General features: G+C 44.9%; 8 protein-coding genes and 1 pseudogene across 14 annotated transcripts; 5 read left to right on the top strand and 4 right to left on the bottom strand.

The window, feature by feature from the left end:
- On the top strand, positions 6,900–8,419 carry TAS2R41 (taste 2 receptor member 41). The gene has a single exon (XM_003134588.4). The coding sequence runs from the start codon at positions 6,900–6,902 to the stop codon at positions 7,821–7,823; it is 924 nt and encodes a 307-aa protein (XP_003134636.1). The 3' UTR covers positions 7,824–8,419.
- LOC110257587 (small integral membrane protein 15-like) lies at positions 28,553–30,126 on the bottom strand. Its single transcript, XM_021079023.1, has one exon. It carries the CDS (start codon positions 29,332–29,334, stop codon positions 29,149–29,151), a length of 186 nt encoding a protein of 61 aa, XP_020934682.1. The 5' UTR covers positions 29,335–30,126; the 3' UTR covers positions 28,553–29,148.
- LOC110257586 (olfactory receptor 10AC1-like) lies at positions 30,128–31,452 on the bottom strand. The gene has a single exon (XM_021079022.1). The coding sequence runs from the start codon at positions 31,153–31,155 to the stop codon at positions 30,178–30,180; it is 978 nt and encodes a 325-aa protein (XP_020934681.1). The 5' UTR covers positions 31,156–31,452; the 3' UTR covers positions 30,128–30,177.
- Positions 69,554–155,649, bottom strand: LOC110257570 (TRPM8 channel-associated factor 2-like). Its single transcript, XM_021078927.1, has 8 exons — positions 155,453–155,649; positions 85,354–85,987; positions 77,858–78,849; positions 77,491–77,588; positions 76,073–76,286; positions 75,518–75,757; positions 72,758–73,095; positions 69,554–70,146 (listed from the first exon to the last, which is right to left on the bottom strand). The coding sequence occupies exons 2-8, from the start codon at positions 85,974–85,976 to the stop codon at positions 69,889–69,891; spliced, it is 2,763 nt and encodes a 920-aa protein (XP_020934586.1). The 5' UTR covers positions 85,977–85,987; positions 155,453–155,649; the 3' UTR covers positions 69,554–69,888.
- LOC110257613 (leukocyte immunoglobulin-like receptor subfamily A member 6) lies at positions 97,031–100,069 on the top strand. The gene is made up of 3 exons (XM_021079184.1): positions 97,031–97,247; positions 97,432–97,716; positions 98,153–100,069. The coding sequence occupies exons 1-3, from the start codon at positions 97,031–97,033 to the stop codon at positions 98,866–98,868; spliced, it is 1,218 nt and encodes a 405-aa protein (XP_020934843.1). The 3' UTR covers positions 98,869–100,069.
- Positions 139,471–143,338, top strand: LOC110257612 (annotated as a pseudogene).
- Positions 166,924–221,331, bottom strand: LOC100519808 (TRPM8 channel-associated factor 1). 7 transcript variants are annotated; one of them, XM_021078924.1, is made up of 10 exons: positions 221,148–221,305; positions 200,484–200,568; positions 192,500–193,133; positions 179,043–180,037; positions 178,657–178,754; positions 177,319–177,532; positions 176,824–177,063; positions 174,425–174,762; positions 172,229–172,479; positions 166,924–169,365 (listed from the first exon to the last, which is right to left on the bottom strand). In XM_021078924.1, the coding sequence occupies exons 3-10, from the start codon at positions 193,117–193,119 to the stop codon at positions 169,356–169,358; spliced, it is 2,766 nt and encodes a 921-aa protein (XP_020934583.1). In that variant the 5' UTR covers positions 193,120–193,133; positions 200,484–200,568; positions 221,148–221,305; the 3' UTR covers positions 166,924–169,355. The 7 variants fall into 7 exon arrangements, with proteins under 7 accessions (XP_020934583.1, XP_020934585.1, XP_003134613.1 ...); XM_021078926.1 differs by lacking the exon at positions 200,484–200,568 and having other exon boundaries at positions 172,203–172,479; positions 221,148–221,331; XM_003134565.4 differs by lacking the exon at positions 200,484–200,568 and having other exon boundaries at positions 221,148–221,316.
- On the top strand, positions 250,975–252,041 carry LOC100519633 (olfactory receptor-like protein OLF3). Its single transcript, XM_003134564.2, has one exon. It carries the CDS (start codon positions 250,984–250,986, stop codon positions 251,935–251,937), a length of 954 nt encoding a protein of 317 aa, XP_003134612.1. The 5' UTR covers positions 250,975–250,983; the 3' UTR covers positions 251,938–252,041.
- LOC100523829 (olfactory receptor-like protein OLF3) lies at positions 270,423–272,296 on the top strand. The gene has a single exon (XM_003134587.2). It carries the CDS (start codon positions 271,204–271,206, stop codon positions 272,158–272,160), a length of 957 nt encoding a protein of 318 aa, XP_003134635.1. The 5' UTR covers positions 270,423–271,203; the 3' UTR covers positions 272,161–272,296.

Genomic DNA, 288,358 nt, shown 5'->3' with positions numbered 1-288,358 from the left:
TCTCTCATCCCCACATCAAGCAAATTCTGCTGCATCTGCCTTCAAAATACACCATCGTCTCATCGGGGCCAACCACCTTCAGCGCTTCCCCCTTGAGGACAAGCCCCGTCTGCTTGTAAGTGGTTTAACGCAGGAGCCTTTGCCCTCTTTCAACTCCACGCTTTATGTCAAAGCCCAGAGGATCTGATTGAAAACATGAATTAAATGATCCTACTCCCCTGTTTAAACCCCTCTAATGGTTTCAGTTACTTTAGGATCGTATCCAAATTTCCTCTCCTCACTAACATGACTTTCTTGACTTGTCCTTTAAATAGCACGATGTCAACCGCTGCAGTTTCTACCAGACGCAAGGATGTCATGATCTGAGATTTCAAACTGGGTTGCCAGTCGCGATATGCAGGTGTTCCAAGGAAAAGGACATAAACCCTTCATAACTCTTGGAATCCTTTGATAAAATAAAAGGGTTGAGACAGTAGAAGAGACAGGATTTTGTGAGGTACAAATATTTTAGAAAAAGCTGTGCTATGAATCCCATTCCGTGTTCTCCCAAGGAGGACCAGAGATGCCATCACCTCACCTCTGGGGGTGGCTGAGAGCTTCCATGGGGCCAATCACAAAGCTTGCCAGGCTGTTTCTTCTGTTGGGGGGCATAGTGTTGCTGAAACTCTGAAACTCAGCCTCTGTCTGCTATTGCCAAATAGAAACCCAGAGACAGAGTTTTGGGTGCAGGAGAAAAAGACAGCTTTATTGCTTTGCCAGGCAAAGGGGGCCACAGCAGGCTAATGCCTTAAAGACTGTGCCCCCCTGGGAAGGGGTTGAGGGGGTGGTTTTATAATTTGGGAGTGGAAAACAGGGCCACAGATAAGGGTCAGGGTAGAGGCAAGCTTGCATTTTTTTCAAAGCTGGTGTTTAGGGACCCCCCCCAGGACTGGTTCTGGGGGTCCTCCTTCTTCCTGGAATGAAGAATGCTTCTTCAAGTAGTTCTTCCATTTGTTGGGGGGTTTAGTTCTGCAGAAAGGCTCCACGATATTGTTCTGTGTGTTCCTTGAGGAGGAACCAGGACCTGCCCCAAGGCTGCACTGTGGTCTCCGGAAGGCTCCTCCCACCTCTCTGCATCCCCGCCCTTCCCTGATTAGCAAGTGCCCTTTGGAACTCAGGGAAGGTCCTGGAAGCTGAGGCTTATTCCCTAAAGACAAGAAATGGAGGGCACAGAAAGGCTTGTGCCCAGGAGCCCTACGGGGACCTGCTAGGTTGCAGCAGTGAACGAGGGTCTTGCTTCTGCCTCGGGATTAAGAGAATGAGAGACTGACGGACTGGCTGATTTGGGGGGCAGAGTCCAGAGACTGTGGCTTAAGACTGGGGGACAGGCTGTGGGCTACAAGGGAGAGAACACGTGTGTGAGGGTGTCTTGAGATCTAATAGGGCTGCCTGGTGGAGTGTGGCAACGCCAGCAGCAGCAGCAGTGATATGGTGGCGAATGCCAATGGGCTGAGGAAAGATTCCTGAGGGATCCTTCAAAAGAGAGATGCTTTTGCGCCATTGCGGGCCACTTCCAAGTAAGACCCACTTGTTCCTTTTCTAGTCTCCCTCTGGATCAGCTAGTTTCAGAGGGGTTGAAGCTGCAGTTATCTACTTGTCATATATGGAGCTGAAACATCCAGTACCTGGCTTGAGGCCGTTTTGTGACTTGAAGTGATCTTGGGACAACCTGTTTGATAACAGCGAAAATTAAAGGCATCTGACCTGCTGGAATTCTTTTTCTTTGGCAGGAAAAGTTTCCCTTGCTGGGTAAAGTTGGAAGAAATGGTGGAAGAGAATGAAGGAAATGATGGTTTGCAGGATTGTGAGTATAGCCCGTTACGCATGCTGGAGGCTCTACTTGGCCTCTCGAGCCACTTCACTTCCTAAGAAAGACTTGTCCGGCCTAAAGGAGCAACTTTTCTTTCTCCACTCACTCTTTTTTTTTTTTTTTTTTTTTTTTTTTGTCTTTTTCTAGGCCCGCACCTGTGGCATATGGAGGTTCCCAGGCTGGGGGTCTAATCAGAGCTGTAGCCACCAGCCTCCGCCAGAGCCACAGCAACTAGGGATCTGAGCCGCATCCGCGACCTACACCACAGCTCACAGCAATGCCGGATCCTTAACCCACTGAGCAAGGCCAGGGATGGAACCCGCAACGTCATGGTTCCTAGTCAGATTCGTTAACCACTGCGCCACCACGATGGGAACGCCTCTCCACCCACTCTTCGGCAATCTTACTCTTCTGTTTTCTTCAAAGTATAGGAGAAAATGTCCTGATAAAAAAGTAGAAAGGAGAGACCCCGGCCGTGACGACTGAGCAAAGTCCAGCTAACTGCCCCAACCGCCCCTCCCTGACACATCTGCTTCTGCAAAGTTGCTTCCATGATTACAACCCTGCCTGTTCTCATGCCGGTCCGACCAGCCAGGCACGGGCCCGGAGGATCCAGCCCATAACAGCTTCGTGAAACCCCTCTTTGGGGCTCAGACTCAGGAGAGCGACCTCCTTGGAGCCTGCCGGGGTAATAAACCTGAGTTCTCCACCTCTCCGACGGCTTGCGGATCCTTTGCAGCCACGGAGCTGCTGGAGCTGATGCACGACAGCCACAGGGCTGTCGCTAGAGCTGATACACGCGGCCTCGCCTCGGGGCCGCTGGGCAGCTGCCACAGCAAAAGCACTGATTAGAGTGTGAAAATATTTTGTTCAAGTGTCTGCATATTGTTGGTTATTCCTATTGAAGTGTAAGTTTAAAAGCAGGAATCCTCCTTCTTTGCTCCCTGCTCTATCCCTACTGAGCAGAATAGGTACCTTGTGTATATTAGAGCTCAGTACATATTTGTTGAGCGAATGAATGAATGAATGAGTAAAACCTGTATAAGGAACCTATATCTAAGAGTGAGAAAAATGCATATTTGCTCAACTTTAATGGGATTTTTCTTTTTACTGTGGATTTTAATTTTAGTAGAATTATACATTCAATGGTCACATTGTATGACTCATTTTCTTTGTTGACTCTTTCATGACAAAGTCATATTATAAAAGGATATACAATCATTTCAAAAAAGTTTTAAACACATGTGGAGGAAGGACAAATTTGAAGTATTAAACCAAAAACGTTTAACTATGAATCAACTTGAAAATATTTTTATTCAAGAATAAATATAGTTTTACTTTTTTTTTTTGCTTTCTACACCTACGGCATATGGAAGTTCCTAGGCTAGGGGTTGAATTGGAGCTACAGCTGCTGGCCTACACTATAGCCAAAGCAACTTGGGATACTAGCTGCATCTGTGACCTGCACCACAGCTTGTGGCATTGCCAGATCCTTAGCCCATTGAGCAAGTCCGGGGATTGAACCCGCATCCTCATAGATACTAGTCATGTTTGTAACCTGCTGAGCCACAGTGGGAACTCCCTATTTTTACTATTCAACATGGTGTCTGAGGTATCTCTCTCTCTCTCTTTTTTTCTTTTCAGGGCCACACCTGCTGAATATGGAAGTTCCCAGGCTAGGGGTTGAATAGGAGCAGCAGCTGAAGCTGCTGGCCTACACCACAGCTACAGCAACACCAGATCTGAGCTGCATCTGTGGCCTACACCACAGCTTGGGGCAATGCACTTAACCCATTGAGTAAGGTCAGGGATTGAATCTGCATCCTCATGGATACGAGTTGTGTTTGTAACCTGCTGAGCCACAATGGGAATTTTGGTATTGATAGGGATGGAGTAGATAGAGGTATTTTAGAAGTCCCAGTAAAGGGCCGCAGATAAGGAGGGAAACTTAGGGGACATTGGGAGAGTATGGTAAGTAAATCAATTGCTCAAAAAAGCCATCAGAGCAAGGCAGGTTTGCGTCATTAGTGGAGCCTTAAGAATTGCGTGAGGTCGTTGGGTGGGGGATGGGGTGAGGGCTGCGTTCAGATGCAGACCAAGGGCAAGAAAGTCTGAGGACCGCCCTTCTGCGGATTTGAATACACCCCTTACCTGATGCTAAGGAGGAGCTACTACTCCCAGAAAGGAAGGGGCGGGCTTTTCCAACCCCCCCCCCCCCGGAGGATAAAACTGTAGCCCACCGGATCCTCTGGGCAGAGCTTCCGAGCCTGCCTGCTGGCATCTCTCCCTAGCGTCCTATCCTAGTAAATCTATTCCTCGCCTATCACTGGATTCCTTCTGCGCGGAGACACGAAGAACCCGAACTTCAGTGAGCCCAGACACAGGGTGAGTGATTCTCATTTAAAACCTTGGTTTCAAGGCCCAATCTGGGTTTGGGCCGGGTTCGAGTCCTGGCACGTGGGTTCAAGTCCCAGTGTGTGTTCTGGTTAGGTTCAGGCCGTTAATACCGTCAGTTTCAGGATGTCTTTTTGATGTTGCTGGTGGAGGCTGATGTGCTGAGTGAGCTAAGGTAGTGTGGCAGACAGACTCCAAGGTGGCCCCCCGTGACCTCACCCCTGGTAAGTGCACCTTTGTGGAACCCCCTCCCTTTGAGCGTCCATGGCAACTTGTTTCTACCCAAGAGAACACAGTAAAGGAGCATCACTCCCGTGATTACGTTTTGACGGTTAACCACCATCTTGCTGGTCAACTTTCCCTAAGGACTCTTTGCTGGTTTGAGCTGCCAGGTTAAAACGGTCCCCTTGGAAGACCCAGGATGGCCCCTAGCACTGAGAGCGGCTTCCAACCAACACGCAGCAAGAAGCAGATAGCCTCAGGTCCACTCCCACAAAGAAATGAATTTTCTCATTGGAAACGTAAACTCCATTTCAACCACTATCAATCAATAGCTCAGGTCCATGAGGTATTTAAGAGGATATTTGGTAGAAAGGGGACCGAAGTGTTTGATCTTGAAGGATATGCCTTCTGAGAGGGGAGGAGGGGTGTGTAGCAGGAAAATTCAGCTGGAGACAGATTCCTCTGGTATCATCCCTTTGCCTGGGTCTTGGCCAGGTAAGGGTCTCCCTACACTTACTGCCTGTATACTTAATGTCTTGAGAAGGATCTGATGGGGAGAGATAGGTTTATAGGGGCTAAAGGTGGAATGAAAAGGATGGAACTGTGGACAGAAATAGTCAATGAACGGTCTATCACAGGCATTGAAAACAGTTTTGTTTGAGCAAAACTGAGGCCTAGAGCCCAGGAGACACAGATTCAAGAAGTGCTTAAATGGGGTTCCGCGGGACTGAAAAACGGGGGCGGCTTATATCTCGGCGACCCGCACACATTTATATAAGTTGTTTGTCAAGAAGTAGGATTGGAGCTGGCAGGTTAGTGTGTGCTTGTTAAGCCAAAATGGGTTGGGGTCTGTAATGGCTGCATAGTTACAAGGGGCGACCTTGAGACCATCAATGGTCACTGGCAGTGGTCAGCAGATGGTGTTTGGAACACACCTGTTGATGCATGTCCTTTGAGTGTGGCGTAGTTCCGAGTAGTCAAGTTCTCAGCAAGGCCGGACCTGTTTGAAACCCCGTCCGCAGTGGCCACTCACCTCCATTTTGGATGCCTGAACCACAGCTTTGCATCTTGTCCACACAAAGAATACACATCCAACACGACAGGGGGACATTCCTTCAAGCTTTCAGAAGAGGAAGATTAGCACGTACACCGTGAGGCAGCACCACCTGGCAAGGGAACCTCGTCTTTGAAGGAGTAGGAGCACTGGCATCGAGGGGAGGGCGCATTTACCCCTATTTGTCTTTTTTTTTTTTTTTTTTTTTCTTTTTAGGGCCACACCCATGGCATATGGAAGTTCCCAGGCTAGGGGTTGAATCAGAGCTGCAGCTGCTGCCCTACACAACTCAACAGCAATGCCAGATCCTTAACCCACTGAGCGAGCCCAAAGATCGAACCCACATCCTTGTGTCCTCGTGGATACTAGTCTGATGCGTTACTGCTGAGCCACGATGGGAACTCCCTTTTTTTTTAAATTTTTTTTTATTTTTTTATTTTATTTTTTTTGGTGGTACAGATCTGTGTTTATTGAATAACCTGCATCCAGGACATAGTGAATGATTCTGCATCAAGGAAGCTTGGGTTATGGGATGGAAATCCTGTGAAATTGGATTGTTAGGATCATTATACAACTACAGATGTGATGAATTCATTTGAGTGATCAAAAAAAAAAAAAAAAAGGAAGCCATAGGGTATCCCCCTTTCCAGTGGGAAAAAACCACCTCTCCCAGCCCTAAACAATAAAAAAAAAGGCACAGTATAAACTGTGAAGCATAAACACGTGACACAGAGGCTGGTGGGCGGGGCCATAATTACAGTGGGGGCGGGGTGGGGGAGGAGCGTGGGCTACATCCAAACCAACGGGGGAACTCCCATTTTTTTTAATATGTTTTAAAAATTGTAGAGCTGACTTACAATGTTGTGCCAATCTCTGCTATACAGCAAAGTGATCCAGTCGTACACATAGATACATTCCTCTTTTTTTTTTTTTTTTTTAATGGTAGATGTACCATGCATATCAGACCCTAGGACAAGCTGTTCTATTGAGCACAGATTTCAAGTGGAATCACCTATAAACCAGAATGCGTTCCCCACACCTCAATATGTGCACATTCCTTTCATCAGAGCAGAGACCCTAAACAACCGTCTATGTTGACACTAACCAGGGCAGCGTGCAGGCAAAACCAGAGGAAGCAAATCAGGGGCAGTCAGTAGCCCTCACAGTAACTGAGCCCGGGCTGGATTTGCATGCTCCCCGAGCTGAGCTCACCTTCCCCTGCAGCCTGAGCATCCTCCTTCGAAGGGAGCCCTGGCTCGGATGCAGAGCCCGAGCATTCTTCTCACATCCCCCTGGAGAGACTGAAAGAGGGACTGTGGGTGGGGATAGGCAGGAGGCCAGGGACCGAGGCCTGGGGTGGTGACCGGAGGAGGGGCCAGAATGCACCTAGCCTTCACAGTCCTCTTCGTGCTGCTCTTTGTCCTGCTGTGCGTCCTGGGATTCCTGGCCAATGGTTTCATTGTGCTGGCGCTCAGCCGGGAATGGGCGCGCCACGGGCGGCTGCTCCCCTCGGACCTGATCCTCATCAGCCTGGGTGCCTCCCGCTTCTGCCTGCAGTGGGTTGGCATGGGGAACAACTTCTACTACTTCTTCCACTTGGTCGAGTACTGCAGGGGGCCCGCCCGGCAGTACTTTGGGCTCCCCTGGGACTTCCTGAACTCGGTCACCTTCTGGTTTGGCTCCTGGCTCAGCGTCCTCTTCTGCGTGAAGATCGCTAACTTCTCCCACCCCGCTTTCCTTTGGCTGAAGTGGAGGTTCCCAGGGTCCGTGCCCTGGCTTCTGCTGGGCTCTCTGCTCATCTCCTTCATCGTGGCCCTGCTGTTCTTTTGGGGGAACCACGCTTTGTACAAAGGATACTTGATTAGAAGGTATTCTGGGAACATGACCTGCAAGCAGTGGAGCAGGAGGCTGGAAACGCACTATTTCCTGCCCCTGAAACTGATCACCCTCTCAATTCCTTGCTCTGTTTTTCTGGTCTCCATTGCTCTGTTGATTAATTCTCTGAGGAGACACTCGTGGAGGATGCAGCGCAGTGCCCACACCCCACAGGACCCCAGCGCCCAGGCACACATCAGAGCCCTGAAGTCACTCATCTCCTTCCTGGTGCTTTATGCTCTGTCCTTCGTGTCCCTGGTCATCGATGCTGCGGGGATCTTCTCCGAGAGCGACTGGTACTGGCCGTGGCAAATTTTAGTCTACTTGTGCACATCCGTCCATCCCTTTATCCTCATCCTCAGCAACCTCAGGCTTCGAGGGGTGTTTGGGCAGCTAACTCTGTTGGCCAGGGGCTTCCGGGTGGCCTAGGTGGCTTGATCCCCTTATCCAGGCCATTGGAAGAGATTCCAGCGAGTGTGACAGAGCCTCAGCCCACTCACATGGAAACCTCTTCATGAGCATATATTTATTGGATCAGGCTGTGGGGGTTGTTCTCCTTTGGGGAGAGGAAGGGGGGAGTAACATCTGAAGATAATTCCTTCCTTGGGACACTATTCGAATGTGGCCCTGGGAGCCCCAGAAGGCCAGCAGTGCTTAGAAGATCAGAAAATAAAATTCTATGCTGCTCTCTGTATCCCCTCCATTATGCGCAATGCTTTAGTTAAAAAGACTTGATTAACTGTACTTATCTCGACTGCCTACTGGGAAATTAAGAAAAAAGGTGTTGGGAGTTCCCGTCATGGCTCAGTGGTTAACGAATCCAACCAGGAACCCTGAGGTTGTGGGTTCGATCCCTGGCCTCGCTCAGTGGGATAAGGATCCGGTGTTGCCGTGAGCTGTGGTGTAGGTCACAGACATGGCTCAGATCCTGCGTTGCTGTGGCTCTGGTGTAGGGCAGTGGCTACAGCTCCGATTAGACCCCTAGCTTGGGAACCTCCATATGCAGAGGGTGCCACCCTAAAAAAGCAGAAGACCAAAAAAAAAAAAAAAAAAAAAAAGAAAAGAAAAAGAAAAAGAAAAACTGTGTCTGTTAATGAACTAGGATGTGGATGAGGAAGCAGCGACCTTCCCAGGGTTATCTAATGGTCATGACGGGGGCCCCAAGGGACAGGAGCTCTGGACAGTGGCCTGGGCTGTGAGGCCCAACTGCTCTTCTTTCTATGGAGATTCTTTTGCTCTCACCAAACCTGGATACTTTGATTTTAATTTTATTAAAACTACTTAGAAGTTTTCTTTAAATCGCCCATCTCTTTTCTCCTTAATATTTCTGTTATTCTGGTTTTGATTTGCTCCTGTCTGAAGCCTAAGTGGCAGCCAGACTTTTTCCATGTTTATTCTTCCTTTAGAATCACACATTGTGCTTTTTCTCCTTTTCAGATTGTCTCAAACATTTTCCTAAAGCAAATTTCTCCACGTCATATGTGAATTGAATAAACATGTAATTTTGTTCCGAAAAAGAATGAAGAATTTCACTTAGTGTTCAAAACTGTTTAACCTGTTGTTGTTGTTTTTTTTTTTAAGAATCACCCCCCATTAAATCTTATGTTTAAAGATTGTTTTAAAATAGTTTGTTCCAATTACTAGGCAGAAGTTTTTAGAAATAATTTTGGAGAAAATTTTAATTAGAGTTGTGGGACTCTAAGGTAGGCTTAAAGGTTTTTGCTAAAAGACATCAATATGCAAATTTCAGAGATGAGCTTGCAACTGGATTCTTGATAAGGAAGAGATGCCTCTTCTGAGAGCAAAAATAATTTTCCCGTTGATTACAGTTCAAAATGCTGAGTGTGTACACATGCATGAACTAAAATCTTTTGGCAAATATTCTACATTTTTATCTACACATTAATTTTTTAATAGGTGATATGTTTGCATGATTAAAAATTTGAAATGTACTAAAGAGTATATGTAAAAAAATCTTTCTCCCACCTTTCTCTTCTGAAGTATGCTTGTCAGTTTCACGTCTGTCCTTCTAGGGATACTTTATTCTATGATAGTAAGTCGCTAACTAGCCAGTCAACTTGCTTACGTAATGCTGCATTCCATACCCTGTGACCTTGGACACAAACGGTACAACATTCATGCCATGCTTGTTGTGTCCTTTCTTTTTTTTTTTTTTTTTGTTATGGCTGCACCTGTGGCATAAGGAAGTGCCTGGGCCAGGGATTAAGGAAGTGCCTGGGCCAGGGATTGAACCTGTGTTTCGGTAGACACCCAAGCTGCTGCAGTCAGGTCCGTAACTCACTGTGCCACAGCAGGAACTCCTGTTCTTTCTGTTTAACCATGCATTGATCTTGAACATCGGTGCATGTGGCCACACGTGGCATTTTCTCACTCTTTTAAAACATACCACCATTTTTTTAACTGGTCATGGTTTGTGGTTAGTTCGGTTGTGTCCTGTAGTTTGCCATTATACTAGCAGGGTTGTCATGTTCACTGTACTTCTACGTATGTAATGTTGCACCTGTGAAAATCAACTCTAGGACAAATTCCATGAAACAGGATTACTGGTTCAAATGGCATGTGCATTTCTAATTTTGATAAATGTTGCCCTCTATAGGTTTGGACGAGTTTACTTTCCTACTTGCAGTTTATGAGCATCCTTGTTTTCACACTTCATATTTTTGGTTACTCAGGTAAAAACTGCATATTAGTGTAGTTGTAATTTGCATGACTTTTATTTTGAGTAAGGTTTATCATTAATTTATATGCCTAGAGACATTTGTGTGTATTTTCTACGGACAGGCTATGTCTTCATTTTGGATTTGAGTTATTTTTTTATTGATCACGGCAGAGCTGGGGGCTGGGGAGGGGTGCATAGCAGAAGGATTCCCTCAGGAAGTGACAAAAATGGGGTGGGATACCACTTTTGAGCACAGTTCCAGGGAGCTCAGAGAGCCAACACCCATCAGTGAGCTCCAGGCTGAGAAGCTCCCGCTCTCCAGTGGTATTCCTGCTCCGGATCCTGTGAGGCTGAGCACGCTCTAGGCGAGATTTTGTTCTGGATGGAAGAGATGGGGTTTGTGCCTGAGGAACAGGGAGGTCCTGCCGTCAGGAAACCTCTGCCAGTGAACTCCCAGGTGTGTTCAGAGCGAAGTTGCATCACACCCATTTGCTCCCTCCCGCGTCTCTTAGTGATTCTAGAAATGCTCTCCTCATCTCGCTCCCATCTTGGATCCTGAGCTTGGTTCTCCTGAGCTTCTCGCACTGATTTATTCTCCATGAAAAAAGAAAAAAAAACAATTTTTTTGGAAGACTTTCCCAGGCTAGTGCCTTGGTGAGACTCATTCATTTCGTGAACCAATATTAGAAAAACAAACTCCAAATTCCTCCCTAACCAGGATGGGACCTGTCTAACCCGGGCAGGGGGGTTGCTGCTTGAGATGTGACATGAGACAGAAAAACAGGGCTGTTATCAGAACTAACACTCATAAGAAAACACCAAGTAAGCTCTGTTTATTTTTGCTTGGTCTTCAGATGTGACTCAGATGGCATGGTTATCTTCTCATTTTTTTGGGAAAAAAAAAAAAAAAAGGAAAATAGACGGCACTTTATTTGTAGTTATACCCTCTGTTCAGTTCTCCATTTCAGGAGGTCTGATCATTCATTTTTACTTCTAACATTACCCTGTTAGAAGTACCCTGTATTCTAAATAATTTCCACCAGCTTCCCCATTCCTGGTCTTTCCACCGTGTCTTAAACGCTGCCTGGCTTGTGACGTTTACCCTCATTAGAGGAAACTGAATTATAAGCAGTTGACTCACTTGCTCCCGCTGGTGAAGCATGAACTAGAGAGGTTGTGGGACTAAAAGAAGAAAAAGGTTTGTCCCGTTTACTTTGGTCTCTTAGTCTCACTTGCAGAATGTTGTATATTAGATGTGCTCTTCTGCTCTCTGGCTCCTGCCTCCGACGTAAGTTCCATGGCCTTGTTTTCCAAGCCCTATTGTACGCACTGTCCCCACTTTTCAGCCTTACCTTCTTCTCACGACTCCGCAAAATGAAATCTCTGCTCTAACCAGACTGGTTTGTTCACTCCTTCCCGGACAGACCTCAGGTGTTTTCTGTCTCCTGACCTGGCTTACGTCACGCCCGCATGGTCCAAGAATGAACCTCTCTCTCTCTGCCCCCATCTATCCAAGTTCTCCCACTTTCTGCGGCCAATGTAATAGCTCCTTCCCCTTCAGTTCCTTTGTAAATCACCCAGATTTTTCTCCTGCGTGGGGGCTTTTTGTGAATTCCACGGTCCTTTATCTCACATTTGGCCATTTACCAAATACTGCTGAACTGTATTTTTCCATTGCTGCATTGTGTGGCAGTGTCTTTTTTTGGTACTTATCTCTTATCTTTCCAAATAATCTCCAGGTTATGGAGAAGGACTACATATTAGATTCACTCTTGCGGCACCTGGCGTGGTGTATTGCAAACAAATCTGTTTCCTGATTTGTTTCCAAGACCTGCATGGTGTCCAGCCCCCGTGATGCTCTGAGCACTCGGAGGAAGTTACGATGATAACAGTGGCAATGAAGGGAGTCAAGCTGAGCCCAGAAGAGATGTTCACTAAGTGTGGCGTTTGATGGGGTGACGAGATGGTGAAGTTGATATTTAAGACAATGAAGCAAGCGGTTGTGGGAATTATTCTGATGTCAACAAATATTTAATATTTCTGATTGATGTCAACTGCTTGAATCTTGATGGAAAAAGGCTAAAGCTAAAAAGATTCCAGAGTCGTTAGTTATCGATGCCTTCAGAAACACAGAGTCCATTGTGCACACACATACACGTTTGTGTATACGGCTGCACACACACACTTCATCCCTTAGCGTAAGCTTCACTGTTGTCAGGGGAAGCCTACTGCTTTTTCCTTCTGAGTTCTTCGGTACTTCTCTGTTTCTTCAACTGAGTTCCTACCCAGTATTCAGCTCAAGGCGCCAGCGACACAACTACACTAGAGTCTACCAGAGCGCCTTGGTGTGTGTGACACCCACACAGGCCACATAGTTCAGCACACGGTACCCACAGGTGTGCAAATGCACCGTGACTGCCATCTCCACTACAGAATTAGCCATGCCCACAAGCCAAGAGACCATGGTCAGCAGTTGGCTGATGGCTGCCATGGAGCGCAAGGGGTCAGTGCCGAGTGGTCATGGGTCGGTGCTGCCAGTGGCATCAACTCAGTCCCCTCCAGAGTCAGGGAAGAGCTGGGCCCCCACATGGGGTCAAGGAGATGGTCTCCTCCAGGAGGAAGGGCACCTGCCTCTGGGGAACCCCGCTGGATGGGTAGCAGATTCCACCATGGAGGAGAGGCTGCAGAGGAAGAAGGACATGGGCAGGTGAAGAAAGCATCCTGCCTGATCAGGAGCATGACGCGCCCGTTGTCCAGCCTGCGTCTGCCTGTCACTGGAAAGGCCCCTTAGGACAAACTCAGTCTCCCAGGTCAGGTTGTCCCTCCCTACGGAGCAGGTGGGTCAGGCTGCCAGCAGAGGAGCAAAGACAGGCACGGGGAAAGGAAAGACCGCACTCTAGGCGTCTGGGGTTAAGCTTTCTGCCAGGACTGGAGCTAGAAGTGGGGCACCTTCCCTCGAGTTCCTTAACCCAGGTGTTTAGGGGAGAATGCAGTGGAGATGGTGGAGAAAATGACATTCGGAGAGCTCACACTAGACTCAGGGGTAAAGTCCCTGTTCCCGTCATCCTTTGGCATCTGGGATCCAGCACAGTTACGATTATATAGGAGTGGCCCAAGAAATGACCAAAAAAAAAAAAAAAAAAAAAAAAGCAGTTATATAGGAGATGGGCTATCACTATAGACGGAAAGGTAGAGGGAAAAAGTGGTGGAGGAAAGGGAGGGAGGATAATAGGAGGAAATAAAAAAGAAAGTAAAGGAGTTCCCGTCGTGGCGCAGTGGTTAACGAATACGACTAGGAACCATGAGGTTGCGGGTTCGGTCCCTGCCCTTGCTCAGTGGGTTAACGATCTGGCATTGCCGTGAGCCGTGGTGTAGGTTGCAGACGGGGCTCGGATCTTACGTTGCTGTGGCTCTGGCGTAGGCTGGTGGCTACAGCTCCGATTGGACCCCTAGCCTGGGAACCTCCATATGCCGCGGGAGCGGCCCAAGAAATAGCAAAAAGCCAAAAAAAAAAAAAAAAAAAAAAAAAAGAAAGTAAGGAGTTCCCGTTGTGGTGCACGGGAAATGAACCCTGCTCTTATCCGTGATGACACGGGTTCGATGCCTGGCCTTGCTCACTTGGTCCGGGATTCAGCATTGCTGTGAGCTGTAATGTTGGTCACAGTTGTGGTTCGGATCCTGCGTGGCTGGGGCTGGGGTGGAGGCTGGCAGTTGTAGCTCCAATCCAATCCCTAGCCTGGGAGCTTCCATGTGCTGCAACTGCGGCTCTAAAAAGGCAAAACCAACCAACCAAAAACTCCAAACCAAAACCAAAAAGTAAAAGAGAAAGAAAAGCTAAGGAAGGAAGGTAGGAAAACAAAAAAGGAGGGAAGGAAAGTGCAAGACAGGGAAGAAAGAAAGGAGCCTTCACTGTGGGGTGGCTGTGGGGCAAGTATGACACACAGATGCTTGAGACCAAGAGGGGTACCCAGAGGTCCTCGGTGGCATCCTTAAAAGACTGAATTCATACGCTCTGTCTTTCTTCTGGTCTCCAGCCTAGGCCACTGCCTAGAAAGGAGACCTCTCCTCTCCCATCATTCTTGTGCCCATCAGTCTGGATGAAGTTTAAATCCTTGAAACCAGTATCTGTGAAGCCCCTGCCATGGGCCAGGGACTGTGCTGGACATCAGACACCTATCTGTGAACCGGAAACACAGAAGCACAAGTCCTGCTCCTTGGTTCTTATAGTTTAATCAGGGACAGCGATTAAATTAATAATGACAAAATTAATTAAGTAGAACTGTGCTAAGTGCTCTGAAGGAGAAGAATAAGTTTACTAGTTGGTTTATTAAATTTGAGGCTATAATTAAATGACAATGGCCGTGATGCTTTATTTCTCAATCACGTCCAATTTATATAGTAAGTTGCAGGCATTTATTTAGATGTGGAAATAAATGATTAGCAAAGTCATGGAATGAAAGCATTTGGAAACCAATGATATTACGTGTTGCTGCTGAGTATGAAGTGACTGCCAGCCACTGATTTCTTTTCAGGGAGATCGAATTCTTTCTTGGTTAAAACTGCCTGAGTTATTTCCTCCCAATATATTGACCAATCATCTATAAGCATAGAATTAAATGTCATCAGTTTTTCTTAATAAGAAATGTCATCGCAAGGTGTGTTGCTTGGAGTTCCTGTCGTGGCTCAGTGGTTAGCGAATCTGGCTAGGAACCATGAGGTTGCAGGTTCGATCCCTGGCCTCGCTCAGTGGGTTAAGGATCCGGTGTTGCTGTGGTGTAGGCTGCAGTCACAGCTTGGATCCCGCGTTACTGTGGCTCTGGTGTAGGCAGGTTGCTACAGCGCCAACTCAACCCCTAGCCTGGAAACCTCCATATGCCGTGGGCGCAGCCCAAGAAATGTCAAAAAGACAAACAAAAACCAAAAAGCAATTCAAGGTGTGTTGCTTGCTCTTAAAATAATTAACTCAACTGTTAAAAATACGGAGTATATGAGGCACTATGCTTTCAACCAACCTGTAGAAAATGTTAGAAATTTGTTTTTAATGTTAGGAATTTGTTTTTAGAAAATCAACATCGCCACAGAATCAAATAAGACATTTAAAAAAATTGGACCTTGGTGAGAATGAAATGAGACAGCCTAACAAAGGACAAATGCAATACATCAGGGTTAAGAAAACCAGAGCAGAGCCACGTCATTGAGTACAACAGAACTGAAAAGGATACTCCAATTCAGATTCTCTTTGGCTGGGAAGAGGGCCTGGGCTCTGATTATAAGAGGGAGAGAGCCGAAAACCTGGATGGAGCCTTCCACTCAGCCCTGGTCCTGCGGTGGCCAGCAGGTGTCACTGGAGAAAATACTAATAATAGAAACTGGCTTTAAGTTCTCAGGGTTGGAGACCTGGTTCTGGAGCCAGAGCACAGCATTTGGTGGCTGGGATTCTGAACACTGCCCAAGGGAGCCTGTGGCTGCCCACAGAGCCTGATTCTTGTAGGAGCAGAGAAGGCAACTCAGCTCTGATCTACTACAACCCAGAGGCTGCCGCAGGATCCAGAATCCTCACCTCCAGAGTTGCTCTCATGGTTCCAGATTCCCTCCAGAATCTGGGGCCCTGTTACTATAGGAGAAAAGGAAAAATGCTAGAAACAAAAGGAACCATAGAGATGGCGTATTCCATCCATTTCCTTCTACAGACGAGGAAACCAAGGACCAGGGAGAAGGTGACTGGCCCAGGTATCAGATCTACCTGGGAACCCACCTGGAGCCAGGTTTAAGGCTGCACTGAATATTCTCAGTTCTCCCGGAGCCCATTCGTGAGGACTGGAAGGGTTCCAGAGAATGTGGTCTTGGAAGGGAGAACCTGAACAATCCTAGAGCGAGGCTCAGGACAGCTATCTGGCCAGGCAGAGAGATGCTGTGTGGTGAGTGGGAAAGTGTGAACGAGCGTCAAAAGATCCAAATTCTAGTTTGCCTCTTAGATTATCCTGCTGTGTTCCCCAGGCAAGTTACTTGACCTCTCTGAGCTTTGGTTTCTTCATTTGAAATGTAGGAATAATGATAATGCCTATCTCACAATATCTTGAATAAGGTCAGATGAAGAAATGAATACGGATGTACTTTGTTAAATACTCAGTAAACACAAATAACCATTATACTCAGCAAGGGAGGTCCGTTCTGCCCAGTGATAAGGGAGGAAGAAATAATACGAATATGTGCTATAAAGGCCAGAAGGCTAACAGAATGTGAGCCATAAAGCCCCTTGGCAATAAACCATCTTGCCTAAATCGCCTAAATGCAGACACCCTGCTTAAGTGAAGTGAAGAATGAAGGCAGAAAATCTGTCTGTACCCTTTGGGAAGTACCATTCTCTACCCAAAATACAAGCTCCATACCTTTTTTTTCCAATAAAATTTTGATTCTGTTTTTAGATGATGATAAAAACATCCATTTTTACTCATGGATGTGTCCTTGTTCTCAGCCTTTGGGGATAACTAGAGAATTTCTTTCCACTTTGCTTGGCTTCCTGAAACTTCACTGAGCAGCGAGTTGAGCCAGCTCCAGGGGCGGGTGTGGAGGTGAAAGGGATCAGTAGAGCCTGGACCTCACCTCCAGGAACTCATCTTGGAAGGCAAATGGAGAGGATAAGTTTCATGAGCTTATCAGAGTTTTCAGAGGAATCATGGGTATCAAGTCTGGCGAGTGGAAATAGTCAGACTGTGTAAATAGGCAGGAAGACAGTAGAAAAACTAAAGTTGAAGCAAAGAAACAACCGGTGCATCTGCTTCTTGAAGAAGTAAATGCTGTTTGCAGTGTATGTAGATTGATCGTAAGGAGACCTGGTTTTCAACCTGCATCAAAAAAACCATCTAGGTATCATTGTAAGTCCCTACCTTTTTGAATCGGCATTTCTTCGTCTGTAGAATGAGCAAGTTAGGTAAACACCAAGATTTCTTCCAGCTCTAAAGCTCTGCAATAAATAAATATACATAAGCTGTAGTTTAAAGTAGTAAAAAAAAAGGGGGGGGGGAACATCTTTGGTCTCTCTTTTTTTTTTTTTTTTTTTTTTGCTTTTTAGGTCCATGCCCGTGGCATATGTAAGTTCCCAGGCTGGTGGTTGAAGCAGAGCTACAGCTGCAGGTCTATGCCACAGCCACAGCAACTCAAGATCTGAGGCTCATATGCGACCTACACTACAGCTCATGGCAATGCCGGCTCCTTAACCCACTGAGGAAAGCCAGGGATCGAACCTGCATCCTCGTAGATTTTAGTTGGGTTTGTTATCGCTGAGCTACGACCAGAACTATGGTCTTTAATCGGTCTTTGTCATGCTTATGCATCGCTAGTGCGGCTGTAGGAAATGAGATATGGGTTACTGGGCTTGGGGATCAAAGTGTTCACATCACTGAATCAATGCATCTCATCAATGAATGAGACCTCTGTCTGGCTTGAAAATCAGAGGCTAAGGTAACAGGGAAGGGACCAAACAAACGAATGGGAGAAACACTTGGGTCAAGGCTGAAAGACTTGTAGGCTTCTGACACATGCGTTTCTTTCCAAAATTGGCCCTGGATAATTCCTAGAATGAGATAATCCCTCACACCACTAGATCAGGGGTCAAGCCTGAGAAGAAAAGGGGTCCATGTCTGTCTTTGGTTCTTACGCCAATCCCACCTTCTTGCTTTGTCTGATCTCCAGCATCGTCCACATGGCTTGAAGTTAAGAGCCTCTATCTGTGGATTTCCACTCTTCAGCTCTTTGAGTGAATGTCTTTATATACTGAGCCCTTTTGTTCCTACTGTTGGGATGACTGGCCCAGACTGAGGACTCTACTGAGTAGGAAGAATCAAAGCCCTTCTAATTGCAACCGGAGAGAGAGGCAGAGTGGAGGATCCCAGGACAGTTCTGGCTGCTCCCAAAGGTTTGGGATCTATTTTGTCACCCTCCCATCCTTCCCCGTGGAGGACTCTTGAAGCTGAGCTTATGCACAGAACTCGCTTCGGACAGGGAGGCAGCTCATCTCTCAGGACTTCCTTGAAGCAGTTGTCCTGCCTCTTCTTGGAGGTGGAGGTTTGACTTAGTCTTAGCTGATAATTTTTCAGAACCTAAGAATCCCCAGTGGGCAATTACTTGCTCTTGCTGTGGTTCTTATTCTCCATGCGCACCCCCACCTCCTCTGCTCACAGCTTCTTCTCAGCAACCACAGCTCCCCATGCTTCTAAGTTCCCAATGGGATAAACATTCTGAAAACATTTTATCCCAACTTTTAATTGTCCTTCTGGTTTCCAGACTAATGAGTTCTTCCCTGACTTTTTAAATTTGGAGTCTTTCACTGCTTTTCAAGGCTATGGCATTGCTGAGGACTTTTGGCAGGAGTCAGGAGACAAGAATATTTATACTTTTGGTCAAAAGTATAGTTTTGAGATGGTCAGAAGTATAATTTTGAGATTAATTGGAAAGGAGAAGTGGAATTAAATCTGAGTGTGACTTCCTTCCTAAGAGTAGATGACTGCATCTTCTCTTATCCCACAGATCTAGTTTTAATGACCAGAGGGTGGTGAGTAAAGTTGAAATTTCTCAGTAGAATCATCACGTCCATGTCCAGGAAGCCATCAAGAAGTCCCAAGTTCACAGTCGTTCAAATATTCCCACAGGCTCCTTGATGTTGAGTTGTGTGTTTTCATGCTATCAAAAGTTTTCTGTCTTTCTCTAAGCTTGATCTCCCAGTTATTGATCATCTTCCATGAAAGTTTGAATCTCTTCACTGGAATTACTAGAAGGAGCTGAGAAAACAGTGGGTTGGGATGCAGTTTCATTTCTTTAATAATAGAACACAATCTTTGGTAAGATGAGGAAGAGAAACAGGGACCTTGTCAGCAAGGACCACATTTGAGTTTTTCTGCGAGAATTAACCAATGAATGTGGGCAAGGTAGAAATTTAACTATCCTGAATATTTGTCATCTTAATGACAACGCACCGGGGAAGGGTGGGTTTCATTTCATGCTCTCCCCGTGGCACAGGACCTGTACAATCTTAGGCTCTCCTCGGCTCCTTCCCCCATCCAGTAAGCCCCAGGACTCAGAGAACCTGAAGCTCTTCCAGCCTCAAGCCCTGAAAACTGATGAGGCCTTTTGACTGATAGTTGGAGCCCAAAGTTGAGGGGAGGGCAAAGGGGCAAAAAAAGTCTGAGGGTACCATGAGGAAGAAGAGAAGGAGAGATGGACACCTGACAGGTGGGGCTTTTGATCCGCACCAAAGATAGACTTAGGATAAATATAGAGGTGAATCAAGGGCAAAGAAAAAGAACTGCTGGACATCACCTTGCAGACAACACAGGGGGTGGGCATCTAATAAAAGTTTTTCCTTCCTTTATTAGAAAAGTTTATTTTCTAATAAAATGCATCTTTTCCTACTTTTCCAAGCACGAAGGTTACAGACGATAGGTAACTGGATGAAAACAATAGGTTAGAAAAGAGTAAGTTCAGTATGATTCTCAATTGAAAAAACAACAGAGAGGGAGTCAGACGTCTATAACGACAGAAACACTGAAAAAGAGCTGGAAGGATGATCTTAAAATGTCCGTGGGTTCTCTCTGATAATAGGTTTATAGAGGTTTTAACTTTTTTCTTTTCGCTCATCTGTAGTTTGAAAACTGTCTGCAATAAACATTTTCTAACATGACTCTAAATTAAAATTTAAAAATTGTTATTGATATAGATATAGCACATTGGGATAGAGATGCTGGGACATCAACTTACTGGCATAACGTGCGATACTACTGAATGGTCTTTGGACAACATGCGTGCATGGGTGAGTGTTAAAGGGTAGAGGAAAGGAATGATTAAATCCTGCCTCAGCAAAGTAGACTTGACTACAGGTTTTTTTGGGTTTTTTTTTTTTTTTTTTTTTTTTTTTGTCTTTTCTAGGGCCACTCCCACAGCATGTGGAGGTTCCCAGGCTAGGGGTACAATCAGAGCTGTAGCCGCTGGCATATACCACAGCCACAGCGATGCCAGATCCGAGCCGAGTCTGTGACCTACACCACAGCTCACAGCAACACTGGATCCTTAACCCACTGAGCAAGGCCGGGGATTGAACCCGCAACTTCATGGTTCATAGTCAGATTCATTAACTGCTGAGACATGATGGCACCTCCGCAGGGCATAGATATTGCCGTTTGTAATATCCTCTTCTTGAATGGATCCTTTAACCATTAAATAGAGTCCTTCTTTGTCTTTCCTAATGGTTTTAAAGTCTATTTTGTCTGATGTGAGTATTGCTACTCCTGCTTCCCTGTCTTGTCCATTGGCATGAAATATCTTTTCCCATCCCCTCACTTTCAATCTATATGTGTCCTTTGCCCTAAGGTGAGTTTCTTGTAGGCAGCACATTGAAGGTTTTTGCTTTTTTATCCACTCCGCCACTCTGTGTCTTTTGATTGGAGCATTCGGTCCATTGACATTTAAGGTGATTACTGATAGATGTTTATTTACTGCCATTTTAAACCTGGTTTTCCTGTTGATTTTATGTTTCTCTTCTTTTCTTTTTTTGCTTGGATGGTTTCCATTTATTTCATGCTTGAGTACGTTTCTTTTTTGTGAATGTAATGTTTGGTTTTGATTTGTAGTTGCCCTGTTTTTTAAGTATGTTAACCCCTTCCTATATCTGCTTCCTTTATCCTGATAATCATATAGGTTCAAACACATCATTAAAAATAAAAAAAAGAATCTATATTTTCTCACTTCCCTTGTCCACATTGTATGATTTTGAGGTCCTTTTTTTTTTTTTTTTTTTTTTAATCTTCATATGTTTAGATCTGTATGCTGGCTTATTTAAGTGACCATTTTCCATTTATGGTTTCCTCCATCCTAGTTCTTCCTCTTTTTCTCTTTTTTTTTTCCTTTTTTAATTTAGAGAAGCCCTTTCAGTATTTCTTTTAGAATGAGTTTCGTATTGCTGTACTCTTACAGCTTTTTATTTGTTGGAGAAATTCTTTATTTCCCCTTCTATTTTAAATGATATTCTTGCTGAAATAGAGTATTCCAGGTTGCAGATTTTTTCCTTTCAGCACTTTAAATATATCTTGCCATTCCCTTCTGGCCTGTAGTGTTTCTGTAGAGAAATCAGCTAATAGCCTTATGGGGGTTCCCTTATAAATAACACTTTGGTTTTCTCTTGCTGCCTTGAGAATCCTTTCTTCATCTTTAATTTTTGCCATTTTCATTATACTATGTCTTGGTGTGGGCCTGTTTGGGTTCAGCTTGTTTGGGGTCCTCTGTGCTTCCTGTGTCTTGATATCCGTATGCTTTAGATTTGGAAGGTTTTCAGCCACAATTTCTTCACATATATTTTCAATCCCCTTTTCTTCTTCTCTTCCTTCTGGAATTCCTATTATGCGTAGATTGGCCTGCTTTATATTATCCCATGGATCTCTTATATTGCTTTCATGTTTTTGCATTTGGTTTTCTGTCTGCTGTCCTGACTGGGTGATTTCTATTATTTTATCTTCCACGTCACTAATTTGTTCCTCTGCATTATTCATTCTGCTCTTTATTGCCTCAAGCTCAGTTTGTGGCTCTGCAAATGAATTTTCTAGTTTTTCTTGTCTCCTCCTTATATTTTCTAGTTCCTTTCTGAGGGAATCTGCTGTACTGTTCATGTCCTTTCCCAATTCCTTCAGCGTTTTCACTGTCCCCCTTTTGAACTCAGAGTCTGTCAGACTGCAGAGGTCTGTTTCACTGTTGACTACTTTAGGGGAATTCTCCTGTCGCATTACCTGGGAATGGTTTCCGAGCTTCTTCATCTTGCTGGTGTTTTTCTTTTTCCGTGAATTTGGGGAAGCCAAACTGTAATTTGGCACAGGGCGCAGGCACGTAGGGCACGGTGGGCCTGGTGGGTGGGCATGTGGAGTGCAGTGGGCCTGGCGGGGTGGTTTCGCCCAGGTGGGCGGGGGCGTGTAGAGCATGGTGGGCCTGGTGGGGCAGCTCCACTCATGGGCATGCGTGCCCTGAGCGCAGCAGGCCTGGCGGGGCGGCTCTGCATGCGCGGGTGTGTATAGCTTGCTGGGCCTGGCGGCGCGGTTCTGCGGGGGCCAGTGAGCAGAGTGCGGTGGCCTGGTGGGTCGGCTCCACGCAAAGGCTCAGGCTCAGTTGCCCCGAGAGTGCTGGGCGTGGCGGGGTGGATCCACATGGGAGGGTGTGGGCACCTGGAGCTTGGTGGGCCTGGCAGGGCGGCTTTGCGTGGGTGGGCAAGTAGATCATGGTGGGTCTGGCAGGATGGCTCCATGGGGTGGGCACCCCAGGCACCGCGGGCTTGGTGAGGCGGGTCTGCGCGGGTGTGCCCGGATGGGAATGGTCTGCTCTCTGCCAGCCAGCAGGCACGCGTGGACGCTGGGGTGCAAAGAGTTTTCTATGGTGGCCCCCCTTCCTCTTCTCCCCTCCCCAACAATGGCCTCTTGTCTCTCCTGCGGGTCCTGACCTTCTCCCGGGGCCCCTGTGCCCTGGCTTTCCCCTCCCCAGCCCTTAGTGTACCACTTCCCCCGTCCATGGCGCACTGCTCCCTAGTTCCTGAGGCTGTCTCCTCACCTCGGACCCCAGCCAGCTCCCACGGACTGACCTCCAGAGCCCAAGTCTCAGCGCCCAGCCCCCACCCGAGCATCTCGGGCTGTGGCGTCTGTGCCAGTGGTTCAGATGCTCCGTGCATCTCTCTGCTTTTTGGTTCTCAGACCTGCTGCTGTGCTTTTCTCGGGTGTCTTGGGGATCCCTCCGACTCGGCTGATCTTTCCATTCGTCAGGTGGCTTCCCAGGGTGTGAGTTCCTTTTCTCCTTCACGGCTCCCTCATGGGAGTGCTAGTCCCATCCTGATTCCTTTTCTCTTTTTTCCTTTTCTTCTATCCTGTTATGTCAAGAGTGTCTTGCCCTTTTTGCAGGTTTGGGTTCTTCTGCCAGCATTCAGTGGATGTTCCGTGGGCATCGTTTTACGTGCAGATGTGTTTTTTGATGTGTTTGTGGGAGAGGGTGAGCACGTCTTCTCCCTCTTGGGCCGTCCTGCCTCCACCTCCGTATTGTGGATTTAGATGCCGGGTGCTCCGCAGTGCAGGCTCGAGGGTATGGAGGCGAAAAGGAATAAAGTCATTTTCTGCTTATACCCTGAGCATTCACGATGTTCAAGGAGCCAGTGCTTCTTAGTTTCCAGAACACAAGAGATGTGAGATCTGGTGGTCTGCAAGCTGGGAATCTCTTTCTGGCTGGGACCGTTTCCCCAAGACGTTCAAAGTGTCAAATGCACTCTCCGTAGCAGAGGTGGTCTTACCTACTTAGCAGAACACCTCATGGCCAGAGGCAGCAAAGCCTAGTGGCTAAGGGTGTAGGTGCCTAACCCCAAATGCTGGCTTCAGCATCCTGGCTCCCCACCCTGTGCATTGATGACCCTGGGCAAGTGTCTTTTGCCTCAGTTTCTCCACGTGTAAAAGGGAGAGAATGACAGTGTCCACCTCACGGGGCTCTGGTGCGAATCAAAGGAGAGAATCCATGTGAAGCCCCCAGCACAATGTCTAGACCATGTGAGCCCTCAACCAATAGTATTTTTATGTTTAAAATACTTTCAACATTTTAGAAGAAAGGTCCTAGTCAAACCAAGATTCCAAATAGAAATTTTTTTCCCCCTCACACATTTACTTCCATCCTGTTGAGCCTTGTAAACTCAAAATTTTCTTAGTTTTCTCTCTTGCAAAACACAAGCTGTTCCAGCACTTCTCTGCCTCAAACCGAAGTGTTTTATGCCGCCTTTGGGATTTTGGAAGAGATGTTTTGAAAATACCTTTTTAGAAGTGTCTCTGGTTAGAACTGATGCTCAAGCTTTGCTATAAGCGCAGCAAACTTTTGAGGTCTTGTTCTGTGGAGCTGAAGAGGGCAGATTCCAGCCCAAGAGACTTTTTGTTTTGTTTTGTTTTGGTCTTTTGTCTTTTTAGGGCCTCACCCTCGGCATATGGAAATTCCCAGGCTAGGGGTCTAATCGGAGCTGTAGCTGCTGGTCTACACCCCAGCCACACCAGATCCGAGTCGCGTCTGTGACCTACACCACAGCCCATGGCAACGCCGGATCCTTAACACACAGATCGAGGCAGGGATGGAATCGTTCTCCTCATGGATCCTAGTCAGGTTCATTTCCGCTGCGCCAGGAGGGGAACTCCCTCTATTACTAATTTCTCGAGGCAGTTCCTTAGTGTTTTCCATAGTGGTTGCACCAATTTACACTCCCACCAACAGTGCAAGAGGGTTCCTTTTTTTCCACCTTTTTTGCCAACACGTGTTCTTCGTTGTCTTTTCGATAATAGCCATTCAGACAAGTGTGAGGTGAGGACTCAAGGATTTGCATGTCCCTGATGGTTAGAGATACTGAGCTTCCTTTCATGTGCCTGTTGCACGGGGCTTAGTTTAGATGCCGGAGACTGTCTCATTGGTAGGGAAATTTCACTGAAGATTTAATAAGAATCTTCCATGTTTACTTCTTTTTTTAAAAAAATCTTTTCTGGAGGACTCTGTTCTATTCTAGTTCCCTCCCTCTGCCCCCTTCTAACCAGCTCATCCTTTACCTCCCCGACCTGGGGAGGGGTTTATTGACTAGAAACCGCTCGTTTTTAGCAATCTAGTTGCCACCACCTCATTGGGAACGTTCCACTTCAAGGAAAAGGACCTGTGTCATCTGAGTCATTGGAACTTTTCTATCGTAAAGGAGTCTATGTGCCTGAGCTTAAGCTACATGCTCCAGAAATAGCAGTAAACGATGTAAAACTCTCTGAGGGAGACGGGTAAAGATGGAATCTGAAGCCCAAGTGGAAGGGTGACATTTAAGGAGGAGGATGTCAACCTTTTCCATGGGGAAGGGTAGGTGTTACTGAGAGAGAAGGCTGCCCCTCAGAAGCATCTAATGGGAGCTTTTAAAAATCCCGATGCTGTCTGGCCCTGGGAACTATATCTAGTCACTTGTGATGGAGCAGGATGGAGGATAATGTGGGAAAAAAAATGTATGTGTGTATGCGTGACTGGGTCAATTTGCTGTACAGTAGAAAATTGACAGAATACTGTAAATCAGCTATAATGGAAAAAAAATAAAAATACGTAAATTGAAAAAAAACTCCAATGTCTGAACTTGACCAAGACCAATTCAGTCTAAATCTCTAGGGTTCGGGCCAGACATCAGTATTTCTATTTATTTATTTATCCTTTTATTCATTTGTTTTAATTTTTTATTATAGTTCATTTACAATGTTCTGTCAATTTCTGCTGTACAGCAGAGGGATCCAGTCATAAGCGCGCGTGCGCACACACACACACACACACGCTCTTTTTCTCACATTATCCTCCATCATGTTCCATCACGAGTGACTAGTTCCCTGTGCTACACAGCAGGATCTCAATGCTTACCCACTTCAAGAGCAATAGTGTGCAGCTACTAACCCCAAACTCCTGGTCCATCCCACTCCCTTCCCCTTCCCCTTGGTAACTTTAAAAAACAGTATTTTTAAAGTTCTCCAGGTGATTATAGGGTTCAGCTAAGTGAGGAAGCTGTGATCTCGGGGTATTGCTGGGTGGAGGATAATTTCCAGCTGAGTTCAGACCTGATGAAATTCCAGTGGCACTGACACCAACAGTACTGCACTCTCACAAATTATGTGAGAAGTGAGGGGAGTATTAAGATTTGTCAGCTGGGGTGTATAGAATGCAGAGACATGGGAGTTGAGAGCACTGGTTCCAGTAATTAAAGACTGAGTCCAAGAGACCTTGGTTTTGAAGGGAAGCAGGGGAGCTTGGAGCAACTGACGAATGGGAGAAGTCAGGAGCCAAAGGGACTGAGAGGCTCAGAGCAAAGAAATGAGTGTGGACAGGTACGAGGAGGTGGTGGAGAGAAGAATCTGGGAGGGACGGACTGCATCCCCATGTAGCACTTCCTTCCAGCCGTAGCAACTGGGGTACTTGCCGTGATGGGATCTGCTGTACAAAGATAGCTACGTACTGGAGTTCTTGTCGTGGCTCAGTGGTTAACGAATCCAACTAGGAACCATGAGGTTGCAGGTTCAATCCCTGGGTTTGCTCAGTGGGTTAAGGATCCGGTGTTGCCGTGAGCTGTGGTGTAGGTTGCAGATGTGGCTCGGATCCTGAGTTCCTGTGGCTGAGGTGTAGGCCAGCGGCTAGAGCTCTGATTAGACCCCTAGCCTGGGAACCTCCATATGCCGTGGGAGCGGCCCAAGAAATGGCAAAAAGACAAAAAAAAAAAAAAAAAAAAAAAAAAAAAAAAGAAGAAAACAAAGATAGCTATGTATGTAAAAGAATCTATGAAGGTCCTGCTGAAAGGCTAAAGAAATGTTTTGTTCCACACACACTGTCTCATGTATCATCTGTAGAGTCTGATGAAGCCTCTGGCTTCAGTATCAGGTAATTTCAGTCACTTGTGAAATAAAACAAAATCATCATGTTTTTAAAACCCTCTATACTGTATGATGTTTGACATCTTGGAGGCCTTGCTGGTGGGGAATAGACCATTCCTCCCAGAGCTGGCTAATTCCTAGACCTCGCAAACCAAATTCCATCTGAGGACAGTTTTCACAGGCAAACCAATGATTCCAAAGCCCACATCCCAATGACATCCTATGTCTAACACTCAGGCACCAAGCCACCATCTTCCCTGCCCTGTCACCCCAGGGCCAGGTCCACTAGACTGGACAGCTAGAGACCCCTCCTATGGCCCAGAGCCTAGCAGTTATTCAAACTATCCCATCCGAAGCATCCTCAAGCTCCCCTACGCTGCCTCATCCATTACTCCCTCAGAAACCACAATAGCGGCTGAGAGCCACGCCCTCCCCTCTGTCCTTCTGCCTCCCGACTGACCCAGTGCTTCTCCATGGGCCCCGTGTGGTGTGGCCTGCCCCCTTCTCTCGCTAGAACTAAACAAACTCTTCTCTCAAAGGGAGGTGTCTCTGTGTCTGCCACCTTACCATCCTGGAGGAAAACAAATCACAGGTACAGGTCTTGAAACGGTGTTAAAGATTTCAGCATTTAAAACAAAGCCAATGTTACTTTCTACTCTGGCAGGTGATTAAACATGATTTGAGTTGGTTCTCCACGTTTCTTCAGAACTGGCTGGGGCCAGGCAGTCCTTGTATGATCTCTGGCTAGACAGCACTTCTGGAAGTGGGTGTGCTGGGTGCCTGGCTGCTGGCCCTTTGCACATGCTTTGCTGAGGTTGGTACAGGTGAGCTTGACGCTCATTGGGCTGGATTAGGCATCATCCCTCTAAATTCATCTTTGTCTTCAGTATCATATTATTTCAGAAACAGGCATCTCCTTTGGCACTGTTGCTCACTCCATCCTGGAAATTCTCTTTCCTTGGTTTCCATGACACCATGCTCTCTCACATTTTCTTCTATGTTTTAATTGCTCTTTTAGGAGAAAAAAAAAAAAAAAAAAAAAAAAAAAAAACCTCTCCTCTCTGCATTCTTTTTTCTCCGCCTAGCATTTATTTTTATTTGGAAGCACTTGTTCAATAAATAATACGTACGTGTATTTAAGGAAAGTAGTCAAGAAAAGTAAAATCTGCCCCCTCCCCAGTTCCCCAGACTCTTAATATGCTTGCCAGTGTGTGTGTGTGTGTGTGTGTGTGTGCGTGTAAAATTATAGGACATGCAGAAGAAGCACACACGCATGCTAATACACACATGATACTCTGTGTGTGTTTATACGTAAATGCTCTTATAACATAACATGTGTTCACTCATTTCTTTAACAATTTACTGCTACTCAGTAGTGAGGAGCTACTCCATGACGAACACCGTTTAGGCCCAGGGAAGATCATGGTGAGTAAAGCAGACAATTTTCATAGGCTTTATATTCCGTTTGGAGGAACAGGCAATTTTAAAAAAAAGTCATTTAGGAGTTCCTGTTGTGGCTCAGCAGGTTCAGAATCCAACTAGTATCCAGAGGATGTGGGGTTTTTTTTTGTTTGTTTTTGTCTTTTTCAGGTTTGCACTCGCAGCATATGGAAGTTCCCAGGCTAGGGGTCTAATCGGAGCTGTAGCCGCCGGCCTACACCACAGCCACAGCAACGCTGGATCCAAGCCACGTCTGCGACCTACACCACAGCTCCCAGCAACGCTGGATCCTTAACCCACTGAGCGAGGCCAGGGATCCGCATCCTCATAGATGCCAGTCGAGATTGTTAACCACTGAGCCACGATGGGAACTCCTGATCAGACATTTTAACTACTTCACACTTCTACTTAGCCCGAGTGAGAGTAAGTTTGGCCTTTTTACTGCAAGCTTTAAATCACAGTGTTACTCTACTCAGCAAGTCACTTCTGGGAAAATGGCAGCGTTCATAAGTACAAAAATTGTTATATCCAGTGTTATTCTACATAGTTAGGATAATAAGAGAAATTCTGTATAAAATTAGATTGAAAAAAATGCAGAACGTTTAATAATTGCCAGTATCTCAAAAGCCAAAATGAGAAAAATGCAGGAAATAGAAATACTCATTGAATATTATTTTGCTCTGAGAAAACCAGAAATGATTCTATTCCAAGAAATAAACAATTACGATAAAAGATGTAAATAATATACTGTATCTCTTTTCAGCTAAAGCACACACTTTTTATCTCAGGACAGTTCTGATTTTTACGTTTTTAACTTCCTTTGTCCAGAACACCTGCCCGTTTTCAGCCATGGTTTGAATAGAGTTCACATTCTCAAGTCATTTTTATCCACAGGATGCTTTCATTTTAGTACGTAAGCTGCAAAAAGGCAAATGACTAAAAAAGACTTGGTAGCGTAAATGCCAATTTACAATAACTGTCAAGAGACTTCCGCACCAAAGCCTACAGTAAGATGCTATAGTACAGGTGAGAACCAACATGATTCTTCCATATGCTCAGACTTCGTTCACTGCATAATCCTGTCATAAGGTCCGGAAAAGAACCTTAATGGGCCTTCCAAAGCTGCATAATTTTCCAAACTATTTTCATCCAGTTGCAGAGCCTGTTCATTCCTTCAATCTTTTTTTAGTCGTTTAGCTTTTGCAATATTTTCTTAACATTTTTGTTGCTTCTTTTGCTCCTTTTCCCTGGCCTCGACCATCTTGGCCAATTCCCAGGACGGTGCAGTGCTGGCCAGAAACAGTGGCGTGAGGGCCACCATACCTGTTGTAAGGAAGCCATGTGGGTCCTTTGCAGCCCCTTCTACAGCACACTCCGCCCAAGCTTTTATATCAAACATCTGTGCAGCCGTCTTATGCTTGCGCAGTAATTTTGTCCTGGGATTATCAACCAATCACAATGTCAGATGACCCTTAGTGGTCGTCATACGCTTCTGAGAGAAGGCTTAATTTTACCTCCTGGTTGGGTTGAAAAGGCCGACCCTCCGCCTCTAGGAGCGCCAGCCCGGTGGGGCTTGTACAGCAGGCAGTCTCCGGGTATGCAGGGTCGTCCCCGCAAAACCTGGCGTAGCGGGCGCAGTATCCGCAACCGCTGGGCATGGGGGCAAGACCAGGGCATCGGGCGCCACCAGCCTCCCCTACATCATGCCTGGAATCTTGAGGTCCGACCCCCCACTCCCCCTCCATTTGGGGCGTTCTTGACTCTTCACCTGGTCGCCCTCTCCCCAGCCCACAGTTCTCCATGAGCCACCTTTGTCCCCCAGGCAGCTTTCCTTGACTCCCTCTTCCCTTGACAAGTCTGGCCTAAGCCACTCCATCCATGACCTCTTTGCTCCCCACATCTGCCCTTCTTTGCCTTCTCTAAGCTCCCTGAGGCAGGCGTTGCGCTGCCCTTGTCACCGCCTTGCCCAGGCCCAGTACATGGCAAGAGCTCAGCAGGAGCTCATTGAGCCCCTGAATGGAAGTCTAGGGTTCTAGTCCACACTGCCTTTGGCTCTTCTTCAAGGGAGGGGCAGAGGATGGGGCCACTGCCCAGAGACTCGCTTTCTGTGGATCCTTTTCCGGATTCTCTTTCCCGTATCCAGTTCTTGAGGTCCCCAGGGGTGTTCCCAATGCAGACTCGTCCGGATGGGGGAAACTTCAGGGAGCAGAGCTGCCTGCTCCGGCCAGGTCTCTGCCTGCTGTCAAGGCTCACACACACCCTGACCCTGGGCTCGGCAGGGCCGCCACCGCCCCAGCACCCTGCGGATGGCGGTAGTGATCTCACGGTTGCGCAGGCTGTAGATGAGCGGGTAGAGCAGCGGCGTGACGTTGGTGTAGACAAGAGCCAGTGTGCGGTCCTGCCGCGGCGAGTAGCTGGCCTTGGGCCGCACGTACATGAAGGTGGCGCAGCCGTAGTGGAGGAAGGTGACAGCCAGGTGCGAGGCGCAGGTGGAGGCGGCCTTGTGCCGGCCCTGCCGGGAGTGCAGGCGGCGCAGGGCGGCGGCGATGGCACCATAGGAGGCCAGGATGAGCACCGAGGGCAGCAGCACCAACACCAGGCAGGCCCCGAGCAGGGGCAGCTCCTCCACGTAGCTCTGCGTGCAGGCCAAGTGCAGCAGCGCTGTGATATCGCAGAAGAAATGCACTAGCAGGCGGGAGCCGCAGAAAGGCAGGTGAAAAACAGCCACCGTGAGCCCCACGGACACCGCCAGTCCCCCGAGGCAGCAGACCAGGGCCAGCCGTGCACACAGCCCGGGGGTCACTACAGCTGCATAACGCAGCGGGTGGCAGATGGCCACATACCGGTCATAAGCCATGGCAGCCAGTAAGAAGCACTCGGAGCCACCCAGCCCCACGAACATCTGCATCTGAACAGCGCAGCCCAGGAAGGAGATGGGGCTGCCTAGGCCAAGACTTGGAGAGGCCAGGTCCGCCAGAGAGCGGGGCACCACCACCAGCGTGTAGCAGAGCTCGATGGCTGACAGCTGGCACAGGAAGAGTAGCATGGGTGGCCTGCTGGGCACCGAGGCCACGGCCACCAGGATGAGCAGGTTCCCACTCAGGGTGGCCAGGTGCACCGCCAACAGCAGCAGGAAGAGCACAGGCCTCAGATGTGGGAACTCAGCAAAGCCCTGAAGGAGAAAGCCACAGGGCATGGTGGCATTGCTGGGGCTGTCCATGCACCGGCTGCCCAGAGGCGCCTGTAGAGAAGAAACGGGGGAAGGGAGAGTGTGCGGGCTGTGGATCCTCTGGCTCTGCTGAGGAAGAAGGGGCTGGGTGGAGCTTAGAGGGTGGGAGGGAGAAGGGCTGCCCAGAGCCGGGAGGCTTTACAGGTCCAATCCCAGGCCCCTCCCCATGAGGGACATCTTATTAACTTGTTCTGAAAAATGGTGCACTTTTTTCCTGCCTGGACTAGATTTCCTATAGCTGTTTTCTCAGCTTGATCTTTCCCATCGGCACATGGAGGTTCCCAGGCTAGGGGTCCAATCGGAGCTACAGCTGCCGGCCTGCACCGCAGCCACAGCAACCCTAGATCTGAGCCATGTCTGCGACCTACACCGCTGCTCACTGCAATGCCAGATCCTTAACGAGGCCAGGGACGGAACTTGCATCCTCATGGACACTAGTTAGATTCGTTTCCACTGTGCTTCTGCTGCAGGCGCTCCCTTAGGGCTTTTCTTTACAATGCATGGATCCTGCCCTCCGCAGCCAAAGAATTCCCTCTCTTCAGGCTCCACTTATTTTCTGGGTCCTATACAGCTACCGTATTAATCCACCTTGGCCCCTGCTCCCCAGGCAGGCATTGTGGCGTTAGGCTCTGCTTCTCTTTCCTCTTGCCTGCCCTACTGTGCCACTTCTGAGGTGCTTTATGTGGTGTGACCCAGAATCCCGAGAACGTAGCACAGTTGGGGATCTTAGCCGTCATCTCATATGATATCATGATTTTAAAGAGGAAAAGCGAACGCCGGGGAGGGGCAGGATGAAGGGCTTAACAGCTCCTGGAAAGTTAGCAAACGAGTCTGCATTCCTGAGGCTGAATCCAGAGCTTCCCAAGACCCCATATAAGGTTAAAAGGTCCCTGGCATCGGTCAATCCATATTGATTTAGCCTTTAAAATAGAGACCCATATCTGGGCCTGACACTGAGGCAGCCACTTGGGCAGGAGGCGATGGTGAGCGGAAGGGCCTCGCTGGACACGTCAGGAACCGTATGTCCTGACACTCTTACTAACACTGTCAGCGTGAGAACAAGTGAGGCTGTGTATCTGCTCCAACTTGTCCTTCAGAGGTAGCAGCACATGCCAGATCTGCTGTCGGAACCCAGTCTCTTTCTAAGCATGATCCGGGCACTCATTGCAGGCAACATTTGGAAAACATTGACAGCATGTAGGTTGGCTGCAATCGTTATAAACCTCCAGGGTCAGGGAACCCGAGGTGGTAAGAATTCAAGGCCATGTCGCCTGGGAGGAGGACGTTTGAGTTTTCCGATCATTATTAATGCAATTTCTTTTTATTTCCTTGTGTCTGCTTACATGAATTTCAATGGTCAGCTGCACCATGATTTCCTCTTAGGGACTCTGAGTCACTGCGTGTCATCAGTGGAGCTAGTGCAAGTGCAAGTGCAAGAAAGCTGGGCCACGGGCAGTTGGTAAATTTGATGCAGGAACGAGAAGGAGGGCAAACTGCTCAATTTTGGCTATTAGTGCTCTTTTTTGAGGAGCGTTCTCAGGCTTTCTATTTGTCAGTGTCCACCTGTGTTCTTTTTTATCATCCAGGGGAATGCCCCACAGAGGTTTGTGTGGTTAGGGAGGAGGAATAGGGTGGGGTTGTGGGTGGGTGGGTCTAAGGAATGTGGACTCATTTCCCATCGTCCCCCCCCACCCCAAGTCAGTTAAATGTAACAAACCTGCGTCCAGTGCCTCTTCTGCCAGGTGTTGTAGCTGTGGGTGTGACCGAGAGAGAGAAGCCTGACTGTCCGGAAGGTTCAGGCAGGACAAAGCTGTCAAGTCACCAGGCGAGCTCTCTTTCTCTGGCTTTGCTTCCCTTTGGTTCTTTCCTTCTGCCTTTTCCTTGCCTTAGAGAAGCAGAGGTGGGTGGGGAGGCAGAGAAACACAAAAAATCCAGTTTCTTTTTCCTTCACATTCAAACCTCACAGAAATGGAGATGACAAGACAGGCTGGACGGTGGCATCAGTAACTCTAAGTTCAAGGTGTGTATCACGGTGACAAACAAGACCCTAGAAAGCCAGCCAGATCGCTCGAGTCAGTCGAAAGGAGACTGAGGCGTATTCCTATGTTGTCTGGAGTTTTTTAGGCTGAGTTGTCACATGTGTGTCACAAACTAGGAGTGCATGTGAGATGTGTCTTTTCCCTGAGAGGGAGAAGGGGAATAGATACTTTTACAACTTCAATAATGTAGCCTATATAAAACCAGGCTCCAGGAGTTCCTGTTGTGGCTCAGCGGTTACATACCAGACTAATACCATGAGAATGCATGTTCGATCCCAGCCTTCACTCAGTGGGTTAAGGATCCGGGCGTTGCCATGAACTGTGGTGTAGGTCACAGACGCGGCTTGGATCTGTGGCAGCTGGCAGCTGCAGCTCCGATTCGACTCCTAGCCTGGGAACTTCTACATGCCATGGGTGTGGCCCTAAAAAAATGACAAAAAAAAAAAAAGGACAAAGAAAGAAAGAAAGAAAAAAAGTCTCCAGCCCAGTGGGAGAAGTTACAGAGGGAACACACTGTGAGGCCTGCCTTAGTCACCTTCCTCCTCCAGCGCCAGAAGAGCTGAATTCTCCGTCTTCCATGTGCTTAATAACACCAACAATATGGCTACACTTAGGAGAGCATCTGGCAAATGCTCGTAAGGACTTTATGCATTTAACTCACTTAGTCCCAGCCTAGCACCGTCTAATGAAGTATGTGGACTCTTATTACACCTACCATACAAGTGAGGAAATTGAGGCCAAGGGAATTCAGTGTCAGGAAGCTCATCAGTGATAAAGCCGGGTTTTCACTCAAGCAATCTAGTCCCTGCTAGTCCATGATGTCATCAACTATACTGTCTTCCTTACTTATCACTCGCCTAAAAACCCTTCTCACATAAGACACACCCACTCCCTTCTCCCACATCTCCTACCTTCCCCTGCCCAGAAATGACCTGCAATCTCCTAGGCATTTCTGTCCTCAGATTTCCCTTTGCTAACATTTCCAAGGTAGCAGGATTAAGAAGATGTGGTATATATACACAATGGAATACTACTCAGCCATAAAAAAGAACAAAATAATGCCATTTGCAGCAACATGGAAGGAACTAGAGACTCATACTGAGTGAAGTAAGTCAGAAAAAGACAAATATGTATGATATCACTTATATCTGGAATCTAATATACAGCAGAAATGAATCTTTCCACAGAAAAGAAAATCATGGACTTGGAGAATAGAGCTGTGGTTGCCAAGAGGGAGGGAGAGGGAGTGGGATGGATGGGGAGCTTGGGGTTAATAGATGCAGACGATTGCCTTTGGAATGGATTAGCAATGAGATCCTGCTGTGTAGCCCTGGGAACCATGTCTGGTCACTTAGGATGGAGCATGATAATGGGAGAAAAAAAAGCATGTATACATGTATGTATAACTGGGTCACCATGCCGTATAGTAGAAAATTGACAGAACACTGTAAACCAGCTGTAATGAAAAAAAAAATCATTAAATAAAAAATAGTAAAAATAATTTCTCCTTAGCTTTGACACTCATCATTACTCTTGTAATTGTTCTGACAGATCTGTTTTCCTAATTGTGTAAAGGCTCCATGGAGCGCCCACAGATTAATGGTTGGCTGAGGGCCCAGGACATCTAGATGTGGCTGAAAGCCTTTCTGGGCCGGGGCTGTGGATCTGGGATTTGATTTTGGCTGTGCAGAATCATTAAAATGATCTGTAATACTAAATAGTTTTCTTTTTTTTTTGAAATATATTGCTCAAGCAGTAAAGGAAATGTGTAAACTTAAATTCATTTGAAGAGAAGTCAGAGGGATAAATAATGATCAAAGCATTCAACTAAAGAGGTTAGAGAAAATAAACGCAGAAAGGAGCTGCAAAGGATATACTAAAATAGAAAATTAGTGCAATGAAATAGAAACAAATGAATAAGAGCATTAAAAGTAAAAAAAAAAAATGATCTGTAATAATGATTTCTTAAATCAGTCATTTTACCAGTCAGTCAAAGCGCTTCTAAGGAGAAATTGTGGAACAGGGAGATTTGAAGGGCATCCCGTAGGTCAGGCCCCCCCCCCCAGGTCTTGAGGACTCCATAGCATGCTGACCCTGAAGATCAGATGGTCCAGATCCAGCAGGTCATAAAACCAGCCTGAGACCTCACCACTAACTGTGGGCAGTAGCGCTGCACTCACAGCTCCTGGTTGATGGTTCTATTTCTGCCAGAATTGACTTCCGGAGTAGATCTAAGCCTATTGATCTAGTATCATTGTTTACAAAAACATCAGAGGAGAGGTCACAGAAAAATCAGATCATGGTCCCATGAGCAGTTAAATTTAGAACTGTAGATAGGCCTGCATGTCCCTAATTTGACTGTTATGAGCATCTATCTATAAATTTGCACAAATGATTCTGAAATCTATTTTCATCCAGTTCTTTGTAGGGAAAACACATACGATGCATTCAGAAAATATTTTTCTTTTCCTTAATCCTCAGTGAAATAGAAAGTGTCTCCAGAGTCTAAATTTTTGCTTTGTGCTTTGATAGGTGCTAAATTTTTGCTTTGTGCTTTGATAGGTGCTAAATTTTTGCTTTGTGCTTTGATTTGGGATGGTCACAAGGTAATTAATGCTTCCCAAACCTTGCCTCCTCCGGGTTGAATGGGGATAACAAAAAAGGGATGTGAGAGAACAGGTTAAAAACTAGTGCAAAACCCCCGGCATAGTAGGTGCACAAAAAGACTCAAAAGCATTCCCATCTCTATCCTTCATGCTGGCAGGCTTAGATCACACTTCCTCTGAGTATTCATTGTCCCACCGTGAAAATCTGCTCACTCCTTGAGTGTGCTTTTTCAGGTGCCTTCTGGGGTCCAAGAAGCAAAGATACACATCATATTCTGGATTTAGGAGACTCTTGGGGAGAAAAGTAGAGATGGATACAGATAAGTCTCTCTCTCTCTCTCCCTCTCCACACGCACATCCTACTACCTATCTATAAATACTCATTATTTTCATCATCTGCCCCTCTCTCTGTCTTTTCCACTTTTTTCTCCTTGGTTTCCTATTGTCTTTCTAAGACTATGTAGATTATGGACGAAGCCATCTTTGGGTCCTGGCTCAGCCACATACTAGCCGCGTTACTTGGGGGTGATGTTCTAAGTTTCCCTAATTCTCAGTCTCCTTGTGGCTACATGGAGATAATGGTGCCTGATTCATAGGCATGTTGCAAAGGAAGCTTGCAGCACAGTCCTGGGTACAAAGTGAGATAGTTATTAATCCCATCGTGTGATAACCCATCTTCCACGGTATCATGTTAGCCTTTGGGCTCCACCTGCAGAGGGGCTGACAACTGTACCCACTCTAACGACTCCTTTTCCTATGACCTTGGCCTTTTCCTTGGTTTATGACAGATAACTGGAAACTCACTAACGCGTATTTGCCTTATTATATGTTTCAGATTTAGATTTGTGTTCTGAAATAAAATCCCTTGAATTAAAACTTATTTACCTTTTTTCTTGCTCTGTCAGGCAGTCTTACATCTTTCAAGGTTTTCTTATCAGTTTGGGAATTGCTTTACTTAGAGGAGCTAAATGCTATTTTTGGTTATATGGATTTCACTCTGCTCCCTCTTCAACCATTTATGATCTCAGCCTGAGCCTCTTTTCAGGCCTGGTGTTTCTGTCTTGTGAACTGTTTCTTTTACATGATAAAGCAGTCTATGAGTCCCTATGACTAAATTTGGTAAGAAAGCTTGTCAAAGGCGTTTGAAAGTCTAAATAGAAGTCTTTGCTCGTTTCTTGTTGGCCTCTTTATCCGCTAAAAGCATTTAAGTAGATTTAATATGGAATGTTTTCCTTACACAAACATTTTTGCTTTTCCCTTTTTATGGTGGTTTCTGAAGTATTTAGTGATCCTACACGTTATAAAAATGAAATGCCCTTGATATTTCCTGTGTCTGCTCTGGAACCCTTCTTAAAATGATGGTTTTATGCGTAATCTTTTAGTTCTTAGCTCTGGGTCAATATGTTACCTTCAGTTTTGCAATTTGGCCAATATGTCCTAAAGTTTCCTGACAATTCAGAATTATGACAATGTGTGTACTTGTGTTAAGAGCTCCCCGAATAGGTGCCACTCTTTTCTCCAAAAATCAATTGCGGGATTAGAACTTTGAGTAAGGTGTCATTTCAGGCTTCCTGCTCCCTTTTATTTTCATCTGGAGAGGAGCTCTGAACCATACAAATCTAGGAGTCCTGCTGATTTTAGAGCTGGCTCTCTGCCTTTATGCTTTTAAAGAAACGCTCTGCTTGAATGAAGCAGCATCCATTTAAACGAGTATCTCTGACCCAGGCTTCCGCCAGAGGAAAAGGCATGTGCTTCAAACACAAGTACTTTAATCTTCCACATCAAAATTGTCTGGCGAAGAGACTGTCCCAGTTCCAGGACTGCAAAATTCAACTTTATCTCACATAAATGCATGATCATTGTGCGGTTACATTTTGAAAAGTATTCCAGGACTGAAGGTCGGTTAACTTTATCTACTTCAGTAAATATTTGCGTTTTTGCTTTATAAAGAATTTAATTTGTTCCGAAAGTTTACTTTGGTTTTAGTAGGTTTGAAAATACTTTTCATTTCTAACTGCATCTCGTGCTACAAAATAGCAAAGAGGGTTCCCCCAAAAAACTCAAAAGAGGAGTTCCTGCTGTGGCTCAGCAGATGAAGAACCCAACCTAGCGTCCATGAGGACAGGGGTTGGATCCCTGGCCTTGATCAGTGGGTTAAAAATCCAGCGTTGCCGCAGGCTGCAGCATAAGTTGAAGATGCAGCTCGGATCCAGCCTTGCTGTGGCGTAGACCTACCAGCTACAGCTCCGATTCATTCCCTAGCCCAGGAACTTCCATATGCCACAGGTGCAGCCATAAAAAGAAAAAATATATATATACAAAAACCAACTAACTAATAAACAAAAACTCAGTAGACACTGTTTCTTTTCGGCCATAGACTGAGCTGTAACTGAGCAGTGGGGCAAGTTGGCCGCATGGATGAGAAAATCGAGGCTATCTTAGGAGTTCCCTTTGTGGTGCAGCAGGTTAAGGATCCAGCATTGTCTCTGAGGAGGTGCACGTTCCATCCCCTGCCTGACACAGTCAGTTAAGGATCCAGTGCTGCTGCAGCTGTGGCTCGGATTTGATCCCTAGCCTGGGAACTTCCATGTGCCGCCCGTGAGGCTGAGAAAGAGAAGTAAAGGGTGACCTCAGCTCTGGCAGGGTGTTTCCACGATTCATTAACATGAAAAAGAAAAAATAAAGAGAAAAAAAAAAGCCCTGGTAAAGAAAAAATGTTCATTTCCTGGGCCAGCTGCCTTCCGGGAGAGACGGTTGCTGATCTCTTTGGAGCATATCTCAGAAAGCCAGGGGCACCTCAAAAAACCCATCACCCGCAAACCCATCGCTGTGCATAATTTTGGCTGCAGGACCTTTTTCTAATGAGATACTCTCCCCACAATCTTTACCCTCAAGTTTCTAGAAAGACTCCTGTGGTTGCTAAGAAAGAGCATCAAATTACTCAGTGAAATAAGAGAGAATGCACAGGATTCAGCCACCCCCAAGGATGGACTCTGATGGGAGCCTAGCTCTTCTTCAAGGGGAGGTCCTGTTTCTGGGACTTGGGGCTGTAGCCCTTTGTCCAGAAGGGGAGGCATAAATGGAGACCCCCTGTCGTGGTCTCATCAGTGGGCAAGTTTTTATGTCCTGTGAAGCCGAGTTGTGGTCACAGGTAACATCTTCTTGAATACGTTCCATTCTGCCTCTGAGAGTTGAAATCATATTTCCCTCACTTCTCTTCCTACATATTATTCTATAGAAAGAAGATATTATTGGATGTGATTGGCCATGAAAACATCTGTTGACTTGAGAAGCTAGACCTCTCTTATTTTTAGCGGGGACGCTGAGGCAGAAGAGATGCTTTTGAGCACAGGCATTCAAGAAAAATAGAAGCAGCACCTAAGCATCCTGGCATCTGTTGCTGCCTCCTGTTTCTCATGCCTCGCCCTTCCTCACCACCCAAGATTAAAGGGTTCCACAGGCTATAGCACCGTGAACACCGGGTGGTCCGTGGTTTCCTGATGTGGGGCTCTGGATCTGATCTAAGGAGGGCTGTGGCATGGGAATAAATGCTTCTCTCACAAGCAGTTACCTCTTTCGAGCCAACCTACCTGGGACGCATTTTAATATCCTTGTTTCCTTATGTCCTTGCTCTGCCCTGGTGTCGCCTTCTCTTCCTCTGCCCTCCTATCTCGCAGGCGTCTCCTTCCCTGGGCTCAGAGCGAGAGGGGTGACTTGGAGATGACGGGTGGAGAGGAGATTCAGGTCAGGGTGACTGGAGGTTAGAGAGAGTGTAGGTGAAATGGAAAACAGCAGACCCGAGAGCGGCAGCGGTCAGCGGTGGAGGAGGAGGAGGGTTGAGAGGAGAAGAAGGAGGGATGGGAGGCTGCAGAGGGGAGGGCCCCCGGAGGGATTTCCACAGCGGGCTCTGGTGAGCTGTGTCTGGTCGGTGCTATACCTTAGCGTGCTCATATCTCCGGAGAGTTGGGGAGACAACGAGGAGAAGGTTATACTGGCCCCTTCCAGAGGGAGGGCAAGAACAAAGGCAGCCTTTGATGAATTCTCTTGCCACAAAAATCCCTCCACGAGGTAGGAGATGTGGGGGGAAGGCTTGACCCACAGACAATGACTCTGCAGCCGTCCAAAGGGAAACAACCCTTCCTATTTCATGCCGACCCCCTGCCCAACATGCTCTCTGTCCCATTGGTGCCACGCTCTTTCCTTAGGGTGTTCCATGCTCCTGTGTCATCACAGCAATTCCCATCTGTGTCTGCTGGACTAGTGGGTTGTTCTAGAACCTGTGGTGAGGTGTTGGGTTTAAGGTCGGTTAGTGTGTCCAGTGTCCAGAGCAGGGAGCTGGCTGTTGAGTTGCGTGAATGAATTGCCTTCCTTATAACTCTCACATGTGTGCAAGGATCCCCCCAAAACTGCACTAGGAAGCTCCCACCAAGAGGTCCTCCTGACTCTGGAGTATGACCTTGAAGACTCTGCAAGGTCCCTCTAAGTTCGAGAGCTGAAAACTTGCTCTTGATTCTTCGGCTATTGTGTGGCAAGTCCCTGCGTGTATGTGCAGCGGCGCCATAGGACGGTAGACGTTGCCTGTACCAATTCACTTATTCATTCATTTATACTTTGGTTTAATAATTCAACGCATGTTTACTGGGTACCTACTATGTGCCAGGTTTTGATCTACTGGGGTATACAGATCAAGGAACAAAATAGACAAAAATTTCTGTCCTCATGGAGCTTATGTGGGAGAAAGAAGAGCTAAATAGACAGGAGCCAGATTAGGTAAATGATATGGCATATTTGAAAGTAAATCAAATGAGGAAAAATAAAGGAGGACAGGAAATGTGAAAGGGTGACATGCAATTTTATTTTATTTTATTTATTTATTTGTTTTTTGTCTTTTTGCCTTTTCTAGGGCCGCTCCTGTGGCATATGGAGGTTCCCAGGCTAGGGGTCGAATCAGAGCTGTAGCTGCCAGCCTACGCCACAGCCACAGCAACACAGGATCCGAGCCTTGCCTGCAACCTACACCACAGCTCATGGCAATGCCGGATCCTTAACCCACTGCGCGAGGCCAGGGATCGAACCTGCAACCTCATGATTCCTAGTCAGATTCATTAACCACTGAGCCATGACGAACTCAGAAAGGAGACATTTGATGCAGATTTTGAAGAAGGTAAAGAAGCGATTCATGTGGATATCTGAGGGAAGAACATTCGAGGCAAAAGAATTAGCTGGTCAGGTCTGGTGTATTTGAGGCACACGAGGAGGCCAAGTTGGCTGGGATGAAGCGAGGACACAACAGTGGCGGATGAGGTCAGAAAAGCTGTGGGCAGCCAGCAGGAGGTGCCTTGCAGGGGACTGTGAGAAACTGGCTTTTGCTCTGTGTGAGATGAGGAAGCATCAGAGGCTTTAAGGACTGAAACGATATAAAAAGATCGCTCTGGCTGTTGTGTTGAGAACAGACTCTAGCGGGCCGGGGTGGAAGCAGAGAACTCAGCACGATAGTCCAGGTAAGGGAAAATCTGACTTAGAGGAAGGAGATGAGTCATAGAAAAGGTGAAACACGGATGGATTTTGAATATATTTGCAACGTGGAGCCAGCGGTTTCCTGCTGGACTGGGTATGGATGTGAAAGAGAGGGGCCAGAATGATTTTTATTTTTGCCTGAGCAATAGGAAGGATACCCGAGATGAGAAAGGCCCTCAACTAGAGCAAGTCTAGAGGGAGGAGTGACCAGAAGTTCAATGTGGGGTATATATATACATTTTTGTCTTTTCAGAGCTGCACCCACGGCATATGGAGGTTCCCAGGCTAGGGGTCTAATTGGAGCTGTAGCTGCCTGCCTACGCCAGAGCCACAGCAACGCCAGATCCGAACTGCATCTACAACCTACACCACAGCTCATGCTGGATCCTTAACCCACTGAGGGAGGCCAGGGATCAAACCCACAACCTCATGGCTCTCAGTCAGATTTGTTTGCACTGTGCCATCATGGGAAGTCCTCAATGTGGGGCCTATTGTTTGAGATCTCTGTTGGTTGTCCAAGTGCATCTGTCTAATGGGCAGTTGGACACACGATCTGCAGTTCAGGGGAGAGGTACAAGTTCAAGGTTTAAACCTGAAATGATCAGTTACAGGTGATATTTAAAGTCATGAAACTGGGTGAGCAAGTATGTGAATGAGTCTAGTTAGAAAAGAGGACGGGTCCCAAAACTGAGCCCAGGGCTTCTCTTAAAGTAGAGGATTTAGGAAGATGAAACCAAAAGGGAGACCAGGGGGGACTCTGCAGTCTATACCTCTCAGCTGAGTAAACCGCGTCCTTGTGTCTGCCTGTCATCCGATTTGTACACCTTCATCATAAAATATTTACATGGAACGTGAGTCTATGATACAGTAGGATGCCTTCCCCCATTGATAACAAACACTTGTTTCAATCCCTGCACCATTCTTCTGTTCAAGGTACAGTGGAAGGTTGAAGGAGTATCTTACGAGTCTTACTCTTCTTCATGACCCCTTTGTAAAGTGGAAAGAGCTACACAAGAGGCTGGAAGAGGGCAGAACTTAAACCCCATAGAGAAGGAAGGAGCTGGAAACAAAAATTTCTGGGTTCTAGAATTCTAGCTTCCTACCCCCAAGTTGCCTTTATTTTCTCACTCTGTACACTTTAAGAAGAATTTATTGGAGTACCCATTGAGGTGCAGTGGAAACAAATCCGACTAGGAACCCTGAGGTTGTGGGTTCAATCCCTGGCCTCACTCATTGGGTTAAGGATCCAGTGTTGCCATGAGCTGTGGTGTAGGTCCCAGATGCGGCTCGGATCCTGCGTGGCTGTGGTTGTGGCTGTGGCTGTGGTGTAAGCCAGCAGCTGTAGCTTAGATTCAACCCCTAGCCTGGGAACCTCCATATGCTATGGGTGCAGCCCTAAAAAAAAGCAAAAACCAAAAAAAAGAGAGAGAGAATTTACCTTGTGCAAGCCTTAGTTTGCATGGCTTAGCTATAAGAAGAATAACCCACTCTATGCCTAGTTAGCAGATCTTGTTCTGATATTTTAGTTAATTTTTAACAGCTCTTTTGAAGTGTAATTGGAATACAAAGACCTGTACCAACAAAACAAAGACCTGTACCCATTTAATGTGTACAATTTGATGAGTTTAGATATAGACAAACAACCTTGTTCCCATTACCGTAATTAAGGGAATAGACATAGACATAGCCTACACTTTCCAGAGTTTCCTGGGGTCTCTGTCACTTTCTCTCTCTCCCTCTCTCCCGCCCTCTCTTTCGTGGCAAGAGTCCTGAACGTGACTTCTCCCCTTAACATATTTTGAAGGGCACCGTGCGGCATTCTCTCTGGGCACAACATTGTACAAGACACGTCTAGTGTTGATCCGCAAGGCATAACTGGAATTTCTTACCCTTTGAATACCAACTCCCTGTTTCCCTCATGATCTTATAAATTCTAAAGTGCTCCATAAATGTCACTTCCTATTACGGGGAAGCGTCCTGATGGAAGCATGTCTCAGTCAAGAACTCTGTGTCAGCCTCTCCCCGGCTGTTCTTTCTATGTACATAGTTTTCCTGTAAGGTGAGCAGCCCCTGGGAACGGACTCGGTCTGGACAGGCCTCCTTAGTGATCAGGGCTCACGGATGTGGTGATGTCAGTCGTTCCCAAACAGCTGCGTAGTCGTGGTTCGGAATTTTGGAAACGGGGCCAAGAAGATCTTGGACGTAATTTGCAGGATGCATAAGCCCTGACCAAGAGCAAAATTGACCCGGGACAGGGGTTTGGAGTCGTATACATACCATCTCCTTTGGCCGGAGTCTAGTTTTATCTGAAGAGGTGTGTCAACACAGGGAATGGCCAGCTGGGCCCTCAGAGCGGGGCTGGGGGGGTCTCTGCCGTGCCCCACCCCCCTTTGGAGGGTGGGGTGCGTTTTCTCAGACTCAGAATCCGGTGGGGTCTGTGTTTGAACAGAGACTGGCATTACTCACCTCATCTCCACATGCCTCAGGCGTGTGTCACCCATGTGTCACCAGATTGCAAACTGACGGTGGAGGCGGGTGGGATGAGGGGTGGGGGTGGGGAGGCGGCTTCTAGGGGAGAAAATGCTGCTTCTCTTTGACTTCAGTAGGGAAGCAGTCAGTCAAATTATTCATTGTGATGAATATGTATGATCCCTCTGGAGGAAAAGTTCATTTCTTTGGGGGGCTTTGCATACTTTTCTGGGGCAATTTACAGAAATATAGAAGATAGAAAAAAAAGCAACTGCAAGCTGCAGTTGATAGAGAGTCAACTGCAAGCTATCAAAATAAATGAAATTATACTGCTATGTCAAGGGCACAGAAGAGAAACAAAACAGATCAGAAGCCAAACCTTGAGGTAATTCTCTGAAAATTCTAGGAAGACCGATAAATGTCTGGAATGTTCACCATGGAAAAGTGAGAAAAGTTACAAGTGAATTAAAAAATGAAAATGGAGACATTAAAAATAGATATAGTAGAGGTTAAAAATAATAAAATTATATTATCAAAAAGTATTTATGATGTAGTGCGTACCTCTCTGAAAATAAAAGCCTAAACGGTTCCAGAAGAAATAGAAAGCTTGATAGACTTACAATCATTAATAACATTGAGTCACTATGTCATTAAAAAGATAACCTCTCTGAGAGTTCCCGTCGTGGCGCAGTGGTTAACGAATCCGACTAGGAACCATGAGGTTGCAGGTTCGATCCCTGGCCTTGCTCCCTGGCCTTGCTCCGTGGGTTAAGGATCCGGCGTTGCCTGTGAGCTGTGGTGGGGGTTCCAGATGCGGATCGGATCCAGCGTTGCTGTGGCTCTGGCGTAGGCCGGCGGCTACAGCTCCGATTCCAGCCTGGGAACCTCCATATGCCACGGGAGTGGCCCAAGAAATGGCAAAAAAAAAAAAGATAACCTCTCTGCCCTTCTCACTACTCCCATGGAAAATAATTTTACTGGTGGATTTTACTGAACTTTCAAGATGAATATAAAATATAAATACTGTAATAAATATAGATAGAATAAATATAAATAAAATATATATTATCCCCATATAATATGTGTTTTAGAAAATTAAAAAAAATCACCCAACTCATTTTATGAGGTTTGCATAAACTAGATTAAAATAAGTCTCATAAGCATACCACGTAAAAATATACACTAATTTTACAGATGAAAATAGTTTTTAACATTCTAAGGAAATTTGGACTGCCTGCTATGGGGCCGTGGGTTAATAATCTGGCATTGTCTCTCTGGTGGTGTGGGTTTGATCCCAGACCGGTGCAGTGGGTAAAGGATCTGGTGTTGTGGCAGATGTGACATAGGTCACAGATGCAGCTCGGATTCGATCCCTGACCTGGGAACGTCTGTATGCCACAGGTGTCGCCAAAAAAGAAAAAAAAATATGTATATGTATATATTATCCAAGGAAATTTAATGTTTCTTAAAAAACAACCTATTTTTACCACGTGACAGTGTTTCCAGGAATATATCGATGATTCAACTCCAGAACAATCTATAAATTCACTATCACATTGGTTGACTAAAGAAAACCGAGTCATCTCAAAACACATGGAAAGAGTAATGAGAATTCTTAGAAAGCGAGAGATAGAGAGGAATTTATAACCTAGTAAAAACTAAATATAAAAATTCTACCACAGATGTTTTATTTAATGGATAAATCTGAAGCAGTTCTTCTGAAGTTGGGAATAAGACACATATGATAAGTATAAGTGATACCTATTAGCACAGTACTTAGAATTCTAGCCAATACAAAAGGAAAGAAAATAGTTGATATAGAGGAGTTCCCTTTTGGCACAGCAGGTTAAAGATCCCATCTTGGAGTTCCTGTTGTGGCGCAGTGGTTAACGAATCCGACTAGGAACCATGAGGTTGCGAGTTCGGTCCCTGCCCTTGCTCAGTGGGTTAACGATCCGGCGTTGCCATGAGCTGTGGTATAGGTTGCAGACGCGGCTCGGATCCCGCGTTGCTGTGGCCCTGGCGTAGGCCGGTGGCTACAGCTCCGATTAGACCCCTAGCCTGGGAACCTCCATATGCCGCGGGAGCGGCCCAAGAAATAGCAACAACAATAACAACAACAAAGACAAAAAAAGACCAAAAAAAAATAATAATAATAAAATAAAAAAAAAAAATTGTCTGGAAAAAAAAAAAAAAAAAAAAAGATCCCATCTTGTCACTGCAGTGGCTGTAACATGGGTTCGATCACTGGCCTGGGAAGATTTATATGCTACAGGCGCAGCCAAAAAACTTTGATACGGAGAATATAATTATTTGCTGATGATGTGATCCTTTACATTAAAAATCCAAGAGAATTGGAGTTCCCGTGGTGGCACAGCAGAAACGAATCCGACGAGGAACCATGAGGTTGCGGGTTCGATCCCTGGCCTTGCTCAGTGGGTTAAGGATCCAGCATTGCCCTGAGCTGTGGTGTAGGATGTAGGCACGGCTCGGATCCCGCGTTGCTGTGGCTGTGGTATAGGCCGGTGGCTACAGCTCTGATTAGACCCCCTAGCCTGGGAACCTGTATGCCGCAGGTGTGGCCTTAGAATGACAAAAGACAAAAAAAAAAACAAAAAACAAAAAAAAAAAAAGAAAAACCATCACAAACCCAAGAGAATTAATGGGCAAATGAGTCATACCAATGAAAGAGCTCAGCAAAATTTCCTAAGATTAACATATAAAAGTAAGTCAGGTTTCTCTAAACCATCAATAATCAATTTGAAAATATAGTAAAAAATAAGATACCATTATGTAGCAACACAAATCATAAAATACATAGGAATTAATTTAACAAAATACACAAGGGCTTTATAAAAAAATGTAAGACTCTAGTAAAGGACAGAAAAGTAAATCCAAACAAAGTTAGAAATATGCCATATTTATAAATGGGTAAAAACTTTTTTGGAGTTCCCGTTGTGGCTCAGTGGGTTAAGAACCTGACTGGTATCCATGAGGATGTGGGTTTGATTCCTGGCCTCGCTCAGTGGGTTAAGGATTCAACATTGCCACCAGCTCCAGCATAGATCATGGATGGAGCTCGGATAAGATCTTATATTGCTGTGGTTGTGGTGCAGGCTGGCGGCTGTGGCTCCAATTCGACCCCTAGCCTGGGAACTTGCATATGCTGTGGAAGCGTCCCTTAAAAGACAAAAAAACTTTTTCCTTGTAAAAATGTCATTTTCTAAGATGGAGATACACTAAATGCATTTCAATAATAATCACAATAGAAATCATGAGGATTAGTAAAATTGATGTAATATATATAGAAAAATAAAGACCCTAAAATAACTCATAAAAATTTTAAATTTCAAACTAAAGTGAAGAGGTGAGAGGACGAGTAACCCTCCAGATATTTAGATATACTGCAAAGCAACAATTAGTAAAACACATTGATATTTGTATTTTTTAAAAAAACAGGCATTTGGGAAAGGGTTGACAACTCAGAAACAGAGCCAGATCTTCATGTTAACTTGGTTAAAAAAAACAACAAAAAAAGATGGATTATTTATTTATTTATTTATTTTGGTCTTTTTAGTGTCGAACCCATGGCATATGGAAGTTCCCAGGCTAGGGTTGACTCAGAGCTGTAGCTGCCAACCTATACCACAGCCACAGCAATGTGGGATCTGAGCTGCGTCTGCGACCCACACCACACCTCATGGCGACACTGGATCCTTAACCACAGAGCAGGGCCAGGGATCAAACCTGAATCCTCATGGATACTAGCCAGATTCTTTTCTGCTGAGACATGACAGGAACGCCAAGAAAAGGAATTTTTTTAATGATTTTTATCCTTTCCATTATAGTTGATATACACTGTTCTGTCAATTTCTGTGGTACAGCAAAGTGACCCAGTAATACGTGTGTGTGTGTGTGTGTATATACAGTTATTATTATATATATATTCTTATTCTCACATTATCCTCCATCATGTTCCATTACAAGTGACTAGATCTAGTTCCCTGTGCTATACAGCAGGATCTCATTGCTTATCCACTCCAAATGCAATAGATTGCATCTACTAATCCCAAACTACCAGTCCATCCCACTCTCTCTCCCTCCCCCTTGGCAACCACAAGTCTGTTCTCCAAGTCCATGAGTTTCCTTTCTGTGCCGTATATTAGATTCCAGATATAAGTGATACCATATGGTAGTTGTCTTTCCCTTTCTGACTTACTTCACTTAGTATGAGAGTCTGTTGTTCCATCCATGTTGCTGCAAATGGCATTCTTTTGTTCTTTTTGATGGCTGAGTAGTATTCTATTGTGTATATGTACCACATCTTTTTAATCCATTCATCTGTTGATGGATATTTGGGTTGTTTCCATGTCTTGGCTATTATGAATAGTGTTTCAATAACACAGGGGTGCATGTATCTTTTTTTTTTTTTTTTGGCATTTATCTTTTTGAATGAAAGTTTTGTCTGTATTTATGCCCAAGAGTGAGATTGCTGGGTCATATGGTAGTTTTATATTTAGTTTTCTGATGTGCCTCCATATTGTTTTCCATGGTGGTTGTAGCAATTTACATTCCCACCAACAGTGAAGGAGGGTTTCCTTTTCTCCACACCCTTTCCAGCATTTATTATTTGTTGACTTAATGATGGCCATTCTGAGCAGTGTGAAGTGGTACCTCATAGTAGTTTTGATTTGCATTTCTCTAATAATCAGTGATGTTAAGCATTTTTTCACGTGCTTGTTGGCCATCTTGTATGTCTTTGGAGAAATGTCTATTCAGGTCTTTTGCCCATTTTTCAGTTGGGCTGATGGTTTTTTGCTGTTGAGTTGTATAAGTTGTTTGTATATTTTAAATTATTACTATCATTTGAATTTATTTTCTCCCATTCTGTAAGTTGTCTTTTATTTTATTTTATTTTTTAATGGTTTCCTTTGCTGTGCAAAGGTTTGTAAGTTTGATTTGGTCCCATTGGTTTATTTTTGCTTTTAATTCTATTAGTTTTCAGAGTACAGGTCTTTTGTCTCTTTGGGTAGATTTACTCCTAGGTATTTTATTCTTTTGGATGTGATGGTAAACGGGATTGCTTCCCTAATTTCTCTTGCTGCTCTTTCATTGTCAGTGTATAGAAATGCCGTTGATTTCTGTGTATTAATTTTGTATCCTGCAACATTGCCAAATTGATGGATGAGCTCTAAGAGTTTTCTGGTAGAGTCTTTAGGGTTCTCTAGATATCGTATCATGTCATCTGCAAATAGTGATAGTTTTACTTCTTCCTTTCCAATTTGGATTCCTTTCATTTCTGTTCCTTCTCTGATTGCCATGACTAGGGCTTCCAAAACTATGTTGAAGAGTAGTGGCGAGAGCGGACATCCTTGTCTTGTTCCTGATCTCAGCGGGAATTCTTTCAGCTTTTCACCATTGAGAAGGATGTTTGCTGTGAGTTTGTCATGTATGGCCTTTATGATGTTGAGGTAGGTTCCTGCTCTGCCCACTTTCTGAAAGGTTTTTATCAGAAATGGGTGTTGGATCTTGTCAAAGGCTTTTTCCGCATCTATCGAGGGGATCATATGGTTTTAATTTTCAGTTTGTTAATGTGGTGTATCACACTGATGGATTTGCGGATATTGAAGAACCCTTGCATCCCTGGGATAAATCCCACTTGATCATGATGTACAATCCTTGTAATGTATTGTTGCATGTGGTTTGCTAGTATTTTGTTGAGGATTTTTGCATCTGTGTTCATCAGTGACATTGGCCTGTAGTTTTTTTTGTGGTGTCTTTGTGTGGTTTTGGTATCAGGGTGATGGTGGCCTCATAGGCTGAGTTTGGGAGTATCCCTTCCTGTGCAATTTTTTGAAGGAGTTTCAGAAGGAGAGGTGTTAGCTCTTTAAATGTTTGATAGACTTTGCCCGTGAAGCCATCTGGTCCTGGACTTTTGTTTGTTGGAAGATTTTTAATTACCATTTCAATTTCAGTTCTTGTGATTAGTCCATTCATCTTTTCTATTTCATCTTGATTTTGTCTTGGAAGATCATACTTTTCTAAGAATTTGTCCATTTCTTCTAGGTTTTCGATTTATTGGCATATAGTTGCATATGGTAGTCTCTTGTGATCCTTTATATTTCTGTGATGTCCATTGTTACTTCTCCTTTTTCATTTCTAATTTTATTGATTTGAGTCCTCTCTCTTTTTTGCTTGATAAGTCTGGCTAAGGGTTTATCAATTTTGTTGATCTTTTCAAAGAACCAGCTTTTCGTTTCATTGATCTTTTCTATGGTTTTCTTTGTTTCTATTTCATTGATTTCTGCTCTGATCTTTATGATTTCTTTCCTTCTGCTAACTTTAGGTCTTGTCTGTTCTCTCTTGAGCTTCTTTAGATGTAAAGTTAGGTTGTTTATTTGAGCTTTTTCTTGTTTCTTGAGGTGGGCTTGTATTGCTGTAAAGTTTCCTCTTAGAATGGCTTTTGGTGCATCCCATAGGTTTGGGAGTGTTGTATCTTTGTTGTCATTTGCTTCTAGGTAATTTTTAATTTCCTCTTTGATTTCTTCAGTGATCCATTGGTTGTTTAGCAGCATGTTGTTGAGTCTCCATGTGTTTGTGTTTTTTGCAGATTTTTTCTTGTTTTTGATTTCCAATTGTATAGCATTGTGGTCGGAAAAGATGCTTGATATGATTTCAATTTTCTTAAAGTTAGCAAGGTCGGATTTGTAGCCCAGGATGTGATCAATCTTAGAGAATGTTCCATGTGCACTTGAGAAGAATGTGTATTCTGTTGCTTTTGGATGGAATGTCCTATAAATATCTATGAAGTCTACCTGGTCTGATGCATCATTCAGGGCCTGTGTTTCCTTATTGATTTTCTGTCTGGTTGATCTGTCCATTGCTGTAAGTGGGGTGTTAAAAGTCCCCCACTATGATTGTGTTATTGTTGATCTGTCCTTTTAAGATTGTAAGCAGTTACCTTATATATTGTGGTGAACCTATGTTGGGTGTGTAGATATTTAAAATTGTTATATCTTCTTGGATTGATCCTTTGATCATTATGTAATGACCTTCTTTGTCCCTTAAAATAGCCTTCATTTTAAAGTCTATTTTGTCTGATATGAGTATTGCTACTTCAGCTTTCTTTTGATCCCCGTTTGCATGGAGTATTTTCTTCTATCCTCTCACTTTCAATTTGTATGTGTCCCTAGAAGTGAAGTGGGTCTCTTGAAGATAGCATATATATATATGGATCTTGTTTTTGTATCCATTCCGCCAGTCTATGTCTTTTGGGTGGGGCGTTTAGTCCATTCACACTTAAGGTAATGATTGATAGGTATGTTCTTATTGCCATGTTATTCATTGCTTTGGATTTGTTTTTGTTGCTCTTTTTTCTTTCCTTCTTCTCTTGTTCTTTTCTGCCTAGAGAAATTCCTTTAGTAGTTGTTGTAAGGCTGGTTTCGTGTTGCTGAATTCTCTTAGCTTTTGCTTATCTGTGAAGGTTTTGTTTGATTTCTCCTTCAAATCTGAATGAGAGCCTTGCTGGGTAAAGTAATCTTGGTTGGAGGTGTTTTCCTTTCATCACGTTAAGTATATCATGCCACTCCCTTCTGGCCTGCAGAGTTTCAGCTGAAAAATCTGCCGATAACCTTATTGTGGTTCCCTTGTATGTTATTTGTTTCTTTCCCCTAGCTGCTTTCAAGATTTTCTCTTTGTCTTTAATTTTGGTCAGTTTGATTAATATGTGTCTTGGGGTGTTCCTCCTTGGGTTTATTTTATATGGTACTCGTTGTGCTTCCTGGATTTGAGTGAGTGATTCCTTTCCCCTGTTAGGGAAGTTTTTGGCTATTATCTCTTGGAATATTTTTTCTGTCCCCTTCTCTCTCTCCTCTCCTTCTGGCACCCCATAATATGGATATTGGTACATTTAACAGTCTCCCAGAGTTCTCTGTGACTCTCTTCATTTGTTTTCAATCATCTCTCTCTTTTCTGTTCTGCATCCACACTTTCCACTAATCTGTCCTCCACCTTGCTTATTCATTCTTCTGCCTCCTGTATTCTGCTGTTAGCTTCCTCTATTGATTTTTTTATTTCAGTTATTGTATTTTGCATGTCTTCTTGTTTAAGTTTTATCTCTTGTATCTCTTTGCTCAGTGTTTCCTGTAAGTTATCCACCTTTGCCTCCAGTTTATTGCCAATGTCTTGCATCATCTTCAGCATCACCAGTCTAAAGTCTTTTTCCTGGTGGCTGAAAATCTCCTGATCACTTAGCTGATTTTCCGGGGTTTTTTCTTTCTTCCTTGTCTGAGTTATAGTTCTCTGTCTTTTCATTTTTTATAGATTTTTGGTGTGGTGATCTTTTTACGGATAATAGGGTTGTAGCCTCTCTTCCTTCTGGTGTCTGCCCCCCTTGTGGCTGAAGTCAGTATGGGGCTTGCTGTAGGCTTCCTGATGGGAGGGGCTGATGCCTGCCCCCTGGTATGTGGAGCTGATTCTTATCCCTCTGGTGGGTGGGGCTTAGTCTCTCGATGGGATTAGAGGTGGCTGTGTGCCTGAGGGGTCTTTAGGTAGCCTGTTTACTAAGGGGGAGGCTGTGATCCCACCTGGAGTGTTGTTTGCTTGGGGCTTCTCAGCTGCTGCCTGATGGGTGGGGCCATATTTTCCCAAAATGGCCCCCTCCAGAGAAAGGCATGCTGCTGAATATTCCTGAGAGCTTTGCCTTCAATGTCCTTCCCTTACAATAGGCCACATTCACCCCTGTTTTCCCAGGAGGTCCTCCAAGAACTGCAGTCAGATTTGACCCAGATTCTTTTGATGATTTTGCTTTGCCCTGGGACCCAGTGCATGTGAAAGTTTGTGTGCACCTTTTAAGAATGGGGTCTCCGTTTCCCCCAGTCCCGTGGAGCTCCTGTGCACAAGCCCCACTGGCCTTCAATGCCAGATGCTTCAGGGGTTCCTTCTCCCCGTGCCAGATCCCAGCACGTGAGAGCTTGACGTGGGGCTCAGAGCTCTCACTTGTATAGATGAGTCTGTGTGAACCAGTTAGTTTCCAGTCTGTGGAGCTTCCCACCCAGGAGGTATGGGGTTGTTTATATCGTGAAATCGCTCCTTCTACCTCTTGATGTGGCCTCCTCTTTTTCTTCTGGAGTAGCATATCTTTTTTAAGGTTTCCGGTCCATTTGGGTGACGATTGCTCAGGCTTTAGTTGTGAATTTTGTTGTTTTTAGGAGGGAAGTTAAGCTGCAGTCCTTCTACTCTGACATGTTAATCCCATCTCTGCTTTTATTTCTTTTGCTTTGGGAGACTGACTGAAGAAAATATTTATAAGGTTGATGTCAGAGAATGTTTTGTCTATGTTCTCTTCCAGGAGTTTGATGGTGTCTTGTCTTACGTTTAGTCTTTAAGCCATTTTGAGTTTATTTTTGTGCATGGTGTGAGGGTGCGTTCCAGTTTTGTTGGTTTACATGCGGCTGTCCTGTTTTCCCAGCAACAATTGCTGAAAAGAGTGTCTTTTTCCCATTTGATATTCTTGCCTCCTTTGTCCAAGATTAATTGACTATCGGTGTCTGGGTTTATTTCTGGGTTCTCTATTGTGTTCCATTGGTCTGTATGTCTGTTTCAGACCAGTACCACACTGTCTTGATGACTGTAGCTTTGTAATGTTGCCTGAAGTCTGGGGAAATTATGCCTCCTGCTTGGTTTTAAAATCTATTTTGTTTGATACTCCAGATTTCTTTTGTTTTCCATTTTCATGGGCTATCTTCTTCCATCAAGAAACAAAAGTAAAATTGTCCTATTTCTCAAGGGATTTAAGTAGAAATCACTAATCAGGGTCAGGTACAATGCTGAGGCAGGACATGGAGTATAAGGAAGCTGGGTTTACATGAAGTCAGCAGGTCATATAAGTTCATCTTCATTAATTCCACATTCTTATCAGGCAGCTCTGCCCCAAATATCTTTCACGATAACTAGTTGCAATTTGTTGTAAAATGTAATCCATTGACGTTCCCCTCCTGGCCCTGCCTCTGGTTTTCTAAATTTTGATGATAAATATAAGTGATACCTTTTGAACTATTGCTATAACCTTGTTTGTGAAATAACATTTACCAAATTTGAGTTTGAGGCTACAGCCCAACTTCAGCCAGATGGTTTAATACAGTGATCACCACACCTGACACTTACGAGATGCTAAAACAAACTATTAAAAGAAACAAGCAGGCAGAAAACAAAAACCAAGCAAGAATAAGTGAAAAACTCATGTATAACTATCAACTAGGCACAAATTAAAATGTTGGATAATATAAAGTGCTGGTGAGTTTGTGGAAAAATAGGAAGCTTCCTGTATGAGTGGACGAATAATTAGTGCAGTTACTATGAATAACTTAATAATATTGGTGAAATTGCATCACGACAGGAAAGATAAGTCTCAGAAGTTTAATCAGCAGAGTTGGAAATAGCTTGACTGCTCGACAGTAGAGAAATGGGCAGGCAAATATGATACATGCCAATGATGGACATGCAGGTTAGAAGTGATGAACTAGATTTAAGTATGTTTACATTAATAAGTCTCAAAATATAATGATGAGTAAAAACAGTAAGAAAAAGAAATGCTGGGAGTTCTCTTGTGGTGCAGTGGGTTAAGGATCCAGCATTGTCACTGTAGCAGCTCAGACTGTGCTTTGGCTTGGGTTCCATCCCTGGCCCGGGTACTTCTGCAGCCAAAAGAAAAAAAAAAAAAAAAAAAAAGGGAAAAAGAGATGAAGCATAATGCCAGGTGTCTTAAAAACACCTGAGTAAATACCTGAATAGAATATGAAAAGAAGAACCTTGCATGAGAAATAATGTTATTGCATCACAAAGGGATTGCGGTCAAATTAGCTATTTGCCTCATTTCCTGAGGCATAGGTTTCCCCTTTATCCTTAGAAATCAGTGGGAATGGGAAAGGATGTAATTGGTGTAGCTAATTAGTACCAAATCATGATTGATCTTTCCGTTATGACCCAGTCCTCTCATTTGCAGTCTATGGTATTACCAATGCCTATCAGAAGTTATTATCACCATTTAATAAAATGTCTAAAATCACGTTTACCATTTTGGATGATTTCTCACAATAAATACTGAGCAATGGGGGAATGAGGGCAATTATTTTCAACGTCCTTGCAGTCATATGATTAATTTTTTTACATGAATTAATACTGTCAAACCTTGTCCCCCCTTGTCCAGTTCGTTCATCTCCTGCATTTACAGTGACTTCAGCACTTCAGTTGTAATATGCTAACCATACTTCCCATTCTTGACTACTTCCACCCTTTTCCTTAATGAGTAGCAAGGAGATAATGATTAAGCTTCATAGCTGAGTATCACCAACACTCCTCTAAGCTAACATCTACTAAACCTTTTAAGTAGTTGTGCCCTTGTTTGTGTGATATGACTGCCTCTTTATTCCAGTTTTACCCATTCCACTAGCTTGCTTTCTGACCATACACCTACAAACCTTTCCCAATTCCAACGCCTGGCCAAACTTCAAGTGGGTTCCTACAGACACTTCATAATAGATTTCTTATTTACTGATGAAATCGCCAGAGTTTCTCTCTCTACCAACCTTCTGTTTCTCTTAAGCTTACTTCCACTCACTTTATCTTTTCTTTTAAATCTTCTTTTTTTTAATTTTTAATTTTTTTTTCTTTCTACAGCCCCACCTGTGGCATATGGAGCTTCCTGGCCTAGGGGGTCAAATCAGAGCGGCAGCTGCAGGCCTATACCACAGCGACAGCAATGCCAGATCTGAGCCACATCTGTGACCTATACTGCAGCTTGCAGTCAGATCCTTAACCCACTGACCAAGGCCAGGGAACAAACCCACATCCTCATGGATACTATGTCAGGTTCTTAACCCACGGAGCTGCAATGGAAACTCCTCACTTTACTTAAACAGATATTTCTTATTGATTTCTGCTACTGTGGCTCCTTCTAATTCCACCATTACTGCTATATAATAGCTTAGAAGTGTTCCTGGAATTTAGTAAACAATAAATGTTTGCTGCCATTCTCACTACCAAGCACTGCTATCGTCTCCTAGGACCACCATACGTCAAAAGGTTGTTATACTTGAAGCCAGGTGCCGAGTAGTTTACAAATGTTATCTCAATTTAATACATTTTTACGGAGAACACTGAAACCATTCAAGAAGAGTCTTTAGCTTTTTCAAAATCCGTCTCTAAAAGTTGAACCCTCCACTTGTCCATTTTCGCTCAGAAAAGAGGTGTGCTCTTCTTCTCCAAGGCCAACGATTCACCATGGGCTTCATTCTCGGTCCCAACACCTTGTTCTCTGGTTTCCTGACTCCCTAGATTCTTCATTCTCTCTCTTTCCACTGGCTCCTTTCTCTGCCTTCAGATCTACCCGACTTGTTTTGAAAGCCCCCAGGGTTGAACTGTTTTCTGCATGTGATTCTATCATATTTTTTCTCCTCCCCATCACTGAACACATTCTTAGGTAAGCTTTCAGTCTATCCAACCCCTCTCCTTGCCTGACTTTTATGTTCCTGGAACCCACCTCTGTCATTTCTGAATGAATCACAGTTGGTAATGATTTCCTAGTTCCCAAGCCCTCTTTAACTTCTTATTCTCATATATTTTCCTAGTGCATTTGCCCCGTTGACCACTGTGTCGTTGAAACTCATTCTTCCTTGGTTAGTATGCTAGGACAGATTCTTGATTTTCACGGGACTTTCTACGCATATTCCCTGCCTTTCCCCGACTCTTTCAAGCCAGACGGTGCCCGTCGTGTGAGGACACTATCGGAGAGATCCTGGAAGCAGAGCAGGTGAGGGTCGGGGCGGCAGCAGCGTCATTATTCGTGTCGTCAGAGGCAAACCAAGAGGACACAAGAAGGCAGAGAGAGGCAGAAGCCTCATTTCTCTGGCATCGATTGATAGCTGATGTAGCTGCAGGTGTAGGTGACATATTATGAATGTCTGCACACAGCTGGTCAAAAGGTTTACAACGACCGACAGAGCTGGAGCAAGGAAGGGCAGACGGTATGCAGGTAGCAGTTGGGTGGTGCAGGGAAGCAAGGGGGTTGGTGGCCGGAAGAGCAGATGGGGAGCAGAGAAAAAAGATAGAGAGAAGGAGCCTTGGACAATTTCCTTATCTCCTCCTGATGAAGTTAATCCTGGATGGTCTTGCTCAGAGTCTGGGAGTAATGACAGCATGAAGTAGAGGCTGGCTGATCATGAGAGTGAAGGAGAGACCTGGGTTGGTCTGATTGTTGGCAGCAGAAAGAACGGAACCTGGTAGAAGTTCAGATGCCATAAGCAAGGCACCTGGACCATCATCCTTCACTGTTTTATTTTATGTTTTTTGATTTTTAGGGCTGCACCTGCAGCATATGGAAGTTCCCAGGCTAGGGGTCAAATGGGAACTACAGCTGCTGGCCTACACCACAGCCACAGCCACACCAGATCAGAGACCTACACCACAGCTCACGGCAATGCCAGATCCTTAACCCACTGAGCGAGGCCAGGGATCGAACACACATCCTCATGGACACTAGTAGGATTCATTTCTGCTGCACCACAATGGGAACTCCTGTGCTTCCTCTTTAATAAACATCAGCCATCCACACATTTTATAGCTTTTTATTGTAGAAATTTTCATATATACTTAAAATAGAGAAAAATAGGACAATAATTGTATTATTTGATTCAGCAATTATCAAAATTTTGCCAACCCTGTTTAATGTATCTTTGCCCCACAGCCTTTGGAGATATATATATATATATATTTTTTTTTGCTGCAATGTTTTTGTTTTTGTTTTAATTTTTTATTACTGTTGATTTATAATGTTCTGTCAATTTCTACTGTAGAGCAAAGTCACCCAGTCATACATATATACATACTCTTCTTCTCACTTTGTTTTCCATCATGTGCTGTCACAAGTCACTGGATATACTCTCCTGGGCTGTACAGTGGACCTCATTGCTTATCCATTCTGAATATAATAGTTTGTATCTATTAACCCCAAACTCCCTGTCCAGTCCATCTCACTCCCTCCCCCTCGGCAACCACAAGTCTGCTCTCCATATCTGAGACTGTTTCTATTATGTAGATATGTTTATCTGTGCCATATGTTATTCTTTTTTTAGTTTTTTACTTTTTCTATCATAGCTGATTTACATTGTTCTGTCAATGTCTGCTGTACCAAGTCATATACATATGTATATACACACACACATATATTCTTTTTCTCATATTGTCCTCCATCATGTTCCATTAAAAGTTACTAGATATAATTCCCTGTGCTATACAGCTTATCCACTGCAAATGCAATAATTTGCATCTACTAACCCCAAACTCCTGGTCCATCCCACTCCCTCCCTCTCCCCCTTGGCAACCACAAGTCTGTTCTCCAAGTCCATGAGTTTGTTTCTTTTCTATAGAAAGGTTCATTTGTGCCATATATTAGGTTCCAGATATAAGTGGTATTTGTCTTTCTCTTTCTGACTTATTTCACTTAGTATGAGAATCTCTAATTCCATCCATGTTGCTGCAAATGACATTATTTTGTTCTTTTTTATGGCTGAGTAGTATTCCATTGTGTATATGTACCACATCTTCTTAGTCCATTCATCTGTTGGTGGACATTTAGGTTGTTTCCATATCTTGGATATTGTGAATAATACTGCAATGAACATAGGGGTGCATGTTTCTTTTTGAATGAAAGTTTTGTTCAGATATATTCCCAGGAGTGGGATTGCTGGATCATATGGTAATTCTATATTTAGTTTTCTGAGGACTCTCCGTACTGTTTTCCATGGTAGTTGTACAAATTGACATTCCCACCAACAGTGCAGGAGGGTTCCCTTTTCTCCACACCCTCTCCAGCATTTGTTTTTTGGTAGTATTATTAATGATAAATCATTCTGACCAGTGTGAGGTGATACTTCACAGTAGGTTTTTTGTTTGTTTGTTTTTAATCACACCTGTTCCATATGGAGGTTCCCAGACTAGGGGTCTAAGCTGCAGATGCTGGTCTATGCCACAGCCACAGCAACACCAGATCTGAGCCGTATCTATGACCTACACCAGAGCTCATCGCAATGCCTGATTCTTAACCCACTGAGCAAGACCAGGCATCAAACCTGCATCCTCATGGATACTAGTAGGGTCCATCACTGCTGAGCCACAGTGGGAACTCCCTGCCTCATTGTAGTTTTGATTTGCATTTCTCTAATAATTAGTTATGTTGAGCATTTTTTCATGTGCCTCTTGGCCATTCATAAGTCTTCTTTGGAAAAATGTCTATTTAGGTCTTCTGTCCTTTTTCCAATTGGGTTTTTTGTTCTTTGTTTTTTGTTTTTTTGCTGTTGAGTTGTACGAGTTGTTTGTGTATTTTGGAGATTAAGCCCTTGTAACTATTTCCTCCCCTTCTGTAAGTTGCCTTTTCATTTTTTTTTTTTAATGGTTTCCTTTGCTGTGCAAAACTTGTAAGTTTAATTAGGTCCCATTGGTTTCTTTTTGTTTTTATTTCTATTGCCTGGGGAGACTGACCTAAAAAAACATTTGTGCAGTTGATGTCAGAGAAGGTTTGCCTATGTTCTCTTCTACAAGTTTGATGGTGTCTTATGTTTAAGTCTTGAAGCAATTTTGAGTTCATTTTGGTGCATGGTATGAGGTGCTGCAATGTTTTTTGCAAATCCAGAACATCCTATCATGTCACCCACAATTATTTATGTCAACCACAAATAATTTAGTGCGTTCACCCTCTTTGTTTCCAAGTACCTGCACATACGGATGCATTTTCTTCACGTAGCGCTTCCGTTATGATATTTGAGAACCAGACGAGTCTTAAAAAGGAGCAGCAGTGTAAACGCCCAGTGGGTTCTGCAATTGACATAAAAAGGACCTTGGAACTAGTATCTTCTGTCTCCTTTAAATTTTGTGGCTTTAAGAGGCCCCCCCAAGGATTAGCTCTTATTCCTTAAATTAAAGCAAGGCATTCCTTTCTTAAAAAATCAACTTCATCTTTGAAAATTTTATTTTGGGTGAAGAGGACTTCACCATTTGAAAGTCTCTGAACTAGTGTGATTGGCAACCCTAGAATCATCATTATAATCAACCTAAGTTATCAAGCAACTAACTCTGGGCGATACATAAGTACTGGAGATAAATGAACCAACCAAGCAGGAGAGATCTGAAGGGATGTAAGACATAACTCAACATAGTACTCCAGGCAGTCCCTCTAATAAGCAGTACAGAAATAGGTGGGCTCAATAATTATAGCGAACCAGGCAGTTCCTGTTGTGCAGCGGAAACAAATCCAACTAGTATGGAGGTTTCGGGTTTGATCCCTGGCCTCACTCTGTGGGTTAAGCATCATGAGCTGTGGTGTGGGTCGCAGACATGGCTCGGATCCCTTGTTGCTGTGGCTGTGGCGTGGGCCGGCAGCTGTAGCTCTGATTGGACCCCTAGCCTGGGAACCTCCATGTGCCATGGGTGAGGCCCTAAAAGGACAAACAGACCAAAAAAAAAAAAAGAGAGAGAGAGAGAGAGAGAATGTGGGAAAATAAAATTATTGAGGTATTTAATGTCTAATAATGTCTTTATCAGTCTGCACAATGGCTTCATACCTTGGGTGGGTATGAATTTTATGATGAAAATCCTTATTTCTCAGAATTGTTTCTGGCTTCCAGGATTGCTCTTGAGACGTCTGTTCCTGTTCTGATGCTCCGCCCCTTTCATATAACCTATTTTTCTTTTTCTCTCTGAAAACACTTGGTGTCGTCTCTTGGTCCAAAGTAACTTGACATATCATGCTACTGGGCCTTGGGGTGGGTCATTTACAAAAGGAATCAGGAGTGCCTTAGTGGGTTCATTCAGTCTTGAAACTCGGGGCCTTTGTTCCAGGCAATACTCATTTATTGCGTTTTCGATAATATTGTTCCCTCCACTTTCTTTGTTCATTCTTTTTCCGACTCCAACTCAGGTGTTGAACCTTCTGGCCCGCCCTTGCTTGCTTGCTTGCTCGCTTGCCTGCCTTCATTCTCTCTTTCTTTTGTGTATATTTTCTCTGGTTTTTCCTCTATGTCTTTTTGCTATACTTACATAAGTGAGATTTCCTTGACTGCCATTCTACACGTTCATTGAATTTTTTCATTTCTCCTGTCAGAGTTCTAATTTTTCTTTATCTTTTTTTTTCTTCTTTTTAGGGCCACACCCATGGCATATGGAAGTCCTCAGGCTAGGGGTCAAATTGGAGCTGCGGCTGCTGGCCTACGCCACAGCCCCAGCAATGCCAGATCTGAGCTGCACCAGTGGCCACACCACAGCTCACAGCAACGCTGAATCCTTAAGCCGCTGAGTGAGGCCAAGGAGCGAACCCATATCCTCATGGATACTGGTTGGGTTCATTACAACTGAGCCACGACAGGAACTCCCCAAAGTTCTAATTTTAAAGAACATTTTATTTTCTAATATTCCTTTTTCTCGTGTAATGTGGTGCTCTATTTGTTTTCATTTGGTAGATGCTGTTATCTTTTGTAATCTCTCTGAGGAGATGCATTATATATACATATATATGTATACATATATAGTAATATTTTTCTTTCTCCTGAGATTTGTGTGTGTATATATGTTTTCTCTAATATTAGAGTAGGGGCAGCTCATTCACTGACTTTAATATTAAGTGTTTAATATTTTCATCTAAGTGTTTCTGTGCAGGCTTTTTTTCTTCTTCTTCTTCTTTTTTGACCACCCTGGGGCATATGTCGTTCCCAGGCCAGGGATCAGATCTGAGCTACACTTGCAACCTGATCCTTTAACCCACTGTGCCAGGCCGAGAATTGAACCTGCATCCTGGCACTGCAGAGATACTGCAGCCAATTCTGTTGGCACCATAGTGGGAACTCCTGTACAGGCTTTTTAGTCAGCCCTTATCTTCTCCAGCTTTCAAACCCTTACTCTTCCCCTATTCCAGAAGCTTTCTATTATCTGGCCTTTAGAGCTTCTGTATTTCCAGTTTAGATTTCTCTTTCCCTTGGTCTGCTAAGTTAGTCACTCATCCATCTTTTTTGCAAAGATTAAAATCTCGGTTGCTCTTCTCTATTCCCATTTTCTTGATCCTTGCAGACTTACAACTTTCGGAATCCTGTAATTGTCATTTTAGTGAGGTCTAAGGGGAAGAGGTGACCTCATGTGGCAGATCTCATGCACAAATGGAAGTTTCTTCAAAAGTATCTCATCTTCTGCAGCGCAGGTGTATTTACCAAGTACAGAAGATTGGATGTTGTTATTATTATTTTTTTCTTTTCATTCATTTTCCTCCTGTCATTAGCCAGATCTGGCTTTAGGATGTAACTCCTTCCTAGTCAGGTAAACAATAACCACTGGTCCTGGTCACTCCTATTCCGGGGATGGGGATGCAGCCCAGGCTGAGTCCGATGGATTCTTCCCCTTGAGATTTCAATTTTCAGAAGATGTAAAATACGTTTGAAGGTATTTGTTATTCATCCATCCAATCCATGACATCCTAACTAGATTCTCTATTCTATTAGACAATTTCTGGCTTTCTGGCTTTGGAGATTCCAGAAGCTATTCTTATGGATTTCAAATCTGAGTCTATGGCGTTTGGTCAATTTTATTAGCTTCTGATAATGGTTCAATAATTTCATACTAACTGTTCAGCAAGGAGAGAATCTGGGATACTTCCCCGAGGTGCAAGGAAGACTTTGCCCACATCCGGGGCAGGATGGTCAATGGCGGGAACCTGCCTCTCTGCCAGGGCTTTGGCCCGCAGAACCCAGCACAGCAGCCCCATGGGCACCGGACGATGCCGGCTGGAAGGCAGGGTTATCTCAGTTCATGTCAAATCATGCACTCTAATTACAACTCTTAAAATCTCAAGGGTTTAATTTAAAAAGTTTTACAGCAGGCTTTGAACGCGTTCCTGGGGCCTCATTATTGCCAGGGCTCTTCATCACGGGCCTGTGCAAAGGGACTTCGGGCAAAAGAAAGATGTGCTCAGGGGGGAGAAGAGTATGTGATAGAAAGACCCAGGGGGAGGCAGAGGCAGCGCTTGAATTAAAACCCAGCTGGGCAATCTGCATCCGTGAGTTTAACCTGAAGAAGAGGATGCTCTCAGGCAGCGCTGTGGGAATATGGGTTTGCCTGGCTCCTCAGTGGCAACCCTTTCTACAGACATTGCAGCATAGCTCATGGCAGGCGCTTGGCATCTTCCGTGGGAACTCAAGCTATGTGTGCAAACGTGACACACTGGCACGTACAACTTTACTAATGACTAAAACCCACATTTATTATGTGTGAAGGCTGAGTGCTGGGGAAAATAGACGATACACAAGCCCATTTTTTCTTACCAAAGAAGAACCATTTTTTTTTGAACTGGTCCAACACAGTGCTGAGTCTTAGTATCCAATCTTCAGTATATTTATTCCCAAATCAAAGAATTTCTGAATGAAAGGTAATCAGAACTATTTTGCCTCTTCATTTTACAAATAAGGAAAATGATATCCAGAGAGAACTTCGAAGGAGTGGAGAAAAGTAGAGAATGCTTTATTTTCTGACACTCATTTCAACTTTCTGAGCATGATTCTGTACTGTTTTCTTATTTTTTCCCCTGGATTTACTTTTCAACAAGTATTGACTGAAAATTTATGGGCAATGCACTGGTTAGCCACTGGGGAAAGAGAAAACAGCAGTAAATTCTATTTCCTAGAGAGGTACACTGATTTTCTCTCTTTTCCCTCTGCCTGACTCTAAAACCAACTTTAGGTACCCATGATTTAAAGCATCAGGAGCTAAATAGGACCTAATGCAAAGGAGAAAATGTAGGTACTTTTTGGGTTTCCAGAGAGTCCAAGATTGGGGTGGAATTCTAGGAGGAAGAGGCTGTTGGGCTGGCCTAGGGATGGTACGGTTGTGAGCAGGTCTAGTGTAGCACTCAGGGATCTTGCTGGAAGCAACCGAAAGCAAGCCTTGGCTACCTTCCACAGGAAAGGCATTTACTAGCCGTAATTTGGGCTGCTCTCATAACGAATGGTATGTGTGGAGAACTGGGCCTGCATACACTAGGAGCCAGGATCTGGATGTTCAGAAGTGCAGCAAAAATTATGCTTCAGGAAGAGTTTGGTTAGGATGCGGCTGCTGTAGCCACTGGCCACTGGATGCCACCAACAGAATTAATTCCACCCTTTCACCCTCCCCTTGTGTTATCTGCTTGGTTATCAGTGTCCCAGTGGGGACAGAACTCACTACTCTCGAGCTACAGGGTTGAGGGGAAGAAATACACATATTTGGCATTTAAATTTTTTTATTTTTTTCACACCTGAAATAACAATTCTTTAATAACATCACCTGTTCAAATAGCTAGTGATAATGCCATTTTTTAAAATTATTTCCCCAGCACAATTTTTTCCCCCCATACAGCATGGGGACCCAGCTACACATACATGTATACATGCTTTTTTTCCCATTATCATGCTCCATCATAAGTAACTAGACATAGTTCCCAGTGCTACACAGCAGGAGCTCATTGCTCATCCATTCCAAAGGCAACAGTTTGCATCCATTAACCCCAAGCTCCCCATCCATCCCACTCCCTCCCCCCCCCCCCACATTTGGCATTTTTAGCTTGTGTGCTGTGAAGAAGGACCTTGTCTTTCATGGGGACTCCGGCTATTTGAGGAAGACCCCAAACAGAATGATGACCCAAATACTGAGCAGCCAAGAGAGGAGAGGAAAAAAAATTTAAAACGCTCTTGTGTCAGTTTAATATTAAATAGAATTAAATGAGTTGAGAGCAAATAGGCAGTCTGTATGAATTTAGTCAAGTTTCCACTTTTTCATTCATAGGAGGATTTTAGGTATGAATTAATTAATGTTTTTTGTCAATATTGGTTTATCCTTGATACGCAAAGACATACTGAGAAATAAGGTATTATTATTCTTAGGTGAAAAACTCCTTGATATTTTACTATTACAAAAATAATCTCTGAGCTAATTAGAGTTTTTTTAGAGGAAAAAATACCTTTTACACATTAGTCTCTTAAACAGTAAGCCTATAACAAATTTCAAATCCAACTGAATTAATAGAAAATCACTTTGGCTGATCTATGCAACCTAATCTCTTTCCTTTTACTTGAAAATTACAATAGAATTTCATATAAAACTAAATTTAAGTTGCCTTTCCCCTTTTAAAAGTATCTAAGTCAAAATTTCTCCTTCCAGAGTTCTCTTCGTGGCTCAGTGGTTAACGAACCCAACTAGTATCCATAAGGAACCCGGGTTCGATCCCTGACCTCGCTCCATGGGTTAAGGATCCAGTGTTGCCATAAGCTGTGGTGTAGGTTGCACATACGGCTCGGATCTGGTGTGGCTGTGGCTGTGGTGTAGGCCAGCAGCTGTAGCTCTGATTCGACCCCTCGCCTGGGAACCTCCATGTGCCTCGGATGTGGCCCTAAAAAGACAAAACAAAAAACAAAAAACAATAACAACAAACAAAAAACAAAAAACAACAATAACAACAAAAACGTCTTAGTCCTTCCTCTCTCCAGTTATCACCCGTGTTGCTTCCTCACCAAGAAAAATGTATCAAAAGTGTTTGAAATGTGGGTTGTCTCAAACTCCTCACCTCGCATTCTCCGTAATCTTCCCCAGCTGTTTTCTGACTCGGCCACAACCCAGCTCGGCCTCCCCAAGGACTGACCCTAAAGTCAATCCCTACCCCCTTTTACGTGACTTGTTCACGGGCATTCCACATCCTGACTTGACCTCTCCCCCTTCCTCTGCCATAAAAAAATATATCTTTTCTTTCCCACAGTTCCGTGATACTATAATACATTTGGGCTTGCTTCTTCTTCTCTCAATAAGCCAGTCCTCGACCGTGTTTCCTTGCCTCAGAATAGCGTCTCCGTGTCCTTCTGAAGGAATTCAGTGGGGCCGAAAGCTTTGAATACCATCTATTCTAATGAATTCTGAATTTATATCTTCAGCCTTGAACTTTACCCTGAAGTCTAGACTCATCTATCAAACTGCCTATCTAATAGCTCCTCTTATTTCTATACTCCAAATGTCTAAAGTCTAGTCTCATATATCAGACTGACTATTTCATGGTGTGTTTTTTTTTTTAGGACTGCACCCATGGCATATGGAAGTTGCCAGGCTAGGGGTCAAATCAGAGCTACAGCTGCTGACCCACACGCAGGATCCGAGCTGCCTCTGCGACCTACCCCACAGCTCATGGAAATGCTGGATCCTTAACCCACTGAGCAAGGCCAGGGATCAACCCCGCATCCTCATGGATGCTAGTTATGGGTACTCTGACTATTTCATGTTTTCATTTAATCCCATACTTTCATTTCCCCCTGTCTCAGGTGAAGATAGGAAAAACACGGAGGGCTCACACCAAGACCCTGGTTGACAGCTTTGCTCTCTTTGTCCCCATCTCATCCCCTCAAAACACAGATGGTTGTATTTTCAGAAAATAATGACTGTTTTCCTCCTTCCTTTCCAGTTTGTGGTGGTTTTGTTTTGTTTTGTCCAAGGACCTCCAAGGATATGCTTAATTTAGCACTAAGCGTGAACATTCTTCTCATGTTTTTTTTTTTTTTTTTTTTTTTTTTTTTGTATTTTCTAGGGCTGCTCCCATGGCATATGGAAGTTCCCCAGGCTAGGAGTCACATCAGAGCTGCAGCTGCTGGTCTACACCACAGCCAGAGCAGTGCAGCATCAGAGCCGCGTCTGTGACCCCCACCACAGCTCACGGCAACGTTGGATCCTTAACCCACTGAGCAAGGCCAGGGATCGAACCCGCAACCTCATGGTTCCTAGTCGGATTCGTTAACCACTGATGGGAACTCCCTTCTCATGTTCTTGAATTCAATGTGAGTGCTTCTAACTTTTGGGTGCAGAGTAAGAGGCTTACTGAAGGTTTCTGACAGATACACAATTTGTTACAGGAAGTTTCTACTTTGCCGCAAATTGTTTAATCATGACTAGGTCTCGAAATTTTCAGACTGTTTTTTGGCATAACCATAAAATTGTTCTAATATGTGAATCCAGTGAACATATGAACCACACAGAATTGTATTATCCTTGGAGTCTTGAGATGTGTCTGTCCCCCGCAATCCACTTTCTCTGGACTTGGAGAATGTTCACAACAGCTCCTGCTCTGCAAAGCACGTGGTGCTGGGCAGGTCCTGGCCTTCTTTTACCGGATACGACCGCCTGGGATCTTTCAGAGGGGGCCTGTCCTCTGGCTTTCCAAAGCTGCGTTAGTGATTTTGAAAAGATCTTGTCTTTCTGGTCATGTAGGGCCTGGGAGGAAGAGGCTGGAGCCTGTGCCTAGTGTGCCATCTGGAGGACAGACGGGAGAGGACTGGAACATTCAGGCTGATGGTATGATGAAGAGATCTGGGGACCATCCTGGCCTGAGGAATGCCCTTGATCCAGAAGGTAATGACAAACAGCAGGACTGGGGGAAGTGACAGCTGAGGGAAGATAATGTTGGCTGGAGTTCAAATGAGGACAGAAAAGAAACGGGTGTGGAAGAAGTGAAGACACAGACAATAAAAGGTCAGGGCCTAAGGAATTGATTTAAAAACTGATTATACCCATCAGGACCCAAAACATTTTGCTGAAAATATTCTTTTTTTTTTTTTTTTTTTTTGGTCTTTTTCTAGAGCCGCATCCTAGGCATATGGAGCTTCCCAGGCTAGGGGTTGAATCGGAGCTGTAGCTGCCGACCTACGCCACAGCCACAGCAACTCACGATCCGAGCTGCGTCTGCGACCTACACCACAGCTCATGGCAACGCTGGATCCTTAACCCAGGGAGCAAGGCCAGGGATTGAACCGGCAACCTCATGGTTCCTAGTCGGATTTGTTTCCACTGAGCCACGACGGGAACTCCTGAAACTATTCTTATAAGTACTGAATGTTGAATATGTAAGAGGAATGTGGAGGAGACCAATGGAAAATTCCCATTCATCTCCTCTGACCACTAATATGGGCAAAATTTATGCAGCCCAGGTACGAGATATAAAAAAATACAAGAAAGGCTAAAATCACATTGCAGTTCCCTTAGAGAATCATGGAAGAATTCCTTTGAATTTCAGTAAATATCCGAGGGCTCTATATTATAGTCGGTGGGCTAGGTGTTGGGAATCTTTAATCAGTCTGATACACCTTTATCCACCAAAAACTTTCCATAAATCAGGAACTGTGCTATAAAGCTCTGAGAAGCGCAGAAGCCAGACCTGCCTTCATGCAACGGACAGGCTGGCGAGGGGCGAGAACATGAAACACCCAGTACCTGCAGATGTGGTCAGAAGTGGTGAACAAAGTGCGGGTGTTATGACTGCAGGTAAACAGCGTGCGTGGCCAAGGAGCACCTGGGCAGAGCGTTTCCGCTACGAAATGGTCTTCAGGAGCTCCCATCGTGGCTCAGTTAATGAACCCAACTAGTACCCATGAAGACATGGGTTCGATCCCCGGCCTTGCTCAGTGGCTTAAGGATCCGGTGTTGCTGTGATGTAGGTCGTTGTGGTGTAGGTCGTTGTCAAGGTTCGGAGGTGGCATTGCTGTGGCTGTGATGTGGAATCCAGCATCTGTAGCTACGATTCGACCCTTAGCCAGGGAACCTCCATGTGCTGTGGGTGTGGCCGTAAAAAGACCAGGAAGAACAAGGTGTACAAACAAGAAATGCTGGAGAGGGTGTGGAGACAAGGGAGCCCACCTACACTGTTGGTGGGAATGTAAATTGGTGCAGTCACGGGGAAGGGGATGTGGGAAGGGGAAGGTGGGATAGAGGGAGGGGATAGGGAAGGGGGGGATGGGGGTGGGGGCGGGGGGGTAGGGAAGGGGGGATGAGGGTGGGGGCGGGGGGATAGGGAAGGGGGGGATGGGGGTGGGGGTGGGGGGATGGGGGAAGGGGGTGGGGGTGGGGGTGGGGGGTTGGGGATGGGGAAGGGGGATGGGGTGGGGGGTGGGGGTTGGGGATGGGGAAGGGGGATGGGAGGGGGGTGGGGGGTTGGGGATGGGGAAGGGGGATGGGAGGTGGGGTGGGGGTTGGGATGGGGGAAGGGGATGGGGTGGGGGGTTGGGATGGGGGAAGGGGATGGGGTGGGGGTGGGGGGATAGGGGTTGGGGATGGGGTGGGGTTGGGGGGTGGGGGTGGGGGATGGGGGTTGGGGTGGGGGATGGGGAAGGGGGGATGGGAGGTGGGGATGGGGGTTGGGGGAAGGGGAAGGAGATGGGGGTTGGGGAAGGGAAGGGATGGGAGGTGGGGGGATGGGGGAAGGGGATGGGGTTGGGGGATGGGGGGTTGGGGGATGGGGGTGGGGGAATGTGGGAAGGGGAAGGGGGTGGGGGGATGGGAGTGGGGGGATGGGGGAAGGGGATGGGGTGTGGGGGATGGGGTGTGGGGGATGGGAGGTGGGGGAATGTGGGAAGGGGGTGGGGGATGGGGTGGGGGTTGGGGGAAGGGGTGGGGGTGGGGGGATGGGAGGTGGGGGTTGGGGGAAGGGGTGGGGGTGGGGGGATGGGAGGTGGGGGGTTGGGGGAAGGGGGTGGGGGTGGGGGGATGGGGGAAGGGGATGGGGTGTGGGGGATGGGAGGTGGGGGAATGGGGGAAGGGGGTGGGGGTGGGGGGATGGGAGGTGGGGGGTTGGGGGAAGGGGAAGGGGTGGGGTGGGGGGATGGGCGATGGGGGTGGGGGAATTAGGGGATAGGGGGATGGGGGGAATTAGAGGATGGGGGAAGGGGAAGGGGATAGGGGAAGGGGATAGGGGACAGGAAGGGCAGATGGGGGGATAGGGGGAAGGGGAGGGGAAAGGGATCTTCAAACAGAGACTGTGAAGAAGAGCCAAAGAACTACTGGTGGTCAGCCTTGCCAGAAAGACTCAGGGATTCTTAGAGGCAAAGGCCTCGGTGACAGTGGGTTCTCTTCACCATCAGTGGGAAGCTGGCTTGTGTTTCCGCTGGCCAGGCGCATGGTGCACTGCAGCCCACCCACGGTGAGTAGAGAAAAGACGACGACGGGAACCCACGACAGAAACTCCCAAAGATCCGCTTCAAAGGGAGCATTTTTATACTTCTTCACTCCTTTCTGCAAGGTGTGTAGGATTTCACGGGGTTTTCCTGCCAGGCAGGCAGACAGGCCAGGCGAGCCGCCACATCCTCCTGGACAGGCCAGCCCCAGGCCTCAAAGAAAGGAGCCAGATTCTTCCCCACCTTTTCAGAGAACTTCTTCACCCACAGATTCATCTTGCCAGTGTTGTCCTTGGGGAGGTCAGAGAGCGTCTGGTACTCGGCAAAGAGCTGGGTGAACGGCTCCCACCCAAAGGCCTCCTGGAGCTGGGAGAGAAGGAAGGGGCAGAATGAGGTGCAAGTTTGTCAAAGAACCTGCAGCATCGTGTTCCTGAGGGCACCTCATTTCCGGCGATTTCTTCCCCGTCATCACGCATCGGCTTCACCCCATCACCCATCTCACTCCCGCACAGAAATACAAGCTCATGGGCTCCTTCCATACCTTGGCCACAGGCCCCGTCTGCCCTGAATCTAGCAGGGACCTAATGTCTGAAAAGAGGTCTCATGACCCATTCAATGAGTTATCAATCAATTCAATTACCTCCAGTCTTAAAAATTATACCCCCTGGGGGGGGGGTGAATGGGCTGGGGGGGGATGGAATCCTATAAAATTGGACTGTGATGATCATTGTACAACTCTAAAGTAATAAATTCACTGAATAATTAAAAAGGTGGGAAAAAAATTACATCGCCAGACTCCCATTGTATTTTTTTCCCCTAGCCATCCGACAGCTTTGAGCCCGAGATGGATTAGGACCCAAAAGCTAGGAACTTGCAACACCTTCCAGAAACATAATAAAATCCTCGCTCTGTTTATTTTGGTGGCCCTCTCAGATCTGTGACTCGCTTCGAGGCTGCTGTTTTTCTCTGTGGAACACTGCCCTTGGGGCAAGACGAGGAAGAAGCTGGTATATCCCAAGGGGCTCAAAAGGAGAGTGGCTCATACTTTTTAGGGAAGAGTTTACTTGAACACCATGAGTGGAAGGCCCTTGTTAGCTGTGATTACACGGATCCTGGGGTTTCCAAGACCTCACGTTTTATGCAGGAGAAACCTCGGACTCTGGGGGTCAAAGCCCCAGGCCAGATGACAGCTGGATCAGCATCCCTGTGCCCTCACTGCTGTGTTCTCGCCGCCTTGGCCCCCGAGATCCTCCTGCTCGTCACTATTAATTAACACGTTGGCACACTAAACGCCTGTTCCACATATAACACTGACTAAAGATCCACGATGTTCAAGATATTGCGCTAGGCAAAAGTGATTTTAGGGTGCGCCTCTTTCTGGGGGTCACAGGTCAAGGGGGGAGACAGATGTGTAAACAAATGACCAAAAAAGGTGGCTTGTCAAGGAGATGACGGTGGGAGAAGAGGACGAGTGAGCTGAATTCTGATGGGTGACTTGACAGGCAACAGACAAGATGTGCAAGCGTGTTTCAGCTGCAGGGAGGATCCCGGGGAAGGCGCAGAAGCCTAAACAGCAAGATGCGGTCCCAGTGGGAGACAGAGTAACGATGGGGCAGGGAACTGCAAGATGAAGCTGGGGGTGGCGACGGAAGTCTGATGAACAAAGGCCCTTCCACACCCAAGGAAGCAGCATCTACCTTGTTCTAGACGCGGAGGGGAGCAGAGGGTGTAAACACAGAAGATTCAGATTCTGGAAGCGATGCGGGGGTTGAACCGAGATGCTAGAACAACTTAGAAGGCTTTCAGAACAGAGAAGGGGAGTCTGAAGACTTGGGCTGAGGCAGCAGTGGGGGGCTGAGGAGCACGAGTCTGTCTGTCCTGAGACCGAGTCTCAGACTCCAAGATGAGGGGTCTCCCCCTATCTTTTGCCACGTGACATTCATGCTGGGGGGGGGTCGGTGGGCAGGTGAACTTGGGCCCTGTCTCATACTTTAGTAGCAACTGCCAGGAAGGTCTGTTGCCCTGCAGGCCCTCAGACTGGCTCTAGAAGAACCTTGGGCCGAGGCAATGCAGTCATCTCATTGACTGAGGATGTCTCACACTCACTCTTCAGAAAATGAGTAAAAGGGAGGAAAAAAATCAGGGAAAGGGTTAGGAAGTCCCAAAGCCCGGGCTTGTCAAAAATTCCTGATTTTAGGTTCTGGTCCATCACTTAAATGTGATATTGGACAAGATGCTTAAACTCCCTGACTCAGTTCATGCCTGTGACAGCCCTGCCTATGAGGTCGCGGTAGACAGCACAGGAGACGTGATTTGGGGAGCAGCTTTAACAACTTGGAAATACTCAAAGTCAAAGCAGGACACAGGGGGGATGGGGACTGACGCTTATTGCCCAGGAAACCAACTCGCTTTGGGATTCTGGTGTTCTCCCACTGGGCTGACTACCTACTTCTCCTAAAAACATGGAGACTTCAAGTGGGCGATGGAAGCCTGAGAATCTCGTTACCAGACTGAATGCAGTTGCCCCTACAGATCCCTGTACGGATGCAAGGACACAACACTCATCTGACCCATGACACTAAGGCGAGGGAACACAAAGTGAAACGACACCATTTCTGAAAAACACTTAAGAGGGCGCAAAGGACCAAATCAGCGAGGGAAGAGCTGTGACTCGATCTCAAGAGCGTCTCGCTCAGCACTTCTGCTCCTGACCAACCTGCCGAGAGCACGTAGTTCTCTCTACCTATTTGCTTCTCATGATACTTTTCATTTCCTCTTTTCATCATGACGTCACAGAGGGTGAGCGGGACAGGTGTCACTACCTTAGAGACGTATGACCTGAGAGGCACCGCCACGCGCCCCGGGGAAGTGGTGGGCCGCTGCTGGGGGAGGTGAAGGAGTTGAGCTCCTGGGACCCAAGACGCTATGTGATCGGGAGTTTGGTGGGTCCCCGTCTCCCTGAATTTCTGCTCAGTACCTGGAGGTAGGTTTCCAGAGCTGTCCACACGGTCCAGTCACGCAGCGGGGCTCCCTTTCCCAGGTGGGTTCTGATCCTCTTCTCTCGCTCTAGAGGGCTCAGAGCTGGGTGGGCCTGAGCCCTGGGGATGCCCAGGACTGTCTCATGCACATAGACTGACCAGAGGTTGCAGGTGGCCTCAGTGGTGTGCGGGGGGAACTCCCACCCGTGCCGCTGCTGATTGTGGCCCAGCTCATGGATGGGTCCCCACAGACCTCTGCTTCTCATGCCCGACTCACTGATGAGTTCCTGCACCGACTCCAGGTGGCACATGATGGGGTAGCCTGAATGCATCCAGCCTGGGAACACCAAAGACAGAGTGAGGCCGGGGCAGGGGGCAGGGGGGTGTCCACCCAACCCCATCTCCCTTCATTCCTCTCCACCGTGTAACTTTTCCTCACCATCCTGGCTGCCCCCAATAATTCCAGAATGTCCTGGATGATTGCAAAGTAGGTGCTTTCCTTGATTTGGTCAGAAACTGAGATCCTAGCCTCCACACTGGAGTGCTGCCTGCCCCTCACTCTGGCCCCAAAGAATATCCATGCTGGGAGTTCCCGTATTGGCACAGTGAAAACAAATCTGACTAGGAACCATGAGGACACGGGTTTGATCTCTGGCCTTGCTCAGTGGGTTAAGGATCCAGCGTTGCCGCAAGCTGTGGTCTAAGTTGTAGACATGGCTTGGATTTGGCGTTGCTGTGGCTGTGGTGTAGGCCGGCAGCTGTAGCTCCGATTAGACCGCTTGCCTGGGAACCTCCATATGCTGCGGGTGTGGCCCTAAAAAGACAAAAGACAAAAGACAAAAAAAAAAAAAAAAAAAAAAAAGAATATCAATATTTTACAAAGTCACTCTCACTATAATTCAGGGCTCCCTTTTGAGTGTTTCTTTGCATGTGCGTCTGCAAGATTAGGTCCTATGTCTGAATGGAAGATCCTTGAAGCTAGAGCAGCGTCATTCCTTCTCCTATGGAAACTACTGGTGACCAGATTTATACTTTTTAACAGTGAGAATCATGTCCCTTTTATTTATTTATTTATTTTTGTCTTTTTGCCTTTTCTAGGGCCGCTCCTGTGGCATATGGAGGTTCCCAGGCTAGGGGTCTAATTGGAGCTGTAGCCACCGGCCTACGCCACAGCCACAGCCGCAGTAACGCGGGATCAGAGCTGCGTCTGTAACCTTCACCAGAGCTCAGGGCAGCACCAGATCCTAATCCACCGATCGAGGCCAGGGATCGAACCCGCAACCTCATGGTTCCTAGTTGGATTCGTTAACCACTAAGCCATGACGGGAACTCCTCTTGTCCCTTTTAAAGATGACAGAACAGGTCCAGAATTTTCTGCATGTTGGAACCAGATTTCCTTATTTTTTTCAGATGTCCTTCTTTGCTCTAAACCACTTGATCGTAACATACAGTTCTTTACCCCCTCTTTTCATTGTCAACTCTGAGTTAGGTTTGAAGGCTGTATTTCTATTTTAATCTCTCCTTGAAACAACCGTCACTGCCATCTTGAACTCCTGCTACCAGTTTTTCTGAGACTGTCCCACCAGCCTGTGAACTCTCACCTTGCAGATGAACCCGACTGACCTTTTCACGTGTCAACATCTTTTCATCCTCATCAAGGTTCATGTCTTAGGTGTCCTGTTCCCCCTTAGTTCACTAGTAAAATGATGCCTTACACATGTTGGACATTCAAAAAAGGCAAAATAAAATTCAGAAGAAAGACAGAAATAATAAAGATAGACAGGGCATTCCCATCGTGGCACAGCAGAAACAAATTTGACTAGGAACCGTGAGGTGGCGGGTTCAATCCCTGGCCTCGCTCAGTAGGTTAAGGCTCTGGCATTGCTGTGAGCTGTGGTGTAGGTCACAGACGCGGCTCCGATCTGGTGATCTGGTGTTGCTGTGGCTATGGTGTAGGCTGGCAGCAACAGCTCCGATTAGACCCCTAGCCTGGGAACCTCCATATGCAGCAGGTGCAGCCCAAAAAAAAGTAAAAAAAAAAAAAAAAAAAAAAAAGGAACAGATAGGAAATAAATAAAATAGAGATTTAAAAATGGTAACAAATGGAAGCAATCAATAAAACCAAGAGCTTGTTTTTTGAAAGGATAAATAAAACTGACAAACCTCTGGCCAGGTTCACCAAGGAGAAGAGAGAGAACCCAGATAAACAAAATAAGAAATGAAAGAGGAGAAGTAACAATCAGTACCATGGAAACACAAGAAATATAAGAAAGCACCAACAGTTATATGCCAACAAACTGGACAACCTGGAAGAAGTGGACAAGTGTCTAGAAACACAGCCTGCTCAAACTGAGTCACGAAGAAACAAAGAATGTGAAACGGACTGATCACTGGCAGTGAAAGAGAATCTGAAACTAAAGGGGAAAAAAAAATCCCTCAGAGTTCCCGTCATGGCTCAGTGGTTAAGGAATCCGACTAGGAACCATGAGATTGCGGGTTCGATCCCTGGCCTCACTCAGTGGGTTAAGGATCCGGCATTGCTGTGAGCTGTGGTGCAGGTCACAGACAGGGCTCAGATCCCCCGCTGCTGTGGCATAGGCCAGTGGCTACAGCTCCAATTAGATCCCCTAGCCTGGGAACCTCCATATGCCGCGGGTGTGACCAAGGAAAGAAAAGGAGAGGTAAGTTAAGTTACAGACTGAAAAAAGGCAAAGTAATAAAGAGATGACCGACTAAGAGCATCCCTCTGGGGCACCCACCTGCGGAGATCTGCACGTCGGCAACAATCCGCTCTGGACGGCGGAAGGGGAAGGGCTGGGCTGCCAGCCTGGCTATGGCCCGCATCATCTCATCCCAGAGGCGGAGCACGGGCTCTGGGTCCTCCAGGGCCCGGAGGGCTGCAGTTGGCACCGTCAGGATGACACTGTCTGTGGCCAGCTCTCCCCAGGGAGCCAGGCTCTCCTGGATGCAGCTCCTCCACTCGTCCAAGGATGTCTTCCCTGAGAATGAATATGGACCCTGTCACCTGCTTCCTCAAGGTTCCCCGAGCTGAAAAACACAACTCAAACTCCGGGAGAAGGACGCTGAGATAATGAACTCCTGTCTGGCGGGTCTACATGCGGGGACGTGAAGGACAGGCCCCCAGACCCTTCCCTGTTCTGCCCCCAGGTCTCCGTGGATACAGGCTGTTGACCGTCACCTCGAATGGCCTTCTCCTTCTGTCCACCAAGCCTTCTCCCTCCGCTCAGCAATCGGCCCTTAACCACCAAGGCGCCCCCAGGTCTCCCGCTACCCTCCGTGTTCGGCCCACTCACCCAACGTGTAACACGGGGCAGGCACAGCCCTCTGGACGGTGACAGACACAGGGCCCAGCTTACTGCCCTTGGGCACAATGACATAGAGGAGACCACCCCAGAGGCAGGAGACCGACCGTTTGGTCCTGTCCATGAGGCACTGGTGAGTCACCACCGGAGCTCGAGACAGCGTGCTCGCACCTGTCAAGTCGTCGGTGTGGCAGCCAATCTGCACCTGGGGAGGCAATTCCACCGGGTTGGGGGAGAAGCCAGGTCTCCAGGCTGCGGGGCTGGGCTTGTGTGCGGTACCGCGTGGGTGGCGGGTATTAGAAGAGCCCCAGCTTTCCCTGTCTGTGACCTATGCACGCAAACCTATGAGATGTGAGCACTCTCAACGTCACACGGACCGAAAGGTAGGCAGAGTCATTTTTCTAGGGATTTAAACAGCTCCACAGCGGCCCCTCATCCGGTGAGGTGAGGCTGATGCTGACTGGGGTCCCGCGGTGCCTCTGCCGAGTGGAACTTGGGCTCTTGCGCCAGCATCGTGGTGACGCCGATGCCGGGAGTGAGGCAGAGGGGACCCTGGTCCGCCCTTTGTGCACAGACAGGCGGCCCAACCAGAGGTCCCAGCCGCCCCTCCTGGGCGGATGGATTGAGGGCTGTTTGGAGGCCCAAGACGGCTTTTCTCAGGTCCAATGTAGGAAATCGCAAGAGAGGAGACTGACCCAAAAGAGACCCTAACTGCGGTAGGAAGGGACCGTCTGAATCGAGGCAAGAGGAACTTTATATTTTTTTAATTTTTTAGCCTTCTTTTGTCTCTTTTTAGGGCTGCATCTGTGACATATGGAGGTTCCCAGGCTAGGGGTCGAATCAGAGCTACAGCTGCCGACCTACGCCATAGCCACAGCAACGCCAGATCTGAGCCACATCTGCGACCTACACCACAGCTCACGGCAACGCCAGATCCTTAACCCACCGAGCGAGGCCAGGAATCGAACCCACAACCTCATGGTTCCTTGTTGGATTCGTTTCCCCTGTTCCACAATGGGAGCTCCGAGGCAGGAAGAACTTTAATTCTGCATGATGGCCTCTTTTTGAGAGTGACGGCATTACGTACATGCTTCAGACACCCAGGTAAAGAGGTAACACCCTGAAAGGCCATGTCTGGGGAAACGGGTGAGGTTCTGAACCAGTAGCAGGTGCTCCTCCCCTCGCATCCCAGCTGGGAGGGGGCAACCTGAGGGCTGTGTTTGAGGAGCGGACCTGATCCTAGGAGCTCTGGCATCTTCCATCACTCGGGGACCCTGAAAGTTCGCTGCTTCATCTGCTGAAATCTGTGACATGGGCACAACGGGGCCGCGAGCTCCCTGTTCCCACGGGGCCTGACAGGGAAGCAGCTGTGTGGCTCTGCCACGTGGCAGTGGGTGTTTTGGTCTTACCTTCAGGCCAGCAGAGGTCGCAGCTTCAGACAAGGAGATTTCCGCACTTTGTCCATTTTGGAGGTAGAGCCCTGTACTCACCCAGGAATCATCACCGCCTGAAAAAAGCCACGAAAGAGGCTGAGCTCTTGCCCCACCTGACTGCTCCCTCTAGAGCCTCCCAGCGCTTCCCAGCAGTACAGCCCCCCCTGTACACCTCAGCTCATGCTTCTTGTATGCACTCCTCCTCAACCCCGGGCCAAACCCAGACCCCTATCGCCTCGAAAATACCTGACAGAGAACGGACCTGACCCACCAAGGTTCAGTGCCTGCACTGTCCCCCGTGGCCCACTAGCCCCCTCCCTCCCCCAGGTCCCTCGCTCCACACCTGGGTTGCTTCCATCAATCTCCACCGTGATGGGATGTTCCGGGGGGTGTGGATTGGAGCTGCAGGACCCGGTTCCATGCCCCTGCACCAGCTGGGAGCAGTCGGTCCCAGAGCGCGCCAGCTCCGTGGCCAGGCAGAGCACCGCAGCCTCACAGGAGTCACTGGCCACTGGGTTCTCCCGGCTCACAGCTGGGAGGCCTGACAGACGCAGCATCTTCCTCAGGAGCCGATGCAGAGATGCATAAGCAGGGACCCCTTCTGCAGGGATCTGTAGGAAGGCTGCTCCATCTGCTCTCAGTTTTGCCAGCCAGCTCTTTTCCAAGTTCCCACCCCTGTGGTTCAAGGTAGCCTGGAATTCAGACAGCGCCTTGCGGAAGTGGTAGCTCCGCTTCTCAGGGGTAGGGACAGGGAAACAGCCTGGGTCCAGAGTTCGAGCTAGGATGCTGAGGCCAAAGCAGTTGAGGATGACGTTACCAGGGAAACCAGCCAAAGGGGAGTGGCCGGGGTTCTGGGAGGTCCACCACCAGGCCTGGCCCCCGATCAGCAAGCCCCCGCCCTCGGCCACAAACTCTCGCAGCTGCGTGGCCTCCGTGTCACTGTAAGCCGCACAGCAGTAGACACACAAGTCACCCGTCAGATGGGGCTCCAGACTGCATTCCAGGCCACACTCCGACAGCTGGGCACACAGGTTTTTAAGACGTGTGTTCACCCCAATTTTGCCCGTCTGGCCTCTGGCCAGCCAGTGCACAGCATTGAGCAAAAAAGGCCCCAGCTTGGGAGCACAGAGCATGCCCTCATGGGCAGCCAGGACCACCCGGCCCCGGCCATAGCGGGCAGCTGCCAGGAAGCAGCCCAGAGAGGCATCGAGGCCCAGCGGAAAGGCCAGGGGCCCGTGGACCAGCAGCTGGGAAGGGATTCCCCCCGTCCTGACGTCCAGCTCCGAGATGCCTTCCAGGAGCTGCTGCTGATCCTGCCCGAGAGCCTCACCGCAGCTGGAAGAGATGGGGGAAGGAAACGGAGGGGCTGAGGTCAGTTAGTTAGTGAACCGTGGAACCGAAACGGCTTTCTGAATGGCGGTTTGAAAGCTCCCTTAGAAACGACAGCGATGATCAGAGTTCAGTGCGAAAAGCAGTGCTGTCACTGCCTCCACACCTTGTCTCTTTTCTCCCCTGTGGTGGCTACCTGACTTACCTCACCTGGGGTGACGGGTACCTTTCTTTTTTCGTCTGTTTTTTTTTTTTAGGCCACACCCATGACATATGGAGGTGTCCAGGCCAGGAGTCCAACAGGAGCTGCAGCCATCGGCTGACGCCACAGCCACAGCCGCACAGGATCCAAGCCACCTCTGCGACCTACACCACAGCTTGCGGCAAGGCCGGATCCTTAACCCACTGAGCGAGGCCAGGGATCAAACCTGTGTCCTCATGGTTACTAGTCAGATTCATTTCCGCTGTGCCACAGTGGGAACTCTGGCGAGTGGTTCTTAATTGGTCTTCTTTCCTCCCTTTTCGTCTCATTCTGTCTCTCATTTTATTTAACATATATTTTTAGAAAGTCCTGTCATAGTGAAGCATCCTCGAGAAGTGAACGCATCGCCATTTGTGTATTCATGCACAAAGTCTATAATCTATAAACATTCTGTTCTGTTCACTGGGTCACATTTTTCTTCCAGGCACCATTGATTCTGCTGTCTTTTCGTGTGAAATTTCTATTATTTCCCTCTGACATTTATTACAGCCCTTTTATAAAGTCATTATATAGTTTTTTTCACAATTGGCATGAGCAGATCTTTTGTGTGTTCTGATATTCGAGTGGGTGAGTTCTCGATAGTCACTCTGAGCTACCCAGGACCCATCTGCAGACACACACCACATCCGCCTACCTTCTCAAATTATACAGGGGTCTGCATAATGCTTCTTTCTACCTTTTTTTTTTTTTTTTTTTTTTGGTCTCTTTTGGGCCGCACCCATGGCATATGGAGGTTCCCAGGCTAGGGGTTGAATCAGAGCTACAGCTGCCAGCCTACACCACAGCCACAACAATGCCAGATCTGAGCCGTCTGCAACCTACACCACAGCTCATGGCAACACCGGATCCTTGACTCACTGAGCGAGGCCAGGGATCAAACCCACAACCTCATGGTTCCTGGTTGGATTCGTTTCCGCTGCGCCATGACGGGAGCTCCTCCACCTTCTTATCACTGAGCTTTGTACTATTAACTGAGGGCAAATATCAACTGGGGCCAATTGCCGTCCTTGCCAGGGGCTGGGATCCCCTCCAATCTTTGGGGACCTAGAGTGAGGCCTACTCCACCCAACCAGGCAGGGGACTTACTGGAGGGCTCAACCCACCGCTGTGATTGGAAGATGGCAAACTCCAGCATCCTTTTCTGCCTCCACCAAATCCCAAAGGAGTTTTGCTGCTTTTACACTTGAGGGTTTTTTCCCCTTAAGTGCTGAACACCCAGTGTGTTGTTGATTCTTCTCCAACATGAGAGGGCACTAATGACATTTCGTGGCTTGACGATTTCGACTTTTTTCTTGTGGTGGTGCCTCGAGGATCGGTACGGTATCAGGAGCAGCAGCGACCCACGTCCCCTCAGTCACCTGGCGCTGCCACGGACCGTGCTTTAGCGGTACGTGGGATCAGCATCGCCGTCTCCACACTCAGCCTACTGTTTTTCATTCGTTTGGTCCGACTGGGTGGAGAGAGGGAAATTCTGGGATCTGGGCTCATTCATCTCCTACTATCTTTCCCTGGAAAATCTCTACATTCATGGGTCTTGAATATGAAAACAGAACCTACTTATAAGCTGAGAGCCCTCAGAAAAAGATCTGCACTTTCCAGGGATGTGCTGGCGACGGACTTGAGATGACACGTAAACTTCAAGAGGCATATACACCTAGGCTACTAGTATGTATTTACTCTTTCATGAGCAGCTCCCTATATGTTCTAGGCCTGGCAGGTTATACCCTGTGTAAGTGCAGTGAGCTGTTGATCTGAGATTAATTTTTTCCCAGACCCTCCTGTGTCTTAGTATAAAAGCAGCAAGTGCCTTTGGATCTGATTTTGGTTTTTGTTTGTTTTTGTCTTTTTAGGGTCTCTCCCTTGGCACATGGAGGTCCCCAGGCTAGGGGTTGAATCGGGGCTGCAGCTGCCAGTCTACACTGAAGCCTCAGCAACTCAGGATCCGAGCTGTATCTGCGACCTACACCACAGCTCACAGCAAGGCCAGATCCCTGACTCCCTGAGCAAGGCCAGGGATTGAACCCAGGTTCTTCCTGGATACTAGTCAGATTTGTTTCCGCTGAGCCACAATGGGAACGCCCTGAATTTCCAAATATCTTGATATCTTATAAGATAAGGGACTGCAAAGAAAGTGTTGCTTTTGCCATTTCAATTCCACAAGAACCAAGCCATGGGTCATTGCAGTCGCCCATCAATTTACATAAAATTCAAACATGAATCTGATCAAGCCTCTAAGCCAGGGGATGGGAAACTTTCTTAGCAGCCCCATAATACACATCTTAGGCTTGTGGGTCACATATTCTAGAGTGATACTACTCAACCATGCTGTTGTAGCTCAAAAACAGCCACAGACAATACGTACACAAACAGACACCACTGTGTTCCAATAAAACTTGCCTTGCAAAGACAGGGCGCAGGGAGAGTTCCCGTCATGGCTCAGCAATAATGAACCTGACTAGTATCCATGAAGATGGGGGTTTGATCCCTGGCCTCGCTCAGTGGGTTAAGGAGCCAGTGTTGCCGTGAGCTGTGGTGTAGGTTGCAGCACAGCTCAGATCCTGCATGGCTGTGGCTGTGGTGGAGGCGGGCAGCTGTCGGGAGACATGTTTCTACAATCTTTTCTTAGCCTCTTTGCTTCTATTTTCTATGCTGAAAACTCCATCTTGTTCTGCTTTACTTTACCCCATATTCCTGCCTGAAAAACAGTCACAGCGCTAGTAAATAACTTAAGCTTAAGAACAAAGACCAAAAGGCAAAAGTTATCCATGAGGTCAGCTGAATGAGGACATCGTGCCTTGGTCCAGCCATGCCGGATCCGTGCAGAGGGACACGCACAGCACGATATGTCCTGTTAACATAAGAGAAAGAGGAACCTCATGGCTCCAGGGGGCTTATGAGCAGTCGTTAGCAGAATATGCATCAGCCAGGAGAACAAGGTGCAAACCTAGGCACCAGGGGTTTCGGGTTGCAGCAGATAGGCATGCCATTTGTGGAAGCGCAATGAGGATGCTCTAAATGCCAAGCTTCCTCTAGATTCCTCTAGATGCCAAGCTTCCTTAATGCTAATGATTGTTAAATGCCTAAAGGTCGGACCAGCTATGTGACTTTTAAAATAATAAAAGAACTATGCCCTGCACCTACAACCCCTCCTCACTTGATGGAATCTTAAAGAGCACAATAAAAGCAGTGTGGTTTCTGGAGGCGGTGCTCTAGTTCCCTGAGACCTTGAGTCCTCGGGTTCCCACCTTTACTTAAGATAAATGTCTCTGTGTCCTGTTTTATGCTAACTTTTTCTTAGGTTTCACAGCACCCCTTCTTCAGCCCTCACCTGCTGAGGTGGTCTCAGCAGGCAGCTACGGCTCTGATTTGACCCCTAGCCTGGGAACTTCCACATGCCCTAGAAAGACAAAAAACCCAAAAACTAAAACAGGGGGCTGCCTCACCAGCCACAGTTTGCCAATCCCTGCTGGAGAATCAAGACCGAGCTGATTCCACAGGGACAATGACCTCACAGGGATTCAATCAGCAAAATTCAGACTGAATTTTGCAGGAAACTGTTGGGGACACAGTAAGTCGTTTCTTCCACAAAAAGGCAGCAAGAGACAAAAAAAAGTTAGAAAGGAAATTCCAACATTATATGAGACATAAAAGTCATATCAAGCAATCAAAATATTTAGGTTTTAATACAAAATCAATCATAATAAACCATGGAAAAAAATGAGATCATCATGGAAATGATGGAATTAAGGAATTACTGCTTTTTTTAGGTGTGGTAATGGTGCCTTGTGGTTATGTTTTCAAAACAGTTTCTATCTTTGGAGATACATACTGAAACACAGATGGAATGATATGATGCCTGCAATTCGCTTCACAATAATTCGGGGTGAGGCGGAAGTGGGGCTCTAAATGAAATTATGACGTTTCATTCTGGGCTGTTATTGAAGCTGGGTCATGGCTGAATGGAGTCCCCTTACACTGTTGTCTCAACTTTATGTATGTTTGAAGTCTTCCACAATTCAAAGTTAAAACAGGAGTTCCCATCATGGCTCAGTGGTTAACGAACCCGCCTAGCATCCATGAGGACGCGGGTTCGATCCCTGGCCTTGCTCAGTGGGTTAAGGACCTGGCCTTGCTGTGAGCTGTGGTGTGGATCGCAGACGCGGCTCAGATCCCGAGTTGCTGTGACTGTGGTGGAGGCCAGCGGCTGCAGCTCTGGTTCGACTCCTAGCCTGGGAACCTCCATATGAGCCCTAAAAGACAATAAAAAAAAAAAAAAAAAAAGTTGAAACAAACACAAAATATACAGGACTCAGAGACAGAGATAAAAAAATGTAGACAGAGATGAAGAAAAACAGGTTTTACTGTGCTGGCCAGGAGTCCTTTGGCCAATTAAGAGGAATTAGGTTGATGGGATTTAACTTGTTTGTTCCTCAGAATGAGAATCAAAGACAAGTTGGTATGAAGCAGCTCTGCCCTGCTTCTCTGAGTAAGCCACTACCCCCCAACCCGCCCAGAGGGAAGGGCACCAAGTGAGCCAGGGCTTGGGGCCGAGGGCCCTGCCAGGTGCTCATTACATATGTGCACACCCTTCCCTGTGGCAGAAGCTTGATTTCTGCAGAGATGCCTGTGCCCATTTAATAATATTCAGCCCCTTAGAGCCTCTGGGAGCTAGATTTGGCCAGGTGAGCGAGCTTTGGCCCCTGAAATATAACAGAAGTCAGGGCTCTAAGAATATATATATATATTTTTTTTTTTTTTGGCCTTTTTGCTTTTCTTAGGTCCACTCCTGTGGCATACGGAGGTTCCCAGGTTAGGGGTCCATTCGGAGCCGCAGCCACCGGCCTAGGCCAGAGCCACAGCAACGTGGGATCTGAGCTACATCTGTGACCTACACCACAGCTCACAGCAATGCCGGATCCTTAACCACTGAGCAAGGCCAGGGATTGAACCCGCAACCTCATGGTTCCTAGTCGGATTCGTTAACCACTGAGCCACGACAGGAACTCCAAGAAAATATATTATTTTGTGCATTAAAAGGGACATATGCAGCAGGTGTATTCATTCTGGCTTATTCTTGTCGAGATATGATAATAGGACCTGAAGCAGTATTAGCAATCTTGAAACCATAAAGATAAAAGTACAACATCGTGATGGCCATCGCTGTGTCCTGAGACTCCAGGTCCCCCTGGACAGCACCTCCGTCTGGGGTCCCAGGCTCCTGGCATGGCTCCAGTCTCCACCAGGAGGTCACAGCCCCTGGGCTCCGGGAGCACCACCGCCTCCCTCTACCGGTCCTGCTGCCGTTCATCTCCCGGTTACCATGCTGTCTCCTGTCCATTTTCAGCACTTGCACCCTCTGCTTCGTCAATCCCCCACGTAAATCCCTTCTGTCTGCAACAGCAGCTAATCCTGACCGGACCTGACTGAGAAGTCTTCCCGGATGACCCCAAATAAAATATCCTCCACTCTCCTCCCTGTCACTCTATCACTTATTCTGCTTTACTTTCCTTGCTGTAGTGCTTATGGATGCCTGCTAGAGTATGTATCTCTCTGTTTCCTTAAGTGTCTAACTGTTCACTGGAATATAAGTGACAAGAGGGCAGGACTCTGTCTGCTGCCTGGGGCCTGGCACATGGTATGTGCTCACACAAAGAAAAAATGCCTTTTCTTTCATTTAAGAGATAATGACACACTCCCCATGTCACAGGCACTATACACAGGAGACACAGGGGTGAATAACACAAGCTTTTCTTTCTTTTCTTTTTTTGGTCTTCTGTCCTTTTGAGGGCCACACCTGCGGCACATGGAGGTTCCCAGGCTAGGGGTCTAATTTGAGCTGTAGCCACCAGCCTACACCACAGCCACAGCAACGCTGGATCCGAGCCGAATCTGCAACCTACACCACAGCTCATGGCAATGCCGGATCCTTAACCCACTTGAGCGAGGCCAGGGATCAAACCCACAACCTCATGGTTCCTAGTTGGATGCGTTTCCCTTGCGCCCCAATGGGAACTCCAAGACAAGCTTTTCTAATGGACGACTGTGGCTTTGGCCACAGGGAGGAGAAGCAATAAGAACCCAGCCCCTCTTGGGCCGCAGTGTATTTCAATGGTCCTGTTTTTTCATTTGTGCTTCTGAAAAGGAGTGGAAAATCACGTGTATTCACACCGAAGCTCCCTGAAGAGGGGATCAAATCTCCCGTGAACATGCATGAGACACCCCCGCTCCCCGAAGGAAACACCACTCACCTGACCTGGAGCGGGATCTTGGGCACCTTCTTGGAGACCTTGAACCGGCTTCTGTCCCCACACGTGTCAGTGAAGTACACTCCGGCCACACTGGTCACCTGGTTCCCGGGGAACTTGGACAGCACCTTGTCACGACCATGCTGACTGGCCCAGTACCAGGCCTGGCCCCCGATAAGCAAGCCCCCTCCACGTTTCACAAACTGGACCAGCTCTGCAGCCATGGCGTCACTGTAGGCACTGATGCAATAAACGCCCAGGGGTTCTCTCAGTTCTGGCCGAATCTGTGCCTCCACCCCAGAGCCCTGCAGGATGTTTGATAGTGATGCCAGGGATGGGTGCACTCCCACGTGAGCCCCCGGTGAGGGGCAGAGCCAGCGCACAGCATTGAGAAGAAAGGGGGCCAACCCAGCATCCAGCAGGTAGCCCTCGTGGGACACAACCACGAGGCGGCCTTGACCATAGGAGGAGGCAGCAATGAGGACCTGGCCCCGGTCATTCACCATCACTGGGAAGGCGGCCTCTCCAATCAGAAGGAGTTCGCTGGGGATGGGGCCTTTGGGGACATCCCAGCTTGTCACTCCATCCATGAGGGCCTCAAAGGCAGCAGCGGGAGTCATCGCCATGGTTTAGTCAGCTGCAACAGAAGAAAGCAAAGACTCAGCTTGACCAGAACAGATGAAGGAATGAGTAAAAAATAAACAACTCAACACATTCAGATGAGAACAAGCTGTCAGGTTCGCCACTGTGTGCCAAGCCCTGGCAGTACAGCAAGGAACACAACAGACAGGTTCCCTGCCTTCCCGAATCTAAGATTTGAGAAAAGGAAGGACAATAAATAAATACGTAAATAAACAGATAAAATGTAGCAATTAATAACAGTCAGATTAGTGGCGGGCTGTGGAGCGACTGGAACATTACTTTATTATTTTTTTATTTTCCCACTGTACAGCAAGGGGATCAAGTTATCCTTACATGTATACATTACAATTACATTTTTTCCCCCACCCTTTCTTCTGTTGCAACATGAGTATCTAGACAAAGTTCTCAATGCTACTCAGCAGGATCTCCTTGTAAATCTATTCTAAGTTGGGTCTGATAAGCCCAAGCTCCCGATCCCTCCCACTCCCTCCCTCTCTCCCCGGGCAGCCACAAGTCTATTTTCCAAGTCCATGATTTTCTTTTCAGTGGAAATGTTCATTTGTGCTGGATATTAGATTCCAGTTATAAGTGACATCACACGGTATTTGTCTTTGTCTTTCTGGCTCATTTCACTCAGTATGAGAGTCTCTAGTTCCATCCATGTTGCTGCAAATGGCATGATGTCATTCTTTTTTATGGCTGAGTAGTATTCCATTGTGTATATAAACCACATCTTCTGAATCCAATCATCTATCGATGGACATTTGGGTTGTTTCCATGTCCTGGCTATTGTGAATAGAGCTGCAATGAACATGCAGGTGCATGTATCTCTTTTAAGTAGAGTTTTGTCCGGATAGATGCCCAAGAGTGGGACTGCGGGGTCATATGGTAGTTCTATGCATAGATTTCTAAGGTATCTCCAAACTGTTCTCCATAGTGGCTGTACCAGTTTCCATTCCCACCAACAGTGCAGGAGGGTTCCCTTTTCTCCACAGCCCCTCCAGCACTTGTTATTTGTGGACTTATTAATGATGACCATTCTGACTGGTGTGAGGTGGTATCTCATGGTAGTTTCAATTTGCATTTCTCTTATCATCAGCAATGTTGAGCATTTTTTCATGTGTTTGCTGGCCATCTATATATCTTCTTTGGAGAATAGTCTATTCAGGTCTTTTGCCCATTTTTCCATTGATTTAACAGCTTTTTTGCTGTTGAGTTGTACAAGTTGGTTATATATTCTAGAGATTAAGCCCTTGTCCGTTGCATCATTTGAAACTATTTTCTCCCATTCTGTAAGTTGTCTTTTTGGTTTCTTTTGGGTTTCCTTTGCTGGGCAAAAGCTTTTCAGTTTGATGAGGTCCCATGGGTTTATTTTTGCTCTAATTTCTATTGCTTTAGGAGACTGACCTGAGAAAATATTCATGAGGTTGATGTCAGAGAGTGTTTTGCCTATGTTCTCTTTCAGGAGTTTGATGGTGTCCTGTCTTGTATTTATGTCTTTCAGCCATTTTGAGTTTATTTTTGTGCATGGTGTGAGGGTGTGTTCTAGTTTCATTGCTTTGCATGCAGCTGTCCAGGTTTCCCAGCAATGCTTGCTGAATAGACTTTCTTTTCCCCCTTTTATGTTCTTGCCTCCCTTGTCAAAGATTAATTGACCACAGGTGTCAGGGTTTATTTCCGGATTCTCTATTCTGTGGAACGTTACTTTAGATTGGGTGACAGGAAAGCCCTCCCTGAGAAAGCAATGCTGCAGCTGAAAACCTGACCTTTACGTTGAGGCCTAAAATGCTGCAGAAGAGCATTTTAACAGAGAGACGCCCCAGCATGGCTGGAGGGAACCAAACAGGGACAGGACGAACCTAAGTGGAGCGAGGGCTCCCACAGGAACAGGTGGATCAAGGTGAGCGTGGACCTAAGTTGATTGTTTTATTTCATTGGATGAAAAGGTCAGCTTGACCTTTCAGAAACTAAATCAGGAGTTCTGTCATGGAGCAGCAGTTAACGAATCTCACTAGGAACCATGAGGTTGTGGGTTCAATCCCTGGCCTCGCTCAGTGGGTTAGGATCCAGCATTGCCCTGAACTGGGGTGTAGGTCACGGATGCAGCTCGGATCCCACATTGCTGTGGCTCTGGTGTAGGCCAGCGGCTACAGCTCCGATTCGACCCCTAACCTGGGAACCACCATATGCTGTGGGAGCAGCCCTAGAAAAGGCAAAAAGAACAAAGAAAACCATAGAAAAGATCAATTAAACGAAAAGCTGGTCTTTGAAAAGATCAACAAAATTGATAAACCCCTAGCCAGACTTATCAAACAAAAAAGAGAGAGGACTCAAATCAGTAAAATTAGAAATGAAAAAGGAGAAGTAACAATGGACATCACAGAAATACAAAGGATCATAAGAGACTACCATATGCAACTATATGCCAATAAAATGGAAAACGTAGAAGAAATGGACAAATTCTTAGAAAAGTATGATCTTCCAAGACAAAACCAAGATGAAATGGATGAATGGACCAATCACAAGAACTGAAATTGAAACAGTGATTAAAAAACTTCCAACAATAAACCAGATGGACTTAACAGATATTTATAGGACATTCCATCCAAAAGCAACAGAATACACATTCTTCTCAAGTGCACATGGAACATTCCCTAAGACTGATCACATCCTGGGCTACAAATCCAATCTCGCTAACTTCAAGAAAATTGAAATCAGGGGGAGTTCCCGTGGTGGCGCAGTGGTTAACAAATCCGACTAGGAACCATGAGTTGCGGGTTCAGTCCCTGCCCTTGCTCAGTGGGTTAATGATCTGGCGGTGCCATGAGCTGTGGTGTAGGTTGCAGACGTGGCTTAGATCCCGTGTTGCTGTGGCTCTGGCGTAGGCCAGCAGCTACAGCTCCAATTCGACCCCTAGCCTGGGAACCTCCATATGCCACGGGAGCGGCCCAAGAAATAGCAGAAAGACAAAAAAAGAAAAAAAAAAAAAGAAAATTGAAATCATATCAAGCATCTTTTCTGACCACAACACTATACGACTGGAAATCAACAAGAAAAAATATGCAAAAAACACAAACACATGGAGACTCAACAACATGCTACTAAACAACCAATGGATCACTGAAGAAATCAAAGAGGAAATTAAAAATTACCTAGAAGCAAATGACAACAAAGATACATCACTCCCAAACCTATGGGATGCACCAAAAGCCATTCTAAGAGGAAACTTTATAGCAATACAAGCCCACCTCAGGAAACAAGAAAAAGCTCAAATAAACAACCTAACTTTACATCTAACGCAGCTCAAGAGAGAATAACAGACAAGAACTAAAGTCAGCAGAAGGAAAGAAATCATAAAGATCAGAGCAGAAATCAATGAAATAGAAACAAAGAAAACCATAGAAAAGATCAATGAAATGAAAAGCTGGTCTTTGAAAAGATCAACAAAATTGATAAACCCCTAGCCAGACTTATCAAAAAAAAAAAAAAAAAGAGAGAGAGAGAGAGGACTCAAATCAATAAAATTAGAAATGAAAAAGAAGTACACAGAAATACAAAGGATCATAAGAGACTACTATATGCAACTATACACCAACAAAACGGAAAACCTAGAAGAAATGGACAAATTCTTAGAAAAGTACACTCTTCCAAGACAAAACCAAGAGGAAATAGAAAAGATGAATGGACCAATCACAAGAACTGAAATTGAAACGGTGATTAAAAATCTTCCAGCAAACAAAAGTCCAGGACCAGATGGCTTCACGGGCAAAGTCTATCAAACATTTAAAGAGCTAACACCTATCCTTCTGAAACTCCTTCAAAAAATTGCACAGGAAGGGATACTCCCAAACTCAGCCTATGAGGCCACCATCACCCTGATACCAAAACCACACAAAGATATCACACACACACAAAAAAGAAAACTACAGGCCAATGTCACTGATGAACACAGATGCAAAAATCCTCAACAAAATACTAGCAAACCGCATCCAACAATACATTAAAAGGATTGTACATCATGATCAAGTGGGATTTATCCCAGGGATGCAAGGGTTCTTCAATATCCACAAATCCATCAGTGTGATACACCACATTAACAAACTGAAGAAGAAAAACCATGTGATCCCCTCAATAGATGCGGAAAAAGCCTCTGACAAAATCCAACACCCATTTCTGATAAAAACCTTTCAGAAAGTGGGCAGAGCAGGAACCTACCTCAACATCATAAAGGCCATATATGACAAACTCACAGCTAACATCCTTCACAATGGTGAAAAGCTGAAAGAATTCCCGCTGAGATCAGGAACAAGACAAGGATGTCCGCTCTCGCCACTACTCTTCAACATAGTTTTGGAAGCCCTAGTCATGGCAATCAGGAACAGAAATGAAAGGAATCCAAATTGGAAAGGAAGTAAAACTATCACTATTTGCAGATGACATGATACGATACCTAGAAAACCCTAAAGACTCTACCAGAAAACTCTCAGAGCTCATCCATCAATTTGGCACACTCGCAGGATACAAAATTAATACACAGAAATCGACGGCATTTCTATACACTGACAATGAAAGAGCAGAAAGAGAATTAGGGAAGCAATCCCGTTTACCACCACATCCAAAAGAATAAAATACCTAGGAGTAAATCTACCCAAAGAGACAAAAGACCTGTACTCTGAAAACTATAAGACACTGATGAAAGAAATCAGAGATGTCACAAATAGATGGAAAGAGATACCATGCTCGGGGATTGGAAGAGTTAATATGATCAAAATGACTATACTACCCAAGGCAATCTACAGATTCAATGCAATCCCTATCAAACTACCAAGGACATGTTTCACAGAACTCAAACAAAATATTCTAAAGTTTGTTTGGAAGCACAAAAGACCCAGAATAGCCAAAGACATCCTGAAAAAGAAACATGGAGCTGGAGGAATCACACTCCCAGACTTCAGACTATACGACAAAGCAACAGTCACCAAAACTGTATGGTACTGGCACAAAGACAGACATACAGATCAGTGGAACAGGAGAGAAAGCCCAGAATTCAACCCACGCACCTACAGCCAACTCATCTATGACAACGGAAGCGAGGATATACAATGGAGAAAGGACAGCCTGTTCACTAAGTGGTGCTGGGAAAACTGGACAGCCACATGGAAAAGAATGAAATGAGAACACTCCCTAACACCATACACAAAAATCAACTCCAAATGGATTAAAGACCTAGATAGAAGTCCAGACACTATCAAACTCTTAGAGGAAAACAGAGGCCAAACACTCTCTGACACAAAAGACAGCCAACATCTTCTCAGATCCACCTCTTAGAGTAATGATGGTAAAAACAAAAATAAGCAAATGGGACCTAATCAAACTTCAAAGTTTCTGCACAGCAAAGGAAACCCTAAACAACACAAAAAGACAACCCACAGAAGGGGAGAAAATCTTTGCAAGTCATTCAACTGACAAGGGATTCATCTCCAAAATTTATAAACACCTTCTGCAGCTCCATACCAAAAAAACAAACAACCCCATCCAAAAATGGGCAGAAGATCTAAACAGACACTTCTCCAAAGAAGACATGCAGATGGCCAAAAAATACATGAAAAGATGTCCAACACCACTCTTCATTAGAGAAATGCAAATCAAAACCACGAAGAGGTACCACTGTACACCAGCCAGAATGGCCAGCATCCAAAAGTCTACAAACAATACGTGCTGGAGAGGTGTGGAGAAAAAGGAACACTAGTACACTGTGGGTGGGACTGTAAATTGGTGCAACCACTCTGGAAAACAGTATGGAGATTCCTCAGAAAACTAAACATAGAACTACCATTTGACCCAGCAATCCCATTCCTGGGCATCTATCCAGAGAAAACCATGACTCGCAAAGACACACGTATCTGATGTTTATTGCAGCACTATTTGCAATAGCCAAGACATGGAAACAACCCAAATGTCCATCAACAGAGGAGTGGATCCAGAAGATGTGGTACATATACACAATGGAATATTACTCAGCCATTAAAATGAACGAAATACCAGCATTTTTTGCAACATGGATGGACCTAGAAATGATCATGCTAAGTGAAGTCAGCCATACAATGAGACACCAACATCCAATGCTTTCACTGACATGTGGTATTTGAAAAAAGGACAGACTGAACTTTGCAGAACAGATGCTGACTCACAGACATTGAAAAACGTATGGTCTCTGGAGGAGACAGTTTGTGGGGTGGGGGGATGTGCTTGGGTTGTGGGATGGAAATCCTGTAAAATTGGATTGTGATGATCATTATACAACTACAGATGTGATAAATTCATTGAGTAATAAAAAAGAAAACTTAAATCCAAGAGAAAAAAAAAAAAAGAAATGTACAAAACTGAACCCGTGCAAACATATATCTATCAACCATGTCTGACTGGCACAAAACTGGATTTGAAGAAATTAAGAGACACGCCTCATCTGCTGGACAGAATGACTCAGGATCACAAACACAGCAGTTCTTCATCTCTGATTAATGCCCGTCACCCCTCAAGACACACCAACAAGCATCTCTGCTTGAACTAGACAGGTTGATACCAAACTTCATATGGAAAAGTAAAAATGCAAAAAGAGCTTTTGTGTTTTAGGAAAACACAAAAGGAGAAGAGTCTTGTGAGTGGTGGGGGTGGGGCTACTAACTCAACCAGAAATTAAAACACTCCAGTGGACTCTGAGTCATGGGGAAATAAGAAAGCCCAGGTTCCTCTCCTTCTTCTGGCAGAAGAAACACAAGAAGGATGGGGCCATATTTCACAGACATTTAAAAGTGTCATAAACAATTCAATTTTTATGCAAATAGATGCATTTGGGAGAAGAGAAGGTTTTGCTACAGCCTACAGAAAAGAAACTAACTCATGAACTAACAGACTTGTGGTTGCCAAGGAGGAGGGGGAGGGAGTGGGATGGACTGGGAGTTTGGGGTTAGTAGATGCAAACTATTGCATTTGGAGTGGATAAGCAACGAGATCCTGCTGTATAGCACAGGGAAGAATATCTAGTCACCTTTGATGGAACATGGTAGAGAATAATGTGAGAAAAAGAATGTATATATATGTATGACTGGTCACTTTGCTATGCAGCAGAAATTTGCCAGAACATCGTAAATTATAATAGATAAAATAAAAATCTTGAAACAAAAAGCAATGAGTAGTGATCAAGATGGCAGAGGAGTAAGATGTCTTGCTCAATTTCTCCCACAAACACATTAAAAAAAAAAACCATCTACATGCAGAACGACTCACCCAGAACGTCTACTGAATGTTGGCAGATCTTAAACCTTCTCAAAGGGCAAGAAACCCTCCACAAAACTGGGTAGAACAAAAGCAAAAAAGAAAAAGAGAGAGAGAGAGAAGGAATCAGGATAGGACTAGCACTCCTGAGAGGGAGCTGTTAAAGAGGAAAGATACCCACACCCTAGGAAGCCACCTAACCAACAGGGAGATCAGCTGAGACAGAGGGACCTCAAAGTCTCTGAGAAAAGCGCAGCAGCCGGACTGAGGGGGGAAAAACAGAGTGAGAGCTGCACAGACCACCTGAGCCACCATTCCTGGACACCACAGCCTGAGATACTGGGGAGGAGCGAGGTGTTGGGTGCTGCGACTCAGGCTCCGGCTGTCAGTTCCAGGGAGAGGACTGGGGGTGGCTGTGCGGAGACAGCCTGAGGGCCTGGGAAGCATGGCACCACACGCTGGGGAGCAGAGCGTCATAGCTGAGGGAACCCAGGAGAAGGTCTGGGCCTACAGGAGAAGCAAGATGCTACTACTGGGAAGGGTGAGAGGAGGGGAGCAGACTACTATAGGAATATCTTTTCCTGCACACCTGAGGAGTCTCAGAGGGCGGGGCACCTTTGGCGCAGGCTCCTGGTGGTGAGATGCCACTTGCATGGTGGGCTCAGGGAGACAGGGCACCACTTGTACAGGCTACGGGTGGCTGGGCACCTCTTGAGTGGGCTAAGGGCAGTTGGGGGCTACGTGCAACACGGAGCCTTTTGCATGGTCCACAGGAGGAATCATATAATCCAACATATTAACAGAACAGATAAAATACAATTATTTAAACAGACGTAAAGCCCTTCAAAAACACACCGAGAACACTTAATGAAAATTAAAAACTCATCGGAAACAAAAGGGAATTCACTGTCATTTATGAAGGCATGTGTAATAACCCACACTAGGTATCATTTGTGAAGGTGAGGACCTGAGAGCCCTTCCTTTGTGAGTGGGAATGATACAAGCATGTGCCCTATGGCCACTTCTATTCACTACGGTACTGGCGGGACCAACTCAGTAAGTAAAACAAAACCAAGCCATAAGTTCTGAAGTGGATAAGAATAATACTGTATGACTCAGAGACTACACAGTGGTGTGCCCAGAAAATAAGAGAAAGATGTTCTATTCAAATTAAACAGGAGTTTTCCAATGTGACTGGATACCTGGTCAATATGTAGAGTTCAGCTGGCTTCCAGATTTTTGGTTCTGGACTGAGATGAAACAAATGTATGTCTCCCTGTTCCTTGACTTTATGCCTGGGAGCCTGACTGTATACTCCTCATCTCCTAGAACTGTAAGATACTAGACGTGTGTCGTTTTAATCCACTAAGTTGTGGTAATTTATGGTAAATGGAAACTAATACAAACGCTTACATTTTCTATGGATTAATCCTTGTATGGTACATTCTTCACCCTTCTACTTTTTTAGTGTGGTAAAATATATACACCATAACTTTACCATTACTTAAACATTATCACAGTGCACAGTTCAGTAGCCTTAAGTACATTTACCATGTTAGGCAATAATGACCACTGCCCATTTTCCAGAACATTCTCATTATCCCAAATGGAAACTCTATGCCCGCTAAACAACAACGGCTCATGCCCCTTTCCACTTCATTCTAATTCCTGCCTTAAGGAATTGGGCTTTTCTAGGCAGTTCATATAAGTAAAATCATACAATATATGACATTCTGTGGCCAGTTTATTTCCCTTCAGATGTTTCCAAGGTTCACCCACATTCTTCATTCTATACTTTCAAGCTATTTACATCATTACATTCGACATGAATTTCTTCTAGACTACATTGTGTAGAGTCTTGTTTGTGGTTGTCTTTTCTAAGGCCAATCTCTGTCTTTCAATTGCTGTGTTTATCCCATTTACATATAATGTAATGACTGATAAGACTGTTACATCGGTTTGCCGTTTTATTTTACTCTATGTATCTCCTTTTACTTGTTCTTCCATTTACTCTTTCTTGCCTTTTCTTGGATTTAAAAAACATTTTTAGCATTCCACTTTAACTTCTCCATGGGTGCTGAAACTAGTCCTCTTAGAATGCCATTTGAGTGGCTATTCTCAGATGACCATGTATATACCTGACTTGACAGCCAAGTCAAAGTTGGTATTTAACTCTTCAAGGAAATGGCGAAACCTTAGGAACACAGAGGTCCCTTCATCCTTACCGGTCTACATTTCAGTTGTTATATGTGTCGTATCTACATACACTTCCTGGGCTGTGTCAAGGACTGTGGGGCTGGATTCTGGTGGGTGAGTCCTCCCCAGACCTTCTGCTTCAGCCAACAGCCCCCTGTTCATCTGGGGGAAGCACAGAGGGTCAGGGCTAATGATGGCCAGTCTGGGGAGAGCCTTGGAGTGACTTCTGGGGAAAGAGTTCACCTCATTGGCTGGTTTCTAACCAATACCATGATGTACACAAATCAGTGAATTCTTAGAAGTTATGTAAATTCTAGTAATCTTTGCTTGTAGAGACATTGCCTGGTGTGTTACAGACATGCTATCATATATTTTTTTAAAAAAATAATAGGTCGATACTAGGAAGAAAAGAAAGTGACATGGAAAATATATCAGAACAAAACAAGAATTGGCTGATGTAGAGGAACTGAAAAGTAGACCCTTCTTTGTTCCTTCATATTCCTCATTCTTTTGCTGTGCTTCCTTCTCTATTTGGGGGAATTTCATTTCTCTTTTCCTACAATAGCCTCTACCTACATATTTCATAAAAACTGAAGAAACAAGGTCAGAGGGAGGTAACGGTGGTGAGTGGTCACATCAAGCATCCACTGTGACTCTGGCGACTGACACCCGGATCCTCTCACATCACACCCCCCATGTCTGCACCAGGTCTGCAAATGCACTAATATCAGGTCCCTTCACGTCCTGACACCACTGAGCCTACAAACTTTCTGAGGAGTAGGGTCAAGACCACAAGCTGCAGACAAGGAAACAGAGGCTCAGAGAGAGGACTTCACAGCTCAAGGTGCATGGGCAAAGCATGATGAGGAATATTTAAATAACATCAGCTCTGTCCCTCGAGTCAGAGCACTAACCCACTCTCTGTCCCACAATTCTAAAGATAGAACCACAGCATGAGGAGGAGACTCTGCTCAAGTGATCGAGGATACCAAGGAGGAAGGAAGAATCGGGGGCTTGTTCCCAGGAAGGTGGGGTGGAGGCTGTTGAAAGAAAAAAGAGAGGTCATGGGAGGGGGCTGTAATCGAGAGAAACCCCACACTCTGGGCTGGGGGAGGAGTCGTTTCCTTCCCTTATGTCTTGTCTTTCTCCTCTGCACTCACGGCCCTGTTGACCTGCACTGAGCTGCACTGAGATGCTCGAGGTGCGTCTCTGCTGATCTGAGCTCTGAAAAACCTTGGTGGACCCTGCCTAATTATCCTGAGAACCAACAGGGATGTGCTGAGGGACAGGCTGAAGAGGAAGGACATGCCGCGGGTAGGCTCTGAGAGGGAAGGACATGCCTTGGTCATAATTACCTGGAAGGGGCATCTCCAGAAGGCACCATATTTGTTGCTGATGTGTAATAGAAACAAGAGCAAGTCACTGGGGAAGAAGTGTCCTCCATCCTGTGGGGCTGTTGAGGTGACAACCCCGTGACAGGGAGGACCAGCCTCGGAGGAGCCACACCCTATGGTCTGTCTGTCCTGAGGGCGCCGTGCTCTCCTCCACCTGCACAGCCTGGACCCCCATGCTCCCCGCCCGGCTCTGCCTCGGTGAGATGCAGGGGAGGGGAAGCCCTGCTCCGGGAGGGACCCGCCCCCTCCCCACACCAGCCTGTGCTCTCAGGACACCCAGCACGCAGCGGGTGCCCGGGCACGAGAGGTTCTGCTCAGAGTCCAGGGCGAGTCCTCACGGGTGCTCTCTTCCAGGGCTGAGTGTGGGCCTGGGGACCCAGGTGCAGGCAGGTGAGTCTGTGCCCAGGGGTCCCAGCGCCTCCTCTCCTCCGTGGGGACAAGGGGCCACCCCCGGGCACTGAGCAAGGAGAAGGCAGGGAGGGGCTGAAGGATGGGGAGTCAGGGAGTGTTGGGCTGAGAGCTGGGGGCCTGGGGGTGGGGAGGCCTTGTGACCTGGTCTCTAGTGTCCTTCCAGGGACCCTCCCCAAACCCATCCTCTGGCCTGAGCCAGACCCTCTGGTCACCTGGGGGAGCCCTGTGACCATCTGGTGTCAGGGGACCCTGGGGGCCCAGGAGTGCCATCTGTACGCAGAGGGAAGGCCAGCTCTAGGGGACAGACTGAGCCCACTGGAAGCTGGGGACAAGGTCAAGTTCTTCATCCCATACATGACCCAGGACTACGCAGGGAGCTGTCACTGTTACTATATCAGTCACACTGGCTTGTCAGAGCCCAGTGACGCCCTGGAGCTGGTGGTGACAGGTGAGAGGACACTCAGGGGGCCCAGCCTCAGGCTCTGCCCTCAGGCAGGGGTCTGCTCTCAGGGTGGGTCCCTCTCACAGCCCAGCCCTGGGGGAGCTGAGGGACTGTGAGCCCCATGTAACAAGCTGCCTCCTTCTCTCCTGGGAGCCTAGAGCAAACCCACCCTCTCAGCCCTGCCCAGCCCTGTCGTGGCCTCAGGAGGGAACGTGACCCTCCAGCGTGGCTCACAGCAGGGATATGACAGGTTCATTCCGACTAAGGAAGGAGAACCCAAGCCCTCCTGGACCTTGGACACACAGAGATACCCTAATAGGCAGACCCGGGCCCTGTTCCCGGTGGGTCCCGTGACCCCCAGCCACAGGGCGACGTTCAGATGCTATGGCTGTTTCAGAGACAAACCCCAGGTGTGGTCACCCCCCAGAGCTCCTGGTCTCAGGTAAGGAGGGCCCATCCTTGTCCCAGAGGCTTTGGGCCCCCAGGCAGGTCCCTGGGGGCTGGCTCAGAGCAGAGCCCCATGTGAGGGGGTGGCTGGGGGGGCGGGGCTCCCGGACCAGAACCCAGAGTGTGAGAGACAGTGAGACCTGGGGGCCAGGGGGGACAAGGGGGTCATGGGGGAAGCAGCCCCTAACCCAGGGCTCTCTCTCCCCAGGAGGCTCTGGGAAGCCCTCCCTCCTGACCACGGAGGGCCCTGTCGTGGCCTCTGGACAGAGCCTGACCCTCCAGTGTCGCTCTGCCATCGGCTATGACAGGTTCGCTCTGGCCAAGGAGGGGGCACGGGACCTCCCCCAGCCCCCTGCCCGGCAGCCCCAGGCTGGGCTCTCTCAGGCCCACTTCTCCCTGGGTGAGGTGAGAGGCCTCCATGGGGGCCGGTACAGGTGCTACAGTGGACACAACCTCTCCTCCCTGTGGTCGGCCCCCAGGGACCCCCTGGACATCCTGGTGGCAGGTGAGGAGCCAGCGGGTCAGGCGGGGACCCACACTATGCACAGGCCCTGCTGGGGGAGCCCCAGGGGGGATGCTGGGACCAGGCGGAGGGGTCCCCAGGGAGGGAGGGACAGACAGAGAGGGGGTTGGGGGATGGAGAGGCTCAGAGAAACACAGACACACACAGACAAGGGTCCGCAGAGAGGCCCTGCCGAGTCTCTGTTCTGAACCAGGGCGGCTGGCAGCCCCTCACCCCCTCCCTCTCTCCAGGACAGCTCCGTGGCACACCCTTCCTCTCGGGGAACCCGGGCCCCTCGGTGGCCACAGGACAGAACGTGACCCTGCTGTCATGGAGTCCGATGGACACTTTCCTTCTGTCCAAGGAGGGGGCGGCCCATCCCCTGCTGCGTCTTAGGTCACAGCCCCGAGCTGGGCTGTTCCTGGCCAAGTTCTCCATGATTCCCGTGGCCTCAGCCCACGGGGGCACCTACAGGTGCCACGGCTCACTCAGCAGTGACCCCTACCTGCTGTCACATCCCAGTGACCCCCTGGAGTTCATGGTCTCAGGTCAGGGGACCCTGACCTTGTCCTGAGCTCAGGCAGCCCAGGACCCTGTCCCTTGAGAGCTCCTGACTGGGCTGGGAGTCGGGGACCTGCCCCTCAGAGGCCCTGCCTCCTCTACCCACCCCTCCCCTCCCCCGGGTCTGGAAGGGGCCAGGGGGGCACCCACCCAGAGGGTCTTGGGGACGACACAGGGCAGGTGCAGGGAGAGTTTAGTGAGGCGGGGACTCCAGGGGCAGCCCCCGCCCCTTCCTGGCCTCTTTCCCAGGACCCCTGGGAGCCCCAGCCCCCCACCCCCAGTCCCTAATTCAACAATGGGGGAGTCTCAGGGCCCATTTGCTCATGGGGCGCACAGGCCACCCCGGGGCAGTTTTGAGTCTCAGAGGAGCTAATGCTGCTCAGATGCTCAAGGACAGGCTGGGGGTCCAAGGGGGTGGGGTCGGGCAGAGATGTGGGGGGACCCCAGGGCTCTGAGGGGGTCACCTCCCATCCTGACCCCCAGGAGCCTCCCAGGATCAGCCCCTCCACCCCACGGACTCAGGCCCCCACAGGGGTCAGTGTGGGTTTGTGGAGGGGGGGTCCATGGGGGCAGAGCGGGGTCACACCCCACTGGCCAGCTGAACTTCCTGTTCTCAGGGGAGGGGCCCCAAGTCTGCCCTGTTGGAGCTCAGTCAGCACAGGGTCCTGACCCCAGAAACGTCTGAGACAGTCACACAGACAAGAGGGGACACAGAACCCAGGGAAGGGCTGTGGGGCCCCAGCTCCGCACTCACACCCCCACTTCGTGGTTCTCAGGACCGGCAGACACCACCCGCCCATCACACCACCAGCCAGATCCCACGAGTGGTGCGCAGGAGAAATCCTCAGTTACGGGGCTGGGTCCTCGGGTTCACGGCCTATAAAGGGGAGGGGCTGCCCAGGACTCGGGGGGGCCTGGGATCTGCCCTGACCTCTGTGACCTCTCTGCCTGCAACCCCTAGCCTCTGCCCCCCAAGACGACATGGTGGGGAACCTCGTCCGACGGCCGCGGCCGGCCTGATCCTGCTGGGCCTCGGGATTCTGCTCTTCCGGGCTCGACACGGCCGTGGAGGAACCCGAGACGCGGCCAGGAGCTGAGCACAGAGGCCGCGGGGCGCCGTCCAGAGGGGCAGAGCCTTGGCCATGACCTGATGGGCCCTGGAGGTTCTGGAAGAGAAGCTGCGGTGCTGAGAGAACCGCCCACAGAGACCGTAGAGGGGGAAACGGGGTGTGGGTGCGGGGGGAGGACTGGGGCGTCCCTGGGCAGGGCTCTGCCTCTGCCAAGCCGAGGCCTCTCCTCCTCCAAGGACGCCTCTCCCCGACGGCCTGTCTTCTCTCACCTGGGACACGAGGCGCAGCCCACGCGCCAGGTGTGTGCCCACACCTTACACACCTGTGTGCTCTGGTCCCATTTCTTTTAGTTTCCTTTATTTTTAATTTTGACATTCTCTGGTGTGTGGTACTGACTGTCATATCCTCATCTCAACACCGAATATGCTTTAAATTACAGAACACATTAGGAAAAATCTCATCCAGTTCGGAACAGATCAAAAACAATTTCCTTACTTCTTCTCTAGACTCCAAAAGGTCTTCTCTCCTCATCCGAGGACACCTGGTGTGGATTCTTCAGCAACACCGTCAGTTGAATGAACCCTGAGTTTCAAGTGTCATCCAGGTGGGGTGGTGGTAAATGGGATTTAGGATTACGTCATTGTTTAAAACTCCATGACTTACTCCATTTGCCTGTTTCTCTGGTGAAAACACTCCCTTCCTGGCCAATCTGAGGGTGCCTTGAGGATGTACCACATCGGAGTGGAGAAATAAGGAATAAATCATGTTTCCCAAGTGAGGACCATCCAGCTTCTCCATCCCACTAGCAGCCGCTGCAGACTCCCATGACTGTGTGAGGGCGGGACCCAGCGACAGCGCCCTGGTGTATTCCCACACGCATGCCGGGCCCCTCCAGCTGTGCACCTGCACATCATGGACCTGACTCAGGTCACCGACCTTCAGTGCAATGTGCTCGCTGATGCAGAGAGAAGGCAGCCACAGGAGAACACCCGGAGAGCTTTACCCACCCCTCTGCCTGCAGGACGGGTCAGGCCCTGCCTTTTGTCACTCCTCAACATCACTGCACCTGCCTCGACGTCCCTGGAACTGTGTACGTGCCTCCCCCAACCGCACCCCTGTCACTGGCTTCCACTGAAGTGTGCAAGCCTGGGAGGAGAATGTGCAGCCAGGGCCTCTGCAGCTGCCAGTGAGCCCCGAGTTCACCCAGTTCCTGCCCCTGCCTTGGCCCCCAGAAGATGACTGGAGACCATCCACTACTGGCACGTCTGCAACTGTCCTGCACAAGTGCACAGGCCCCTGCTGGGAGTATGTGCACATCACCAGCTCCAATCACAGCCTGCCATGGTCCCTAGCTGCTGAACCTGGAGCCATAGCTAAACACAATAACGGCCACATATGACAAGGCCACAGTGCACCTCACACTCAGTCATGAATCGCTGAAAGCCTTTCCTTCAAGATCAGGAACAAGGCTGCAATGCCTACTCTCACTACTTCGACTCAGCAGAGTCCTCAAAGTCCCAGCCACAGCAAGCAGATAAGTACAAGAAACACAAGGCACCCAAACAGGCAAGGAAGGAGTAAAATTGTCTTTGTTTGTAGCAGATATGATATTCCACATACAGAAAATCCTCAAGACGCCACCCCAAACTCTAGAACTAATCAAAGAATTCAGGAGTGTTGCAGCATACAAAACAACATACAAAAATCTGTTCTATTTCTATACACACATAACAAAACATAAGAAAAAGAAACAAAGACTGGCAAGAGATATTTAAAGTGCTAAAAGGAAAAAATATGCAACCTAGAATACTCTATCCAGCAAGAATATCATTGAAAATAGAAGGGGAAATAAAAATTTTTTCCAACAAACAAAAGCTAAAAGAATACAGCAATACAAAACCCAGGCTAAAGAAATATTGAAAGGGCTTCTCTAACCCAAAAAGAAAGGAAGGAAAGAAGGGGGGAAAAAAAAAAGAAAAAGAGGAAGAACTAGGATTGAGGAAACCACAATCAGAGAGCAGTCACTCAAATAAGACACCATACAGATTTAATCATGAACATGTTTAAAACAAAATAAAATTAAAAAGAAAAAAGAGTCATCAAAATCATAAAATGTGGGCAAGGGAAGTAAGGAAATAAATAAGACTTAAAAATTTTTTTTTCTTTTCTTTTTTGTCTCTCCCTCTTTCTCTTTTTTCTTTCTTTTTTCTTTTGTTTCTCTACTTAATCTTAGTAGAGTAATGAAGTGTTTGAACCTACGGGACCATCAGGCTAAAACACACAATTATAGGAAGGACTTAGCATACTTAAAAAACAGGGCAACCACAAATCAAAACCAAACATTGCATTAGCAAAAAATGAAAAGAAAAACACTCAGGCAGAAAACAATCGGAGACCATCCAACCAAAAAAAGAAAGGAAGAATGGAGAATCATAGCATCAACTGGAACATGACGTTGAAAATGGCAATAAGTAATCATCTATCAATTATCACTTTAAATGTCAATGGACTGAATGCTCCAATCAAAAGACTCAGAATGGCTGAGTGGACAAAAAAGCAAAAACCTTCAATCTGCTGCCTATAAGAAACTCACTTTAGGACAAAGGACACATATAGATTGAAAGTGAAGGGGTGGGAAAAGATATATCATGCCAATAGACATGACAGGAAAGCAGGAGTTGCAATACTCACATCAGACAAAAGTGACTTTAAAACAAAAGACATAAAGAAAGACAAAGAAGGACACTATTTAATGATCAAGGGATCCATCCAAGAGGAGGTTATTACTATTGTCAACATGTATACCCCAAATACAGGAGCACCCAGACACATACGACAAATATTAACAGACATAAAGGGTGAAATTGATGGGAACACAATCATAGTAGGAGACTTTAATACCCCACTCACACCAATGGACAGATCCTCTAGACAGAAAACCAATAAAGCAACAGAGATCCTAAAGGAAACAATAGAAAAGTTAGACTTAATTGACATCTTCAGGACACTACATCCAAAAAAATCAGAATACACATTCTTCTCAAGTGTGCATGGAACATTCTCAAGAATCAACCACATATTGGGACACAAAGCTAACCTCAACAAATTTAGGAGTATAGAAACTATTTCAAGCACCTTCTCTGACCACAATGGCATGAAACTAGAAATCAACCACAAGAAAAGAAATGAGAAAAAAACCTACTACATGGCGACTACACAACATGCTACTAAAAAACCAATGGGTCAATGAGGAAATCAAGAAGGAAATTAAAAAATACCTTGAGACAAACGATAATGAAGACACAACCTCTCAAAATCTATGGGACACCGCAAAAGCAGTGCTCAGAGGGAAATTCATAGCGATAAAGGCCTTCCTCAAAAAAGAAGAAAGATCTCAAATTGACAACTTAACCCTCCACCTAAATGAATTAGAAAAAGAACAGAAAAGACCTAAAGTCAGCAGAAGGAAGGAAATCATAAAGATCAAAGAGGAAATCAATAAAATAGAGATTGAAAAAACAATAGAGAAAATTAATAAAATCAAGAGCTGGTTCTTTGAAAAGGTAAACAAAATTGACAAACCCCTGGCTAGACTCACTAAGAAGAGGTGAGAAGGAACCCAAATAAACAAAATTAGAAATGAAAAAGGAGAAATCACAACAGATACTGCAGAAATACAAAATTTCATAAGAGAACACTATGAACAACTATATGCCAACAAATTTGACAACCTAGAAGAAATGGACTACTTTTTAGAAACTTACAGCCTGCCAAAACTGAATCAAGAAGAAACAGACGAATTGAACAGATCAACCACTAGAAATGAAATTGAAGACGTCATAGAAGCACTCCCTACAAATAAAAGTCCAGGATCAGATGGCTTCACAGGCGAATTCTACCAAACATATAAAGAAAATCTGGTGTCCATCCTTCTAAACTTTTTCAAAACGTTGAAGAAGAAGGAACACTCTCCAAGACATTCTATGATGCCACCATCACCCTCATTCCAAAACCAGACAAAGATACCACCAAAAAAGAAAACTATCAGCCAATACCTTTGGTGAATATAGACGCAAAAATTCTCAACAAAATTTTAGCCAACCAAATCCAACAACATATCAAAAAGATCATACACCACGACCAGGTAGGGTTCATCCCAGGTTCACAAGGATGGTTCAACATATGCAAATCAATCAACGTCATACACCACATTAACAAAAGAAAAGTCAAAGACCATGTGATCATCTCAATAGATTCAGAAAAAGCATTTGACAAAGTCCAACATCCATTCATGATCAAAACTCTCACCAAAGTGGGTATAGACGGGACATTCCTTAACATAACCAAAGCCATTTATGACAAACCCACAGCAAATATAATACTCAATGGAGAAAAACTGAAAGCCTTCTCACTCAAATCTGAAACCCTGACACCTATGGTCAATTAATCTTTGACAAGGGAGGCAAGAACATAAAAGGGGAAAAAGAAAGTCTATTCAGCAAGCATTGCAGGGATGCCCACTCTCACCACTGCCATTCAACATAGTTTTGGAAGTCCTAGCCACAGAAATTAGACAAACAAAAGAAATAAAAGGCATCCAAATAGGAAGAGAAGAGATAAAATACAGACTACATGAAACTATACATAGAAAACCCTGAGGACTCAACTCTAAAACTACTTGAACTGATTAATAAATTCAGCAAGGTAGCAGGATATAAGGTGAACATTCAGAAATCAGTTGCATTTCTGTATACCAACAATGAAATATTAGAAAAGGAATACAAAAATACCTTTTAAAACTGCACCTCAAAAAAATCAAATACCTCAGAATACACCTGACCAAAGAGGTAAAGGATTTATATGCCGAAAACCATAAAACTTTAATCAAAGAAATTAAAGAAGATGTAAAGAAATGGAAAGATATTCCATGTTCATGGATTGGAAAAAATCAATACTGCAAAAACAGCCATAGTACCCAAAGCAATCTACAGATTCAATACAATCCCTATCAAATTACCCATAACATTTTTCACAGAACTACAATGAACAATCCAAAAATTTATATGAAACTACAAAAAACCCAGAATTGCCAAAGCAATCCTGAGAAACAAAAACCAAGCAGGGGGCATAACTCTCCCAGACTTTAAGCAATATTACAAAGCCACAGTCATCAAAACAGTGTGGTACTGGTATCAAAACAGACAGACAGACCAATGGAACAGAATAGAGAACCCGGAAATAAACCCTGACACCTACGGTCAATTAATCTTTGACAAGGGAGGCAAGAACATAAAAGCGGGAAAAGAAAGTATATTCAGCAAGCATTGCTGGGAAACCTGGACAGCTGCATGCAAAGCAATGAAATTAGAACACACCCTCACACCATACACAAAAATAAACTCAAAATGGCTGAAAAGACTTAAATAGAAGACAAGACACCATCAAACTCCTAGAAGAAAACATAGGCAAAACACTCTCTGACATCAACCTCATGAATATTTTCTCAGGTCAGTCTCCCAAAGAAACAGAAATAAGAGCAAAAATAAACCAATGGGATCTCATCAAACTGACAAGCTTTTGCTCAGCAAAGGAAACCCAAAAGAAACCAAAAAGACAACTTACAGAATGGGAGAAAATAGTTTCAAATGATGCAACGGACAAGGGCTTAATCTCTAGAATATATAAGCAACTTGTACAACTCAACAGCAAAAAAGCCAATCAACCAATGGAAAAATGGGCAAAAGACCTGAATAGACTGTTCTCCAAGGAATACATACAGATGGCCAATAAGCACACGAAAAAATGCTCAACATCTCTGATTATAAGAAAAATGCAAATCAAAACTACCATGAGATACCACCTCATACCAGTCAGAATGGCCATCATCAATAAGTCCACAAATAACAAGTGCTGGAGGGGTTGTAGAGAAGAGGGAACCCTCCTGCACTACTGGTGGGAATGTAAACTGGTACAGCCACTATGGAGAACAGTTTGGAGATACCTTAGAAATCTATGCATAGAACTACCATATGACCCTGCAATCTCACTCTTGGAAATATATCCAGACAAAACTTTCCTTGAAAAAGACACATGCACCTGCATGTTCATTGTAGCTCTATTCACAATAGCCAAGACATGGAAACAACCCAAATGTCCATCCACAGATGATTGGATTCGGAAGATGTAGTATATATACACAACGGAATACTACTCAGCCATAAAAAAGAACGACATAATGCCATTTACAGCAACATGGATGGAACTAGAGACTCTCATACTGAGTGAAATAAGTCAAAGACAAATACCGTATGATATCACTTATAACTAGAATCTAATATACAGCACAAATAAACATTTCCACTGAAAAGAAAATGGTGGACTAGGAGAATAGACTTGTGGCTGCCCAGGGGGAGAAAGAGGGAGTGGGAGGGATCAAGAGCTTGGGGTTATTGGATGCAACTTGGAATGGATTTACAATGAGATCCTGCTGAGTGGCACTGAGAACTATGTTTAGATACTTATATTGCAACAGAACAAAGGGTGGAAAAAAAAAGTATACATGTAAGTGTAACTTGGCCACCATGCTGTACAGTGGGAAAAAAATAAATTAAATAAAAAAGAAGAATACAATCTCATTCCCAATAACCTTCAAAAACAGTAGAATAGTTAGATCCATGAGGATACGGTCTCAATCCCTGGCCTTGCTCATTGGATTAGGGATCCAGAATTGCTGTGAGCTGTGTGTAGGTCACAGATGTGGCTCAGATCCTGTTGCTGTGGCTATGGTGTAGGCCGGCAGCTATAGCTCCAATTCGACCCTTAGCCTAGGAACCTCTAGATGCCGTGGGTATGTCCTTAAAAAGACAAAAAAACAAACAAAGAAAAAAATTCCAATGAAATATTTGGGAATAAAATTTAATCCAAGAGGTGAAAGAACTTTTGTTTGAAAACTCTAAGACATGAATTAAAAAGGTAAACAAAATTGACAAACCCCTGGCCAGACTCACAAGGAAGAGGAGAGGAAAAAACCAAATAAACAAAAGAAGAAATGAAAAAGGAGGAATCTCAACAGATACTGCCGAAATACAAAGAACCACAAAAGAATACTATGAACAATTATATGCCAACAAATTTGACAACTCTAGGAGAAATGGACAACTTTCTGGAGACTTATAGCCTGCCAGAAGTGAATTAAGAAGAAACAGATCAACCAAACAAACTGATCACTAGAAATGAAATTGAATAGGTAATAAAAATGCTCCCTACCAACCAAAGTCCAGGACCAGAGGGCTTCACAGGTGAATTCTACCAAACATACAAAGAGGAACTTATACCCATCCTCCTTAAACTTCTCCAAAAGGTTGAAGAAAAAAACACACTCCAAAAGACATTCTATGACGCCACTATCACCCTAATACCAAAACCAGAGAAAGACACTATCAAAAAACAAAATTACAGGTCAAAACCTTTGATGAAAATAGAGGAAAAATTCAACAAAATTTTAGCCAACCAAATCCAACAACACATCAAAAAGATCATACACCACGACCAAGTGGGATTCATCCCAGGTTCACAAGGATGGTTCAACATATGCAAATCAATCAACCTCATACACCACATTAACAAAGGAAAAGTCAAAATCCACATGAGCATCTCAATAGATGCAGAAAAGGCATTTGACAAAGTCCAACAGCCATTCATGATAAAAACTCTTACCGAAGTGGGTATAGAGGGAACATACCTTAACATAATCTTAACATAATCAAAGCTCTTTAGGACAAACCCACAGCCAATATAACATTCAATAAAGAAAAGCTGAAAGCCTTCCCACTCAAATCTGGCACAAGACAAGGAAGCCCACTCTTACCTCTTTTATTCAACATAGTATTGGAAGTCTTAGCCATAGCAATCAGACAAAAAAAAAAAAAAAAAAAAAAGGAAGAAAGAAAGAAAATGCATACAAATTGGAAGAGAAGAGATAAAACTGTCACTCTATGCAGATGACATGATACTATATATAGAAAACTCTAAGGACTCCACAAAAAACTACTTGAACTGATCAATGAATTTAGCAAAGTAGCAGGATACAAGATAAACATTTGGAAATCACTTGCATTTCTCTATACTAATATTGACATATTAGAAAAGGAATACAAAAATACAGTACCTTTTAAAATCACACCCCTCCAAATTAAATATCTAGGAATAAACTTGACCAAGGATGTGACAGACTTATATGCTGAGAATTAGAAAACATTAATCAAGGAAATTAAAGAGGATTTAAAGAAATGGGAAGATAGTCCATGCTCCTGAGTTGGAAAAATTAATATTGTAAAAATGGCCATACTACCCAAAGCAATCTAGAAATTCAATACAATCCCTACCAAACTACCCATGACAGTTTCCCCAGAACTAGAACAAACAATCAAAAAATTTATATGAGACCATAAAAGATCCAGAATTCCCAAAGCAATACTGAGGAACAAAAACCAAGCAGGAGTCATAACTCTCCCAGACTTCAGACAATATTACAAAGCCACAGTCATCAAGACAGTGTGATACTGGTACCAAAACAGACATACAGACCAAAAGAACAGAACAGAGAACCCGGAAATAAACCCAGACACCTACGGTCAATTCATCTTTGACAAAGGAGGCCAGAACATAAAATGGGAAAAAACAAGTCTTTTCAGCAAGTGGTGCTGGGAAAACTGGACAGCTGCATGTAAATCAATGAAACTAGAACACACCCTCACACCACGCATGAAAATAAACTCAGAATGGCTTAAAGTCTTAAAACGTAAGACAAGACACCATCAAACGCCTAGAAGAGAACATAGGCAAAACATTCTCTGGTATCAACCTTACAAATGTTTTCTCAGGTCAGTCTCCCAAAGCAACAGAAATAAAAGCAAAAATAAAACAATGAGACTTAATCAGATGGACAAGCTTTTGCACAGCAAAGGAAACCATAAAAAAAAAAAAAAGACAGCCGATGGAATGGGAGAAAATCGTTTCAAATGATGCAACTGACAAGGGATTACTCTTTCTAAAATACACAAGCAACTTATACAACTCAACGGCAAAAAAGCCAACAACCCAATTGAAAAATGGGCAAAAGACCTGAAAAGACATTTCTCCAAAGAAGATGGACAGATGGCCAACAGGTATATGAAAAATGCTCACCACCACTGATTATTAGAGAAATGCAAATCAAAACTACCATGAGGGACCACCTCACACCAGTCAGGATGTCCGTCATTAACAAATCGACAAATAGCAAATGCTGCAGAGGGTGTGGAGCAAAGTGCACCCTCCTGCACTGTTGGTGGGAATGTACATTGGTACAACCACTATGGAAAACAATACGGAGGTGCCTCAGAAAACTAAATATAAAACAACCATACGAGCCAGCCATCCCACTCTTGGCCATATATCTGGACAAAGCTTTCACTGAAGAAGGTACATGCACCCGTATGTTCATAGCAGCACTATTCACAGTAGCCAAGACATGGAAATAACCTAAATGTCCATCAAAAGATGAATGGATTAGGAAGATGTGGCATATATGGCTGGAATTTATGGCTGGAATACTACCTACACAGCCATAAAAAAGAACAACAACAAAAAAAAAGCAACATGGTTGGAACCAAAGACTCTCATACTAAATGAAGTCAGAAAGAGAAAGACAAATACCATATGACATCACTTATATCTGGAATCTAATATCTGGCACAGATGAACCTTTCTACAGAAAAGAAACTCATCAACTTGGAGAAAAGACTTGTGGTTGACAAGGGGGAGGGAAAGGGAGTGGAACAGACTGGGAATCTGAGGTTAATAGATGTAAACTATTTGCCTTTGGAATGGATAAGCAACGAGGTCCTGCTGTATAGCACTGGGAACTCTAACTAGCCACTTCTGATGGAACATGATGGAGGATAATGTGAGAAGAAGAATGTATGTGTATTTGTGTGACTGGGTCATTTTGCTGTACAGCAGAAAACTGACAGAACACTGCAAACCAACTGTAATGGAAAAAATAAAAATCAATAAAAAGAGACAATAGACAGACTCTGGGGACCAAAAAAAAGGCTGATGAATCAACTGAAAAACACACAAACAGAAAGATATCCAATGTTCATGTACTGGAAGAATGATATTGTTAAAAATGACTTATGACCCATGTTGCCCAGATATTCAGATTAGACAACTGTCTGTAATAACAAAAAAGGATAACTACATATTGATATAATCATGCAAGATATATTTTAATCCAAAAAAATGAAACAGAGCTATTTAAAAAAAAAGAGTTGTGTGTGTATAATAGCAAAATTAACCTAGGTACCAAAAGAAAAAGCAAAGGTCTAACAGTTTTTAATTTTGTAACTTTATGAGTGTATACATTATGCATGCATATATAAACATCTATGTTTACATTTATAAAAACACATATTTTACAAGGAGATATAATTGATACAAAACTGCATTTACAAAAGACCTATGCTCTGAAAACTTCAAGCCACTGATGAAAGAAATCAAAGATGACACAAATAGATGGAAAGATAAACCATGCTCGTGGATTGGAAGAGTTAATATTATCAAAATGACTATACTACCGAAGGCAATCTACAGATTCAATGCAATCCCTATCAAATTACCAAGGACATGTTTCACAGAACTCAAACAAAATATTCTAAAGTTTGTTTGGAAGCACAAAAGACCCAGAATAGCCAAACACATCCTGAAAAAGAAACATGGAGCTGGAGGAATCACGCTCCCGGACTTCAGACTATACGACAAAGCAAACGTCATCAAAACTGTATGGTACTGGCACAAAGACAGACATACAGATCAGTGGAACAGGAGAGAAAGCCCAGAATTCAACCCACGCACCTACAGCCAACTCATCTATGACAACGGAAGCAAGGATATACAATGGAGAAAGGACAGCCTGTTCACTAAGTGGTGCTGGGAAAACTGGACAGCCACAAGGAAAAGAATGAAATGAGAACACTCCCTAACACCATACATGAAAATCAACTCCAAATGGATTAAAGACCTAGATAGAAGACCAGACACTATCAAACTCCTAGAGGAAAACATGGGCCAAACACTCTCTGACATAAATGACAGCAACATCTTCTCAGATCCACCTATCAGAGTATTGACAATAAAAAGAAAAATAAACAAATGGGACCTAATCAAACTTCAAGGTTTCTGCACAGCAAAGGAAACCCTAAACAACACAAAAAGACAACCCACAGAAGGGGAGAAAATCTTTGCAAATGAATCAACTGACAAGGGATTCATCTCCAAAATTTATAAACACCTTCTGCAGCTCCATACCAAAAAAACAAACAACCCCATCCAAAAATGGGCAGAAGATCTAAACAGACACTTCTCCAAAGAAGACATGCAGATGGCCAAGAAACACATGGAAAGAGTGGGAGGGATCGGGAGCTTGGGCTTATCAGACACAACTTAGAATAGATTTACAAGGAGATCCTGCTGAATAGCATTGAGAACTTTGTCTAGATACTCATGTTGCAACAGAAGAAAGGGTGGGGGAAAAATATAATTGTAATGTATACATGTAAGGATAACCTGACCCCCTTGCTGTACAGTGGGAAAAAAAAAAAGATGTTCAACGTCACTCATTATTAGAGAGATGCAAATCAAAACCACTATGAGGTACCACCTTACACCAGCCAGAAAGGCCAGCATCCAAAAGTCTACAAACAATAAGTGCTGGAGAGGTGTGGAGAAAAAGGAACACTAGTACACTGTGGGTGGGATTGTAAATTGGTGCAACCACTCTGGAAAGCAGTATGGAGATGCCTCAGAAAACTAAACATAGAACTACCATTGGATCCAGCAATCCCACTCCTGGGCAGCTATCCAGAGAAAACTATGACTCGCAAAGACACATGTACTCCAATGTTCATTGCAGCACTATTTACAATAGCCAAGACATGGAAACAACCCAAATGTCCATCAACAGAGGAGTGGATCCAGAAGATGTGGTACATATACACAATGGAATATTACTCAGCCATTAAAATGAACGAAATACCAGCATTTTTTGCAACATGGATGGACCTAGAAACTATCATGCTAATTGCAGTTAGCCATACAATGAGACACCAACATCCAATGCTTTCACTGACATGTGGGATTTGAAAAAAGGACAGACTGAACTTCTTTGCAGAACAGATGCTGACTCACAGACATTGAAAAACTTATGGTCTCCGGAGGAGACAGTTTGGGGGGTGGGGGGATGTGCTTGGGCTGTGGGATGGAAATCCTGTGAAATCAGATTGTTATGATCATTATACAACTACAGATGTGATAAATTCATTTGAGTAATAAAAAAAATGAAAAAAAAAGTTTAAAAAAACCACTGCATTTACAGGGCTTAAAAGAAAAGTTATCTCAAATTTTAAGATGTGTGGTTGAGAGAGAAAAGGATATGGTCAAAATATGCAGGAGGATTAGGTGATGTGGTTGTTGAATTCAAGGTGGAAGCTGTTAATATTTGGGGTGTCTTTTTTTTTTTTTTCCAAGAAATATGCTAGAGTGCTTTTTTCCTTATCTCCTTAATTGGCTGTAAAAAAGGTGACTTTCTACAAATTTATGTTAATAGATTACTGTATTTAAATAAAATATAGACACAGAGAGAGAGAACGAGGGTGATGAATTCTGTCTGGATCTCTGAGCAATCAGACGAATTTCAGATAAGACTAAAAGATACAGGTGTTTCTGTTCCGGCTCAGCGGTAATGAACCCGACTAGTACCCAGGAGGACACAGGTTTGATCCCTGGCCCCGCTCAGTGGGTTAGGGATCCAGGGTTACCGTGAGCTGTGCTACAGGTCACAGACCTGGCTCGGATCTGGTGTTGCTGTGGCTGTGGTGTGGGCTGGCAGCTGCAGCTCTGATGCCACCCCTAACCTGCAAACTTCCATATGCCGTGGGTGTGGGAACAAAAGTGAGAGAAAGGGAGAAAGAAGGAAGGAAAGGAGGGAGAGTGGGAGGGAAGGAGTGAGAGAGAGAGCGAAAGGGGGGAGGAAAAAAGAGAGGGAGGGAGGGAGGAAGACTAAAAAATCCAGAAGTAACATTTATCACTCTTTGCTCACAGTGGAATTCTAGGATTCTAAATAATCCTCCTACGGGGAAATCAATAAATTTTAATGAGGATTGACACATTACTGGAAATATTAGCTTGGAAAGTCACCCTGATCTTTACACTATAATTCATTTTATTTTATTTATTTATTTTTGTCTTTCTGTCTTTTTAGGGCCACACCTGCGGTATATGGAGGTTCCCCAGCTAGGGGTCGAATCGGGGTTGTAGCCACCAGCCTACACCACAGCCACAGCAACGCTGGATCTGAGCGGCGTCTGTGACCTACACCACAGCTCACAGCAACGCTGGATCCTTAACCCACTGAGAGAGGCCAGGGATCGAACCTGCAACCTCATGGTTCCTAGTCGGATTCACTGACTGCTGAGCCATGACGGGAACTCCCCAAGTATTTTGTTTCTCATATGATTTTGTACTGAAGTATAGCTGACTTCCAATATTATATTCGTTTCAGGTATACAACACAGTCATTTACAATTTTTATAGATTATGCCCCCCTCATAGTTATAAGATATTGGCTGTGTTCCCTGTGATGTACACTTGGAGTTTGCTTACTTGATACATAAGAGTTTGCATCGGCCACACCATCTTACCCTTCCCCCTTTCCTCACTCCACGGGTAACTGCGGGTTTGTTCTCTGTATCTGTCCTTTTCTTTTCTGGTATATTCATTTCTTGGCAGGTTTTTGGTTTGTTTGTTTAGGTCAGTGTTTACTAATTTCATTATTATGACTAAAGACCATTTGCCAGTGAGCCAGGAGATACTGGCTATACAAGATTTTTTTCTGAGCTTCACCATCATCTTTTGTGTGTGCTTCGTTTTCACGTTTTGATCGTGAATTCCCTCTCCAACTGCTTTCCATGCGGCCACATTTCCTCTCAAGACATCAAGATGCATCACTTCATTTTCCCGAGCATGTGTCTCTGAGACCCCTCTGCCCTGCTCTGCTCTGCCGGCTGCCCTCAGGCCGAGTGACCAGCTGGCAGCAGGGATGGTCCTTCCCCATCTCAGGGCATCTCCCCATCACCTTTCTCTGCCTGATGTCTTGCTTCCTGCATCCCTCCTCTCTTTCTTGGCTTGCAGGAGCACATTCTCCAGTAGCTCTCTGAGAAAGAGAGCATGGGAGTTCATTTATTTTGGACCTTGTGTGCATGAAATGCCTTTGAGCTTTCTGACACATGGTTGACAGTTTGGTTGAACACAGACTTCTAACTGGAATTTTTTTTTTTCTTCTTCAGAACATGGACATTTGCCTTTTCATTTCTGCTGTTGAGTAAGGAAGATTTTCTGATTCTTCTTTGTTTGCATGTCACCTATTTCTTTTCTTTCTGGCCATTGCAGGATGTATTGTGGTTTGGTTTTTTTTTTTTTTTTTTTTTTTTTTTTTGCCTCTGGGTTTCTGAAATTTCACAATCAGGGGAACTTGTATCTACTGGGTTGGATTTTTCCAGTCAGAAAACACAGGTCCTGGAGTTCCCTGGCACAGTGGGTTAGGAATCCAACTGCAGCAGCTCCTGTCTCTGTGGAGACATGGGTTTAATCCCTGGCCTGAAGCGGTGAGTTAAAGACTGCAACACTGCCACAGCTGGGGCACAGGTCCATACGCGGCAGCGGCGTGGATTCGGGCGCTGGCCTTGGAACTTCCATATGCTGTGGGTGCAGCCAGAAAGAGGAAAAGAAAACCCAGGTCCTTCACTTCTAGGAAGTTCACCTCTTTGCTGATTTCTTCTCTTAGAAACAATGTTTGCACTTCCCTTTCAGATATGAGGCCACCTGGAGTTAGTCCCTGCTCTCCCGTCTTTTCTCTCTGGTTTTCCATATTTTTAAAAATCTATTTTCGGGCTCTGCTCCCCACCCCACCCTTTTACCTTCTCATTCTTCCACTGGATTTCGTGTTTTGCTATCAGATTTTAATATCCAAGTGTTCCTTCTCTGTTATAAAAATGCTGTCTTGTTCATAGTGAAGACATGTCCCCGTCTCTGAGGATGCTGGTGATAACACTTAGGAAGTTTCCTTCTAACAGAAGGGCCCCTGTTTCCTCCACAGGGCTGTCTGCTCTCCGTGTGGGTCTCCACCTTCTACATCAGAGGGGAAGATGATCAGGTAGCCACAGACTTAAGGGTCAGATGGAAAGATGTGAGGTTTGGGTGGGTTTTGTGGATGTACGATTCGCTCTGGGGACATGTGCTTTGGAACTTGGGAACCTGTGACAAACCTGTGTATTCGTGTCTTAGGATTTTCCTTTGATGTTGGTCAGCTTTCCTAGAAAAGTCCGTGTCAGTCTATTGTCTGGAGGACTGGGGCTCGGTGATAGAGTTATGGGTTCACCATGAAGAAAGAGAGCTGAGGATCACGGTGCCCACCGGTGTTCTCCAGAAAAGCGTAACTTAGAGGAGATAGGACATTGTCTTAGTTACGTGTACAGAGGTTTATTGGAAGGATTGGCTGGCCCATCTGAAATCCTCAGGGCAGGCTGGCCGCCTGAGCACGCATGCCGGACTTGATGATATAGTTTTTTTTTTTTTCTTTTTGGGCTATACCCACGGCATATGGAAGTTCCCAGGCTAGGGGTCGAATCGGAGCTGCAGGTGCCGGCCTATGCCACAGCCATAGCCACGTGGGACGCAAGCCAGATCTGTAGCCTACACCACAGACTGTGGCAATGCCAGATCCTTAGCCCACTGAGTGAGGCCAGTGATTGAACCTGCATCCTCATGGACACTATGTTGTGTTCTTCCACATTATTTTAAAAAAATTTTAAAACTTCTGGGAGCTATGTGTGCTGTTTTTAAGGTTTTTATTTTTTGTTTTTATTATAGATTTACAACGTTCTGTCAATTCCTGCTGTACAGCAAAGTGACCGAGTCACACAAACATATACATTCTTTCTCACATTATCCTCCATCGTGTTCCATCACAAGTGACTAGATATAGTTCCCTGGGCTACACAGCAGGATCTCATTGCTTATCCATTCCAGATGTAGGAGTCTGTCTCTACTGACTTCAAACTCCTAATCCATCCCACTCCCTCCCCCTCCCCCTAGCAACCACAAGTCTGTTCTCCAAATCCATGAGTTTTCGTTTCTGTAGAAAGGTTCATCTGTGCCAGATATTAGATTCCAGATATAAGTGATATCATATGGTATTTGTCTTTCTCTTTCTGACTCACTTTCCTTAGTGTGAGAGTCTCTAGTTCCATCCATGTTGCTGCAAATGGCGTTATTTTGCTCTTTTTTATGGCTGAGTAGTATTTCATTGTGTGTATGTACCACATTTTCTTAATCCATTCATCCGTCAATGGACATTTAGGTTATTTCCATGTCTTGGCTACTGTGAATAGTGCTGCTATGAACATACGGGTGCATGTACCTTCTTCAATGAAAGCTTTGTCTAGATATATGGCCAAGAGTGGGATGGCTGGCTCGTATGGTTGTTTTATATTTAGTTTTCTGAGGCACCTCCATATTGTTTTCCATAGTGGTTGTACCAATGTACATTCCCACCAACAGTGCAGGAGGGTGCACTTTGCTCCACACCCTCTGCAGCATTTGCTATTTGTCGATTTGTTAATGACGGACATCCTGACTGGTGTGAGGTGGTCCCTCATGGTAGTTTTGATTTGCATTTCTCTAATAATCAGTGATGGTGAGCATTTTTCATATACCTGTTGGCCATCTGTCCATCTTCTTTGGAGAAATGTCTTTTCAGGTCTTTTGCCCATTTTTCAATTGGGTTGTTGGCTTTTTTGCCGTTGAGTTGTATAAGTTGCTTGTGTATTTTAGAAAGAGTAATCCCTTGTCAGTTGCATCATTTGAAACGATTTTCTCCCATTCCATCGGCTGTCTTTTTTATGGTTTCCTTTGCTGTGCAAAAGCTTGTCCATCTGATTAAGTCTCATTGTTTTTTTTTTTGCTTTTATTTCTGTTGCTTTGGGAGACTGACCTGAGAAAACATTTGTAAGGTTGATAACAGAGAATGTTTTGCCTATGTTCTCTTCTAGGTGTTTGATGGTGTCTTGTCTTATGTTTTAAGACTTTAAGCCATTCTGAGTTTATTTTCATGCGTGGTGTGAGGGTGTGTTCTAGTTTCATTGATTTACATGCAGCTGTCCAGTTTTCCCAGCACCACTTGCTGAAAAGACTTGTTTTTTCCCATTTTATGTTCTGGCCTCCTTTGTCAAAGATGAATTGACCGTAGGTGTCTGGGTTTATTTCCGGGTTCTCTGTTCTGTTCCTTTGGTCTGTATGTCTGTTTTGGTACCAGTATCACACTGTCTTCATGAGTATAGCTTTGTAATATTCTTATTACATAATAACATATGTAATAGGTTACATAATAATAGAGTTATGCCTCCTGCTTAGTTTTTTTCTTCCTAAGTATTGCCTTGGCAATTCTGGATCTTTTATGGTCCCATATATAATTTTGGATTGTTTGTTCTAGTTCTGGGAAAAATGTCTTGGGTAATTTGATAGGGATTACACTGAATCTCTAGATTGCTTTGGGTAGTATGGCCATTATAATGATATTGATTCTTCCAATCCAGGAACATGGAATATCTTTCCATTTCTTTGAATCCTTTTTAATTTACTTGATTAGTATTTTATAGTTCTCAGCATATAAGTCTTTCACCTCCTTGGTCAGGTTTATTCCTAGGTGTTTAATTTTCTTGGTGAGATTTTAAAATGTCTTTTTATATTTCTTTTCTAATATTTCATTGTTAGTATGCAGAAATGCAACCGATTTCTGAATGTTAATCTTGTATCCTGCTACTTTGCTGAATTCAGTCATCAGTTTGTATAGTTTCTGCATGGACTGCTTAGGGTTTTCTATATATAGTATCATGTCATCTGCATAGGGTGACAATTTTACCTCTTCTTTTCCCATTTGGATACGTTTTATTTCTTTTGTTTATCTGATGACTGTGGCTAGGACTTCCAGTACTGTGTTGAATTAAAGCGGGGAGAGTGGGCATTTTTGTCTTGTTCCAGATTTTAGCGGGAAGGCTTTCAGCTTTTCTCCAATGAGTATTATATTGGCTGTGGATTTGTCATAAAGAGCTTTGATTATGTTAAGGTATGTCCTTCGATATCCGCTTTGGTAAGAGTGATTATCATGAATGGATGCTTGATTTTGCCAATGCTTTTTCTGCATCTATTGAGATGATCCTGTGGTTTTTGCCTTTTCCTTTGTTACTGTGGTGTATGACACTGATTGATTTGCATATGTTGAACCATCCTTCCAAGCCTGAGACAAACCCCACTTCGTCGTGGTGTGTGATCTTTTTTATATGTTGTTGGACTCGGTTGGCTAAAATTTCATTGAGAATTTTTGCTCTATATTCATCAAAGGTATTGGCCTATAATTTTCTTTCTGGTAGTATCTTTTGCTGGCTTTGGTATTAGGGTGATGGTGGCTTCACAGAGTATCTTTGGGAATGTTCCTTTTTCTTCAACTTTTTGGAAAGTTTAAGAAGTTGCTCTTTTTTTTTTTTATTTCCCCAATACATTATTTTTTTTTCTACTGTACAGCATGGTGACTCAGTTACACATACATGTATACATTCTTTTTTCTCATATTATCACGCTTTCTTCTTTGTATGTTTGATAGAATTCACCTGTGAAGCCATCTGGTCCTGGACTTTTGTTTATAGGGAGTGTTTTTATTACATATTCAATTTCATTTCTAGTGATCCGTCAGTTCAATTGATCTATTTCTTCTTAAGTTCTGGTAGGCTGTAAGCCTCAAGACAGTTGTCCATTTCTTCTAGGTTGTCAAATTTGTTGGCATATAATCTGTTCACAGTATTTTCTTATTTTTTTTCTTTTTTGTATTTCTTTAGTATCCATTGAGATTTCTCCTTTTTCATTTCTTATTTTTTTTTTACTTTTTTTTTCATTTCCCCAATACATTATTTTTTTTCTACTGTACAGCATGGTGACCCAGTTACACATACCTGTACACATTCTTTTCTCTCACATTATCCTGCTCCATTTGCCTCTGGAATGGATTAGCGATGAGATCCTGCTGTGTAGCACTCAGAACTCTTGTCTAGTCACTTATGATGGAGCATGATAATGTGAGAAAATAGAATGTACACATTTCTTATTTTATTTGGGTTTTTTTCTCTTCTCCTTATGGTGAGACTGGCCAGAGGTTTGTCAACTTTTTTTTTACCCTTTCTAAGAATAAGCTCTTGGTTTTATTGATTTTTTCTATTGTTTTTTGAATCTCTATTTTATTGATTTCCTCTCTGATCTTTATGATTCCTTCCTTCTGCTGACTTTAGGTTTTGTTCTTCTTTTTCTAATTCTTTTAGGTGGTGGGTTAAGTGTCGATTTGAGATTTTCCTTCTTTTCTGAGGAAGGCCTGTATAGCTATGAACTTCCCTCGAAGCACTGCTTTTGTGGCATCCCATAGATTTTGAATAGTTGTGTTTTCATCACCATTTGTCTCAAGGTATTTTTTTTTAATTTTCCTTTTGATTTTCTCATTGACCCATTGGTTTTTCAGTAGCATGTTGTTTAGTCTCCATGAGTTCATTTTTCCTCATTTCTTTTCATGTGGTTGATTTCTAGTTTCATGCCATCATGGTCAGAGAAGATACTTGAAATAATTTCTATACTCTTAAATTTGCTGAGGTTAGTTTTGTGCCCCAGTAGGTGGTCAATCCTTGGGAATGGTCCATGTGCACTTGCAAAGATATATATTCTAGGTTTTTTTGGATGTAATGTCCTGAAAATGTCAATGAAGTCTAACTTTTTGTATTGTGTCATTTAGGATCTCTGTTGCCTTGTTGATTTTCTGTCTAGAGGATCTGTCCATTGATATGAGTGGGGTGCTAAAGTCTCTTATTATTATTGTATTCCCATCAATTTCTCCTTTTATGTCTGTTAGTTTTTGTTTTATGTATCTGGGTGCTCCTATATTGGGGGCATACTTATTGACAACTTTATATCCTCTTCTTGAATGGATCCTTTTGTCATTTAATAGTGTTCATCTTATCTTTCCTTTTTTTTTTTTTTTTTCTCCTTAGGGCCACACCTGCAGCATACGAAAGTTTCAAGGCTAGGGGTCGAGAAAGCATTGGAGCTGTAGCTGCCAGCCTATACTAGAGCTGCAGTAACACAGGATCTGAGCCACGTCTATGACCTACACCACAGCTCATGACAATGCTGGATCCTTAACCCACTAAGCGAGGCCAGGGATCGAACATGCATCCCCATGGATTTTAGCCAGGTCTGTTAACTGCTGAGCCATGAAGGAAACTCCTTTGTCTTTCTTTCTTTATGGTCTTCGATTTAAAGTCTATTTTGTCTGATATGAGTATTGCAGCTCCTGCTTTCCTGCCTTTTCCATTTGCATGATATATCTTTTCCCATCCCTTCACTTTCAATTTGTATGTGTCGTTTGCCCTAATGTGGGTCTCTTGTAGACAGCATATTGTAGGCCCTTGCTATTTTGTCCAATCTGCCGCTCTATGTCTTTCGATTGGAGTATTCAGGCTACTGACACTCAAGTTATTTACTGATAAATATGTATTTATTGCCATTTTAAACCTTGTTTCCCAGTTAATTGTTTCTCCTTTTTTCCTTTCTTTGTTGGGTTGGATGATTTCCTTTTATTTTATGATTGTGTTCTCTTCTTTTTATTTTTCGTGGATGTAACATTTGGTTTTGATTTCTGGTTGCCCTGTTATTCAAGTATGTTAACCCCTACCTATATCTGCTTGCTTTAGCCTGATAGTCATATAGGCTTAAAACCATTCTAAAAAAAAAAAAAGAGTGGAGTTTTTTCACCTTCCTTACCCACATTTTATGATTTTGAAGTCCTTTTCTAACATCTTCATGTTTGTCCTTTTGCCGTTCCTTGTGTTTATCATTGCTTTTACAATAGACTTTTTTTTTTCCCTTTGAGATCTGTATACTGCCTTATTTAAGGGACTGCTTTCCAACTGTTATTTCCTCCATCCTATTTCTTCTTACTTCTTTTTTTATCTAGAGGAGCACTTTCAGTATTTCTTTTAGAATGGGTTTAGTATTGCTGTACTCTTTTTTATAAAATTTTTTATTATTATTTCCCAAATACATTTTTTTTCTACCATACAGCATGGTGACCCAGTTACACATGCATGTATACATTCTTTTTTCTCACATTATTATGCTCCATCATAAGTGACTAGACACAGTTCTCAGTGCTACACAGCAGGATCTCATTGCTAATCCATTCCAAAGGCAATAGTTTGCATCCATTAACCCCAAGCTCCCCATCCAGCCCACCCCCTCCCCCTCCCCCTAGGCAACCACAAGTCTGTTGTCCACGTCTATGATTTTCTTTTCTGTGGAAAGGTTAATTTGTGGTGTATATTACATTCCAGATGTAAGTGATATCATATGGTATTTGTCTTTCTCTTTCTGAATTACTTCACTCAGAGAGTCTCTAGTTCCATCCATGTTGCTGCTACTCATCCATAAAAGAGAATAATGCCATCTGCAGCAACAAGGACTGCTGTACTCTTTAAGTTTTTGTTTGTTGGAGAAATTATTTCTCCTTATATTTTAGTTTAGTTTCTTTACTGATCATTTATTTTCCATTATAGCTGGTTTATAGTGTTCTGTCAATTTTGTACATTTATGTGGAGGGTTTATTGCCCTTTTGGGAGGTTTAAGTTCTACCAGCGTTCAGTAGATGCTCTGTATGAATTGTTCTACATGCCGATGGGTTTTTTGTTTTTTGGTCTTTTTTTTGCCTTTTCTTGAGCTGCTCCTGCAGTATATGGAGGGTCCCAGGCTAGGGGTCTAATTGAAGCTGTAGCCACCGGCCTACGCCAGAGCCACAGCAACGCAGGATCCGAGCTGCGTCTGCAACCCACACCACAGCTCACAGCAACGCCAGATCCTTAACCCACTGAGCAAGGGCAGGGACCGAACCCGCAACCTCATGGTTCCTAGTCGGATTCATTAACCACTGCACCACGACAGGAACTCCACGTTTTTTTTTGTTTGTTTGTTTGTTTTTAATGTGTTTGTGGAAGAAGATGAGTGCCACGTCTTACTCCTCCACTGTCTTGATCCTTGCCCTATGTTGGGTTCTTAACCCACTGAGCCAAAACAGAAACTCCTGATGTTACAATTTTAAAGCAGAATTCCTTTTTTAAAATTTTGACTATAGACTGTTCAGGTATTATAGTAGCTTCAAGTGCAGAGCATAGTGATTCAGCATTTTTACATATTGTACTCCATTAAAAGCTATTACAAGATACTGACTACAATTCCCTGTGCTATATAGTATATATATATATTTTCCACCCCATGGCATATGGAGTTTCCCAGCCAGGAATCAGATATGAGCCACAGTCACAACCTATGCTGAAGCTTCAGCAATGCCGGATCCTTGAACCCACTGTGCAGGGCTAGAAAACGGAACCTGAACCCTGGTACTGTGGATCCCGCTGATGCCGTTCTGCTGCAGTGGAAACTCCCATACAATATATCCTTACTGCCTGTCTACCTATACATTTTACTTTGTATCTCTGAACTCTTTACCCCTCAACTGGCTTTCCCCCTTTCCCTCTCCCCTTTGGTGACTTGGAGATTAGGAGAGCAAGGTGGGCTCAGCGTAATCACCAGGGTAGAAGGAAACGTGGAGTGAACTTTAGAGTCAGGCAGTACAAGAAGGACTCCACCACCCCCTGCTGGCTGCAAAGATGGAGAAAGGGGTCATGAGAAAAGGAATTTAGGCAGCTTCTAGACACTGGAACAGCACAGGAACTGATGCTCCCCTAGAGTTCCAAAAGGAACACTGCCCTGCCAACACCTTGATTTTGACCCCATGAGACCTGTGTCAGACTTCTGACCCCAGAACTACAAGAAAACCAATTTTTTTTTCAGCCACCATATTTGTGGCAAAGTATTACAGCAGCACTAGGTAACAAAACAGGTATCCAGGTGAAGGACAAGTTGGGACTGCAACAAGAGGACATGAGACTACCCAGCAACAGGTAAGGGCAGGATGCTGGTGCCACAACTAGGCTGCAGTGACATAGGGCGGGGTCTGTGTTCATGGTGCTGGTCTCAGGGTGCCCTGTGGAAGGTGGTACCACGGAGAAGACACAGACATAGCAGGAGATGTGCTGTCCCCACATCTACAGGCATGGGTTCGGTGGACTTTGAGAGGTTCTGTAGTCCCTGCCTTACTGCTCCATTCTTCCCTCATACCAGGGATTCCAGTTTGTCAAAAAGAGCATGAACGTGGCTGATAGTAAAGCCTGGAAATGCATCCTGGAAGGGTCACCCCTTCCCACCCCCAGCACAGAAATCAGGAAAGGGGTCTGTGGGGATCAGATACAACAGAAAAGGTACCAAGGACAAGCAGAGTGGGGATGGAGTCTGGTGCTGCTGGAGACAGAGAAACAGAGACAAGGGAGGGAGAGAGGTGGAGGAGGTGTAGACAGAGGGGGACATTCAGACAGAAAAGGACATGGAGATGCAGACAGAAAGGAGAAAGGCACACACGGGGAAACCTCACTCATTCTGAACACTAGCTCCTGTTTGTTGTATGTCTCTGGTGCCCCATCCTGGATTCTCAGGTCCATGTACCAAGCCGCCCAGCTGTTACAGGATTATCGAGTTACAAACTTGCAGAGATACAGTGAGGGAGAAAGCAGAGTCAAAGAAATGCAGATTCATGAAAAAGGCATGCACCTAAGGGCAGAGAATGATTTATAGGAAGTGAGAGGGACAGAGCCCACATGTGCTTGTGCACAGGTGACAGCAGAGAGAGACAGAACAGTGAGAGAGCAATTCGGAGACACAGAGAGGGTAAGGAAGAAAAGGGTAGAGAAATAGAGAGAAAGGTGGGAGGTCAGGGACGTCCTCAAATTCAGAGACCTGAGGGGCCCACAAAGATAGAGAAGGATGGTCATGTGGAGGTGGATGACAGCTCCCCAAAGAGAACCAGTCAGAGAATCAGAGAAAGATGTGGAGATGGAGAGACGGTAGAGATACAGTATAGCCATAGAGATGATACATGGATCATCGACAGACTGACTGACAGATAACAGATGACAGATGGATAGATAATAGATTGATAATAGATAATAGGTAGGTAAGTAGATAGGTAGATGGTAGGTAGATAGGTTGATGATGGGTAGGCAAGTAATTGATACAGGGAGATAGATAACAGATGATAGATAAATATATAAATAGATGAGTAGAAAGATAAGAGATAAAGGATAGATAAATAGTAGGTAGATATATAGATAGATAATAGGTAGGTAGGTGATAGGTACATAAGTAACAGATGCAGGCAAACAGATAACAGATTATAAATAAATATATAAATACATGAGTAAAAAGATAAGAGATAAAGGATAGATAAATACTAGGTAGACATATAGATAAATAATAGCTAGGTAGGTGATATAAGTAACAGATACAGGCAGATAGATAATAGATGATAGATAATAGAATAAACCTACTTAACAGGTTGGTAAGTAGGTGGATATATAATAGGTATGTAGGTGAAAGACAAGTAATATAAATTGATATAACTGATATAGATAAGTAGCTAGATAAAAGATAAATATAGGTAGGTAGCTAGGTGGATGGTTGGGTGGATGGATGGATGGATAGATGGATGGATGCAGAAAGATGGGAACAGGACAAAAAAAAAAGTGATTCAGATAGAAGAAACAGACAGAAAACCAACCACTTACAGGGAAGAATTCCAAGAAAAAAGGACTGTAAAAAGAAGGTGCAGCATGAAGGACAGTGTGAGTAAGGAAGAGCCCTTCTATCTAAACTGCTGCTCTTTCTTCCAGGTCTACACCAGAAACCCTCTCTCTTAGTCCAGGGGGGCCCCATGGTGAGGTCAGGAGATAACGTGACCTTGTCCTGCAGTTCCCAGAGGTGAAACATCTGCTCATGGAGGTGGAGGCCCCAGGATTCCGGCAGAGCAGAGAGCAGAGCCACAACAGTACAGCCCAAGCAGACTTCCCTCTGGATCCCGGGACCCCAGCCCACAGTGGGATCTATAGCTGCTACGGCTCCTTTAGTCATTCTCCCTACAGGTGGTTGGAGTCAAGTGACCCACTGTACCTTTCTGTCACAGGTGAGCACATCCCATATCTTGTGACTCAGACTAACTTGTAAGGCATGTCTGAGAGGAGCCCCAGATGGTGGTGGGGAGCATAGGAACTGTGGACACAGGGGACAAGAACAAGCCCCAGAAACAGTCCTCAGAAGGGACCACATGTAAGACTCTAGGGTGTCCTAGCTTCTCCCATGACGGAGTCAGAGGGGAGCCTCCAACCCTCCTCCTTGTCCTGTGCGAGGTCCCCCTCAGGATCCATGCGCCCAGGAAGATGCAGAGAGGGGCATGGCAGACCCAGGAGAGGGAGCCATCAGCCCATGATGGGAGATCACAGGCTGCACCAGCCCATCGCCTTGTCTATGTGCTAGAAACCTCTCCTGGCCTCTCCCGCACACAGGGATTTCCAGGTGGCAGAAGAGACACCTGCACCTGGGGAAGAATGTGTCTTGATCATGAGCATCTTCACATCCAGAACCATCTTGCTCCAACTCTGCAACCTTAGCCCAGGGGAGGGAGGGGTCGTTCAGTGGATTCTGGTGGAAGGAATCACAGAGCTCCTGGCTGGCCCACCCTTAAGTGAGGGGTGTGTGTGTGCACCTGAGTTCTCCTAGTTTACCTAGCTCACCCAGATGTAAGTGCACATGGAGCTGGCATCTCCATCAAAATGCAGTGGACCTCACTGTAAGCCCTATCAGCTTCCTGCTTTGCTTCACGGAGTTGGGTTCTTGGCAGTGATCATTCCCAATCTTGAATCCACTCAACTGCTGAAGCTGACTCCCTCAGGGCTCCCCAGGAGACTCAGAAGAAAACCCAGCTTCTTCCTCTGGCCTCGACGCTCATGGGTTCTGTCACCTCAGTGTCATCCCAGCCAACCCCATCCTACTGTCCTTCAGACCCCGCAACCACCCTGGGTCCCTCTTCTGGAGTATGGAGTTTAGTGACAAAGAATAAACGATGGTCAGAACGTGTCCCGAAGATTCTCCTGTGAATATTCAGGGATCCTCTACCTGTCTTCCAGGACACCTGGGCTGAAGCCAAGGTCCCCCTGAAGCCCAGCCCCCAGAGAGAAGTGGTCTGAGTTGCTAGAGTGATGACCAGGTGGCCCATCCAGATGACAGCCACAAGAGTGTACGTTTCCCTAATTCTCAGGAAATAGGACCATCCCATAGCCTCAACTGGTACTGTGCTCACAGCTCTTGATGCGTTGAAGACTCTCTGCCCAGGTGAGGCAGGTGACTTAGAGCAGGAAATAGACAAAGCTAGCCGTGGAAAGGCTCGCACTCACGATCCCCACGTTTGCAGAAGGATGTAGAACCTTTCAGTCTGCGAGGTGCCTGTGCAGCCCCGCCCAGGAGAAAAGAAAATCCAATTACGTCATAGCACGTTCAAGGGAGGCCAAAATCCTGGCTATTGTGAAGAAGGAATACGGGGCTCACAGTGCAGAACTCAGGAGGAAGAGCTCGGCTGGGACTTCCACTGGACCCCACCCCTCACCCTGCTGTGTTTCTTATCCCAGGAGCTCCCGAGCCAGACCTCAAGACAGGTAAGAGAGTAAGAACCCCCCTCCCAGCCCACAGGGAGGGGGCACTCCTGATTGGGAAACTCACAGCGTTCGTGAGGAACTAAAGCAGCATCTCAGGTCCTGCTGGGGAGCTCTGGGCTCACCCACACGTCCACAAGTCTTTCCTACCATCGTCAGCCAGACTCCCTCCAAGGGTCACTCGCTCTCTCGAGTGTCGCCCAGAAAGGGAAATTCCTGAGCTTCTGGGTCGTCCAAACACCCTGTCTCTGAAGGAGGGGCTTACTTGGGGCTCATCTGCGGGAGTTTCAGAGAGGAGGGCCCTGGTCATTACCAAGGGGAGTGAACTGAGGTTGAACCGCACATCCCAATTCATCCCTGTGACAAACTAGAGAAGGATGTGGGCCACCGGATTCACGTAAGGCGCAGTCAGCAGGACACACAGGGGACGAGGCCTGTTTTCATGGAACTGAGTGTGGGTGGATTGGCTCACTTCTGAATCTCCTCTCCTCACCTGTCTGCGGGCCACATGAGGGCTCCCTCTCCAGGAGGTAAGAAACAAAGGCACTTTAGTTACATGGGGTGAAGGTGGTGCAGAAGGAAGGTGGAGGTTTCTGACATTGTCACTCGGCAGAAATATTAAAGGACAGTCATGAGAAAGGTACCCAGTAGGTTCAAAGGAAATCTGCCAAGACGAGGGAGGGCTGAATGAGAGTCCTTCCTACCTGTGTGCAGCCCCAGGGTTCCTGATGCTCTGAGGACAATGGGAGAGCATCTAGACAGAAGGAACCACGGCAAAGTGGGAGGGAAATGGGCTCCGTTTCAGAGTTCCTGGCGGGGCGTGGGCCTGGCTCACATATGAAGGTGTCTGGCTTTCCCCTAGCCCCCACTCTCCAGGACCCCCCTGGGGAGAAGTCCGTCAGGATGGGCATGGCAGGGCTGGTCTTCCTGGCTCTGCGGGCCATGTGGGCCCTGCCCTGGTGGAACCGTGAAGGGACAGGGTTGGAAACTGAGGAACGTGGACTGAGCGGGGCTGAGTGGATCAGACAAGACTGGCCTCACCTCCTGTACACAAGAAAGCCACTCTCAGGACCCGAGGAGAAGGAGCCGGGCAAGCTCGGTTCCACTGATGGACAGCACGCACGAGACTGTTTTCAGGTCTCTCCTGGGTCTTAGGGCGTTTGCACCCTTCCCTCTGCCTATTGCCCCTAATATTCCAGCTGAGGCGCTTTTCTCCTTCCTCTTCTCCTCCCCTCCTCTCCCCCCTCTCTCTCCTTCTTCTCTTTCTTCCTATTTGTCTCCTCCTTCTCTGTCTCTCCTCCTCGTCCCACTCCTTTATCCACTTTCCTTCTAACACTTTTTCTCACGATGCTCTTTCAGTCTACGTTCTACGATATGCGGATCCAAGACGACCACAGTAACCTCGATTTTCCCTTCGCGGCCACTGAAAACGTCAACACAGAGAAAACCTCGACGTCGACCCTTTAAAATAAGTGTGAAAGCCTCCATGCCTCTGTCTGAGTCAGTGCTTAGAAACGCCTGTCTTTTAAGGCAAATGTACTGTACCTGGAACGAGTCATTCTGGAAAAAACCATCGATATGAAAACAAGCGTGGATTTTTGATAAATGGGAGATGCAGTGCTGAAATTTTATCTTGTCATAACCATCGTGTCCCTTGAGGCCATCAACAACACGGTCCCTTTTCTTGCCGTAGACTCCAGCCTCTCTTCTGTTCTTCGGCCTGTTATTTCTTCAGAGTGTCCACAACTACCTTCGGCCTTTGGGACATAAAGCTAATGAGCGCCTTAGTGTTAGAAGCAGAAAGACAGCTTCATTTTGTTCCGGGCGTGGATTTCAGATAAACATCCGCAACGTTCCTACTTTACTTTGATAACCATGTGGAATTTCCATTAAAATTGGCCACTGTTCAATGGATCTGCAGAGAAAAGATGTCACTGCTTCTGGTCAAGAGAACATGGGGAGCGAGAAATTTCGGATGGTAAAACACTTCCAAGATTGCACAGTATTCAAATACTTAGAAACCACTTTCCAGAGCAATTTTCCACACTGTAAGCACAAATACTTCCATCTTGGTAATGGCTGCAAACACTGCGGACGGATGGCTTGCCAACAGGCCCATGAGAAGATGCTCAGCAACACTAATCATCAGGGAAATGCAAATCAAAGTCGCAGTGCGATTACCAGTTCACTCTTGTCATAGCGGATATCATCAAAAGCCCTCAAGTGACAAATGTCGGTGAGGACGTGAAGAAAAGGGAAATTTTGCGCACTGTAGGTGCGAATATAAGTTGGTGCAGCCACTGTGGAAAACAGTATGGAGGTTCCTCAAAAATCCCAGCAATTATACTCCTGGGAACACACCCTTAAAATACAAACACACTAGGAATTTTCTTGGGGCCAAGTGGGTTAAGACCCTGCATTGACACTGAAGCGGTTTGGTCACTGCGGTAGTGCAGATTTGATCCCTGGCCTGGGAACTTCCACATGCAGTGGGCACTGCCAAAAGCCCCACGAATTAGAAAAGATACATGCATTGCAACGTTCACAGTAGTATCAGTTCACAGTAGTATCGTTTACAATGGCCAAGATACGGAAACAATGTAAGCAACCATCCACAGATGAAGGGATATAGAAGACAGAGTATATACACATACCATAGAATCATCCCCAGACACAGAAAAGAATGAAATGTTGCCATCTGCAACAACATGGATGGACCTGGAGGGTGTTATGCTTAGTGAAAGAAGGCAGATAAAGATACATACTCAATGAGATCACTTACATACATATGAAATCTAAAAAATAAATGAATGAATATAACAAAATAGAAACCACCTCACACATATAGGAAACTAGTGGTTACCAGTGGGGAGAGACAAAGTGGGGGCAAGACGGGGGAGGGATTAAGGGAAACAAACTACTATGTATAAAATAGGTGACCAATAAGGGACTATTTTACCCCATAGGGAAATACAGCCATTATTTTGCATTAGCTTTGAGTTGAACATAATCTATTAAAATACTGAACCACTGGGTTGTACACCTGAAACTAATATAACACTGTAAATCAACTATACTTTTTCTTTTCAAGTCAGTGAAAATGGTACACTATAGAATTACCATATGATCCAGAAATCCCACTCCTTGGCATACACCCAGACAAAACCACAATTCAAAAGGGAACAGACATGCCAATGTTCACAGAAAAACTATTCAAAATAGCCAAGACATGGAAGCAATCTAAGTGTCCATCGGCAGATGAATGCATTAAGAAGACGTGGTACAGATATACAATGGAATACTACTAAGCCATAAAAATGAATGAAATAATGTCATTTGCAACAACATGGATGCAGCTAGAGATTGTCATACTAAGTGAACTAAGAAACAGAAAGACAAATATCCTATGATATCACTTACATGTGCAATCTAAAATATGGCACAAATGAACCTATCCACAAAACAGAAACAGACTCACAGATCTAGAGAAGAGGCTTGTCGTTGGCAAGGGGGATGGGGAGGGAGTGCGGTGGATTGGGAGTTTGGGGTTAGAAGATGCAAACTATCACATTTGGAATGGATAAACAACAAAGTCCTACTGTGTAGCACAGGGACCTGTACCCAATCTCTTGGCATAGACCATGATGAAAAAGAACACAAAAAAGAATATATAGGCATTTCCACTGTGGTTCAGTGGGTTAAGGACCTGACATTTGTCTCTGTGAGGATGCAGATTTGATCCCTGGTCTGGCTCAGTGGGTTAAGGATCTGGCATTCTCACAGGCTGTGGGATGTTTGTTAGATCCAGCTTTTCCTTTTGGATTTGACTGCTCATTTCATACCACTGTGGTCTGAAAACTTCTTGATATAATGTCTCTATTAAATGTACTGAGACTTGTTTTGTGTCCCAGGGTATGTTCTATCCTGGAGAACATACCATGTGCACTTGAAAAATACTGTATTCTGTTGTTTTTGATATAATGTCCTCTAGAGATCTATTAAGACCAATTGATCTATTGTGTCATTTAAAACCATGCTGCCTTATTGATTTTCTCTCTGATTTGTCCATTGAGGTCAGTGGCTTGTTAATGTCCCTGCTATTACTGTGTTATTGTCAGATTCTCCCTTACTGCCTGTTACTATTTGCTGCCTATATTTAGGTGCTCCCTATTGGCTGCATATATGTTCATAAGTGTAAAATCCTTTTCATGATCCCTTTATTGATATATATGTTATCATGGCATATATATATATCATTGTATATATGGATCAATGCATATATACTAATGAGTGAAATATCCTTTACTTGAGCCTTTGAACATTGTGTAAAAACCTTGTCTTCTGTTACAGATTTTGTTGTAACGTCTACTTTATCCGATATGAATACTGCTACCCCTGCTCTCTTGTCATTTCCGATGGTGAAAAATATCTTTTTTTCCATCCCCTCACTTTCAGTCCATGTATGTCATTAGGTCTAGTGAGTCTTATGGGCAGTACATAGATGGGTCTTGCATTTTCATCCATTCAGCCACCCTATGTCGTTTGATTGGAGCACTTAATCCATTGGCATTTAAAGTATTTATTGATAGGTATATACTTATTGACATTTTTATTATTAATTTTCTGGTTTTTTAGTTCTTCTTTCTTCACTTATACTTTTTGTTTCTTTCTTTGTGACCTGATGATTTTCTTTGTGTTCTTTTCTCTCTAGTTTTTGTGTATATATGTATGTTTTTGATTTGGGTGTACCATGGAGTTCATATATACAGACCTATGAATACCTACTTTTTTGGTCTTCTTAGGGCCGTAGGCCCAGCATATGGAAGTTCTTACGCCAGGGTCCAAATTGGAGCTATAGCTGCTAATCTACACCACAGCAACATCAATGCCAGATCTGAGCCACATCTTCGACTTACACCATAGCTCGCAGCAATGCTGGTTCCTTAACCCACTGAGTAAGGCCAAGAATTGAACCCGAATCCTCATGGATACTAGTCATGTTTGTTACCTTTGAGCCACTATGGGAACTCCTATACCTACTTGTTTTAAATGGAATCACTTAAATTTAAACATATTCTCAAAGCTCTTATTTACTACCCCCAACATGTTGTGATTTTGATATATTTTATTTTTATTTTGTCTTTTTAGGGCCACACGTGTGGCATATGGAGGTTCCCGGGCTAGGGGTCAAATCAGAACTGTAACTGCCAACCTATACCACAGCCACAGCAAGGTGGGATCCAAGCCACATCTGTGACCTACACTACAGCTCATGGCAATGCTAGATCCTTAATCCACTGAGCGAGGCCAGGGATCAAACCTGTGTCCTCATGGATGCTAGTCGGGTTCATCCACCACCAAGCCACAATGGGAACTCCCTGATTTTGACATATTTTACATCTTCATGTCTATCCAGTAAGTAATTATTTATTGTAGTTACAGTTGATTTGTGGGTTTTGTCTGTTAACCCTCATACTATCTTATTTAAGGCTTGATGCACAGCATTCACTATATATTTGTCTTTACCAGCATGATTTACCTTCTTTAGTTTCTCATTTCTTGTGGGAGCCTTTTCTATTTCAGTTAAAAACTACGATCATCCCTTCCTTCCTACTACATCCCATGGGGACCTTTGCAGCCTTGGTTTTACAGAGCTGTTCTGCTGTCTCCAGGTGGATTTCAGTGAGAGTCACTCCACATGGAGCTGAGGTTGTGATGTGCTGGTGAGGTGAGCTCAGCTTCCTCCGACCTTAGCATCTTGATCTCCTCTTCTTCCTCATTTTAAATACCTTAATGCTCCGTGCTTGTATCACTTCTAGGCTTCTAACTTGAAGCTCGCTGATTCTCTCTTCCACGTAGTTTGCTCGGTTTCCAAGGCTTTCTGGTGTAGCCTTCATCTTGTGTATTGACCTCTTCAGCTCCAAAATTGATGTTTGGTTCTTTTTGAGAGTTGCAAGCTCTCTGATAAAGTAGCCTTTCTGTTCACGCATTGTATGCCTGAGTTCACTGAGCTACCTTCTGAGGGTTTTTTTATAGCTCATTTGAGTTTCCTGAGAGCTCTTCTGACTTCTCTAACAGTTACATCCCAAAGCTCCACGACTTTAAGTTGGCTTCGGGAGGGCTGTCGTTTTCTGTTTATGGTACACAGTGACTGCAGTTCTTCATGGTTCCTACTGAGTCGTCACTGTCCAGGGACAGTTTAGGTAGCAAACATCTTTCCGACTTGATTCTAAGTATTCAACAGCTTAGAAACAAATTATTAGAGGACTTGCTTTTGTTTTCCAATAGGTGGCAGCAACATAGCACACATTTTTGGTTTCTCTTGCCTGAGCTGTCCCCGACTTTATGTGAGAGGGGGCACATCCCACCCTCCACTGTCTCTCGCAAAGGTTTCTCCCTGCGCCCTCATTATTAATGATTGTTCCTCTGAGATCACTTGTGCTCTGCTAATTCCAGGTCCCCAGGAGGGTGGGCCCTTTCACCGCATCTGAGAGCTCTTGAGTTGCAGGCTCCATCACAGTGGAGGCGGAGGGCAGGATCTGCTGTCTCCAGTGCTGGCAGGTTCGTGGGTGCCACACTGTGGACGGGGAGCGGTAGGAATCACAGGAGTCTTCATGGCTGGTGGGACATGATCCCAGTTACCTGTGATCAAGGGCACGGCTACAGTCAGGAGGCCAAACTTTGGTGCCCCAGCGCCCTGCTGTGACCGGGTTCTCAAGGTTGGCAGATCAGCTGCTGGGGCCAGAGGCCTGGGATTGCAGGCACCTGCTCAGCTGCTCCCTCGGGTCTGCCCTCTACGTGTCCCATCCTCCTGCCTGTTGATGTACAGATGTGGAGAGTCCTCTGGCCCCCTGGTGTGGTGGACAGAAGCACCTTAGTGAGTCTGGCTGTCTCACTGGCTGCAGACTGCAGAGGAGGGACGAAGGGGGCGTCTCCATCCACCGGAATGCGGACTCACGCTCCACCCTTTGATTTATACTCCACCTGACATCGTGATTGCAGGTGGGGTGAAGCAGCTGTCAAAGGTAGTATTTTTCCACGGAATTATCCCGTTGCTTTTGAAAAGACCATAATCTCCCCCACTGTACTGTAACAACCTTTTGTCATTACACTGGTGATTCTTTACATACAGGTTTTTGTTTTGTTTTTGTTTCTTTGTTTTGGCCCTGCCCAGGGCATGCCGAAGTTCCTGGGGCCAGGGATCAAACCTGTGCCACGGCAGTGACAATGCCCGATCCTTAACCCATGGAGCCACAAGGCAATTCCTAGCTTGTGTGCTGATGCCTCCTTCAGCTTCCCTGGGCAAAGAAACTCCAAGTGTCTCCTTCTGGCTCTGCGAGGCAACTGGGTTTGTTCCTCCACAATACAGGCAAAGTGAATTTTTATGACATTTTTGGAGGGTGGGGGTTGTCATCTCAAGGCTACAAATGAGGAAAGGGAGGCCAGAGTCAACTAGCCGTCAACTGTTCTGGAAGTGATAGCACCAGAATTTATATTTAAAGCGTGTGTGTGTGTGTGTGCTGGTGTATGTGTATGCTGGGGTGTGTGGGTGTGCTAGTGTGTGGGCTGGGGTGGCTGGTGTGTGTGTGTTTGCTGGTGTGTGGGTGTGCTGGTATGTGGGCTGTGTGTGTGGTGCGGGACTGGTGTGTGTGTGTATGTGCTGCTGTGGGTGTGTATGTGCTGATGTGTGTGTGTGCTGGTGTGAGTGTGCATGGACCCGTGCATGTGTGTGTTTTAATGCCTTCACATAGGAGCTCTCGTGAGGGCCATTCTTGTTTAAAACGTGAAGAATCTCTGCAGTTTGAAGTGGAAAGTGATACCCAGCATTAGTGTCAGAAACCCCTCAAACGATTCTCCAGGAGAGGGAGGTGCTCCAGCTGTGCACAGACACTGAAAATAAGGCAGAAACTGTGGGAGAATAAAGCCTGCCTGCCAGGGCTGGAGGAAGAGCTGTGCTTTCCTATGTGAGCAGAAGACCACTGTGCAATCCCCACCCCCAGCATCCCAGGCCTGTACCCCACCTCACCCCTTGCTTCACCGTATCTCTGAGGGCATCACGGCGTCTATACCCAACCAAGGCTGCGCGTGAAGGGCACCCTTCACACCCACCACGGAACATCACCACCCTCCTGGCTTCTGAGCTCCAGGCCACACGCCCGTCTCCAGTTCCCCTTCCACCTAGCATCTTTCCAACATCCATCTCAGCATTTGTCTGTTCCTGCTCAAAACCCTTCCATCCTGCTCCCTGTCTTCAGGGTAAATTCCCAACTCTTCTACCTGAACTTGATCAAGGCTGTTCATGACCTTGTAGACATGTCACTCCAACCTCCGTGCTAACTTCTGCTTCCCTCCAACCAGACCGCAATAGTTACAGCATAGATACACACACACACGTGCACACACACACAGACTCATACACTGTCACAATGTGAGCAATTTAATACATTTGCGTTTTCCCAGATCTGCTTTTCAAGAACCAGTGAGTCCTAGCAAATCCATTCCCAACCCCCAGCTGAGCACCCAGCATGAGCGTAAACCTCAGATTACTCCTTCGTATTTCGCTTCTCTAAACGGTCTGTGAATGCAAAGGGCTCTGCCAGGGCCACAGGATAAATCCGTAGAACCATCTGTCTAACATTGTCTGACACATAACTAGTGGAGTTTAAGCACGGTTCATTGGTCTATATACACTGCATTTACCTCACCGATTTGCGATGCAGTGAGACATGTGATCTTCGTGATACAATCTGACCCTAACAGTCCATTTCTTCTGGAGTCCTTAGATCTTAAAGCCAGAATCCAGCGGCCTTGCATGACGGACAGCGTCACGGGACCAGCTACCACCTCCCCTCTTTCCTCCTTTTTGGACAGTGCCCGAGACTCCAGGGATCTATGGAATGCCCTTTCTTCCCTAGAAGGATTTCCTTCTCACCTCTTAGGTCTCCTCCCCCGCAGAAAGCCTTTCCCTAAACCACAGTCTACTGGGGTCCCCCACTGTTCTCCGACTTCCTCTTATTGCTCTTGGTAAATAAACCAACCGCAACATTAGCCTTTCACTGCCCATATGCTGCTCATCTGAGCTCTCAGAACACAAGATACGGGTTTGTCTGGATCACAGACGTATTCCTGCTGTGTGGCACCGGTGCCTCGCACATAGTAGGTGCTTTGTAGTAATCTATGGATGAACTGACCAAAAACAAGAAGTACATTCCATTTAGGGCTAAAGGGAAAGTAGGTTCTGAGTCCTATTTAGAGCCAGCCCATCAGGGGCCGACTCGGGATGGGAAGCTGAGTCCCTGTCCTCTTTGCGCAGGAGTTCAGGCCAGGCAGAAAGAGTCAGGACTCAGATGAGACCTCAGATCTGGGCTGAGATACCCCCAGAGGGCTTGCAGTCCCCTTGCTGTGGGTCCCCAGCTGTGGGAACCCAGGTGGGCAGCTGCAGCCTCTGTACCACACCCTGGGCATCTGTCTGTCCTCCAGGGACCCATGGCCTCCCCACTGGCCCAAGGGAAGGCATTCAGATCTGGAGCAATGATTTCCATCCTCTCTGCTTTCTCTGCATCGGTCACATGTGGAGAGTGGGCAAGGGGACACGCGCCAGCCCCAGTTCATGGGGGAAACTCAGCTCAGGCGGTTTATCTAAGCACATCCACATTCCGTGCACTACGGTTAAGCCCCCGAAGTCATAGATGGTTGGTGAAGTGGAGTCACAGTGAGGAGGTACATTCAGCTCCAGCTTAGGAGAGGCTGGGGCACAGAGGGACAAGGGACAGGTGACTGCAATCAATAAGGAGCCCCCAAGCCCAAAGCTGGGGTCTGCCTGGGCCACAGGCCAAAGACAGCACAAGGGAGCCCACCATCCTGGGTTCCACTTCCAGGCTGGGTGACCTGAGACCCACGATTGACCTCTCTGAGCCTCAGGTTACTCCTCTGCACAACTGGTGGGGTTGGGGTGGCACCCACATGCTGCACGTCAGCTGTGAGGCTTAGAGGAGATGCTTGCACAGACCCCAGCACGTGCCTCCACCCAGGCGGGGATCACGAAACCGCATTCTTGGTTCATTCATGACATCACTCTGCCCAAGGTCCTGGAAAGCACCAGACTTCCTGATAGGGTCTCTGTGACCTGCATCCTGCTGCTCTCCCTCCTCCTCCACCTCCTCCTCGTCCCCCACACAAGCACCCGAACAAATGGCCCAGGTCAGGGGAGTGGACGAGGCAGGGATCGGCTCTCCCTGAGAGGGGAGACCTCACTCCGAAGACACACGAAGGGGCTTCTTAGGACACCACCCGAAGTTGGACACTGACAACATGACCGTGTTCAGTTTTGAGAACCCGCAGATCAAAGCGTCCGACATTCCCAGGACGTTCTTGTCATCCCGTCTCTGGCTCCGTCATCTGGGACAGAGGTCTGGGATTCTCAGGAAGAGGGACTGTGGTGGGGGTGGGAGGGTGGTCCTGCATCACGGTCGCAAGGGGCACCCAGCACCCGAGGAGAGACCATGCTGGAGAGGAGGAGGGGGAGCCTCCCGAAGGTGTTCTTGTCAACAAGGAGCCAGGAAGCGTGGGGAGTGGGCGCAGGGGTGAGGACCGAGGAGGGTGTGGAAGGGGTTGGGAGAGGAGATGCCTTGAGTCAATATATTAGGAATAAAGGGAGCCAAGTTACTCAGTGTCTATGACGGGATTTATAAACGTGCAAAGGGATTTGACGAGGATAAACTCAGAGGCGTTCCACTGGATTTGGAAATGGAAGTATAACCTCATCTTGAAAAAATAATCTATATGTGGAAACTGAAAAATAAAATGAATGAGAAGAAAGAGCGAGAACAAACTCGTAGTTTCCAGTGGGGAGAAGAAGCGGGGGAGAGGCAAGACAGCGGTAGGGTATGAAGAGATACAAACTACTGTGTGCAAAATAAATACAAGAGCGGACTGTCCAGCACAGGGAATGTAGCTGATATTCCACCAGGTCAAAAGGAGCAGCATCTATTTAAAAAAACGGGAAGCACCACGCACCACCTACTTGGCTCCTCTTCATTGCTGGCGCGTCCGTGTCTCGTACAAGAGGGACACAAAGAGTGTGTACTGGACAACAGAGCTCCTGAGGCTGAAGATCCTGCAAGTGGGGTCTAAGAGGCCGACCCCTTTTTATTCACACCGAGGGCCCTAGAGACGAGCCCATGCCTGCACTACAACCCCTGCCTTCTGTCGCTCTGGTCACGTGTTCCTCTGGTCCCTGGATTTAGATGCGGAGGAACCACACAACCACGGGTCTCGGGTGTAACCACGGGCATGGGGTCCCCCTCTCACAGGAAGCCCACCCCGGCCGCTGTATGAACCTCAGGGTGAGACACCTCTGTACTGTGTTTTACGTTGTCAGATCTATCACCTCTATGCTCACGACTCACGATTATTTCCAGCCTTGCTTCTTTCCTGAGGACCAGCCTCACGTGACCAAGGGCCTGCGAGCATGTCTACCTGTCCAACCAGCAGGCATGTCAGGGTCGCCTGGACCCGTCCTCAATCTCTCCCAAAGAGCTGCTGTTCCCTCAATGTTCTTGCCTCCAAAACATCCAACAGTTGTTCTCAGTGCTTCCCTTCCCCATGTTCTCACGCCGATGTCTAGAGTCACGGATGGATGGACGGAGTTTTTTGTGTTATGTGTGCACGTGTCTGTTGGTTTTTCCTGAGCCCCAGCTGACGGAGAACACAGGAGTCGTTTCAGATAAACATGGTGATTCGCTAGTTGTATAGCCTAGACTCAATGTCAAGTGCTCACGAGATATTAACGACGCCCAGGTCTTAGAGCCACTTTCCACCTCCACGATCTGCATCAGCTACCGTGAAAACAGCACGAGGGTATCTCGAGAGCGGAAAAACCACACTTTAGTCTCTCTAGTAGACGGACGTTTCAAAGGAACTTTTGAAAATGGGGAAGAAAACCCTTTCACAGTGTCACTGCTCAATTCGAAAGGCTGTGGGTGAGGGACAGATATTTAAATGAAGGCCAGGTTTTCTCAGTAACGTGACTCACTGTCCCCTAAGTCTGAGGACAAATCAGAGGAGGAGGAAGCGGTTCTGTCCAAGGAACCAGGCGCACCGAGAAGGCATGAATGACTGAGGGGCTTGTTCCCAGGAGGGTGGTGTGGATGCTGATGCAGGAAAGGAGAAGTCAGAGGAGGGCGTGAAAAAAAAAAGCCACAGACCGAGCTGAGAGTCCTGTTTCCTTCCCTCATGCCCTCGACTGCTCCTCTGCGCTCACGGCCGCACTGACCTGCACTGAGCTGCACTTAGACGCTAGAGGGGCAGCTCTAGTGACCTGAGTTCTGCAGGGCAGCTTTATCTGAAGCATCTCCAGGACGGGTGACCCCGGTCCACACGGAGGAGCCACAGGGAGGTGCTGATGGACGGGCAGAGGAGGAAGGAGACCCCAAGGGGAGGCTCTGAGAGGGAGGACATGCCCTGGTCCCCTGAACCTGGAAGGGGCACCAGGTTTGTCATGGACACAAGTGCCAGGCTCCCAGGAAGAGGCAGTTCCCCTTCCTGTGGGGCTGCTGAGGCGACATCCCCGTGACAGGGAGGACCAGCCTCCGAGGAGCCACACCCCGTGGTCTGTCTGTCCTGAGGGCGCCGTGCTCTCCTCCACCTGCACAGCCTGGACCCCCACGCTCCCCGCCCGGCTCTGCCTCGGTGAGATGCAGGGGGAGGGGAAGCCCTGCTCCGGGAGGGACCCGCCCCCTCCCCACACCAGCCTGTTCTCTCAGGACACCCGGGCACGAGAGGTTCTGCTCAGAGTCCAGGGCGAGTCCTCACGGGTGCTCTCTTCCAGGGCTGAGTGTGGGCCTGGGGACCCAGGTGCAGGCAGGTGAGTCTGTGCCCAGGGGTCCCAGCGCCTCCTCTCCTCCATGGGGACAAGGGGCCACCCCCGGGCACTGGGCATGGAGACGGCAGGGAGGGGCTGAAGGATGGGGAGTCAGGCAGGGTTGGGCTGAGAGCTGGGGACCTGGGGGTGGGGAGGTCTTGTGACCTGGTCTCTCATGTCCTTCCAGGCACCCTCCCCAAACCCATCCTCTGGCCTGAGCCAGACCCTCTGGTCACCTGGGGGAGCCATCTGTATGCAGAGGGAAGGCCAGCTCTAGGGGACAGACTGAGCCCACTGGAAGCTGGGGACAAGGCCAAGTTCTTCATTCAGTACATGACTCAGGACTACGCCGGGAGATACCAGTGTTATTGTCACAGCCCGACTGGCAGGTCAGAGCCCAGTGACACCCTGGAGCTGGTGGTGACAGGTGAGAGGACACTCAGGGGGCCCAGCCTCAGGCTCTGCCCTCAGGCAGGGGTCTGCTCTCAGGGTGGGTCCCTCTCACAGCCCAGCCCTGGGGGAGCTGAGGGACTGTGAGCCCCATGTAACAAGCTGCCTCCTTCTCTCCTGGGAGCCTAGAGCAAACCCACCCTCTCAGCCCTGCCCAGCCCTGTCGTGGCCTCAGGAGGGAACGTGACCCTCCAGGGTGGCTCACAGCAGGGATATGACAGGCTCATTCCGACTAAGGAAGGAGAACCCAAGCCCTCCTGGACCCTGGACACACAGAGATACCCTAATAGGCAGACCTGGGCCCTGTTCCCGGTGGGCCCCGTGACCCCCAGCCACAGGGCGATGTTCAGATGCTATGGCTGTTTAAGAGACAAACCCCAGGTGCGGTCGCCCCCCAGTGACCCCCTGGAGCTCCTGGTCTCAGGTGAGGAGGGCCCATCCTGGTCCCAGAGGCTTTGGGGCCCTAGGAAGGTCCCTGGGGGCTGGCTCAGAGCAGAGCCCCATGTGAGGGGGTGGCTGGGGGGGCGGGGCTCCCGGACCAGAACCCAGAGTGTGAGAGACAGTGAGACCTGGGGGCCAGGGGGGACAAGGGGGTCATGGGGGAAGCAGCCCCTAACCCAGGGCTCTCCCCCCAGGGGGCTCTGGGAAGCCCTCCCTCCTGACCACGGAGGGCCCTGTCGTGGCCTCTGGACAGAGCCTGACCCTCCAGTGTCGCTCTGCCATCGGCTACGACAGGTTCGCTCTGGCCAAGGAGGGGGCACGGGACCTCCCCAGTGCCCTGCCCAGCAGCCCCAGGCTGGGCTCTCTCAGGCCCACTTCCTCCTGGGTGAGGTGAGAGGCCTCCATGGGGGCCGGTACAGATGCTACGGTGGACACAACCTCTCCTCCCTGTGGTCGGCCCCCAGGGACCCCCTGGACATCCTGGTGGGCTGTTCCTGGCCGAGTTCTCCATGAGTCCCGTGACCTCAGCCCACAGGGGCACCTACAGGTGCCACGGCTCACTCAGCAGTGACCCCTACCTGCTGTCACATCCCAGTGACCCCCTGGAGCTCATGGTCTCAGGTCAGGGGACCCTGACCTTGTCCTGAGCTCAGGCAGCCCAGGACCCTGTCCCCTGAGAGCTCCTGGCTGGGGTGGGAGTCGGGGACCTGCCCCTCAGAGGCCCTGCCTCCCCCGCCCACCCCTCCCCTCCCCTGGGTCTGGAAGGGGCCAGGGGGGCACCCACCCAGAGGGTCTTGGGGACGACACAGGGCAGGTGCAGGGAGAGTTTAGTGAGGCGGGGACTCCAGGGGCAGCCCCAGCCCCCAGCCCCTTCCTGGCCTCTTTCCCAGGACCCCTGGGAGCCCCAGCCCCCACCCCCAGGCCCCAATTCAACAATGGCAGAGTCTCGGGGCCCATTTGCTCATGGGGCGCACAGGCCACCCCGGGGCAGTTTTGAGTCTCGGAGGAGCTAATGCTGCTCAGATGCTCAAGGACAGGCTGGGGGGCCAAGGGGGTGGGGTCGGGCAGAGATGTGGGGGGACCCCAGGGCTCTGAGAGGGGTGGCTGAAGGCGGTCATGGGGAGGGAGATGTGGGGACCAGCCCCCTCACCTCCCATCCTGACCCCCAGGAGCCTCCCAGGATCAGCCCCTCCACCCCACGGACTCAGGCCCCCACAGGGGTCCGTGTGGGTTTGTGGAGGGGGGGTCCATGGGGGCAGAGCGGGGTCACACCCCACCGGCCAGCTGAACTTCCTGTTCTCAGGGGAGGGGCCCCAAGTCTGCCCTGTTGGAGCTCAGTCAGCACAGGGTCCTGACCCCAGAAATGTCTGAGACAGTCACACAGACAAGAGGGGACACAGAACCCAGGGAAGGGCTGTGGGTCCCCAGCTCCGCGCTCACACCTCCAATTTGTGATTCTCAGGACCGGCAGACACCACCCGCCCATCACACCACCAGCCAGATCCCACGAGTGGTGCGCAGGAGAAATCCTCAGTTACGGGGCTGGGTCCTCGGGTTCACGGCCTATAAAGGGGAGGGGCTGCCCAGGACTCGGGGGGGCCTGGGATCTGCCCTGACCTCTGTGACCTCTCTGCCCGCAACCCCTAGCCTCTGCCCCCCAAGACGACATGGTGGGGAACCTCGTCCGACGGCCGCGGCCGGCCTGATCCTGCTGGGCCTCGGGATTCTGCTCTTCCGGGCTCGACACGGCCGTGGAGGAACCCGAGACGCGGCCAGGAGCTGAGCACAGAGGCCGCGGGGCGCCGTCCAGAGGGGCAGAGCCTTGGCCATGACCTGATGGGCCCTGGAGGTTCTGGAAGAGAAGCTGCGGTGCTGAGAGAACCGCCCACAGAGACCGTAGAGGGGGAAACGGGGTGTGGGTGCGGGGGGAGGACTGGGGCGTCCCTGGGCAGGGCTCTGCCTCTGCCAAGCCGAGGCCTCTCCTCCTTCACGGACGCCTCTCCCCGACGGCCTGTCTTCTCTCACCTGGGACACGAGGTGCAGCCCACGTGCCAGGTGTGTGCCCACACTTTACACACCTGCGTGCCCTGGTCCACTTCCATGTAATGTGTTTTGCTTTATTTTTAATGCGCATCCTCACTGCTGCTTGCTCGTGGCCGCAATCGATCCCTTCACTCAGAAATAGAATATGGACCATGTAACGGAATAAACGGATAAATCTGTGGCCTAATTTGGAACACACTCATTCAAAAATATTCCCTAGAACCCTCTCTTGCCCCGTCAAGCCTTCCTTTCCCCATGAGATGACACCTGGTGCTTCTCCAGAAACACCTGCATTCTGCAGGAACACCCTGGCGTCTGGGGTGACAGCCAAGTGCTGTGCTGATAAACAGACTTTAAGAATATATCATTTTTGGAGCTCCTGTTGTGGCGCAGCAGAAATGAGTCCAACTAGGAACCGTGAGGTGTCGGGTCCGATTTCTGGCCTCGCTCAGTGGGTTAAGGATCTGGCATTGCCGTGAGCTGTGGTGTAGATTATAGACACGGCGCGGATCCCACATTGCTGTGGCTGTGGTGTAGGCCAGCAGCTACAGCTCCAATCAGACCCCTAGCCTGGAAACCTCCATATGCCGGGGGTGCAGCCCTAAAAATACAAAAAAAAAAAAAAAAAAAAAAAAAGAATATGTATTTTTAAAAGGCCATGCTTGTGGCCTTTGTCTGTCTTTAGAATATCTCTTCCTGGCCAACATCGAGGTGCCTGTGCAAATGCACTGATGGCAGAGATGGGAAGTAGTGACGAGAGCTGTATGATGGGCGTTCCCATCAGGGCTCAGCAGAATCAAATCTGATGAGTATCCATGATGACACAGGTTCGATCCCTGGCCTTGCTCAGTGGGTTAACGATCCGGTATTGCCCTGAACTGTGGTGTAGGCTGCAGACGTGGCTCGGATCCTGTGTTGCTGTGGCTGTGGCGTAGGCCAGAGGCTACAGCTCCAATTCTACGCCTAGCCTGGGAACCTCCATATGCCACAGGTGCAGCCCTAAAAAGACTGAAAAAAGGGGGGGAGGTTGTGATGATGCAGCTGAAGCACACCTCACAGATGACGATGATGCTGGGCACAGCCGTGTCATTTACACTAAACCTCAAGATGAGATCATTTCCACTTCAATTTGATGCCCTGTGTTCATCAACCTATGATGCCAAAATCCCAGCGCATCCCCATGAAAGGGAAAAGATAAAGCAAGAAAAATGTCAACTGTGGGAGAAAACATTCAGTCCTGTGCGTCCTAATATACACTCGGCAGGAGGACTAACTGGTCCCGTCCGTCTGGGACGTAAAAAGTACCAATCAAAAGGAGGAGACACACGGCTCCAGCCCACCGTTTTATAACCCAGAAGAACACATGGGCATAAGCGCACGTATACATGGGTGAGACTATGGACAGAAGGGTGGTTACCAGAAAAAACCCTAGAAGTGAATCTCACCAAAAAGGAACCACCTGGCGCCCACCTGCGACGGAGTTTTGCCTGACAGAGAAAGTCACAAACTTCGACGCTCACGCTCCCGGCGACGGACGTCCCATGGAGAGCGATGGGGAACAAGAGAAGACTGTGAGAGTGTGTGTGCCCCAGGCTCCAGCTCATCCAATTCAAAAGGAGACAACAGGTCCTCCTGCGGCGGGGTTTGGTCGAATCCCATCAAGAGAGGAGGGGCAACACCACGTGGCCCCGGTGGTTGTTAACACACCGGGCGAGGATGTGCTGGCAGGTGCTGGGCACAGGGGCGAGAACACCGGCCACGCCTCTGCGGACGCAGCTTTGGGGACGCTCGTCTACCCGTCATCACGGGGAAGTGGTGGGCTCTGCACCATTCCCTGTCCTCACGTGCACACAGTTCAGTGAGGTGGGGCTGGAGCAGGGTGGGACAGCCACGCCCTACACTAGCCACCGATTTGCAACAAGCAGCGGTGGATCCGGGACAGCAAACCCCTTACATGCTGACGCTGTCTTTTCCTCACCTGCCTGATCAGCATCCCCTGAGTTCAATCGGATGCTGAGCTGCCGCCCAGGTGAGAGACTGGGACTCTGAGCAAACACTTTGCCCAACACCAGGTGGCATGCAATGCAGGACTGAGCCTGGGTCCCTGTGAGATGATGAACTTATCCCATACCAAGACGCTCACTTGGGATGGGGGCCACCCCATGGGCAGGCGTGTGAGATCACAGAAAGCTTGGTTCCAGACTCGCCATCATCAGGTGCCTGGGTCTCCTGGCTTGGGGGCGGGGAACAAAGAAAGGAAAGAGCTCTTGGGAAGAGAAAAGAATGCGTCCCTTTCCTGCAACATCCCTGGGTCAAGGTCCTCTAAGGAGAAACTAAAAAGAGCCAAACAAATAGAAAAGCACAACTGCAGAGGAGGGGCTACATAATCGAAGACGCAGGGCCCATGGGTGCCCAGGACAGCGCATTCAGGATCTGGCATTCCTGCAGCTGCGGGGAAGGCCATAACTGCATAGCCGGCTCCATTCCTGGCCTGGGAACTTCCACTGTCATGGGTGGACTGAAAAAAGAAAGAAAGGAAAGGAAACGCAGGTGCCCCTGTTCAAATCTCAAAGCAGGAACCTCAGAGCAGGGGACCCAGGGTGAAGCCCTGTCTGTATGCACAGCTCACCCCCCAGGAAGCCAGCGCTGCAAGAGGCAATGCCTATCTGATACGCACCCCGAGGTGCAGCCCAGTGTTTCCTGAGAGCCCTGTGGGTGCCCAGCCCGAGGCGGCTGTGCACACACTAGAAGTCTCCCCGAGGAAAACATGGGCAGAACACTCTGACAGAAATTGCAGCAATAGCTTTGTGGATCTACCTCCTAGGGTAATGCAAATAAAAATGAACATAAACAAGTGGGACCTAATTAAACTTAAAAGCAGAGTAAAGGAGATCATAAAGACAATGAGAAGACAACCCGCAGAATGGAAGGAAACCTTTGCAAAACAAGCAACTGACAAGGGATTGCACTAAATCTCATGCAGCTTTATAGCAAAAAACCCCCCAACAACCCAATCAAATATGGACAGATCTAAACACATTTCTCCAAGGAAGGCATAAAGACGGCCAAAAAAACCCAAAACAAACAAACAAAAAAAAACCATGAAAGATGCTCAACATCTTGATAAATATATGCTTGATAAATATTACAGAAATACAAATCAATACTACAAAGCCGTACAACCTCACACAGATCAGAATGCCCATCATCAAAAAGTCTACAAAATATCAGAGTTCCTGTTGTGGCTCAGTAGTAACCCGACTAGTATCCATGAGGATGTGGGTTCAATCCCTGGCGCCATTCAGTGGGTTAAAGGATCTGGCACTGCTGTGAGGTGTGGTGTAAGCAGGTAGTGGGATTCTTAACCTACTGCGCCATGGGAACTCCAGCATCTTTGGTTTATCTATTAACATTTTAAGAAACAAGAGTAAATGAGAGTTTTGCTTCAGTTCCCAGAGCCTCCACAGTGACAAGAGGTGTTTCAAGTTCATGCTGAGCCCTTGGGGCAACTAAGAAACATCCAGAGCCGCGCCCTCCTCATGAGGCCAAATAAACCCTAGGAGGTGCCCAAACAAAGATGTAACACAGATTTTTTTTTAAGCCTTAAAAGGATACACTGAACCACAAAGTCACTGAATCAACTTCCAAAACAGAGTCAGTCTGGAAAGAAAGCAAAGCAAATCTCATCCCTGACAAGTAACTCTGACATGCCCTGCACGGTGAATCCAAACCAGCCCTCACTCGGGTGGACTAGCAGGGACCAGGGCCGCCCTCACACACCTGAGAGAGGCGGTGGCGAGGGCTTTGCACAGCCCTGCTTTCGACAGCAGTCTGGCCCCTGTGAAACAGAACATGTCAAGGGTACCTGAGGCTGGGCGTTCCCGAGGGGCCCAGCGAGTTCAGGGCCTGGCTTTATCACTGCTGTGGCCCGGATGCCATCCCTGGCCCCCGGAACCTCTGCAGGCCATGGGCATAGCCAAGAAAGGGGGGGTGTTTGATGGTGGAGTGCCATGACTTCACCCAGCGCCCACCCCTGTCACAGCTGCTGTGCCGCATGGATACCGTCCCCAGGAGAGAACTGGGCAGCTTTTGGTCACGTGACTGCAGCTGTGCCCCCGGGGAAATAAGCGGCCGCTCCTCTTCACCTGGGAGGGGGGACAGTACACATTCACACTTGGCCCAGGGACAAATCCGCCCGCCCGCGGTCACAGCCCAGCCCAGGGACCCTCAGCACTGGTCCATCCGCAGATGACATCTTATTAACAGGGCCTGAGGAGGAGAGGGTGGGGGCGCGCTGGCTGCTCTGGGATAGACTCCATGTGCTGGGAGCACTGGGAGATCTTTTTTTTTTAATTTTCCTTTATTTTAAGGGCCACACATGCAGCATATGGAGGTTCCCAGGCTAGGAGTCGAATCAGAGCTACAGCTGCTGGCCTACACCACAGTAACACAGGATCTGAGCCTTAAAAAGACAAAAGAGGAGGATGGGATTGAGATGGCAGAATAGAAGGACTGGAGCTCAACTTCTCTCCTAAAAACAACAAAATTCACAACCAAAGGCTGAGCAATCTTCAACCAAATGAACTAGAACCCTTCAAAAAGATATCCTACTCCAGAAGACAAAGAGGAGGCCACATCAAGAGGTAGGAGGAGTGATTACGCAATATAAGCAACCCCATACCTCCCGGGTGGGAAGCCCCACAGACTGGAAACTAACTGGTTCACAGAGACTCACCTACAGGAGTGAGAGCTCCGAGCCACACATCAAACTCCCATGTGCGAGGACCTGGCACTGGGAGAAAGAGCCCCTGGAGCATCTGGCATTGAAGGCCAGTGGGGCTTGTGCCCAGGAGCCATGGGACTGGGGGAAACAGAGACCCCATTCCTAAAAGGCGCACACCGAATTTCAAGTGCAGGGGGTCCCAGGGCAAAGCAAAGTCTCCATAGGAATCTGTGTGAAACCTGACTACAGTTCTTTGAGGACCTCCTAGGAGAACGGGGGTGAATGTGGCTTGCTGTGAGGGAAGGACATTGAAGGCAAGGCTCTCGGGAATATTCAGCAGCATGCCTTTCTCTGGAGGGGGCCATTTTGGGAAAATATGGCCCCACCAATCAGGCAGCAGCTGAGAAGCCCCAGGGCAAACAACAACCCAGGTGGGATCACAGCCCCACCCCTTAGTAAACAGGCTGCCTAAAGACCCCTCAGGCACACAGCCACCTCTAATCCCATCCAGAGACTAAGCCCCACCCACCAGAGGGATAAGAATCAGCTCCACCTACCAGGGGGCAGGCATCAGCCCCTCCCATCAGGACGCCTTCAGCAAGCCCCCCATACTGACTTCAGCCACAAGGGGGGCAGACACCAGAAGGAAAAGAAGCTACAACCCTATTATCTGTAAAAGGTCAACACACCAAAAACCTATAAAAATGAAAAGACAGAGAACTATAATTCAGACAAGGAAGAAAGAAAAAACCCCGGAAAATCAGCTAAGTGATCAGGAGATTTTCAGCCACCAGGAAAAAGACTTTAGACTGGTGATGCTGAAGATGATGCAAGGCATTAGCAATAAACTGGAGGCAAAGGTGGATAACTTACAGGAAACACTAAGCAAAGAGATACAAGAGATAAAACTTAAACAAGAAGACATGCAAAATACAATAACTGAAATAAACTCACTAGAAGCAGCTAACGGCAGAATACAAGAGGCAGAAGAATGAATAAGCGAGGTGGAGGACAGGTTAGTGGAAATCATGGATGCAGAACAGAAAAGAGAGAAATGATTGAAAACAAATGAAGAGAGTCACAGAGAACTCTGGGACACTGTTAAATGTACCAACATCCATATTATAGGGGTGCCAGAAGGAGAAGAGAGACAGAAGGGGACAGAAAAAATATTCCAAGAGATAATAGCCAAAAATTTCCCTAACAGGGGAAAGGAATCACTCACTCAAATCCAGGAAGCACAGTGAGTACCATATAAAATAAACCCCAGGGAAAACACCCCTGAGGAACACCCCAAGACACATATTAATCAAACTGACCAAAATTAAAGACAAAGAGAAAATCTTGAAAGCAGCTAGGGGAAAGAAACAAATAACATACAAGGGAACCACAATAAGGTTATCGGCAGATTTTTCAGCTGAAACTCTGCAGGCCAGAAGGGAGTGGCATGAGATACTTAACATGATGAAAGGAAAAAACCTCCAACCAAGATTACTCTACCCAGCAAAGCTCTCATTCAGATATGAAGGAGAAATCAAAACCTTCACAGATAAGCAAAAGCTAAGAGAATTCAGCAACAGGAAACCAGCCTTACAACAAATACTAAAGGAACTTCTCTAGGCAGAAAAGAAAAGACAGCAACAAGAAACAAAAATACCACAAATGACAAGGCTCACCAGTAAAGGTATATATACAGTAAAAATACAAAATCATTCATGCACAATTATGCCACCAAAACCAGAAATCATGAGAAGAGGAGGGTACAAATGCAGGACACTGGAGATGAATTTGCAATTAAGAGACCAACAACTTAAAACAATCTCATATATATATATATAGACTCTTATATCGATATTTCAGAATAACTGCAAACCAAAAATCTATAGTTGATACACAAGCAAATAAGAAAAATCAATGCAAATACACTAAAGATAGTCATCAAACCAGAAGAGGAGAGAACAAGAGAAGAAAAAAGAGCAACAAAAATCCAAAGCAATTAATAAAATGGCAATAAGAACATACATATCAATAATTACTTTAAATGTGAATGGACTAAACGCCCCACCCAAAAGACATAGACTGGCGGAATGGATACAAAAACAAGATCCATATATATATATATATATATATATATATACATATGCTGTCTTCAAGAGACCCACTTCACTTCTAGGGACACATACAAATTGAAAGTGAGAGGATGGAAGAAAATACTCCATGCCGATGGGAATCAAAAGAAAGCTGAAGTTGCAATACTCATATCGGACAAAATAGACTTTAAAATGAAGGCTATTTTAAGGGACAAAGAAGGTCATTACATAATGATCAAAGGATCAATCCAAGAAGAAGATATAACAATTTTAAATATCTACACACTCAATATAGGTTCACCACAATATACAAAGCAACTGCTAACAACCTTAAAAGGACAGATCGACAATAACACAATCATAGTGGGGGACTTTAACACCCTACTTACAGCAATGGACAGATCAACCAGACAGAAAATCAATAAGGAAACACCGGCCCTGAATGATGCATCAGACCAGGTGGACTTCATAGATATTTATAGGACATTCCATCCAAAAGCAGCAAAATACACATTCTTCTCAAGTGCACATGGAACATTCTCTAAGATTGATCACATCCTGGGCTACAAATCCGACCTTGCTAACTTTAAGAAAATTGAAATCATATCAAACATCTTTTCTGACCACAACACTATACGACTGGAAATCAACAAGAAAAAATCTGCAAAAAATACAAACACATGGAGACTCAACAACATGCTGCTAAACAACCAATGGATCACTGAAGAAATCAAAGAGGAAATTAAAAAATACCTAGAAGCAAATGACAACAAAGATACAACACTCCCAAACCTATGGGATGCGCCAAAAGCCATTCTAAGAGGAAACATTATAGCAATACAAGCCCACCTCAGGAAACAAGAAAAAGCTCAAATAAACAACCTAACTTTACATCTAAAGCAGCTCGAGAGAGAACAGACAAGACCTAAAGTTAGCAGAAGGAAAGAAATCATAAAGATCAGAGCAGAAATCAATGAAATAGAAACAAAGAAAACCATAGAAAAGATCAATGAAACGAAAAGCTGGTTCTTTGAAAAGATCAACAAAATTGATAAACCCCTAGCCAGACTTATCAAAAGAGAGAGAGAGAGAGAGAGAGAGGACTCAAATCAATAAAATTAGAAATGAAAAAGGAGAAGTAACAATGGACATCACAGAAATACAAAGGATCACAAGAGACTACCATATGCAACTATATGCCAATAAATCGAAAACCTAGAAGAAATGGACAAATTCTTAGAAAAGTACACTCTTCCAAGACAAAACCAAGAGGAAATAGAAAAGATGAATGGACCAATCACAAGAACTGAAATTGAAACGATGATTAAAAAACTTCCAACAAACAAAAGTCCAGGACCAGATGGCTTCACGGGCAAAGTCTATCAAACATTTAAAGAGCTAACACCTATCCTTCTGAAACTCTTTCAAAAAATTGCACAGGAAGGGATACTACCAAACTCAGTCTATGAAGCCACCATCACCCTGATACCAAAACCACACAAAGACACCACAAAAAAAACTACAAGCCAATGTCACTGATGAACACAGATGCAAAAATCCTCAACAAAACCACATCCAACAATACATTACAAGGATTGTACATCATGATCAAGTGGGATTTATCCCAGGGATGCAAGGGTTCTTCAATATCCGCAAATCCATCAGTGTGATACACCACATTAACAAACTGAAGAAGAAAAACCATATGAACCTCTCAATAGACGCGGAAAAAGCCTCTGGCAAGATCCAACACCCATTTCTGATAAAAACCCTTCAGAAAGTGGGCGTAGCAGGAACCTACCTCAACATCATAAAGGCCATATATGACAAACTCACAGCAAACATCCTTCTCAATGGTGAAAAGCTGAAAGAATTCCCGCTGAGATCAGGAACAAGACAAGGATGTCCGCTCTCGCCACTACTCTTCAACATAGTTTTGGAAGCCCTAGTCATGGCAATCAGAGAAGGAACAGAAATGAAAGGAATCCAAATTGGAAAGGAAGAAGTAAAACTATCACTATTTGCAGATGACATGATACGATACCTAGAGAACCCTAAAGACTCTACCAGAAAACTCTCAGAGCTCATCCATCAATTTTACACACTCGCAGGATACAAAATTAATACACAGAAATCGATGGCATTTCTATACACTGACAATGAAAGAGCAGCAAGAGAAATTAGGGAAGCAATCGCGTTTACCATCACATCCAAAAGAATAAAATACCCAGGAGTAAATCTACCCAAAGAGACAAAAGACCTGTACTCTGAAAAGTACAAGCCACTGATGAAAGAAATCAAAGATGATACAAATAGATGGAAAGACATACCATGCTTGGGGATTGGAAGAGTTAATATTATCAAAATGACTATACTGCCTAAGGCAATCTACAGATTCAATGCAATCCCTATCAAATTACCAAGGACATGTTTCACAGAACTCAAACAAAATATTTTAAAGTTTGTTTGGAAGCACAAAAGACCCAGAATAGCCAAACACATCCTGAAAAAGAAACATGGAGCTGGAGGAATCAGGCTCCTGGACTTCAGACTATACGACAAAGCAACCGTCATCAACTGTATGGTACTGGCACAAGGACAGACATATAGATCAGTGGAATAGGAGAGAAAGCCCAGAATTCAACCCACGCACCTACAGCCAACTCATCTATGACAACGGAAGCGAGGACATACAATGGAGAAAGGACAGCCTGTTCACTAAGTGGTGCTGGGAAAACTGGACAGCCACATGGAAAAGAATGAAATGAGAACACTCCCTAACACCATACACGAAAGTCAACTCCAAATGGATTAAAGACCTAGATAGAAGACCAAACACTATCAAACTCCTAGAGGAAAACAGAGGCCAAACACTCTCTGACACAAACGACAGCAACATCTTCTCAGATCCACCTCTTAGAGTAATGATGGTAAAAACAAAAACAAACAAATGGGACCTAATCAAACTTCAAAGTTTCTGCACAGCAAAGGAAACCCTAAACAACACAAAAAGACAACCCACAGAAGGGGAGAAAATCTTTGCAAGTCATTCAACTGACAAGGGATTCATCTCCAAAATTTATAAACACCTTCTGCAGCTCCACACCAAAAAACAAACAACCCCATCCAAAAATGGGCAGAAGATCTAAACAGACACTTCTCCAAAGAAGACATGCAGATGGCCAAAAAATACATGAAAAGATGTTCAACATCACGCATTATTAGAGAAATGCAAATCAAAACCTCGAAGAGGTACCACTTTACACCAGCCAGAATGGCCAGCATCCACAAGTCTACAAACAATAAGTGCTGGAGAGGTGTGGAGAAAAAGGAACACTAGTACACTGTGGGTGGGATTGTAAATTGGTGCAACCACTCTGGAAAGCAGTATGGAGATGCCTCAGAAAACTAAACATAGAACTACCACTGGACCCAGCAATCCCACTCCTGGGCAGCTATCCAGAGAAAACTATGACTCGCAAAGACACATGTACTCCAATGTTCATTGCAGCACTATTTACAATAGCCAAGACATGGAAACAACCCAAATGTCCATCGACAGAGGAGTGGATCCAGAAGATGTGGTACATATACACAATGGAATATTACTCAGCCATTAAAATGAACGAAATACCAGCATTTTTAGCAACATGGATGGACCTAGAAATTATCATGCTAAGTGAAGTCAGCCATACAATGAGACACCAACATCCAATGCTTTCACTGACATGTGGGATTTGAAAAAAGGACAGACTGAACTTCTTTGCAGAACAGATGCTGACTCACAGACATTGAAAAACTTATGGTCTCCAAAGGAGACAGTTTAGGGGGTGGGGGGATGTGCCTGGGTTATGGGATGGAAATCCTGTGAAATTGTATTGTTACGATCACTATAAAAAAAAATAAAAAGCTTAGTACTTTAAAAAAAAAAAAGCAAAGAAAAGGCAAAAAGACAAAAAAAAAAAAAAAAGAAAAGCAAAGAAAGAAATCAGTTCTGGGAGATGAAACGAGTTGGGAATGCTTTCCAATTTATTAGGTCTGCCCAACTAGGGAGGTTCCCACCGCTACTCTGGAGCATTCTGAGGTCCACCAGGCCTTTTAAAATTTAGTGTACCTTAAATTGAGTTCATTATTCCCTTCAGAGCAGCTCCTCTCAAGTGAATTACTTATACGCTAGTCTCCACGTTATGGAAAGAGGTTGTACTATTTTCAAAGATGAAGGAATGCCAATAAACATGCCTTGAGCAGGATGGGGTGTACCATGAGCCCCGAGAAAACCAGCACTTTTCCCTTTGCTGCCCTTTCTAGCGTCCCCAAAGGACCAGAGCCATGTAGTAGGTGCTCTGGGTACCCTGGACCACCTCTGACTTCAGCCACTGCCCTGGAAGACTTTCTGGGCATTGGGAAGCCTTCTCGCCTAAACAGGTGCCCAGCTGCAGCCCTGAAGCTGACACCCAAGTCGGCATCACTGGGTGGAGCCGCTCCCAGGTAAATGCCTACCTAGGACTCCAGGTCCACAAGGCCCACAGCAGTAAACAGCTCAGCGGCAGGCCTTTCCCTGCGGGCTTCCCCTCCTTCCTGGTCTCGTCCCCATATGATTCATCACTCTGCAGTGATGGGCTCAAATAAGCTACCTGCACTTGGTCCTTGTAGGAGGCTTTGCTATGGGGAACAAGCTAAATCGACAGACACCAAACCCTTCACCGCACCTGCCTCAACCCTGTCCTTCCTCCCTCCCGTCTGCACACACCACCAGCCATCTCACTTCATCTTTCATCTGTTTCTCAAGTGTCAGTTCAGCCAAGGCACCTTCACACCCAGATGAACCCAATCCGGTTTCCGTCTCATCTACAATCTTACTCAAGCCATCCCTTTTTTCTCCCCTTCATTTTTGAACGTTTTATACAAGTATAGTTGATTTATAAGATCGTGATAATTTCTGGTCTATAACAAAATTATTCAGTTACACATATACACATATCCATTCTCTTTCAGACTCTTTTCCCACAAAGAATATATTGCAGAATATAGGGTAGAGTTCCCTGTGCTATAACAGCAGGGTTCCGCTGGCCTCAAGCCATCCTACTCAAAGCTCTTCCTAATCAGAACCCTGCATTTTCATCGCCTCCCCCCAGGTAAGAGCTGAGCGTCTCACCCTGGTTAAGCCTCCAGGCTACCCACGGTTTTCTAGACTTTGTACCTTTCACATACTCGATAGCTCCAGGAGGTCTGGTTCCCTGAGCACTGCCCCGTATTTCCTAATACCGCCGCCAGGCAAGTGAATTCACAAAACTCCACAGTCTGCAGCTGAGGGCTGGAGCGTGCGCTGAGGGATCTCGGCTTGCCCCGTTTCCAGTAAGAAAAGCAGAGACAAGTCGCAAGCATGAGGTCAAGCTAACCGCCTCTGAGCAGACAGGGACATCTGTCACGAATCAGGACTCCCCAATTTTCCAGGAAAACAACCAAAAGACTCCAGAAGAAGTGTAAAAAGTTCTCAGAACTCGGATCCCAACTCTCCGGAACTACGTGCACGCGCGCGCGCGCAAAGACCCACCCACGCAATCACTCGTCTGTTCCCAAAGTCTTGACTCCCAAATTCCGAGAGGCGAGAGAAAGTGTATTGAGACAACTGTGGAAACGAAACGAAAACGTAAACCTAAGAACACCCCGACAGCTAGGCGTTCGCCGGCCTGCGTCCGGCGCCTGGCGGCGCACGCTCGGCCCCCACCGCACCCCATCCCGCGGACGCGCTAGCGAAAGCGCTCGGCAAACTCACACTGCGGCGGCCGGGTTGGTGCGCTGCGCGGGCTCGGGCGCTGAGGCCGGTGCGGCGGCTCTGCGAGCGGTCCTGGGGCGCGGCCGGCACAAGCTGGCGGACAGGGCGGGGAGTCGGAGCCGCGGTCAAGGCCACCTCCCCACGGCCCCACCCGTCCCGCCGCACCTGGGGCAGTGCCGGAGGCGTGCCGGGAACCGGCGGGGTGCGCAGCCCGCCCCCTGTGGGCGGGGTCCGTCCCCTGTGGGCGGGGTCCGTCCCCTGTGGGCGGGGTCCGTCCCCTGTGGGCGGGGTCCGTCCCCTGTGGGCGGGGTCCGTCCCCTGTGGGCGGGGTCCGTCCCCTGTGGGCGGGGTCCGTCCCCTGTGGGCGGGGTCCGTCCCCTGTGGGCGGGGTCCGTCCCCTGTGGGCGGGGTCCGTCCCCTGTGGGCGGGGTCCGTCCCCTGTGGGCGGGGTCCGTCCCCTGTGGGCGGGGTCCGCCCGCCCGCTGGGGCGGAGCCAAAGCCCGCTGCTCGACCCTCGGAGGGTTCCGGCGGTGCGACGGGAGCTCGGCGGCATTCGTGTCTGATTTGGTGAGGAGCGCAAGCGCCGCGTCTCCTACACACCAGACTCGGGGAGGACAAACCCCCCGCAGTGACCTACGCCGTGGCCGAGGGTCTGCTTTGGCCCAGCGTGGAGGCGGGGCCCCTTCGCTGCCGGAACTGCGACCGCCGCGTCGCGCTGGCCCGGCGCCTCCTGCGTTCAGGGGCTGCCCCCTGGTGGTCAGCCCCCGGCCGTGCACCCTGTGCAGGAGTTGATTTATTGGTGGGACGGGGCGCCCAGGGAGCTCAGCGTGAAGAGGTCGGTCTGGGGCTGTAGACTGAGGTGCTGCGCAGTGACAGGCAGGGAAGGAAACGTGCGTGTTACAGCACCAGACACGTCCATTGCAGCCAAGCTTTGGAGTGGCTGCCGCTTGAATTTCTACCTGAGAGGGGTGAGAAGGTCAAAATCAAGGTTAGCGTATTAGATTTACTAGGAATCTGATTTTGAACAGCTTTGCGCAGCAGATGCGCTATTTTTATTTTTGTGGAGGTTTTTTTTGGGGGGGGGGACAGGAAGCAGGAAGGGGTAGGAAAGTGAACGCTATAACTTGAGAGTGATTACGAGAAGGGAGCTTCAGATCCCTATAGCACCCTCCCCCCACCCTGTGGTGCTACCACTGGTTCTACCTGTAAATCTTCTCACTGTTGATAAAGTGATCGGATGTGTCCGTTTTTCTTAAATATTTATGACTGTCTCTTCGTTTTGTTTTCTTTGTTTGTTTTTTGCTTTTTGGGGCCTCACCCCCAACATATGGACGTTCCCAGGCTAGGGATGGAATCACAGTTATAGCTGCCAGCCTACACCACAGCCACAGACAGAAACGTGGGATCCCAGCCGCCTTTGCGACCTACGCCACAGCTTAGGGCAATGTGTGAGCCCAACTAGACCCACTGAGTGAGGCCAGGGATGGAAACTGTGAGGACACAGGGAGAAGGTGACCGGCCCAAGCCACCGAGAGAGGCTTCTGGGAAGCCAAACCGTGCTGGCACCTTGATATTGTTCTTCCAGCCTCCAGAACCATGACAAAGTACATTTCTATTCTTTAAGCCAAAGACAGCTCACAATTATCTAATCAGTCTAACTGCCATTTGTAGCAACACGGATGGGTCTATCCTTAGAAACTGTCATACTAAGTCAGGCTGTGAAAGACAAACGCCATATGATATCACCTATATGTGGAATCTGAAGAAAGAATACAAATGAACTTATTTGCAGAATAAAAATAGACTCTCGGGGGAGTTCCCGTCCTGGCACAGTGGTTAACCAATCCAACTAGGAACCATGAGGTTGCGGGTTCCATCCCCTGCCTTGCTCAGTGGGTTGGGGATCCGGTGTTGCCATGAGCTGTGGTGTAGGTCGCAGAGGCGGCTTGGATCCCGCGTTGCTGTGGCTGTGGTGTAGGCCGGCGGCTACAGCTCCAATTAGACCCCTAGCCTGGGAACCTCCATATGCCACAGGTGCGGCCTTAGAAAAGGCAAAAAAAAGACAGAAAAAAAAAAAAAAAGAAATAGACTCACAGACTTTGAAAAACTTATGGTTACCAAAAGGGACAGGTTGTGGGTGAACTTGGGTATTGGGACTGGCATATGCACACTGAGGTATACGGAATGACTGGCCAATGGAGACCTGCTGTCTAGCGCAGAAAACTCTACCCAGTATTCCACGATAATCTAGGTGGCGAAAGAATCCGAGAGAGAATGGATATGTGTATACGTAACACTGAATCACTTTGTTGCATAGCAGAAATGTTCACAACCTTGCAAATCAACTAGACTTGGACAAAACAAAACAAAAAATAAAAAGTGTTGGTTAGTGTGTGTAGTATGATCTCATTTTTTCTGAGCGCAATGCCAATTTTCTTTTTTTTTAAATGAGTTTTATTTTTTCCCCTCATAGCTGGCTTACAGTGTTCTGCTGATTTTCTACTGTACAGCAAGGTGACCCAGTCACACGTACATGTATACATTCTTTTTCTGACATTATCATGTTCCATCATAAGTGACTAGATACAGTTCCTAGCACTAAACAGCAGGTGTTATCTCATTAACATAGAAAAATATTTTATATAGACACACAGCTTCTATGTGTATGTGTTTGTGTGCATGTCTGTGTGCGTTTCTTTGTGTGTCTGTGTGTGTGTGTGTGTGTGTGTGTGTGTGTGTGTGTGAAGAACTCGATGACCGTGGTTCCCTCTGACGAGTGATTCCAGGGTGTCTGGGGATGCAAGACACTTTTCCTTTTCATCGACTGCAGTTCTTTTTTTCAGTATAACTTTCTTTTTTTGTTTCAATTTTATTGAGGTGTAAATGATATATAGGACTATGTAAGTTCAAGGCGTGGAGCATAATGATTTGACTTACATATATCATGAAACGATTATCACAGTAAGTTTTGTGAAGATCCATCCTCTTATATAAATACAATATTTTTTTTTTGTCTTTTTGCCATTTCTAGGGCTGCACCCTCGGCATATGGGAGGTTCCCAGGCTAGGGGTCCAATCGGAGCTCTAGCTGACGGTCTTCGCCAGAGCCACAGCAACGCAGGATCTGAGCCGCGTCTGCGACCTACACCACAGCTCACGGCAACGCCGGATCCTTAACCCACGGAGCAAGGCCAGGGATCGAACCTGCAACCTCTTGGTTCCTGGTCGGATTCGTGAACCACTGAGCCACGATGGGAACTCCAAATACAATATTAAAGAAATAGAAAAAGGGGGTTGTGTGATGAGAACTGTTAGGACCGACCACTTTCCTGTATAAGGTACAGCATGAGAGGTCATGTTTTGCATTCCATCTCTAGAGCTTATTGTCTCATAACTGGACATTTGTACCTTTTAAGTAGCTTCATCCCATTCCCCACACTGCAACCCTGCACCTCTCACACCCACAAATTTGATAGGCTTTTCTGTGAGTTTTGCTTGGTTTTGAAGCATGATTGACCTGCAGCACTCTGTTCATTCCCGTTATGCACATAGTGATTCGATGTCTCTACACAGTTACAAATGATCACGGGGACATTACATAATTCTGGCTCTTTTCCACACTTTACGTTTCGTATCTGTGACTGATTTTATTTTATTTATCTGGACGTTTGTACCTCTTAATCTCCTTCACCTATTTTTCTCCTCCTCCCCCACCTCCCCTCTGGCAACCTCCTGTTTATTCTCTGTATCGATGACTCTGTTTCTGTTCAGTTATGTTTGGCCATTTTGGATTCTACGTATAAGTAAAATCAAACAGTATTTTTCTTTCTTGTCTGATTGATTTCAGTGAGCATAATACCGTCTAGGTCCATCCATGTTGTCACAAATGACAAGATGTTATTCTTTTGTGTGGCTATTATTACATCGTATGAGTGTAAAAAATGAATGTATAAATAATACATCTTTATCATTATCTGTTGAAGTGGATAATGGTATTATGGATCTGTTTCCCTCTCTGGGAAAGCAGACAGCCTCGTCTAGGAAATGGCATATGGGGCACAGTGCCCTCGGCTCTGGCCACCATGTGCTCTAGGGGTGTCCTCTAAATGGGTTAGAGGAGTCCTATTGTGGTAGCCTGACTACTGCAGTGCTGTATTGCATGCTGGTGGGTATGCAGTCTGGTTGGTTACCAGGCGCTGCCCTGGGCAGAGGCAGCTGGCTGCTGTGAGGTTCGGGGGAAATGAAGCCATTTCCAGTTCCAAGGATAGATAAAAATGAGTTTAAGCTAAGCATGCTAATCCATACCCTTTGCATTGCAACAACTTGTTCTTTTGGGGTTGCAAATAATAAATATGCATAAATAATACTTAATTGTCTAGCATATGCAGGAAGCATATAAAAATCAGGATTGTTATTGTTACCAGTGGTACATCAGTCCATTTTTATATTTCTAGAGAAAAAATTCTGCAGTAATTCCAGTTTTTCACTAAGCCAAATGCAGGGGTTATGCTATACACATGCTTCCAGCTATGGGCTAGCGTTAATGGTCATTGGCCTCCTTCTTCAATTATATTTAGTTTTGAGTTAAAATTAATGTGGCCCCATATATTCTTTCCCTAAAGGACCTCAAGAATCTGGAAAGGATTAGCCACACTCTAATTTAGGACTCGAGATGGATGAATGCACCTATGTGCAGCACTGACATGAGTCCCCAGGGAGGTTTATTAAGTCACTATTTAAGATGATCCAGAACAGGTGTCTACAGCTGCTTTAAGAATGAGTCCTATGGTGGCCAGGAAAATAGTCCACTCTGATCTCCAGTTGCAGGGAGTGGGTATGTAACTGATAGATGGCTCCAGCTGGTGCACCCTGGAATCCCTGGTGCCAAGGCCACACTGCCCAGGAGCTTCTGATGGCCAGTGATTCGTCGCGGTGGGGTTACAAGGGCAGGTCCATTTCTGGAGACCTGGGACTCTTGGTGGGTGGTTTCAGCTCCAGGACTCCCCGGTGGCCCTGACAAAACCTTCTGAGACCTGCACTGCAGTGTAAGCCAGTCCTTCTTTCACTCTCCTTCACCAGGGTTAAAACCACACCACAGTCTGATGGTCTCACCGCCGCTCCATGTTCTCTCACAAGTGTTTCCCTTAATAGATCTCTTGTACGCCTGACCTTATCTGGCTTCTTCCTCTCGAAGGACCCGGGCTAACATAAGTACTGTTATAACTACATCTCCTGACATTAAAACACTCGCGTATTTATTAAAGCTGTATTGCAGTGGGAGTAAAGAGCAGAGTCATCAACTTGAGAGTACTTATGAAAGACTTAGCCACTACATTTTTCATTCTTTGGTACATGTATGCTAACCTTTATTCAAATTATCCAAGTTCTATGTCCTAGGGCAAGTTCCTGCATATTTATTTAAAGCAGTGAAATCAGAGTTTGATTCTTTTCTTTCTTCTTTCTTTCTTTCTTTTTTCTCTTCCTTCCTTCCCTCCTTCCTTCCTTCCTTTCTTTTTGTCTTTTTAGGGCCATATCTGCGGCATATGGAAGTTCCCACACTAGGGGTCTCAGAAATGCTGGATCCTTAACCCACTGAGTGAGGCCAGAGATCAAATCCGAGTCCTCATGGATACTAGTCAGATTCATTACTGCTGAGCCACAATGGGAACTCTCTTCTTTTTTTTCTTTTTAGGACCACACCTGCAGCATATGGAAGTTCCAGGGCTAGGGGCTGAATCAGAGCTCTAGCTGCCAGCCTATGCCACAGCCACAGCAACGCCAGATCCGAGGGGCACCTGTGACCTACACTGAAGCTTGTGGTAACATGGTATTTTCAACCCACTGAGTCAGGCCAGGGATTGAACCCACATCCTCATGGATACTAGTCAGGTTCTTAACCCACTGAGCCACAATGGGAACTCCAGAGTTTGCGGCTTCTCATTAGTGTGGCCTTATATTTTCTTTTGGGGTTATAAGTGTGTGGAATATATTTGGTAGGAGCCAGTAATATTCCAGTCACAGAGGATGCCTTGGGACCTATCACTGCCATTCCAGAAATATCCAGACTGAAACGCTCTTCCTCTTGTAATGAACAAGGGAGAGGCTTCTTACATTTCTAAACTCCTGCCATTTCCAGGTCGAACATAAAGTTTGGTTGTGCCCGGAAGGTGGCAGCCATCTGGGCACCAGTGAAACTGACTTCGCCCAAGACTGAGAGTGGATTTTTTTCCCCAGCTCTGAAATATCAGACCCAATGGTTATGCACACAGCGGATCCAATTTCCCACAACTGTGCCTACGCAAGTGTGATTTCCACATCTTCGCACACAATCTCACAAGGGTTGCAGACACCAAGACGCCAGAGGGGCTAGTACCTGGGAACTGGGAAATCAGGGAAAGTCAACTATCTCCATAACGAAATTCCTGCAGAGGAAGGAAGTCGAAGTTTCCAGTCTTATAAGGACCAATAACATAATTGGGGTTTTTTTCCTGTAAATGTAGGCAATTATTTCCAAATCGATTTATTCCAAAGTGCCTCTGACATTGGAATCTTTCTTCTTAAGGCTGTTATATACTGAGACTTGGGATCCAAATCTCCTTTCAGTTTTAGCTAAGGTCTGATGAGAATCATTCAGCTTGGGCAGGTGGGTGGGTGGGGTGGATATAGGATGAGAAGCCAGGAATAACTGAACCTAAGGTTCCCATTGCTCTCCACACATCTGTCCAGATGGGCCTCAAATACATAAGATGAAAACTGCCAATGCTCTGCAAATTTTGTTAGTTGTTTTTAGCTCAGATGTTTCCATATGAATTTGGCTCCAAGTCGTAGGAAACTGGATCCATGGGGTACTTGACAGGCGCCCAGAAATTAGTGCCGAAAAGTAGAGCGTCGCTCATTCAGTCCCTTTTGCAGAGGCCACGGCAATGGCTGAGATGAGCCCCTCTGTCTTTTTAGTCAGAGAAATTTCAGAGGGGAGAAGCTGCAAGATTTACAGCCACATTCACAATTTGCGAAGTGTGGCTTGACTTTGAAGTTTGAGAACAGACATTGAGAAGGTGCGAGTTTCCATGAGGTCAGGGGCTCCTACCCTCATGTTAAGGTCAGAAGCCTGTGATCGAGCCCTGAAAAGGCAGCTATTGACTGTTCTAGGCATCAAACTCACGTCTGTCGTGCTGCTTTCAATGTGCCAAGTGCAGTTTTTTCTCTCTTTGCCATGAATTATCTGTATGGTTTGCTCCATTATTTCCTTCAAGAATCCACTCAAATATCACTTTATCAGAGAGGCTTTCCTGGACCCCAGCACATAAAATAGCCAACACGCCCATTGTCCAGTCTTTTACCCCAGAACATGCTTCCCCATCCTGAGTTTTATTTTCTTTCGCACTACTTTTGTTTATCTTGCATTTCTAGACCCCATAGCAGTATTTCTAGACCCTGTAACAGTAACTAACATTGCAATAGGTATTCAGTACATGTTTATCGAATGATTCAGGTGACTCGATGGCTAGATTGGAAGGGGATGCCCAAAATGTGGGAAACACATCTTACAGAAGCCAAAATTTTATGATGGTTTTATGAATGTTTAAGAAACATGTGAGGAATCTTTCTTGAAAAATGGCAGATAAAACAAGAAGCATTTACATTTTACTGGGGAAAGTATTACTCTAGTGGCTTCATCTAGTTTAGTGCTAAAAAATATTGACAATCTGAGCGAAGCTGTGGTCCTTCACTACCTTCGTCTTCTATCTCATTAGAAATCAGAAGTTTAACGAGGTTTTTTTGTTTTGTTTTTTTTTGTCTTTTTTAGGGTCGCACCTGCGGCACATGGAGGTTCCCAGGCTAGGGGTCCAATCGGAGCTGTAGCCACCAGCCTACGCCAGAGCCACAGCAACACAGGATCTGAGCCACATCTGCGACCTGCACCACAGCTCACAGCAACACTGGATCCTTAACCCACTGTGCGAGGCCAGGGATCGAACCCGCCACCTCATGGTTCCTAGTCGAACTCATTTCTGCTGTGCCTTGATGGGAACTCCCTAACAAGGTACGTTTGAGCCCTGGAGAAATGGCTTCTGCTACCCCTTTCATACGAGCTTTATCCAGGCGATGGAAAAGATCTTTCAGTGTATGTTTTAAATTCCAGTTTTTTCTGTGTGGCCCAATTATAGCAGTTAGCAAGGGAACTCACATGGATCGTAAAGATACAGTGTTATCCTCCTGGGTAAAAGCAAGCTGCTACCCCCATCACGGCTTCCTATTCCTCCCGGAATGGTTTAGGCATCTGCATTTGAGGAGTGGGGACAACACATGAGGGCCCCCTGAGTCCTGAGCACGGCCCCCACTTCATTTTGGTTCATATCTAAGACTTCCACCAAGTTTAGGAGACCTTTAGGGAGCCATCCTTTGAGAGGCGACCTCTCCCAGTGTATCTCTTGCCTACCTTATGACCTTAGTTTTGTTTGTTTAATTTGCCCCTTATGCTCAGCCAAGAGAAGTGCAGTTTTGAATTTTCTATAAGAGGAACAAAGGCCCTTTCTGTAATCTTTTGTTTTGTGAAGGGAAAAAATAAATAAATAAAAAGCAGCCCCTAATACCCAGGAAGTCATCTGACACCCACAGCAGCTAAAACAAGGCTCTGCTTTGCCTGTGGGACATTATCAGCTTCACAGAAATTGACATCAGACAGGGCTTTGAGACTGTGATAAAGTAAAGATGGAAACAAGCTCTCTGGGCAAACACAAAATATCAAACATACCTCTCTTGTCTAAAGTGAGTAACGGCTACTTAGGCAAAAAAGCCAGTGACAGTTTTCTTCTCACTTCAGTTGGTCCTTCCTAGAGATGGGATTGATTGAGAAAGTTATCCAATCACCCCAGCTTCTTGATAACATCCAATCCAGAACAAAGCTTTGCTTTCTTCCAAGTTCAAATCCTATAACAGGGTCTTTCTAGCACACTTTTGCTGAGAGGCCCACAGTTCTCTAGGATGTGCTGCCACAGGTCATATATCTAACTTGTTCAGCTAGAGTTGAGCTCTTCGTGTGGTCTTTGCATGGAGGGCATAAACATCCCTACCTCTTTACGTGAGGGTATTCTCTCCCCCCCACCCCATCAAAGGCTCTTCTTTATCCAGTACCAGAGATCCACTAGGCTTTCTACAAAGGCCACTTGAATGCTACTGATGGGTCTGCTGTTTTCCCTCTGATAGTTCAGGTCAGTTTCCCTATGAGGACCTAAGACTGAAGTCTGCTCTAAGTTTTTACCTTTTTTTTTTTTTTGCTATTTCTTGGGCCGCTCCCGCGGCACAGGGAGGTTCCCAGTCTAGGGGTTGAATCGGAGCTGTAGCCACTGGCCTACGCCAGAGCCACAGCAACGCGGGATCCAAGCCGCGTCTGCAACCTACACCACAGCTCACGTCAACACCGGATCATTAACCCACTGAGCAAGGGCAGGGACCGAACCCGCAACCTCATGGTTCCTAATCGAATTTGTTAACCACTGCGCCACGACGGGAACTCCTGCTCTAAGTTTTGATTAAGTTGGTCATCCATAAGTTCATAGGGCTAGTCCTCTTGTAATTAAATGTCAAAAGCCTTAAATAAGGCTTCTTACTGTTTCCTTTGTAACAGTTTGGCTTCTCTATGGCAAGAAAAGGAGAAACTCTATGTAAAAAAAAAAAAAAAAAAAGCAGGTGTTTCCTCTCCCACCTCTATGAATTTTGTGCGAAGAATGAGTTAAATGATCTCTTTCCAGGTTCCTGGGTCCTGTTTAAAGCATGGACACTTCAGAGCAACAAGACTAGGCATAAGCACAGCCCACTCTATTGAAAATGGAGGGAGGGTCTTCCGGGTCTCTGGGGTCTCTTCAGAATCACTCGGATGTTTTTATATTGTACATTTGATCATTTTGCCCTCCTCCCCTCCCACCCTTTCAGCGTTATCTCAGTTCTCAAATTATACCCAGTAATTCAGGCAATCTGTGAAAGTGAATTTTATGTCCAAAGTTAGGCAGTTTATACCAAAAAAAAAATATAGTACTTTCATGTGTATATTTCTTAATCACATATGGGTTCCTATATAATACAGATGAGCAGCCTTAACTTTCTAATGGCCCTCAGGTACATATGTTTGCATTACCATAGTCCTCGGCTCCTGACACTGTCAGTGCTTGCCAGTGCATACCTGGTTTTTAATTTACTCACTCATTTATTTACTTCTAATATAATTAATACCTAGGAAGCCAACTTGACACTATAGCATTGGAAGTAACTGAAACTGCCCAAGCTTTCCCATCAAAGAAATGTTTCCCTTTATAGCATTTAAATCACAAGAATCCAAGGAACATTTCTATAATTCTTGAGTGAGATGTGGAATTGTTTTTGTATATGCGTAGTTAGAAAATGTCTGAAAAGTTAAGAAATCACCCCATCTCTTCTTTGTGACCCTTGGAAGCCTGACTCCAATGGTGTAAGTCAATGAAAGACATGTTTCAAAATGAAACCCAAGTAGGGGATCCAAAATCTTTGAAGGAGTAAAGGACACAGGAGAGAGGCAGTCTTGAAAGAAAGGTTACTTTTGTCAGCAAGAAGAGCCAGTGCCTAGGGCAGTATTTGATATTGTGTATGGGTATGCTAATGGAGTGCCATATATTAAGTGAGGTTGTGACTTCAGGTAGGGACACTGGTTTAGGACTAGGAATATCAGTGTGTTCTTATAGAGATGGGAAGGATTTCCAATAAATGCAGCTACTGAAGATTGGCTATAAGGCCAATACTCATTAGAGAAGCTCCAGTTGGCCTTGGGAGTTAAGACAGCAGAAGAAAGTCGATTAATGGATAAGGAAGAGCCCCCCAGAGGCTAGGCATAGCAGAACACACAAAACTTGAGAGCCTGGAGATGACTAGATCGTTAGTTGGCTGTTTCTCCCAACCACAGGGGAAAATAGCTCAAAACTGATTGTGATGCTCAGGCAACACGGCAAAGAAAAAAACCAAGGAGACTCGCCTGTGGACAGAAATCTCTGACAGCAGCTGGTCTCGTACGACTAAAACTTATCACAATTGTTAAATGAATAGGAGTTCAGGAAAGCTTACCGCTCCATCGGAGTCTTGAAATTCTCCTGGAAAAGAGACAAACATCGTGTGCCTTCTTGGAAAAGAGCACCAGCGGGTGATCTTTACAAACACTCTGTTGCACAATCAACAAGAACTGTAAAGCCGCTAGGCAGTAAGCTTAATCTGAGGACACCTGCGGATATGGGATGGGCTTTGTTTTTGTGGGGTACACCTGTAGAAACAAGAAAAGGGGAAGCGTGTCTGAGGAGCTGGAGGGTATGGAGGGTGGCTCGAGCTAGAGAGTAGCGGGGAGGTATGGTGAGCTGGATGCATCGGGTGGATCCCAGAACTTGAAGGCTTTATAAGCCATTTTAAGGATTTTGGTTGGCCTGTATCTTAGCCACTATTAAGCCACTGAAGGATTTTTATTTGAGTTTATTAGAAATTTTAAAAGTAATACATGCACAAAGTAAAAAATTAAATAGCACAGAAGGACTAAATGCAAAACACAGTTTCCCACCCCACACTTTTAACCCTAGTCCCATATCCTAGAGGCAATGCATTGAACAATGTCTATTTTTTAGATATTCTGTTAACTAACTTCCTAACATTAAATAATATGCTTGAACAATAATTTCTTGACTTATTAACTTTAGACAATCTTTAATAATTCCCCATTACAAAAGATAAGGATTTAACTTACACTGGTCTTACCCTTCATTTGCCTATCCCTTCCCCAATTTTTGATTGATGCCATTTTTAATACTTCCATTGGTTTAATTTATAGTTTTGAACAGTGACTCTTCCCTTAGCTTTTTTCCATTAACTGTAGGCTTTTTCATCCCCCCGTTGAATAGATGAGTAATTCTGTTCTTCCTACCACCTCTCTTCCTCCAACTCATTCTCAGCCTCTTTGTTTTCTTTATTCTTTTCAGGATTAATTACTTTCAAGTTCACTTCCGAATAAAAAAAATTAAGCTTCCATGTTTTGTCTATAGGCTGATCAGGATACTGAATTCCAATAGTATCTACATTATTTTGGCTCTGTAAATACTGTTTACTGAGAGCTAAGTAGAAGCTAGAATATCTTCTTCCAAACATATCCAATGTCATGATTCCTGTGTCACTTGAAATGAAATGCACCTACTGCCAATGTCGGGTCTCTTCTTAAATTCCATGAGTATTTTTGTCATTGTTTCATAACTGGACCTGAATTTGAGATATTTTTGTCTTTGTTGTTATTGTTGACTAAAGAATGTGTCACCTGCATATTCTTAAACATTCCATCTTTTCAAGGATACTATCTATGGCACAGAATGCACATTCTCCCCAGAGAGCCTGAGACCCTGTACTCCCATCTAAAATGGTTCTCTTAGCTGTTAGTCTAGCGTGAACCATCCTGCTGGATACTCGTCACTCTGGAGCGAGCCATCCTGGGTGAGGTCCACTGCTTTCTGGATGCTATTTCCTTCCTGCTTTTCGTCCTCACTTTGCTGGAGAACTTCCTCAGGGTGCTTCCTCAGTGAGGGTGCAAAGCAGATGGACTTTCTGAAAACTTGCATGTCAGATAATTACTTTATTTGACTTGACCCTTGACAGTGACTTGCTATGGAATGCTGGGTACGAAGATTTCCCATGTGTGAAGACACTCTGTTGACTTCTGGCATTGTGTAGCTGATGAAAATCTACTCCTGGTCTATTTCTCATCCCTTTTTAGTCAAGCTAAGTATGATGACCTAATTTTATTTTCTCTCCTGGCATTTTCAATAGCTTCCCTTTATCCTTAATATACCAAAATTTCACACAGTTACACCTAGATGTAGGTTGGATGGGGTCCCCTCAATTTAGCGACTTAGTTCTTTCTGTTCAATTCTTTTTCTTTCTTTGCCTACATGTTCTATGTTCTCTCTTCCAAAAACTCCTTTAGATCTTGATTGTCCATGTCTCTTTCCTTTCGTTATATTTTCTATTTCATTTTGCTCCATATCTAGGGAGATTCCTTCAACTTAATTTTCCAGCCTGTCTCTAAGAATTTTTTGGCAGTGTTATTTCACTTTAAGGGCTCTTCTCATTTTCAGAGTTTTCCTTTTCTTTGTAGCATCCTGTTTTTACCTTACAAAGACATCTCAGACCTAATTTTTATTTTTTCCCATGGTAACTCTGTGTCCCCCAGAGTTTGCTGTTTTTCACATCTCCTGATTCTAACTGGCTGTCTTTCTTCCATGCTTCTCTCCTGGTCCCTCCCCCCAACCCCTACTCCCAAGGCTCAATGTCTGAGAAGTTCTAGCTGACAATTCGCATTGAAGAATCCATAAAACGGGTGATTTTTACAGTGTGGCTGTGAGTTCCCTCTGTCATTGTGTAGCGGGTCTGCTACTCCCCTAAGCCTCGCTACAAGTGAAAGCACTTGGATACTTCGGTCGGGATCTCAACTGCCAGTAGAGAATTAGCTGGTAGGTTAAGGGGTCACTTATTTCCACAAAAAAGAGAAATTTTCTTTTGGAGCACCAACTTCTACCTCTCCTCGGGCAGTTTATTTGATTCCTTTATACAAACACAACAAGAACAATAGACTTTTATCACTGAAACTAAGAGGAGATTGCCTGTGTTCTGCGCACAAAGGTTGCGGTAGACGGATGGGGTTCAGGTTCACAACTGATGGATTTTTCAGACGCCCACATTTCTCTGGGGTTAGGCTGTTCTGATCTGCTTATGTCCTGTCCGAAAGCAGCTGTACTCTTTCGTCGTTTCTCCCACACATTTGCTGAGATCTTCTTCACTTAGAACCAAATCCTTCCGTTCTTCTTTGCTGAGATGTGTCGATTCTCTTTGACGTTTCTTGTCTTCGGTTTCAGTGGGGCCTGAGGAGGGAGGGAAGGAAACTTAGAGGTTCAGTTCATTATCTTAAATTCGAAGTCCCACTGTAAGTTTTTAGACAAGGGCGTGACATGGATAACTTTATGTTTTTAAAAGGTCCCCGGCGCTGTACTGCTGAAAATGCATGAAACAGGATAAGAGTGGATATAAGTATTATTCTAAATAGCTACGGATCTAATTTCCTTTCTGAGAACATGCAGCATCTGGGACTTTTGGGAGTGAGACTCTTTACCAAAATAGCCCATCATTCAAAATCTAGTGAGCTGGTAGACTGTTTCCATGGTGTCCTAGCGAGAAGGACGGAAACCCGAGGGTCCCACAACCCAGGTGATTGGGACGATGCTCAAGGGAGCACCCCAGCCTGGTGGACTTCAGGAGCCTACCTAAAAGCCTTCTTTGGAACCAGTATTTGGAATAAACAAAGGGACTTTCTGTTCTGATGAAATTAGACGAGGGGGAAGTACAAGCAGCCAAAGTGCTGGCACTTAGAGACATGAAGGTTCTTCTATTTGCTGATTGGTTTCTGCATTTACTCATGTATTTGCTTGTTCAAAGCACTGTGGTTACTAAAACGCATTCTATAATCCGAATGCCTGGGTTCCAACGCCAGATCTATCCCTTATTAGCAAGAAGGGCCTAGGCAAATTACTCCGTCTCCATAAAACTCAGTTCACTCATTCGTAAAATGGGAGTGGTACGTTTCCATTCATAAGATTATTGTGAAGATGAAAAGGAACCACCTGTACTTGGCACGTACTCAACAACCCACCAATGGACAGCAACTATTTTAAAATGTTGAAGGAACATTCAACCTCTGTATTTAAAATACCTATTTAAGGGCTATTCATGAAACAAGGAAAAATAATTCTAGGATTGAGGATTGATAAGAGAAAGACATTGTTTGGGTCAAATCTTATTGTCTATGCATCTACTCGATTTCCAATAATGCAAATAAAGCAGTGTATTGAAACAACTAAATCCAAAGACGTAAGCTAAAGGAAAACTGGCTAGATGTACACAGCATGAATCCTGGAGCCCCAACTCTAGCTGAAACCTCACAGAAATAAATGGGGGTTCCAATAAGATTGGAAGAAAAGTTAAGAAAAATCTCTGAATGTACTGTAATTGAATGAAATTCGGGTCATCTATATTCAGTTATCTGGTTCCAAAGTAAAGATTTCTTTTCTTTCTTTCTTTCTTTTTTTTTTTTCCCTTTTCTTTTTTCGGGGCCACACTCATGGCATATGGAAGTTCCCAGGCTAGGGGTCAAATCAGAGCTGCAGCTGCTGGTCTAGACCACAGCCACAGCAACACAGGATCAGAGCTGCATCTGCGGCCTACACCACAGCTCATGGCAACACCACATCCTTAACCTACTGAGCAAGGCCAGGAACTGAACCTGAGTCCTCATGGATACTAGTCAGGTTCATTACTGCTGAGCCACAGTGGGAACTCCCCAAGTAAAGACTTCTACTTGTGCATGGACTTTATCTGGAAACAGTAACAGGACTCTGTCACTACGGAAATATAAACACCATCACTCAGCCAGATGCCTCTTGTTTGCTAAGGACAAACACCCTCATGGACTCGATGTGGCTTTTCAAGCGGTTTCTCCTCTTGACTTAAAGAAGGGATTTTATCTGAAAAATGGAAATGAAGAAGGAGACCAAACTCCAAGTAGCTTTCAAAACCCCACTCTGAATTTAGAGACTCTCCTTAGATAACTGGGAAATGGACCAGGATCCTTTCAGGGTCAGTGTTTCATACGGTGCGGGATGGGGCCGGATTAACTCACTGCATCTGTAAATGCCATCCAAAAGTGTGGTCCAGTTCCAGAATGGGGTCGAGTTAGACAATGACAGTGGCAGCTGTCATTTTTTTCTCTACCTGCTTACAAACTGCCAGGTACTGTACTAGTCACTTTAGAGGTACTGCAATTTAATCTTCATAACTGTCCTATGAAATAGATCCCATTTTACGGATGAGGAAACTGAGTCACAGAGACGTTAAGGAGCTTGCCCAGAGGCATACATACACGACTGGTGAAAGAACCAGGATTTGGAGGCAAGGGGTCAATGGTGAGAGATGACCTTAACCTCTGGGCTGTGGGGGGAGAATGGGGAGGAGGAAGCTCACTGCTCTGTGGGCCAGAGTGAAATAAAACAGCCCTTTGGAGGGCATGCTCAGTATTCATGCTCGGTACCCTAACCCTAACCCTAACCCTCGCCCCCACCTCCGCCCAAGAACTACGAGCCTCACCTCATGCACAAAGAAATGGGAGTTCAAAGATAAAGTGACTTTCCCAAGAGCCAACCCTACCCATGGGCTCTTGGTACACACAAGACTGCTTTTCAAGGCTTTTCAAAAACCACCCAAGACACACATTATATGAATCCCCCGGAGCTGTCTGAATATCAGGATAGAGGCGTGTTTCGGTTGGGTTCTATGGTCAGGTGTTTCGGGAAACGATGGCGAAAAAAGCCCAGGGAGCCCTCGGGATGAGACCCCCCCCCCATGGGCTCGGGCCCACAGTGGTGAACCAAGGGCTGGCCTGGGAGCAGGGGCCCACGTGCTCGGCACAGGCCCAGCGGGGGCCGGGGGGGGAATCTTAAGGCTGAGAGCACAGGGACAAGACTCACGCAAACAGAAGGCTTTGCTCCTGAGAAATGCTGCTCCCACTTTGCTCTGGGTTCTTAACCCCCTCCCCAGAGACACGGCTAAGATCCGGGGGGGCAGTGAGTGGAGAGGGCGAGGCTAGACCCTAAGAGACAGAGGTCGAGGAGTGAATCCCCATCTCTGCTACCTCCCCAGACCTCTCTACCTGCCACCTCGCTGGGCACTCCTTACATCTGTGTGAGGAGGTACAATTTCATAATATTTTCCTTCCATTCAGGCAGGTAGGCCAGGCTGGTCGCCACCTCCTTCTGGATCGGCCAGGCCCAGGCCTCGAAGAACGGGGCCAGGTTCTTCTGCACTTGGTGGGAGAACATCTTCACCCACAGGTTCATCTTGTCGACGTTGTCGGTGGGCAGGTTGGTCTGGTTCCTGTACTCGGTGAAGAGACGGATGAACGGCTCCCACCCGAAGGCCTCCTGGAGCTGGAAAGAGAAGGAAAGGAACGGGATGAGACCTCTGGTCTACCAAAGAAGCCCCCGCACGCCCCCGGAAGGAAGGGGTGAGTTTAACCCCTTCAACACCAGCTTCGTCTCCATCCCCGACTCTCTCCTGTTCTCATCTGGCCTCACGGGCTGCTGTCCCAGTCCAGGGATCAGAAGAGCCTCTGAACCAGGACAGGGCTCAACGCGAAGTCGACAGTAACACCTGTGGTATGAACTGCAGAGATTATCAGCGGGATTTCCTACCAATATCATAATCCATTTGTCTCACTAGACCATGGAAGTAGTAATTACATTTGAGGAGGTCCCGTCAAGGCTCAAGTGGTTAATGAATCTGATGAGTCTCTATGGGGATGCAGGTTCGATCCCTGGCCTCGCTCAGTGGGTTAAGGATCTGGTGTTGCTGTGAGCTGTGGTGTAGGTCGGCAGCTGTAGCTCCAATTAAACCCCTAGCCTGGGAACCTCCATATGCCAAGACTGCAGCCCTAAAAAGACACACACACACACACACACACACACCCCAACAGTATTGTATTTGAAATTGGTTGAAGTGAAAAAAAATCCACTGTCTTTCATAGTTGCCAAGTGAAAGCCTCACAACTGGGGAACTCCCACCCTTATCCTGACATAATCTGTACTTACTGTAGGTCTATGGCAGTTTACAAGATGACCAAAACAGCCTTTGGGAAAAAAGTGCGTCCAGTAGAAGCAGTGCATAGTGTACGGAGGGGGACCTGAGAGTGAGGCACAACTGAGGCAAAGGCAGCCGTGCTGAGGGCATTGGAAATAGGCTGGGTTATAGAGCTTGGGAGCTCGGAGGGATTCAGGGGTCCCAACCTCACCCTGACACCTCAGATGAGGGTCTTCTGTCCCAATGACAAAGTTAAAGCAGAGGCTCCTAGCGGTTTCACTGTCACTCGTGCGACAGGGGGAATCAGGAGAATTCGAGCAGGTGGAAGGACCAGAATAGAGTAGGCCTGATCTGAGGCTGAGTTCCAGAATCCAAGGTGATCCAGGGTCGGGGGCTGGGGGCGGGGGGCAGAACGGGGCTGTTGAATTATAACTTCAAGGCAAAAGCTGCCTCCATGTCCAGGCAGTGAGGACTCCTGGACTTAGAAGGTGGAAACGAAGGCACAGCCACGTCATAAAGAGAAGATGGTTTTAACCACCTAGGGGTGGAAATACCTCCTATCCCACATACTGTGTGTGTGTGTGTGTGTGTGTGTGTTGTGTGTGTGAGTGGGGGCGTGTGGTTGGTGTTAGGCAGCTATTTAAACAGCACAGTTTGGCTTTGATCTCAGGTATGTGTGGTCTAAAGCCAGTGAGAGTAACTATCTTTATGGTACGACGTATGCCTCTACCATTTTTTAGCCTTTCTCTGTGCTTTCTATCAACCATCACACATCTCCTCAAAATCCTGGGGGAAAGGTAGGGCTGAGGCAATTAAGTCGGCTTTAGGGTCATGCACAGTGAGGTCTTCTTTTTTTTTAATTTTCATTCTAGTTGATTTACAATGTTCCCTGTCAATTTCTGCTGTACAGCAAAGTGACCCCGGCACACATACATACACATTCTTTTTCTCGTGTTCTCTTCCATCGTGGTCTGTGCCAAGAGACTGGATCGAGTTCCCTGTGCTGTACAGCAGGACCTCCTTGCTTATCGGTTCTAAATGTAAGCGTTTGCATCTACCAACCCCAGACTCCCCGTCCATCCCACTCCCTCCGCGCCCCCTTGTCAATCGCAACACAGTCGTGTCTGGAGAGGCGTCATCACCAGGACGTCCACCCTCCACGCCTGGGCTTTATCAGGGCCTCTGGAGGGAAGCACATCAGCGACTAGTAGGAGGTCCCCTGGGCACCACGATACCCTGCCCAGGGTCCCCACAGCGGGGGGGGGGGGGTCCCCCACGCCCGCACTGGTCCCGCACCTGTAAGTATGTTTCCAGCGCCGTCCACGCATTCCAGTTTTTCACATTGGGACCCTTGCCCAGGTAGATTCTGACTCTCTTCTCCCGAACTGGGGGCCACAGAGCAATATTGGCACGTCCACGAGGGATGCCCAGGACCGTCTCGTGCACGTAGACACACCACAGGTTGCAGGTGGCCTCGGTGGTGTGTGGCGGGAACTCCCACTCCTGCCGCTGCTGGTTGCGGCCGAGCTCGTGCACAGGGCCCCACAGGCCCTTGGTTCTGATGAGTTTCTCATTGATGAGCTCCTGCACCGACTCCAGGTGGCACATGATGGGGTAGCCTGCATGCATCCAGCCTTGGAAATGCAGGAGGGGGAGAGGGCGTTAGCATGCTCCCCTGCAGCCAACCAAATTCTTCTCTCCATTGTATCTCCCAAACACCCAGGCCCCCCATGACGTGCAGAACCTCAAAATGCTCCAAAGGGCCATCCAAACCCAGACCCTCCCAGGCTCCCCTCCTTCTCCTCCCATGCTGTATTGGTGCCTTCGTCCTCCCTCTGACTGGCTATGGGAGTCCGGGCAGGTTATAAATCACCGTTCAAGTCACTAACTCGATGCTTCAATTTTTAGGAGCGCGGAGTTCCCGTCGTGGCGCAGTGGTTAACGAACCCGACTAGGAACCATGAGGTTGCGGGTTCAGTCCCTGCCCTTGCTCAGTGGGTTAACGATCCGGCGTTGCCGTGAGCTGTAGTGTAGGTCGCAGACGCGGCTCGGATCCCGTGTTGCTGTGGCTCTGGCGTAGGCTGGTGGCTATAGCTCCGATTCGACCCCTAGCCTGGGAACCTCCATATGCCGCGAGAGTGGCCCAAGAAAATGGCAAAAAGACAAAAAAAAAAAAAAAATTAAAATTAAAAAAAAAAAAAAATTTTAGGAGCACGCCCTGTCCACATGAACCTGTCTTCACACTCTGTCCTCAGTTAAGAGCTTGTGGTTCTCATTATTTCGATATGGAGTTGCCCATGCTGACACTATTTCTTTCTTTCTTTTTTTTTTTTTTTTTTTTTTGTCTTTTTGTCTTTTACAGCTACATCAGTGGTGGCATATGGAGGTTCCCAGGCTAGGGGTTCAATCGGAGCTGGAGCCGCCCACCTACAGCTGAGCCACAGCAGCACTGGATCTGAGCCGCGTCTGTGACCTCCACCACAGCTCATGGCAACGCGGGATCCTGAACCCACTGAGCGAAGCCAGGGAGCAAACTTGCCTCCTCATGGGTGCTAGCTGGGTTCATTAACCACTGAGCCACGATGGGAACTCCTGCTTCCTAGGGATTATCTACATGAGCCGTGAAAACTATGGTTCAGAGAGATTTCTCTAGTTCTCTAATTTCTATATATTCCATTTTTTAGGTCTCTTGACCCACTGACAAACATCTCTTTATTGCCTTCTGGAAGTTGTTGAATTCCTTCCAACACCTGTGACCTGGGAAGAGGTCCTCGGCCATTTTTATTCGCTCCTTTAAACCACGGACATCCGTGAAAGCCCGGTATGTGTGTGCTGTGCCATTTCCACTGTTTGACAGCATTTCTTGACAGGCTGACTAAAACTGGTAACATCTATACATGTAGCAGATTACATACATATATACATATATAATTTTGGCTGCTGTGTACAGACCAGAGTTTGAACTGGAGTTGCAACAGTGAAAGCGCTGACTCCTAACCACTAGACCACCAGGGAACTCCCTAAAACTTGAATATTTTAACATAACCATGTATATATGGTGCTGGGGCCTGCTTTTTATGCATCACATAGTCTCATCACATGTCTTTATACCATGAAACTCTCACTTTAAACGTCTTCCTTAATGTCCACTGAAGGCACACACAAGACATGACTTAACTGTTCCATGACTGTTGGACACTTGGGTAGTTCCCAATTTTTTGTTGGGATAAAAGGCGGAGCTTATTTTTCCAAGCATTCTTCTCCCTTTCCATTAAAATAGCAAGGATTGCATTGCAGAGGTCTTGCTAGAAAAACATTTTTTTTTTCTGTCTTTTGTCTTTTTAGGGCCGCACCCACAGCATATGGAGGTTCCCAGGCTAGGGGTTTAATGGGAGCTGCAGCCGCCGGCCTACACCCCAGCCACAGCCACACCAGACCCGAGCCGCGCCTGTGACCTACACCACAGCTCACGGCAACACCAGATCCTTAACCCCCGAGCGAGGCAAGGGGGGGATCGAACCTGCAACCTCCTCGTTGGCATCGTTTCTATTGTGCCAAGACGGGGAACTCCAAAAAACATTTGTATCCTGCTGGCTGCCTACCATGTGGCCGTGGCGAGGAAGGAGGACCGTCAGGCGGCAGATGCACAAAGGCTCCCCCCCCACCTCACCCCCGGCCCCTCCCCGGGCACCCACCAACTGAGATCTGCACGTCGGCGACGATCCTCTGAGGCAGCCGCAGGGGAAAGGGCTCAGCTCCCAGCCGGGCCACGGCCTGCATCACTTCGTCCCAGAGGCGGAGCAGAGGCTCAGGGTTCTCCAGGGCACGAAGGCTGGCGGCTGGCACGGTCAGGATGATGTTGTCTGTAGCCAGCTCTCCCCAGGGACCTGGGTTCTCCTGGACCCGCCTCTTCCACTCCTCCTGGGATGTCTCTCCTAGAGGGACCACAGGGCTTGAAACTCACTTTCCCAAATCCCGTACGTTAACACGCGCAACTTGAACCCCTGCAGGAGAACATCCAGGCCTTGAGCAACCCCCCGGCCCCCCCATCCTTCTGTGAAATCCCCATGGATGTGATGTGGTTTGGTCTTTATCTCCTTGGCCCCAAAGCTGAGTCTAAGGAAGCGTATTCCCTCCCTCCAGTGCCAGCTCTCTTGCCCCTCGGGGTTCGCTCCAGGGCATCCACTCACCCAGCTTGTAGTAGGGAGCGTGCACAGCCCCCTTAACCGTGACGGGCACAGTGCCCAGCTTGCTGCTCTGAGGCACGATGATGTAGAGAAGCCCCCCCCAGAGGCAGGTGATGGACTTGGTGGGCTTGTCCAGGCAGCAGCGGTTAATCACGAGGGGGCCTCGGAACAGCTTGCTGGCCCGGGTCAGGTCGTCGGTGTGGCAGCCGATCTGAACCTGGAACAGAGAGATTCCTCCAGAGAGTCACCCCCGGACAGAAGGGGAGAGCATCCACGGTGGGGGGACAGGAAGGGTCATGGGGCCACGACCCACACAAACCCAGGTGTCCCACCACTTACAAGCCATGCGTGCCAAACCGATGAAATTGTTATGGTCCCTGAGGGTTGTATGCACCAGATCATGTGATGTCCTCTCAGGGGGGTGGGGGGCACACAGCTGCACAAAGGTCGTGCTGAGACCCTGATGTGAGGGGCACCCGGTGTGACCCAGAGGCTAATTACGAGGATGGCGACTCTCGCACAGAGTCCCCCGGTGTCTCCATAACACAGGATCCTAGGCTGCCTATTGCCTAGTGGGGATGCTGGCTCTGGGAAGGGGCAGAGGAGAGCCTGCCTTTTGCTGACCAGAGGGAAGGCCCGGTGGGAGGCAGGGGGACCGCCCGACGCAGTGGAGGACTGATGCGACGCCTCCTGTCCTCCGAGGCCCCCACACCTGGGCTGACAGAGTGGTCCCTGTCCTCAGCAGAGTCCTGTGATTGTTTTCCCGGGTTGATGCTAAACAAGCACCAGGATAGATCCAGGCAGGGAAGAGCGCCTCAGCATCACGGGGATGCACAAGGGGGACCGCGCAGCACGGCAGCTCCATCTCGGGAGTACGTGAAAGGGACAGAGCCAAAGCGGACTGGGCAACTGAGGAACAACGTGGGGTGGGTCCCAGCGAAGCAGCTGGCGTCAGGAGGACCTCGTGTTCCCAGGTGAGATGTACAGGGGACAGAAGGTGAACTTAGGATTTAAAGGACGCTGCTGGGTGCTGGAGCACCGTCCCTTTGGTAGCTTTCTTTTCCCCACCTGATGATGTAACTTAAAAGCACAAGACTTGAGGTAGAAGTGGCTTCGGTTTGCGTCTTGGGCTCTGAAATCTACTGGATCCACACATTTCAATCAATCAGTTAGCTGTTCTGCACTTTAGCTGCCTGACCCTTAAAATGGGGGTAAAAGTACACGCCCCGTATTACCAAAAGGGTTGGTAGGAGGAGCAAATAAGATGCTAACTATGATAGCAGGAGCATCTGGCTCTCGTGCTTGGCATCCGTGTTATGTGGTGATGCGGGCATGTCTTACCTTTAGGTCAGCAGAGGCAGCCGCTTCAGGCAGCGAGACCTCTATAATTTGCCTTCCAGGTATGTAGAGCCCGGTACTCATCCAGCAATACCTGGTGCCTGCCAAAAGCAAGAGCGAAATAGATGCTATCCTCCCTCCATGAGTCCATCCCCACCCAGCTTCCAGGGTCCCTTCATGAGCTCTGCACATCTTTCTGCCTCCACGTGGCCCTGGCTCTGCTCTTCCAAACGTTACCTAAGACCCCCAACCCCCGTCTCCTTGAGAGTGCAGGGCACGGGATGGAGACGGCCCCCCGAGGTGATCTGATCCTGAGCTGAGCCACTAAGGCCATCACTCCGCATCCTTCTAAGTTCCCGCCTGCCCGGCTCCCACGGCTCCCCTCTCACCTGGATTGTTGCAGTTGACCTCCACCGTGATGGGAGATTCCGAGGGACGCAGATAGGGGCTGCTGTACATATCTTCAATTTCCGGGACCAAGAGAGAGAGGTCACTTCCGGAGTGGGCCAGCCCAGTGGCCAGGGAGAGCATGGCACCCCTGCAGCAGTCATTGATGACGGGGTTCTCTCGGGTGGCTACCGGCAGCCGGTAGCGACTGAGCAGCTTTCGCAGGAGCCGGTGCACTGACATGTAGGCGGGGACGTCTTCCGCAGGGATCTGCAGGAAAGCTGCACCGTCCGGTCCCAGCTTTGCCAACCAGCCCTTCTCCACGTTCCCTCTCTTCCTGCCCATTATCACCTGGAACTCGGCCAGGGTGGAGCGGAAGTGATAGGTCCTTATCCCCGCCTTCGGGGTACGGAAGGGCCCAGGGTTGAGGCTTTGGCTGGTGATGCTGATGCCAAAGGGGTTGAGGAGGAGGTTTCCCGGGAACCGAGCCAGAGGGGACACTCCCGGGTTCTTGAAGGCCCACCACCAGGCCTGGGCGCCCACGAACAGGCCCCCGCCCTCTGCCACAAACTCCTGCAGCTCCTTGACCCCCACATCACTCACGGGCTCGAAGCAATAGACGCTCGCATCGCTGGTCAGATTGGGCTCAATGCTGGTGTCTATGCCCCCGACCGCGAGCAGCCCGCTCAGAGTCCTCAGTTCCGTCTGCACCACGATCTTGCCTCTGCGGCCCCCGTCCAGCCAGCGGACGGCATTGAGCAGGAAGGGGCCCAGTTTGCCGACAGTGAATAGGACCTTGTGGCCGGTCACCACCACCCGGCCCCGGCCGTAGCGCGCAGCCGCTATGACACAGCCGTGGTAGGAATCGAGCCCCAGGGGAAAGGCTAAAGCGCCGTGCACGAGCAGCTGGGATGGGAAGCAGTCCGAGTTGCTGATGTCCAGCTCGGAGATCCCGTGCAGGAGCTCATCTCTGTCCTCGGAGAGATCGTCCTCGCAACTGCAAACGACAGGGGTGTTTATCACAAAGCGCTCACAAGCGCGCCCTGCATGCAGCAAGCGTCAACTGCATTAACACCATGCGCAGCTCCTCCAAGACAGTGGGGAGAACAAAGTGGGCGTGGGGACCTGTTGCCTGTTGCTTCTGCTCTGCTCGGTCTCGGTGTACAAACCCTCCAAAAGAAACCTCAAAGGAAGTCCTGCTGGGTTTCCCCAAGATGACATCCTAAATGTTCTGGATTTAAGTGTCTGCTTCAGCCTTGTAAGCACTATATAAAGAATTGGGTGAGGGGAGGTCCCCTTGTGGCACAGTGGAAACAAATCCGACTCATAGCCACGGGGACGCGGGTTCGATCCCTGACCTCGCTCAGAGGGTTAAGGATCCAGTGTTGCCGTGAGCTGTGGTGTAGGTTGCAGATGCGGCTCAGATGCTGAGCTGCTGTGACTGTAGGTGTAGGCCGGGAGCCATAGCTCCGATTCGACCCCTGGCCTGGGAACCTCCACATGCCACAAAAGAAGTGAATGGGAAATCATGGTTTCATTTTTATAAGGAGGCTTGTTTCTAAATTTCATGCAGCTAATTTTCTGCAAATAAAGTCAGCAGAGAGCTGAGTTGGTGGCGCTAGTGAAGTATCACTATTATCTCGAAAGGTGGGGCAGGGGAGCTGACCAGACACCACTCTAGTGAGATCTTCCTGTTACTTGAACCCAAGAGGGTTGGTTGTCTAAACTCAGACAACACATTTGTTGCCACACATTTGTTGCCGGCCCAACAGGCATGATGCATATCCATGCTATAAGGCTCTTCTCATTACCAACACTTCTTGTCTATGAGTAAAAAAAAGTCCAGTAAGACTTCGGGACACCCATAATCCCCAAATGGGGGATGCAGCTCTGGACACTGGTGGGATGACAGGGGGTCAGAGGTAGAGTGATCTCTCTAAGCTCGTGGTTCCGGAGCTGGTTATATCACTACTGTTGGGTAAAGCTGTGGCAACTGTATGGTCAGAGGCAGCTGTAAGGAAACACTGAAAAATGGGGGTCAGGTAGATGGCAACATCTGCAATATCTGGGTTATATTCTCTGGGGTTGGCAGGACTCTTGACTGATGGGGTTGGCGGGACTCTTGACTGGTAAGTCCTCTTAGCAGGTACGAACCTTTCCTGGAGACAGGGATACACCCCACAAGAAGACTCTCCAGCTCCTTGTAGGCCCCTATTAAAATCATTCGACTAGCTGTTCTTGCTCTGATTCCAGGTTTACTACACAGCCCTGTGATTGTAACATTGCCTCCCATGATCATCTGCCTAAAGAAAAAAATCACTGGCCAGGCCAAGCAGAATGTTCTGCAGTTGTGACATTTATAGTTCTCAAGCAACAGCTTAGGGTATCTTTAATTTGCTGATTTTAAAGTAAAAAAAAAAAAAAAAAAAAAAAAAAAAAAAAGTCATGTTTAAATGTTAGTACTTTCTGCATGCAAAATTAAATACAAAATGTTTTAATTCTTATCATGATGAGTTCTGTTCATAAATTTCATGTGATTGTTTTATAAATGCAGTCAGTGCAGAGGTGAGCTACACTGGTATCAAGGTTTATACACTAGCCTGTGAGGACGTGATAAGCAATAACATATGTGCAAAGTTGAGACCCAGACATGGTGTCACTAAGCAGGACCCCATCAGCAGGTTGCTAGGTGAGGTCCTGCTGAGCCAGGGGCATCTTCAGAATCCTCTGTCACAGCTTTGGCGCAGGGGGAGATAAATAATTGTTTCATTAAAGAAAATCAGAACTGAATTACTTTTTTTCTCCCTCTCTGTTCTGAAATGAAACCAAAGTTATCAAAACAAGAATAAATCCATGACAGCACTGGATTTTTGAGATGGGCAAATTAGCAAACAGAGACGGGGAATGTACAGGAAATATGAATCAAGTGGAATCAGAGTGATCAGAAACCCATAGGAACAGAAGAATCTGTAACTGCAAATATGTGAAAGAGAAGATCAAGGGGAAAAAAAAAAAAGGAACAGGGAGTATCATTCATCCTGAAACAATACAGTTCTGTAACTAATAATGATCAATCTAAGATTTCACACCATTTAACATTTAAGTAAACAAGAGGCACCAAATAGTTGATCAAATATTTGATGAAAATTAACAGCACCAAACTAAACAAAGGAAATACCAAGAGCCCCAAGATAACAGTGACAAACGGAGAAGGTTCTAAATAAATACTGTATGTCATTGGAGAATTTTGAGATAATATCTCTCTCTCCAAAAAAGGGGGAACGGGCTGCTATAAAAGTTACTAATTATAATTAAGATATAATTGCCAAATAGATAATCCCATTTAATATGTGAGCAGAGAATAAGTCTTGACGTAGATGAAGGCTATGAATAAATCAACAGGAAAGTTGAGGAAAGTGACTCCTCCAGACAGCACAGCCGAAGGTCAAAAAGATACACATTATCAGAAAAAAAAAAAAAAAAGAAGCGAGAAGGAAGGACAGATGAGAAGGCTCATGAAGACCTAGAGGTTCTTAAAAGCAAAGAACAAAGAGAAACAAAGAGGAAATAAGCATACAATTCGATGAACATCTCTTTGTGCTGAAAAACAGATTTGAGTTTTTAGAGTAAAATGACGATCCGAATGCCAAGCAGCATAAAGAAAATGAAGAACATCTGACCAATTTATGGTATATTCACGAACTTCAAAGTACAAAGAAAAGCAAAAAAACAAATTACCTAGAAAGAAACAAGTGACATCAGTGCCCTAAAAACAGAGGCAATCTGAGGGCAATAAGATGCTCTCTGTGATACACAGTGGCAGTAAAACTCTTCATTGGCTTAAGGAATACTGAAACAATGTCCAAGGACTTATGAAATTTACCACTCACTGAAGGTTTCCAGAAAAGTTACATGAGATTATGCTGTAGGTCCAGAAAAACAAAAATGAATACAAAGTAGCCACGTGAAGCAGTGGTGGGCAAAAATATAGTCTAATTGATAACTAACACTGAAAAAGTGCTGATAAAGTTCTTGTGACCCCTGAGGTGCTTGGCAAGAAGTCATTTTGAATGAATAGAAGCCTCAGTGTTACAAACAAAGCAAACAAAGAAACAAAGCTAAAGCTAAACCAAACCTGAACCAAAAACCTGGATGATTTCAAAAGAACCTGGGCAGTGAGGCGTGAGCACAGAAAAGTACAAAGATGGGAGAAAAAGAGTTTTTATTTTGAATGGAAAGTGGATTATAAAAACTAGTTAATTCTCAACTCAGACAGGAAAATGTCCCTTTATTTAAAAATTAAAGGCAACCTGGCAAACATGGATATCAGTATGTAATAAAAGGTGGCATTTTATATTACCGGGAAAAGACAGATGTTTCCGTAAATGTTGTTGGGACAGCTGGATCACCATTTGGAATAAGATGAACGGGACCCATTCTTCTCGCAACACACAAGAAAAGACGGCAAATCCATCAGATTTTTAAATTTTAAAAATGAAACCACACATACACTAGGAGAAACCAAAAGTGGAATCTCGTATAATCTAAGTGCGAGTAAAGGCTTCTAATCATGACCTCAAATCAGATGTGATAATGGAAGCTTTTTAGTACATCTTTTTTTTTTTTTGTCTTTTTGTCTTTTCTAGGGTCTTTTTGTTTTTTGGGGGGCTGCACCCATGGCATATGGAGGTTCCCAGGCTAGGGGTCTCATCGGAGCTGTAGCCGTCAGCTTACGCCAGAGCCACAGCAATGCGGGATCCAAGCCGTGTCTGTGACCTACACCACAGTTCATGGCAACGCTGGATCCTTAACCCACGGAGCAAGGCCAGGGATCGAAACCACAACCTCCTGGTTCCCAATCGGATTTGTTACCCACTACGCCATGACGGGAATTCCAGTACATCTTGAAATTATGTTAGATCCTTTCATTTGCATTTAATTTTAGAACCAACCTGAACTTTGACTGGGACTGCACTGAATCTACATATCATTTGGGGAAAAACTGATACCATAAAAGTATTACGTGTTCTGGCCCGTCAACATAGTGTATTTCTTTAGGTTTTAATTTTTCAGTGACCTTTGTGGTTTTTCAAGCATGTAGGTTGCTGGACAAATTTTGTTACATTTATCTGCTAGTACTTCAGGACTTGGGGCCCTGCTTTTTTTTTTTTTTTTTTTTTTTTTTTTATTTATTTATTTATTTATTTATTTGTCTTTTTGCCTTTTCTAGGGCCGCTTCCCGCAGCATATGGAGGTTCCCAGGCTAGAGGTCCAATCGGAGCTGTAGCCGCAGGCCTATGCCAGAGCCACAGCAAGTAGGGATCCAAGCCACGTCTGCAACCTACACCACAGCTCACGGCAATGCTGGATCCTTAACCCACGGAGCAAGGCCAGGGATTGAACCCGCAACCTCATGGTTCCCAGTCGGATTTGTTAACCACTGCGCCACGACGGGAACTCCCTGGGGCCCTGTTTTAACTGATACTGTATTTTCAATCGCCATGGTCAATTTTTGGCTACTAGTATAAAAAATATTGATTTTTGTAGCTTAACCTCATATCCTGCAATCTTGCTAAATTTATTACAGTAGTTTTTTGTTGCGTTTGGAGAATTTTTTACATAGAAGATCATGTTTTCTGCAAATAAACATAAGCTTGCTTCTTAATTTTTAATATCCATGCCTTTTTACTTGCCTTACTGTGCTGGCTAGAACCTCTAGCAAAAGGCTGAATAAAACTTGTGAGAGTAGCTATCCTTCCTTGCCTTGTTCTCAAACTTAAGTATGTTCTTAACTATAGGATTTTCAAAAATGACTCATCATATTGACTCTCATCACTTTCAAAAGAAATAGGTTGTGGAAATTTTCATTGTGACTTGATATTGAATTTCGTCAAAGGTTTTTTGTGTGCGTGTGCATGCATCTACTGAATGATGTGTTTTTTTTCATTTATCCTGTAATGGTGAATTGATTTGATGCTTGAATGTTAAACCAGCCACGATGCTAGAATTAGCCTTACGTGGTCATGATGTATTATCCTTCTTATATGTCATAGTCTATTCACAATATTTTATTAAGAATTTTTGCATCTATGTTCACAAGAGACATTGCTCTATAGTTTTCCTTTTTCTTTCTTTCTTTCTTTTTTTTTTTTTTCCTGCTTTTTAGGGCCACGCCTGCAGCATATGGAGGTTCTCAGGCTGGGGGGTCTAATTGGAGCTACAGCTGCCAGCCTATGCCACCGCCACAGCAATGCGGGATCTGAGCCGCATCTGTGACCTGCACCACAGCTCATGGCAACATCAGATCCTTAACCCACTGAGCAAGGCTGGGGATCGAACCGGCATCCTCATGGATCCTAGTCGGGTTCGTTAACTGCTGCGCCACGAAGGGAACTCCTGTCCTATAGTTTTCTTGCCTTGCCGTGTCTTTGTTTGGCTTTAGAACCATAGAAATACTGGTTTAATCAAGGTTCAACAATTTTTCTTCTCTCTTATTTTCTGAAAGGGTTCATGTAGAGTTAGTTATCAAAAAAAAGATACAAGCCAAACTGCTCGCAGTGACCACTTCTGGGCAGGAGAATCAGTAAGAGGCAGAGGTGGAACAGACAAATCTTTCCCTTTTTGCTTTGTATACTTTGGAACTATTTTCTTTTTTTTCCAGTAAGTATACACTTTGAAGTTAAAGACAGGAAAATGTTCATGAAAAGGAAAAGAGAACTGAATTGTGATTGAGCAATTTCTCCTCTAAAGTGGCACATCTTCCCACTGAATTCACTCCTTAAAAACTTTTAGGATTCTCCTGGTGGCCTAGTGGACTGAGGATCTGGAGTTGTCATTGCTGTGCACGGGTCAGATCCCTGGCAGGGTACTTCTGCCACAAGTGCGGCCAAAAAAAAAAAAAAAAAGGCTTCCAGTTTATTTTGTGAGAACCAATGAATATGTTTCTACTATACGTGGCTAGGCATGTAGCAGGACGTGCCGAGTTAGGTATAGGTATTATGTTCACCCCATCGTGCTGGACCTGACATCGCAGTTACAGAGCTCTGTCTATCCTAGCAGTCACCTCCTAGGACTTGTGGGTTCTCGTTACAAATAAGCTTACTAATATCTGCTCAGATAGTTCGGTTTTCCAAACTACTTGGGAAGTCATAGCTACGTTTATCTTCAGTAATTTGGCAGTTTTCTTGTCTCATTTTGAGCTCATTTGGAGAAGTCAATTTTCAAAATTCTAAAATCTTCATAATCTGGCATTTAAAGGGCTCTTTTGTATGTAATATCCCTTGACTATACATTAGTCCTTTTAGGGCCACACCAGTAGGATATGGAGGTTCCCAGGCTAGGAGTCTAATTGGAACTGTTGCTGTGGCCTATGCCACAGCCACAGCAACGCCAGATCCGAGCCACACCTGTGACCTACACCATAGCTCATGGCAACGCCGGACCCTTAGCCCACTGAGGGAGGCCAGGGATTGAACCCACAACCTCATGGTTCCTAGTTGGATTTGTTTCCATGGCGCCATGATGGGAACTCCCATATTTTAAAATGAAATGGAGATATCTATATATCTACATGTCTATGGATATATGGCATTAATAATGTTTGTTGCCAATTCACGTTTCACAGGTGTGTTTTCAAGCCAAGGAATTTGGAGCATGTGGACATTTCAGAGCATGGCCGACACTCTTTTCTCTGCATCTCTGATGATTCTGTGGATATATGGGGATCACCGAAGACTGAAAGCCGGTCTTAATGGAGCAAGAGCCGAAATGGGGACAAGGACCTTCTACTCCAGCATTTTCCATTTACAGGGAGAAAGAGAGCTGAAAGCACACACTAAGGTCAAGGCACGCGGTTGCTGGCAGCAACCCCAGGCTTCCAGATTATTATCGGAGATGTTTCTGGGCTTGTAATTCTCAAATCTTTGGAAATCATTCTCTTGAAATAAGAAATAACGCCTGGGATGTAGCATATACTAAAAAAATCCCGGCTAAATGGATGGACGAACAAACAAACGGAGAACTAGAACTCTAACAGAAGCCTGAGATTTGAGTCAAAATGAGACAAGGGCCTTTCTAATCCAAAAGAGAGCAAGTAAACTATTGTGGTTGATTCTCCCAAAACTTCCCTCAGATTGGTTATCTAATGATGTGTCTAATCTGCATCAAATCCCTTTATTGGTAAAGCCAATTCAGTGTTCAGTCCCTGTTTTGTTAAATGTATAAAGACAGTAAAATGTGGCACTCAATCATGATGATGCCACCTCAGTTTGGAGAAGGAAGTAGGAAGAAGTAGCAGTTAAAATAAAATAAAAATGAAAATGAAAAAAAAATGTCAATACTTTAGGCAACTGAAACACACATGGCTGGGGGCTAAGAGCATAATGACGGCTGCCAGGTAATTTCAGTGCTTGGGAATGATATTCATGACTTCATAAGCTTGCATACCATAGCACGGAGGCTGATGTCAGAATAATTAAAGTGTTTTAGATACTTTGAGCATGTCTCTTTCTTTCTTTTTTTTTTTTTTTTTAGTCTTTTTAGGGCCGCACCCACGGCATATGGAGGTTCCAGACTATGGGTCAAATCGGAGCCGTAGCCACCAGCCTACACTAGAGCCACAACAATGCCAGATCCCATCCATGTCTTCGACCGACACCCCAGCTCAGGACAACGCCAGATCCTTAACCCACTGAGCGAGGCCAAGGATCAAACTCAAACCCGCAGCCTCATGGTTCCTAGTCAGGTTCATTAACCACTGAGCCACCATGGGAACTCCTGGGCATGTTTCTTAATTCATTTAATGCTCACACCCACCCTTAAAGGTAGTCACTGTTAATCCTGTTTTAGAGATGAGCCTGACCTATGGCTCAAGGTTTTAGAGCAATTCCAGGCAGTTTGGGAATTTACTAATATCTGCTTCCACTAAAATCTGTGCCATTCCCGGTATATAAGACATTGCTTACTAGAATCCTGAGTGTTGCACTGAGGCTGTGAGGAGTTTATGACAGTGGATCCCATGTTTGCTCAAGTGAAATGCTTAAGAGAAAGGTGGGGCTAATTCTATATATCAAGTACCCCAGCCACTGCCCTCAGAACTGGAGGCCCTCAGAGATCTCCGAGGATAATCTGATGGGAGGAGCAGAAATTGCTGGAGGCACTGGGTGGAGGAGGCACTGGGTGTCAGTGCTGTGCTTGGTCACGTGGATCAAGACCCTGTGGGGGTTCGAGCTCTAAGTGTAGATCATGACCTTGACTAAGCAGAGCAGCAGGGCCAAGACGGGGAGGCTAATGTCTCACAGGTACACCTGAAGCTGCAGGTATTCGCACCAGGCTAAAACTGCATCATTTTATTAGAGTTTAATTTTTCCTGTCATTTCCGTAGTGATTTCTTCTGGTAAAAATGTGATTCATTCTGATAAGACCTGCAGACAGTTTACTCCTAGAAGGCTGAGAGGACCCCAAGATCTCATCTGGAATTGAATTTAGTAAGAAATGTGGAAGTAACAGGTTAAAGCGACCTTAAGTCACATTCGCATGTTCAAATGCACGGTTAAAAATAAATGACACTTGGGCAGAGTAACTCAATCCACAGGGGCTTTCAATGGGTACCTCACTCGGCCTATGATGGAAATAAACTTCCTTCTTGAATTCTAACAGAAGCATGCTGGTGCCTAGCACGGACTAATATTTCTAAAATGCTTTGAAGATATTTAATACAGTATTACACAATTACTACAAGTGAAGAAAGATCCATATCCTCAACCACAAGCAGATGATTAAATAAATAAGGTATACGCACTGGCATTCACAGAAAATGAATCAAAGATAATTTTAAAGATTAATTAGAATGAAAAATGTTTATGAGCAGAATTCAAAATACCATGTATACTAAGATGACAAGGGCATAAAATTATACATGGATGAGGAATATAATGTGCAATGATGAAAAGAGTTGTAAATAGGGATTTTTTTTTTTTTTTTTTTGTCTTTTTAGGGCCACAACCACAGCATATGGAAGTTCCCAGACTAGGGGTCCAGTCGAAGCTGTAGCTGCTGGCCTACACCACAGTCACGGCGACTATAAGTTACATGCAGATTTTCAACTGTGTAGAGGGGTGCTCCATCCCCAAATTGTTTAAGGGTCAACTGTATTGGCAACACCATGTACGTGAGTGTGTGTGTGAGTGTATTCAGAAATATTAGAAAGGAGAGTGAAAGTGACATATTTGGAGAGTAAGAATTAAAAAATTTTTTCTGTTTATTTAATAAAAAGCATTTTTGTGTTATAAAGAAGTGGACGATTTTTTTTTTTTTTTTTTTTTTTTTTTGCTTTTTAGGGCCATATCCACAGCATATGAAAGTTCCCAGGCTAGGGATCAAAACAGAGCTAGAGCTGCTGGCCTATACCACAGCCACAGCAACGTGGGATCCGAGCCGTGTCTGCAACCTACCCCATAGCTCACGGCAACACCAGATCCTTAACCCACTAAGCAAGGCCAGGGTTCAAACCTGTGTCCTCATGGATACTAGCTGGATTCGTTTCCGCTGCGCCACGATGGAAATCCCCAAAGTGGATGATTTTTTTTTTTTGGCCTTTTCTAGGGCCACTCCCACGGCATATGGAGGTTCCCAGGCTGGGAGTCTAATCGGAGCTGTAGCCACCGGCCTACACCACAGCCACAGCAATGCGGGATCCAATCCGTGTCTGCAACCTACACCACAGCTCACGGCAATGCCAGATCCTTAACTCACTGACTGAGGCCAGGGATCGAACCTGCAACCTGATGGTTCCTAGTCAGATTCGTTAACCACTGAACCATGACGGGAACTCCTAAAGTGGATGACTGTTAATGTGACTTTTGAACTGCATATGAAGCAAGGTAATGAAATACACGCTTTATTAAAAAATTGGACAGAAAGTTTGGAAAATTAAAGTTTATGACTGAAAATCATCTTATTGTCCCACAATCAAGAGACCTACCTGTTATGGATATTTGGGGCTTTTTTCTTATGCAGTATTTTCTACACATAGCCATATTTTTGAACAAAACTGGGAACACACTGAACATCAATTAGTGTCCTACTTTATCCCATTTATAGGACTCCCAAAGATTCTTCTCATGCCCTTAAATACTCTTGGCAACAATTTTTAATGGTTAATTAGTAATCCACTGTATAATGTTCTATAATTTATTTGCCCATCTACTCTTCCCAATGACAAATAATGCTGAACTGCCATTTATATACATGAATCTGACTATATTTCGGATTGTTTACTTTTTAAAGTCCTATTAAAAAAATATATTTTCAAAGGTTGAGGTTTCTTTAACATCAAGTCAAATTCACTCAATTTCGATACACAATTAATTAATTTGGATAAGCGTATACCCTTTGGTAACCACTACTACATCAGACGGGAGAAAGATGGCTTGATGTGGACTTTCCAGCACTGTTTTGATTTTTTGGACTCCACGATTATATTACTTAGTAGAAGGAAGGAAATAAAGAAGGGAAGAGCAAAGGAGAGGGAGGGAGGGAGATACTGGGTGCTTGAGAACTAATCTTAATACAACTGTAGGTTGAGCAGGAGAGGTTTGGCTTTTTTCTTTTTCCTCTACCCATCTCAACCTATGCACATTTCTTAATGTAGATATGCTAAGAAATGTATACATTAGCAACACGCATAGATACACATATTCCCTTGCACCTGTGCCTTCTCTTGACTTCGTCTCAGCCAATTAGCTTAGGAAAATCACTGCTGCCATCTTCAATTCACCCACAAGTCAAAAAAGGACCCACACAGCACAGGAGTGATGCTATGACATGCGTACCTGTGTAAGAACAGTGTCAAGAGTTGTTGGAGTTCCCGTTGTGGCGCAGTGGTTAACGAATCCGACTAGGAACCATGAGGTTGCGGGTTCGGTCCCAGCCCTTGCTCAGTGGGTTAAGGATCCGGCGTTGCTGTGAGCTGTGGTGTGGATTGCAGATGCGGCTCGGATCCCGAGTTGCTGTGGCTCTGGTGTAGGCCAGTGGCTACAGCTCCGATTAGACCCCTAGCCTGGGAACCTCCATATGCCGCAGGAGCGGCCCAAAGAAATAGCAAAAAGACAAAAAAAAAAAAAAAAAAAAAGAGTTGTGATGCTGCCTTACTTAGTGAATAACCAAGGCTAATAATCCACAATCTGCACAAGAGATGCTATGTACCTCCCTTATTAAGTCTGAATTTTCCTCCCCCGTTAGCCTTCAAGTTGATTTCACATGTGGGCATACACACACACACACACACACACACACACACACACACACACACACACACACACACACACATAAAAACCTAACCAAAAAGAAAAAAGCAAATTCAGATTCAGTGGTGATGAGAGATGATATAGGCCTAGCCAAAGAAAAAAGAGGTATGATTTTGATGGAGAACAATCTTTTAAGGAAATTAAGGGGAGTTACACTGTCAAGAAATACATTATGCCCGAGTTTTACTTTCCTGTTCCTTAGGCTGGAGATCACCGGGAAGCTGAATTTGGATCAATCTCATCACCACTGTGCCCCTGAACAACTCTTTCCTCTTCGCACCCGTAAGAATGGAGCTGCGGGATGTTCCAGGGATTCCATGCCAGGGTCAGCCCACAGCTCATCCCCCAAATCACCATACTAACGCTGGTGCGCCCTCCTTACCCAATCCTACCTTACTCTGCCCCCCTCGGTCAGAACTACCCATGGGCCTTGCTCCAAGGATGCTGAGTGTTTTCATGTACAATATAGCGCACAGCCTGGTGTACGACTTTTCCTATTTCTGGAACGAGTCCAGCTTCTCGTCTGTCTCTTCATCCCCCTAATCATCCAGCCAGCAAATGTCTACTGGTGACCTGCTCCATGCTCAGCACTGTAGGGGTGCTGGAGCACATGAACAGAACAGGCTGGACAGCACCCTAAAAGAACTTTCCAGGTAGCCTGTCTCTGCACCCATCACCTGCACCCTTCTCTATCACCAGGTCTTTGGCCCCCACAGATAAAAATCATCTCCTAACGCCAAGGTGTAAGATTTATTAGCACACACAACTTGTGCTACCTTTCTGCGAATTCCACTTCTCAATCCTCTAGTTCTTGCTTCCAGCCTAATCCCATCTGGCTGGACAGTTCATAACCTTTCCCACAGCGCCCTAAACTTTGTCTTAGGAGGCCTCTCTTGCCCGTTTTTCTTTTCCTTACATTTCAGGGTACAGAATGGTCCCGAAGATGTTTCTCCCCTCAAAGATGAAATAATCTGGTCTAAGGAAGCAGCCACAACAGGGATCCCCGCCCCTCCAGTGCCCCAACGTGTTTTCAAACTCTGGTTCATTTACAGCGGATCCATGTTTGAGGGTCAAAGTCTCTCAATTTGAAGACAAGAACCATTTACCTGCGTTGTGACCTGGGGCCCATCTCCCACTGGATCCCACGTACTCACCTCACTAAGACCGGGATCTTGGGCATCTTCTTAGAGACTTTAAAGAAACTCGTGTCCCCTTTGTTGTCGGTGAAGTACACGCCGGCCACGCTGGTCACGAGGTTCCCAGGGAAGGTGAAGAGAACCCTCTCATCATCGCCCTGGTTGGCCCAGTCCCAGGCTTGGCCTCCGACCAGCAAGCCTCCTCCACGCTTCATGAACGTGACCAACTTTTCCGTCATGGTCTCGTTGTAGGCATCAATGCAGTAAACCCCCAGGGACTCTTTCACTTCGGGCTCGACCTTTGCCTCCACGCCCGCGCCCTCGAGGATTTTGGCCAGAGGTGCCAGGGAGGGGTGTACACCGACGGGGGCGCCAGGGGAAGAGCAAAGCCAGCCCACGGCATTGAGGAGAAAGGACGTGAGCTGGGCTTCCACCAGGTAGTCCTCGTGCGACACCACCACCAGGCGGCCTCGGCCGTAGGAGGAGCCGGCGATGAGGACCTGGCCCATGTCATTCACCATCACCGGGAAGGAGGCCTCGCCGATGAGGAGCAGTTCACAGGGGATGGCGTCTTCGGGGACGTCCCAGCTTGTCACTCCGTTCATCAGGGCCTCAAAGGCGGCAGAGGGAGTCGCCATGGCTGGACCGGCTTCTGCAGAGAGGACAGCAAAGACTCAGCCTGGCGAAGAGCAGACAAACAAACAAAGCAAGCAGTTCGCGCCTCCAGTAGCTGGGCAATTCCTCCCATCACCAGATGACACTGTGAACTGACGCACGCGCTCTCCACGTGGGGCAGTGTCTCCAATCGGGGAGACCCCATGGTGCCCTGTCTGCTGACACTCTTACGGTCAAACAGAACGAGCTCAACACTTTTGCATCACGGAAGGAAACAGAGAGACGTGAAGAATGACAGTAGAATTGTGTCCTCGTGGACATATAGTTAAGTACGAACTCCCGGTACTTGCAAATGTGACTGTATCTGGAAAGAGCGTCTTTGCCCATGTCCAGTGGAGAATGGTCATAGTGGATTTGAATGGGCCCTAAGTGAATGACGGGCGTCCTCATACGACCAGGATATCTGACCGCAGACACAGATACCAAGGGGGAGCGATACACAGGCTATGAGAACGTGGAGGCAGAGGTTTGAATGAGGCCCCTACAAAGCTTGCTGGCAAATACCAGAAGCGGGGAGAGGGGCATGGAACAGACTTGCCAGAACTTTCAGAAACAACCAAACTTGCCAACACGTGGATGTCAAACTTCTAAGCCTCCAGAACTGCTAGGGAACTGACATTTCTGTTGTTTTAAGCCACCCAGTCTGTGGTGCTTGGTTGGGCAAGCATTGGAAACCAACACCATGGCGTGGCACACTGCCTCCCCACCCCACTCCACCCCGCTTGGCCCTCACAATGATTGTGCTAATCCCAGCGTGGGGCTGGGATTTCAGTCGGAAAAGTCTGGGTCCTCGGGAAGGGTTTTCTGGTCACAGTCACCAGCTGGGTACGAAGAAAGCAGACAGCCTCTGTGGTCTGAGTCTAGGTCCCAGACCACCGGAAGCAGAAGGTAACACGTTATGAACTTCAGACCAATTCTCACTCGCACCAGGACACAGCAAAGAAAGGTGTGCATGTCTCTGGTAAAGTGAAAACATGGAAATTGTTTTCCCAGGAAAGCCCCAATTCTTCCCCATCAGCATCAAAGTGAGAGCTGTGTACCTGAGGCCTGCCCTCGGCTTGTACCGTATAGGCAGGCTTTTTATCCTGACCAGAGGCCCACCTTCGGCTTGTACCGTTCAGGTGAGCTCCCTTCCTTGGTTAGGAGCCTGTCTTTAGGTTTTTCTGCTGTCAGGCAAGGTTCTTTTTTTGAGTCCCTGCATTTTTTCGACTCCCCGCAGTCAGCCTACACCATATCCATGGTAACGCCAGATCTGAGCAGTGTCTGCAACCTGCACCACAGCTCACAGCCAGGCATCCTCATGGATCCTAGTCAGGTTCGTTACCACTGAGTCATAACAGGAACTCCCAGAGTCCATGTTAAGTACCAAAAACATATAAGCCTGTTATTAGGATTTTATATACACAAACCTATGGGGGCCACATTTCAACAAGCTATGTTGACTGCATAGGAAAGGAAGGGGTGCCCAGTGCTCTTTCTCTTTATAAAAGTCTGCATTCTTTGAATTGTCGCGTGCATTACTATTACAATTAAAAATAGCACAGGTAAGAGTTCCTGTCCTGGTGCAGCGGAAATGAATCCGACTAGAAACCATGAGATCGTGGGTTCAAATTCTTGGCCTCGCTCAGTGGGTTAAGGATCTGGCGTTGCCGTGAGCTGTGGTGTAGGTCACAGACGCGGCTCAGATCTGATGTTGTCGTGGCTGTGGTGTAGGCTGGCAGCTGTAGCTCCGATTGGACTCTTAGCCTGGGAACCTCCGTATGCCACTGGTGCGGCCCTAAAAAGCAAAAAAGCAGAAAAAAAAAAAAAAATAGCACAGGTAGTATAAATTCAAGCAAGGAAACACATTAAATGATTGAGCATATAAATGATTAGATTCATCAACTGATTCTATCTCACTTACCCTAAAAAGACTTCCTTCTTTGTGTGCATTTGCCCAATAAATCTGATTTCCTCCTCCTCTTCCTGTTCCCTCTTGAACCAGCTAGCAGTGACTCTGACACTGGAGTTTTGAACCAAATGCTAACTCTTTGTGCCTAAATTCCTGTCTGCCCTCCTAGCTTGGGGAGCTCAGAGAAACATAGCCTGAGGGGGAGCTTTTATTTCTCCCCTTAGATTCTTCATTCTTGGTTCTCCTTCCATGGATCCCACTTTCTTTCCCCCAGGTCCACTAACTCATGGAACCCAAAGCACTTCTAAAGCAGAAGGCATCCCAGGCACAAGCTGTAACTCAGGGACAGTGCTTTACAAATCCCTCTACCTCGTCCACAAAGAGGCTCCAGGGTTCCCTTTAAGAGAGGTATTTGGAAGGGAAGGTGGGTGGGCAGCCTGCCTTGAATATTGTACCACATCCTGCACTGCAGTTTGCTTTCAAATCCCCAAAGTAGCGTAATAACAGAGGTCAGAGGACACCGTTTACATCTGGATTCTCCACAGAGGCATGACTGGTCTAAGGGCAAACCTGGGGTCACTTCTTCAGCATAGAGCTACCCGGGCCTTGAACAAGAATTCCTATCACAGACATCCAGTTCTACGGGTCTTCTCTTTCATGCCATTTTTTTCCATGAACCCCTTGTTTCTTTGTCCTTACATGTCCAATATCTTTCCCAGGGTCCATCATCATCTGCTAACAGTAGCCAGAACTGGGGTGGCTTCAACCCTTTTGCCTTCTGTCTTAGATATTGCCCGCTCAGTCTTACTTGATTTTCATTTTATTTATGTATTTTTTTTGTCTTTTTGTCTTTTCTTGGGCCGCTCCCGTGGCATATGGAGGTTCCCAGGCTAGGGGTCCAATCGGAGCTGTAGCCACCAGCCTACGCCAGAGCCACAGCAACGCGGGATCTGAGCTGCGTCTGCGACCTACACCACAGCTCATGGCAACGCCGGATCGTTAACCCACTGAGCAAGGGCAGGGACCGAACCCGCAACCTCATGGTTCCTAGTCGGATTCGTTAACCACTGCGCCACGACGGGAACTCCTTGATTTTCATTTTAAAATGCTTTAAGTTGTACATTTAAAAGAATATGTCCGTTTGTAGACTACAGATGTAGTAACAGTAAAACAATGACACAATTAAACAAACTTCTACATAAACCAATCACCCAGCTTAAAAAACCGACCGTGAGGTGTGGTGTAGATCACAGACTCAGCTGGGATCTGGCGCGGCTGTGGCTCTGGCGTAGGCCAGCAGCTGTAGCTCCGATTAGCCCCCTAGCCTGGGAACTTCCATATGCTGCAGGTGCAGCTCTAAAAAGACAAAAAAAAAAAAAAAAAAAAAAACCCCAAAAACAAAACCAAAAAAAAGACCATTACTATTATCTTTGAAGGCCCAATTGTGGCCCTCCAGAATCAATTCCTCCCTTCATTCCCCCCAAAGTAGGCTCCATTTAAAACTTTTGCTTTTTCTATTCCCCTATTTCAAATTTTTTTTTTTTTTGTCTTTTGTCTTTTTTTAGGGCCACACCCGCAGCATATGGAGGTTCCCAGGCTAGGGGTCTAATCGGAGCTGTAGCTGCTGGCCCACACCACAGCAATGCCAGATCCTTAACCCACTGAGTGGGGCCAGGGATCGAACCCGAAACCTCATGTTTCCTAGTCGGATTCATTTCCACTGCACTGTGACAGGAACTCCTCCCCTATTTCTTTCTTTTTTTTTTTTTTTTTTTGTCTTTTTAGGGCCACACCCACGGCACATGGAGGTTCCCAGGCTAGGGGTCCAATTGGCGATGTAGTTGCCAGCCCAAGCCAAAGCCACAGCCACAGCAACCCGAGCCGCGTCTGCGACCTACACCACAGCTCAAGGCAACATCGGATCCTTAACCCACTGAGCAAGGCCAAGGATCAAACCCACAACCTCATTGTTCCTCGTCGGGTTCCTTAACCACTGCGCCACGATGGGAACTCCTCCCATTTCAATTTTAATGCACCCCCTTCTCAACTCCTAATTCCCCTGGGGCTGTCTTTTCCTTACTCATATTTGCTCACTTCTCTCACTAGGTAATTCTCAGAAAAACAGCATAGCGGAGGAGGACAAGTGGGGCGGGGTGGGGGGTGGGGTGAAATCTGAGTTAAAAAAATAATGAAAGAATAAAATCCAGGCGTTGCGCCTTACAAACTGTTGATCAGCCTGCTTCAGCGGGGTGTCCCATCAGATGGATAACGTGGGAGCGGGCTGTCCTGTTAAGGGGCTGCTGTGGACTCTTGCTCCTTTGCTCTCCAGTTCCTCACCTGGCTAGACTTTCCTCTCCAGGCCCAGAGCCCGTCTGCAAAGAGCATGTCGGTGACGTCAGAGGAGTGGAGCCGGAGCTGGGTGTGTGTGTGTGGGGGGGAGCAGCAGGGGGAGGGGAGACAGCAGAAAAGCTTGCGTTGGCAGGGAATTCTCTAGGCCTGCTGGGACGGAGGTCTGGGTGGGTTGAGGGTACACGGCTCGCTGGGCCTTCTTAGACACACCTACGCACATGCACAAACACACACATCCCCCAGTTTCCAGGCGGCCGATGCGAGGGGGCGAGATCCCGGTCTCTGAGATGGCGTTTGCAAATATCAAAGGGCAGTAGGGCAGAAGTGATGCTCTGTCACCAGCGCGACCCTGAGCAAGCCCTGCCGCCTCCCTGGACGACAGCAGTTTATCCCATCAAGCCGCGGATTGCATGCAGATTCTCTAGGCTAAGCCAGTGCATACAAAGCAAGCAAACAAACATCAGATGTCAGAACCCAAAGAGGAGGAGCAATGCGGCAGGAGGGATGCAGAGCTGAGAACAGAGAACAATCACCCGCAGGAAGGCGGGCACAACAGGGAGGGATTCTGTACCCTGTTTGGGCACCCGCAGCCTCGCCGCGCGCGCCCAGGCCCGCAGGTCCTCCCTCGCCCACCTCGCGCCCCTTCGGCCTCCGGCACCGCCCTCCCCCTGCCCGAGCTCAGTCCACGGCCCTCGCCTCCCGGTCTGGCCTGCGGGGCATTCGGAGAGGGCCACTCACCAGGTCGCCCCACAACTTCTACGGGGGCCGCTTGAGGAAGCAGAGCTGCGTGCAGAGGGGGACGCTCGGTCCCGCGGGCAAGAGGAGTCCCTGCAAGGCAGGCCAGCGGGGAGGAGACGGAGCGGGAGGAGGGGAGGGGCTCCCGGCCTGTCCCCTCCTCCCCACTTCCTCCTGGGCGGGACCACGAGCCTAGGGGCGGAGCTTGGCAGGGGACAGGGCTTCTTTGTGTCGCGGGCCCTGTTGGCTGGGCATTGCGATGGCCCCCCATCCTGGCAGTGGGGACGGCGGTCTTATTAAAGACATAAACTTCTCTATTTCATTAGTAAAGGAAAGGGCTGAACAAACCATGGGACACAGTCTACGGAATATTATTCAATTCTTATTTAGCGCTTACATGTCCATTTCCTTGGAGGAATGTACCTGACATAATGCCTAGGGGAAAATAAAGTGCTGAATATGCTTTCATTTTGATAATAAAAAACTGCCCTACATGTAACTGTATTATGGCGAGGGAAGGGATAGATACACTTCTACCCACTAATACAGTTTAATCTGAGAAAGAGAGGAGGGCAACTTTTTATATGAACTATGCATAATTTGCATATGTGCTACTTTTGTAAATTACAAATAATATATTATTTCAACACACAAAAAGTGGCTAAAATTTATTCTTCTGTGAACAGTTTAAATCTTTTCTGAAATCCTTCCTGATAACCAGTGGACAGGTGCTCCGCCATTCCATGACCTGCAAGTTCCTACTTTGTGTGGTGACTTCATCTGGCGCTACAGGAGTATAATGCAGTATGACACGGTTAGGAATTCAGACTGTCACCAGAGCGCAGGGATTCAGGTTTGTTTGTTTGTTTGTTTTTGCCATTTCTTGGGCCGATCCCGCGGCATATGCAGGTTCCCAGGCTAGGGGTTGGATCCAAGCTGTAGCTGCCAGCCTACGCCAGAGCCACAGCAATGCAGGATCCGAGACGCGTCTGCGACCTACACCACAGCTCACGGCAACACCAGGTCCTTAACCCACTGAGCAAGGCCAGGGATCGAACCCGCAACCTCATGGTTCTTAGTCGGATTCATCAACCACTGAGCCACCACAGGAACTCCTGGATTCAGGTCTTAATGCTACACTTAACAGGCTGAGTGACTTTGTGCACGTTACTTAGTTCTTCTGTGCCTCAGTTTCATGACCTATAAAATGAGGTTGATAAATTTAGCATCTATGTTACAGATTGATTGTGAGGCTTAAATATGGTGAGTGAATACTTGTAAAGTTCTTAGATCAACGACCGGCATACATAAGACTGCATGAGTGTTTGTTAAATAAAATAAATATTCAAGTCAAAGGAAGATTTAATGAATGTTTTAGGAAAATGCGTACCTTTTAATCCTGACTAGGATGTTGATCCAAATCCATGTCTTATTTCCTTTCCCCTTCTCCCTTCAATTCCCTTTCCAAAAACTGAATCACATGAACCATGTTCAATAGGAGCATGTGGGTAGCTGAACTCACTGGCAGGGTTTACACAGCGGAAAGGCCAGGAGGAGAAATTAAGAGAACCTGAATTCAGGAGTGATGGCTAGGAGATCCTCTGTCTTTCCAGAGGTCAAGGTTCTCAGCTAAAGAGGGCAGGCTGGCTAAGCTTCTTTTCCGTCTTAAATGCCAAGACGAGCAGCACCAAGGTAAAACTATTGAATTTCACGAAAACTATTAAAATTCAAAACAAAAAATGCATACACTGATACGTAAAAATAAATAATAGAAGGACAAAAAGATACACGGGAAGGATACAACTTAACTTACCTCTGAGGCTGGTGGCCTGGGACTTGGGAAAAAAAGGTTTCAAATGTCAGATTTTTGTTTTAAAAAGGAAAAGAGACACACACAGAGGGAGAAAGAGTGACGCTGGAAGAGAAAGGGAGCTGAAGGAAAGGTGATAAAATATCAGAATCTGATAAATATTATATTATTTTCTGTACTTATCTGTAGCTTCAAAAGCTTTTACGATGAAAAATGTTCAGAGAGGGCAGGAATGCATTAGATTTTCGCTGACTGCCTTCCCGGAGGTGAATACAGAACCAGAGTGGTAGAAAAAAAAGCAGAGCCAGAAACAGACATGGAGAAACCATAGGGAATCCTCTTTAAAAGACATCTGCTTCCTTAGGCCCAAGGGGGTCTCAGGCCAAAAACCCGATCACTTTCGCAGCCTCTCTGCGCCCCCTCCTCCGCGCTCCCCCCCGACCCCGACTGCGACCCTCCCTCTTCCAGCCGAGCCACGGGGAACTCTGTTGGCGCTCCGGGGCCTGCTCTGATTCCAGAAACCATCTTTGGACAAGACTCACCCGCTGTCCAGCAATGTCCACGCCAGCTACTTCAGGAAGAAGGGACTCCTCTAGAGAGGGCGGAGGAGGAGAGAAGGTACACAGCCTGGGAGGGGAAAATTAGGGACGTGGTGATGGAGGCTGCGGTGGAGGTGGGCAGCCGTGAAGGTGGGGGGAAGGAGAAGGGGGTTGTCCCCGAAGCTGATTGGTGGACTCGGGTTTGGGGGCGGAGCCTGGCCGACTGCCCCCAAACCGCAGAGGCCCCGCTTTGTGTCAGTTTCTGCCCAAGATGCCGCCCCAAAGAAATGGAGACCCCAGCCCCCGCGCGGTGCAGTGTGTCGAAAAAGAAACGCATGAGCCCCTTTCCCAACAAGCGAGTTGGTTGACAAATAATGATAGATCTTATATAAAATAATACACTTATTTCCAAGGATGGGTAAAATCTGTACATATGTGCTAGGAGTTTGGCTGTATTTATATTTTCATTTTGGGGGGCACGCCCACAGCATATGGAAATTCCTGGGCCAGGGATTGAACCGCGCTGCAGCAGCGACCCTAGCTGTTGTAGGGCACTGCCGGATCCTTAACTCGTTGCACCGCAGGAGATATCCTGTATTTACATTTTTAATAAATATTTAGTGAAATGGAGAGTTTGCAGTTTTGTACAAATAAATTTTAAAATGTTTTATATACTTATATAAACACAAGTTTTATGGAAGACATATAACACACTATAAGACTCGGTCAATAAAGACAGTAAGGAGATTAATTGTATTTTTTCTTTCTTCACACACCTCACTTCAACAGCAATATATATTACTCTGTGATTAAAAATAGATTCGTTTAGTCAAGTAATAAAATATCCTCAAACAGTTGGTAACAACCCCTCTAGAAATATCTCTGTAAACATGATTTCGCCCTGTGTGTGCGTTTCTTGAATTTTGTTCCAGCTCCTGAGCAGGAGCCACCTTGCGCCAGGTCCCGGCTTCATGCCTGACCAGGTCCTGTCTTGACTCTAAGGCGTCTGCTCATCTGTCTAGCTTGGTGAGCTCAGCATTAGAACCTGAAGGCAAAACCACTTGCTCCTTTTTGTGGCCTGCGCCAAAGGCCCGCCAGAGCTGTGTGACCCGCTGAACAGTGTCCTGTGTCCTTGCACCTTGGCCCCTATTCCCTGGTGCCCAAGGAGAAGGTGTCTTTAGACCAAACTGTCCTCAGGAAGATTGTCTTTAAATTTCCCCCCGTAGCACAAAACAGTGTCCAGAGAATGTGGATTCAAGGTGAAGTGGACAGAGGCCCACATCCTATGCTACTTCAGGGTTTCATGACAACTCCCGAAACTATAGGGAGCACAAGCCAAGAACTGTTTTATTTTATAAGCCAAGAACTCTTTTATTCTCCACTCCATGTGGCTGTAACCAGGGACTCTGTGGTGTCCACCTGATGGCTGGATGGACAGCACAGATGAATGCAGGGTGAGGAAGGCAATGAAGAGCACGCTTCAGTGAGACAAATGAGCCAGATAAACCTGGTCAAATCACCAATTTTCCATATTGCAAATTTTCTCCTTCTGTTCATGCTCTTTTGATTTTCTTCCTTAAGCCTTTTGTTTTGTATGTCTCTCAGAATTTCCGGTTCCATCCTCTCTTTCTCTGTTTCAGACGCCACCTAATTAGCCCAATTATGCATCCTGTATCCTCCTTTTTTTTTTTTTCTTTTTTTTTCCGGTCTTTCTACGGCCGCACCTGTGGCATATGGAGGTTCCCACGCTAGGGGTCTAATTGGAGCTGTTGCCACCAGCCAACACCACAGCCACAGCGACGCCAGATCTGAACCTCGTCTGTGACCTACACTGCAGCTCACCGCAAGGCCGAATCCTTAACCCACTGAGCGAGGCCAGGGGTCGAACCCACAACCCCATGGTTCCCAGTCGGATTCGTTTCCACTGCGCCACGACAGAACGCCCCTGTATCCTTTCTTATTTCTACTTCCCCTGGAGCTTCTGTTTTACTTTCCAGTTTCTGTTCTGAGTAACAGACTGCTACAAAATCCTGAAAGCACTAAAATAACTTTTGAGATATTGTTTCTGTAAATATTCAGCAACATAGGAATGAATGAAGTTATTAAATATCCATACAACAAAATGTTATGCAGTTTCTAAAAGGGATGAGCTCAGGCCACATTTTGAAGAATGCTTTCAATATATATTTTCAGTGGAAAATGTATGTCCCTGCTTTTGTATGTTTCTGTTTATCTAACAGGAAAAATAAGGGTATATTTGGCTACCTCAGAAAGTGGGGAGGGTTGACCAATAATTTTTTCTCTAAACATTTTGTATTTTTAAAATATTATATATATATATATATTTTCTTTTTAGGGCAGCACGTGAGGCATGTGAAGGTTCCTAGGCTAGGGGTCAAATTGGAGCTACAGCTGCCAGCCTACACCACAGCCACGCAGGATCCAAGCCACATCTGCAACCCACACGACAGCTCACGGCAACACTGGATACTTAACCCACTGATCGAGGCCAGGGATCGAACCCACACCCTCATGGATCCTAGTCAGTTTCATTAACCACTGAGCAGAAGGGAACTCCACAAAAATAATTTTGAAATAAAAGTAAGACTATTCAGTAATATGACTCTTAAAGGTATACCCCACAGAAATGCATACATGTGTTATGAAAAGATTTTGTACTAAAATGTTCAAAGCAGCACATCCTTAATAGTGTGGAAGCTACACTCCCTGTTTTCTCACCCTAATGCCCCCCGGGCACTACCTTCTATTATAAGAGTCTTAAAGATGTTATTTTCAGACCAACAAATAATGAAAATTTATTTTTTAGTATTATTTTTCTTTGGAGGCCGCACCTGCTGCATATGAAAGTTCCCAGACTCGGGGTCAAACTGGGGCTGCAGCTGCCAGCCTATGCCACAGTCATAGCAACTCCAAATCTCAGCTGTATCTGGGAACTGTGCTGCAGCCTGTGGCCATGCTGGATCCTTAACCCACTGGGCAAGACCAGGGATCGAACCCCCATCCTCATGGTTCAGTTCTTAACCTGCTGAGTCTTAACAAGAACTCCATGAGAATTTATTATCAAAAGATTTACTTTCGAAGGAATTCTAAAGGCCATATCTCAAGAAAAAATAAAATAATTTCAGATAAATAATCTGGGATGTAAGACTTAATGGTGAGAGGCTTCTAATTCTGTCATTGAGAAAATACCTTGTTTGGAGCTCCACTAAAAGAGCTAGGAGTTCCCATCGTGGTGCAGGGGTTAATGAATCCCTAGGAACTATGAGGTTGTGGGTTCGATCCCTGGCCTTTCTCAGAGGGTTAAGGATCTGGCGTTGCCATGAGCTGTGGTGTAGGTTGCAGATGTGGCTCAGATCCTGCATTGCTGTGGCCATGGTGTAGGCTGGCGGCTACAGCTCTGATTCGACCGCTAGCCTGGGAACCTCCATATGCCACAAATGCAGCCCTTAAAAAAAAAAAGAAAAAGAAAAAAGAAGAAAAATCAATGATACTATAAGTTGGCCCTTTTGGGGAAAAATATCAACAAACTCAACAGACAGCTGCCGGCCTACACCATAACCACAGCAACGTCAGATCCAAGCCGCGTCTGCGACCTACACCACAGCTCAAGGCAATGCTGGATCCCTCACCCACTGAGCGAGGCCAGGGATCGAACCTGTGTCCTTATGGATGCTAGTTGGGTTTGTTAACTGCTGAACTCCACATCTGCCTTTTCAAAAGAAATGATGGAAACCAGGACACAATGGTATTGCTTAAAAAAAGAAGAAGGTAATAAGCCAATCTAAAACCTTAAGTACAGCAAAAATATTCCTCAAAAAATTAAAGCAAAATAAAGACAATTTTAGATAAACAAAAGCTGAGAGAATTTGTTAGCGATGCGGTGTAAAAACTAAAAAGAGTACTTCCAAATTAAGAAAACTGATCCCAGATGGACATACATAACTAAGAATTGAGAATACTGAAAGAGTAAATACATGAGCAACTACCAGTTAATACTGACTATTTAATTAAACAAATACATCGTGTGGGATATAAAAGCATATAAGGAGTTCCTGTCGTGGCTCAGCAGTAACAACTCTGGCTGGTATCCGTGAGGAAGTAGGTCCGATCCCTGGCCTCGCTCAGTGGGTTAAGGATCTGGCATTTCTCTGAGCTGTGGTGAAGGTCACAGACATGGCTCGGATCTGGAGTTGCTGTAGCCTGGCAGCTGCAGCTCTGATTTGGCCCCTAGCCTGGGAACTTCCATATGCCACGGTGCGGCCCTAAAATAAAAAATAAAAAAAAAATTAAAGCATATAAAATATAACAATAGCACAGTAACAAGATGGGGATTAAAGCAGATACCCTATTTTTAAATTACTGCATTGTCTGAGCCTGACCCATCCGTTGGTACCACAGTCAGACAAGGAGACTACAGGGAAAGAAAATTACAGGCCATTATCCCTGATAAACATGGATGCAAACTGAATTCACCAAACTGAATTCAGCACGACATTAAAAGAATCATACGCCAAGATCAGGTGGGATTTATTCCAGCAATACAAGGATGATTCAACATGTGCAAACCAATAAATGTGCTCCTACATTAGCAAAAGAAGAATAAAATCATCTTAGCAGATGCAGAAAAGCATTTGACAAAATATAACCTCCCTTCCTGACAAAAACTCAACAAATTGGATGTAGAAGGGACGGACCGACCCCAGCATAATAAAAGCCGTATGTGACAAGCCTACAGCTCCCCTCATACTCAAGTAGGAAAGGCCAGAAGCTTCTTCTCTAGGATCAGGGACAAGACAAGGGGTGCCTCTCTCATTTTTTCTCAACACAGCACTTGAAGTTCTACTTAGAGCAATGAAGAAAGAAAGAAAACTACTGCAATCCAAAATGGAAAGAAAGAAGTCACACTGTCTGTGTTTGTAGATTTCTCTGTTTGCTGATGAATAAGTTTGTTTATTAAGCTTTTCTATATACACATCTGAAGAGAAATTTTAACATTATTAATTCTTGCAATCCATGCACAGAATATCTTCTTATTTATTTCTGCCTTCAATTACTTTCATCAATGTTTTATAGTTTTTGATGTACAGATCTTTTATCTCTTTGGTTAAACTGTTTTGATGCTATTTTATTTTTATGTATTTATTTCTTTGTCTTTTGTCTTTTTAGGGCCACACCTGTGGCATATGGAGGTTCCCAGGCTAGCAGTTGAATCAGAGCTGTAGCTGCCAGCCTATACCACAGCCACAGCAGCATGGGATCCAAACTGCATCTGCAACCAACACCACAACTCACGGCAACGCCAGATCCTTAACCCACTGAGCGAGGCCAGGGATCAAACCCGTGTCCTTATGGATGCTAGTCGGGTTCATTAACCACTGAGGCAGCACGAGAACTCCTTTTGATGCTATTTGAGATGAGATTATTATTATTTTTTAATTTCCCTTTTCGGAAATTGCTAAATTGCTGTGAGTATACCGAAACAAAACCAATTTTTGTAAGTAGATTTTGTATCCTGTAACCATACATTCAAGAGATCTTTGGGAAATGTGCAAAGAACATACAATAGTGAAAAGACAGTCTCTTCATTAAATCATGTTGCAATAATTGGATGTCCACGTGCATAAAAATTAAACTGAACACTTCTCCCACGCCATACCCAAAAAGCAACTCAAAATGTATTAAGGACTTAAACATAACACCTGAAACTCTAAAGCTACAAGGGGAAAACACGCCAAAAATGACTAACATTGGGCTGGGCAATACAGTTTTGCATATGACCCCCCAAAGCAAGGCAACAAAAGCAGAAGTAAATAAGCAGGACTGTATCAAACCACTCAAAATCTTCACGGTGAAGGAAACTACAGCGTAAAGGGACAACCTACAGAATGGAGGGAAATATTTACAAACTATACATCCAAGAAGGGGTTAATAATATCCAAAATACAGGCGTTCCCGTCGTGGCGCAGTGCTTTACGAATCCAACTAGGAACCATGAGGTTGCGGGTTCGATCCCTGGCCTTGCTCTGTGGGTTAAGGATCTGGTGTTGCCGTGAGCTGTGGTGTCGGTTGCAGACGCGGCTCGGATCCCGCGTTGCTGCAGCCCTGATGTAAGCCAGCAGCTACGGCTCCGATTCAACCCCTAGCCTGGGAACCTCCATATGCCGCAGGAGCGGCCCAAGAAATGGCAAAAAGACCAAAAAATAAAAATAATAATAATAATAATATCCAAAATACATAATGAACACAAGCAACTCAACAGCAAGAAATCAGGAATCCAATATTTGGCTGTAACAGCATATTAGACACAAATAACCGCAGAACTGGTGAACTGCAACACACGCACACACACACACAATGGAATTTATTTAGCCGTTAAAAAGAAGGAAATCTGGCCATTTGTAACAACCCAGATGAACCTCGAGGGTATTACACTGGGTTTTGAAATAATTCGTACAGAAAAAGACCGTATAACCACACTTACATGTATGACCGGAATGCTGTACAATCACACTTGTGTGGACTCTCAAAAAATTGAACTCATAGAAGCAGTGAGTAGCATGGTGGCTACTAGGAGCTGGGGAGAGGTTGGACGTGGGGAAATACTGATCAAAGTTTGCAAAGTTTCAGACGTGCAGGCTAAATTCTCGAGATCTAACGGGTAGCACATTGACTATAGTTAATAATATTGCTTCATGTACTTGAAATATGCTAAGACAGTAGATCTCAATTGTTCTTACCAAAAAAGTTAAACTATGTGAGGTGACTGGTATGCTAATTAGCTTGACGTGGTAATCATTTCACAGTGTGTACATATGTTGAAACATCCCATTGGACACCTTAGATACATGCAAGTTTTATTCGTTGATTACACACAATAAATGTTATGAGTTATGTGTGCTTCAAGACTAGAGTTTCTGCTAAAACATTTGACCTACAACATTAGAACATGTAACTTCCAAATAAGAGGAGGAGTGATGTGGGCAAACAAAGGCAAAAAAAGAAAGAGTGAAGAGGAATGAAAGAGATAGAAAAAGTAGAAAAAATTAAAAGCAAGTAATGAGATGGTAGAAATAAATCTAATTGTATTACTAGTTATAGTAAATATAACCAGACTGAATTATTCAATGATAAGTTATAAATTGTCAAGAAATAATTTTTAAAAACCTAGGACTTTAAAAAATACAGATAAGTTAACGACATATATTTAAAATATAGGGAGTTCCCTTCAGGGCTCAGCAGTTGACAAACCCAACTAGGATCCATGAGGATGCGGCATCGATCCCCAGCCTCGCTCAGTGGTTTAAGGATCTGGTGTTGCCATGAGCTGTGGTGTACGTCACGGACGTGGCTTGGATCTGGCATTGCCGTGGATGTGGTGTAGGCCAGCGGCTGTAGCTTCAGTTCAACGCCTAGCCTGGGAACTTGCCTTATGCCACTCGTGTGGCCCTAAAAAGCAAAATAAATAAACAAATAAAATAGAGGGTTAGAAAGAAAGCTATAAAGCCAAAGGATAAAAGAAAGACAAATGAAGTAACCACCAATCATGAAAACTTTTGATTTTTCTTAGTTTTCTTGATTGGTGTTTACTTCATTTATCTGGGAGTGGGAATGGACTGGGAATCTGGGGTTCATAGATGCAAACTATTGCCTTTGGAATGGATAAGCAATGAGACCCTGCTGTATAGCACTGGGGACTATGTCTAGTCACTTATGATGAAGCATGATAATGTTAGAAAATAGAATGTGTACCTGTAAGTGTAACTGGGTCACCCTGCTGTACAGTAGGAAATGGCAGAACACTGTAAACCAGCCATGATGGAAAAAATAAAAATCATTAAAAAAAATAAAAGTCTACAGATAACAATGCTGGAGAGGGTTTGGAGAAAAGGGAACCCTCCAACACTGTTGGTAGGAATGCAAATTGGTGCAGCCACTATGGAAAACAGAATAGAGGTTCCTCAAAAATCTAAAAATAGAGTTGCCATATGATCCAGTAATCCCACTCCTGGGCATATATCCAGACAAAATTATAGTTTGAAAAGATACATGCACCCTAATGTTCTCAGCAACACTATTTAAAATATCCAAGACATAGAAACAACCTAAACGTCCACCAACAGGCGAATGGATAAAGAAGATGTGGAGTATGTATGTACACACACACACACACACACACACACACACACCCAATGATATATTACTCAGTCATAAAAAAGAATGAAATACTGCCATCATGCTAAGTGAAGTCAGAAAGAGAAAGACAAATGCCATATACCACTTATATGTGGAATCTAAAATATGACACAAATTAACATATCTATGAAACAGAAACAGACTCACAGATATAGAGAACAGACTTGTGGCTGCCAAAGAAAAGGGGGTGTGGGGGAGGGAAGGATTGAGAGTTTGAGACTGGCAGATGCAAATTATTATACACGGATAAGCAATAAGGGCCAACTGTATAGCACAGGGAACTGTATTGAATATCCAATGATAAACCATAATGGAAAAGAATATGAAAAATTATATATATAATTATTTGAATTATTTTGCTCTACAACAAAAATTAACACAACATGGTAAATCAACTATACTTCAGAAAAAAATTTTAAATTAAATTAAATGAAATTAAAATTACAAAAGAATGTACCCCTTGGTGTATACCTATGTATATACCTCTTGACCATAATACACACACACACACACACACACACACACACACACACACACACACACACACTGCTCTGGTAAATTAGGCAAAATGTATTGGTGGTGAAAGCTGAGACAATATTAAATAGTTAAAAAAATAGCTAATGTGTCCTATTCTTAGAAAAACATATTTTCCCTATAATCTGTTTGTATATGCTGATACAGTTCTCTGTTGAAACCATTCTCCTTTTGCTTTTCTACTTAAAATATATGTGTATATATATATATATACATATATATATATATATATATGATTAAAGAGAAAATCAATCACTAATGTCTGGATTAAATAGACATGAATTCCTGTGTGAAAAAAAATTCCTAAAAAAAAGAGTTTACTGTTTCTTTTACATTTTTAAATAATGTACATTGTATTCTAAAAGTAATGGAAAACAAAAGTAATTTTTTTAAATACAAAAAAAGGAAAACTTTGATTTAATGATTTAAGAACAAATTATGAATGCAAAACAAAAAACATTAAGAGGTAGCCATTATATTTTATATTCCTACATTATGATAAAAATTTCATTTCAATTTCCTAACAATATTGCCTCAAAATATATAAAGTAAAAATACAGAGATTTACAATGAGAAATTTCAAAATCCACCATTATAGTGAGAGATTTTAATGTAACTATTTTTTGCGATTAATAATTCAAGCAGATAAAAGATTGGTGAAGATGGGCAAATCTGTATTGCATAAATAACACACTTGTTTTAATGGTAATATAGGATGTTATAGAGACTATACATTATTTCAAGCATACAAATAAAACTACATGCTAGGTTATATGCTTTAATGCATCCAAAAGAATTGCATCATATAATCTCTGAATTAATTATAAATTAGCTAGTCAACATTTACTAGAAGATAATAAAAAATTCTTTATGTGAGTGGCTGGAAATTAAAACACACATTTTTTTAAAAAATTCATGGCTCAAATAAGAAACTATAATGGAAATGATAAATATTTAGAGCATGATAGCAAAATATTCCTGTCAAATCGTGTGAGTTATAGCTAAAGATCAGTGACACAAACTTATAGCCTGAAAAGTTTATGTAAGAAGAATAGCTCAAAACTAATGAGTTAAGCACATATCTTTTAAAAAAAATTTTTCTTTTTACAGCTATACCTGTAGATATGGAAGTTCCCAGGCTAGGGGTCAAACCGGAGCTGCAGTTGCAGGCCTATGCCATGGCCACAGCAACTCGGGAGCCAAGCCACAACTGTGACGTACACTGCAGCTTGCTGGGTCCTTAACCCACCAAGAGAGGCTAGGGATAGAACCCACATCCTCACAGACTCTATGTCTGTCAGGTTCTTAATCCACTGAACCACAACAGGAACTCTGTGTATATGTCTTAAGAGCTTAGAAAATAACAAAAACACTCAAATAAGGCAGGAAGAAGTAATAAAATATTTAACAATGAAGGAAACAGAGATGGTTTTTTGGTGTACGTATGTGAAAGAGCTAATAAAGTAGTCCAAGTCTGGGCAAAATTAATCATACCAAAAAGAGAAAGAAAATATACACACATTATTAATGAAAAGGGGGGTCAAAATAATAAATGATGAAGATATTTAAACAGATGAGAAAATATTGCGAAAAATTTTGTTCTATTAATTTTGAGTATATATATTTATATGAAATGGTTAAATACCTTAGAGAATACAATTTATGAAAACTGATTTCATTTAAAAAAAAAAACCTAAATAGGCCTATAATTCTTAAAGTAATTGGACCAACATGTTTAATATCTTCTGACAAACTAAACTCCACACCCAAGGTATTTTACTGGTGATTTGAGTTAATATTTAACCAGATAATTCCAGTCTTGCACAAATTCTTCCAGAGAACAGCATAATGAGAATACCACCTATCTTATTTTACAAAATGATATTAACAACAGAGGTAGTACCATAAAGAATATTTACAGGCCAATTTCAATTCACATATATAGATGCAAATATCTAATGCTTATCCTTATGTCTATATCTAAAAGTTATTAGATAATTCTCACAGAGAGTTTATTCCAGGAATGTAAGGTTGATTTAATATTAAAAGCTGAATAATAAACCTCACTATATTAACATACTTAAAATCATATGAGAAAATCAATAGTCACAGAAGAAACATTCGATAAAACATTTACTTGTAATAAAAGTGCTTACCAAAAGAAGAACCAAACTCTCTTATTATGAGACAAAATAACCATCATCAATGAGATATTTAAAGCTGATATAGTGAAATCTTTTTCTTTATTATCTTAAGGATAAAACAAGACACCCTTCTCTACATTAACACATTTTTTTTTAATTGGAATACATACTGGGGATCTTAGCCAATGCAATAAGACAGGGGAAAAAAAAGTATAAGGATGGAAAGGAAGAAAAAATACTGTCATTCTTTTCAGATCATACGACTGCCTTTTCAGCAAATCTGACTCTATAGGTAAATTGAGAATTGTTAATGGAAGTTATCAAGCTTGATATATAATCAATATATAAAAGGCAATTGGATTTCCATACACAAGCAACAAACAATAAGCTACAAAATATAATTTTTATAAATTATTTACAATAGCTGTAAGACTGTAATGTACTTAGAAATAAAGTTAACAGAAATGAGCAAAAGGAAAACAGTGAAAAATATTATAAAACATTAAAGAAACATTAACAGTAAGCTAAATAAATGTCATTATATACTAAGTATATAGATGGAAAAACTTAACATCTTGAGGAGGACATTTCTCCTCAAAGTGATATATAGAATTAAAGCAATTTCAATAAAAATTCCAGCAGGTTTTTTCTTTGCTTATTTGTTTCCTGTTTTGAAGAACTTGACAAGTTTATTTAAATATTTATATGAAAGGTCGAAGGTCCAAGAATTGCTAAAACGCAGTTCCTGTCGTGGCGCAGTGGTTAATGAATCCGACTAGGAACCATGAGGTTGCGGGTTCGATCCCTGCCCTTGCTCAGTGGGTTAACCATCCGGCGTTGCCGTGAGCTGTGGTGTAGGTTGCAGACGCGGCTCGGATCCCGCGTTGCTGTGGCTCTGGCGTAGGCCGGTGGCTACAGCTCCGATTCGACCCCTAGCCTGGGAACCTCCATATGCCGCGGGAGCGGCCCAAGAAATAGCAACAACAACAACAACAACAACAACAACAAAAAGACAAAAGACAAAAAAAAAAAGAATTGCTAAAACACTCTTGAACTAGAATAAAGAGGTTGGAGGATACTTCCTACCAGATTTAGCCTTATTACAAAACACCAGTAGTTAAAAAAAATTTTGTATTGGTATGGAGTTAGGCAAATAGATAATGAGAGAGTAGGGAGCTTAAAACAAATTCATACATATGTGAAAAACTTGATTCATGCAGATCACTGGTGCTGAGATAGCTGATTAGCCATTTGGAATAAATAGCACACCAATCCATTTCCAGGTGGATTTAGGCACTGCCAAATACAAAAGTTTAAAAACTTCAGAGGAAAGTATAGTAAAATTGAAATGAAATTCGGAAGTTAGGTCATTGACAGAAGTAAACAGACTTTGAAAGAAAAGCTAAGCACCAACCTGAAGGCAGATATCTGCAGCATAAGTAGTTAACAAGGATGAACAACTATATGCCAACGAATTTAACAATCTGGAAGAAATGGACAATTTTCTAGAATCTTACAGCCTGCCAAAACTGAATCAAGAAGAAACAGACCAACTGAACAGACTGATCACTAGAAATGAAATTGAAGATGTCATAAAATCACTCCCTACAAATAAAAGTCCAGGACCAGATGGCTTCACAGGTGAATTCTATCAAACATATAAAGAGGAAATGGTGCCCATCCTCCTTAAACTCTTTCAAAAGGTTGAAGAAGAAGGAAGACTCCCAAAGACATTCTATGAGGCCACCATCACCCTAATTCCAAAACCAGACAAAGATACCACCAAAAAAGAAAACTATCAGCCAATATCTTTGATGAATATAGATGCAAAAATTCTCAACAAAATCTTAGCCAACCGAATCCAACAACATATCAAAAAATCATACACCATGACCAGGTAGGGTTCATCCCAGGTTCACAAGGATGGTTCAACATATGCAAATCAATCAACGTCATATACCACATTAACAAAAGAAAAGTCAAAAATCATATGATCATCTCAATAGACGCAGAAAAAGCATTTGACAAAGTCCAACATCCATTCATGATCAAGACCCTCACCAAAGTGGGTATAGAGGGAACATTCCTGAACATAATCAAAGCCATTTATGATAAACCCACAGCAAATATAATACTCAATGGGGAAAAACTGAAGGCCTTCTCACTCAAATCTGGAACAAGACAGGGATGCCCACTCTCACCACTGCTCTTCAAAATAGTTTTGGAAGTCTTAGCCACAGCAATTAGACAAACAAAAGAAATAAAAGGTATCCACATTGGAAGAGAAGAGGTAAAACTGTCACTGAACGCAGACGACATGATACTATACATAGAAAACCCTAAGGACTCAACCCAAAAACTACTTGAACTGATCAACGAATTCAGCAAAGCAGCAGGATATAAGAGTAACATTCAGAAGTCAGTCGCATTTCTGAATACCAGCAATGAAATATTAGAAAAGGAATACAAAAATACAATACCTTTTAAAATTGCACCTCACAAAATCAAATACCTTGGAATACACCTGACCAAGGAAGTAAAGGACTTATATGCTGAGAACTATAAAACTATAATCAAAGAAATCAAAGAAGATGTAAAGAAATGGAAAGATATTCAATGTTCATGGATTGGAAAAATCAATATTGTGAAAATGGCCATAGTACCCAAAGCAATCTACAGATTCAATGCAATCCCTATCAAATTACCCGTGACATTTTTCACAGAACTAGAACAAACAATCCAAAAATTTGAATGGAATAACAAAAGACCAGAATCGCCAAAGCAATCCTGAGAAACAAAAACCAAGCAGGAGGCATAACTCTCTCAGACTTCAGGCACTATTACAAAGCCACAGTCATCAAAACAGTGTGGTACTGGTATCAAAACAGACATACAGACCAATGGAACAGAATAGAGAACCCAGAGATAAACCCTGACACCTATGGTCAGTTAATCTTTGACAAGGGAAGCAAGAACATAAAAGGGGAAAAAGAAAGTCTATTCAGCACGCATTTCTGGGAAACCTGGACAGCTGCATGCAAAGCAATGAAACTAGAACACACCCTCACACCATGCACAGAAATTAACTCAAAATGGCTGAAAGACATAAGTACAAGACAGGACACCATCAAACTCCTGAAAGAGAACATAGGCAAAACACTCTCTGACATTACCCTCATGAATATTTTCTCAGGTCAGTCTCCCAAAGCAACAGAAATAAGAGCAAAAATAAACCCATGGGACCTCATCAAACTGACAAGCTTTTGCCCAGCAAAGGAAACCAAACAGAAAAAAAAAAAGACAACTTACAGAATGGGAGAAAATAGTTTCAAATGATGCAACGGACAAGGGCTTAATCTCTAGAATATACAAGCAACTTGTACAACTCAACAGCAAAAAAGCCAATCAACCAATGGAAAAATGGGCAAAAGACTTGAATAGACTGTTCTCCAAGGAAGATATGCAGATGGCCAGCAAACACATGAAAAAATGCACAACATTGCTAATTATAAGAGAAATGCAAATCAAAACTACCATGAGGTACCACCTCATACCAGTCAGAATGGCCATCCTTAATAAGTCCACAAATAGCAAGTGCTGGAGGGGGTGTGGAGAAAAGGGAACCCTCCTGCACTGTTGGTGGGAATGTAAACTGGTACAACCACTATGGAGAACAGTTTGGAGATACCTTAGAAATCCATACATAGAACTTCCATATGACCCCACAATCCCACTCTTGGGCATCTATCCAGACAAAACTCTACTTAACAGAGACACATGCACCCGCATGTTCATTGCAGCACTATTCACAATAGCCAAGACATGGAAACAACCCAAATGTCCATCGACAGATGATTGGATTCGGAAGATGTGGTACATATACACAATGGAATACTCCTCAGCCATAAAAAAGAATGACATAACGCCATTTGCAGCAACATGGATGGAACTAGAGACTCTCATACTGAGTGAAATGAGCCAGAAAGACAAAGACAAATACCATATGATATCACTTATAACTGGAATCTAATATCCAGCACAAATGAACATCTCCTCAGAAAAGAAAATCATGGACTTGGAAAATAGACTTGTGGCTGCCTGATGGGAGGGGGAGGGAGTGGGAGGGATCGGGAGCTTGGGGTTATCAGACCCAACTTAGAATAGATTTACAAGGAGATCCTGCTGAGTAGCATTGAGAACTATGTCTAGATACTCATATTGCAACAGAACAAAGGGTGGGGAAAAAAATGTAATGTGTACATGTGAGGATAACTTGATCCCCTTGCTGTACAGTGGGAAAAAAATAAATAAAAAAAGAAATTTTTTTATAATTTCCCCAATACATTGTTTTTTTTCCACTGTACAGCATGGTGACCCAGCTGCACATGCATGTATACATTCTTTTTTCTCCCATGATCATGCTCTATCATAAGGGACTAGACATAGTGCTACAGAGCAGGATCTCATTTAAAGACTTCCCACTAAAATCTGGAACAAGACAAGGATGCCCATTCTCACCACTGTTACTCAACAGAGTATTGGAAGTCCTAGCCACAGCAGTCAAACAAAAGAAATAAAAGGTATCCACATTGGAAGAGAAGAGGTAAAATTGCGACTGTATGCAAATGACATACTCTATATAGAAAACCTAAGGACTCAACCCAAAACTACTCGAACTGATAAACAAATTCAGCAAAGTAGCAGGATGTAAGATTAATATTCAGAAATCAGTTGCATTTCCATATATTAACAATGAAATATTAGAAAAGGAATAAAAAAATACAATACCTTTTAAAATTGGACCTCACAAAATCAAATACCTGGGAACAAACCTGACCAAGGAGGTAAAAGACTTATATGCTAAAAACTATAAAACATTAATCAAGAAAATTAAAGAAGATTCAAAGAAATGGAAAGATATTCCATGCTCCTGGGTGGGAAAAATTAATATTGTAAAAATGGTCATACTACCCAAAGCAATTCAACAGATTCGATGCAATCCCTATCAAATTACCCATGACATTTTTCACAGAACTAGAACAAACAATACAAAAATTTATATGGAACCACAAAAGACCCAGAATTACCAAAGCAATTCTGAGGAACAAAAACAAAGCAGGAGGCATAACTCTCCCAGACTTCAGGCAATATTACAGAGCCACAGTCATCAAGACAGTGTGGTACTGGTACCAAAACAGACATACCGACCAATGGAACAGAATAGAGAACCCAGAAATAAACCCAGACACCCATGGTCAATTAATCATCAACAAAGGCAGCAAGAATACAAAATGGGGAAAAGACAGTCTTTTCAGGAAGTGGTGCTGGGAAAACTGGACAGCTGCAGGTAAATCAATGAAACTGGAACATACCCTCACACCATGCACAGAAATTAACTCAAAATGGCTTAAAGACTTAAACGTAAGTCAGGACACCATCAAACTCCTGAAAGAGAACATAGGCAAAACATTCTGATATCAACCTTACAAAGATTTTCACAGGTCAGTCTCCCAAAGCAACAGAAATAAGAGCAAAAATAAACCCATGGGACCTAATCAAACTGACAAGCTTTTGCCCAGCAAAGGAAACCAAGAAGAAAACAAAAAGACAACTTACAGAAATGGAGAAAATGGTTTCAAACTATGCAACTGACAAGGGCTTCATCTCTAAAATATACAAAGAACTTATACAACTCAACAGCAAAAAAGCCAACAACCCATCTTCCAAGGAATATGGCCAGATGGCCAATAAGCACATGAAAAAATGCTCAATATCCCTGATTATTAGAGAAATGCGAATCAAAACTACCATGAGGTACCACCTCACACCAGTCAGAATGGCCATCATTCATAAATCCACAAATAACAAGTGCTGGAGGGGTTGTGGAGAAAAGGGAACCCTCCTGCACTGTTGGTGGGAATGTAAACTGATACAGCCACTATGGGCAACAGTTTGGAGATACCTTAGAAATCTATACGTATAACTTCCATATGACCCTGCAGTCCCACTCTTGGGCATATATCCAGACAAAACTTTCCTTGAAAAAGACACATGCACCCACATGTTTGTTGCAGCATTATTCACAACAGTCAAGACATGGGAACAACCCAAATATCCATCAACAGATGACTGGATTCGGAAGATGTGGTATAGATGCACAATGGAATACTACTCAACCATAAAAAGAACAAAATAATGCCATTTGCATCAACGTGGTTGGAACTAGAGACTCTCATCCTGAGTGAAGTAAGTCAGAAAGAGAAAGACAAATACCATATGATATCACTTATATCTGGAATCTAATATATGGTAAAAAATCATGGACATGGGGAACAGACTTGTGGTTGCCAAGCGGGAAGGGGAGGGAGTAGGAGGGCCTGGGAATTTGGGGTTAATAGATGCAAACTATTGCCTTTGGAATGGATAAGCAATGGGATCTTGCTGTATAGCACTGGGAACTATGTCTGGTCACTTATGATAGAGCATGATAATGTGAGAAAAAAGAATGTATACACGTATGTGTGGCTGGGTCAAAAAATAAAGGCCTTTCTAAATTAATGTTAAAAAAAAAGTAGTTAACAAGGGTTGATTAGCATCCAAATTACATTAAAAAAGCATTCCAATGAGACAATAAGAACAGGACAAATAACACAGTATGAAAATAAAGACAAGAAACAGAATTTCTCAGAGAGAAAGGACAATAGCTCATCTTTATACAAAAATATGGTCAACTTCATTACTTATCAGATGAATGCTAATTAAAATAAAAATAGAGTGTTACTTCATGTGTGCTAGGCTGGCTAAAAACGAAACTTGATAACACTACGTTATAAGTATGTAGAGTAACAGTTAACTCTTATCTACGCGGGAGAGTATAAACTTGCTCAATACTTTGGAAGCAGTTTAGAAATAACCTAATAACTTTGAAGATACACAAATCTTTTTTTTTTTTTTTTTTTTTTTGGTCTTTTTCTAGGGCCACATGTGCGGCATATGGAGGTTCCCAGGTAGGGGTCCAATCAGAGCTGTAGCCACAGGCCTATGCCAGAGCCACAGCAACACGGGATCCGAGCCGCGTCTGTGACCTACACCACAGCTCAGGGCAATGCCGGATCCTTAACCCACTGAGCGAGGCCAGGGATCAAACCTGCAGCCTCATGGTTCCTAGTCGGATTCATTAATTACTGAGCCATGACGGGAACTCCAATACACAAATCTTATAACCCAGTCATTCTATACCTGGGTGTATACTGTGAGGAACCAGAGTTCACTTGTGCATGTGAACCAGAAGGCATGTACATGATAGAGGATTTTATTTGCTAATATCCTCTGTAGTAGCAAGCCTTTAAAATGCCTCCCAATAATCCCTGACTCTAGAAATTCATGGTCTTGTGTAACCCCTTTCCTTTGAGTGTGGGCTGGAACCGGTGACTTATTTCTAATGAACAGAAGATGGCAAAAATGGTGGAATGTCACTTTTGAGATCTGGTTACAAAGAGACTCTGGCTTTTGTCTTTCTCTCCGCCAAGGCTTCACGCTGATGGAAACAAGCTGCCATGTTGTGACTCGTTCCTACATAGAAGAGCATAAGGCAAAGAGCTAATGTGTCCAACCAGAACCAGAGAAGCCAAGAGGCCCGCCACAAGTCACGTGAGTGAGCTTGAAAGGGGTTCCCTCCACCCTTGAAATGACTGTAGCTCCAGTGAGTACCTTGCTGGAAGCCTGTGAGAGATACTGAGTCAGACTCCCAGCAAAGCTCCTCCCGGATTCGTGACTTGAAACTGTGAGATGATAGGCCTTTTTTGGTTCATTTTGTTTTAAGCTGCTAAGTGTTGGGGTAATCTGTTACACAACAATAGATAACTAGTACAAATCCCAAACTGGCAACAACCCATTTGTAAAATGGATAATCTGCAGTATCCTCAAACCATAATCAGTGAAAATGAAGAAATCAATAGAGGTGAAGCTCAAACACTTAAGAATATATACAGTAGAATGCTGTTAATATGAAAGTAAAAAATAGGAAAAATCAACATACCCATGCACACACACGTATAAATTTTTGGAAAGTAAGGCAATGATTAATGCAAAAAAATCAGGGAGTTCCCATTGTGGCTAAGCAGGTTAGGAACCCAGCTAATATCCATGAAGATGCAGGTTTGATTCCTGGCTCCGCTCAGTGGCTTAAGGATATGGTGTTGCTGTGGCTGTGGTATAGGCCTTCAGCTGAAGCTCCAATTCAACCCCTAGCCTGGGAAATTCCAGATGCCACAGGTGTGGCCCTAAAAAGGAGCAAAAACAGAAAAAAAAAAAAATCAGGACAGATGTTACTTCTCAGCCAAGAGAGAAGAATGGATATGACACAGGACACAGAAGGGCTTCTAAATGTACTGCAATGCCCTATTTCTTGATCTAGGAGATAGGCGCTCACTTTATTATCCTTAAATGTTTTACGTATTTTTTACTAGGAAATTTAAAAATTCACACCAAAGGAAGAAAGAAAGCAAAGTTGGTTTTTTTTGTTTGTTTTCTTTTTTCGTCTTTTTGCCATTTCCAGGGCCGCACCTGCGGCATATGGAGGTTCCCAGGCTAGGGGTCTAATCGGAGCTGTAGCCGCCGGCCTATACCAGAGCCACAGCAACGTGGCATCGGAGCCACGTCTGCAACCTACACCACGGTTCATGGGCAACGCTGGATCCTTAACCCACTGAGCAAGGCCAGGGACCGAACCCGAAACCTCATGGTTCCTAGTCGGATTCCTTAACCACTGCGCCACGACGGGAACTCCGCCAAGTTTTGATATGAAATCAATTCACAAATATTTTGGGGTTTAGAAGGATGGGTGGATGGTTAACTAAACAAATACATTCTGTCCTATAAGTCATTAGACCTGCATTGCTTCCAAGAAGTTTCCACGATTTGTAAATCTTTTTCTCCTATATGTAAGGCTTTCCCCCTTCGCGGGTTGTTGTTGTTGTTGTTTTTCTCAATGAATTTATGGTTTTGCAAAGATCATCACAGCCCAATTTGATAGGATTTCCATCCCAAACCCCCAGCCCATCCCCCTCCTCCTTCCTTACAGGTTAAGCCAACTCACTGGCCAGCTCGGGGCTTGTTTACCTGGGAACTGTTCAGTCCAGCACTCATTGCCTGAAGCCATATGCACTGCAGACTAAGCAGACTGCCAGATTCCCCGCACCCGCTCTCCCGCACCTCGCCCCTTCCTTCCCCACCTGACACACTCAGACCGCCCCCCTCACCCCTCCGCCCTTGGAGAGGAGAAGGCTGTTCCTTGGGGCTGGGGGTGGGGGCGGGGGTGGGGGTTGGTTCTGCAGAAGCCAGCTACCCCCAAAGAATTCAGGAGCAAGTCCCCAGGAGGTGAAATGACATCACCTCCACGGTTCCTTTCAGCTCAGATCTCGATGGCTCCCTGCAGAGCACAAAAAACAGCGCTAGATCACAGGGGGTCCTATCCCTCCAGACAAGCGAAGGGTGTACGAATAATGCAGCAGGAAGGAAAGAGACGGAGCCGCAGGGAGACCCTAGGGAAGGGTGTGATACGTAAACAGCACGCCATCCTCCACCGCACTCGGCTGCCGCCTGCCCCGCAGGGAGCGCAAAGTCCCCGCATCAGTCCCCACGCTTCGCGGACCCCAGACACACACACACACACTCCGGGGCATCGGCATCCCCCACGTTGGCTCGTCTTCCCGCCGGGCCACCCGCGCACCGCCAGGCCTCTCCTGTCCACCACCCGTCATGGACCCCTACTCACCCCGAGCCCCACTCTTCTCGCACCGCGGGTCGGAGGCAGGGTGCCCTGGCTACGAAGGGGCCGCAGCAGTTCCCAAGGGGCAGGAGCTCCTCGGGCCAAAAGGGACTGGGCGGCAGTCCGAGTCTGGGGACGTGGAAAGGACAGGGGGACAGAGAGGGGGCGGCCTCGGGATCTGATTGGTGCCCGCAGCAGTTGGGGCGGAGCCTGGCTGGCTGTCCCCAAACCTCAGAGGCCTCGCTTTGTGTCAATTTCTATGAGAAGAAGCCGCCCTAATTCCAGGATGGAGACCCCAGCCCCCGCCCTGGGAGTAGGGCAGGGCACTTTGTCGAGAAAGAAATCCGTTAGACTATGGACAAATGAGCCATCGCACATAATAATAGACTTCAAGATACTGCGTAATTGTTTCCAAAGACGAGTCAAATCCGTGGGTCCTAGACAGGTTTTTTAATTAGAAGAATGAAGTTACAGTAAAATGGAGGGTATGGCTACATTCTTATATAAGAACATCTCACATTGCATCTGTAAGGGGAGGGGCTCAGCGTGAAGAAGCCGCTGTTGATATTTTCATGATCACTGCATTATTTTAAAATATCCCATGCATTGTTTTATACACCAAGTCAAACAGGAAGGTGTTCAAATGTTGTGCTAGTCAGCAAATAGGAGACAGATATTGGGCAGGAGAAAAAAGGCGCGGCTGCTGACAGTCTGGACTCTGAAGCCATCCTCACATCGTGACTAACCAGCTGGGGAGCACGCTCCTTTCCTATGGGCGGCCTTAACAAGTGGCCCCAAACTTAGTAGCTTGAAATGACACATTCATTCCTTTGTAGCTCTGTAGGTCACAAGTCCAGCGGGGGAGTGTCGTCTCCCTGGGCACGTCAACACGTAGGCAAGGCTCGGCTCCTTCTAGAGGCTTTGTGGAGAATCCAGATCCTTGGCCTTTCCAGCTTAAAGCAGCTGCCCAAATTCTTTGGCTCGGGGCCCTTGGGTCCGTTTTCAAAGCCAAGGATCTCAGCCTTGGATCCTGTTTCTGCCCTCGCATCTTGTTCCCTGCTTCTCTCTCACTTCGGAGCGAGTATGACCTGGAAGTTCCTTTGTTCCCTGGATCCAACGGACTTTCCTCAACGTGGAATTCGGGGGTCCTTTTTATGCTCATTTCGCTCGGATTTTTCTGTTCATCTTCTCTCATTGGTATTGTTCCTCTTTTTCCCTCAGACACTGTCGTTTTTACAGGCAGAAAGTATAGTGGGGAGAACACGTTATCAACAGAACACTTTCATTGTTCTCTTACTGTCACTCAAGAATCTGTGGCTTCTCAGTGTTGTAAGAATGTATGAGAAAGGACGGGACAAGATATTCTAAACTCCCAGGGGCTCTCAGTGTAACTTCCCAATCTACCCGGGCTCCCCTTTAGGTCCTTTGCTCTCCAGGCCTCCCCGAGGCCAGACCCTCCTCCCCAGGCCCAGAGTCAGTTTGCAAAGGGCATGTCAGTGACCTCAGAGGAGGAGGAGCCAGGGGGCTCGGCTGGAGGGAGGCAGCAGCCAGGGAAGAGGAGCTGAGGTCCACATGCCGTCTGCATGTGTTTGCAGGCCGGAGAAGGGTCACAGGCTGCACTGACTTTGTCTCCTTCCAGCCCCCAGCAGGTACACACACACACACACACACACACACACACACACACACAGCCTAAATGACTGGACCAGTGATCTTGGCCTTTTCCAGATTTTGTATTGAAACCACTGGAGGAGTTCCCATTGTGGAACAGTGGAAACGAATCCGACTAGGAACCATGAGGTTGTGGGTTCGATCCCTGGCCTCGCTCAGTGGGTTAAGGATCCGGCGTTGCCGTGAGCTGTGGTGTGGCTCAGGTCTGGCGCTGCTGTGGCTGTGGGCAGCAGCTATAGCTCCGATTTGACTCCTAGCCTGGGAACCTCATATGCTGGGGTGTGGCCCGGGAAAAAAAAAAGGAAAGAAAAGAAACCACTGGAGCCATCTAATGAGACTCTGAATGTCAAGGTCATGCTCCCTCTTCACCTGAGCTAACCCTTTCTACTGCTTGCATTTCAGTTCCTTTTTTGATAAAGGTTGAGATTGGATGAGATGCTGTAGCTCGAAACCCCTGTGACCAATGGCACCGCACAAACTACCCCAACTGAAAATGCTGGGTTCCGCGGGCGTGTCTGTGGAGGGAGCGCGAGCGGGCAGGCATGTGTCATGTTGACTGTCACTTTCTGAGAGGAGGGGAGGTCTGGCAAGAGAGAGGTGCAGCTGTCTTGGCAGAGAGACCGAGAGAGAAAGCGCAGCCGGGTCTTTTGGGAACACACAGTTTGCGGTTCCTCAACGCACATCTGCCTCCACGGGTCCCCCATGACCCACAGTAACTGCACAAACACACCCAGATCCTGCCTTTGCCTTTCATCCCCAAAGAACTTTGCAGTCAGAAACTATCCCTCTGTCCCTGGATGGCCAGGTTGCTCAGGTTCTGGAAACCTCTGGCAAGTGAACCCCCAGGCTTGGAAGGATAGTTCTGAGCGAGAGCGGACGTTGGCAGCGAAGTGACAACTCATGGCTTGAAGGTTTCCAGGAAAGGAGGCAAAGGAGACGCCTGTGCACACAGGGGCTGACCCTCCCCTGAGTAACAGGGAATTCTTCCGGCTGCCAACTGGGTCGGGGGGGTTTTTTGTCCTGCCGGTGGACTCCAGCTGAAACACGGGCTCTTCCTGAATGCTGGGTCTGATGACCTTGACACTAAACTTCTACCATCAGCTCCCCTGGGCCTCCAGGCTGCGGATTCTGAGATGTGCCCCAGTCTCCATAACTTTGGGAGTCAGTTCCTTATAATAAATCTCTCTCTATGTATCTACGTATCTGTCTGCTATCTATCCATCTATCCTGTTGGTTCCGTTTCTCTGGAGAACCCTGACCTATCCAGCCCTTCCCCTCCCTGGAGTATTCGTTTGAAACTTGCTGTCCGCCCCCCGCCCTCCCAGCTGCTCCCAGGCTCCATGTGGCTTTGCTGCTGCTAGTCACTCCTCTTAACTCCTGCATACAAGCTCCTCACAGGAGCTCCTCTTTGTTTACCAGAGTGAAGCGTGAACTCAGGACCGCGCTTATTACCTGTGTGTTTCCTGGTGTGTTGTTTTTTCTCCTCACCACCCCTTAGAGGTCCATGTTGTGTAACAAAGGGCCTTCTGGTGTGGCAGCGGGAAGATGTCAGAACACTACTCTCTATCCTAGTCTGGGATGAAACCCCCAGGGAAATGAATCTGCCACAGGAGGGCCTTTCTGGATATTTTCCCCTCCCCATTTTCCTCATCTCATATATCCCACCCTATGAACTTTTATCAGGACTAAAACAGATTTTTTTTTTTGGTCTTTTCGTCTTTTAAGGGCCGCACCTGTGGCATATGGAGGTTCCCAGGATCCCAGGCTAGGGATCTAATTGGAGCTGTTGCTGCCGGCCTACACCACAGCCACAGCGATGCGGGATCTACAATGCACCTGTGACCTACACCACAGCTCACGGCAACACCGGATCCTTAACCCACTGAGCGAGGCCAGGGATCGAACCCAAAACCTCATGGTTCCTAGTCGGATTCGTTTTCACTGCGCCACGACGGGAATTCCTAAAATAGATTTTTTTTAAATGGAATTATTACAACACCAACGTGAAGGAGAAAAATTGTAAAGCTTATGCTTGGAACGTTTTATTTTTGGAAATCAAGTTTTCTCAGTATTAAGAACTTCACTTCACATAAATATAATCAAAATAGGAACAGTGGGAGGACGGGGGAAAACTGGAGGAAGACTGATTAAGCGGGAGAACTTTTTAAAAAGAAAGGTTAAGTGCTTGCCTCTCTTGTTAGGATAATGACTGCCTTTTCTATGAAAGCAACAGCGTGCATAAACGGATGGGAAAAAAATAAAGAGGATCATACTGATAGATACTATTTTTCTTTCTTTCTTTCTTTCTTTCTTTCTTTCTTTCTTTCTTTCCTTCTTTTTTGTGGTCCTTTTTTTTTGGCTTTTTCTGGGACCGCACCTGCGGCATATGGAGGTTCCCAGGCCAGGGGTCGAATCGGAGCTGTGGCTGCTGGCCTACACCAGAGCCAAAGCAACACGGGATCCAGGCTGCGCCACATCTGCAACCTACACCACAGCTCACAGCAACACCGGATCCTTAACCCACTGAGCAAGGCCAGGGATCGAACCCACAACCTCATGTTTCCTAGTCGGATTCATTAACCACTGAGCCACGACGGGAACTCCGATAGATACTATTTTCAATTTAAACTATGTGTCTTAGACAGTTTGGGTTAAGTTTGGGCTGCTATAACCCAAATATAGGTTGGATACTTAAACAGCAAATATTTGTTTCTCACAGTACCAGAGGCTGGGAACTTCAAGATCAAGTTGCCAGCAGATGTGGGGTCTGGCGAGAACCCTCTTCCTGGTTCACAGATGCTGTCTTTCTTTCTTTCTTTCTTTCTTTCTTTCTTTCTTTCTTTCTTTCTTTCTTTCTTTCTTTCTTTCTTTCTTCCTTCCTTCCTTCCTTCCTTCCTTCCTTCCTTCCTTCCTTCCTTCCTTCCTTTGTCTTTTTGCCTTTTCTAGGGCCGACTCTTGCAGCACATGGAGATTCCTAAGCTAGGGGTCTAATCGGAGCTGTAGCCTCCGGCCTATGCCACAGCCACAGCAACTCGAGATCTGAGCTGTCTCTGCAACCTACACCACAGCTCACGGCAACGCCAAATCCTTAACCCACTGAGCAAGGCCAGGGATCGAACCCGCAACCTCATGGTTCCTAGTAGGATTCATTAACCACTGAGCCACGACGGGAACTCCCAGATGCTGTCTTCTTGATGTGTCCTCCCATGGCTGAGAAAGAGAGCTTGAATTTCTTCATCCCTTTCCTGGGGCACAAACCTCATTCCCGATGGCTCATGACCTAATGACCCCGCCCCCAAAGGCTACAACTCCTAATACCATCGCATTAGGGTTTCAGATTTCAACATATTCATTCATATGGGGACACAAACTGATTCCATAACAACATGACTTCTAAGCAAACTTTAATTCAACCAAGAAGCTGGCGAATTCCTCAGGTAAATATTTCTGCACAATGAGAACATCTGAAATATTGCTAAGTGTTCTGTACCAGGGTTTTCTCCACTGGGCCGGGGGGCCCCTCTACTCAGGGTACAATACTTAGAAACCCTGGGAAAACTTGAGTGCTACAGGTTTCCTTGTTCGCTGCAAAGACCATGGTGGAAGTAAAGAGAAGTTTCTGCAGTTGGGAGATGGTACTCTGACTTTTTCCAGGGCTTCTCACGATGTCATTCCACTGTCTCAGGACTGGATGATATCAGCGAGAATTCTTAGCATTTTGTACACTCACTTTCTCGCCTCAGGACAATTTCTCAGGCTCTGATGTGGACATTGGAAGCATAAACGTGCAACAGTGTTTAAACAGCTTTCCAGGATGAACCAGAATCTTACTTTTTGCAGAGGCAGGATCTGGCACGTGGCTTCAAATATCCATTTTTACCTAAGATATGGCTTGAAGAGAGCCTGGTACATAACAAGGGCTCAGTAAACACTGTGAATTTATACTTAAGTTATAATCACTTGCAGAAGTTTATGGAATGAGGTGGTGCCTCTTCTTTCTTTGCTTTATACTAAGAAATATTTCTTTTGTGCTCTCCAATCTTTCTTTAAATTAATTTCCTTAAACATTGATGGAAGGGAATTTCATGATTTGGCCTCTTTCTGCCACCTTTAGTTGCTGTCTAACAGAAGCAAGCATTTATGCTAACCAGCACATTTCTGGAAGGCCTTCATCTGTGTTCTTTCATAGCGTTCTCAAGTTATCACAGTTAGCTTAAAAAAGTTTTATATGTCTTTTTGTCTCCTGGTCACTCAAATATACAGTGTCTGCACACTAAATCTCCAGTCTCTCTCTCTTGCTCTCTCTCTGTGTCTCTCTTTCAACCCCATTTGGAAATTCAAATAAAGTGGTTTGGAGAAAGAAAAAAAAAATGACCTAACATCCCTCTAAGGGAATAAAAAAGAATCTATTTTAAAGCAAGATCAAAAAAAATAAATATTCACACTTTTTTTTTTTTTTTTGGTCCGGCTCAAGCCTGGATACTTGCGGAGGCACTCCTGGACATCCCTTGGCTTGTGGGAGCTCCCAGTGACGCCACTAACAGCCCGGGGAGCATGGTAGCCTACAGATCCGCGGAGTTGCCTCCAGCTGGCTTCTGCCAGGCCTCCCCTCCCTCAGGTTTCAGATGAATAACCCTAGGCAAGTTAGATTTAAGCTGGCCATTCCTGAAGGAAGCTCTCAAATACTGCAAACACTAGGGGTCTGCCTCAACAGAGCCACGGAGAGGGGACGCCTTCCAACACGTCCTCCCATCTTATTGCCGTCTGGTCTGCCCTCATCCCTTTAATTCCAGGATGTGGATATTAGGTCAGCAAGCCCCAGAGGGGCTAGAAGCTGCCCAACACTCACGTGTTCTGAAAGTCAGGAAACGCCGACAGACGCTGGGGTGTAAGAGAAGCCTGTTTTCTCAACCACCCCCATTCCTTAAGCTAATTACAAGTTTTGCTTGCAACCCATCACACTCCAGGGCCTCCCCTTCTGGTCTAGTGAGGGCCGATCCATGCTCATAGCAATCCCTCTTTACCTGGAAGGTACCATCTGCCCTCAGCCTCTGGCAAAAACGAAACAAAAAACCTCAACCCTCTATGTTGTGCTTTGCTTATTGTAGAAAAATGAACACCCTCCCCGGTTAGATAACCTTAACATCCCTGAGAAATAGTGCAAACTACCAGCATGACTGATACACTTCCAAAGTCAAGTGCAGCAGGGCGGAAGAGGTCAAACCCAAACCTGGGTATGCAACCATTGTGATTATGTAAGGGTTTGACTTGACACTGCAGAGTATAAATCCTATTTATATTTTGCTTTTTTTTCCATTGAAATATTATATGAGTGTGTGTGTATATATGTGTATGTGTGTGTGTAAGTTGTGTGTGTTTCATTACATTTTCCAGCTAGTCATTGCTAGTCTGAAGAAATGCTGCCAACTTTCTTTAAAGAAACTATTAAGTATGATGTTAGCTATTGATTTAGAGAGGTAATATTTATCACTTTAGCGAAATATCTTTTTATTTCTACTGTGCCAAAATATATAAAACCTGGAATGAGTGTGGCATCGTATTGAATTTCTTCTGTGTGGGTGTTTTTGTTTTTGTTTTTGTTTTTATCTAGTAAAAATGGCATATGGAGTTTCCCAGGCTAGGGGTCAAATTGGAGCTGTAGCCACCAGCCTACACCACAGTCACAGCAACCCCAGATCTGAGCTGCATCTGCGACCTACACCACAGCTCACAGCCATGACGGATCCTTAACCCACTGAGCGAGGCCAGGGATGGAACCTGCATTCTCATGGATGCTAGTCATGTTTCTGCTGAGCCACGACAGGAACGCTGGTAACTTCTGTTGTCATTAAGCTGTTAAATATTTATTACGCTGTTTGTATTTATTTAAAAATGGAACTTTTTTCCTTGGGAGACCTATTAAAGTGTGTGGGACAGAGTTCAGGGGATACCAGTCAGGGACAAATTGGACTATGCACCTCTTTTCTTGTACTGCCTTTGCCAGGTTTAGTACCAGATCTCTGTTAACTTTGAGGAATCTGGACATGAATAAAACTTTGTCAATATGTTGGTTTATGTATATTAAAATATCATATTTTTATGATTATAAGACTATCATACGTTTATTACAGAAAATTGGGAAAATGCCTAAAATCCGAGAACAAAAACTTTTAAGTCACCTACATGTAATTCCCATATGAAAGATAACTGTAGTTAACATTGCAATCAATTTTAATTTATCTGCATCTACATATGTCTATATCTTAAATTTATGCATGTTTACTTATCAAGTTGAAATGGTTGTGTGTATCGTATACAGTCCTATGTTACAGTCTTTTCACTGTGCTTTATATATTGGACATTTTACCATGTCATTATTCTTTAAATACGTTTTTTTAATGGCTATATAATAGTTCAACTCATTTGCTGAAATTATATTCCATCATTTTCCACTTTGAAAATGGAAATAATCTCTTTAAAAACATCTCTTTACCAAAACATCCTGATCTGCATTTCTGATTGTAGGATGGATTCCTCGAAGTAAAAGTTACACGCCAAAGGACACTGCATTTAGAAGATTTTTGATACCTAGTGCCAAGTTATCCTCTACAAATATTTTATATGTTTATACTCTCAACAACTTCATATAAATGTACCATCTAGACTTCTGTTAGACTGAATATCTTCTTTTCCAAACATTATGAAGGGTCGCCATGTGCTGACTGAAACCCTTTTGGTACAGACTGAAAAACATGTGGCCTGATGGGCTTTTCTCTCCTTTCTTTCTTGGACTCCAACACAAATAGAGCCTAAAAGGAGAGAAAGTATAGCCAGGGTATGGGGCAGTTAGGAAGAGGTACTAGCTTAAAATCAGATTTGCAGTTCATAAATTCATATATACACATATATTATCTATCTATCTATCTATTGATTTATTTTGCTTTTTAGGGCTGCACCCACAACATGTGGAAGTTCCCAGGCTAGGAGTCAAGTCTGAGCTGCAGCTGCTGGCCTACACCGCAGCCATAGCCATGTGGGATCTGAACCGCGTCTGCGACACACCACAGCTCTCAGCAACGCAAGATACTTAACCCAATGCGTGAGGCCGGATTGAACCAATATATCCAAATCAATATATCCAAATTGTGGGAAACTCTGGAACTTAAAGTCCACAGAAAATGTTTTTTCCCTGAACCACTTGAAAGCAAGTTGCTAATATAATAACCCAATCACCCCTGAACAGTAAGGAAATTCTCCTATATAAACATCATACAAGGGTCACCATCAGAACAACTCACATTGATACATCACTTCCTTCTAATCGTCAGACCTCATCTAAATTTGGCTAATGATCCCAGTAATGGCATTTAGCATTAGAAGCTAGTCTAAGTCACAAGTGTTGCGTTTAATTGCCACCATCTTGTCTTTTCTTTTTCTTTTTGTCTTTTTGCCTTATCTAGGGCCGCTCCTGTGGCACATGGAGATTCCCAGGCTAGGGGTCTAATTGGAGCTGTAGCCACCAGTCTACGCCACAGCCACAGCAACACGGGATCTGAGAGCGTCTGCGACCGACACCACAGCTCACGGCAACGCTGGATCCTTAACCCACTGAGCAAGGCCAGGGACCGAACCCGCAACCTCATGGTTCCTAGTCGGATTCACTGACCACTGCGCCATGACGGGAACTCCGGTTGTCACTATCTCTGTAGACTTCTTCAGTTTAGACCACTTCTTCAGTTTTTCCCTTCACATTGTCACCTTGAAACTTTTGACGACTCCACCAGGTATTTTATATATCTTCGGTTTTAATCTTTCTGCTATTTCCTTGTGATTTGTTTCAGGTTATGCATTTTGGAAAGAGTATCCCAGAAGTGATGCTGAGTTCTTCATTCTATTGGATGGTGCATGATTTCAACGTATCCTTTTACTAATGATGTTTATGCTCATTCCTTGATTAAGCTGGTGTCTGCCAAGCAGTTAAAGACGTTGTTTCTTTAGCAAAAGTGCCTCATTTCACTCTCTTACAACTAGTCCTCCAATGCTAGTTTAATGTACTGCACCCCATCTTCTAACCCGACCAACTCACTTTTTCCAAATGGAGTGGCCATGACATGCCTAAAGTCACTGATCTGTGTCTGTATTTGCGCAGTTGTATTTTATTTGCATTTGCACAGGTTGGGTGTCATGTTAGCTTTATTTATTTGATTATTTAGGACAATTTCTTAGCTTTTTTCTTGATATGTAGTACTGAGTGGCCTCGATTTCTGTGTAGGCTCATCTCACCATTGGTTTCCAATACCCCACTCTGAGCATACACACTAATGGGCAGAAAGCCCCTCAGCTAATGTCCCTCAGCTCCAGGGCTTCAGGCTTATACAACTGTTTATACGAACGAGTAGAGAAATCCTTTGTTCTGTCTACAAAGTCAAATACATGTACTAGAATTATTCGTCTAGCTATTAGATTGTTGGAAAATCACATGTAAAATGCAATTTTGATTTTCAAAAGAGGAGAAGTCGGAGTTCCCGTCGTGGCACAGCAGAAATGAACCCAACAAGTGTCCATGAGGATGCGGGTTCGATCTGTGGCCTTGCTCAGTGGGTCAAGAATCTGGTGTTCCTGTGGCTGGAGCGAAGGTGTAGGCCGGCAGCGGCAGCCTGGGAACTTCCATGTGCTGTGGGTGCTTTTTCCTAAAAAGACACACACACACACACACACACATACACACACACAGAGTAGGAGAGACATTGATGGGAGGGTAGGGAGAAGCGTGGGCAGAAGTAAACAGGAGAGGGAAGCTGCGGCCACACTGTCACCTTGAGTGGAGGCTGCACCCGGGTCTGGATGGCGCGTGTGTGAATGCTGAGTGCTGGGTGCTGAGTACTGAGTGTTGACTGCTGAGTGCTGAGTGCTGGGTGCTGGGTGGCGGATCACCTTTTCCAGTCCCTCCAACAAGTGTAACCAGGGGGCGAGTGTCCTCAGCTCCAGGGTTGTGTGGCGGAAAGAGCAGAAAGAAGGGAGAGGACTTGGGGTCTCCTGCCTCTGCTCTGTCATTCATTCCGCGCAATGTCCTTTTTCTTCTGTGGACCTCAGTTTTCATCCCGCGGGGTGGGGGGAGGAATGTGTGAAATTCCGAGATGAGAACAAAGTCAGGAGAGTAACACCAGTGGAAAACAACAGAAACACGATCTTCAGGAAAACTTTTGCCCGCTTTGGGCTCCCAGAGTCCCAACCCTTCTAGGGTTCAAGACATTCACAAACACCTGCCAGTCCAACCATGTGCCCACACCAAGACTGCCTCCTCCAGGTCCCCACCCGAGGGACTGCCTGTCTGTCCTTTCCTCCTTGATGCCTGTTAAGCTAAATGTGTCCTAGTCCTGAAACTCTTAGAAATAAAAGCTCCTTTGTTTGTGCTATTGTTCCTGCTCAGAACGTGCTTAGAAAAAGATTTATTGTCGAAGAAGTGATGAGGAGACAGATCAACAGCCTGGGGGGTTAAGATGTAGGAAAAGAGAGGGCAAAAAGAGAATTATTGTCCCTAGAAGCCTCTTTTGTTCCTTCTAGGCTTCACTGGAGGCTTGAGGAGCTGGCAGTTTTGCTGTGAAGGCCCTCCTGTTGCAGTAAGATGTATAGAGACTGCTTCTGGGACTCCTATGTTTAAGGCACTCACAGAGGTGGATGAAAAGAAAGGACAAAACTATTCACAAATCTTTTAGTTTTGCTAAAATGTAATTTTTTTCTTTTAAAGGATCAAGTCGGGCACAGCTTTCTCACTGAAGTGCTGTGAGGCATTCTGCACAGATGGTGGCTAGTTCCAACAAGCTTTGGAAAATGATCACGGAGGGGCTATCAGGTAAAGGAGCCTACAGAGAAGGAAGCAGGTTGTTTTGCATTAAAATAAATAAGTACAAATAAAAAGCCCTGCTGCCTTCCAGGAGTGGCGAGAACTAGTCATGGGCATAGGCTTTCCATAGCCTTACCGCACAGAGCTTCTCTGTTTCAGGAGATGGAGCAAGGAGAAGGTGTTTCCTTCAGGTGTGCTAACACAACATCAAACCTGCTCTTTCAATGAGTTTCAAATGCCAGTCAAGACAGATTGATAATTGCAGTGGCAGAAAGCAGGAAAGCAGTTTTAAAAGGTTGTCTAAAGACACTGTTGCTGTTAGAAAAACCCAAATTATCCACGTGGTTCCCCCTGTTCTGTGGACAGGCTTATGTCCACATGGACGTGTTTCTCGGCTTAGGGGCTGGGGGAGAGGGATGTTTGGTAGTTTTAAATTTCAAGGATTATTTGAAGACTTCCTTTTGTGGTAAGAGACTCCGAGGGTATCTATAGGAAAAATAAATAAAGGTATGAACCAACAATTAAAGCCCCAGATGAAATAGTTCCATTAAGAATTTAAACAGGGAGTTCCCGTCGTGGCGCAGTGGTTAACGAATCCTACTAGGAACCATGAGGTTGCGGGTTCGGTCCCTGCCCTTGCTCAGTGGGTCAACGATCCGGTGTTGCCGTGAGCTGTGGTGTAGGCTGCAGACGCGGCTCGGATCCCGCGTTGCTGTGGCTCTGGCGTAGGCCGGTGGCCACAGCTCCGATTCGACCCCTAGCCTGGGAACCTCCATATGCCGCGGGAGCGGCCCAAGAAATAGCAACAACAACAACAACAAAAGACAAAAAGACAAAAAAAAAAAAAAAAAAGAATTTAAACAGATAGGTAGAAAAAATAAAAAATAAACCTCCCATCATTACAAGATCTAAAGAAAGCTATGCTTAACATTAAGTATTTTCGTCCTTTTAAAATTTCTATGTTTATATTTTATTTTATTTTATTTTTTGTTTTATTTTAGGGCCTCACCCGCGGCATATGGAAGTTCCCAGGCTAGGGGTCGAATCGGAGCTACAGCTGCTGGCCTACACCAGAGGAACAGCAGCACCCGCCAGATCCAAGCTGCGTCTGCAACCTACATCACAGCTCATGGATCCTTAACCCACTGAGCAAGGCCAGGGATCGAACCTGTATCCTCATGGATATCAGCTGGATTCATTTCGACTGAGCTACAATGGGAACTCCTAAAATATCTATTTTAAAAACATTATTGCAATTTGTTTAATTAATGATTAAATCTTTCAACAATTAAAAAAATTGAAATAACTGTAGATTCACAAGAAGTTGTTAAAAAAAAAGACAAAAAATGTACAGAGAGTGTCTGTGTACCCTTCACCTAGTTTTCTCTAATGGTAGCATCTTGTGCAATTATAGCACAGCATCACAGCCAGGAAACAGACACTGGAACAATCCACAGAGCTATTCAGATTTCACCAGTTTTATATTCGCTCATTCGTGTGTATGTATATATGGTTCCGTGCTGTTCTTATCACATGTGCACGGGTGTATAGACATCACTGTCAAGGTACAGACGTGTTCCGTCATCACGAAGCTCCCTAATACCACCCCTTTACAGCCAGAGGCACCCCAACAACACACCATTTTAATGTTTATGCGCTTTCTATGTGCTGGGCACTGCTGTGGCCCCAGGAAATATCATTGAGCAAACAGAAGACCCTGATCTATTGGGAAGAGATAGAAAATAATTTTAAAAAATGAAGACAGGCATACCTTGGGGATAGCGAATGTTCATTCTCAGATAACCACAACAAAGTAAACATTGAAATAAAGCAAGTCACATAATTTTTTGGTTTCTCAGTGCACATAAAAGTCATGTTTACTCTATACTACAGTCTATTGAGTGTGCGATAGCATTCTGTCTTTAAAAAGCACATACTTTAATTTTAAAATACTTTATTATTATTTTTTTAAATTTGGGGCCAGCGAATGAAGCTGTGCCCCAGCAGCTACCTGACAACCTGGCAACACTGGATCCTTAACCACTAGGCCCCTAGGGAACTTCCATAAAAATCCTTAGTTGCCTAAAACAAGGATGCCTAAAACAAGTTGCCTAAAACAAGTTGCCTAAAACAAGTTGCCTAACCATCTTCTGAGTCTTAAGGGAGTTATCATCTTTTTTGCAACAGTAACAGCGAAGACCACTGATCCCACATCACTGTAACAAATATAAGAATAATGGAAAAGTCTGCAATATCACCAGAAAAGCAAAATGTGACCCAGAGGCACGAAATGAGCAACTGCTGTTGCAACAATGGCCCCGATAGATTTGCTCAACACGGGGTTGCCACGAAACTTAAATTTATAAAAAATACAGCATCTGAGATGCTCAATAAAATGAGATCTGCCTGTAGAAAAAAAAAATCAAAAGGACTTTTAGGACTGGAAAGAACGAGTCGTGTGTGCATCCCTTTCCTATGAAAAGGAAGGGCATGATTCTAGGAGTCTAAGAAGCTGCCTTCTGGGTTTCAGGTGGGTGGGACAAAAATATTGAGGTGATTGAGGGTGGCAAATACTAAAGATTTTTCTAGATAATGAAGGTAGAAAAGCAAACCAAATATATCTTTTCAATTAGTTCTCAATGCTTAAGCCAGGAGGTTGACTCTGGCAGGGACAGAAGGCGGGTGTTGAAAACTGTCCGGAGAGGCAATTGCTGACAGATAGCTTGAAGTACTTTTCCTAATTATCTGTGGTGAGTCATCCTTTTATAGGGCAAAGCTATCATGTTGGTGCATTCAGGTCACATCAGGACAGTGAGCTGAGATTGGTGCCTCGAAATTTCAAGGGTTAATCTTGCAACATGCTTTGAAGGTCTCTTCTCTGTGGTGATAGCGTGGGTCAAGCGTTTTAAAGAAAAATCAGATGGACAAACTAAAAAAGAAACCCATTTTTTTTCTTTCGTCTCTTATGGAAGTTAAAACAGAAAAGCTGGAGGAAGAAATCTTGCTTGTTGTGCCATTCCTGTTATTTATCAAGTTTTCACATATCATCACCATCCAATATTCAGAGCTGCAAACAAGAGATGAAAACTTTGGCTAAATAAAGCAAAAAAAAAAAAAAAAAAAAAAAAAGCACATTTAGAAGAGGGATACTAAATAACTCCCATAGTTTCTGAGAATCAGGCTTGGAGTTGACCACTGTCAGGCACAATAGTCAAAAATCATTCTGGAGAGATGGTTCCATAAGGACACCACGCTCAAGGCATAACTGGGCCTGGACATGAAGTGTGTGCTGCAGAGAGCTTAGGGCAGCATTATTGCTACTGATTCTGGAAACTGGACTTGCCACAACCTCTAGTGCCAGCTTCATCACATTTGATCCTGGGTGGTTCCGCCGCTGCGTCACTATTCCTCGTGCCATGTTCCAGCACAAAAGCATCTGAGCAACAGAGCTTGGGTCGCAAGCCTGTGCCCCTGCTGCAAGGGTTGCGAGAACATTCTAGCTTCTGATGCGGGAGGATACCCAAAACAGAGCGGGACGATTCCAATGTGGGGTAGAAGAAGAAATCATGACAGACGTCCCTTATATGTCACACCTGTGGCCACCCCAAATCTACGTCTCTCCTTCTTCCCACCTTAACAACTCCTCTCTTGTAAAAAGCTCTCATCTACCACAGGGCACAGCTGGCAGGGCACAGTGCACTAAGTGACTTCTCTGATGGGGTCAAAGACGCATCCATCGCTAGCGCCAGGATTCCTGGATGGACCCTAGTCTTCCTCTAGAATGTAAGCATCCTTTCTCGATATCCTCTAGCCAATGGACCAGTGTAAAAAATGTGCCCCTGTGAACACACCCTGCATATAACAGAGGGGAAAGGAAAGAAAGAAGAAAATGAGTCAAAAACACAAAATGTGCACACACAGGACACATCAGGAAGAAAATATGCGAAGACGCAAAATCCTCATTCCTCTTAAATATTGTTGTCACAGTAGTTGTGACTTTTCTCCGCCACCTGTCCCGTGATGTCTCTACCTGCTCCCAGCTTCACTGCTTGTTTGGATTCTTCACTCAAAGAGTTATCCGAATGTTCATTCCAAGAAAGCAGAAATGTTGAGAGTGCGCCTTCCATGTGTAGAAACACAATATCATGTACCGCAGAGTCTATGCTAAATTCTAGTTTTGTCTTTTACATTATATAGGTCTTATTTGTTTCAGGGCCATATTTTTGCAGCCAGTGCCCGTAAATTAAATTCCTGTGGGCCATCTAGAGGCTATGGATATCCCTAATTAGTTGTTGCTTATGAAAGACATTCTGGGTCTAGGAGAGAGTTGAGAGCTGTCAACGCAGGGACAAATAAGAGGAAATTCTAAACAAAAAAATCACGAAGATGAAACCTGTTTTTTGGGAGTTGGACAAATTAAAAATATTTGAGAATAAAAATCCGATACGGTATTTAATAACCATAAAGGCATCCTTGAGGTTTGTCTATAAAGCAAACCCTTTGGGGACATTTGGGCTTCAAACGTCAACTTGTTTCTCCTGTGGAATGTAACATTTAATATCCACAAGTCTTTAGGATAATTGGTCACCCTCTGCTGTGACACTTAATGTGTGTAATCTTACAACGTTGACAACCTGTCATGTTATTTTTGTTAATCACAAATACCATGATTTAGGAGTTCCTGCCATGGTGCAGTGGGTTAAGAATCTGACTGCGGGGTCTCGTTACTATGGCTGTGGTGTAGGCCAGTGGCTACAGCTCTGACTAAACCTCTAGACTGGGAACCTCCATATGCCATGGGAGTGGCCCTAGAAAAGGCAAAAAAAAATGACCAAAAATATATACATATACACACATACATATATACCATGATTCACCTGCATTTTCTCTGTGCATGCGACAGTAAGTGAAGGATTTTGGTAGCTTCCTGATCTTAAGATGATGCATTTGAGTGATTGTTGATATGACAATATGTATAGTGAAAAATGTCACTCTTAAGTTTACCCTTCAGAACCTGGATCTGGCTCTTTCTCTTCCTCAGGAAGGAATAGCACTGTATGCTGGTCATAGCTGGGAGCATTTTTCAACCTTGGCATTACTGATGTTTGGGCTGCGTAGTACTTTGTTGTGAGAATTGTCCTGTCCATTATAGGATGCTTAGTAGCATTCCCGGCTTCTGCCCGGTAGATAACCGAATGTCCCCTTGGGGGTGGGGAGGGGGAGGAACAAATTCTCCCGTACCTGGGAACCCCGGATTACAGCTTACACAGCCTCACAAACCATCGCTTCCCAGCTGGAGACATCCTATATTTTCAACAGATTTTTCTACCTGGGTAATGTCTTACATGGTGAAACTTGTGAAACCCTTGGGCATTAGACTATTTCCTTATTTCTTTTCTGAAGCATACAAGTAACATGAATTTTTGAGTTCTTACAAGCCATGGTGGGAAGCACATTTTGCCTGTTAACTCATTTAGTATATTTCCTTTGGGAGGAAACACTTTTATCATCCCTATTCTATAGAAGAGGCACTGAGGCAAAGAGAGGTTAAGACGTCCTTAAGGCTGTTTTGCTAGTAGGGGATAGAGCCACGATTTTGAAAATTGAGCTATGAAACATGTAACCTTCTTTGGAGTTATTTCTGGCTGGCAGAAATTTTCTAATAGTACAAAAAGGTGCATTATAAAATATAAATCTTTTTCATGCATTTATGGCAGACTTCTTCCAAAGCAAACACAGCATCTAAGTATGTATGTATGTTTGTACATATAGCCTTTTTAACAGGTTGGTAGTACACCATACAAATTATTTATACATTGCTTTCTAAAAATTTTTGATGTATCTTAGAATCCATTTTGTGTTATTAATACATAAATACATATGCTATATATGCTCAATATTTTTACATTAAAATAATCAGCTCTTAATAGAATTAAAATTTTTTCTAACAGAAAAGTTTAAAACTCTGTGAATGAGAAGGAATTGTGATGAATCTCCATGTATACATGTATACAACACAGCTTCAACTATGATCAAATTACGGCTAATTTGTTTTATACATAACACCAGCATTTCCCCTTCAATGATTCTGAAGCTCTATTTCATTATGCACCTCTAAAAGGTAGACACTTGTTAAATTTATTACCCAAATACTATTATTACACTTAATTAAATTTGATAATTCTTTAAATCATCAATTATCTATTAAATGTTCATATGACTATTTTTCTCTCACTTGCATCCTAATTTTAAAAAATATATATTTGTACCGTTTATATGCTAGATCAGGAGTACAGCCAAAATTAAAAGCACACTAAATTAGAAGTGAATTGGGTCTCCAATATGGATCCAACTCTGCAGCCCCATCTGTAGAGGCTGAAGACCACAAGCTATTTCAGAGTCCTTCTCTTAAGATAACACTGAATGGACTCTGCTTTAGACTCTATTATCTCGTAGTTTGTTAAAAGTTTAAAAAAAATGAGTTTTATGTTTATCTTCAATTTTAGCATTTTATTACTTTACGTGTCCTTGTGTGTATCCAGATTTCTGATGGGTGTCATATTCCCTTTGTGTGACAAACTTCCATGAATATTTTTTCTTACATTATGGATTTTCTGGCAATAAATTCTGGTTCTGTTTGCATGACAAGCTCTTATTTCCCCCTTGATCTTTGAAAGGTATTTTCCCTGGGTATAGAAGTTTGGGTTGACAGATTTTCTTTTTTGCATCAGCTCTTTATAATTGTCACTCAACTGCCTTTCAGCCTGTATTATTTTGACAGGGGGTAGAAATTTCTTTTCTCTTGTCTGGTTCTCAGTCTTAGGCTCATTCTTTTTTCCTGGGTCTCAGGGAAGGGGGTTCCTTAGTGTTCCCAGATCCCCTGCTGGGGTAGTGTTAAAGATGACCATGAAAGGTGCCAGGACTCTCATCCGTGCCAGCCATAATGAGCCCTCCCCACCTTCATGCCAGTGGAGACTATGTGGAGAGCCTAGACTTTACCCCTACCTTGCTGTAATGAGGTACTCTCCTTTTTTAATCTTGTAATTATTAGTAAAATTGAATTAATACTTTGACCCCTCTGCCCAAAAAACTCTCTAGGCCTCTATGGTTTCACTGGAAAATTCTATCAGACCTTTAAAAAAATTATCACTAATTCTGCCTTATATGTTCCAGAATTAAAAGAAAGGAACCCTTCCAAATTTATTTTATGAAGCTAGAATTATCCTAATAGCAAAATTCTAAAAAAGTAACACATAAAAGGAAAGTACAAGCCAATAACCCTCTTGAAAACAGACATAAAAATTCTTAACAATGTGTATATATTATCTATATGATATACATCATATATATCATATACATATAATCAATATATACATTAATATATTAAAAGAATATATATTATCTATAATCACATACATCATATATACATCATATACATGTAATCAATATATACATCAATATATAAAAGAAACATAGAGCATGATCACAGTGGAGCTTATTTCATGAATGCAAAACTGGTTCAATACCTGAAAATAAGTCAAGGTATAAGCCATATTTACAGACTAAGAAAGAAAAATTACATGATCATATCAAACTGATGCAAAAAAGCATTGGGGAGTTCCCGTCGTGGCGCAGTGGTTAATGAATCCGACTAGGAACCATGAGGTTGCGGGTTCGGTCCCTGCCCTTGCTCAATGGGTTAACGATCCGGCGTTGCCGTGAGCTGTGGTGTAGGTTGCAGACGCGGCTCGGATCCCGCGTTGCTGTGGCTCTGGCGTAGGCCGGTGGCTACAGCTCCGATTGTACCCCTAGCCTGGGAACCTCCATATGCCGCGGGAGCGGCCCAAGAAATAGCAACAACAACAACAACAACAATAATGCCGCGGGAGCGGCCCAAGAAATAGCAACAACAACAACAACAACAATAACAACAACAACAAAAGACAAAAAAAAAAAAAGCATTGGATGAAACTCAATAGTCATAATAAAAGTCCTCAAAAAATAGGAATAGAGAGGAACTCCTTCAACTTGACAGACAGCAGTTACAAAAACCCCACAGCCATCACTATACTAAGTAATACATGAGTACTTTCCCCCAAACACTGGGGCCAGCGTGGTAATATCTACTCTCAACGTTCTTATTCAACATAGTGCTAGACATTCTAGCTATGCAATAAGGTAAGAAAGAAAAGAACGCTATATAGATTGGAAAAGATGAAATAAAACTCTCCCTATTTTCAGATAACATGATTGTCTAAATAGAAAACCCCGAGAAATCTAGGAAAAATTCCTAGAATAAGTGAATTCATCAAACAACAGGATACAAGATAAAGACACAAAAATCAATTGTATTCCTATACACTAACAATAAATATGTGGACACTGAAATTAAAAGTACAATACCAATTACAAGAGCACAAAAATGAAATAATTATAGGCATATCTGACAAAATGTATAAAATTTATGTGTTTAAAACAACACACTGATAATAAAAGAAATAAAAATAACTTAAATAAATGGAGACATACCATGTTCACAGGTTGGAAAACTCACTGTGGTAAAACATTTCAATTCTTCACAAATTTATATATAGGTTTAACACAATTCCTATCAAAAGCCAAGCAAATTATTTTGTGTACATATATAGAAGAATGTTTAAAAATTGATATGGAAGGGCAAAGGAAGTAGAACAGCAAAACAGTTTTGAAAAAAGAATATAAAATGAAGGAGATCAATCTATGCAATTTTAAGATTTATTAAATATCTACAGCAATAAAGACTACATGGTAATGAAAAAGGGATAAATGCATAGATCAAAGGAACACAATAAAGAACCCAGAAATAAATACATAAATGTATCTTACTAATTTTTGATGAATATCCAAAAGCAATTTGATGAAGGAAAGACAGACTTTATAACAATGGTTAATGGTACTGGAGCAATTGTCCATCCTACCATAGGTTAAAAAAAAAAAAAAAAAGCCCAGCGACTCCGTAGATTTTACAGCTTACTGAAAAATTGACCTAAAATGTCTCATGGACTTAAATGTAAAATGTAAAACTATAAATTTATAAATTGCAACTATAAATTTATAAATTTATAAATTGTAAAACTATAAATTTATAAATTTATAAATTGCAATTTATAAATTGCAAAACTATAAATTTATAAATTTATAAATGTAAAACTATAAATTTATATAATTGCAAGATTTATAAATTTAAAATTTATAAATTTATTTATAAATTTATATAATTTATAAATTTATAAATTGCATTGGAGGAAGCTGGGAAAAGGGCACAAAGGATTCTTCTGTATTATTTAATATAACATAGGGGAAAAACCTTGAGACTTAGGGTAGGAAAAGAGTCTTACACTTGGCACAAAACGCATAGTCAAAACACATATATATACCAAAAAAAAATGATAAATAAGACTTTACCGGAATTCCCATCATGGCTCAGTTGTTAACGAATCCAACTAGGAACCATTAGGCTGTGGGTTTGATCCCTGGCCTTGCTTAGTGGGTTAAGGATCTGGCATTGCCGTGAGTTGTGGCATAGGTCGCAGACGTGCTTGGATCCTGAGTTGCTGTGGCTGTGGTGTAGGCTGGCAGCTACAGCTCTGATCAGACCCCAAGCCTGAGGACCTCCATATGCTGCGAGAGCAGCCCCAGAAAAGGCAAACAGATTTAAAAAAAAAAAAAACTTTACCAATTTTATAAAATTCTACACTGAGAAAGATAGCGTTAAATGATTAAAAAGTTACGCTACAGGCTGGGAGAAAATATTTGCAAATCACACATCTGAAAAAGGACTAGTATCTAGAATACACAAAGACCCCTCAAAATTTAACAGTAGAAAAGCAAAGAATCCAATGACACAGGCAAGAGACATGAAGAAACACTTTACTGAAGAAGTGTTTTGTTCAGATATATGCCCAAGAGTAGGGTTGCTGGGTCATATGGTAGTTCTATGTGTAGTTTTCTAAGATACCTCCATACTGTTCTCCATAGTGGTTATACCAGCTTATATTCCCACCAACAGTGCAGGAGGGTTCCCTTCTCTCCACACCCCCTCCAGCCTTTGTTATGTGTGGACTTATTAACAATGGCCATTCTGACTGGTGTGAGGTGGTATCTCATGGTAGTTTTGATTTGCATTTCTCTAATAATCAGTGACTGTCACTGTATGCAGATGACATGATACTATATATAGAAAACCCTAGGAATTCAACCCAAAAACTACTTGAACTGATCAATAAATTCAGCATAGTAGCAGGATATAAGATTAACATTCAGAAATCAGTCACATTTCTGTATACTAACAATGGAATATTAGAAAAGGAATACAAAAATATAACACCTGTTAAAATTATACCCCAAAAAATCAAATACCTGGGTATATACCTGACCAAGGAGGTGAAAGACTTATATGCCAAGAACTATAAAACATTAATCAAGGAAATTAAAGTAGATGTAAAGAAATAGAAAGATACTCCATGCTCCTGGGTGGGAAAAATTAATATTGTAAAAATGGCCACACTACCCAAAGCAATCTTCAGATTCAATGCAAACCTCATCAAATTACCCATGACATTTTTCACAGAACTAGAACAAACAATACAAAAATTTATATGGAACCACAAGAGACCCAGAATTGCCAAAGCAATTCTGAGGAACAAAAAACAAACAGGAGGCATAACTCTCCCAGACTTTAGGCAATATTACAAAGCCACAGTCATCAAGACATTGCACTGCATTGTACTGGTACAAAATCAGACATACAGACCAATGGAACAGAATAGAGAACCCAGAAATAAACACAGACACCTATGGTCAATTAATCTTTGACAAAGGAGGCAAGAATATAAAATGGGAAAAAGACCTTCTTTTCAGCAAGTAGTGCTGGGAAACCTGGACAGCTGCATGTAAATCAATGAAACTAGGACACACCCTCACACCATTCACGAAAATAAACTCAAAATGGCTTAAAGACATAAACGTAAGACAAATCACCATAAAACTCCTAGGGTTTTTAGGCAAAACATCAACCATACAAAAGTTTTCTTACGTCAGTCTCCCAAGGCAACTGAAATAAAAACAAAAATAAGTGAATATGACCTAATCAAACTTATAAGATTTGCACAGCAAAAGAAACCATAAAAATAACAAAAAGACAAACAAGGGCTTAATCTCCAAAATATATGAACAACACATACAACAGCAAAAAAAACCCAACAACCCAATGGAAAAATGGGCAAAAACCTGAATAGACATTTCTCCAAAGAAGATACACAGATGGCCAACAGGCACATGAAAAAATGCTTAACATCAGTAATTATTAGGGAAATGGTGTTCCTGTCGTGGCCCAGTGGTTAACAAATCCGACTAGGAACCATGAGGTTGTGGGTTCGATCCCTGGCCTCGCTCAGTGGGTTAGGGATCTGGCGTTGCCATGAGCTGTGGTGTGGGTCGCAAACGTGGCTCAGATCCCGCATTGCTGTGGCTCTGGCGTAGGCCAGCGGCTGCAGCTCCAGTTCGACCCCTAGCCTGGGAACCTCCATATGCCGCAGGAGCAGCCCAAGAAATGGCAAAAAGACAAAAGACAAAATAATAATAATAATAATAATAATTATTATTATTATTATTACAGAAACACAAATCAAAACAAATGAGTTACCACCTCACACTGGTCAGAATGGCCATCATTAACAAGTCAATAAATAACAAATGTTGGAGAAGGTGTGGCGAAAGGGTACTGTCCTTCACTGTTGGTGGGAATGGAAATTGGTACAACTACTATGGAAAAATAGTATGGAAGTGCCTCAGAAAACTAACTATAGAACTACCATATGACCCAGCAATCCCACTCTTGGGCATAAATCCAGAGAAAACTTTCTTTCAAAAAGATACATGCATCCCTATGTTCATTGCAGCCCTATTCACAATAGCCAAGACATGGAAACAACCTAAATGTCCATCAACAAATGACTGGATTAAGAAGATGTACTATATATACACACAAGGGGCTACTACTCAGCCACGTAAAAGAACAAAATGATGCCATTTGCAGCAACATGGATGGAACTAGAGACTCTCATACTAAGTGAAGTAAGTCAGACAAATACCATATGATATCACTTAAATCTGGGATCTAATATATGGAACAAATGAACCTATCGACAGAACAGAAATTAACTTATGGACATGGAGAACAGACTTGCTGTTGCCAAGGGGGAAGGGGAGAGAGTGGGGTGGACTTGGAGTTTGGGGTTACTAGATGCAAACTATTGCATTTGGAGTGGATAAGCAATGAGATCCTTCTGTATAGCACAGGGGATTATGTCTAGTCACTCGTGATGGAACATGATGCAGAATGGTGTGAGAAAAAGAATGTACATATATACGTATGACTGGGTCACTTTGCTGTGCAGTAGAAATTGACAGAACATTGTAAATCAACTATAAATAAAAAATTAAAAAACAAAGTTTAATTAATTAATTAATTTTGTCTTTTTGCCATTTCTTGGGCTGCTCCCGCAGCATATGGAGGTTCACAGGCTAGGGGTCCAATCGCAGCTGTAGCCGCCGGCCTACACCAGAGCCACAGCAACTCGGGATCCGAGCCATGTCTGCAACCTACACCACGGCTCATGGCAATGCCAGATCCCTAACCCACTGAGCGAGGCCAGGGATCGAACCCGAAACCTCATGGTTCCTAGTCCTATTCGTTAACCACTGAGCCACGATGGGAACTCCTACAAAGCTTAATTTAAAAAATCAAGTTTGAGGAGTTCCCATTGTGGCTCAGTAGTAACAAACCCGACTAACACCCATGAGGATGTGGGTTCAATCCTTGGCCCCGTTCAGTGGGTTAAGGATTTGGCATTGCTGAGTGCTGTGGTGTAGGTCACAGGCATGGCTTGGATCCTGCATTGCTGTGGCTGGGGCTGTGGACAGCAGCTGCAGCTCTGATTCGACCCCTAGCCTGGGAACGTCCATATGCCACGAATGTGGCCCTAAAAAAATAAATAAATAAAGTTTTAATCTCTTTGCAATATATACATATATCAAATCATCACTTTATGCACTTTAAATATTTGACACTTTTATTTGCTAATTATACTTGAAAAACTTTGTTTGAACAGGTGTAGAAGTTCCACCCTTCTGTGTTAGGGATTTGGGGTGACCTTACTGCTTTTCCATTTTTTTTCAGTAGTTGTTCATACTCCCTCTATCAACTTTCTGTAGGTTTGGATTTTTTAATCTGTCAATGTGATGCTGATGGTCATTTCTGCAGCTTAAATAGTGCCATGGGAAACGTACCAGGATGCCCATTATCCTCGCGCTGCTCCCAGAAGCCCCATGAGATTGCACATACATTAGGGAAGGGAAGTGCGTGTCTCCTGTCTCTAGGAGAAGAAGTGAGGGCATCTGGAGGCAAAAGGGGAGAACTGGAATTTACCCCAGAGTTAGACGCAGCACCTGTTGTTGTTCTTAGATTGGAACATTGAGGGTAAAGTTTGGTTTGGGCTGTAGGGGTATTTCCTAAAACCGCAGAAACCAGGTTCTCTGCTTTTCGAATGACCTAAGGCTCTAATGAAGATGTTGGTGGGAGAAGGATGGAGGACCGCCTTCCACAGGGAGAAGGGCAGGCAGCATGGAGGCCCTGCCCTTGTGAATTGGCAACAGGAGCAATAATTAACACTCTAATGCATGGGGCTCTTGAGGGAATCTGTTGGCCCTACATTGCTAGTGCAGCTGCTGCCGGAGCTCATTAGGTCTCTGCTGGAGATGTTTTTGGAGCTTCCTCCCAGTAGCTGTCGCGCCCAGTCACAATTAGTCCCAGGTGACTTATAAGCCCTGGAGCCCAAGGAATTTGGATCCATCCCTTTAGGTCTGTTCCACGTGGTCCATCCCTTTGTTGGAAGGGAGAACACTTTAGACCAACTTAAACCTGGATGGAAGCAGAGATGCTAACTTGGTCAGACACTGATTGATATTTGAGAGGTATCAACAGCATGTGGGAGTGGGGATTTAGGATGGAAACAAAAGTGATATAACTTGTTAGAGGCTACGGATATAAAACATGACTGGTGAAATCATCTATCCAAAATAATGTAGCAAATATAGTAAAAATAACTGCTTTGCAGAAGTCTTACGGCTTGGGTATAAAATCTTTAGTTAGGTATTGATATTAATTAGCAGATAGTAGGAATATTATATTACATTTCCAAAAAAAAAGATAATTGTTAATTTCTTTAAAGCCTCTTGTTTCAATTTTTGAAGTTTTTCATAATAAGATATTGTGATTTTCCGTTTTAATAACAGACAAATTAAGATGTAAGACAATCAATGGCTTATGCAGAGACCTTGGGTCTTCCAGATGGTGAACTACAGTTAAGATTTCAGCAGCCTAACTCCTCCCAGTGTTGGTTCCTCTAGAATTGGCTGTAGGGGCTGCAATATGGAGACACACGAGAAAGAGGGAATTGCACTGAAAAAGAAAACCTCAGTCCTAGAAACAGGGGGCAAGAGATGAAAATAATGTGAGCATTTATCAGTGGAGACTACTATGAAATATATCATCAAAGGTGAATGTCAGGGTTGCACATGTTTGAGAAACAAGATCTCGTAATCCGGCACAAATTATGTGAAAAGTCGAGTGACCAAATCAGGTTGAAAGAGGATCACAGGACCCCACAAAGGATTAATGAATTATTCTCAGCATGTTAGACCTATGTTTGAAATATCAGCCACCCAAAGGGCGCTGGGTTCTCTGTGTCCATACATTAGGATGATGCAGATATTCCTTCTCGGGACGGATGGCTCTGTGTCTACATCAGCCAACTCTTCAGTCATGAGTCAGAGAAATCTTTCTTTGAAAACATGTGCATGATCATTGCAACATTATACGGATATGGGCTTGGAACTATGTGGATGAGCAAGAAAGAAACTTATTTGCAGCTTGGGAGACCTGCTCTCAAGTGGGCCACCTCTTCCTCATATTTGGCAAAGATCACACCTTTCTAAAAAATGCTTTGAGTTTTATCCATTCAAAAACAATCCTTGCTGCCTGTGAAAACACAGTATTAAAGAATGGCCTATCCCTGTGGTTCATCTCTTTAGAGATAAGGACCAAGAGGGAAGGATTTCTTCATGCCTGTATTGAATGGGTCGTGGGGGATGCTCTGCTTCTATTTTCAGGATTTTCACTTGTCCCAGCCAAGGTCGTTAGGAACCCCAATACTGAAGGTCAAATTGATTTAAACTTAAATGATATATTTTCTTTCTTTAAGCAAAAAAATCATAACTGACTCAAGTTGAATTTCTCCTTAGTTGTCTTAAGCTATATAAGATGAGTTGTATTAGGAACCTGAAAACATTTTTTATTTCCATTTCTTCGTCAGAGAGAGAAAGCATTTCGGTTCTATTTGCTGTAAGTATTAATAACAGGAATAATGGGGGAATGCACTTCTCTTAACTAGGGTCATCAAAGATTATATTTTAACTATAAGGATTTCATCTTTGCATTCCAAACCTCATACTTAATTTCTCCTATAATTTGTGTCTTTCCTCATCCCACCCCCCACTTGTAAGGGACCTCAGTTTTTACTCTTAACTCACCCGTTTGAAAGAGTCACAATAAGATCATGTAATTAATATTTTAAAAAGCCCATTTTAGAACAATTATATTTTTCAAAAAAAGGAAGACCACCTCACCATGAAGGGAATAAATTACTAATGTTTCAAGCATCCATGATTGGGCAAGAAGGAGATAATTTGTAACAATAGTTCAATGACACTTTCATATTTTATCACTTATTGTGTCTATTCATTATGTCACGATAATTTCCCTAAATCCACCCCAACCCATTCACTACAGGCGTGAAGAAACCCTTCCTTCTCAGCCCTCACATCTAAGGAGACGAACCACAGCGGTATGTCATTCTTTATTCCTGTGTTTTGTGCCAGCAGCAAGGATTATTTTTGAATGGACAAAAATTAAAGCATTTTTAGAAAGGTGTGATTTGATGTTGGCTGCGTATGAGGAAGCTATGGCCCAAAGGAGGTAAAATAGCACTTTATTGTTTATTAAAGGAGCATTAGGGACCTGCAGAAAGGTAAAGCAGCCAGAATGGGGACAAATATTGAGAAAAGAACACAAATTGTCTTGTGCAGAAGGAAGAGTTCACAATACCACCTCTTAACTGTGTTCAGTGTTCACATCTGGCTTTGAGCAAGAGCTGTGTTCCTGGTGTCGTAGGAGGAGGGTTTCGCTATGTCGTTTCCATTGTGAAAAGTGGAACATATAAACCACAGGGTCTGTCTTACCTGTTGACATCAGTGAATACACAACACAGGCTTGCTGATAGGGTCAGATCCCTGGAATCCATTAGAGTTGAAAAAGATTAAGCTTTAGTGTTCTGACGCTGAGTGTTTAGATACACAGCGCACTGTCTACCAGTTATTTCACTGTCACCCTGAGACCCACTAGGAATCTAGCTCTATTTAGTTGAAAGCTGGTTCAAGATAATGTCGGAGATAATGTTTGCTGCAGGTAAGTGAAAATCACCTGACAAACCTATTTTCTGTCCTTTATTTGGCTTTAAAAATATAGATGGGAGTGCCTGTCGTGGCGCAGTGGTTAACGAATCCGACGAGGAACCATGAGGTTGAGGGTTCGATCCCTGACCTTGCTCAGTAGGTTAAGGATCTGGCGTTGCAGTGAGCTGTGGTGTAATTTGCCGATGCAGCTCAGATCTGACATTGCTGTGGCTCTGGCGTAGGCCGGTGGCTACAGGTCCGATTAGACCCCTAGCCTGGAAACCTCCATATGGTGCAAGTGCGGCCCTAGGAAAAGGCAAAAAGACAAAAATAAATAAAAATTAAAAAACCTAAAATATAGATGCCATTTCTTAATCTATCAGGAGTCCAAGGAGGGACTCCCTGACTGTAGAAAACCAGAATATTTTGACATCAATTATTTTGAATTTAAGTTATTTTACTTTCCAGGTATGTGATTGGGTTAGAGATTTAAGTTTTTAAGTAGAAAATGTGATAGTATTTCATAATTTACAAGTATATTTAAGGTCAAACATACATATACACACACATATACACACACTTTGATGGGTTAAAAGAATTAGATGACATATCCACAAAAAGTATTTAAGTATTAACAGGCTATTTTAGTAAAATGCTTTGCTCTAAAACACACCTTCTAATGAAAGCTACAGTTAATAAAGATAGAACAGGTCCTAATTAATGACTGTCTGGACACACCTCCATCTAAGATGTTCTTAATTCCACAAGAGGTTCAACATCACAGGACTTGTACATGAAAGAGCTATGGTTATATTCGTATCTTGGGGCAGTCATGCTGGCATTGGGTGTACTGTGATGGGTTGTGAGGTCCAGCAGGTTCGTTGCTCTCTCCCAGCAAGGAGCGCTTGTTACAACAAATACCTACATGGCTAGAGTACCACTACCAGTAATAGTTTGTAAAGTAACTTCCTCATGAATTGCTTATGTTTGACCTTAAATATACTTGTAAATTATGAAATACTATCACATTTTCTACTTAAAAACTTAAATCTCTAACCCAATCACATACCTGGAAAGTCATTAAAACAAAGTTTCAATCCAGGTTCTCTCAGCTCTTCCCATGAGATGCTGGCTTTGTTTGTACTATTTATCGGCCACTCACAGATGTCTATTTTTTTGGTGGGTTATTTATTCATTTTGTCATAGGAACAATGAGGTTGAGGGTTCGATCCCTGGCCTTGCTCAGTGGGCTAAGGAGTAAGTGAGTGGTGTAGTAAATTTATGTAGGGTTATCCTTGACTTTGAACCATGTTTATCATCATGGTTTATCACTTTACTTCCCATTGTCACTTATCATACTCTCTTGCCCTGGAACCTAAGGTAAACTGGAAGGATATAGAGCTCCAAGCTTTCACAAACTCCCTGAGACCACCTTGTTCTTTTGAAGGAAATGGCTTGTCTCTCTTTTCAAATTTATTAAATTTTTCTTTATAAAGTGTAATTGACTTATAGTGTCGTGCCAATCTCTGCTTGGCTCATCTCTCATGTAGACACAAGATATAATAACAGTATAGGTGATACAATCTATACACCGTAGGTCTAAGGCACACCAGGATCAGGCATGCCATCTGGGGCCATGAATATTCTAAAACATTAGACTAAGCCTGGAAGGTCATACATAATATGCATTATTTTAAGAAGTTCTTTTTGCAGTTAATTCAACAGCTTTTGCTATTTCTGTCTGTCTCTGCAGATTAGTAATCTTCCATTTTTTTAATGGGAAGAAATAACCAGACTTGGGTGAGAGAGTTCATTCTCCTGGGCCTGTCCAGTGACTGGGACACCCAGCTCTCTCTCTTTGTCCTGTTCTTGGTCATGTACCTGGTGACAGTGCTGGGGAACTTGCTCATTGTTCTTCTGATCAGACTGGACAGCCGACTCCACACTCCCATGTATTTCTTTCTCACCAACCTCTCCCTTGTGGACGTCTCTTATGCCACAAACATCGTGCCTCAGATGCTCGTGCACCTGCTTGCAAAACACAAACGAATCCCGTTCGTGAGCTGTGCAGCCCAGCTGTTTTTCTCCCTGGGCCTGGGTGGGACTGAGTTTGTTCTCCTGGCGGTGATGGCCTATGACCGCTACGTAGCTGTGTGTAACCCCCTGAGATACCCGGTCATCATGCACGGAGGGTTCTGTACCAGGTTGGCCGTCACATCCTGGCTCAGCGGCTCTGGCAACTCCCTCATGCAGACTGCCATCACCTTTCAGTTGCCCATGTGCACAAACAAATATATTGATCACATATCCTGTGAAATTCTAGCTGTGATCAGGCTGGCCTGCGTGGACACGTCCTCCAACGAGGTGGCCATCACGGTTTCGAGCATTGTCCTGCTGATGACACCTTTCTGCTTGGTTCTCATGTCCTACATCCAGATCGTCTCCACCATCCTGCAGGTGCGGTCCGCAGAGGGGAGAAAGAAAGCCTTCCACACCTGTGCCTCTCACCTCACAGTGGTTGCCCTGTGCTATGGCATGGCCATTTTCACTTACATCCAGCCACACTCCAGCCCCTCTATCCTTCAGGAGAAATTGATCTCTGTCTTCTATGCCATCTTGATGCCTGTGCTGAACCCCATGATTTACAGTCTAAGGAACAAGGACGTGAAGGGTGCCTGGCAGAAACTACTAGGGCAGTTATCTGGATTAACATCCAAACTGGCAACTTGATGAATCATGACATATTTGGAGAATAGAGTTTTGCATGTGTGTTTTCCCACCCTACTGAGATATGAAGCATTATATCTCCATTGCCCTGGCAACCAGGAAGGAGATGATGAAATGTGTACTAGCGATGTTGAGTTGGAGGCTTAATGGTTGGGTTGGGCTGTGGGGCGTGGGAGTATTTTTATGGCACAGCTACATGCTCAGAGAAATCAGGCACTGCTGTAATAGAACTTCCCACGTCTACTCAATCTCCATTCATTTAACCTGAGATTAATGAGAAAAATAACATAATTTGCTGTTGCGATGTGTCATAGCGTTTGTCATCATGGATCTATTCATAGATCTGACTTTGGATTACTGGTTATTATTCATCCAAATTTTGTACAAGGTTATTGTATTTCCGTTGGGGTCAAAGACACTTTCACTTTTAGTCTTGCTTGATGCGTACTATCCACATCTAGTAATTGTGTGAGTCACTGTTCTGAGATGAATGTTGCTCTCAAGGCTGATCAAAATGTTTTGTTTAGGACCAATGACATGTGGACATAAAGCCTTTGTCACAGTGTTGGAAGTACTCAGTGGAAGAATCTACTGGAGGGCTTGTTTTACAATGATGGATAGTGAATAAAGGTGTTTGTACCTGTGGCTGTTACTGGCTAAGGAAAAACTAAGTTTCAAGCTCTCCTTGATACTATACAAAATGGTTTTTTTCTTTTCTTTTCTTTTTTTTTTTTGGTCTTTTTAGAGCCATACCCACAGCACATGGAGGTTCCCAGGCTAGGAGTCTAATCAGAGCTGTTGCTGCCGCCTACGCAAGAGCCACAGCAACACGGGATCCAAGCCATGTCTTCAACCTACATCACAGCTCATGGCAACACTTAACCCACTGTGCGAGGCCAGGGATCGAACCTGCAACCTCCTGATTCTTAGTCAGATTCATTTCCACTGCACCATGACGGGAACTCCTATACAAAATATTTGAAGGGAATTTGTTGCATGTACAAGGGGTACCATTCAAATGAAAAACTGTTCAATCTGTGAAAAGTGGAATTCTTTCCCTACATTTAGACACAACATTAGTACATAGAATTTGAGATAATGTATAAAATATAAAATATGAACTCAATCTATGAAAGAACAGATTTCTCCGTGAAAACTAACGAGCACTAAAACAACTTTATTATGCATTTGGTGAATCAGGACAGTTCAGTCAGCTGTCCAGGTGTCACCCTCCAGGCTCCATGGGACCCGTCTTCTCCTATCCCTCCTCCACCCTACCCAGGAGGGCCCTGGTTGATCTTTGTAAGTCTAGTGAGGTAGAGCAGTTCGGAGTAGACCTCACCTCTGGGCAAAAAGCCTGAATAAGGAAAAGGTGGGGAAAGAAATAGTTGTACAAGGGATAAGGACAGGGGAAAGAGGAGAAAGACTATGAGAGCAGCTCATCTTCATGCTTCCTTGAAAACGTCTCAAAGCCTTTCTTCTCTTGACTCTTTTTAAGTCAAAGGATGCGCAATTATTCCGCTTATGAACACATTTTCACACAATCTCAGGGTTCAGGCAGCGTTGAAGTCTCATTTGACATTTTATTTTAATTAACATAATGTAATCATCCAGTTTATGTTACAGGCAAACACCCTCAAACATGTCAATTCTAGTGGGCTAGACTTGGTGTTCATTCAAGAAATGTTAATGGCGTGTCTACTACGTGTATGACAATGAACTGGTTTTCATAATCAGTTTGATGCATGGCTGCCAATAAGACCCTAGAGCAGAGATGACAGAGTATAAAACAATTAAAGTACAATGTGCTGAGGATCACAGAGAGAGCAAGATTTGGCGGGGGGGGGGGCAGATTTCAGGAGTCTTCTGTATGAAAGAATCAGAAAGACTAGGTGGAGGCCAGAAAAGTGAGAACAAGTTATCCAGATGACCACAACTCCAAAGAACAACTTGTGAAACATACAGAGCTGGGAGACCATGAGAGTTCGGGGATGTTCCAAAGCCTCGCTTGCAGCACAGAGAGGGGGGCAGCAGAGAGGGTGATACAGGAGGGTCAGGAAGGGTCAGAGCCCAGATTACTTTTTACATTTATCCAAAAGCAATGGGGAGGTAGTAATGAGGGCTTTGAAGCAGGATTATGGCTTGATCGAAATTAACGGTGGTGAAATGTCACTCCCTCCGGCAAACGAGTCTAGGGAAGAAATGCTGATGAGGAGACCCCCTGGGGCGTGCTGCTCCAGGGTTCCTCTTGAGACACAAAAGGAGTCTGAACTAAGGTAGGGGCAATGGGAAAACAGAAAAGTCAAGTGCTGGATTCCGAAGAGATCTCAGAGGACCACTTCATGTTTTCCTAGAAAGGAATTTTATGTGGCTCAACCACCTGCCCTAAAATGTCATACTCCCACCTGAATAGTCTGTAAATGGTGGAGCAAAGTACAAAACTTACTATCATGAAGACACGCTATGTAAAACAGGGGAAAGTGATGAATGAAGAAAATTGGCCCCAAATACTTGGATGTGCATGTCAAATATACACATGACCCTTCACGAAGGAGATTCTGTAAAGATCGAATCCTCATTTCTTTACCTGCTGAATTGTTTGAGTGTCTTCTTCACTCTCCACCCCATGAGAGCAGGACCTTCACCCAGCCTCCATGTCTTTGCTCATCACCCCTTCTCCCAACTTCAAGGTCACACAGTACAGGAAACCTCTCTCCGAATCTGATCTTTTCACATCTTCTTCCTGACACTGCTTCTCCCACTCTGCTCTCATAAGGTCCTTCGTATAACATTTAGACCACTGCAATTATCCAGCACCATTTCCACTTTTAGATTCTTAATTTAATTCATGTGCAAGTTCCTTTTCATATACAAGGCAGCATATTCCCAGGTTCTGGGACCCAGGACCTGGACATCTTCAGGGGGTCATTGCTCAGCCTTCCACAGAACCTCTTCAGGCTGGACGCTTCGTTTTTCCCCATGACCCTAGCAGCCTTCAACGGCTGCCTGCCTTTCCGGTGTGCTGTAATATACAATCTCATCTCGTACATGGCCCGCTTCATAGGGGATTATTCCTTCAAGAAGCTCCGAAGAGTTTCATCAACATTTCTTGTGACGTAGGACTGCTGGAAATGTATTCATTCAGCTTGTTTGCTTTAAAATGCCTTTATTTCGGCTTCATTCAAGAAGTATTTGCTCTACATATAGAATTGTTGGTTGACAGCCTCCCCTGCACCACTCCCCGGGCTCTAAAGATGTCATTCATCTGTCTTCTGGATTGCATAATTTCTGAGAAGAATTCTGCTTAAATGCTCTGTTCTCTACGGGATGGATCTTTGTCTTTCGGCTTTAATATTTACACTTTATTTTTGGCTTGTACATAATTAGAATGTTATGTGTCTAGGTTTTTAATTTTTTAGGTATCCTCGTTGGCTGCGTTTCTTGGACTGTGCTTGTATTTCTTTCGCTGCTTATTTTTCTCGTAACCATTATCTCTTCAATATTTCTTCTACTTTTGTCTCCATTGTCTCTCTGGGATTTTCCAATTTCATGTATGTTAGATTGTTTGATATTGTCCTACAACCCCAGGAAGCTCTTTTCTCCTTAGAAATTTTTAAATCTGTTTCAGGTTTGCTAGTTTCTACTGAGTTTTCCTTATTCTCACGGATTGTTTCTTGGATCTATTAAGTCTACTGGTGAACAATCTTTATTTCTGTGATTATGTTGTTCACATCCAGCACTTCCATTTAACTCCTCAAGCATTTATGACACAATCAGTTTTTTTCCACTAGATCCTTATACTTACTTATGAGAGTTACTTTAAACCCCTGTGGGGTAGTTCTTTTTTTTTTTTTAAAGATTTTAATTATAGTTGATTCATAATGTTATGTCAATTTCTGTGTACAGCAAAGTGACCAAGTCTCACACACACACACACACACACACACACACACACACACATTCTTTTTCTCACATTATCCTCCATCATGTTCCGTTACAGTGACTAGATATAGTTCCCTGTGCTATACAGCAGGATCTCATTGCTTATCCACTCCAAATCAATAGTTTGCATCTACTAACCCCAAAGGCCCAGTCCATCCCAATCCCTTCCTCTCCCCCTTGGCAACCACAAGTCTGTTCTCCAAGTCAATGAGTTTTTTTTTTTTTTTTTTCTGAAGGTAGTTCCATTTTTGCCATATGTTAGATTCCAGATATGTGATACCATATGGTATTTGTCTTTCTTTTCCAACTTAGTTCACTTAGTATGAAGAGTCTCTAGTTCTATCCATGTTGCTGCAAATGGGATTATTTTGTTCTTTTTCATGGCTGAGTAGTATTCCATTGTGTCTATATACCACATTGTCTTAATCCATTTATCTCTCGATGGACATTTAGGCCATCTTCATGTCTTAGCTATTGTGAATATTACTGCAGTGAATATAAAGGTAAATGTTTCTTTTTGAATGAAAGTTTTGTCTGGATTTATGCCAGAGTGGGATTGCTGGGTCATACAGTAGTTCTATAGTTAGGTTTCTGAGGTACCTCCATACTATTTTCCATAGTGGTTGTACCAATTTACATTCCCACCGTGAAAGAGGGTACCCTTTTCTCCACACTCCCTCCAGCATTTGCCATTTGTTGACTTGCTAATGATGGCAATTCTGACTGGTGTGAGGTGGAGAGGTTCATTGTAGTTTTGATTTGTAATTCTCTAATAATTATTGATGTTGAGCATTTTTTCATGTGCCTGTTGGCCATGTGTATATTTTCTTTACAGAAATGTCTATTCAGGTCTTCTGCCCATTTTTCAATTGGGTTGTTGGTTTTTTTGCTGTTGAATTGTATAAGTTGTTTGTATATTTTAGAGATTGAGTCCTTGTCTGTTGCATCATTTGAAACCATTTTCTACCATTCTGTAGGCGGTCTTTTTTTTTTTTTTTTTTTTAATGGTTTCCTTTGCTGTGCAAAAGCTTGTCAGTTTGATTAGGTCCCATTGGTTGGTATATTTTTGTTTTTATTTCTGTTGCCTTGGGAGACTGACCTAAGAAAATACCTGTACAGTTGATATCAGAGAATGTTTTGCCTATGCTTTCTTCTAAGAGTTTTATGGTGTCTTGTATTATGCTTAAATCTTCAAGCTATTTTGAGTTTATTTGTGTGCATGGTGTGAGGGTGTGTTCTAGTTTCTCTGGTTTACATGCAGCTATCCAGGTTTCCCAGCACCATTTGCTGAAAAGAGTGTCTTTTCTCCATTTTATATTCTTGCCTCTTTTTTCAAAGATTAATTGACCATAGGTGTCTGGATTTATTTCTGGGTTCTCTATTCTGTTCCGTTGGCCTGTATGTCTGTTTTTGTGCCAGTATCACAATGTCTCGATTCCTGTAGCTTTGTAATTTTGTCTGAAGTCTGGGAGAGTTATGCCTCCTGCTTCTTTTTTTCCCCCTCCATGTTGCTTAGGCAATTCTGGGCCTCTTATGTTTCCATATAAAATTTTGGATTGTTTGTTGTAGTTCTGTGAAAAATGTCATTGGTAATTTGATAGGGATTTCATTGAATCTGTAGATTGCTATAGGTCATATGACTGTTTTAACAACATCAATTTTTCTAAACCATGAGCATGGAATATCTTTTCATTTTTTTGAATCCTCTTTGATTTCCTTGATTAATGATTTTTATATATGATTTTTATTTTTTCCATTATAGTTGATTTACAGTGTTCTGTAGTCTTGGAGGGCTCTTTCTATGCGTGAGCACCCCTGGGTATTTTGTGAGAGCTTCCTTTTTGTTTTTAGGATGCTGTGCATGCTTCCAGGGAGATGGAGGCAATGGGCAGGGCTAGTAGCTAGAGCCTGGTTGCTGGGCCCTTGACAATAGCAAGGACCCATGGGAGGGTGGTGTAGTCTGCTCCTAGTTGCAAGGCCCTGGGTAGTGACAGTGATCAAGCAGGGGTATGTGGTGCTTGGAGCATTTTGAAGTGGCAGAAGCAGGATGGGTTCATTCGCAGGGGAGTGAGAACAATAGCAGCTGGTGCTTGGTTTCAGTGCCCTTTTCTTCCCTGACCTCTGAGGTGACTGGGCACACAGACTCCTGGTGGTGGTGGGCTCCTCCCACCTCTGGTGTCTGAGATGACTGCTGAGGTTTGCCCCACCACCTGTAGACCATGCAGGAGGCTCCGTACCACACTTAGCCCCCCACTGCCCTTAGCCCATGCAAGCATTGCCTGGTCACCCATAGCCCACACAAGAGATGCTCTGTCACCTGTAGCCCACGCAATTGGTTCCTCGCCACACTTATCCTGAGCCAGAGGCACCCTGCCATCTGAGAGTCTGCACGTGTGCAGGGAAAAATATTTCTATGGCGGTCCACCTCTCCTCCTGCAACCCTCCCCAACAACGGTGCCTTGCTTCTCCTCTGGGCCCAGACCTCCTCTTGGGTTCCCTCAGCTGTGGCTCTCTGCTCCCGCACCCCTGGCACACCACTCCTTAGCCCCTCAGACTGTCTCCCCACATAGCCAACCCTAGTCCTCTCTCCTGAGCCTGAGTCTCCGCACCCAGCTCCTGCCCCGCGTCTCAGGCTACGGTGTCCGGGGGCGGGGGGAGGGGGGCGTGCAGACGGACTGTGTGGCTCTCACTCTGCTTTGTGCTCCTCAGTCCAGCTGCTGCAATTTTCTCCACGACTTTGAGGTCCCCCCATCTCAGCTGATCTCCCTGTCAGTTAGGTGGCTTCTCAGAGTGTGGGCTCATTTCCTCTTTCACAGCTCCCTCTCAGGAGTGCTAACCTCGTCCTGATTTCTTTTTCTCTCTCTCTCTTTTCCTTTTGTTCTACCCAGTTATGCGAAGGGTTATTTGCCCTTTTTGGAGGTTTAAAGTCTTCTGCCAGTGTTCAGTGGATGTTCTGTGTGAATTGTTGTACACATAGATTTTGATTTTTTTTTTTTTTGATGTGTTTGTGGGAGATGAGTGCCACATCTTACTCCCCTGCCATTGTGATCCTTCTCCTGTGGGGTCGTTCTTATAATCAAAGTATGTCTGATTCTTGCACTTTAATTTTTTTGTTCAGTACAGTGTAATTTTTATTATCTTTTCCTCTGGCCTTTAATTTGGATTGGCACTCAGGCATTTTGTGCATTATCATACTAGGCTATGATAGAAAGAGTGTTATGCCTTGAGATGGACACATTTCTGCTGTTTGTCCTATAGTCTTGACTTGTGAAGAGTATGGGGCTCCGGGCACTCATGGGTACAACTGGATTTGAGGTTTTGTGTCTTTATGGTTATCCTCAGTGCAACCACAAATTTAGTTTATCCATCATTACTTGTGCTTAACATGGGATATTCCGTTGTTGGAGGGATTTTCCTAGCAGTCCTGTTCCCCCCTGAAATTTTAAGCCCTCCTCACATGTCATAGAGTCTGTCTTTCCACATGTTCTCTCTAGTCCATGCTAAACTGCTGCTCCTGCTTCCTCAGTTCTTGCTAGCCTGGTGGTGTGGGTAACAGTATCTTCTCTGTTGTCCTGGGTCTGTCTCAGAAGGATGTGCATCTTTTGTCCCTGTGACTCAGGGTTGGGGCTTTCTTAGTGTTCTTGCCGTTTCTGCAGAATGAGGGGATAAATGCTTGATGGTCCAGACACAGAGCAGTTGCCTGCCCCAGGGACCCTGTGCAATAGTTTATTTGTTTACTTTTCTGTTTTCCCTCTTTAATAAATCTTCAGGTGTCTCTGAGGCACACAGGGCTTATTGTCCTTTCCCCAGTGGCTTCAGGCTTTTGCTCCATGTTGGGGATAATGTGGTGGTTAGGGACGTCCTTCAGCGTGCTGCAACAGCTGTGGCTGCCTTATCTTTCTTTGGTTTTTCACTTTCCCCCACATATTCCTGTGAGGATGGTTCGACCTCTGTAGAGAAAATACTGAGGATTAGTGGGAACTCCTCTTTGTGCCATGGCTCTGAGCCATGTTATACTTAGAGTCCCCCACACTCAAACATGAGCCCTTCGTTAAAGCTGGTTGGAGGGCCCTGTTTTCCTACCCTGCTCTCATCCAGGTAGGTCAGAGCTCATAGCCTATCTTTCCCGAGATTGTGCTATTTATTTGCCCTACAATCTCAGTTTACGCGTGATTTTAAGAATAGTTATGATTTGTGTAGATTAGCTAACCTTTTCTTGTTTTAGGATGAAATCATGGCTCTTTCCAGCTTTCCAGAAACGAAGCGGAGGCTAGAACAAGCTCCATTAATTTCAGCAGGCTCTTTGTCTAGAGAAAGTTTAGATTTACAGCAAAAGTGAGCAGAAAGTACAGAGAATTCCCATATATTATATCCGTCCCTCCAACCTCAGCTCCCCAAGACACACAGCCTTCCCATTATAAATATCACGCATCAGAGTAGACATTTTCAATTTTTTAAGGACTTTTGAAACAGATAAAGTGGAAGTGTGGGAGGGGCTGATAATGAACAGCTCAGTAATATATAACAATGGCAAATAATTTTTAAGCTGAGGAATTTTAAGTCAAACAATCCACTTTATGGAAGAAGCTCACCCAAATTATATGCATAGTTTTTGAGCAAATAATTTGTTATATTCGTGTTCTTCTTACACACCCATTGATAACATATATTAGTGTGTCTGTTATAAATGTTTCTTGAAGGAAGTATTTCTTTTTATTTATTTATTTATTTATTTTCCCACTGTACAGCAAGGGGGTCAGGTTATCCTTACATGTATACATTACAATTACATTTTTCCCCCACCCTTTCTTCTGTTGCAACATGAGTATCTAGACATAGTTCTCAATGCTATTCAGCAGGATCTCCTTGTAAATCTATTCTAAGTTGTGTCTGATAAGCCCAAGCTCCGGATCCCTCCCACTCCCTCCCCCTCCCATCAGGCAGCCACAAGTCTCTTCTCCAAGTGCATGATTTTCTTTTCTGTGGAGATGTTCATTTGTGCTGGATATTAGATTCCAGTTATAAGTGATATCATATGGTATTTGTCTTTGTCTTTCTGGCTCATTTCACTCAGGATGAGAGTCTCTAGTTCCATCCATCTTGCTGCAAATGGCATGATGTCATTCTTTTTTATGGCTGAGGAGTATTCCATTGTGTATATATACCACCTCTTCCGAATCCAATCATCTGTCGATGGACATTTGGGTTGTTTCCATGTCCTGGCTATTGTGAATAGGGCTGCAATGAACATGCGGGTGCATGTGTCTCTTTTAAGTAGAGCTTTGTCCGGATAGATGCCCAAGAGTGGGACTGTGGGGTCATATGGAAGTTCTATGTATAGATTTCTAAGGTATCTCCACACTGTTGTCCATAGTGGCTGTACCAGTTTACATTCCCACCAGCAGTGCAGGAGGGTTCCCTTTTCTCCACAGCCCCTCCAGCACTTGTTATTTGTGGATTTATTAATGATGGCCATTCTGACTGGTGTGAGGTGGTATCTCATGGTAGTTTTGATTTGCATTTCTCTTATGATCAGCGATGTTGAGCATTTTTTCATGTGTTTGCTGGCCATCTGTATATCTTGAAGGAAGTATTTCAATTTTTAGGCAGACACCTATGAGGCAGACACCAATTTCTTGTGTAGAAAGAGAGCATTTTCTGTTTGGAAAATGGTTAAAATTTTAGAATCATGGGGGCTCATATGCCAGGGAAGCAGGGAAACTCTTAGCTTGTGATTTACTTTAAAATCCTCTCTCTAGGAGTTCCCGTCGTGGCGCAGTGGTTAACGAATCCGACTAGGAACCATGAGGTTGCGGGTTCGGTCCCTGCCCTTGCTCAGTGGGTTAACGATCCGGCGTTGCCGTGAGCTGTGGTGTAGGTTGCAGACGCGGCTCGGATCCTGCGTTGCTGTGGCTCTGGTGTAGGCCGGGGACTATAGCTCCGATTCGACCCCTAGCCTGGGAACCTCCATATGCCGCGGGAGCGGCCCAAAGAAATAGCAAAAAAAAAGACAAAAAAAAAAAAAAAATCCTCTCTCTAATGGTTGAGATATCACTTTAAAGTCATTGGAAACTTAGATCAAAGAGTATTAAGTGGGTAATGGTAGAATAAAGTGTTATAATGAAAGATTCATGTGGCAGGGGTCTACTAAATGAATTGCTCCAGTAGTTCTCAAGTTTTGACCTCTCAGAAACACCTGGAAAGTGTTTTGTTCTATCAGAAATACCCAAGAGGCTCCTTCAACCACAGTTGGCTGGACCCTACTTATATCATTTATGATCCAGCAAGTCTGGGTAGAATGAAACCTATCCCGCTTTGAAAGACACTGGCCTATGTTGTGTTTAGGAACAAAATGCTGCAACAGTAGACACCAGCCGTGTTGATCGTGAGAAGGAAGGATCCATGTGATGGACATTTTGAAGTAAGAGTTGCTGTAACTTGCCAAGTGATGGAGGTTGGATGAGAAGGACGATTTCCCCAGGTTGTGAGCAGGAGTGCCTGAGGGGCTGTGAGTCCTTGTTCGACGCTTGGCATCTGGGGGTTGACCTCTGTTGTGTGCAGACAAGGGCAGAAAAACCGTCGTGATGTGAACTTCCAGGTAGTGTGACCAAACTCTCACAGTAATAGTTTTTCCAGCTTTCTTCAGAGAAAATACCCAACCCGTCTGTCCCTTCTGCGGGAGTTTGGAAGTTCAGGTCAGGAAGGAGAAGCCTCTCGACTTTCCCTTCCTACTTTCTAGGATATCACAGAAGCTTCGTCAGAGTCACTGGGTGCTGTAATATCGGAAGCCATGGGAATGTGATAGCATATGTTAGTGGATGAGCAGAGGAGGATACATTGGGTGAGTAGAAAAGACCTGACACACTATCAATGGATATTAGGCAAAGATGTGGCGGCATGTGGATGAGGGAAGGCGTAAATGGTTGGACGAGCCGAAGAGCAAATGGACGAATGAATTTTGAGATGGTTGTAGACAGTTGGGTAAATGAGTGTTACTGGGGGTGTTAAGAATTACTGGATATTGGAGTTCCCGTCGTGGCGCAGTGGTTAACGAATCCAACTAGGAACCATGAGGTTGCGGGTTCGGTCCCTGCCCCTTGCTCAGTGGGTTACCGATCCGGCGTTGCCGTGAGTTGTGGTGTAGGTTGCAGAGGCGGCTCGGATCCCGCGTTGCTGTGGCTCTGGCGTAGGCCGGTGGCTACAGCTCCGATTGTACCCCTAGCCTGGGAACCTCCATATGCCGCGGGAGCGGCCCAAGAAATAGCAACAACAACAACAACAAAAAAAAGACAAAAAAAAAAAAAAAGAATTACTGGATATTTTACTTGGTAGATGGATGAGTAAACAGATAAATCATTCACTGAAAGAGTGCAGGATGCCTAAAAATACATCAGAAGATGATAGGGGATTGCATTCTGTCAAAATTATATTGAATCTTTTCATGAGTATCAAAACTTTGAAGAGGTATAAAAGAACTCTGTATTAAGGACTTGGATTCTCTTCTCCCTTTTTTTCCAAGGCAGACCCTAAAACTCTATTTTTCTATATTTTATTTAGAGTTTTAAATCTTTCTATATGTTGCAATTACCGTGAGCAGTGTACTCAGCCATCCATCCAAAATAAAGTGTCCACAGCAGCCCAGGACCCTTGGCACATTATCTCAGAGGAGTGAAACAAATCTGGCTCCAGAAGGAGAGGTCAGGGCATCCTGGAGCAGAATTGGATAATGGTTTTTCAGCAGGTGGTTGCAGGCCTAGTCACTGCTCACTAGAATCGGGGTGTGATGGCTAAAAGTCAGTTTGGGTTCTAGGAGAATCTCCTTGAACCTCAGAAAACTGGCCTCAGTGAGTTTTTAGATGACCTAAGGCTTCAGTGGGTTGCTGCAATTTGAGGAGGATGCAGAGAACAGTGTTGGACAGGGAGGAGAAGGGTAGCATCAAGGTCTTGCCCTTGAGAATTGGGTGTGGAGGCGGCAATTAACACGAATGCATAAAGCTCCTCAGGGGAACCTGTCAGCCCACGTCGCTAATTTAGCCACTGCTACAGTTCATTAATTTTGGTTTAAGCCAGTTGTGAACTCCCTCCCAGCCATTTCCCTTCCAAGCTGAACTAGTCCCAGGTGCCCATAGCCCAGGAACCAAGGAGTCTGGGCTATTGCATTTTCTGGCTCATCCCTTTGTTGTGGGAAACACTCTTTAGAACCAACACGAACCTGGATGGAAGGAAATGTGCCTGTTTTGTCTGACACGGATCATGAGCCCTAGCTCTAAGAGGTAGCCACAGCGGGTGTGTTTAGACAGAGGTTTCTACAGGACTGATATAGGACTGATCTGGTTTGTCAGGGATTTAGATCAGAGACAGGAGCCATGACTGTTAGCATCTTCTCATCCTAATAAGTATGGCAAAGGTAGTGAAGCAATCCTGCTTTTCAGAATCTGGGGGCTTAGGAGTATTTCTATTCTAAGGGTTCTCAATTCCAAACTTTAGTGCTGGCAGAAAGAGTCCTAGTGAAATGGAGGAAGTGAGGAAGAGAAGGGTTAACATTTAGAAATTGGAGATACTATGGAGGAATTCTACATCATCGTTCCAGACGCTAAGGTAGATGTCCAGACCTATCAAATTATACCCGAGTATTAATAGTCCTGAGCATGGAGGAAGAGTATATCGTATTTCCAAAATATAAATTGTTAGTTGCTATGAAGTTCCTTATCTAAATTTTTTCCCTTAGAGTATGCATCCAAAGTGTTTTGATTTTCCCTTGAGATTTAGAAAACAGAATTGTAAGATGATGAAATGGATGACTCAAAGTAATATGCTATTCAGAATGCGAAAGTGGAACTAGAATTGAAGTCTCCTGACTCTCATTCCAAGATTGGTGTCTCTCAAATGGGCTGTAAGGGATTGTGTTGGGGAGCCATGGTCGACTGAGGAAATTATACTGCAAAAGAATGCCCTCGTCTTACTTGCAGAACAAGACATATAAAGAAGGCGAACATTTACAAAAATTAAGTCATGGAAACAAAAATCATCAAAGGATTTCAGGTTTGCCCTTACTGAACAAACTTGGTGTCTATAATTGTTGATGATTTAAAACATTAGGCAACCAAATCCAGTAGAAAACGAATTGCCTTCTAAGGATATAAAACCATTTTTGAGAAATTAGCTATCCATATGGTCCTGGGTTCTCTGTTCCAAACATTAGGATGATGCAAATATTCCTACCCATGATACATGCATGCAATGTTCACAGCACCCATATATTCAGCCACAGATCAGATGCATATTTCTCTAAGTTAAAGTGCCATTTTCATCGACAACTGAGTAAAGGTATGGTTTGGTTTATTTTGACCAGCATGAAAGAAAACATATCCATAGGTTGTGTGACTTCGCTTCACGTTCTCTGCTTCTGTATTGATGACTTCTCTTTATATCCGCTAAGATTGCAGAGGACTCTATTGAGAAGGCCAATATTATTCAGATTCAAAAGGGTTTTAGAAAATATGATGCACAAACAAACCTTCAGGGAAGATAAAGTCTTTGGCTTTTTTTCCATTAGCTATAGTCACCATTTTTATAATGAGATAGGGGATAATATCTGCAATAGGCTCATCCTTAAACCTATTGGATTTTTGAAGCTGATCCAAGATTTTGTCCAAATATGTAGTCTTTGAATTGGCATGAATAATGGGAATATTATTCTTCTGAAATATAACACTGGAAGTTGAAATATTTAGGAGCACTTCTGTAGAGTGCAACCTTTCTGAATTTTTTCAAATCAATACTTCTCTTTTCCTAACGTAGGAGGAGATGGAGAAGATGATTTATTGAAGCAGACAGCCAGCAGAGGTAAAAATGTTGTTAGAGAGGTTTAAATGTATAATACACCAGGGCAGGATAATAAAATGTGGCCATGAATGCTGCAAGCAGAAAATTGAGCCACGTGTTAAGCCCTGCTGCATGCTTCCATCTTTGCAAAGCTTAATCGAGCACTTTGGTGTGTTTGTCCATAGAAGAGCCATGGACATTTTATCCAAGTAGAAAATGATTTAAAAATGGCAAAGAAGCCTCTGAAGCCATCGCCAGAGAACCGCAAGTAATGATGCTGACTCTGTAGCCCCAACCTAATGAAAATGCTGTCAATTTTGGTTTGATTTTGTCTGTGGGTCAGACTTCTAATCTTTCTTGATGAGCAATTTCTCATCGTTCTTCAAAGCCCTTCCAGGACTGTAAGCGCAAGGAAAATGCAGGAGGCAGTAGGAAAAAAGCAAAAAGAGTTTCATAGGTTGAGAGGCCACGTGGTTACTTGGGGCTGTACCTGAGAGGAACACGGGAGAGCTGCAAGAGTTTGGCGTGGAAGGGCCTTTCATCTGCGAGGGCTCCTGCCCAGAGTTTAAATAAATTGTGACAGACTGGCTGGAGATGCCTGATATCCATGACTCTACATGACCAGGTAAGAAGAGGAAAGGGCGGTTTCAGACCACGGGCCATTTCTAGTGGGAAGCAGGGCTTGGTATAGAGCATTCGAAAGGCGGAATGAAACTACGTGGCTCAGAGAGGAAGATTCAGAAGAGAGGCCCAGAAAAGGGGGCCAGGAAACCGCTAAAGCCAAATTTTATTTCCCTTCTCCTCAAAACCTCTGATAAAGACGAGTTCTGGCTTTAATACCAGCTGTCATGGTGATCAGAATTTTCCCCTTATTATCTTGTTCCGGTGACAAATATTTGAAGCCTTTAGATGTAGGGTATCTTTTTGGTAGTTCCAAGTCTATTTTTTTGATGGAGGTTCAGCAATTGGTTGTCATTTTTGTGTTTTCATGAAAGAAGGTGAGCTCGAGTCCTTCTACTCCATCATCCTAATGCTGTCTCCTCCACTACCATGTTCTGAACAGACAGCATGGACTGTTGATTTATTTATTTTATTTTTTGTCTTTTTGCCTTTTCTAGGGCCGCTCCCTCGGCATATAGAGGTTCCCAGACTAGGGGTCGAATCAGACCTGTAGCCCCTGGCCTACACCACAGCCGTAGCAACGCAGGATCCGAGCCGAGTCTGCAACCTACACCACAGCTCACGGCAACGCCGGATCCTTAACCCACTGAGCAAGGCCAGGGATCGAACGCACAACCTCAAGGTTCCTAATCAGATTCGTTAACCACTGTGCCAAGATGGGAACTCCTGAACTTGTTTTTTTTTTTTTTTTTTTTGAGTAGGCAACGTTCAGAACAAATGGAGAGGTAAGATTTGAGATTTGTTGAATGTAAACATATGACCCAAAAGATAAAAAATAGGATTTTATTTTTATTAATGAGCATCACAAACATGGGAAAAGGTGAATTAGAATTAAAAAACACTGAGAAGAAAACACAGAACTCTGGACGTGAAAGGAAGAAAAAATTAGAATGAGAAACAGCAAAGAAGAGTTCCTGTTGTGGCGCAGCAGAAACGACTCTGACTAATACCCATGAGGTTGCGGGTTCGATCCCTGCCCTCACTCAGTTGGTTAAGGATCTGGCATTGCCGTGAGCTGTGGTGTAGGTTGCAGACCTGGCTCAGATCCCACATCATTGCTGTGGCTCTGGCATAGGCCAGCAGCTGCAGCTCCAATATGACCCCTAGCCTGAGAACTTCCATATGCCACAGGCGCAGCCCTAAAAAGATAAAAAAGAAAAAAACAGCAAAGATTCCTTGCTTCATGTTGAGAGGTCTGTATATTTTTTATAACAAGAGAAAAGGAATCAATCAAGAGTAGGGGAAACTGCAAGATGGCAAAGAGAAATGCTAAATTAAGGAAGAAGATCCTGAGAGAGAGCGAGCATGAAATCAAAGGTTAGATCAATTTGCATCCCCAAATGATGGGTACCTGCCCTAATTCAGTCACCACTACAGGAATGTCGGATCTTTTTTTTTTTTTTTTTTTTTTTTTTTTGCTATTTCTTTGGGCCGCTTCCTGCGGCATATGGAAGTTCCCAGACTAGGGGTCGAATTGGAGCTGCAGCTGCCGGCCTACGCCAGAGCCACAGCAACGCGGGATCCGAGCCACGTCTGCAACCTACACCACAGCTCAGGGCAACGCCGGATCGTTAACCCAGTGAGCAAGGGCAGGGACCGAACCTGCAACCTCATGGTTCCTAGTCAGATTCCTTAACCACTGCGCCACGACGGGAACTCCGAATGTCGGATCTTCAACTCCTACTTTTCAACAGCGATCCTTTCAGTTGGCCAATATTATCCATATTATGCAGATGAAGAATTATGAGACTCAGGCCAAGCGGCTTGCTTCAGGGAATGGAAGAGAATGAATTCAAAGCAGAAATGATTAGACTCTGGAGCTCATACATGCCTTTAGATGTGGCGCTGTCCCTCACTTGCAATGGGACCACAGCGGTAGCAGAGATGTGTGCAGGGTGAGAGGAGCACAGTGAGCCATTGGCTGCCATGTTCTCCAGGCAGCTTGCACCTGCATCCGGGGGAAAAATGGCGTGATGATGCTTTGTGTCATTTCCTGTATGGCTGGGTCAGGTCATGAAACACAGATACGTGTCATACTCGCCTTGAAACACTGGCATCGAGCACAGATGGCACTTTATAGATATTTGCCAAATTAATAGAAAAAGAAATACCCGCTTTCTGCTGCAGATCTGCTGTATACTCAACAACAGGTAGCAGATTTTCTATTTTTTATTTCTATTTTTGATTTAATTTTTAGTTTATGGTGGCGTATAGGTGATTTACAGTGTTGTGTTAGGTTCAGGTGTGCAGCACAGTGATTCGGGTATACATATACACATATCCACTCTTTTTTCAGATTCCTCTCCCATATAGGTTATTACAGAATATCAAATGCTTCCCTGTGCCATACAGCAGGTCCTTGTTGATGATCTACTACAGATTTTTTTAAATTAAATAGTAGCTTACAGTTTTAGAATTCGGTTTGAATGCCTTCTTTAAGGCAAGTAGATGTTTTCTCAGCCTGAGCATGATTGAAGAAAAGCAAAGTCAGGGATGGTGGTACAATGATGTTGAGAGAGCGATAGAAGAGGAGCCGTGGAAAGAGATCAGGTGTGGGGACAATGCAAAAGAGCTTTATGAAAATGTGGTGTGTCTGAACCATGAAACAAATGGCCCTTTCCAGACCTGCTTGCTTTGTTTTGTCCTTTAACGGGTTCTGAACTTAAAATGAAAATAGCTATTTTACCAGCAAACGGGTTTCTTTGGGAGTAGCAAGAGAAATCGCATTTGAGGATGTGCACGTTGTAGCCAAACCCGCAGGCAAGCCCTACAAACAAGGGAGAGGAACCTTAATTTATAGGGAAAGGGAGGATATTGGGAAGGTTGTTTTGAACAAAAGTTCTTTGGAGAAAATTGAGAATTCAGAGTGATTATGGTTTCTCGTTGCGTTTCTGGGGTTGTCGATTTCTTATAGGAGAGGCAGTGATTGTCTTTTCCTGTTGGGGCTTATCATGAGTGATTCTTTCCCGCTGATGATTCTTCTAGGAGGCCTTATAATCGACAATCCTTCCTGTAATTTATGTTGATGGTTTGCGTCAGACTCCTCTTCTAGCCTCCCTCCCCCATTTTTTTTTGAGCTATTATTTTATTTATTTTTTTTTTGAGCTATTACCTTCCCCATTTTAGTGACAGTTTCCCTTTGAAGAGAATGGAAGCATTGGCAATATTCACTTTTCTGCTCAGAGACCCCCCCCCCTCACCTGCCACGAGTTTGGGGATGACCCAAGCAGCTCTGTTTCGGCCCTCAAGCCCTCTTATGGCCTTATTGCCTACTTGCCCTTATTTTGTCCCCTGCAAGGAAAGGAAAGGTAGTGAAATTGGGCAGCACGGAAAATGGTAAGAATGAATCAGTCCTATAAAAATATTAAAATGCAAATAGATTCTGGTTGACATTAGAAATTGATATTATCATATATAGTTCTACAGAAAAAGCACTTTCTGGGTGAAAGAAAACAGTCAATTCCATCCTTCCGTAGATCTTCATGAATTCATCCCTCCTTCGCTCCCTTCAACAATGAAGAAAGGTACTTGTGTTCGCTTCCCTTTCTCTCTTGTAAATAAAAGTCAAGCATCTGTCCTCTCATTTCCGTAATTTTGAGCCAACATAAAAGTGTAGATCCCTGGAGATCCTGTCTTGGCTCAGTGGCTAAGGAACCCGACTAGCATCCATGAGGATGCAGGTTCAATCCCTGGCCTTGCTCAGTGGGTTAAGGATCCGGCATTGCCGTGCCCTGTGGTGTAGGTCGCAGTCACGGCTTGGATCCTGTGTTGCTGTGGCCGTGATGTAGGCTGGCGGCTACAGCTCCAATTGGACCCCTAGCCTGGGAACCTCCATATGCTGTGGGTGCGGCTCTAAAAAGACAAAAAGACACACACACACACACACACACACATGTGTAGATCCTTCAATAGCACATGGAAATGAGAAAAATAAAAAGAACAAGACGCAGCGATAATCATCTACCACATTGCATCTCACTGAGGCTGGACAGACAAAATGGAAAGACAAGTGGCCCCTAGGTCCTCAGTGTCACCCCGCTATTCCTGAGCCCTTAGTGCTGTTAAAAATCATCCTCGATATTGTCTAAGTTTGAATCTGTAGGGTGCATGTGGGAAAAGCATGCCTGCTACCTTATTTACCCCAAGGCAGAGGTCGTGTTACAACGAATACCCATACTGCCGTAGTCCTGCTATAAGCAACAGCTCACAAGATACTTTCTTCATAAGTTACCTGCACGTGAGCTTAAACATACTTGGGAGTCGTAGAATGTTATCCTGTTTCATACCTACATGTTTGTTCTGAAACCAGAATGCCATAGCTCCTGAATAAAATCGGTTTTTAGACCTAGCTTCTCTGATTCCATATCTTTTCACAAGACCTTGCCTCTTCCCAATGATTCCTTTTATAATAGATTTATCCATTTCCTTCTGATGGATGGGTATAGTTGAGGAATGTAAGGTCATTTTTGTAACTTTCCAGCCAAGTTTTTCTTCCCTGTTTATCATTTTAGCTGCCACTGTTACCTACCACGCCTTCCTTGCCCTAGAATATGAGATAAGTTGGTAAAGATATTCAGGCGCTAACTTGATCTCCCGGAGACTACATCGTGTCCTTGTGAAGGCACAGGCTTGTTCTCTGATGCAAAGTGGACACAACGCATATCAGGATGAAACCTGTCTTCATCTTGGCCCATAAATAATCTGAAATATCTGACTAAGGCTGGCCAACTGTATATGGTATATATTGACAAGTTATTTTTATGGTTCTATGATTCAACAGCTTCTGACTCTCTCTTCAGATTAATAACCATCTGTTTTTAAATGGGAACAGAAAACCAGACATGGGAGAAAGAGTTTATTCTCCTTGGCCTATCCAGTGACTGGGACACTCAGGTCTCTCTCTTTGTCCTGTTCTTGGTCATGTACCTGGTGACAGTGCTGGGGAACTTGCTCATTGTTCTTCTGATCAGACTGGACAGCCGACTCCACACTCCCATGTATTTCTTTCTCACCAACCTCTCCCTTGTGGACGTCTCTTATGCCACAAACATCGTGCCTCAGATGCTCGTGCACCTGCTTGCAAAACACAAACGAATCCCGTTCGTGAGCTGTGCAGCCCAGCTGTTTTTCTCCCTGGGCCTGGGTGGGACCGAGTTTGTTCTCCTGGCGGTGATGGCCTATGACCGCTACGTGGCTGTGTGTAACCCCCTGAGATACCCGGTCATCATGCATGGAGGGTTCTGTACCAGGTTGGCCGTCACATCCTGGCTCAGCGGCTCTGGCAACTCCCTCATGCAGACTGCCATCACCTTTCAGGTGCCCACGTGCACAAACAAATGTATTGATCACATATCCTGTGAACTTCTAGCTGTGGTCAGGCTGGCCTGCGTGGACACGTCCTCCAACAAGGTGGCCATCACGGTTTCGAGCATTGTCCTGCTGATGACACCTTTCTGCTTGGTTCTCGTGTCCTACATCCAGATCGTCTCCACCATCCTGCAGGTGCGGTCCGCAGAGGGGAGAAAGAAAGCCTTCCACACCTGTGCCTCTCACCTCACGGTGGTTGCCCTGTGCTATGGCATGGCCATTTTCACTTACATCCAGCCACACTCCAGCCCCTCTGTCCTTCAGGAGAAGTTGATCTCTGTCTTCTATGCCATCTTGATGCCTGTGCTGAACCCCATGATTTACAGTCTAAGGAACAAGGACGTCAAGGGTGCCTGGCAGAAACTACTAGGGCAGTTATCTGGATTAACTTCAAAATTGGCAACTCGATGAATCAAGAGCATTGCCTAGAATAAAGAATTTTACTTTTGTGTTTTTATACCTCACTTAGTGTACAGGCATCAAACACATGGTCCTGGCAACCAGGAAGGAGATGACACCATGTGTGCGGGTGATATTGATTAGGAGGCTGAGGAGTTAGGCTGGGGTGTTTAATACAGGGCCATTTTACGTCCTAGCAGCATGCTCGCAGACATTAAGAACTGGTGTAACAGAACCCACATTTGCTTGTTCTCCATTCATATAGCCTGAGAATATTGGGGAAAAATTATTTTCTGTCTTTTTTTTTTTTTCATTTTCTGTCTTGATTTGTCATACTGCTTATAATCACGAGTCTATTCATGACTCTGACTTTGGACCATTAGTTCTTACACGGTATAAGATTATTGTGTTTCTACTGGGAACAAAAATATTTTCACATTTTAGATTTACTTAAAATAATGTATGGTGTATATACTCACCTTCAATAGTTGTGTTTCTAAGAGACTGTTACTCTCAAGGCCTATTAAAATGCTTTTGTGCTGGAACTACGACATGTGGACATAAAGCCTATGAATCAGTGGAAGAATTAATTGAAGGTTTTCTTTTAAGCTGTTATAACCAAAGCTGTTTTTACACCAAGGTATTATTGGTCAGTGAAAAGCTGGATTTCAAGCTCTTCTTGATATTGTACAGTTTGAGAGAAATTTTATTGGATATATAATGGGTATCATTTAAATGTTAAAACGCTCCAATATTTGAAAAACCTATAACCTCCTTTTCTGAGATTTTTAGAAACAAATAAGCATATAAAATACGAAATTATATATATAATATAAAAGATGTAGTTAAGCTAAGGAAGGACAGATTCCTCATCTAAAACGAATGTAAAGTAGAACAAATTTAATTTAGTGAATCAGAACCATTCATTCAGCTGTGCGGGTGTCATGTTCTGGTCTCCATGTAAGCACCTTTCCCCATCCCTGCCCCTCCCCCCATACAACAGGACCCTAGTTGATCGTTGTAAATCTATCTGCTGAGCTTGGAATAGTCTGGAGTAGACGTCACCTCTGAGAAGAAGCCTAAATAAGGTAAAAGAGGGGGAGAAAATGATTGTACAAGGGATGAGGAAAGGGAAAGGGGGGGAAAGAATATAATGGCAGCTTATTGTCTCACCCCTTAAAGAAGTCTCGAAGTCCTTTCTCTACATCAGCTGATGTGCAATTTTTCCATTTCTGCACATATTATCACACAATCTCCGTGTGCAAGTGGAACCAAAGTTCCGCATAATCTAAAGTCCATTTGACATTTTAAATTTCCCCAAAACTGTCAGTATTATCTCATGACATAGATAGGCATCCCTAAAGTTGTCAGTGCTGGGGGGCTTGTTGCTAATTCAGAAATATCAGTGGAGGGTCTACTGTGTGTCAGTGGCATGAATAATTCTTGAGAGATGATAGTTAATATGATACAATCCTGATGGGGATATGACTACACAGCGGGGGGTACTGACAAGGAAGCAGTTAAAACGCAGCATAAATGCCGCAGAAAAAATAAGACTTCAGAGGTGACGGAAATCTTCTTTCATGAAAGGACCAGAAAGTGTCTGGATGGGGACCAGAAAAATAGGAACAAGTTATCTACATGACAAGCAGCCTGAGCAAAGGAGAAACTTGTGCTGAACTGGGAGAGAGCACGGGTGTTCCAAAAGCCTTCTGGAGCTATGTTTTTATGGCAGAGAAGATGGAGGAAGCAGGGAGGATGAAGCAGGTGGCAAGGAGGAGGCAGGCCTTGGAGGCCACTGAATTCTAAATTATTTTGAACTTGATCTTGACAGCAACAGGGAGTCAATAAAGATTTTTTTATATAATGATTTTTATTTTTTCCACTATAGCTGATTTACAGTGTTCTGTCAATTTTCTGACCCAGTCACACATACATGTACACATTCTTTGTCCTCACATTATCATGCTCCACCATAAGTGACCAGACATAGTTTCCAGTGCTACACAGCAGGATCCCATTGCTTATCCATTCCAAAGGTAATAATAGTTTGCATCTATTAACCCCAAATTCCCAGTCCATCCCACTCCCACCCCCTCCCCTCTTGGCAAACACAAGTCTGTTCTCCATGTCAATGATTTTCTATTCTGTGGAAAGGTTCATTTGTGCCCTATATTAGATTCCAGATATAAGTGAAATCATATGGTATTTGTCTTTCTCTTTCTGACTCACTTCACTTAGTATGAGAGTCTCTAGGCCCATCTATGTTGCTGCAAATGGCATTATTTTGTTCTTTTTTATGGCTGTCATCTGTTGAAAAAGACATATGCACCTGCATGTTCATTGCAGCTCTATTCACAATAGCCAAGACATGGAAACAACCTAAATGTCCATCGACAGATGATTGGATTAAGAAGATGTGGTATATATACACAGTGGAATACTGCTCAGCCATAAAAAAGAACAAAATACTGCCATTTGCTGTAAAGATTTTTACAAAACAAAAAGACAACCCACAGAATGGGAGAAAATCTTTGCAAGTGAATCAACTGACAAGGGATTAAGCTCCAAAATTTATAAACACTTTGTGCAGCTCCATACCAAGAAAACAAACAACCCCATCCAAAAATGGGCTAAACAGACAGTTCTCCAAAGAAGACACACAGATGGCCAAAAAACACATGAAAAGATGTTCAACATCACTCATCATTAGAGAAATGCAAATCAAAACCATAGACTGGCCATCATCAAAAAGTCACAAACAATAAGTGCTGGAGAGGATGTGGAGAAAAAGGAACACTAGTACACTGTTGGTGGGATTGTAAATTGCAACCACTGTGGAAAGCAGTATGGAGATGCCTCAGAAAACTAAAAATAGAACTACCATTCGATCCAGCAATCCCACTCTTGGGCATCTATCCAGAGAAAACCATGACTCACAAAGACACATGTACTCCGATGTCCATTGCAGCACTATTCACAATAGCCAAGACATGGAAACAACCTAAATGTCCATCGACAGAGGAGTGGATCCAGAAGATGTGGTACATATACACAATGGAATATTACTCAGCCATTAAAAAGAACGAAATACCAGCCTTTTTAGCAACATGGATGGACCTAGAAATTACCATGCTAAGTGAAGTCAGCCATACAATGAGACACCAACATCCAATGCTTTCACTGACATGTGGAATCTGGAAAAAGGACAGACGGAACTTCTTTGCAGAACAGATGATGACTCATAGACATTGAAAAACTTATGGTCTCCAGAGGAGACAGTTTGGAGGGTGGGGGGATGTGCTTGGGCTGTGGGATGGAAATCATTATACAACTACAGATGTGATAAATTTATTTGAGTAATAAAAAATTTAAAAAAAAACAATAGGCAAGACATGGAAGCAACCTAAATGTCCATCAACAGATGATTGGGTTAAGATGTGGTATATATACACAGTGGAATACTGCTCAGCCATAAAAAAGAACAAAATAATGCCATTTGCTGTAAATATTTTTAAGAAGGAGCATGGATTAATAAAATTTACCTATTTGAATGATCACTCTGGAAATCAGTCAGAGGAAGAGAAGGTTGAAGACAAGGAGACCATCTGGGGGCTGCCTCAGTGCTACTACTGACGCATTAGGGGACTCTGAGTTAAAATAATGGCAATGAGCAAAGAGAAAAATCAAGTCACAGGATTTAGAAAAGATTTCAGGGGAACGTTCTATCTTTTCCAAGATTAAAAATTCCCTTGTGGATCCCATTTCTCCTCAAAAATGCCACAATTCTGTTTGGATATCCTGTCAGCTGTAGAGTAAACCTCACAGTTTATCACCATGACCATACCTTAAATGACATGGTAGGAGGAAGAGAGGAGAAGGAAATTAGTAGGCAATAGAAATATAGTATACATATGGCACTTCAAAGAGGAAACCATGTGAAGACCCTGTATCCTCATTTCTGTGGCTGGTCACAGTGTGACTTTTCTTTAACACCCACCCCATGGGCCCTTCACCCTTGCCTAGTTCCTCAGCTTGTCTGGGTTCACCTGAAGCATTATCATCACCATCATTTCACAGCAAACAGAACTGTTGAGAGTGCACTTTATGTATGTATAAACAGAGAAGTATAATCATATATTCCCTATGTCAAGTTTCTTTTCTTTTTTTTGTCTTTTTGCCATTTCTTGGGCTGCTCTCGTGGCATATGGGGGTTCCCAGGCTAGGGGTATAATCGGAGCTGTAGCTGCCAGCCTACACCACAGCCACAGCAACACGGGATCCTTAACCCATTGAGCAAGGCCAGGGGTGGAACCCACAGCCTCATGGTTCCTGGTCAGATTTGTTAACCACTGCGCCACAACGGGAACTCCTCAAGTTTCTATGTTTATCCTTTTCATGACATAGGCTTTCTTAAACACTGTCTCATCTCACTAAATTAAATTCTCAATAAATTATTTAACCCCCTTAGAAATAACACACATCTCTAATTAGTAGTTGCTTGTGAAATACATTCCCAATATAAGGGAGAAAATTATTGTGTGGTGTAGGGGAAAAATAAGATGATGTTCTAAACAATAAAGTCATCAAATACACCTTTAGAAAGTTGGACACTGAAAAATATTTGAGAATAATATCATGTCCATGATATAATAACCATAAAAACACTCACTGAGGTTTTCTGAAAAGAAAATTCCAACACTTTTAAAACTTAAAATTTGTTCAAATAAGAATCCAAATAAATTCCATCCATTGTAATTGTCTACTATGTCTCCAAAGAACCATTTAAGCTATAATTTCACCCTCAATTTTATTTCTTTTCTCTTGAAATTATATTTGAATAAAATAGGATTGTTCGTCCCAGTTGATTTCTATGTATCTGATTTTTTGAATAACATCCTGTCAGTGTAGCTTTGAGTGTTCCACTGACCCTGTGTCTCCTGATAGATGTAGAGGCTTGACAGATTTAATTGTGCTTTATTCTTCTTACAAGAATATTTTCTAGAAGGTGGCATATACTTCTATAAAAAGGTATACAGTGTTTGCTTTCTTTTTTCTAGGGTTTATTGCAGTTATTAATTTCCAAGCTCAGAGTTTCTCAATAGCAAAAAATGTCCATTGACATTTTGGGCTGGACAATTCTTTCTTCTGCTATTGAAAGAATATTGAATAGCTTTGGGCTATTCAGTGCACTGTAGGATATTTTGCAATATTCCTAACTTTCTCCCACTAGATGGAAGTTGCATTCCTCTCCACTGTCTCCAATTTTGATCATTAGAAAAGTCTCCTGACATCATTAAATGTTCCCTGGGATGGCAAAATTACCCCTGGTAGAAAACTACTGGCCCAGCTTCATTTATTTATTAGTGATTTCAAGGAGGTAATATTCCACCATATCTTTATCTTTATTATCTGGCAGAGTCTCAGAGAACTCTGGGACAACATTAAATGCACCAACATCCATATTATAGGGGTGCCAGAAGGAGAAGAGAGAGAGAAGGGGACAGAAAAAAAACATTCCAAGAGATAATAGCTGAAAAGTTCCCTAACATGGAAAAGGAACCACTCACTCAAATCCAGGAAGCACAACGAGTACCATATAAAATAAACCCAAGGAGGAACACCCCAAGACACATATTAATCAGACTGAGCAAAATTAAAGGCAAAGAGAAAATCTTGAAAGCAGCTAGGGAAAAGAAACAAAGAACATACAAGGGAACCCCCATAAAGTTATCGGCAGATTTTTCAGCTGAAACTCTGCAGGCCAGAAGGGGGTGGCATGATATACTTAACGTGATGAAAGGAAAACACCTCCAACCAAGATTACTCTACCCAGCAAAGCTCTCATTCAGATTTGAAGGAGAAATCAAACAAAACCTTCACAGATAAGCAAAAGCTGAGAGAATTCAGCAACACGAAACCAGCCTTACAACAAATACTAGAGGAACTTCTCTAGGCAGAAAAGAACAAGAGAAGAAGGAAAGAAAAAAGAGCAACAAAAACAAATCCAAAGCAATGAATAACATGGCAATAAGAACACACATATCAATAATTACCTTAAATGTGAATGGACTAAATGCCCCACCCAAAAGACATAGACTGGCTGAATGGATACGAAAACAAGATCCATATATACATGCATGCTGTCTTCAAGAGACCCACTTCACTTCTAGGGACACATACAAATTGAAAGTGAGAGGATGGAAGAAAATATTTCATGCAAATGGGGATCAAAAGAAAGCTGGAGTAGCAATACTCATATCAGACAAAATAGACTTTAAAATGAAGACTATTTTAAGGGACAAAGAAGGTCATTACATAATGATCAAAGGATCAATCCAAGAAGAAGATATAACAATTTTAAATATCTATGCACCCAACATAGGTTCACAATATATAAGGTAACTGCTAACAACCTTAAAAGGACAAATCGACAATAACACAATCATAGTGGGGGACTTTAACACCCCACTTACAGCAATGGACAGATCAACCAGACAGAAAATCAATAAGGAAACACAGGCCCTGAATGATGGCATATGTTTATAAATAGAAACTTCTTCCTCACAGCTATTTCAGCTTTCTGAGTCAGAGTTCATTAGGAGGGGCTGGATAATTTTTTTTTAATCTTTTTTCTCTTTTTTTTTTACCATCTTTTTCACACAATTGTATTAAAGGTTTTTTTTTTAATCCTTATTAACTCATCAATTTAAGCTTATTTGAAATATTAATTCATTGCAGTTACATTCTTATTGATGTTCAAATTGTCCCATATTTCCTGAAGGGGTGAGTCTATTTTTATTTTCTTCTGCTATTGTAACATATCATCACAAATTTTGTGTCTTAAAAGCTTCTGAAGATCATAAGTCTGAAAGAAGCTTCATGGGCAAAATCTCTGTGTCCACAGGCTGCATTTTTGTTGGAGGGCTAGGGAAGAATCAGGTTTCTTGCTTCCCAGCTTCCCAAGGCAGCCTTCATTCCTTGGCTCATGGCTCCTTTCACCTTCAAGGCCAGCAGCACAGCATCTTAAACCCTCTCAATTCTGATTCTCTGCTTCCATCATCATACCTTTTCTATTTTGACTCTGATCCTCTCGACTTGCTCTTATAAGAACCCTGGTGATTGAAACGAAATCGCAAAGATCATCCAGGATAATTTCCCCATTTTAAGATCCTTAATATAAATGCACGTGCAAGTTCCTTTTAACATGTAAGGTAGAATATCCACAAGTTATGCATGTTAGGACATACACATCTTTAGAGACATATTACTCTATCAAAGAGCCTAATAAAATTGGCTATGTAGGTCCCCGCTCCACACACATAGTCTTCAATAGCTTCCTTACATTCTGGTGAGTACAGTGTTACAGTCCTATCTTTTACATTCCCTGCCTTAATAGTGGGAATTATAACTCTAAGATGCTCTGGTACCTTTTGGTGGCAATTGGTATTTAGAGACCACAGTCTGAGTGCTGTGTCCTCCTGGAGGTTTAGGGTTGGTTCTGCTGTTGGCAAAATGGATGGCCAGTAATGGTAGTAAATGAATGAGGCTTGGCTAGATGGAGTCAAAGTTGTTGACCTCATAGAGAATCACCATCTTTGCTGCCATAATTACTGGTGTGCTTGGGAAGTGAGGCTGAGTGGCCTCTAAAGCCAGGATTGTTGCCCACATGAAAACTGGGAACTTTCTTTGTCATGAGCAATCACATGGGACACCCATGAATTTACTCCTATTTCTTATCTAAAGCTCTATGGTCACAGTCCTGTAAAATTCATCTTTTATGTCCTGCTAAAAGATTAGGCATGGTTTAAATCAGTGCCGATCCTGGCACTGATCATTTTCCTTCCAGGCAAAGTGATGGTGAACGGTGTTGTTTAAATTCTTCCCTTTAGGAGAAACCCTTTCTCCATGGTTTTCTCAGGGTCACCCACATCTTGTGAGTTAAGAAGTCCTAGTGATTCCTAGGAATACGTAATTGTGTGTTGAAGTCTCAGTGGCAGGGTGGGAGGAGTAGACATAGTGTGAATATAAGACAACTGTATATGACAGTTCCTTGGGTCTTCAGAAACTTCTCCGCCCGGTCCCATATATACTATATTAATATATGTTCCTCTAAGCAGGCTTTAATGTACAGCTCTGGGTGCATGGTGACCTGGTTTCTGATGGACAGGAATTCAGTTACAACTATGACCCAGCAGCAAACAAGAGATGTTTTTCAAAAGAACAGATGTCTTGTTGTTGTTGTTGTTGTTTTCCTCTAAAACCCTATGGGCCACCACTTTAATTCTCCAATCCAAGATTCCCAAAGGCTCTGTTTAGCATTTCCGTCTGTTGTAGAAACTTAAAGTGCCAATGGAAATGTGGGGCTTTAACAGCCAAGTAGCAGAACAGTTCGTACTGCAGATGTAGCACCTGGAAAGTTTTCTCTTGCTTTAGGCTCCAGTGGAAGCTGGCATGCAGGCACCTTGGATCAAGAGCAAACCCGTTTATAAGCCAACTGGATCTTCGATCTGGATAATTTTCTTTGGTCTGGTCTGTTAATGGTAAAGACCAGATGCTGCTACTGGTTTCTTCTCCCAACATGGCAATGGGAGTAGGAAGTGATGAAGCTAAATGCTCTCCAACATTTAATCATGATTTCAGACTTTCTTCCATGGGGTTTGAATATTCTAAATACCTCTCTTACATGGTAGATTTCTGAAAAAATATGTGCCCTCAACTGTAGCCTAAGTCAAAATCCAATGCATGAGGCAGAGCCTAGCTAGTTGGTCATCAATTTCAGTTCCTTTTCTTCCTGGTACACAATTAGGCTAATTGTGATCCTCTCCCACAAGGCAAACTGTCACTACGTTTTCCTCAGTTCCTCAGTTCCTAGACTGCTGATGGAAGGTGAGGGTTTACTCTCTGTTGTCCTCATTCTGTTTCAATCTGACACATCCTCTGTCCCAGTGTTGCAGAGCTGGGGCTTTCACAGGGGTCTTCCCATTCCTCAGAGGGCTCATGATCTACACCTAGAAGATCTCCTACCCCATGGAAATTCCAGAGCTAGAAATTTGCTTTTGTTGCTTTATTGGTTTGTTTCTGTTCCCTCTCATCAGCAGCAAGTCTTCTTCTGTCTCTGAGAAAAACAGGATTTGCTGGCCTTACCCCAGTGGTTTCATGCCTTTGTTCCATAACAGAGGCAGACATGGTGGGGGGGTGGGTTTTCCGCTTACGGCAGCAGCTGTGGCTGCCTTCACCTAAGACCTGCTCTCCAAAGGATTTCTCTGGTTTCTCAACCTCCTCCAAACATTCCTGAGGACTGTGAGAAGTATAGGAGACAACTTTGAGAACTCGTGTGAATTCCTCTTTTCTCTGTGGCTCCTAGCCATTGAGTGCCCACAGTTCTCTCTCTTTCAGTCTTTAACGATCTGATGCAGCAATTTTTTTTTTTTGTCTTTTGTCTTTTGTTGTTGTTGTTGTTGTTGTTGTTGTTGTTGTTTTTGTTGCTATTTCTTGGGCCACTCCCGCGGCATATGGAGGTTCCCAGGCTAGGGGTTGAATCGGAGCTGCAGCCACCGGCCTACGCCAGAGCCACAGCAACGCAGGATCCGAGCCGCATCTGCAACCTACACCACAGCTCACGGCAACGCCGGATCGTTAACCCACTGAGCAAGGGCAGGGACCGAACCCGCAACCTCATGGTTCCTAGTCGGATTCGTTAACCACTGCGCCACGACGGGAACTCCTGATGCAGCAATTTTTACAGGCAAGTATGGTGGCCTCATATTCTTCCCACACTCTAGCCCATGTTAAGTCAGGACTCACATCCCTGGCTCTTTACAGGTATTTATCTTTCATGAGATCTCGTTTTAGTTGAGTTCCCTGCAACACCAGCTTTATGATGATTTCAATATAGTTATGATTTTATGATTACAATATTGCGTTTGTTTCAGGTATACAGCATGGTGATTCAGTAACTGTATTTTTGCAGATTATAATCCATCATAGGTTATTACAAGACAATGGGTATAATTCCTGTGCTATACATTGTATCCTTGTTGCTTATCTATTTTATATATAGTACTTTGTTAATCCTGTACTCCCAATTTTTCCCACCTTCTTTCCCTCTCTCCTTTGGTAAACTACAAGTTTATTTTCTTTCTTTTGTGTGTGTATTCTAATGCCTTTCATTTCTTTAAAACTTTTTTTTATTATAGTTGATTTCCAGTGTCTGTCAATTTCTGCTATATAGCAAAGTGACCCAATCTATACTCACTCTCATTCTTGTATTATCTTTCAGCATGTTCCATCATAAGTGATTGGGTATTGTTTCCTATGCTATACAGCAGGACCTCATTATCTATCCATTCTAAATGTAACAGTTTGCATCTACTAACCCTGAACTCCCAGTCCATCCCAGTCACCACCCCTCCAACGTGGCAACCATAAGTCTGCTGTCCATGTCTGTGAGTCTGTTTCTGTTCTGTAGACAGGTTCCTCTGTGCCATTTTTTAGATTCCACAAATAAATGGTATCATATGGTATCTGTCTTTCGCTTTCTGACTTAGTTTACATAGTATGAGAATCTCTAGTTCCATCCATGCTTCTTCAAGTGGCTTTATCTTGTTCTTTTTTATGATTTAGTAGCATTCCACTGTATATATGTATCACACATTCTTAATCCATTCATCTGTCCATGGACTTTTAGGTTGTTTCCATGTCTTGGCTATTGTGAATAGTTATGCAATGAACAGAGGGTGCATGTAGCTTTTTTTTTCTTCTCTTAGGCCTGTACCTGTGGCATATGGACATTCCAAGGCTAGGAGTCAAATCAGAGTTGTAGCTGCCAGCCAATGTCACAGCCACAGCAATGGACAACAGCAATGCCAGATCCGAGCCATATCTGCAACCTACACCGCAGCTCATGGCAATGTCAGATCCTTAACCCACTGAGCATGGCCAGGGATTGAACCCACATCCTCATGGATACTAGCCAGATTCATTACCACTGAGACACAATAGCATGTATCTTTTTGAGTTGCAGTTTTGTCTGGATATATGCCCAGAAGTGGTATTGCTGGATCACATGGTAGTTCTATATTTAGGTTTCTGAGGAAATTCCATACCATTTTCCATAGTGGTTGTACAAATCTACATTCCCACCAACAGTGAAGGAGGGTTCCCTTTTCTCCACACCTTCTCTAGCATTTGTTATTTGTAGTCTTATTAATGATAGTCATTCTGACTGGGTGAAGTAGTACATTATTATAGTTTTGATTTGCATTTCTCTGATAATTAGTGATGTTGAGCATTTTTTCATGTGCCTGTTGGCCATCCATATATCTTCTTTGGAGAGCTGTCTATTTAGGACTTCTGCCCATTTTTCAATCGGGTTGTTTGTTTTTTACTGGTGAGTTCTATGAGTTGTTTGTATATTTGGAGATTAAGCTCTCATCAGTTTCTCTATTTGAAACTATTTTCTCCCACACTGTAAGTTGTCTTTTTTTAAATTTTTTTTATGGTTTCCTTTGCTATGCAAAATCTTGAAGTTTGAATAAGCTACATTGGTTTATTTTTGTTTTTATTTCTATTGCCTTGGGCAACTGACTGAAAAAAACATTTCTACCACTGATATCAGAGAATGTTTTGCCTATGTTTTCTTTAAGGAGTTTTACAGTGTTTTGTCTTATATTTAAGGCTTTGAGCCATTTTGAGTTTGTTTTTGTGCATGGTGTGAGGGTGTGTTTATTTCCATTGACTTACATGCGGCTGTCCACTTTTCCCAGCACCACTTACTGAGAGACTGTCTTTTCCCCCATTTTATAGTCTTGCTTCCTTTGTTGAAGATTAATTGACCATAGGTGTCCAGGTTTATTTCTGGGTTCTCTATTCTGTTCCATTTGTCTGTATGTCTATTTTTGTACCAATGCCACACTGTCTTGATTATTGCAGCTCTGTAGTATTGTCTGAAGTCTGGGAGAGTTATGCCTCCTGCTTGGTTTTTTTTCCCCTCAGGATTGCTTTGGAAAATATGGGTCATTTGTGGTTCCATACAAATTTTTGGATTGTTTGTTCTAGTTCTGTGAAAAATGTCATGGGTAATTTGATAGGGATTGCATTGAATCTGTGGATTGCTTTGTCTAGTAAGGCCATTTTAACAAGATTAATTCTTCTAATCCAGAAGCATGGAATATCTTTCTATGTCTTTGAATCCTCATTAATTTCCTTGATTAATGTTTTATAGTTCTCAGCATAATTGTGTTATTCATGAGATGGCTATGGGGAGGTGATCACCCTGGCATCGCTATGTACGCCTTTTCTCCATTTGGGAAAAGAGCACCTTTTCCTATGAAATGGGGATTCTTTCAAAAGGTGGAGTGGGGTCCAAGCTACTGGAGTACCCTGCAAACACCTAGTGCACTCAGAGCATTTTGTAGCCGAGCAGGTCATTCACCCTAGTTATACCAGAGGCCTAGGTGGGATAAAGGCAAGGGTTACTTTTCACTGCAAGCCAACATTGTGGCTAGTGGTCTTTCACTGAGTGCAATATAGTTCACCAATAGGAAGCTTCAACACTCTTGCTTTCTGTCATTTGTGAGATTGCTGTTGGATGTTTTTGAAATAGCTTGTGATGCAATGCTTTTTCTCTGTTTAAGAGAAACTTTTCCTACCAAATCAAGCTTCTCTTGACAGAGGAACATGTTCGAAGTGGGTTTCAAGCCACTGAACCCCACTGCAAACATCTAGTGCACACAAGGCATTTGGCAGGGAAGTTGATCCATTGCCCTAGTTATACCAGAGGCCTAGAGGGAAAAAAGAAATGGTTGCTTTTCAATGTAAGCCAGATTGTGGCTAATGTTCTTTCAGTGAGTGGAATATACTTTGCCAGTAGGAAGCTTCAACACTTTTGCTTTGTATCATTTGTGAGGTTTCTCTTGGTTGGTAATCACAATAGTTTGTGATGCACTGCCTTTCCCAGTTTGTGAAGAGCAACTTTTCCTATCAAATCCGTCTTCTCCAGCATGGAGAACATGTTTGGAGTGGGTTTTAAGCCACCAAACCCCACTGCACATGGAGGGCCACTCCCACGGCATATGGAGGTTCCCAGGCTAGGGGTTGAATCGGAGCTGCAGCCACCGGCCTACGCCAGAGCCACAGCAACGCAGGATCCGAGCCGCGTCTGCAACCTACACCACAGCTCACGGCAACGCCGAATCGTTAACCCACTGAGCAAGGGCAGGGACCGAACCCGCAACCTCATGGTTCCTAGTCGGATTTGTTAACCACTGTGCCACGACGGGAACTCCCGATTACCCTTTTTAGAACAGAGGCCAAGGTGGGAAAAAGGCAAGGATTGCTTTTCATTGCAAACCAACATTGTGGCAAGTTTTCCTTCACTGAGTGGCATATGTTTTGCCAGAAGGAAGCTTCAACACTCTTGCTTTGTGTCATTTGTGAGATTGCTGTGGGGCAGTTATTGCAATAGCTCGTGATGCACTGCTTTTCCCTGTTTGTGAAAAGAGCAACCTTTCATACCAAATCAGCCTTCTCTAGAGTAGGTTTTGAGTAGATTTCAAGCCAGTGAACCCCACTGCAACCTGCTAGTGCACACAGAGCTTTTGGCAGTGAGCAGATCAATCGTCCTAGTTAGAGCAGAGGCCTAGGTGGGAAAAAAGCAAGGGTGGCTTTGCAATGGAAAGCACCATTGCATCAAGTGTGTTTTCACTGAGTAGAATATACTTTGCCAGTAGGAAGCTTCCAGCCTCTTGTTTTGTGTCATTTGTGAGATTGGTATTGGGCAATGATCACCATAGCATTGCTATGTGCTGCTTTTCCCAGTTTGTGAAAAGAGTGCCTGTTCCTACAAAATCAGGCTTCTCTAGAAAGGAAAGCACGTTTGGAGTGGGTTTCAAGCTACTGAAGCCCCCTAGTTCTCAGTCTGTTCACACAGAGCATTTTGCAGCCCTGCTGTTCAATCTCCCTCATTAGAACAGAGGCCTACGTGGTAAAAAGGCAAGGGTTGTTTTTCATTGCAAACCAACATTGTGGCCAGTGTTCTTTCACCGAGTGGAATATACATTGCCAGTAGGAAGCTTCAACACTCTTGCTTTGTGTCATTTGTGAAAGTGCTCTTGGGCAGTTGTCTCAATAGCTCACAATGCACTGCTTTTCCCTGTTCGTGAAAAGAGCAACTTCTCGTACCAAAACAGACATCTCCCACATGTTGGAGTGGGTTTGAAGCTCTGAACCCCAGTGTGAATTGTTAGTACACACAGACCATTGGGGGGGGGGGGCTGATCAATCACCCTAGTTAGAACAGAGGTCTAGGTGGGAAAAAGGCAAGGATTGGTTTTCATCGCAAAGCACAACTGCAGCTGGTATGCTTTCACTGAGTGTAATATACTTTGCCAGCAGGAAGTTTCCAACCTCTTGTTTTGTGTCATTTGTGAGATTGCAATGGGGGAATATTACCATAGCATCGCTACATGCTGCTTTTCCCCATTTGTGAAAAGAGCAACTCTTCCTACCAAATCTCTCCTCTCTAGAAAGGAGAACACATATGGAGAGGGTTTCAAGCTACGGAAGCCACCTGCAATCACCTAGTGCACACGGACTACAGCCTTTAGCTGTTCAATCTGCCTACTGAAAACAGAGGCCTAGGTGGGAAAAAGGCAAAGGTTACTTTTCATTGCAAAGCACTCTTTTGGTTCCTGTGATTTCATTAAATGGGATATACTTAGCCAGTGGGAATTCTCCAGTCTCTTGGGTTTTGTCATCCATGAGATTGGTATGAGGCGATGATCATTCTGGTTTTGCAACCTGCTTCTTTTCCCCGATTGTGAAAAGAGCACCTTTTCCTACCAAACCAGGCTTCTCTAGAAAGGAAAGCATGTTTGGAGTGGGTTTCAACCTACTGGAGCCCCCTGCAAACAGCTAGTGCACACAAAGCATTTCGCAGCCCAGCTGTTCCATCTCCCTAGTTAAAACAGCAACCTAGGTTGGAAAAAGGCAAGGTTTGCTTTTCCTTGAAAAGCAGTATCGCAGCTGGTGTTCTTTCACTGAGTGGAATCTACTTTGCCAGTAGGAAGTCTCCAGCCTCTTGCTGTGTGTAAGTTGTGAGATGGCAATGGGGTGATGATCGACCCAGCAGGGCTATGTGCGGCTTTTCCCCTTTTGGGAAAAGAGCTCGTTTTCCTACCAAATCAGGCTTCTCTCAAAAGGAGAACAGGTTTGGAGTGGGTTTCAAGCTACTGAAGCCCCCTGTAAACACCTAGTGCAACAGGAGCATTTTGCAGCCAAGCTGTTTTATTGCTCTATGCCTAACAGTGGCCTGGTGGAAAACAGGGAAGGGTTGCTTATCATTGCAAACTAACATTGTGGCTGGTGTTCTTTCACTTCAACACTCTTGCTTTGTGTCATAGGTTAGGTTGATCTCGATCAGTAGTTGCAGTAGCTTGTGATTCGTTCCTTTACACTATCTATGAAAATAGCAACTTTTCCTACCAAATCTGGCTTCTCCAGCACAGAGAACATGTTGGTAGTGCTGTTTCAAGCCAATGAACCCCACTGGGAACATCTAGTGCTCACAGAGCATTTGGCAGGGGAACGGATCAATTGCCTATTTATTAGAGTCCTAGGTGGGGAAATGGCAAGAATTGCTTTGCATTGCAAAGCACCATTGTGGCTGCTGTTCTTTCACTGAGTGGAATATACTTTTGCAAGTAGGAAGCTTCAAGCCTCTTGTTATGCGTCATTAGTGAGACTGCTCTGGGGCGATGTTTGCCCTGGCCTTGCTACATGCTCCTTTTCCCCTTTTGTGAAAAGAGTGCCTTTTCCTATGAAATCCGGATTCTCTAGAAAAGAGAAAATGTTTGGAGTTGGTTTCAAGCTACTGAAGCACCCTGCCAACAGCTAGTTCAAACAGAGCATTTTGCAGGGGAGTGGATTGATTAATCGCCCTTGTTAGAACAGAGGGACAAGGTGGGAAAAAGGCAAGGGTTGCTTTTCATTGCAAACCAACATTGTGGCTAGTGTACTTTCACTGAGAGGAATATACTTTGCCAGTAGGAAGCTTCAAGCCTCTTGCTTTGTGTCATTTGTCAGAATGTCATGGGGTGATGGTGTCCCTAGCACTGCAACGTGCTACCTTTCCCCATTGGTAAAAACGGTGACTTTCCTACCTAATCAGGCTGCCATAGAAAAGAGAGCACGTTTGGCGTGGGTCTCA

The sequence above is a fragment of the Sus scrofa genome, chromosome 18, assembly GCF_000003025.6.
Source record: "Sus scrofa isolate TJ Tabasco breed Duroc chromosome 18, Sscrofa11.1, whole genome shotgun sequence".
Lineage (NCBI taxonomy): Eukaryota > Metazoa > Chordata > Mammalia > Artiodactyla > Suidae > Sus > Sus scrofa.
This window is presented reverse-complemented; position numbering and strand designations above follow the sequence as displayed.

What these genes read in the sequence shown, in the direction of transcription:
- LOC110257570 (XM_021078927.1), bottom strand. Translation starts at nt 85,976, where the DNA reads ATGGCGATGACTCCCGCTGCTGCCTTTGAGGCCCTCATGGATGGAGTG. An exon ending in CGACCTCTGCTGGCCTGAAG is followed by an intron (nt 76,287 to 77,490) that starts GTAAGACCAAAA and finishes TTGCCTCCCCAG; the next exon opens with GTGCAGATTGGCTGCCACAC. An exon ending in CTCTGGAAACCTACCTCCAG is followed by an intron (nt 70,147 to 72,757) that starts GTACTGAGCAGA and finishes CTTCTCTCCCAG; the next exon opens with CTCCAGGAGGCCTTTGGGTG.
- LOC100519633 (XM_003134564.2), top strand. Translation starts at nt 250,984, where the DNA reads ATGGGAAGAAATAACCAGACTTGGGTGAGAGAGTTCATTCTCCTGGGC.
- LOC110257586 (XM_021079022.1), bottom strand. Translation starts at nt 31,155, where the DNA reads ATGGACAGCCCCAGCAATGCCACCATGCCCTGTGGCTTTCTCCTTCAG.
- LOC100523829 (XM_003134587.2), top strand. Translation starts at nt 271,204, where the DNA reads ATGGGAACAGAAAACCAGACATGGGAGAAAGAGTTTATTCTCCTTGGC.
- LOC110257587 (XM_021079023.1), bottom strand. Translation starts at nt 29,334, where the DNA reads ATGTTTGATATAAAAGCTTGGGCGGAGTGTGCTGTAGAAGGGGCTGCA.
- LOC100519808 (XM_003134565.4), bottom strand. Translation starts at nt 193,119, where the DNA reads ATGGCGACTCCCTCTGCCGCCTTTGAGGCCCTGATGAACGGAGTGACA. An exon ending in GGTCAACTGCAACAATCCAG is followed by an intron (nt 178,755 to 179,042) that starts GTGAGAGGGGAG and finishes TGCTTTTGGCAG; the next exon opens with GCACCAGGTATTGCTGGATG. An exon ending in CGCTCCCTACTACAAGCTGG is followed by an intron (nt 177,064 to 177,318) that starts GTGAGTGGATGC and finishes TGGTCCCTCTAG; the next exon opens with GAGAGACATCCCAGGAGGAG.
- TAS2R41 (XM_003134588.4), top strand. Translation starts at nt 6,900, where the DNA reads ATGCACCTAGCCTTCACAGTCCTCTTCGTGCTGCTCTTTGTCCTGCTG.
- LOC110257613 (XM_021079184.1), top strand. Translation starts at nt 97,031, where the DNA reads ATGCTCCCCGCCCGGCTCTGCCTCGGTGAGATGCAGGGGAGGGGAAGC. An exon ending in GGGGACCCAGGTGCAGGCAG is followed by an intron (nt 97,248 to 97,431) that starts GTGAGTCTGTGC and finishes GTGTCCTTCCAG; the next exon opens with GGACCCTCCCCAAACCCATC. An exon ending in CCTGGAGCTGGTGGTGACAG is followed by an intron (nt 97,717 to 98,152) that starts GTGAGAGGACAC and finishes TCCTGGTCTCAG; the next exon opens with GTAAGGAGGGCCCATCCTTG.